General features: G+C 42.5%; 3 protein-coding genes across 53 annotated transcripts; all 3 read left to right on the plus strand.

The window, feature by feature from the left end:
- Positions 1-35,504: 35,504 nt before the first annotated feature.
- Positions 35,505-185,127, plus strand: EPB41L3 (erythrocyte membrane protein band 4.1 like 3). 50 transcript variants are annotated; one of them, XM_074576701.1, is made up of 27 exons: positions 85,392-85,542; positions 116,728-116,945; positions 122,563-122,760; positions 142,552-142,656; positions 145,079-145,121; positions 149,104-149,179; positions 150,635-150,853; positions 151,173-151,260; positions 154,812-154,964; positions 156,976-157,073; positions 158,396-158,571; positions 160,719-160,939; positions 164,565-165,131; positions 169,341-169,394; positions 171,448-171,483; positions 171,645-171,710; positions 172,198-172,389; positions 175,750-175,824; positions 176,228-176,329; positions 177,075-177,803; positions 178,334-178,456; positions 178,986-179,375; positions 180,440-180,571; positions 181,010-181,108; positions 182,317-182,397; positions 182,663-182,779; positions 184,037-185,127. In XM_074576701.1, exons 2-26 carry the CDS (start codon positions 116,739-116,741, stop codon positions 182,771-182,773), a joined length of 4,341 nt encoding a protein of 1,446 aa, XP_074432802.1. In that variant the 5' UTR covers positions 85,392-85,542; positions 116,728-116,738; the 3' UTR covers positions 182,774-182,779; positions 184,037-185,127. The 50 variants fall into 50 exon arrangements, with proteins under 50 accessions (XP_074432823.1, XP_074432830.1, XP_074432824.1 ...); XM_074576707.1 differs by lacking the exon at positions 177,075-177,803; XM_074576722.1 differs by lacking the exons at positions 85,392-85,542; positions 164,565-165,131; positions 171,645-171,710 and adding an exon at positions 35,505-35,714 and having other exon boundaries at positions 116,749-116,945; positions 160,773-160,939.
- A 27,993-nt stretch (positions 185,128-213,120) lies between these two features.
- ZBTB14 (zinc finger and BTB domain containing 14) lies at positions 213,121-219,176 on the plus strand. The gene is made up of 3 exons (XM_074576693.1): positions 213,121-213,366; positions 215,739-215,822; positions 216,099-219,176. Exons 2-3 carry the CDS (start codon positions 215,820-215,822, stop codon positions 217,440-217,442), a joined length of 1,347 nt encoding a protein of 448 aa, XP_074432794.1. The 5' UTR covers positions 213,121-213,366; positions 215,739-215,819; the 3' UTR covers positions 217,443-219,176.
- Positions 219,177-233,052: 13,876 nt separating this feature from the next.
- Positions 233,053-250,870, plus strand: AKAIN1 (A-kinase anchor inhibitor 1). 2 transcript variants are annotated; one of them, XM_074576695.1, is made up of 2 exons: positions 233,053-233,283; positions 247,942-250,870. In XM_074576695.1, the coding sequence occupies exons 1-2, from the start codon at positions 233,268-233,270 to the stop codon at positions 248,130-248,132; spliced, it is 207 nt and encodes a 68-aa protein (XP_074432796.1). In that variant the 5' UTR covers positions 233,053-233,267; the 3' UTR covers positions 248,133-250,870. The 2 variants fall into 2 exon arrangements, with proteins under 2 accessions (XP_074432796.1, XP_074432795.1); XM_074576694.1 differs by lacking the exon at positions 233,053-233,283 and adding an exon at positions 246,146-246,248.
- Positions 250,871-288,358: the final 37,488 nt, after the last annotated feature.

The raw sequence follows: 288,358 nt of genomic DNA on the forward strand, positions 1-288,358 counted from the left end.
CTTTCCTGTTTGTATTGTCCCACAGAAACATTGTTTTATCCTTAACTTGTACATTTCAGAAAATGAGAGAAACGCTCAGCTTCTGTATGGTTCTTGTACCCAAAACATCGATCCTCCGTGTGCCCCAAACTCACATATATGAAAAAGTTTGCATTAAACGTTACCACTATCGAGTTCTGGTATTCCTCGCAAAGATATAGGGGAAGGCAATTATAATTATGTAAAATCAGTTAACGTAAAGGTACTTTTTGCAAGACTCATAGTCTCAGTGTTACTGCCACAGAGCTTTCTGAGATGAATGAGATGATTTTCATTCACAACTGAGACAAGCATCATTCACTTATTTGTTACATCCTGCTGATGACTTGTAACTTCTAGTAGGTGAGGTTTTTTTCATAACTAATGGAAAAAACATTTCTCAACTATGATTTTATCTGAAGCCAATTGATTCCAGAGGTGGAAAAGGCAGTCGGTGTGGTGTGCGATCACTAACCTTTTGACAGTACATGGTTTGGTATGGGGGAACGTTTATTAAACAATGTTAACTTGACCTAAGACTGACTTTGAAGTTTGATCTCTAGCAGGAAGACCTATCTAATGATTAAACCATGGAATTAGGCTCTTAGGATCATAGCTAATAAAAGCCTTGGATGCTTATAACTGGGATGCTGCAATTCTTCATTCTAGACACATGCTGACCACAATGAAATCCAAGGGCTGAGGGAGATGATTTAAAGCCATTCACTGAGCAAAAAGCTGCTTCCAGCCAGCCCAAAGAAAGGGCTAGTCCGGGAGCGAAGGCTGGACTCTGACCTCTTTAGAAGCTAGGTGCCTGAGGGAGGCATATGAGGTGACTTGCAGCAGGGCAAGATTCATTGAACCAGAAGGGGAGGTCTTAAGGAAGCTGACTCCACTTCTCTCAGCTACGGTATGCAGCTGAGAGCAGGCAGCTTTTGGAGAGCTGTTTTCGCCTGGGCAGTCACAGAAGAGAAGAGTGGGAATGACCCTGAGATCAGAGATCAAGACCTGGGGATCCCCACCCCACCAGGGCTGTGATTTAGAAAGTGGGGTGCTGCGCAGGGAGGGCAGGCTCTGCCGGGAGGAGAAGGGAAAAGGAGGGTCATCGTTTGCCCCTTCACACAGCAGACTGAGTTGGCTGAACGGATGGGAGCACATATTGATGGCTCTTTTCTCTCCCCTACCTGTAAAACAAGTCTGAAAGCCTCAGAGAAACCATCCTCCTGCAGTGGCGTGCTAGGACTCCCAAAAATGCTTAGCACTTTGCTAGCCCAAGAGAAAGGAAGCATTGTTAGAGCACGTTAGTGTTTAATGTGTTCTAATGAATCTTTTTTTTTTTTTTCTGTATGTACAGCCTTTAACATAAGCTAAAAAGGTGACAGTAAAGCCAAGAAGAGAGCTTTAGAGTTTAACAAAACTAGCTTTAGAGTTTAACAAAACTAGCTTAAGAATATGCAAATTTGGTGAGACTTTTTTTACAATGGATTTAAAAATAGCTGTCAGAATACCCTTACCATTCACAGTACGGTGCCGCATAATGATTTTAGTGCCACCACCAGATTTTAGACATCGAGACCTAGATATTTGAAGACATTTAAATACTCACTCCTATGTAGGCAGTGGGGTCTTGGGACCCCACTTGGACCTCAGGTTCAGCTGCCTAAGCTGCAAGAGCCTGTTCAGGTGCCTGATGGTACTGAAATTATCTGCACAGAATGGCCAGACATGATGTGGTACCTCCAGGAACCCTGTACTCTGCTGGAGAGGCAGCTCGGGAGGACACCCTATGGGCAATAGGATAGATAGCTCCAGGCATTCACGGCGAGGCACCTGAACCACTTTTTAGGTTTTTTGGGGAGCAGCCTTTGCTGCAGGTGCAGAGATGCCCATGCCAACTCTACCTGGATGCTGCAGCGAGCAGCCTGCCTCAGCCCTTGCTGGGGACTTCCCTACCACACTGGGTTCTGCGGGGGAAGACGGTCACAGTAGGGAGGATCCGTGTCCAAATTCACAGCTTTCCAAGGGAGAAATATTTTTCTTCTGATCTGTGAAACCTAAGTGAAAATTCAGGTCCTAAAGATTATATTTTATTATGTGTTGATAAAGCACCACAAAGATTTTCAGTGCTTTATTAAAGGTTTTTAATATGGATGATTGCATATATCCCAGCCAAAATCTTCTCCATCCTACATAGGTATTTATCTCAGCTAGCAGATTTTGTTTGCTCAGATCCAAATTAGAAAGTATTTAAAGCAGATAGCACATCTCTAAAAATACACTGAATTTACAATGAAGCCTTAACATTCTCTTGCTAAATTTCACACATCTCATTTGATTTCTGAAGAGAAAAGATAAACACAGAAATTTCCTTCAACAGTTCTCATGCGCTGCTTGCAACAATAAAAGAGGACTATTTCTTATATTACTACCATGTATTTTAAGTAGAGGACAAATGGCCATTCCCTTTACAGGCAAGGAAGTCAAGTTCCTGACTGCAGTTTGTGCCAATCTTTTTTTCCCCTTTATTGGTAATGTGAGTTCCTATGCAAATTGAACGGCGGCTGTTCAGACCGAGTTGAATACAACAGAGGAGGATGGGACGAAATTACTTCTGTCTGTCTTAACAGGACTTTTTAATAAGATTTACTTTATATGGCCTCAAATCTTGCCAGGTTAAATTATCACTTTAGCCGTGTTCACATTCTTGTTAATGTATTTTAACTGCAGTGCAAAAGGTTAGGGTAATGGGAAGAGCTGAAAGCAGAATGGTTACAGTGAAACCCAATTGCTGCCTGTATTTAGATAATTTTCCTTCCAAGTGACAGTCCATTAAATCTCTAAATTGTTTTATTTGCTACTTAAGAAAGTCTTTGCTTAGTCTTTGGGTGTCAAGAACTAATGAAAGAAGCCTTAGAAGAAAATCTGCAAATTCTGTAAAAGTAGAACTAATATTACATGCAGAGTTTGTACAATGTTATAATTTTTGACTTTGCAGAAAAGTGAGACGTGGTATCATAAAAGGTATTTTTTACAGATATTATAAATATTTATTTCTCCCTTAATTTTTTTAAAAAATAATCGTTTCAAAATTCAGGTTTAGCAAAATGTCCTAGCCGTTACTTTAAAAAATCATTCTCTACATTAAATGTATTTGGTATCTTGGTACAATTCCATTATTTTTGCTACTGAACAACAGAATATAAAAAGGGTTTCAATTTTATTGTCACACAGGTCTACCTTGATTTCTATCACAGAATCCAATATAAATAATGTTTTGAAACACTCAGTTATCCAAAACTTGCAAGGACTTCTGTAAATCAATTTATATGATACCTCCTCTTCCCCACTCCTCTTCCCCTCTGCTTGATACAGCCTTGGAGGTGCTAGCTCTTTACCTCTTCTCCATCTCATGGTTCTTCCAGCCACAGTGGCTTACTGCAAATACTCTTCACCTAATTGGAAAGATAACAGGAATTACTGCAACCGTCTGATATGCATCTCCTGAGTTATGTGCTCATAACCAAATGTTATCAACACTCATCAGCTGAAGAGTTAAAACTGTCATTATGCTTTCATGTTTGAGTACATTATGCTCTCATATTTGTGTATGTTTTTCTGTATGTTTGCAGTGCTGTCCCACTTGGGAAGAAATACAATTTTGTCTAGTGTTTAGAAAGCTACTTCTATGGAGCGTTACGGTTTGGTGAGAAAGCCCAAGATGTCCAAGTGCATTGGGATTTTGAAATTTCATGCACGGGTCTGGCCTTCAGAGAGTGCTAAGAAGATACTCTTGGGGAAAGAATGGAGCCCTGAGCTATCCACAACAGGTTTAAACTAATGAAAGAAGAAAGGATGAGTGTGTGGTCTAATGTCTGTGCTTGGGAGTATGAGAGATTTTAAATAAGGAAAATGTAGGGTGCCAATATGATATCAGAAATTATGTGCAGCAAGTTTTCAACAGAATTCTTAATTACTTGCAGAAAGAAACAATATGCAAAATACCTGTCAAAGGCTGCAGAATAAACTTTCAGTTATCATGTTAAAAACATAAATTAAAAACTTGCTTTTTATGACAGAGTGGGAAAGTTTAACTTTGTTTACAGTTCCAGAAATATCTCATATCAAATTTATAGGATAGTTTCAGTTAAACCAATTCTTTTTAAAAGAGCCTGGCCCTAAAAATGTAACAAGTCAGTAAAGCAGTAGTTAGAAAATTCTATTTTCCTCATATTTAACGCAGCATTCAATTCGATGTATGTCCTATAGATAGGGCCTCATTTCTCTCCTAGGATGTGTGGTGTTTCCTACCAGCCATCAAGACAGATCTTGTGGATGGTGTGTACTGGCTTGACAAGACATTAACAAGGAAGTCTATTTCATGTAACATTTAGCATTATGAAATATATACTTTACGTGATCTTCTTTCATGACACTTGAAGCTATGGATGTTAATGAAGCACCACAAATCAACAGAGTAGCTAGATGTAAAAAATGGGCTCTTGCTTTTTTTTTTTTACCTTTTCCCTTTTTTTTTTTCCATTATGAGTCAAAGCTAGGCTGACTGAAATACACAAATTTCCCTAGTTTTAGACCTAAGTTGAATGCTGATCTGGATTATGGTTCTTACAACTGGTACCTCAGTAGTCACCGGCTGCATTTTAATATAAAATTTAAGCAGCTTGTAAAAATTTGCAGAGAAGCAAAAGACAACGCCAGTCTAGAAACTTTGAGTATGACCTCTGGAGATCTTCTGGGCCAACCTGCCTGTTCAAGCAAGGCCACCTAGACCCATCTGCCCAGCACCATGTTCAGATGGCTTTTGAATATCTCCAAGGTTGGAGACTCCACAATCTCCCCGGGCAACCTGTGCCAGGGCTTGGTCACCGTCCCAGCAGAAAAGCGTTTCCTGATGTTCTCTGAGGCCATTGCCTCTGGTCCTGCCACTGGGCACCACTGAAAAGAGCCTGGTTCCATCCTCTTTGCATCCTGCCTTCAGGTATTTATAGACATTGATGAGATCCCCCTGAGCCTTCCCTTCTCCAGGCTGATCAGTCCCAGCTCTCTCTGCCTGTCCTCACAGGAGAGATGCTCCAGTCCCTTCATCTTCTCCGTGGCCCTTTACTGGGCTGTCTCCACTATGTTCGTGTGTCTCTTGTACTGGGAAGCCCAGAACTGGACCCAGCACTCCAGCTGTGGCCTCACCAGTGCTGATCACTTTGACACGGATTCCGTAGCAGAAACCTTTGATAGGCAGCTACCCTCGGACAGTCTTTCCACTTGCCATAAAGATCATTTGCTGCTGTCAGTCTGAGGATTAGTAATGCCCAAATGCTCAATCCAAAGGGTGGGAGGAAAAAACAAAGGGGCTGCAGGTTTCAGTATTGACAGAACTGTTCTGTCAAGAAGAAAATCCTTGTTGCCTTACTTGTACTTAGAAGGCTGACGTTATTATTCTGGTCAGTCTGACCAGCCTGATGTTCAAGCGAATTTTCAACATATTTTTACAAGTTGGATTCTCTATAGGCTCACAGCAGAGCAGTCTGAACTGCTGATTTTTTTTTCCTTTTAAGTACCAGGTATCAGCTAGCTAATGCCGTCTGCCATTATTTTCCGAATCTATGTAGCCTATATAATCTGTATGAGTTCCTTAATATTTTGCTATGTGAAGTAATTTCATGAACTATGAAACTCAAGAGCCTGCAGACATAGTCAAATCCACTTCCACAGAGCAAAGAAGTGTTACTTAAACACATGCTCAAATACGTTACTGAATTTGGGAAGCGGTGTTTGTGGCGTGTTATCCCCTCACCAGGAAAATACAGCGTGGAATCATCAGTAGAGACAAGTTGCTCTCAGCAGGATCACGACGATCCACACTTCTGCATTATTTTTATTGTTTCAGAATTTGGAGTATTTAATAGGAGCATCTTGGTCCCGAATGGTGCCCCACATATTTGTGGTCTCCCATGGGAGGAGAACCCATCGACTGCTCTGGTTTGGTGCAAGAATGGCCACTGTGAGGTAGCACTGGGTAGATGTCCCGGTCCCCTGAGAGAAAACAGCCTTTGGGGAACCACCTCGTGGGACCTACAGCAGCTGCTGAACGCGGGAGGCTGCTGTGCAGCCACCCCTCAGCCCCAGTCCACCGTCTGGCTCGTTCAGCTGGAGACACTGCTCACAATGATACCGCAGTGAGACTTCTGCAGTTAGGCCCACAGAGATGCTCAGGTGTGTCAGGACCCTTTACTTCCCCTCTAAGCACAGGATGGAAAAATGGTTCTGGAAACTATATGGCAAAGCGAAGTGAGCAAATGCCTGCCTACGCTTTCCTTTTATGTAGCACCAGACTGGAGGCTACAACACTCGCCACCACCCCAGTGAGCAGCCAGCCCTGCCAGGTGCTCCATGAAAAGCAGAGTGGGCAAAGTAAATGCAGTACATTTGGGAAAAGAATTTTGTGCTGAGATGAAATCATCCTTTCAGAATTTTCTTTTCCTTTATTTTAATTGTGGGGTTTTTTTCCTAAGAAAAAGTAACGAAAAAATATAACCTTACTATTCGCAATCCAAGTAGCATGGAGCGTTTCCTGCATGAAAGCTTGCCACAGTCTCTAGGCATACCTTGGAATAAAAAAAAAAAATAAATCTAATATCAGCCCAGTAAATATAACTGTATTTATCTTAACAATAACCTCTTCTTTGTGACACACCATTTTCCTTTCCCTCCTTGCAACTTCAAGAAAGAGCTTTGGAAAACACAGTTTTGAAATACCTCTGTGTGCGGAGCTTATTGAATTAGTCTGTTCCTTTCAGTATAAAAAAAAAAATAGATTAAAACTCAAGTCATTTCATGGTCTGAAAAGAGCGTCAATAAAAGTGAAATAATGTTTGTACAGTTTAGTAAGGCGGGTTAACCTTTCAAAGAACACAGCAAATGCTTTGTGGAAAACGAAATTACATTCACGTGTCCTTTTGGCTTCGCAGAGGTAGTTTTGTAATATATCGTGAAAGAGCTGCAAATACACGTACTGAATGGCAAGTATGCTGACCGTTGCCCCGTGGCAGGTCTACGGAAGGCAGAGTACACAGCAGAACTGTCTACGAGACTGGTTGCCGCGTCAGTTTTGACATGTGTTTTGGAAGAATTTGGTCTGTCTCTAAAGCAGTGTGATCCTCAGTGTACAGTCGCTTTGGAAGTGTTAGCTAGTCCACGTTGTGCCGAGCACACTGATGCTTTGAAGTGTCAGAAGCTGCTTGACATATTTTAGCAATACATAAGCCCATTTCCTTTGACGGAAGATTCAAGACAAGGCGGTGGGAGAGTGACATTTCTTCTGGAAGATTACACCCATTGCTATATTAAGTGGCGGAAAATCTTCCAGTCACTCCCGCCTTTGAAAATGATGATCTAAAGACTGAGTCAATGTGCTCGCGTTCTTCCCCGGACTGGGTGGCTGAGGCTCAGGAAGTGTCTCCGTCGAAACAGACTGACTGTGGCCGTAGGAAGGGAAAGCTCTGGGCTTGAAAGAGCCCACAAGTGTGTCTATCCAAAATGGGGAAGGCAGGACAACATGGTACAGCGTGGAGAACTCCGCACAGTTTAATCATTTTCCTGCACGCATTTGTTCTGTTCCCTGTAATAGCTTATTGTAATCTAAAAAAAATAAATTCCTTCATTATGACTGTATTTTTTTCCATTCTGTTAATTTGAGAGACTTTTACAATTAGAATTCTTAAACCAAACTCATTTACTGTTCAAAAAGACAGAATTGCTGCTAATTAAAGATAACAGTAAATCAAACGCATAAAACAATCACATTCTGTACTGAATATGATTACAACAGCCGATGTATTGAATACTGTGAGATATATCCTCTATTGCTGATGAGAAAATATGCTGTGTCTTCTCCGATATTGCAGTTTTGCCCCCCTGCTCAGGTAGCATTTATTCATTTTTTAAAATACTGTCATCCTGCAGATTAGTCGCGGCCAACGAGGCTGTTCATAGTTTGGCTCTAATTCCCCATTATGATACAGCACTTTGTCTTAGGCGTCGCACTGCAAGCAATAGTGAAGATGTACTTTCTACCAGAAAATGATGCACAGGCACCAGAGCCAATCCTTCTATTGACACTGTCTGTTTAAACAGCTACGGATGGTCCATCAACCCCTTGTGCTAACAGAGAACGGCACACAGCTCTCATCGTGTCTCTTCAAAGTTTTCTTCATCCTCCAAGTTTGTTTCCCTTACTGATGATTATAGCAGGCCACAACGGAGCAGAGCTGGTTAATAAGCAAGGCATAAAACAAATTAATTATTTAAATTTGGAAACATGCTAACTCAAACAATTTGAGAGGCATTTTTAGGTACTGAATTAACTGATTAACATCCAAACTTTTCACGCCTCTGAAGAGTCAGTTCAGTGGTACCCAGCTCCCTGTCTCGATGATAAACAGAGACACGTATTATCTTGGCGTCGAGTTAGATGCCAATTTAAGTCTGCTAGCTGAATTCAAACTCCCTTTCAAGAAAATCTCAGAATATATGAATAGTTGCTCAATAAAACAAAGCCTTGAAGTCTGTTGTTGTAACGGTGATGACACTGATAGTGACTGGACTGAACTTACTCCGGGGAATACACCATTAACCTCAAAGCCTGAACATAAGCTCACTTTACTCCATGTAAATTAAACGAGAATCTAGAGAGTCATATAAGAAGTAGTCAAGAGGGTACAATTTGGTCTGAAGAGTGACCCTCATTTATGAGGCTCTGTGGATATACGCTTGAACCAGCTTAACGTGAATAGTCACACTGAAGTGTGAATTTCTGGAGAGTCAGTGACCTTCATATTTCAGACCATTGCTACTAGCACAGAAATAAAATAATAGAACAAGCATACAGCTCCTCTCTTGGGGGACTTAGAAATGTTTTAGGACACTTCGGCTGCTGGCAGATGTGAACTAAGCTAGAATGATAAACAGTCTTAGAATCATAGAATGGTTTGGGTTGGAAGGGACCTTAAAGATCATCTTGTTCCAACCCCCCTGCCATGGTTCTCTTTGTAAACACCTTTTATCTGCCCAGCTTGCTGTAGCTAAACCAATGCAAAAGCCAAAGCTGTGCAAAAGACATATAAGTTCTCCTGTGAAAGGAATACTTCTGTTCCCTTCTAAGAAGCAAAACTACTTTTATTCTCACTTATAATAGTCTCGGCCTTGCTCTGAAGGCATAGAAGGAGCATGAAAAAGGTGCATAACTTTCTGTTGCCAGTTTTGCTCACTTTCAGGGCTCCTTGAGCTATCAGAAGGGGACAAGCATATTGTTCATGAGAATCAGGCCCACTATATTTAATAGCACAGAGGAATATTAGAAATCTGTTCAAGAATGAATAAATCAAGCAAAAAAAAAAAAAAAGCTAAGCATTAATTAGATTTGGAATATATCACACATCTCCCAGATCAAGCACCTTATAATTAAAAATGAGTTTACATATTTCAGTTTTCCCTGTATGAAAGAGTCATCCACTCTATTTTTATCTCCAATTGTTCTTGGCAATCCATGCCAATCTGGGAATGCTCTGGATTTTGGTCCAAAACCCTCCAGTAAATGACCTCATTAAAAATATAGCACTATAGCATAAATTGGCAGAAAATGGTTGCAGCTTCCAAAAGGCTAAATCTCCTAATATATCCAAATACTTTGGCAACTGGAGCCAAATGTAGGTATAGATGGAGGGTGTCTGCTACTTATGGACGTAGAAGTGTTGTGATTTAAGCCCTGTTTGTTTCTGCATTTTTTTTTCTGGTTTATACTGTCACTCGATTGCAATGAAGCTCCTGCTAGGGCTGCTTTTACAAAATGGATGTTTAAAATCCACGAGAATAAGTTGGGACGGCTATGTGCTTTACACACATAGTCTTGTTTCTGTAGCTACTTTTAATCATCATGATACAAAAGCCATGGATTCAGAAACATGCACAGCACCATTTGTATGAGAGGTCCCAGGTCACTTCTGTTTACATAAAACAAAAAAAAACCCGGTGCCGATCTCATTCACATTTCTCAGCATGTGTGACTCAGAACTAGAAACATTGCTATAAATAACTTGGAAAAATGTAGATTGTTACTAAAAGCTAAAGGCTAATTTTTCCTTAGAAAACGATCACTCACGTACCAGCATCCCCGGTCTTCTGTTGCTCAGAGCACCAACGTATTACATCTTCAGCCTAAACGGCTCAGAAATCGTGATGTTGAGACAGCGTTTAAAGGTTAAGATTTCCTCTTGCATTTTCTATCAAGTCAAGCAAGAGCAGGACAAATTCTTTTTTTTTTTACTTCTGTGACATAGTACACCTTCCTATATTTTTATAGATTTAAAGGAAAGGGTTATTTTTGAAAGGAACATAATAAAAGCTTCTTTTGGAAAATGTATGTTTACAAGTTTAAACAGAAATGCCGACAGTTCTGGTTATGTGAAATCATTAAAGGAGTATTTTCCATTTTTTCCTGGAGTATTTATTCTGTGCTCTTGACAGTCCTTTTTGGCATCGTTTCCTTCAGCATTTCCCATTACAGCCAATTATTTTATTATGTCAGAGTAATACCCTGGAGTCCCTTTGAAACAGAGGTTTCCCTGGGCGCAGGGACTGTTCTTGCTGCAAGGAGCTGATTACTTCATTAAGAAAGATGGAGTAAGGGCTCAGTCCTGAAAACCCAATGCAGTCTTGCTGTTATGTGCCACGGCAACCCCGAGGAAAACACCAGGGAGCCCAGTCGGTGAGGCAGGGGTGCCTTGCTGCCTGCCAGGGAGCGCGTGGTTTCCTCCATGGTCCACCTTGGTGCTCCAAGCTGCAGACTGAAGGGTAGGAAGATGTCAGCCCATGTGCACGTGGCTACCTGCTTGCTCCAGCATCTGACATTGAAGAGACAGCCTGGAGGCTTCCCATGCTTATTACCCAATACGTAATGCATGCCCTTGGGAAACACTGGGCTTGGCATGCAGAAGTGCTGATCATCTGGTTGCAGGGGGTGGTGGGTCGACCTTGGCTGGCTGCCAGCTGCCCACCAAGCCGCTCTCTCCCTCCCCCTCCTTAGCAGGGCAGGGGTTGCATGGATGGATTGGTGCAAAGCGTGATGGATCCAGTGCAGCAGCAGGTTTTCTTCTCAGTTGCATTTCTTTCATTTCCCCCTCAGACCTACCAGTCACTACCTTCACTTAATTTAAATTAAATTGGTTAAAAAGTGATCTTAATGTTACTTCAGCTGAAAACTGAGCTGGGGCCTCAGAGTGCTTCAGTGGAGTTCATTCACAGCCATTTGTCTCTCTTCTTTTTTTTTTTTTTTTTTTTTACTGGAACTCCTGTAGTGGTCCTATGTTTCACCCACAAAGAGCAATAATCGTTCTTCATTCAATGCAAGCACTATCCCCATGGGTCTTCTTTCTCCCTGTGAGATCCTACACAGCGTGGACATGTTTTGAAAAGGGGAGTTTAAGCATCAGCTCTTTTTCACTGTGGCTGTGGCTAATCAGGAATGGCAAGATGTGATCCTCATAGGTGCCAGACAGAAAGAGAGAGCATATACATTTGGTGTTTCTAAAACAAGAAAATATGAGTGCATCATTTAGGCTATTTATCCTCTGATCACTTGTATGCCTTCCTATCCCCCCTCCACCCTTATCTCCCCCATGTTCCTAGTCCACAAGGCAGCTGAATGAATGGGGGGCTTTCAAGGCAGTAAAGAAGGGAAGAAAGAGAGAAGACTCAGGCTGCGGTGGGATCGGTGTTACCCCTTCAGCAATGGACTGACAAAAATAATGGTCCACAAGAGCCCAGCCTAATCCCTTAAGATTTGTTGGGGAAAAAACCTCAGTCTCTCCACCTTGCTAAAGCAGAGCGTACCATCGTCTTCAGCATTGACATGCAGGCTCCCCAGTCCCAAGGAGGGAGCCTTGGCTTAGAGATCCATGGGAGAGGACGAACATGCCAGGTGGAGGAAAAGAAAGGCTGGGGTCAGGGCAAGGGAGGTGTACGCTCTCCCTATCCAAGCACACAGACAGTTTTTAGGAAAAAACATGCCTTGGAAGTGTATTGACTTTTTCATGGAGTGTCCCAGGGGAGGTAGAGCCACAGCTGCTGTGTCGGGCCAGTGCCTGTCTGGATTGCATTTGCTCCACCACCTGTTGCAAATGGGAAATTATATTGTCTATTATAGAACCAATGACGGACTTTAACAGCAAGCAAATAAGCAAGGGCATGGCTGCAGCTCTGCTGGCTCGATTTTGACCAACTGCAACTCCATGAAGAGAATGCCCAAGGGAGAAGAAAGGACCTAAGCCCTATTAAGAGACTTTTCAGCAAAACGGAAGAGAAAATTTGCTGTTTACCCATCCAGATAAAGAATAAGGAAGTAAATAAATAAATAAAGGCTCTAGTTTCATTCTTTTCTGCTTGCAAAGAGATACATCTGAACTCCAGTTTTAGTTCAGAGGATTGAAGTTTATTTTGAGACACTGAAATTTATACAGAAACCAACAGGTTTTCCTGTCTAAATAAAGTATGGGAGGAAAAGCTGTAAGGCATACGGTAGCCTTAGAAATCTTATATGCATGTTCCAGTGAAGATGGGAGAAAAACAGCTACTAATGCCTAACACGTTGCTGAATAATCCACTCCGTTACCATGATAGCCGCACTGGTACCTTGAAAGAAATCCGTCTTGTGTGAATGTGGCATGATGAATGACAAAAACAACCTTGGATCCTCAAAGAGCTGCAGAAAGGACTAATCAATCATGTTCTGTTTCATTCTTTTTAAACAACTATTGTTGCTGATAACAGGTAAGTAAATAGAATTTATTCTCCCAGAGGAGGAAAGCTGAATTAGTTGCCTGATGATAAGCTCCCATACTGTGAGCAAAGTGACTGTTTGCAGATACTTCAAGCTCGAGGGTATGTGTACGGTGAGAGGTATCCTTTCTGATGAAACAGTGCATGGGGTTTTAAAGGCTGTCCAGCTGATGATGCTCCCTCAGCAGGGATTCACAAGCTGAATTTTGGTGCCTCCCTCCCTTACAGACCTAGTTTGGCAGCGACGGTGCTTTCCATTCGGCCAGGCATTCCCTGCCTGGGAACTCGGGACTACTTCACAAATGTGGGAGTCAAACCCTTCTGTGCAAGTCTAATGCTGTAGACACTGGAAAAAAAAGTCTTCTGCGAGCTTCCATATGTGGAGTGAATCTGTTTGGCCCGGGGAAACAGGGCTCGGGTGCTCACACTCAGGTGAGTGGTTGCCTGAGTAACTGTGAGTGAGTGTGAGTGCAAGTGCGCGTGTGGGCAGGGGGAATTTGTCTCTTGGCCTGTGTACTTGCCACTGGCCAGATTTGACAGCAGTTCCAAAGTTATGCAGTATTCAGGTCCTGAAAGTTTCATGAAAATAGACAGTAATATAGGTCAAAAGACCATCTTAGTGCTTCCTCCGAGGGGAAGGCTGTTATGTAAGTTCAACCCTTACTATATGTACGGGCCAAATAAAATAAACAATGACTGATTTGCACTGTAAAAAACAAAAAAAAAAAATCAAAAAAACCCCAGAGATGAGGCAGCTTGCAAATTCAGAAATCCCTGTAGGAACTGTCGCTGTAAGAATTTTATGAACGATTAGTTACTCGTCAAGTCATTCCTCCCTTCTGCTCCTCCTCAGATAGTTCCCTTGTTAACCTACTACAGCTCAATAGATGCATTTAATTACTGTGGAGCAAAATAAAATGCCTGCTATAGCAATGTGCTTTACAAGAGCTGCAAAAATTGTGAAGACTCATTGCCCTGTGTGTGTGGAATCAGGCAAAGGTCTTCTGGGTGAAATATTACATGATCACTTAATTAAAGACTGTCTAACAGCAAGCACACACATGGGGGTATATTGAGTCCCTGTTAATTCTGGATGCTTTCCTTAAATTCTGAGTGCTTTGTTCTGCAGCCTTTTCTTTTCTTTTTAATAAAAAGGCTCATTTGGAGTTGTTCTGGAAGGCTTAATGATTTCTTCAAAAACCAGGCATGCACCATTTGAACTTTAGTATTAAGCCAGCAGTATTGTTTATCCCCGCAAGTACAGCATAAATCTTTTCTTCCTGATCGCTTTTGCTAGTGGAGCAGTGGGGGGTTGTGCTAGGCTGTAAGCCAGCCGTTTGGAAATGAGGGAAGGTGAGATTCACACATTATTATTGGATTTCTTAGATATTGACTGACACGGCAGAAGGGTGGAGATGCTCCTGGGATCAGCCTGGTTTCTTGGAGGGCAGAAGACCCCAGTGGATACAGACTGTCTGTCCCCATGCTCTCCCTTTTCTCTTCCCTTTGCTCTTACCCTTATTATTTAGTGTTTTATGTCCATCCATCTCCACCACGCCTCCCTGCATCCCACCCTTTATCCCTTATGTGCTTCTTCTGCTTCTCCAGTCCTACTCTAGCCTTCTTTTCCCACGAACAGGTCATCCCTCAGCAATGCCACCTCCTCAGATGCACCTCCTTTCAGGCTCCTTCCCACCTTCAATCCCAGGCAGGGGCTCCTGCCCCTTCAGCTGGCAGGAGCCCCCACCCCAGGGTGATGGGCTCCCTCCTTCCAGGGCTTGCACTCGTGCAGAGCCACACCTGGCTGAGGAGCAAGCTGGCCACAGGTAGCACCTCAGAACACAAGCTGCCTTCCCCAAAGCTCTGACGAGAACATCCAAACTGAAATAATTCATTTGTCATGTGGGCCAAAGGAACAGTTAATGGTGAGGCCGGTCCCCTGCCTAAAGGAGAAAAAGAAGAGAATGATCATAGTATTTCTTAAAACGGGCAAGACAGTAGATTCTTTCCTCAGCCCATCCACCAAAGCCGTTCTGTTGCAAAAACACTGACAGGGAAAAAAGTCAGCTGGCAGGAGATGTTTTTTCACATGGATCGCTTCCCCAAAGTCACTGGAAAAGGCCACAAAACTGGCCATCAGATGGAGACTGTCATCTGTGTCACAGTGGGTGCTGCTCTCCGTTCTGCCTGGCGTAGCAAACCTCTTAAGGCAAGGGGGCAAATATCTTGGAGAAGTAATAATGTCAAGTGTTTACTTTGTTCCTCCTGCAATCTTTTTGCCAGGAAAATGTTTTCTGCTCAAATGTCCAGTGTATCTTCTAAGACGTTTTCATAACCTCCCTTCCCTCAAAACCTATGGTAGGTGTCATGGCCATATTTGCAGGCCAGTATTTGCAGAAGCAATGAGTTGCGGGGCTATCTCACTAGAGGAGCTCTGAGCTTGGCTGAAAGCAAGTCTTTTGTGATTCCCACCCTCACAGAGCCACATAATGGTAGAGAACTGCGATCCAGAAGCTAAGCTTTCATTAAAGCCAAAATAAAACTCATATATAAATAGAATATGAACCAGGTCATTCTTGCCAATCAGAGTTTGCAGACAGTCTGAAATAATAGCTCTGAGCAATATATAAACTGTTCCCATTCTTCTCAATGTGGTGCTAACTAGGAAATCTAATTATCACAATTTAAATGTCAGCATCATTAAATATTTTGCTACCGAATACTCTAGCAGAAACATCCAGCTAATGTGCTCTTATTACATTCCCAAACCACCTCCCACATTCTTCACTGTGTGCCAGATGCACCACCTGTCCTCTGCCCAGCCACCAAAACCTCCAGATTCCTCCTCAAAATTCCTAGGCTACAAGGTAATTCAGCATTGTCAGTCTGACAGCCAGGGACACATCTTGGAAAGGAACAGTTTGGGAGAAGATAAATAAAATTCAGTGCTGAAATGAAGAACACAAGGAGTACTTTGCAGGCAGTAAAGCTCATTTAATTCAATACAATGCTGAATTTAATATTCATTTTTATATTCAGTTTGACACAATAAGATGTTCCTGATTGCATTTATCTGGAGCTGCCATGGCATTTCAGACAGTTTCATTCCAGTTTGTGGAAGAGCTGGTTACAAAGATGTTGGCTAGAAAAATAATGCAACACATAAAGGTAAATATTTGTCGTAAAAACAGTAGATGGTAGCTGCCGCTTCCCCAGTACAGGCACTTTTCACTGATTGTCGCATATGCTGTGCCAGAGGCCATATTCCACCTTGAGCAAATGGCCTGTTAAAAACTAGAAAATAAACCCTTGATTTATTTCACCATCCACCCAAAGTCTTTTTTTCAGTTGAAGCTACGAAGCTTTGCTTGAAACACTTGAATCAATTGGTCGTTTCAAATAAAAATCGGACTTTCAGACTTACTCTTGATCGGTGGCAATAATAAACTACATCGTTTCAGTTACAGATATACAAATTGAAAATTACGTTGAATGATCTCCCAGAGGGCAATCTGACATGGAGGACTGTAGCCAGCAAAGGCTTACTACATCTTTTTATCCTTGATGACAGTTGTTGTCCATAGGCTAAAGGAAAGCTACGAAGGCCTGAAGAACAAGAAGTTACGTTACTGTGCCTATGCAACTGCAGTAAAGGCAAGCTTGAGAGCACAAGAAATGGGCAGCTAGAGAATAGACTAACAAGTGGGAGGCCTGAGGTCCATCAAAAGACGAGCAGAAGTTCACAGATGACTGGAAATGCCACCAGAAGCGTGTGGGTAGGGAGATAGGAAGAGTCGGAATATATGGTAAAGGTACATGGCACAAACAGAGCTCATGCGGCTGGTAATGACCTAGAGAGTGTGTGCTTGATGTGTGGACAAAAATAATGATCACAAAAAAAACATTCTATGCATGGAAAAATGGAGACGTGAAGTGTAAGAGACAGTAAAGGTGCCACAGTATGGCTCGGAGCTGCTGAGTAGCTGGATTCCCCTGCAAACTCTGTGGCCTGCAATGCACAGCACTGGGCTTTCTGTCTGCTGCAGTGCCTGAAGGGTGGTCCGTGCACCACAGCTCCTTTGCCAAAGCACCTCCTGCGGCTGGGGCAGGCTGACCTCCCAAACACCTCCTGAACTTGCCTGTGGCCAGTGGGTGAACAGTTCTAATGGACCTCAATGCCAGGCAGCTCTGTACTCGGCACTGGTGAGGCCTTACCTCGAGTACTGTGTTCAGTTCTCGGCCCCTCTGTACAAGAGGGACATTGAAGCGCTGGAGCATGTCCAGAGGAGAGCTACCAGGCTGGTGAGGGGTCTGGAGACCAGGTCATATGAGGAGAGGCTGAGGGAGCTGGGCATGTTTAGCTTGGAGAAGAGGAGGCTGAGGGGAGACCTCATTGCCCTGTACAACTACCTGAAAGGAGGTTGGAGAGAGGTGGGTGTTGGCCTCTTCTCCCAGGTGAATAATGACAGGACCAGAGGGAATGGTCTGAAGTTGTGGCAGGGGAGGTTTAGATTAGATATTAGGAAGAGTTACTTTACTGAAAGAGTGGTCAGGCACTGGAACAGCCTGCCCAGGGAGATGGTTGAGTCACCATCCCTAGAGGTGTTTAAGAAACGTCTAGATGTGGCACTTCAGGGCATGCTTTAGTGACAGAGATTGTAGGTTGTTTGGTTGGACTTGATGATCTTAAGGGTCCTTTCCAACCATGAAGATTCTGTGATTCTGTGATTCTGTGATAATATTGGTCAATAGGACAGGCAGACCTAGAAGGAGCAACCAAGGCTATTTGAGGAAGGGCACAGGCACCTAACTTCGGATGCTAGCAGAGGAAGGTGCCCAAATTAAGAGCTGCAACATGAAGAATGTGCAAACAGAGCGCCCATCCTCATGGGGCCACCAGCGGCCACCGCAGGGAGCATGCATTGCAAGCCATCACTTCTCTGAGTGCTTGTAATGTCCATAAAATAAAAGAAATATTTTATAGAACTTATCTTTAAAAATCATGGGTTTAAGATAAGACTAGGAGGTAGAATTACGGTCCTGAAGAGAAAGACTATACCTGAATCCCTGACTGCAAAACACATTTGATGTGAATGTCACCAGGCACGCCGCAGAGATGGGGGCAGTCAGTGACACCTTCAGACTGATTCTCCAGTGTCTCTTGCATCAGTAGAGGTATGAACGTCTGCGCCAGGAACAACACAGGTGCTGCAAACAACAACCAGGTCTCCGAACTATTGCTTTCTTTCCAGATGTTGAGGTGAGACCCATGCTACTGAAAGATGTCTCCCTGCTGATGATGTCATCTTGGATGGGAAGATAAAAGACAGCTTTTTATGTCAAGGCAGGGGCAGTTATCACAATCTGTTTCTCCTTTAGACAATATCACTGCTGTCAAGATCAAATTGAATGCTTTGTACTTTCAAATCAGGAAATGCAAGTTTCTTCTCAAAATCATCGCTAGGTGAGATTAAAATACAAACTGCAGTTCCCTTTAAAACAGAGGCCAGTACAGTCTGTGTAGTTGTGCCAAACTTTTCCAGCTTGCCAATTTGCTTGAAATAGGGGAAGCATAGTTTGGATGAGTACCCACTGTGTGCTCAAAATAGATCCTCGTTGTGCTTTTGGAAGTAACTAATCAATGAGCACTTTAATATAGAGACTTGATTTCCCACCAGTGTCATCCCTCCGTATAACTGGCATACTGCACTTCAAAACTTCCTTCTTTAGGTTCTCCACAGAGGCCTTTATTCACTCAGGCTTATCAGCTCCATATGTCCTGTACTGATCTTAGTGTCTTTTAACCAAAAAGTGTAGCATGGCCTACTGGTTGTTTTGGACTACCTCCAAGGGCTAATTGGTAGCTCTTCGCATGTAGCTTTGCCATCACTTTTGGAATGATAAACCAGTGGGAAGAAAAAAAAAAAGATTGATAGCCAGGCCACAGAGACCAAAGATCCTGAAGTTTGCCAGCTTGGTGAGGAACCTTATAAGAACAATTTAAATGAGAACAGCATTGGGTTTCTAATGGTATTTTGTTCTTGCTCTGTTTTCTCATCTCTTTCCAGTCTGCTAGTGCTCAGAGTGGAGACCGTGTGTGGTCTCACCGCAGCCATCCAGAAGGAGAGAATTAGTGGTCTGCTCCATGACATGATTAAAGAAAACAGGCTTATAAAATAAATACCAATTTACTGGGATATGAACTTTGTCACTGGGAATGAAAAAGAACCTCAAATTCTAAAGTACTATTTAAAAATCTACCGATCCATAGAAGAAAAAATTAGAAAAACAACAAGATATTCTGTAGAGGGACAGATCTGTTTTGCATCAGTCTCTTAGGGCTCTCCAGGGAAGAAAAGTCTCCGGAGGTGAGGGGAATCTTAGCTCCTGAAGCAAGTTTGCAGCAGAGTCTGGAACTGATCTGTGAGTCTCACAGGATGGTGCTGGCTGGAAGTACAGTATTTCCAAGTGAGCAATGCTTTATTGTGTGCCATGCTGCAAATACTTTTGCTGTTCTGATCTTACCAGACTGTGAACTATTCTCTTTTTTACTCCTGGGGGATCTCACAAAAGAGAATTATAAACAAACAAACAAAACCCTTCTCTTTGTTCCTGTGTCCTCTGACTCTTCAGTGAAGTTCTCCTCCTGTGAAGAGGAGGCCTGAATTGGAGCTGAATGGGTAAGCTGAGCTGAATAAATACATTTTGATGAGTTGGGGTCTCAGAAGTCCTCAGCAGTAGAAAGTGCATTGCTATAGATCCACCAAAGCATTTAAAAACTATGTCCAAGGCTCTCCAAGTACTGGTGATATTTGACCGATAACGAAAGTAATTTATTTGGCATCATCCCTTCCAGGAAGAAAACAAGTTAATGGCTTATTATTTGATAAGTGATTTCAACGGCAACATTTCTCATTCTCGAATAATGTTTTCATCCATAAAGGAGTATCAAATCAATGGTCGAGGTCTTTGCTAAAGCGAAAAAAGGATTTGGAGACTCTGAAAAGTCCTTCGCTTAGCTCAAATAGTTTGCATAAGCAATATGATGATGTTTCCAATTTGAAAACCATTTTCCCTGAAAATATGAAAAGTTCTTAACCAAGAAAGTATCTGTTACCTGGTACAGCTTTTGCTGCAATAAGTATTTCTTCCTGCAAATGGTCTACTAATCAAAACACAGAATGAATATGCTTTTTCTTCCACCTATGTATGTTATTGTAGTCTTACTTTGTTCAGAAACTTTAAAAGGGATTTTTTTTTTGGCAAATTTTGTCTTTCCAAGTGAATAAACATAGATATATAAAAAATATATAATGCAAAATGCATACTTTTAAAAAATTGCTTAGTTGTAGATATTGGAGGAATTAGGATGGTTACTGCATCATTTATTTTGCAAGGAGCAAAAAATGCTGGCCAGAAAGTAGCTGAGTCATATTTACCTCTCTCAGGTGCCAGCCTGGAAGCTAAAGGCACTCAGAGATAATTGTAGGCAGCTCTAAAGTTATCTCCAGGCCAAGAGGGCTCTGCAGTGCAGTGCAAAGGGGCCATTTCATGGAATCATAGAATAGTTTGGGTTGGAAGGGACCTTTAAAGGTCATCTAGTCCAACTTCCCTGCAATGAGCAGGGACATCTTCAACTACATCAGGTGGCTCAGAGACCCATCCAACATGACCTTGAAGGTTTCCAGGGATGGGGCATCTACCACCTCTCTGGGCCACCTGTTCCAGTGTTTTACCACCATCGTTGTAAAAAATTTCTTCCTTATGTCTAGTCTAAATCTACCCTCCTTTAGTTTAAAGCCATTACTCCTTGTCCTATCACAACCTATGTCCAGGCCCTGCTAAAAAGTTTGTCCCCATCTTTCCTGTAGGCCCCCTTTAAGTACTGAAAGGCCACAATAAGGTCTCCCCGGAGCATTCTCTTCTCCAGGCTGAACAACCCCAACTCTCCCAGCCTGTCCTCATCGGAGAGGTGCTCCAGCCCTCTGATCATCTTAGTGGCCCTCCTCTGGACCCGTTCCAACAGGTCCATGTATTTCCTTGCACTGAGGACTCCAGAGCTGGACACAGTACTCCAGGTGGGGTCTCACCAGAGCTGAGTAGAGGGGTAGAATCACCTCCCTTGACCTGCTGGCCACGCTTCTTTTAATGCAACCCAGGATATGACTGACTTTCTGGCCCGCGAGCACACGTTGTTGCCTCATGTCCAGCTTTTCAACCATCAGTACCTCCAAGTCCTTCTTGGCAAGGCTGCTCTCAATCCCTTCATGCCCCAGCCTGTACTGATACCAGGGGTGGCCCCAGCCCAGGTGCAAGCTGTGAGTCTCATTTCCATAAGACTCCAAGTGTGCTGCAGTGTAGCCAACACGTCTCAGAGCAACAGGCTGTGGGCCCTCCACTAGCACCCTGTCCCTCTAACCATTGCCTGTCACCCCACAGCTTGTCATGGACAAGCCTGATATTGCCCCCCTCTCTCCTCAAGCCTCCTCAAGCTCCCCCTAGCTTCAAGCCTGGTGACGCCAGGAAGTCTGGTGCCATGTAGGCCATCCCATTACTGAAAAACCCAAAACTGTGGTGGTGACACCATCCACAGAGCCACATATTCACAGACTGGGCCTGTCTGTTTCTTACAATGTTGCTGCCTACAACTGGGAGGAGAGAGGAAAGCCCCAAAGCCCTGAAGTCCCAAAGCCCTGAAGTCTCTTTTGATCCCCCTTGGACTACGTGTTGCAGCTTCATTGCCACCCACATGGAAGAGCAGTAATGGGTAATAGTCTGAAGGCTGTACCAGGCCAGGATGTTTCCTAGTGATATCCTAATAATAATGACTGGAAAGATGAGGGATTTCAATGGCTGTTTGTTAGACTATGAAGCAAGTTTGATTCTCAAAACTTGTTTGCGTTTACCAGCAGTACAGAGGTTCACTGGTGGAAATTTTTATGGAAAAAATATGGCAAAATATTAATATAAAGTATTTTTAAAAAATAAACAGTAGCATTTGTAACAGCTAAGGAACAGAAACCTATCAAATACCTCACAGTATTTGACTAAACTGCTACTAACATAAAGGGGGCCTACAGGAAGGATGGGAGGGACTCTTTATCACAGAGTGCAGTGATAGGACAAGGGGTAACGGTTTTAAACTGAAAGAGGGGAGATTTAGATTCGATATTTAGAATTACCCAGATGCGCTGTTTGCTTATTAACCAGAGGAGATAGAGTTTTCCATTTTGCTGGAAGCACACAGTGTTTGGAATCATTCCTTATCTCTTTTTGTCCAAAATGCCAATGTAGGAACCTAGAAATGTTCCCTCCCTCCTATTACACCCATGTGGGAGGTGGTCTGAAGTCTGAAATCTGCAGGATGCATTTGGTTGTGCCAAGCAGCTCTCACATCTCTTAAATCCTAAAGAGCTATTGTCCAAACCAAACTGGAGCTTTGTGGAAATAATAGGAAGTGCCCACATTTCACAGCCTGGAGGTTTTAGAGTTCTCCACAGGATTAATTCTTTCTTAGGACCTTGTTTGGGCCTGGGGTACAGTGGGTAAAATTGCATTTGGGTTTGACAGCATGATACCCACCTCTCTCAAGTCTGAGCTGGGCCATTAGTATCTGTATCAGCCGCATCGGCCAGTCACAGGCTGGAACAAAATTTGAAATATGCTTTAGGAGCAATTGCTGATGGCTTCCTGCCTATAAGCAAGATAAAACAGATTATATCTACAGTTCCAAGGCACTTTTTTCATTTTGGTATGGTAATATTTCCTAAACCAAAATACAGTTAAACCGAGGAGTAGATAAAAATGGATAGAAAACTATCCCAGTTCATCACATTGTCTTTTGATACTATTTGCTATAGATATGTTTGTAGGACTGAGGTTATAAATCTAGGATTTTAATTATAGAATTCTGAAGTTAAGAATATTGAGTTTATTCTGTCAAATCTTTAATTCTGAGTTGTTCCTCCCCTGTTAATAGATGGAATGGTTTTGCCAATGAATGCTATTGATTTTTTTTTTCCATTTTGGAGTTCAGTCAAAAATATTTTCATTTTTCAGAAAAAGCATTTCTGCAACAACTAAATTTGTTTGAGAGTTGAACTTTTACTGTTGCTTCTACTGCAAATCCTTGTTACCTCATGGCAAAATTATTCCATGTGATTTATTATCTGTATAGTGACTCACTTTACAAAAGGTAATGAATAAAAAATTATGCAATTCCTACAAAGTCTGGTATCGATGTAGAATGTTTTAATGCAATATAAATTGAAAGTTGCCACGTAAGACTTGGGAAGAGTTTTGCTGTTTAGGATGGAACAATCCGTAGCACCACAAATGATGACTGGAGGGTGGCTAATGTGATGCCCATCTACAAAAAGGGTCAGAAGGAGGATCCGGGGAACTACAGGCCTGTCAGCCTGACCTTGGTACCAGGAAAGATCACGGAGAGGATCATCTTGAGTGAGCTCTCATGGCAAGTGCAGGGCAGCCAAGGGATCAGGGCCAGCCAGCACGGGTTTAGGAAAGGGAGGTCCTGCTTAACCAACCTGATCTCTTTCTATGACCATGTGACCCACCTTCTGGATGCGGAGAAGGCTGTGGACTTTGTCTATCTGGACTTCCGTAAGGCCTTTGACACTGTGCCCCACAGCATTCTCCTGGAGAAGCTGGCGAATCATGGCATAGATAAGTGTACTCTTCACTGGGTTAAAAACTGGCTGGATGGCCGTGCCCAGAGAGTTGTGATTAATGGGGTGAAATCCTCTTGGCAGCCGATCACCAGTGGTGTCCCTCAGGGCTCAGTTTTGTTTAATATCTTTATCAATGATCTGGATGAGGGGATTGAGTGCAGCCTCAGTAAGTTTGCAGACGACACCAAACTAGGTGGGAGTGTTGATCTGCTTGAGGGTAGGAAGGCTCTACAGAGGGACCTGGACAGGCTGGATCGATGGGCCAAGGCCAACTGTGTGAGGTTTAATAAGGCCAAGTGCCGGATCCTACATTTCGGTCACAACAACCCCAAGCAATGCTACAGGCTTGGGGAAGAGTGGCTGGAAAGCTGCCCAGCAGAAAAGGACCTGGGGGTGCTGGTGGACGGCCAGCTTAACTTGAGCCAGCAGTGTGCCCAGGTGGCCAAGGCGGCCAACAGCATCCTGGCTTGTATCAGGAATAGCATGGCCAGCAGGAGTAGGGAAGCGATCGTGCCTCTGTACTTGGCACTGGTGAGGCCTCACCTCGAGTACTGTGTCCAGTTCTGGGCCCCTCTGTACAAGAGGGACATTGAAGTGCTGGAGCGTGTCCAGAGGAGAGCTACCAGGCTGGTGAGGGGTCTGGAGACCAGGTCATATGAGGAGAGCCTGAGGGAGCTGGGCATGTTTAGCTTGGAGAAGAGGAGGCTGAGGGGAGACCTCATTGCCCTCTACAACTACCTGAAAGGAGGTTGGAGAGAGGTGGGTGTTGGCCTCTTCTCCCAGGTGAATAATGACAGGACCAGAGGGAATGGTCTGAAGTTGTGGCAGGGGAGGTTTAGATTAGATATTAGGAAGAATTACTGAAAGAGTGGTCAGGCACTGGAACAGCCTGCCCAGGGAGGTGGTTGAGTCACCATCCCTAGAGGTATTTAAGAATCGTCTAGATGTGGCACTTCAGGGCGTGCTTTAGTGGCAGAGATTGTAGGGGGTTTTTTTGTGTGTGTATGGTTGGACTTGATGATCTCAAAGGCCCCTTCCAACCATGAAGATTCTATGATTCTATGAAACTCATCTTCAGTGTGAGGAAAAATTCCTTGGCACCATCGTGCTTTCATCGCAGTAACCTTTGGTAGTCAATATCCATTAGCTATTTTCCTTCTGTCTTATTATAAATCTGAATTAAAATCTCAAATTCTTCTCCAGTAACCTGCTATATTAGCTTTATTATAGGCATGAAATTTAGTCAATAATGTTCTAATTCAGGTGAGCACTTAATGGTTACGTTTAAAAGTAATTTTGTTCTTTTAGATGTTTTACCGAGCAAGGTAAATTTTATGGAAAGAGTCTAAAACGTATTAAAACCAGTTTTGTAAATAACATAGAGATGTGAAAGTTTCTCTTATCAAGCTAAAAGGTTGTGGAATAAATGCTAAGTGACAAGTCTGACTGTAATATTAATTTTGAAGGCACAGTACGTCCTCTGAACTGGCACAGCCACAGGATTATCGAAGAAATGGTAACACTAAAACACATGGTTGACCTTCTTCCCAAACTGCTGATCACGCTTTTAAGGCTTTATGTTTTCCTGCACAGGTGTCAGGCTCAGCTCTCTGCTGGGGTGGATCACGGGGCCCCCATCAAAATCTGTGCCGTACACCCCTTTACACTACCCACGACTCTGGCATATGGCGTGTATGGCACGGGATGGGCAGGTGTGGTGGAGAGCAGCCGGGAAAGATTTTTAGCACATAAATTCGTCTGTGAAAAACAGACTGACAAAACGAGTCTTAACCACTGCAAGCAAGACAGCCTGCTAGATCAGATGTGTAAGGTGTAGCGTAGTGGGAGACAAATTGCCATAAAGAAGTCACAGAAAAAGTTACAGCTTTCACTAAAATAATACATGCATGGAAATGTGTATCAATTTTTATTCTTTAGGGACTTTATATATTCTTTAGTCTTTACAGAAGTAACGCTGAAGTCAGAAGGCCTTCCTGCAGACCCTTCCTGCATTGTTAATATTCCAGGATACAATCCTGCTGCTCTTTACAAGCTCTTTCCTATTGCCTCGCTGGAGTGATGACCGTATGATGACCATCCAGTATTGCTCATAAAAAGCACATTAATAACAGGTAGGGTTTTGCTGTGTAGTTAGATTTTTGTTCTTCACACCTAGTCTCCACATTAATATTCGGGTTAGAAATCATAAGTAAAGCAGGTGGCTGCCTTCTGTGGGGCCAGCTTTCAAAAGGGGACAAGCCGTATCTTTTCCGTGCAGATTCACTGTCTCTCCAGCAACATTTGAAAAATTATGGCTTTAGTTTTGGAAAGCTTTTATGCTCCACTCATACAACTAAGAAAGATGCTACTGGTGTCAAAGAAGAACTGAACTTAGATATATCCGCTTCACTGTTTTGGCAATTGCATGCATTTGCTTTTACTGTGTGGAGTTAGTAAATCATATAAAAGAGGTCAAATATGTAAATATATTTGTAGTTGTTGAGTCTAATTGACGCTATTCTGCATTTCTTAATGCATTACCTATTGTTTGCAGGATCTAGTCCATTCTTCAGCTCATTTGAAGTCTTTTGTTTTTTTTAAGTAGGGCCCTCATGAATGTTAATAATCTCTTTCTTTCTATAATAAGTAAGAAGCCTATTTGAGGTCCTGTTTTAATCATTAGTTTTGATCCTTTTATTTAAAAATGAAAATTAACTTTAAAAAAAAAGATTCCACATTGATACTCACCTGAGACAAACATTATCTCTCTAAGGAATTATCATCTTCTGTCTTTCAGTCACTAATGGGAAGGGGCTGGACTAATTTTCTGGATTTTTTTAATGATGCATGTACCAGTTGCTTTTCCGAAAACTTTTGCAGCTGTCAGGAGCTTAAACTCTTCCTCTCCAGAGCTGGAAATCTGTGGTCTAGTCAAGGAGAATAGTATGGTCTGAAAACATGTGTAAGTCCATTAGATACTCCTGCTTCAAGTACATATTTTTTTAATATAACATTTGGTGCAGATTATCGATCATCAGTATGTGCAATGGTCCTTTTGTAACTGATCCATGATCCGTGCTGTAAAATCACATATGGCAACCTAACGGGTTGCAGTAGTAACTGTAGCGGTAACAGTAAATGCCATAGAGAAATGCCATAGTCAAAATATAATGGCTGCCAGGAGGCACTTTTACAAATTTTCTGATCCTCAGAATGTTTTCAGCTCACTTGTCATCTTTATTTTCCCCACTATAAAAGCCTAAGCTTTAAAGAAAATAGTAAAATAGCATGCTCTGCTGAATTTCTTAGGTTTGTGGCAGCTCATGTGGAAATAAAACCAGCCTCACCTACAGCTGGACCTGGCCCTCCCTGTCCATCCTTAGCCCACCTGTGTCAGCAGATGCAGCGCAAGCCCCGTAAATCACAGTGCCTGCCTTAGCACCAGCTCTGACTCCCAGCCCATCCAGCCAAACTGGGACAAAGGAGTCCCCAAAATAACCTTGACAGCGGACATTTCCAGCAGCGGTGTGCCCAAACTCTCACAATTCGGAGCGCGTCCTTCACAAAGCAGGGCTAAAAGCAGGCACTGCCCCCGCAGCCCAACTCTTTCATGGGATATCCACCCCCGGGGCGAGGACCGCTGGAGGTCCTGCACTGTGTTTTGAGCTCCCACTGCTGCACCAGGGCTAAAACACAGGTACAGTTACTATAGCAAAGTGCAATTATAAGCCCTCACTATTTCACATTGTTTTAAAAAAAAAAAAAAAAAAAAAAACACACAAGGAAAAAAGGAAGGAAAGAAAACCAAGACAGAAGTCAAAAGCTAGGGAATCTGCAATTCACATTTATAAGATTCCGATCTGTCAGCTCATCCCAAACTCAGGGGGATCTGAATCCTTCCCTCCTCCCCTCTCCCTACATATCAAGGCTTTCCTCCCACCTCCCAGGGCTACGCACACTTCCCACCTCAGCTCTTACCACAAGCTTCCCTCCGCTTCCACAAACCGTGTGCGGGAGAAGGCAAAAACGGGGGAGCTGCCATGCCGTGCTTCGGGTATCTGAGTCCTTAGCATTGCAATGGGGTAGTGAGAGGCAGGGGCTGACAGGGGATATGCCAAATAAATACTCCAAATAAACATTCATCTGTCTTTAACTATGAGGCACCTGTTTGCTGAGAGGATTAAGGCATACATTTCTGTCCCCCTGCGTTGCTAGACTTCTTCTGTGAGCGTTGGCACAGAAATGCGGGCTAGAATTTTCACCTTCAAATTGGAGCTATTTTTGTGGTATCAGTGAAAAAGCCCAGATTACAAACAACCAGCTCAGACTACAGATTCACAATTTCCACCGTCAAATTAAAAAAGGTTCAGTCAGACATGACAAAAAGCATTTTCTACGGGCTTCATGAACACGTTCATAAGGGAGGATGGCTTTTCAACAAACTGAAAAGGGACATATTTAAGGCAAATGTAATAAAACTTTGCTGCTTTGATACCGTATATCATCCTGAAGGGATTTATCATGTCACTGGGGTAGAGAGCGTTGCTTCTCTTGAAGCGTTTCCACAGACAGCCCCAGGAAATCAAGCTGCGACACACATCTGGGTAGCTCCGTACACAAATGGCACCGCACTTAAAGATGAGGAGTTGGCAAGAAAAAAGCAGTAGTCCATGCATGATTACTCATTTCTGCAAACTCTCAGTTCAATAAGAACAGCTAAAGTCAGGTAAGAGGGATTTTTGGCATCAAATGTTGGGGTTTTTTTCATGCCACAGACAGTCCAGACGCAAAACCTTACCCAGAGAACCACCTAAAGGACAGTAAACTAATATTTTACCATTTCAAAAAAGCTGCCAAAACACACATCTTCAAAAAGCATAGAAGGAAATGTGAAACACTAGTAGCATGGCATGATCCAGTGTTTGCACTAAAATAACAGGTGTGGAAGATAAATATGTTCAGAGAAATCAGAACAGCTTAAAAAATTCATCAGGCTGGAAGTATTTAAGCAGCTGAAAGAGTTATTCATACAAATTAGATGTTGCTTTACTGTTTATGCCTAAAGGAAGAAAGGTTTCATAACTTTGTGGGAGAAGCTGTGTAGCTCCAAGGTTGCAATACACATCTTTTTCAGGCTGTTTTTCAAGAAGAGCCCTAATTGATAGTGGGATGGGACTCTAGCTGGCTTTATGGGAGACTGATTTAAGCGCTGTAGGTTACATGATGTTGCAGTTAGATAAGGCTGCTCCCTACAGGAAGCCAAAGTTCGCAGAGTTCTAGGGTCGCTGCAAATTGAAATCGTTTTTACGGGTCAGGTAAGCACTCTCTGTTAAGATACTATATTTCTTTTCTGCCGAAACACAGGAGGACTGTACAGTTAGAAGCAGCCTTCTTGTTTGTGAGATGTTTTTCTGGGTTTTTCAGAGCCGGAAAGAAAAAAAAAGTCATTTATTCTTGGCTACCTTTCTGGGGCCACACACACGCACTGCCTGTCCGGCTGCTTGCTCGCTTTGTGCTTCTTTCCACCCACAAGCTAATGCAGAGCTTCAATCAAATCAATGCCCCGTTTCCTGTTTTTGCAACCAGTTTCCAGTGAAAGCCCTCTAGCCACATGGCCGAGCTTCCAATCCAGCCTTCCTATATTGTGTTGCACCTTGGGCGGTGGCTCGTCTTGTTTCAATTACCACTAAACAAATGAGGCTTTAATTTCTCTTTCATTTCGGTTGAAAGAAAGACGATCAGCATGCCCTTCCACTTCAGTGTGGTCTGTGATTGTCCAGACTTCACACTTGCAGGCAGCCACCACTCCTGTCACACAACACAACATGCCTCTTGCATATTCAGGTCAACCAGATCAAGGACAGATGTTTCTCTGGTTTTACTGCGCTTTTGGCCTGGACTGATGAGCCATTATAGGCCAGAATGGCCGACCCACAATACTGCCATCTCCTTCATCTTGACATAGCTTTCTGATTGGAAATTGTCTAATTTGTTCTAATTTGAAACATGGGAGCATACACATTCCATCCCAAACTTCGAACAGAAATACTTTTATTTCAAACTGAAGAATATACCTACTTTGCATCACTAATTGGGAGATCCGTGTGGATTTATTTAATTTTTCAGATTAATGCAATCATAAATTGGATGGCAATGGATGAAAAAATATTCTTTCTTCTACAAGCATAATATGGTTTTAATACACTGGTATGTTGTTGATGATGTGTAACATATTTTCTTCCATCGAAGTCAGAAAATGGAATTTCAGTGGAGTATTTTGCTGTTTTCTTATTGAGAAGTAGGAAGAGTGCCGCTCTGTGGGGCAACTGAATTAGTCACAGAATCACAGGGTGGCTGAGGTTAGAAGGGACCTCTGGAGGTCACCTGGCCCAACTCTCCTGCTCAAGCAGGGCCACCCGGAGCCACTTGCCCAGGATCATGTTCAGATGGCTTTTCAATATCTCCAAGGAGGGAGACTCCAAAACCTCTCTGGGCAACCTGTGCCATTGTTCAATCACCATCACTGTAAAAAGTGTGGGGAGGGTTGTGTTCAGGTGCAATTTCATGTGTTTCCATTTGTGTCCATTGCCTCTGGTCCTGTCACTGGGCACAACTGAAAAGAGCCTGGTTCCCTCATCCTCATTCAGGTATTTATACACGTGGGAAAGATCCCCCTGAGCCTGCTCTTCTCCAGGCTGGACAGTCCCAGTTCTCAGCCTCCCCTGATGCCTCAAAAGCCAGCATCCCTTAATGATCTTCAGGGGCCTTTGATGCACTCTCTCCAGTGAGTCCATGTCTGGGAGCCCAGAAGGTGACCCAGCACTCCAGCTGTGGCCTCACCAGTGCTGAGCAGAGGGGAAGGATCACCTCCCTCGACCTGCTGGCAACACTCCTCCTAATGCAGCCCGGGATACCATTGGCTTTCTTTGCTATGAGGGCACCGGCTGACCACCAGCTTGTTACCCACTAGGACCTCCAGGTCCTCTTCTGCAGAGCTGCTTTCCAGCTGATCAGCCCCCAGCCTGTACTGGTGCCTGGGGTTGTTGTTCCCCAGGTGGAGGACTTTGCATTTCTCCTTATCGAACTTCACGAGATTCTAATCTCCGTCCTGTCGAGGTGCCTCTGGATGGCAGCACAATCCTCTGTTGTACCAGCCACTTCTCCCAGTTCTGTGTCACCTTCAAACTTGCTGAGGGTGCACTCTGCCCCATCGTCCAGATCATTAATGAAGATGTCACACAGTATTGGTCCCAACATCAAGCCCTTGGGTACACCTCTAGTGATTTGCCCCCAGCTGGACCTTGTGCCATTGATCACAACCCTCTGGGCCTAGGCATTCAGGGAGTTTTCTGTCCACCTCACTGTCCTCTTATCTAACTCATACATCAGCAGCTTACCTATGAGGGTCTTACAGGAAACAATGTCAAAACACCTTACTAAAGCCAAGGTAAACAACATCCACTGCTCTCCCCACATCCACCAAGCCAGTCCCCTCATTGTAGAAGGCTGTCAGTCCACTTGAAATGTCAAATAATGTATTTCTTGCTACTCTTTTCGGGGGTCAAGCTATGGAGGCTGCAAAACCAGCATTTCATATGACGGGATCCTAATTCACCGTAATTAATTTAAAGTCTTTCCTGCACAATTTGATAGATACGCACTACAGATTGTTATTATTCTGAAATTCATTGAAATTATTCACTAAATAAGGAGACAATCAATAAGCAAGGAAAACTCAGGTGACATAGCAATGGCTCTGCCATTTTTTGTTAAAAAATTGCAAATGACATTTTCTTATCAACAGTGAAAAATTGCTCTTGTGACGTGGGGAAAGAATGATGCTAAAGTAAATTCCTTTCGCTGAACGAAAACATGGTTCAGGATGAATTTAAAATATTAGACGGCATGATGTGGACACCTAATTACAGTCATAGCTAGCTATAAACGACCAGTTAGATCATCTAGTCAAGTCCCCTGACGATGCTAAATTGAATTTTCATGCATTTTGTATTGTTTTAGGCAGCCTGGGCACTTGGAGTAAATGTGATAAACATATTTTTAAATAAAAGTAATTCTGCGGTGTCTCAGGAGTCTGGAGAGAGAGAGAAAGAATTATTCTATCAAACCACTCTGTGTTGATACTTCAGGTTAGCCTCATTTCAGCTTTACAAGTAAAAGCTGTCAAGCTTTAAAGGAGGCCTCACTGCACAAAGAAATCAATGATAAAGTGCACATTGATTTCAATAAATCTGTTTCAGTCCCAAAACCATATATTTGCTGGGGCAGGGACACTGCCTCTTTCTGTCTTTTTGTCTTTCAAACATCGTGTGTGCTGATAGTGTAAAAATAAAGCTGTGGGTAGCTCTAATCTCAGATAATAATGACCTCTGATTTGAGAGCAATCCTCAGGGACCGGCAAATTATAACAAACCCTGCCCTGGTCCTTCTAACAAACCCCATCGATTTAAAATGACCCGGCGTGAGCAAAGCTGCTTCTGTGGTGTATAGTTTCATTTGCTGGAAAAGGAGCATTTAAACAAGTGCTCTTGGGTTTTCCTGTAAGCAGGGAAGTTGTCGGACCAGAAAACTTTTCAGGAACCGATTTGCACGGCACGGGAGCGAGGATCCGTGCCGCAGTGGAAGGTCTGCGGGATGCCCTTGGAGGGCAGAGGATGGCAGGGACCATGCAGAAAGGCCTTTCCTCAGAGAAAGCGCCAACTGCACAGTATATTACTGTAGTATTTATTACTGCAGTATTTATTACTGCTTTTATGTGAACCCAAACTTAATTGTAAATCTGTGCCTCTGGCCTCATCCTCAGAGCACAGAGCTGAAGAAGGGCTGGACTGCTCCTTCAGAGCTTGAAGAACAGCCACCGCTAGGCAACCTTCTCCCACGACTTGGTCTCCCGGCAGCGTGCTAAAAAGCAGTGGCAGATGAAGCATTATTAATTAGGTTCATTTAAAGTAAAAAAACAAAACAAAACAAAAAAACACGACTGCCACACAAATAATACGGAGGGCCCATAAAAGTTTGGATATATGAGGCCAGCTCACGCTAGGAAGTACTGATATGTGTGGGAATAATTATGCTCTCTGGTGTAAATGGGTCTTTAGAGTGATCCTGTAAATACTTCCCCTCGTTCATCACCCGGCGCTCACAGGCTCTGCTCTCTCCTGAGCCGCCCCCCTGGGGCTTCCATGTTCGCATCACGGTCAGAGACGTATGTCCTCTCTGTCGCAAGGTTTCAACTTTATGTCACCTATTACCACAGGTTGTCATACCTGTTACCATAAATCAGATTAACATTCTCCTAATGCCGCTTCTGTGAGGGAACCTTCGCCAAGGAATTTCAGAGAGGGGTGCTTAGGATGGCAATTTTAGTAAGGAGAGATGCCTGTACAACGTGCTGAAAGCATTAACCACAATATAAGCAAAGCAAAAAAAATGCCTAGAGCAGTTACAGCCTATTGAGTAAATACGTAACGAATGTATGAAAGCCACCTCCTGAAACGTGGCTTTGGAAATATGAGCAGAGAGTACCGGAGGAGGGTCAGCGTGATTTATTTCTGTTTTACCTGCCCCAGAACACTCTCATTTCCTGATGAACACAATGACTTGGCACAACTTGAAGCCCGGCAAGTCAGATTTCTCTCAGCAGACATCCTGATCACTCTGATGGATATTTTAGGAAGTTGCCATTAGTTCCTTTAATTAATGCCTCCCCGACAGGGACTGGCGTGGCCTTTTCCCACATCAGCGGAACAAAATATGCTTTGGCCATTTTGTCCAATAAAGACGGGCCGGGCGATTGCTTCCGAATTGCCTGAAGCCAGTTCCCCCAAACCCCCAGGTACCGGCTGCCATCCGTGGCAGAGCACCAGCTTCCCCTGAGAGCCTTCCCACCCCTAGCACTTTTTTTATACCATTTTTTCTACACACTTCGTTTCTTCCCAGAGGCCCCTCGACCTTAGAATGGGTAAGAAACCCATTATACCATGGGGTGCATCATCATTCCTTTCTGCAATAGCCAGTGGAAATCTGCATGGCGTGATTCAAACCACTTTCCCGCTCACAGTTTCACTCCTTGCCTCACAGCCCTTCTCCAGCTGGGAAGCCCAGCCTCACAGTCCCCAGCTGGAGCCGTGTCCCCCCAGTGTGACAATGCCAGCTCTCGGCTGGTGGACACCCGCTGATGCATCAGCCAGGGCTGTGTCCCAGCTCCCGGTTCCCAGTCTCCCCTGCCATAGACTGGGGACTTTAGTTTCTATGAATGCTTTGCCAAACAGCAGAAAAATCAAGTCAGGCCATTTAACTAAATTTTGCCTCTGGCTCTTTGAGCCCATCACGTCTTGCATATCAATTGGCAAAGCTGTAAAAGTCAATAACTGTACATAGCTCCCCAGTTAATAAATAAATAAATAAATAAATAAATGCAGACGTCCAGGAAATTTGCTTGCCACACAACTCCCTTCGATAGCAGGATATTCTCGCTGAGCCAACCTAAGCATAACTTATCGCAGAAAGTTATCTTGCGTGCCGAACAAAAAAAAATTTTCCTCGTTGGAACTTCAACCTTTGCCACTGGCGGCTGGCACCCCCGTGCCCCTGTCGCGAGGAGATCCCCCCCACGGGTATCCTTTGAACTCTGAAAACTACGAGTGGTGGATTTCAGCAATAATTTGCACCGCGGGCAAACTTCAGGCCGAGGTGCCAGCAGGCGCTGTTGGCTGAGGGCCAAGGGACGCCGGAGACCTTCTCACCCCAGCCCGGCGCTGCTGCGTTTGGGAGGGAGCCCGCCCGGGAAGACAGCCTTCCCTGCCACCAGGCAGAGGGATTTGCCAGGCCTTAAGCGCCGGTGCAGCATAGCCGTCAGACTTTCTAATTACGGCGATTCTGGCTGCCTCCCACGGGGAGATAAGTCAGCCTTGTGGTGACTTACAGACCTCTTTAGGGTCAGGTATAAGCTTGGCGTTAATGACTTAGGCATGACACCCAAAGTGGCTGGCCTGGGGAACACTCTTCCCATCACCCGGTGGGACGTCTCACAATCACTTTGCCCAAGACAAGCAATGCCTGAGCTGTTCTGGCTCTTCCTCGGTGTGCTTTTCTCCAGGAAATTTCCTGCTTTTGCGTGGGTATCCCCATCACCTCCAAATCTGGCTGAGGGTTTCCCATCCTGGGAAGCTTTCATTCCCAGACCTGTGACCTCACTTCTCCAGGGGTGGTCGCTCCCAAATCCAAGGGGGGATTCCCACTATCTGGAAACTGCCTTTTCACACTCCTGCCAGTGCAGCTGTATTATCATTTCTGTCCCACACCTCCTACACACTGTCCTTCCCTGTGTCTAGAGCACTCTCGTGCAAGGGCTACCTATAATTTAAACAAAACAAAAAAGGCAGAAAATTGCTATGGGCCATTGAGGGAAGGAGACCGGTAGGATGGGGATCTCGCGTTTTCTGACTCGGGAAGCCCCGGGGCTGCTCACCCGGCCCCGTCCCTCCGCTGTTGCGAAGAAGTTGGTGGTTCCCCCGGGTCTGTCCCGCAGCGCTGGCCCGGTGACACGGCGCCCGGGCCACCGCTGCCGCCTCGGGGCATTAACCGCCGGGTTTGGCTCGTTCGGACCGGGCGGCAGAGCCTGCATCGCGCCCTCTCGGCGCCGGCGCCGGGCTCCTCGTACGCCTGATGGCACAAAGTAGCGCCGCGGAACCGAACCACTTTTATAATTTTCCCATTTTTTTTTCCCCTAAGAAAGAGGAAAAAAGAAAAAAAAAGGACCGCGGAGAGGGGGTGGCAGGATAAGCCGATACCCTGCACCGCTCCTCGCCTGCTCCCCTCCGCCAGCTCCGCGGGCGGAGGGGCTCCGGTCCCCCCGCTTCCCACCGCTCCCCGGCCGCCCCCGCCGGGGCTCCGGGCGGGCGGAGGCGGGGCGGCGGCGGCGGCGCCAATGGGGATCCGGGGGGGGCGGGCCGAGCCGTGCGGGGCCGAGCCGTGCCGTGCGGGCTGCCGGACTCCGTTGGGCGCTGCAGGTGGGAGCCTGGCTCCGCGGCGGCGCGTAACTTCGGCGGGCCGGGGCTGTCGGCGCCAGCCTTCCCCGGCGGAGAGCGGGAGGAGGCGCCTCCCACAAGCGGCGGAAAACACCTCCCGGGGCAGGCTCAGGTGAGGAGCCGCCGTACCTCGCTCCCCCGCCATCGCTTACCCCGGGCCGCTTCTCCCCTCCGCCCGGCCCGGCTCGGCTCGGCGCAACGGGGCCCGCCGGGTCGCGATGCGCAGGGGGACCGCCGAGCTGTCCTTGGCTTGAGGTCAACGGGGAGGGCCGAGGGGCGTGCGCTGCTGCCCCGGCCGCCCCCGCTGCGCACCGCACCGCTCCGCTCCGCAGGGTCTGCGGCGCGGGGTCGCCTCTTCCCTTTCCCCGGGCTCCGCTTTTTCCTTTTAGCTGTTTGGGGTGTCCGCCCTCCCCCCCCCCAACCCCCCCGCCCCTTCCCCGCCGCGGGTTGTTTCGGGGTGCCCTCGGGCAGGGCTCGCCCCGTCTCCGGCGGCGGAGCGGGCTGCGCGGCGCGGTGCGGTGCGGTAGTGCCGCAGGCGGGTACGGCTCTGTGCCGGAGCCTGTCCCTCAGCCGCCCTTCCCGCCTCTCCCCCTCTCTTTCCCCTCCGCGGAGGAGCGCGGCATCTCCGGCAGAGGGGTTTTGGGGGGGCGCAGAGGCGGCCGCAAAGTTACGCGGGGCTTTGCGCGGCGGGGGCGGCTGCGGAAGGGGGGGGGGGGGGGGGTGGTGGAGGGGGCGGGGGGAGCCGCGCTGCGCAGGCTGGAGCGCGGCCGCGGGAGCATCTGCGGGTAAGCTCAGCCGGTGCTAATGGGGGGAGTGTGTAGGGGGCTGAAGCCCGTTTTTGGGGTGGTTTAGTGTGGGCTTGGGGCCAGTCCTGATGAAGCCGCAAGGTTTTGCGGGCGGGCGGCGGGGTCGGTGCGTCTTTAGCGTTAAAAATGTTTAATAGTGGATATTTATGAGGTGTGTACCCCCCCCCCCTTTCTCTACCTTTTCGTATGTTGAAAAAAAAAAAAAACAAAAAAAAATCAACAAAAACTACTCAGCCGGCGACACTTACATTGCTGTAGTAACAGCAGTTCATTAGAAAAGTGATACTGGCAGGAAAATTAAAAGTAGTAGTAATAGAGCGGCGGGAGTGGTTGCGGGAAGCGCCGGGGCATCGGCTGCACCGCGCTCCCCGCCAGCGGTGGGGGGGATGGAAAGGGTTCGGGAGGGGGGAGCGCGGAGGGGCTGCTCGGGAGCGTGTGGGCATGCGGGGGGCCGGGGCTGGGAGCGCAGGGTGCAATGCAGAACTGGAAGGACCGAAACTCTGCATTTTTTGGTGCACAGTTCAGCGCTGGGTGGCCATTTTTCTAATTTTTCCTGACGGGCTGTTGGACCCCCAAAAATGCTCGTTTGGGACTTAAAAAGACACCCCACCCCCCTTTCCTAGAGCTGTGTAGATGCCAAGCGCTTGCATTTTTGGATCCCAAATTGGTGATCCTTCCTCAAGATTTAAACCTCATTAAAATGTAGCTAACCATTAGTGAGAAGGATTTCTCCCCCCCCCCGCCCCCACCGCTCTCTGTCTCTCTGGAGTTGGTATGGTTGTTCCCCTGTTCTTTCCAGGGAAGGATTTAGTGCCTGGTGTGATGGCTGAAATGGTGACACGCAATTCAGCGTGCTGGCAGACGCTTACCTTTTTTCAGAGTTTGGGATAGGTTCAGGCAATATTAAAAGCTTGCTAAGAGGATACCGTTATATGGTTTCCTCCATTTTTGGGCTATATTAGAAGCAGTCTAAAAATATTGGTTCATAATTCCTCACACTGTGACTATAAGACTTTCAAAGAAACATTCTTAGATAGGCTTTGTGGGTTTATGTCTTTTGTTTTTTTTTCTTTTTTCCTTTTTAACCTTGGAAATTGTTAGTCCTGATACCCACTAGGAATCTGCTCTGGTATCCTTGCTCTTGTAACTTGGAGGCATCACTATTAATTCTGAATTGAACAGTTTTTAACATCAAATTCTCATTATTATGAAGGGTTGGGTATTTTAACAAGAATTCCTGAAGAGATACCCCCTAATGTTCCTAGAACACCCCCAGCCTTTGCCAAGTGCCATAAACGTGTGCAGTTAATGTCAATTTGTCAAGAAAATGGCCTTGTCTTTGACTTTTTTCTTTTTTTAATTGGGAGACAGCAGGAAAACAGATTATCAGTATCTCAGTACTACTCCTGTCCTTCCTGCAGCAGCATTTGTCTCAGCATATGAAGTTTCTTTCAGAGGTAAATGTTATAGAAGTCCCTTGCTCAAATATTGGTTGCACATTACTGCCCAGAACTAGCTGAGGAAGGCACTTTACTATCTCGCGCAACCTTATCTGCCGTTCCACAACTTCATAACAAACCCATTGGAACATGAAATGACCTTGGAAAGGCATCTTTCAATCTGACACGAGGCATTCTCTTATGGGGAACAGCACTGCTCCACGCAAAGCTGATATTTTCAGATTGATGCTTCTAAACTGATTTTTTTTTTTTTTTTTTTTTAAAGAGGGGAGGGAGATGGGTGGAATATTGAATTTGAAAGGAAAATATTTTTTTAAAAACAAACCCACTCAGCTGAAGTTGAAGCACCACTCAGCTGAAGAAGAGGTATATTAAGAATGTACATACGATAGTGACACTTAAGTCATGGGTGAAAACAAGTCTTCAATTTTAATCAAAGGAAAACAGCATTTCCTCTGCCAGTTCTGATTTGCTCATTCATGAGATCTTCAAAAGCCCAAATTATTAGTGGGACTAATTGAAAGCTAGTTGCGTGTGTTAAATGGAGAAAAGAAGTGATGAAGTCTGAAGGAAGCTTTACATTCATTTGTATTGTTCTTGACATCGTAATGCAATGCTTCTATGTCAAAAATATTCGAGAACCCTTTCAGTCCCCAAAATGCTGTTCCTCTGGAAAGGCTGCAAGAGCACTTGAGAATTAGCAGCGGTGAAGGAAAGTCTTGCAGCTGTCGAGGGAATTAATGGAGGTGGTGCCTGGCCAGTAAGCTTAATGGGGTTTTGTCCCTCATGCTGGACTTGACACTTCAGGTCTTGCGAAAGGGTGGTGGGCACTTTCCTGCCCATGGTGGTTTTACCTTTCAGGAAGATGGTGCCTCCTCTAGAGCAGCGCCTGCTCACAGCCACCCACAGTGGCCTCGGGAGCTTGTGGTACGAGTGCCACCTGCTGGGTGATGAGCACACTTTATATAAATTATGTATAATTTATATATATATATTTTATATATGTATACATACATATACTATGTTTATGTGTATGCTTATTTACATATGGGTGTATGGCTTTTTCGTGGAGATGTTCTTGGGTGAACCTACAAAACCTTGCTAAGACCTGACGTTTCTCACCTTCTGAGGACTTACCACAGCTTGTGTTCTGTGAAACTCAGATAGTGCTTGGGTTTTATGTTGCGAGAATGGAGGAGAGATTTTGATACTGCTGATGTTTAATGCTGCCTTTGCTTTACTGGAAGCACCTGGGAATCTTCAGTTGTGTGGCTCATTGGTCATGATGTGATAAGCTTTCCCAGTTGTCTCGATGGTCAGATATCAAGTTGTGAAGGTAGGGCTGTTAGACCTGAGGTGGAGACCAGGCAAACCAAACTCAACTTTACGTTATGTATGACCTAAATCTCCATAGCACTGCTGGTTTCATCGTTTCTCATGTCAACTATCTTGTTTCCATTACATTTTATGAGCATCCCATTTTGATACAAAATAGCACTTCTCATTTAGGTTAGCTGAAGATGTGTAGAATTTGCAGGACATTGCTGGATGGTCTTTCCATTTTAAAGAATGCTTTTTTTTCACATGCACACTGTAATAACGTTTGCATAGAAAAGTAAAATGTAAAGGTTTGATTCTGTCCTAGAAGTTCCACTGGCAGGTGACGTCATAAATCCGAATCTGACATCATCCCCAGCAATGGCTTTCCAATTTCCATTAGTTTCCATCTCTCCTAGCCCGCTGGAGCGTTGGCTGGGATGTTGTTTAAATACCAGTTTGATCCAACTGGATCCAGAGTGAAATCAGTTGCAGCATCAAGGCTTGTGGCTGTTCTGTGTTGTACTGACAGTATTAGGGAAAGATGCATAGCCCTGTTTTTTGGGTTCTTGTTGGACAGCCGACCTCATTAAGGCTTTATTGTTTATTTCTTTTGTGGTGCGCTGGTGCCAGATGAGTCTTTTAGCCTGTCTGTGGATTAGGAGTGAATCCAAGCTGAACCATGAAAGTTTTGAGGAAACTTTCAAAAGCTTTCAGCTGGAAAACATATATTGATGTACTTTTGCGATAAATGGATAAAATGCTTCGCGTGGTTTTGGAAGTGTGTTCCTCCACTTGAGAGCTGTACGCTGGAGAGCGCGTAACAGTCAGGAATGAGTTGATGGAGCAAAAAGCATGTAGTGTAATTGCAGAGTTCATCTTAAAGTGTGATTTCAGAAAAAAAAGAAAAGGCACCTGGCATATCAAGAGGGATTACAAGAGAGGCTTTTGAGGAGGGGGACCCACAGTAATAATGCATAACTAAAGTTCACTGTCCCCTAAAACATTCACAGTTAATTTGATGCTTGAAAAATTGTGATTTCAGTGTCTGGTGAAGAAGCAATTGACCCTAAAATTGCTGCCTGAAGCTGAACCAGCGTTTTCAGTTTCATAACCAGTGTCATGCAAAAATAGCACGTGAAGAGGAGCAGGGGGAGTGCAGAATGTCTCTGTGGTCTTGCTCTTATGTGTCTCTCCTCACCCTGACCAAAGCAACTGGCATGTAGTGTAGGCAGTGGATGCTGCTGCGGGTCTCAAGGCAATTTACATCCCATCCATTCATCCATCCCATCGTGGCATTATCATGACTTCCTCGCCCCCCCACCCGCTCCAACCCTTCTGAGCTGCTAATGGAAAGCTGCCCCTTACAACGTGTCAAACTTCAACAACCACCTTTCGTTCTCACTCAGAAATGCATATGCGGTGTTGTCCATGGGGATGCTGCACTACTATCCCTCTCTCCCACCCCCTCCCCATCCTAAACAAACTAGTTCAGCAGCTCTCCTGCTCAGATTCTGCCAGTTTTGAGTCATCCACACTCGTTTGTTTTGTTCCTTCCTCCTCTTTTTGCACACCACGTTTCCACCTACTCAACATCTGCTTTCCTGTGACCTGTTGACCTCTCATCTCCTGATAAATTCATTAATGTTCATCTTGCTCTGTGCCACCATCAAAATCTCACTTGCTTTTAATTTCAAGACCTGTGTTTATCCAGGTCACTCAATGGTCATTTCAGTCCTCAGGAGTATCTTATCATAGAATGGTTTGGGTTAGAAGGGGCCTTAAAGATCATCTACTTCCAACCCCGCTGCCATGGGCAGGGACACCTCCCACTAGACCAGGTTGCTCTTGGAGTCATGTCTGCTCCAGTAAAAATGTCCTCCCAGTAATCTCAACTTCCCTTGCGGAAGGAAAAGGCATGTGATTTCTTGAGGGCAATCTGTAGCTGCAGTCGCAGTGACAGTGATGGTGCACGGTCACATCTCTGGGGAAGGCCTGCGGTTCACAAGACTGACAAGAGAAATCAGAAACGAAGGCAAATCCTTTGCAATCTCTCTTTTCCCTTTCCTCTCCGATATTCTTCACATGAAGGCGTTGGAAAGGCTCCTTCTGTAAAAGCACTCCTACAAAAACAGTAACAAAAAAAGTTGCTCGCCAGCAAAGTGGTAAATACATGAGCAATCGTCATCCTTCTTCTGCAGTCTTTCGTGCTGTCTTATTAATGGGCCGTGGAGGCAGAGGAGGGGGTAACTCATCAGCCATTATCCATAGGGGAGCTGCAAATTACTTGACTGTGCCAGTTATGTTTTCCTTTTTGACACCAACAGATAAATTTTCCTTCACGTGGCATGGTTTCTGCGGGGATCAAAAAGAAACCATACCAGGGTCTCTGCGGGTGGTTTGCTTCCTCAGGATTTCTGGAGGCCAAAATGCTGCTCTGGCCCCAGGTCCCTTTGCTGGGACCCAGCAGAAGATCACTGAGTTTTGAGGATATCAGTATTCCTGAGAACAGTTGGTGTGAAGAATTTGGATGGTCGAAACATATGAAATGGGAAGATGTCCCAATCTGTCACAAGAGACTTTGCAATGACCTTTGGCTTCTTGGCATCTCGTCAGCCTTGGCGCTGTTTGAACAATGGTCAAGCTGATGATGATACAGCTGCTGGGAGAAGATGTCAGCGTTTCCGTCACCACCGCCACCACCTACTCTCCACTTCGGTGCTCCCCTCATCTGGTGTTTCTGCACTTGGGACCTTGTGCTGTCCTTAACTTGCAAATGCGATTGATTTCTCTAGTCAAGAGAAGAGCACGCCTTTCACTGCCGTTACGTGTACATGTGCAATTTGTTTAGGGTAGCCCATAGCAATTGGCATTTTGTACAGATGTCTTCGGACCATTCCCTCTCCAAAGGAATAATAATGAAAACCCCCAACCAAACAAAAAAGCAAAAAACCCACATGCTAAATGGGTCACATGTTTTGGAGCAGTTGCCAAAAGAAATCAACGCTGAGCCTGGGAAAGGTGTAAAATTCGTTCTTTGGCTTTTTATTGGTAGGAGAGAAGTGACACATACTGGGTTTGGTCACCCGGACACTGTTGGATGTCCAAATCCCCAAAAAATTGTTATTTCAGCTTGGGTGTTCTTGACACTTTGTAGATGTATAACCACGCATACATACTTAGCTGTGGGGTAGGCTGCAGGCCCCTTCATTGCAAAGAATAAATTATCAGTCCCCCATCCTGAAAATCTGCAGTCGCTGTGGCCTGTGGCAGTTTTGACTGACTTCCTTGCCAAACGTTACATCTCTTCATCAAGGGTTTAGAAATGTCAGCAGTATGAGAAAATAATACACCTTTTCTGTATGTGGCGTTGTCCGCCTGTTACTGCCTGATGGGGGGAGGTACAGTGAAAGATTTATTTTTTTTTTAATAATATTTTTCCTCCTTACAAAAATCTTTCTGGTGAGACCAGCCTTGACAAATCATTATTAGACTGTAATTATTATTCGTTTATCAATATGACATTGTTATTGTGGGTGTTTTGGGGTTTGGTTTTTTTTTTAAGTGCGAGGGGTGTGGGTATATGTTCAGTCCATTCAGTGAGTTATCTGAACCTATTCTACAGTGCAGACTTTACAGAAAACAGTAGTGTTGTGCTGTTCCTTGAATCTCAAGTGCTCTTTTTTTCTTTCTTCATTTTCCCTTCATTTTCCTGCTGATTGCTGTGACCACGCTGCAACCATGGACTTCACAAACTGGACAAACGGCTGCCTCCTGGAATACGGATGATTTTGGTGAGTCCGCAAAATGCGTTTCACTTCCTTATGCTTGCTTGGGAGAATGAGGAAGAAAGTTATTTATGGGAAGTTGGGCTTGATGAAAGCTAAATCTGCTTTTGGGATGTTGGTTGTGTAGAAGCAACAGGCAAAGCTTAGTGAATTTCAACTTTTTTTTTTATGGAGTGGTTTGGTTTTTTTTCTTATTCTATTTTATTTTTGGCAAAGGTGAAGGAATTAACATGCAGTGGATTAATTTGAAAAAGTGCCATTTTATAAGATTGAGTGTTATTGCTTTTGTAATAATTTTTAAATGACTTTTCTGTAAGACATACTGTGAAGCAACGGCTTAGAACATTTTAATTTTTCTTTTCTGGCTTATTCAGTTGTTTCTGCAAATAGTTCAGACAGAAAATGATTAATTCATTGGATGGCTTTTCAGAAAAGCACTGTGCAGTTCTTCCTTACTGTTCCTGGCGCCAGCGTTGCCGGTGGTGTGAACTTTAAGAGATGATGCGTCGATGGTGTGTTTGCATTAAATATTGTACCAGAATTTTTTGTGAAAAAAGGATTTCCATCCCAAGTAGTCTCTGGTGAGGTCTAGTAGAGGTTTGGTTTTTTTTATTTAAAAAGAGACAAAGCTCAGTCAGGGTCATATTCTTTGCTCGTGTGCAGAGGGCTGACCTGTGGAATACCAGTCTGGGGGGTACCTGCTGTTGCTTCCCAAGGATGAGGCTCTGGCACTTTGGACTTTCAATTAAAGGTGACAGGACAGCTGCAGGGAAAACACTTGCCGCAAACGTATATCAGCCTGGAGATCTGCTCCAGAAGCACGGTTGGAGGTGGCAATGTTCACCCAGTACGGTCTGTAGGAGTAAAGCTGCCTCTGAGCACTGACTGGAGGTGGTTGGCGGCTTAGGAGCCTCGGGATTTATCTCTGAGCTATTTAGACCTAGCAGGAATGACTCGTTACTACTAATAGGCTCAATTAAGGAAAACAACTTGCTTCACCTCTCACCTGTGTGGTGACAGCCTCGCTTATGCACAGCCTTATGTTTTGAGGGAGAAGGGAAATACAATTTGGGTACGGTGCCGGCTGCCCATCCCGTCCCAGGGAGATGTGAATGTCCCCCGGTGCGGCGGTGTCCCTGTCCTGGAGAAGGCGTGGGAGTGAGCGTGGGGCTGGGTGCTGGCTGCTCCCCGACAGATTGCAGCCGGGTTTAGCTGGTGCTCGCTCCTTCGGTGGGGGGTGGGGGGTGACAGCCCCTCTCTCCATCTCCTCCTTCCTCTGCCATCGCCCAGTCTGTGGCACCTGCATCTTGCACTGATACAAAGAGCCTGAGGCCGAAAGATGGGTCTTTAAACTTAAGAGTTTCTGCTCAGGCGCAGCTCTGGAGAAATCTGACCTAAAACCTGATATTTTACTTTTGAGCATTTCCGAAGTATTGCTGCTTAATCCTTTTTATTGATCCATAGCTTATGCCGGAAAGCCCTTGTCTCAAGGCAATATTCAGAGTCCTGGAGGATAATGGCACTAATCACATTTCATATGACCTTTCAGGCAGGATGAACATATGTTGCACTGCTGCATTTTTCTCCTCTCTTAGTTCCGGTTATATATCTTTTATTCCTCTGCAGCGTGGCTTAGGAGTGCAGTTAAGAAGCCCTGTACACAGTAATTTCATAACTGAGTAGCAGTAAGGTCTGTAAGTGGACTGGCTGCTTCGGATTGCCGTGCTTTGATGTGCTAAGAAGCCTTGATCAGCCTGAGAGAGTAATAGCTCCTGTGCCCAGGAACAGAAGTAATGCATATTTACTCTGATGGACGCGCTACCCAAAACTCTTTGAGCCTGAAAACTAGCTGAGCGCATTCCTTGTGGCTTTGCTTTTTTTTAAATGTATTTTTTTGGCTATTTTGTAATGTACATGTATAATTGGCTGTTGTGTTGCACCTCTATAAAGAGATGCCGCTTTGATATCAGGAAGTGCAGTACTATGGGCCCTGAAGTGCTGCCGTCACCACGGCACATCAGGAGAAGTTTGACGTGATCGCATGGATGCGCTTTTCCACCCAAGTTTTATTCTTAGATTTACTTTTCACTTTAGCTCTGATTGGGTTACATTTGAATTTTTGGCAAATGCAGTCAGTAAAGTTTAAAATCTGAAATGGCAATCTAAATCGAAGAGCAAAGTGTACTTTGCATAAACAGATAAATATCAGAGCTAAAAGTATAAGGATCGATTGCATTTCACTAAAAGAGTAGAACTGATGTCACCTCAGGCTCTTCCCAGCAGTGCATAGTGGAAGGACAAGAGACAGTGGGCACCAGTTGAGATGAGAGAGGTTCACACTGGTTACAGGGAGAAGCTTTTTCACCCCAAGGACGGACAGCCAGGCGGGGGCGGCACAGGTTTCCCAGGAAGGCTGTGCAGTCTCCGTCCTTGGGGCTTTTCAAGACCTGACTGGACAAAGCCCTGAGCAACCCAGTTGGATCTCACAGCTGGCCCTGCTTGGAGCAGGAGCCTGGACCACAGAACTCCTGAGGTCCCTCTTAGCCTGAATTGTCCCGTGGTCCATTAAAAACCACTTGAATTTAGAGGGGGCCTTTACGCTTGGAAGATGAGTAAAGCGGCAGGGTCACGGAGGGCATTGCGATAATGGCAAGAGTGGTGGTGGCTGTTGTAACAGGAGGAGGAATGCAGCATCTGGCTGGGCTCATTCTGGAGTGCTGATGTCTGGGGCCCTCTCTGAACATTTGTTGCTTTTGTTTTTTCATTGTGCAAAGCAATTAAAACCCACCACTTGCTGCTTCTGAAGAAACTGTATGCTGTATGGTTATCGGTTGGAATTGTTCCAACCTCTGTCTGTTTTACACCAACAGTAGCTGTATTGCTAGTTTGCAAAATTCTGGAGATAATCAGTTGACTTTTTTTTTGTATCAGTTAATAAACCTCACTTACCTCGTGGGAGCAGACTTCAGGAGAACTAGATTCTTCATGTAGAAGGCTTCCAGTCTTTGGGGGATTTCTTGTTTAGTTGTTTTTTCTTTTTTAAAGATTGGGCTATGGCTGTTCGCAGTCCTTCAAAAACTATGTGGGAGTGCGAATAGGAGGCAGATTAAAACCTATGGTTGATTGGACTGAAGGGGAGTCAGCTGCCCAACGCGAGGTAGGTGCTTATGGGTGGTGATGTGAAGCCAGACAGAGCTCTTGGAGAGCCGGGGGGAAGAGAGAAGTGCTCAAGACACTGAGGCAACCTTGCAGCTTGAAATAGGTGAGCCTGTGAAGAGGAGTGTGGATGGGTCAGAGATGGCCACAGAGGCTTTGGAGGAGCAAAGGGCTGCCAATGGCTTAGGCAACGCCCCAAGTAATCCTTTGTGTTTTCAGGAAGGTGGCCTGCAACATTGAGTTAGTCGGCCGAACGCTTGAGAACAAACATAAAATGTACAAACCCCCCTATTAGTAGTGTAGGGCTTATGAATGCACCAGTGAATGAATTTAAGTGTTTAATCAGATTTCAGTTCCTCTGCTGTATTTCTGGGTTTGTTAGCTTGATTCTTTTTCCTCTCAGAAGGAAGTTAGTTTAATTTATGGACTGACTTTCCTTCTTTGTGTTTGGAGGCGATACAGGTGAATATGGAAAGCAACAGTTGAAAACTCCAAGTGGGATTTCAAAGCTTTTCACTCATTTTTGCACTTTTTTTTAACCGCTATCCTGTCCGCTTCCACCCACGTAGCAAGTGAACTGTCATTATTGCCCGTCCTGCCCCAGCTGTGGTGGGATGTGGTTGGTGGGTGAGGTCCTAGTGAGGCCCTCAGGATTATTGTTGCAAGAAACTAAAAGCTTTTAGATTTTAACCTTAACTTTACCTTGACGGTCACTGCGCTGCTCCATGTGTGTGCACAGTGACTATCTTCAGAGTTACATTCGTGTAACTATTGTGACTTTATGTCCGTTTTTCCTCCAGTCTGGACTACTACACTGAGTGATTTGCCTTTTTATTTTGATTTCTTTTATACATATGCAAAGTCTTTGTATTTATTCTTTTCTGTTGTTTTTTTTTTTCCCCCCGTAGCTGTTCATTTTCAGTTGTTGCATGGATAATAGTGCTGATGAACAAGTATTTAGTCTGACACATAAAAGCATAGCTGTAAAGAGAATGAAGCAGAGAAAATTACAGTGGCAAAGGTTCCTAAATTATAGTTGTACAGGAAGATTGTGATAAGGAAGTAGTTAAACATTACTATTTTGTCAAACCTGCAACTGTGGCTGGTACTTCAATTGTCTCCTCCTTTTGCTGACACTTAATCTGTGCGTTCAGCGAGATACTCTTCCTGCTAATAAAGTCCCTGTTTTATTGAACCAAAAGCCTGTGGAAGTAAATGGGCGTGTTCTCCCAGATGGTTTTAGGTCAAGTGCCAAACAGATGCTAACTATTTTCCGATTTGCTTTTTAAAAGAAATGTTAGGTGCTTGCTGTACCCACTGTTTAAATAAAAAAAATAAACAAAACCGAGACACAAATCAATCCGCCCGTCTGAGAGTGTTCCATTCAGGTATATTGGAGAACATACATAATGTAATAGGACTAAACCAGGATATTCACAAACAGAAGTGTTAATGTTTGATCTGGCCGTATGCGTGCTACAGCTGGAAAAAGCCCCTTGCTTTTATGGCAGCAGCGTGTTTGCTCGCGAGCCTGACAAACAGCCCGGGCAGACGTGAGCATCGTCCTGTGCGTGCTCCTTGGTGGAGTGGAGCCGTCGCTTCTCAGCGTGGTGGTGAGTACCAGCCACCATCTCCTAGCAGCAGATCTTGCCTTTAGAGACCTTTGCTTGGTTTCAAAGCATCTCAGCAGTAATCTACAAAACCCTGCAAGACTGGCTTTCGTCCACAGGGGTGTAGGACCAAGAAAATGTGCTGTGTGGGCCTTTTGTAGAAATAAGGAGTAAGTAGGGCCCTCTAGGGAAAACTTGCACCTTTCTTCGTAGGCGCTGTATTTTTCCTTCTGGAAATTGCAGTTAGGATCCAAGTTGATGAACGTGTAACAGTTTCCTTCGTCTCTCCTCCCAGGCGATTCAGAAAATATCCTAAGGCAAGCTGGATTACTGTGGTTAATGTTGTTTGAGCAGGATGGGTCGCTGTTTGTGAGCAAAAGGTAGTCTTCTGTGCTAAAGCTAGCTGCCTCCGTGCTTATCTTAACCTTGACGAAGCTATTACCATAGGTTTGTTAGGAAAAGAGTTAGGTGAAGGCAGTGGCCCGGACTGAGCAAAGGTTAAAGCAATCAGCGATAGCTCGGCTGTCAGCAGAATTGCGTTGCTGGGAATCGCATCCGAGGCTTTGCACAACTTTATTGTCTGCGCGACTTTTCGCCGTTCCCGCGAGCATGTCCTTCGGCCAGCGAAGGAAAGGCCAAGGGTTGTCTGCCTGTGATTTCTGCCTGCCCTCTGCATTGCGAAGCTGGTCCAGAGTGTGGCCAAAATACTGCAGAAGTGGCAGTTGTTTGTGGTGGAGCCTGAGATAAATGGATTTATCCAGTAACTGTGAGGCAGCTCAAGTTGGATCTTGGCAACCTGGCTCACTTCCCCCCCCCCCCCCCCCCCCATCAGAATAGTTGTACTAAGGTTTGGTGTTGTTGCATCCTATTTTTAATGCCAGAGCTCACTTGCCTCTAGTTAAATGTGTGGTATGTTTCATTTGAGAGTGATGGCGTCTGATCAAGCACCACAAATAAGCTTTGCTGTTAGAACTTATCCAAACCAACTGAAACAGGATTCTTCCTATTTAATATAAATTTATGTGTGCAAAGTGCTCATCTAGTCGGAATCAGTAGAGCGCATTGTCAAAATAAAGAGATGTCAAACTCGGTCATAGTTCTCTCAACCCAGCATTGCGTTTGTCATATGCTACTTTAAAAATCCGTATGCGCCTAGTTTCTACAAGTATTGTGGACCTTTTAACCCAAGCTAAGGTATCTGTAGAGGAATATTAATTCTTTTGCAGTTGCCCAGCATTAAAGCCTGTCTCTTTATGCAGAGATAGAATTGCCGGCCAGTGTATGTTTTTGCGGTAAGGACAGTCACCGCAGCTGTTTGAGTGCTGTCATGTTTATGCATGACCAGATATCGCAATAGGCTGGTAAGAATTTGCTGCGAGCAGAGCTTTCATTTCTCAGTCTTGGGGAGTGGGCTCCATCTAGCGTTTAAATGCAAGATGAGACTCCGGTTCCTTTTCTTGAACGTCCTTGCAGCCTGGATAAAGGACACAGAGGAGGAATTGCGATAGGCATCACTTTCCTTGATGATTATCTCGAATGAGACATTTCTTGATACAGCCTGTATGCGAATGGCAACTTGAAACACCGCGTCTGTCTTGCACGTGCACTTGAAGCTAAAATCATCCTTTTGTGAAATGGCACACGGCTAAAAAGAAATTAAACCAGTATGGCAATAATGTGATCCTGCGATATTTTGTGGTTGGTTCCTATATATATTTTCACACTACTTGATGTGGCGTGTTAGAAACCAGCGTGCTAGTCTATAGAAATCAGAATTAGAAAGCTAATTGCGGCGCTCTTTTAAGAAGTAATGAATTTTGAAATGTGTACTGGATATTAATATCCAGTCAACAGAATAGTTTCCCAATATGTAATGCTTCTCTAGAGAAGCATGTGGGCTTCTGTCCTTTATTTTTATTGTTTTCTTAATATTACAGTTTTTGTAAAATTTAATCCTCTGGTAAAGGCTACTTAATTATTATTTTATTATTAGTATTATTAAAAAGGATATCACATTTTGACCTAATTTAAACTAAAAAAGTATTTGGTGGTTATTGTCTCATGTCTTCAGTGCCTTGATGATAAATAATCCTGTGAAACAGACAAGATGCATGAAGAAAAATTTTTTTTCATGTGTTCAAGGTGGTGTTAATCATCCAAGCAACTTCTGGGGTTTTTTTGTTGAAACTGGATCAGACTGAGAAAGTTGAAATACTTAAGACTGAACACAGATTTGCCTTCTTCCCTGAGCTTTTACGCTCCAAACTGAAGAAGTGGGGACTTGGAAATGTTTAGCCAGGAGGGAATGGCAGCAAATCTGCAGTGAGGAAAACCTGGGCGATCTCAGGACTATATTTAATTATCGGTACAGTGGAGTTTTGTCCAGTTGTGTGTTTTCCTCTGGTTAAAGGCAGATTTGAGGCCACTTTAACAAGCTTTTAGCCTGAGCTCTCTGTTACCTTGCAGCCACGCTTTGAGACCGATGAGGGAAGAGGCAGGCGGGCGCTGTGCCCGGGGTGAGCATGGCTGCGTGCCTGAGCCACCGTCCCCTCCCTGCCTGCCTGCGTGGGGATGTCGCAGACCTCTGCTGTGACTCCCCCCCCCCGGCGGTCACTTACCTTGAGGGTTCGGGTGCGGAGAGTTGCAGAGCCACCTGCCCCTTGCAAAGGTGGAGGACATCCCTGACCCAACTCACAAGACGGCTCTTGGCTTGTTTTCCATCCGTTGCCAGAGCGGTGCGGAGCAGGGGCTGGGATGCAGTCCCACGTCATTGGCAAAGGGCCCGTTATTGTTTCATCAGTAAAATATTTGGGGTCTGGGCTTTCCAGTTGACACTTGCGAGCTGAGCGTGGACAAAGTTAATGGGAACCATCTGGTGCCGGGAAGGAGCTGTGAGATGGTTCCCTTCGCTGTGTGGAAACAGGGAGCTGTTGTGGCAGGGTGCTGGGGCACCCGTGTGTCTGCAACGTGGAGGGGAAAAGGTCAGGAGTGGTGGCTGAAGAGGGCGCCCATGGAAGTGGGATGCAGGTGGTGAAACCCCCCTGGGTACCGGACAGCCCTGCTGAGCCCTGGCACATCATGGGAGCCTCCCGGTTTTGGACTGTGCTTGTTTCACTGGGTGTAGGAAGGCAGTCAGCAATTGTGGGGGGTGTTTATGTGTATGTACGCATGCCTTCTTGAGAACTCTTGTAAGTTTTATGATTTTTTTTTTTTCTTTTGAGACACTGATGTAGCTGTCGACCTCTGATCTTCCAGTCCTATATAGGTGTAAACTTGGTCTCAGCCCCACAGAGACAGCAGTGTTGGAGTGGACCTGCTGGACATGAAATACTGTCTTCTGTAGGCAAAACCTATTTCTTGATCTGTTTAATTTTTTTTTAATTTAAAATAGCACGTTAGTAAATCCCATTTATTTTTCCTTTTTATTTAGTTTCTATGTTTCTCCTAGAGTGGACAATGAAAGCAAATGTAAATGGCCTCTGGGTCTAACACTGATCTAGTAGATCACTAGATATCTTGTGTTGTTTTTTATTCAAATTTTATTACTGATTTAGAATTTGAGAAATGGTTTGACTGCGATTTAAAAAAAAAAACAAAACAAAACAAAAAAACAAAACAAAAACCTTGGAAATATCTCTGTTGCCCTTATATTCTGTAAAAAGCCTTTTCTCTCTTTAAACAAAATGAAATTTGGTCCAAATCTGAACTGCTGCTATGCCTTTAAAACCTATCCGTAAAACTCTAGATGGAAAAGACAAGGCAGTATTTTTCTTTTTGGAGTGCCTAATAATACAGTGTTGGCAATTCAAGCACTGTACCATGCACAAACTGGTGTGCATGGTAACCAACACCGTACTTCTAGCTGGGGCTAAAATTGACCACAAAGGCAGTACAGGGGGTTTCTGTTGTCACTCACCAGTTAATGGGATGGGACATCTTGCTCATGTTCTTGCTTTGAGTCTGCAAGAGGTGGGCTTTGAACCCATGCTTGCCATGTCTAACGCTGCTGGTGGTCATGGTGGTGGTGTCCACAGCCAAGGCAGATGGTTGGTTTGGTGCTGGCAGGGGAGGGAGGGTCCCCAAGGAGTTGTCCCCGTCCCCCAGCATGGCCCCATGGCGGAGCTGCCAGTGCCTCCTGATCAGGTGTGAGATTGTTTGTGGTGGTGCAACACTACAGGCTTGGGGAAGAGAGCAGCCCTGAAGAAAAGGACTTGGGGGTGCTGGTAGACAAGAGGCTCAACATGAGCCGTCAGTGTGCACTTGCAGCCCAGAAAGCCAATCGTATCCTGGGCTGCATCAGGATAAGTGTGGCCAGCAGGTTGAGGGAGGTGATTCTCCCCCTCTACTCCACTCTCGTGAGACACCACCTGGAGTACTGTGTCCAATTCTGGAGCCCCTACTACAAGAACGATATAGACGTGCTGAAACGTGTCCAGAGAAGGGCCACGAGGATGATCAGAGGGCTGGAGCACCTCTCCTATGAGGACAGACTGAGAGAGTTGGGGTTGTTCAGTCTGGAGAAAAGAAGGTTCCGAGGAGACCTTGTAGTGGACTACCAGTATCTTAAGGGGGCCTACAAGAAAGCCGGTGAGGGACTTTTTAGGATGTTGGGTAATGGTAGGACTAGAGGGAATGGATTAAAACTAGAGATGGGACGATTCAGACTGGACGTTAAGAAGAAGTTCTTCACCATGAGGGTGGTGAGACACTGGAACAGGTTGCCCAGAGAGGTGGTGAAAGCCCCATCCCTGGAAGTTTTTAAGGCCAGGCTGGATGGGGCTCTGAGCAACCTGGTCTAGTGGGAGGTGTCCCTGCCCATGGCAAGGGGGTTAGAACTAGATGATCTTTAAGGTCCCTTCCAACCCTAACAATTCTATGATTCTAAGAGTGGCTGGAGAGCTGCCTGGCAGAAAAGGACCTGGGGGTGTTGGTTGACAGCCAGCTGAATATGAGCCAGCAGTGTGCCCAGGTGGCCAAGAAGGCCAACAACATCCGGCTTGTATTAGAAATAGTGTGGCCAGCAGGACTAGGGAAGTGATTGTCCCCCTGTACTCAGCACTGGAGAGGCCCCACTTCGAGTACTGTGTCCAGTTTTGGGCCCGTCACCACAAGAAAAACACTGAGGTGCTGGAGCATGTCCAGAGAAGAGCAACGAAGCTGGTGAGGGGTCTGGAGCACAAGTCTTATGAGGAACAACTGAGGGAGCTGGTGTTGTTTAGCCTGGAGAAAAGGAGGCTGAGGGGAGACCTTATTGCTCTCTATGACTACCTGAAAGGAGGCTGTAGAGAGGTGGGGGTCAGTCTCTTCTCCCAAGTAATGAGTGATAGGACAAGAGGAAATGGCCTCAAGTTGCACCAGGGAACATTTAGATGGATAGTAGGAAAAATTTCTTCACCAAAAGGGGTGTCAAGCATTGGAACAGGCTGCCCAGGGGAGTGGTTGAGTCGCCATCCCTGAAGGTATTTAAAAGACAGGTAGAGGTAGTGCTTAGGGACATGGTTTAGTGGTGGGCTTCACAGTGTTAGGTTAACGGTTGGACTTGATGATCTTACGAGTCTCCAACCAAAACAATCCTATGAAGCTCAATGGAGGAGGGAGAAACCTCAGAAAGGCTGCGTTTGGTCATGATGCTGAACTACAGACAAGGGGCTCCTGGCACCAGGGGAAGCTCTTAAAGAGCAGGTGCTGCTGCATCCACCAGTTCCCTCTGCTGAGCATAGAAGAGCCTGAAGTGACAAAGCAAATGCTGAATGGTCCCTCTGCACCACAAAATGGCAAAGTTGAGGATAATCTAGAGGGGAGATGCTTTGCTGTACTTGTGAGAGCTATTGCAGGGTTTATGGCACCAGTTAAAACGGAAAGTCTTGAGAACATGAGGTTGGAAAGGTGGTTCTGGCACATGAAAATCAGGTCTGGAGCATTCTGATCACTTCTGTCACCCTGTTAGGTGAGGAAAGTGCTAAAATAGAGAAAAGGAGTGGAAAAGAGCAGAAATGATTGATGGTTTCAAGCAGTGCAGGTCATGAAGAAGATGTAATTAGTCCTGGCCTATTTAACCTGAAAGAAAAAGAAAGCTATAAATAAAAGATGGGAGAAAAAAAAAAAGGAGAGGTAGAGTATTAAGACGACTACTTTGGACTCAGTATCTCCAAGTAAAAGTAATGGTATAAAATAGTTAGCCATCCATGTGTTTTCATTTATGGTGGAGGTAGCAGGTGCGCAATGCACTGTGGAAGTAAATAATAAGGGTAGGCAATTGGTGTCAGCTAATTGAAGAGCTAGGCAGTGTGTTTTGAGAGAACAAGAACGGGATGAGAGACTTGGGGCTGTTCAGCCTGGAGAAGAGAAGGCTCTGGGGAGACCTTATAGCAGCTTTCCAGTACCTGAAGGGGTCCTTGAGGAGAGATGGGGAGGGACTCTTTATCAGGGAGTGTAATGATAGGACGAGGGTTAACAGTTTTAAACTGAAAGAGGGGAAATTTAGATTAGATATTAGGAAGAAATTCTTTACTGTGAGGGTGGTGAGGCACTGGCACAGGTTGCCCAGGGAAGCTGTAGATGCTCCATCCCTGGAAGTGTTCAAGGCCAGGCTGGATGGGGCTTTGAGCAGCCTGGTCTAGTGGGAGATGTCCCTGCCCATGGCAGGGGGGTTGGAACTAGGTGATCTTTAAGGTCCCTTCCAACCCAAACCATGCTGTGATTCTATAATATGCTAATACATCAACTAACTAGATTAAGGGTGTTAAGATGTCAGGATCCTTAATTTAGATCCTTATTTCTTGCCTGAGGAGGGCAGCCTATGGTGTGGTGTGCTCCTGGCTGTTAACATTCCTCTGCATGGTGGATGCAGCACCTGTGTGGCAGTGGATGTGTGTTCACCTCCCTTGCACTTTCTTCTTTCTTTCCCCCACACAAACATGAGCCAGCCGGTTTGGGAGCTAGACCTAACTGGCACTTAGTTTTGCATTGGTTTTGGTTACCTGACTCGAACTCCTTTCCCCCACTGCCAAGGACTGATGTCTTTCGTAGTTAGGCGTCTTTGAGTGTAGCCTGCTGGGCCTGTGCCAGGGTACCATGTGAAGCTGGAAATTTATGAACTAGAAACTTGCTGCTAAAAGGACATCCATTTCAACTAGAGGAAGGGAAATCAGGAAGGCAACTTTACTGCCCTGAGATTGGGAGGGTTGCTTTCATGGCCTAAACCGTTGCTTTTATCATTAAATTATCTTTTTACTCAGGGAAGAGATGGATCTCCTGACATCCGTCCTTCATAATGTGCCTGTAAGAAACAGTGACGACCATCGTTGTATTTTAGCTCTTCTCGCAAGTTCGACATTGTGAAGTGATTTGCGTTTGGTTTTTTCTATGTTTATGGAGGCATTAATGGTTTCTGAAGGAAAGCTTGCTCTCATTTGTGGACATTAAATTGGTAAGATTTTGCCTGCTGTTGCTGACATAATTTCTTCTTTGTCTGACCTCATTCACCTGGCATTAAAATCTTATTACTGGATCTCAATTTTAAAATTGCAACAGCTAATAGGGAAAACCTTTGCTTTAAGTGTTTTGTTGGCTTGATCTAATCTGTGTCCTTAATGTCCGCTGTGGGACTGGATCCAGCTCTTCAGTGTCGACAAGTGCTTTTTAGCTTAATTTATTTATTATGGGGAAAACAATTTAAAACCTTCATTATTAAAGCCACTGTTTAAAGGAGAAAGTAATGAAATTGCCCACTCTGAAGACACAAGTTATATAACTTAATATCTAAACTTAAATAGCGTTATTAAAGCCAAATGTCCACCGTTAAACTCACTTGATTCTCATTTTTGTTAACGAAACCCAAGGAGGATGCCTTCTGACATAATGCTTTGTAGTGCAGTGGCCAAAAAATACGGCTCTGCCTGCCGTGCACTTTGCAGGTTAACGCGTAATCCAGGCTTTATTAGTTTGCTTTGCCAGACTGCCCCTGCCCTTGCGGTAAGTGTCCCTCGTGCTTAAAGCCCGAGCACGTTTGCAGCTGTTATCCTTAAAAAAGTAGGCATAAGGTTAGTTGGAGTTATTTGTGATCTGATTGCTTTGTCAATAGCAATATAAAACTAGATCGGACTGGAGTATGCAATAGCATTTATAATGTTGGTGGTTTGTTTTGGTTTTTTTTTTCCCCTTCCTCTTAAATTTCTGCTTGGCTCTGAAGTTATAAAGGGGCAACGCTTACCTGAAAGTTTTTGGAAAAAACTGGGATATGATCTTAATTTGACATTAAAGTGCACTTGTTCTCACATATCAGAAAAAGAGAAAAAGTTTTGTAAGTCTTCTTTTTTTTTTTATGCACAACACAATGTTGAATTCCTGAAGATTTGTTTTTCTTGGTAATTCTGATTAAGGGAAGAATTGGCAGCTAGTTAATGGTAGGGAAAAAGTGCTGAATTAATGTTGTAAGAGGGGAAGAAGAATTTCATTATTTCCAGAGATGATTTTACTTTTTGTTTGATTTGATTGCTTTTACGCTTTGATTTGCATTAACATGCAAATATTTCTTCCGTGCTGTGCTCAACGTTGAAAGAGATAAAATAAAGCAAATGAAGGCGATGAAGACAAATCTTTCTTCCAAAGGAAAATGTAAATGTTATCAGTACTAGGAAAATTAAAAAAAAAAAAAAAAATAAATGCAGAAAGGTGCAATAATCAGAGTTTTGAATATTTAAAGATCAAGTTTGTCATTACTTCAAACTAGCTCAATCAGAGCAGGAAAAACACAGTATTGATAAATGGTGATGCCTCCGAGCGAGATATTTGAGATGTTATTGTCACCAAAGTGTATTTATAGAGCTGCCAGCAGCACTTCAATACTAGCGCTGCACAGGAGTGGTGGTATCTTGCTTCCTGGTCTGACTTATTTTAACTGCTGTATTTGAATGTGTTGTTTATTTTTGAATGGGAAATAAACCATCGCTTCTGGGATTTTTAGAAAAGAGGACTTGGAGATAAGTTCTGAAGTACACTGGTATTTCATTCTCTGGAAGAAGATGGGTAAAAAAATGCATAGGAAAACTAAAATATCTGATGATGTTCTCAAAAAAAGACTTCTTGTGAGGGGGAATCGCTTCATTTCTTCCTGCCCTCTATTAAGTCCTAATGTCTGCCATTTTACTGTTGAGAGAAAGTAATCTTTTTATTCTTTTACAAAGGAGATGTTCCTTGTAAAATCTCTGACTGCACTACATCTCAGATCAGCCTGATCGATAACTTTTTACATACGTCGCAGTAAGCATTTGATGGCTTTATGTTTAAAATTTAGTGTGGCTGATGTTATAGTGGTACTACTCTGTATATTATTGAAATGGCTTGCTGCAACACTTCCAGTTTACAAAAAAAAAAAAAAGGGAAAACCCTTTTTTCCTGAAGGCTGCTGGCAAGAAAGTGGATGAGAGAAGGGTGTGCACTTAAAGAAGGGTCACAGTCTGGAGGTAAAGCAGAAAATGCAGAGGCCATCATGCAACTAAAGGTTAATTAGACAGTGTTCATACATATACTCTGCACCTGCTTAAGACAGGGTATGGGAGTAGTCTCATTAACGTCAAAAGGCTTGAAGTTAAGCAGATTTATAATTGTTTGTTGGATTATGTCCCAAGCTCGTCTTGCAAAAATATTGCTTCTGATAGATTCCTACTGCTTGATACAAAAAAAGGAAAGAAAAATCTTTGAGCCACCTATTGGACGGCCAGAAAAAGGAAACGAGACAGAAATTGGGAACCCCTTTATTGACAAATGCAGTCTCTCCCCTGAAGCACATCCATAACTCCCCAGAAGGGTGTTCCCCCCTCAAACTCCTGCCGTGGTTTTGCCTCCCATCGCCTTGCCACGTTACTCGTTGTGACACTTGGATGCCTCCTTTGGATCTCCCCCACTTCCTTCTGTCAATGATTAACTGCTCTTGACCTACGCTTGCCCTCGTGCTCGCCACCACATCCAGCGCTTGCCGTGTCCCCCTGCCATGCCATGGGGAGCCCGGATCCCTCTCGCGGGGCTCTGCCTGTCACCACCTCCTCATTCAGATCCCGTCTCGCTGACCGCTTCGCCCCTTCAAGTTGCTCGCCCCGGGCAACTGCGTGGGGTGCAGGGCTGACGGGGCTGGTGGCTCTCTTTGCACGGGCATGCAAGCGGCTGGATGGTTTCCCATTTTTCCCATTCTTCCCTCGAATCCCTCTTTTTCTAATTTAAATGCTATGTTTGCATTTACCAGCTCTTTTCATTTTCTTCCTACTCTGATTTTTGTGGCTCTCCCGCATCTGAAGCGGAGGACTGCAGAGCCATTGGAAATTTCTGATTGAGATCGAAAAGGAGTTTGAGATGCTCTGAGAGAAACTGCAGAGAAACACAAGGCCCGGGACCCCAGCGGCAGCACTAGAAAGCTTGTTTCTGTTTGGATGCCTTCCTAGAATGGCTCTTTTGAACTTATTTAAAGTTTAAAAAAAAGGAAAAAGGAAACGAGAACTTCCCTGTGAAACTTCCCGTGAAAACCTTGAAACTTCTTACGATCATAGGCTGAGAATTGACTTTAAAGTAACCTAGAAGGCGAGCTGTCTGGCTTGCTGTTACTATCTGGAGTGGTCACAGCTTTTGCTGTTTAACCTCTACAATGTGTTCCCTGCCCTTAATGAATGTCTGATGCCAACATTAAATATGTAGATGATGCCTCACGGGGAGAAGAAAATCATTGCAATAAGGTTAACGTTTTAGCTACTAATTTGTAGTTTCCAAATGTTCATATTTACGGGGAGAGATTTTAATTATTTAATTTTAACACAGTTAGATTTGTTCTTGTGTCTGGGCATAAAAGAATCCTTAGGTTTCTGGCTCATCACAGGTATTCGGTAAATATTTTTTTCATTATATCAAATTTCTCTGAACTCTTGAATAGCAATGCCCTGAAGTTCAGTGGCTTAACTGTTATTTTTCTTTTGCATATGTAACTTGTTAGATAAATGCATTTTTCATCCATGGTAGGGGCACTATGCTTTGCAGTAAGAGTTGTACTTTGGCCCGCAACATGAAGATCTACTCATGTATTGAACAAATGCATCGCAACGACTGATGAAAACCACCTCCCCATGAAGTGCTGCTGCCTTCTCCTATGTCTGTTGCCTTCTGGAAGTATTCTTTTTAAGCACAGTTAAAAGGCAGCACAGCAACAGCCCGGGTTTTATTTCGGTCACGGAGAGGAACGACACTGACACGCTGCAGAATGTGTCTGGCAGAAAGTGCCCAACCATTTTGACTTTTCAGGATGAATTAATTCTCTCCTTCTCCTATGGTATAATGTTTTTAGCTTAGAGCTCTGCTGGTCCAGCATAAGCGCATCCTTCCCTCGATTCTTCTTTCTGCCATCAGGTTCATGGTCCAGCTCCTTCCCTCCCTCTCGTTGATCTGCCCCCGCTCTCACTTGGAGATTTCTTCAAGAATGAGAGCTGAGAAAATACTGGGTAGCCCTCTTGCTTTCTACGTTTTGTTCTTCTTTTTCTCTATTAAACAAAAAAAAGATGATTCTTGCCTGCTGCCCTTCTCTAAGTTCTGCTTTGCCCCGGCTCCTGTACAAAATACAGCCAGGGAAGGACTATTAATAGCTGTCAAGTTTTCAGACCAGTACCTCAAATTCAGGGAATGGCTCTTGTGAGCTTTTTATTTTCCTTAAAGCTCTCTTTTGTGGTGACACCCAGAGAGAAGAAGTGGCTCTGGTTATGGGCTTGCTGGGTATCCGTGGGCTTCTCCCGCCTGCCCTGCTGTGTCCTGGGAACTCCCTCTGTCTCCGGTCCTGTGCCTGGGTTGCGAGTCCTGCCTTGGAGCAGCGACTGGGAGGGATGCAACTGCTGCTCCTTCATGCAGTGACATACCTCCTCCTGATACTGAAATTAATAAAAAGTTAAGAGGCGCTTGCATAGGAGAGAATAGCATTTTATAGTTATTAATCAAATCCAAAAAATCCTTACTTCCAACAGCAGGAGATTTGAGCTCTTGGACCCAGGGCAGAGAGAGATCTTTTCTGCACAGTCGTTGCAGCTTCTTCCATATGCTTTCCCCATCTGGGGTGGTGTGCCTTGAGTCCAGTGATTTATGATGATGATTACTATTATTATTATTTATTATTACTAGAGATTTGAGAAGAACATTTCTATCCCATTGGGGCGCTTGTACTCGGTACTGAGCGGAGGGACATCTCATCTCTTCTTGTGGGTCTGAGAGAAGGTAAGAGGTTCAGCAAAGGCAAGTGGTCAGGGCAGCAGTAGTTGATGGGAGGACACTATAGCAGCATGAGACATTTTAAAAAAACAGTCCCAGGTTGCTGTTGATTTTCCCAGGATCCTGTCCCGAGAGATCCATAGGATTCTGGGTGATGTCTGTGGCCTCTAGCCCAGCAGAGCAAGCTCGTCTCGCTTAATAACAACCATCTGGGAGGACCACTGGGAGGGATTCCTGCTGGCTAATTATCAGCCTTCAGCATCTCCTCGGACTTTTTCTGAGCTGAATAGGGGACTAAAAAGTAGCTGAACAAGCAATTTTTGAAAATATTGTATGTGAGAAGTTACTTCTGCTAAATAAGCATTTGGCCTGTTGAAGCCATTTTGTATATTTTTTTTTTTTTTTTTAATTCTTTAGCTTCATGCCGTGTGCTAGAATTAACTAGAATTCTACTGAGCTGTTTTGGAAGTTTCCCTGATAAGACTACATCTGTGTATACTAAATAATAAATCAAATTCAGTAGGAATAGTTCTTTATTATATTAGTTAACAAAAGATGCCTTTAGATTCATATGCTTGAAAGTGATTAACACACGACGCAAAAACAAGTCATTTTCTGATTTGTCCATTTGTTCACAAGCAGATTCTGTAATTCTACGTTGAAATGAGTTTTCCTACCTAGCCTATATTGTAGCAAAACATATGTTATAACATACCAAGAGGAAATGTAAACAAATCGTCAGCTCATAGAGTAAGATCCGCTGATGTTTAGTTTTTTAGTGTTCCTTGTTTCCCCCCCCCTCCTTTTTTTTCTAATTTATTAGAGGTTTATATAAAACAATGCATGGCAGAGAGATTGGAGTCTCATATTCCTCCTGAATCCTCCCTCCTGCCCCAAATTTGTAAAACGCATGCACAGAGTCCACCAGATGATTTGACAATGATGTTCGCAGAGGTATTGCTCAGGTTTCTGCATTCCATTGTCGGATGTCACCTCTGGTGGCTGCTGAGGAGAGGGCGAATAGGGCGGCTGGTGACCGGTGGCCCTGGCCATCATCGCCAAGGGATGGAGGGAGGAATGCGTTAGAAATGCCAAGCGAGTCCCAAGCGCTGGTGGCTTTGCAGGGGAAGGAAACTGCCTTTATTTAACTCTGCAAAGACTGCAGAGAGTCGTCAAAGTCTCTGAAGCTCAGAAAGTTGTTCTAAAAACTGTTTAACTCTTTACTGTGAATATTTGGTATAAATACATCTGTTTAGTTTGAAAAAAAAGGGCAGTGGTCTGTATGCATTTTGTTCCTGAATTTGGCTCCCCCGGATTAGGGTTTTTGCTCTATTTCTTTATTCAGAAATAGTCCCCCACCCTCTTTGCAAGTGTAAATTGCTCTTCTGTAATGAGATCAATGGACCTTCACTGATTTACAGTAGTAGAGAATAATTTGGCTCATTATGCATTTGATGAGATACGATCTGGGAGGCTATCTTTGCATGGACAGATAGTAAAATAAACATTAAGGACTAATAAAAAATGTCATACCCTCCACCGCTGTGCTCTCGCTGTGTATATAGGGATATGTCATTACATGCAAGCGGAGCAAAAGTATCCCCGGGTCAGCTCCACGGGTTGCCCAGGTGAAGGCTTTTCTCTTCTTCCTACTTCTGTTGTGCTAGAGTCTGTTTTGTCAGTCAAGGTGGCAAAAGGCTCAGGTTTAGTCTTGGGTTTAGCACATGTCCTGGCAAGTGCAGCTCTTTTTACACAGGCAAAACTGATTTTTTTTTTTTTTTTTTTTTTTTTTTTTTGTCTAGTGGAAACACAAATCCTAATGAAGTCTCTTAAAACAGCACCAGGCTGATGTTAAGGAGGGGTGTTTAGAACCGTAATCAGGCTTCAAAATAAAACCAATCACCTCAAAATTGGTTGTTTCTGCAATTTGGTTGAGTAAGTAATCAATCACCCTGTGACAGCCAGCTGGCTCCAGGCAAGGCTTTCACATTCCTGTGGTTTCGGTGCAGATCCTCAAAACCTCCACCACTGTGACAGCTCTGGCAACTGGCTTGTGCTGCCTGGCACTGATGGTCCTTTGGGAAAAAGGTTAAATGTGCTTGTTTTCTTTATTTATTTTTTTTTTTCCAAAGAAAATATGTTGCAGTGGTATTTTCTGGGATACTGGTAAATTACATGTGTTCCATCCCTGGTGGTGTGACTTCTTGAAAGGGAAGTGAGAGAATTAAGATGAAACCACTTGTGAAATTCAAGGAAGTGGGGAGTATACTTTAAGAGTAGTAACATAAATTATGTGAAAGCCCTTCTCCATAATCTGTTTTAAGAGTTAAATTATTTTTGTTTCTCAAGTTTATATATATGTCAAAATTAGTAACAAAGTAATATAAGAAAGTTAATTTTTCTGAAATTAAAATTTCTGCTATTAAGACTTCTGTGGAAAAGAACATATGAAGGAGCCCTGCTGCTGGCCACAGTTACTGCATATTCTTTTCCAAGTACTTTAAAAAAATACTTTGTTTTCTTATGTGCAAGTATTTCCCCCCTTTTCGTAACACTTTCTATAATGAATTGGATAATGTTTCTGGTTTATTCACATCTTATGTGTAGACTTTTCTGGACTGACTTCTTGCTCTGTACAATACATGGGATGTTTTTACTAAACACGTTAAGAGGAATGGGCAGAATATATTTAAAGGGACCACCTTGAGCTTGTAATTTTCATCCTTAGAGTGTAAAAATTCAGAGCACTGTGAGTTTTTCATTCCATAGATGCCACTGGTGAGTAGGGTTGGGTTATCTCTGTTCTTAGTAATGGCAGAGCTCTTTGCCTGATTTTTATTTTTGTTTGTTTTTTTTTTTCATGGAGAAGAACTAAATGATGCTTTTAATACTAGAAGGCAATGTATTTTGCACGTTTTGTGGGTTAGGAAGCACTCAGGAAAACTAAGATGGCTTTGAGGAGGTGCAGTAATCCTCCAACCTCCTCCTCAGGAGGCTTGGGTGTAATTTCTAGGCTATGCTACTTCAAAATAACCCTTTTCCTCTCCTCAATTAGTGCTGATGACCAGACCGGAGTGTTTCAGCTGCTCGGTGAGGCCTCCCTGCTGGGAATCGGAGACGTGTTCTCTGATGGCAGTGACTGCGGATGAAACATCTGCAATGGCCGGGCAGTCCCTCTGCGCCTGGGGCCACTCGCTGCCGATACTTCCCTTGTTTATCCACTAGCCACTTGGAAATGGCTCGTAACGGGGCTGGCATCTGTGCCACAGAGCAGCCCTGTGGGAGAGGTGATGTATGGACCTGCTGTGCTTCAAATCCAAGGGTGACGTCTCCCTAAATCAGAGCCATTAACTTGCTTAAAATATCTACTGTGTTTTGCGTGATAATGTGGCTTCATCTGATGTGGGATTCAGAAGATGCTTCTTGTCCACTGGCACCAAAACTTCCCTCAGACACGTGGCCGGGATGCTTGTGAGAAACGCGTTTTTGCAAAAACAGCAGAGATCCTTCTCGTGTGATGGCCAGTGTGGGGTCAGCTCCAGGCATGGGTTGCCCCAGGACTTCCTAAACTAGGTGGGACCCTCGTGGGCTGTCTGGTGCCTGCAGAGGTGTTTCAGTGACGCCATGGATTTCGGTCGTTGAGCAGGACCTTGTGTTGTTGTGCATTGTACCATTTTCGAGCTAGAGTGGGAAATTAAGGCTTGGGGGGGGGTTTCACCTAAGGGAGAGGCCATATGCCACTGGGAGGTGGCAACAAAGGCTTTCAGACCTTTTCTTTGTTTTCACAGGAGTTGCAACTGGACTACAATGCACAATCTTTTTTCTTTTATTATTTTTCATTCTACCTGAACGCCTCCTTTTACTGCTGATAGTGATGGGGGAGTACATGCAGATCAGCAAATAAGCCCTTGTGTTTTTTCTTAGAGTACGCTTCACCTCAACACAAATGTCATTCATTTCCTTTGCTGGTACACAAATAGAAAAGCTTGTCCCAAGTTCTGCATGAGGTTCGTAACTAGCGTGAATCAGCATCCCAGTACAGCCCTCATGTCCTCGGCAGCGTACTTAGGTGGCACCCAAGCACAGTGATAGCAGTCTGAAGGTGGAAGGACCTGAGACACCAAAGAGATTGTGCAGCATGTCCTCGGAGCTGCTCTCGTGGGGCTGAGCTTCAGTACCTTCTCTGGTGTCACGTGTGATGGCAGGGGAAAAGAGCTCTTGGGGAAGATGCTCCCTAAGTGTGGTGCTTTTGGAGGTTAAACCTATTACCCTGAGTTATTCTCAGAAGCTACCCAACAGCTAGCGCAGATCTTTCTCATCTTTGGTGGTAAGTGGTATGATCTGAAATTCCGTGTGATAATTGGTCAGCTGTATTTCTTCTTGTTCCTGACAACTTCCCTGCACGCGGAGCATGCTGTAATCCACTAGTCTTGAAGTTCATCAGCCAGTCTGGGCACCTACAGTGAAAAACTATCGTGAGGCTGCTCTTCTCAGCTGCAGCTGAAAACGTAAAATGTTTGTGTATGAGAATATGCAGAATAACTTGTGGAAGTGAAAAAGCAGGTTGTTAAACATTTTTAATAAGCTTTGTAGGTCCATAGTCTTTACTTGCCTAAAGATGTTATTTTTCGAAATCTTTTATGAGAATCTGTTTTTTGTTTGATATGTCTTTCATTTTGTGCTGTTTAAAATTTCACAAGTATGCTCTGCTTCTGTGGAAAAAGGTGCTATAAGCTCCAGATGTGATTTCGTTCTCTGCAGAAGTACGTTTAAACCTAGTTATTCCTTACAAGCTTTGAATCAGCCATTCTTCCTTTTTTTTTTTTCCCTCTTAATACGTAGGCTGATGAATTTCAAAAGTAATTCAAACTTTGTTTTCCAGTTCTTTTCCTCTTCTGCTGGCAGCTGGCAATTCTGTCGCTGTGGTGCATATCAAATCACAACTCACCACAGCACCTCAAAAGTGGGCGTGCAAAGCTCTTGCGATGTGATGTTCCTCAGGATGTACGCCTTTTGGGTTGAGAATATGCCAGTCGAATATGAAGTCATTGAGGACTGTTGACCTGAGAAGCCTTAGAAAACTTTGATTTCATTATTTTTAAAAAAGAAATTACCCACTCCACCACCCTTTACTGATCACTCAGAAAGTCATTACTCTGTTGCTGCTTTTTTATGCCCTTTGCACAACCTTTCAGAATCATTTGCTTTAGAAAATTGAACGATGAAACAGTCTTGACAAAATCAAATTGAAGGCTCAAATAACAAAGGGTGCGATTGTAATGTTCCTGCTGCTAATGAAACGTAATTTAACAAGTCAGTTCAATAATTTACTTCATAACCCCAGAGTAAAGTTTCATTCAGTGGCTGTCAAATTTAAGATACCCCAAGCCTCGCAGATGAAGCAAAGACTGTGTTTATAGCCCATTTACACTGGGAGCCAGACTGTCAATGTGGAGCCCTGCCAGCTTGGGCCAGATGAGAGTCTGGCTCCATATGGAGAGCACGAGATCTGTGTTTTTTCACAACTAGTTTTTGACCCTGACATCCAATCCAGTAACCACAACTGCAGCCGAATTGGTAGCAAACAGCAATTTCTATTTTTTTTGCACAGTAGAAACATGTGTCAAGTGTCGATGATGAGGTCCATGTGCTGTTATTAGTGTGCTCTGGGAGGCTGGGCAGCCTTCCTCACATCGCTCTAGCTGAGGGCTAGATATCGCATGCAATCACACAAAAAAAACCCCCCGAGGACAGTAGCATGTGGAGCTTTAATGCTTTGGGAAAGGACAGAGGACGAGGAGGAAGCAAAGCTGGCCAAAGCAGGTACACAGAGAAGGGACATGGTTAAACTATTTTTGTCTGAGGGCATGGCAAAACTGTGATGCCCTTGGCCTGGGCAGGTGATTACATCCCAGCTGAGATCACCAGCAACTGTTTTTGTGTGGGGCCCCACACTAACCTTTCTGAGGAAGAAGCCAGTCACGTCACTTACTGGTACAATTAAATATCGTGGGAACTTAGATGGCAATTAGCATCCTAGCATCAATACTTTGCTTCAGTGGTGATGCATGAAGTGATTTACCTTCCATGAACTTTTTACTTGACAAACAATTCTCTCTGTTGTGGGCAAAGAGTCATTAAACAGGAATTTCAAAGGGATGAGTTAGCTAAGTGTTCCTTTCTCCAGCTTCCTGCTTTTTCTTCATCTTTCATGTCTGATATTAATTTGGTTCTTTCGGAGACAGCCATTTTAATTGATTAAGTAGACCCGAAATGTTGTTGATGTGTTGCCAACATTTTTAACAAGATGTTCCTTCAAAAAATCATCCATCAGCTTCATGTTCTTTTCAGAGGAGGGGAAAGAAGAAACCTATCAATTCTGCATCCTTCACCTCATTCCCCAAAGGATCAATCATTTCTCTTTGTTCCACGTCTGGTTTAGTACTTCCTACCGTGCGTTGATTTTTGTGTGCCTTCACATGAGGGTAGTTAATGCTCCCAGAAGCAATGCTAGAAGAAGCCTATCTTGTTCCTTCTGCAGGGAGGTGGTTTGGGGACCTTTTTCAATGAAGGCTTCGGGAGCAGAGTTTGCACTGCGTTACTTGGGCTGCTTTTGAGCTCCCCAACTGAGCAGCAGACGGCTCAATCCTAGGCTTGGACATGAGCTGTTAAGAGGCATGCCAGGATTCAGGGCTGGATGGGTGGACCTGACAGGTGACTTTATGCTCCAAAATATTTTTTCCCCTGTTAAGTGTAAGTGAATCCCATTCATTGTTACAGTGCCATGCAAAGGACTGAATTTCTGAGGAGTTAGCAAGGAGGAACCAGAAGAAGATGCATTAGTGGTCTAGGAGGGAACCCTGCGAAGCTCAGCAAAGGAGGAGGGAATAAGCCTAAGCAACGGCACAGGCTGTATGATGGCTCTGCAGGAAAGGACCTGCAAGTTCTTTTGGTGGAACATAAGTCAGCAGTGAAGGCCAACCACAGGCTGAGTTGATTAAAAAGAGCATGTCAAGAGAAGTCTCCTTTACTCGGCAATGGACAGGCTGCATCTGGAGTCCTATGCTCAGTTTTGGGTCCTGCTCCCATGGAAGAAAGACTTTCACTCTTAGAATGAGGGCCATCAAGATAGCAAGGAAGCTTAAAGGACAGAATGATGGTCCAAGAGAGGAAGAAGTGTGGCTTTATTTGTCCTGGAGAAGAAAAAAATCAAAGGAGAATCTTGTGAATGGTTTATAGATAAGATGGGTCAGACTTATCTTGAGAGTGCGTCGCAGCAAGGGGAATTCCTGCTAGCTGTAAATAAACAAATTTCACAGTAAGGATGCTCAAATATCAACGCAGGTTGCCCAGAGAATATGTGGACTTTTCATACCTGAAGGTGCTTAAAACTGGACAGAACAAATGCTTAAAACTAATTTTGAGGTTAAGCCTGCTTTCAGCATGAGATGATTTTCAGAGGCCACTTCCAGTCTGAATTATTCAATGATTCATATAAAATCCTGTGCTTTATAAATTTTGGGGGGGGGTTACATTTATTTATTTTTTAAGCAGGAATGACTGCTAGTCTGGTGTTTCTTCAGAGAAGGTGTTTTTCCACCCATAATTATTCCATATTTTAAATACTAACCCATTTATCCAAGAGGAATATGTGCCTCACCTGGAGTGGAAGAGAAGGGATTTGCTTTTTCCCAAGCCAAAGTTATCTTAATCTTGTTTTCAGGAATGAAAGGATAATATATTGCTTTACCTGTATTCAAATACTTTGACAGTCCTTTCTCAAAAATTCTATTATTCTCGTGCTTTCAGGCAAAGCCTATTAGCCTGGCAGGGTGCATGGCTTTTTGGCAAGGCCGTACAGAGTGGAATAACACATGAAAACTTTGTGCTCAATGAGGATTTGAACAAGTTGATATAACTAGGGTTGGATGGAAGGAAAGCCTCAGAGTGGAGAGTATGACAAGGATCCAAAAGTGGGGGAAAAGAAGGGAGCAGAACAGAAACAAGTCAGAGGAAGGGACCGAAGGGTGGTGTCTTTGCCTCGGCCCGAGCAGGACTCGTTCAGTGGTATGTTTGAAAGCCAGCCAACCTCCCATTTACTTTTTGCAGAAGGCTGTAATAAATGGGACAAGGCAATGCAGGTGATGAAATAGCAGAGTGGGCTGGACTGATCGTTCAGTCCTATCCATCGCCCCAGAGCTCCCTAGTGATGCTGTGTCACTTCATCTGAATTTTCCCTTTTCTGAGGTTTGAGCTGAGATTTGAGAATCACGGTGCAAAAACGATGAGCTGTAGCTGAAACGTATTGGGATTGTGCTAGAAGATACCAAGTGATGTAAACGCTCTTCCCTGGGTGGCGCAAGCTTGGCATCCCAAATTGATGGATGCTTTTGACTTTAATGTGTGTGGCTCAGTCTCCTGTGTAAAATGGTGGCTGGGAAGATGGTGATTATCAGTATTGATGGCTATTCTTGCAGCGCTCATTTATCAGTGTTAAGCACTACAGGAAAGTATGTGAGAAAATTGATAATTCTGTCTTCATAGCTCAATTCCTTAAATACTCTTCACCCTTTACACTGGCTAAGGCAGCAGTTCCTTCCTGGACAAAAAATAAAAGGGAACAGGGTTGGAAATAATGCATCAGTAGAAGGCAACTTAATTCTGGCATTTCTTAAGTGCTGACTTCTGTCATAATAATGTTAATTTAATGTATTCTGGTGGGTAATTTTATCTATAAGATTGTATTCCTTTTTCAGCTTTCTCAATTTTCTGGTTGTAAAGCTTGACCCTAGTGACACGTTCCTCTGCAGCTCGGCAGTCTTTATATCCTCAGCGTTATCGATGTAAAAGGAGAGGGCCAGTTTGTCCTGGCCAGTTCACTCAAAAAAAAAAAAAAAGTCGTCTTTCAGAGGCCTGGTGGGCCTTTCTGCAGCATTGGGCTGCCACCATCCCTTTCACCTCGCTGATAGTGAATGCGTATTTCTTCTGCGTTTTGGCTCCTGCTTATGATACTGTTAGAGCCTTTATTTTTAGAGTTGCTATCTTTTCCCCTGCTGCCATATCTGTCTGCAGAGTATTGCGCTCCTGCCAAGTTACGCTTGCTCTAGACACAACATAAACAGAATTGCATGTAAGAAATGTGAAGTTGCTTGGATTCGCTGTGAAAAGTGGTTTTAGTTTCAGAATAATTTCACTTTAGCCCTGTTGCTGATCTTAATCCTGGCTGTCTAAAGCAAGGGTTGTCTGTTGTTGGTGGTGCACAGGGTATGGCTGCTTTAGCTCTTGTCACTGCCTGGAGTTCTGAGACAGTACAGGAAAAGAATTAATGATGTTACTTATGTGTATCAATAGGAAAAGCTTTTTCATTTTCATACTGGCACATGAAAATGATTGCTAGAATTGTTAAATTGGGAGTGGGAAAAGGAAAAAAAAGAAAAGATGGGGAAAAATGTTTACCTTTTTTTTTTGTTTTAAAAAAGGTGGCCCAAATAGTAGATGGTAATAAGGACAAAAGATTTTATTCAGTGTCCCCTAAGGTCTGTCTTCATCCCAAATCCATTAATTTTCAGATTATTAAGACTATCATGCAAACCACAAGGAAAAAATTTAGGCATGTTCTGAGAAAGTAAAATACTTCTGCTTGCCGAGGCATTTCTTTGATGCTAAGAAAAGAAAAAAGAAAAAAAAAAAACCACCCAAACTGTGTTAGTTCACACAATGACTGTTTTCAGTTAGCTCTGAAGAGTTTGAGGTTGAGCTTCAATAACATGTGTTACTCAGACATTGCTTTGATGACCTTTTTTCTTTTTTTTTTTTTTTAACTTGTTTAAGAGTCACAGAAACAGAATTGAATCAGTAGTTTGGATGGTTCCTGATATCTGATCCAGTGCTGGCGCAGAAGGATGTAGCGGCACATTACAGCTATTATGGTAACAGAGTCCCATTGAAAGCCAATTTTTCTTAAGGCTGTTTTCAGAAGAGAGATGTCGATGTTATGAAAACACATATACATGTCAGTTTAAAAAAAAAACCTTTCATCGAGAGACATCGAAGTAGTTGAATATAACGAAAATTTTAATTTTATTCCTGTTTCTCTTCTGTGTTGTGTGGGACCGCCTGGTACCTGGTGGGACTAAAATGGGTTTGACTCTTCCTTATCTAGATAGCGTTCTGGTGTTGGGAGGTGAACGTGGTGCCACAAGCAATGATGAAGGGAAGAAATTTAATTAATTAATTGCAAAGCAAGGCACAGATGAGCCCTAGTCCAGAGGACCCTGGCTCTTGGGGAGGCGTGGAGCTGCAAGGTTCATGGGTGACGTTCTTCTCTAGGACTCATTAGAGTAAAACAAGCTCTAGAGAAGAGGTCCCCAGCTGCTGATCCTGAGTAAGTGAGCCCAAGAAAATGTTATGTTATCCTTGACGACATGTGGAGCGGTGTCATACAGTGATTCAAAACAAACAAAAAAAGGTTTATGTGGCCATTTGTGTGAATCTGTGAATATTGGCAGTGTTTTTGTTGTCCTGAATGACTTGCAGACTCATTTCTGAAGCCCCTGGTAAGAGCAGCCCTGGAGCCATAGGGGCTGCGCCCTGCTGTCCCCTCTCCTTGGTTTAGGGGCTGGTGGCAGCTCTTACCCTGCCTGCCTCCTTGCCCACACTCCTGCCACCCTGCGGAAAGGATGCTCTGCGCACATTCTCTCTGTGGCAGGGAATAAAAATTAAGCTTGGGAATGAGCAAGTTCTCCTCTACAAGAAAGGGTTGGTGTGGCAGGATTGGTGAAAAGTCTGGCTATTCTGCGTCTGCTCGCTGTGTGCTGAGATAAGATAAAGTGTGAAGTGGAGCAACCTATTTAAAAATATTTGTCATAGTTAAAGAGAAAAACACGGGTATAAAAGAGGGAAAGACAAGGTTGTGTTATGGCCTGCTTGTGCTCATGTAACATCCATTTAAATTCCCATTTATATTTTTCCTAATACACTCGTCTCCTTTTTGCCTCAGAGCTATTTTAATTGAATTTGCTTGTTCTGCCTGCCATTTAGCTGCGAGCTGCCCTGACTAAAACCAGTTCCAATGCAATAACAAACCAAGCTGTTTCACTAAATTTCCGGCGTTAAAAGCAGCTGACCTTCATGTGCTGCAAGGGGTGAAGTGGGGCGGGGTATGGTGGTGTCTGATGGGTCTAATACCGAGCGCTGCACGCAAAATCAACTTGCGAACATAACTTGGATGAGAAATTATTGTAATTGCACTAACCACCCATATTAAACACAGTTGCTGTCTTTTCCCTGCAAGTGTGTGTGTGTGTAACTTTCAAATATCGACTGCATTTGGAATTGAATTATCAAATGGGCTGTAATCATATGCTAGAATACATTTGGGATGAGTATATATTTTGTAATAATTACTTCATTACTAGGCATAACATAGCTGTTTCTCTTGAATGTGCTTTTTTTTTTTCATTTATTTGGGAAACAAAAAAAGAAAAATAGAGACACTTTTAAAAAATTCATCAATGAATACACCATTAATACTGTTGGGTAAAACAAAAATAAGGGGATGGCATCAAAATTTTATTTCCCATAGCCCATATTTATACAACAGTACAGCTATTAATTATCTTTGTCTAGTTTGTGAAACAGAACAGTCAGCCAAAGTACTGTTTGACACTGTATTTCTATTGGATTTGTTGGGCCAGCTGCTTGACCACCAGGACTGTTGGATCGCACAGGGCAGTAACACACCCTTGTGTCATTAAACTGATGAGTTTTCCCATCCATTTTGATGATCCAGGACTTCACCCATTGAGTTGTCAAGACAAGACCTGTTCTGTTGCAGGAGGGAGTATCATATTTGCTTATGCATAACTACTGTAACAGATGATATAGAGGTAACTGATTTTTTTTTTTTTTTTTTTTTTTACCTCTGCTGTATTCTCTGGGACTCCTGAGAGTCTGTTTGGTTTAGGCTCTTGTGGAGTGACTGATAAGATTTTTCAAACAGAGGTTTAGAAAGTCGCTGTTGCTTCTCAGGGGTTTGGTTTTCTGAAGTGGAAAAGAAGGCGTCAAGATAAGGCATTTCAGTAGCACTGATGCTACCAAGGATAATCTATGTGCAGAAAGGCAGAGGGTCTGCTTATTTATGTATTTTATAATGATACTTTAATTCCTGGTTTTATAAACAACACAACTGTTCAGGCAGAAAAGTGATCTTGCGAAATCCGATATGATTATCGGATGCTGCCTGAGAGCAGAATATGCATTAGGAAATGGGTATGGAGGAGGGGGGGCTGCTTCTGCCTGGCCCCTCCTTTCCTCCAACCAACGCGCTCAGGTTTCGTGCAGCTTTCAAATCAGACTTTAAACCTGTTTTTTTAAGAAAAATGCTCGGTCTTGCTTGTCATAGCAATAGAAAGATTTCCAATGATAACTTAACCTCCTAAAATCACTTACTAGTGAACATAATAGATGTTCAAGTAGGTTGGCGCATTCTCAGTGTAACGATGGACACTTGGACAAAATGTCTTGATTATGTTTTTTTTCTCATTCTCATGCACATGATTTAGTTTGAGTTCCTTTTATGCTAGAAAGTAAACTTTACTGAAGTACAAAGAAGACTACAAACAGTAAAGAAAACTGTAGAGATATAAGAAGCCTGGGTAAGAGCAAGTCCAAATCGCTTATACTGGTTGTCTACTGGGAAGTCTTGAGTTATACAACACTGGGTTGCTGTTATTAACTACAAATTTTTAGAAAGTTAAATTTTTTGTGAGTTAAGAAATGTCACACAGCTTTGCATGATTCATCCCACCTCTCCTTTCCGTGTTTAGTTTTCTTATTCTAGTAGCAGACGGTTACAACACTCTGCTTCCCTTCCACAAGTTACTTTACTGCTCTTTGGAGCCGTGAGGCTTAAGCAAAACCAGGAGATGTAAAGACGTGGGTGGGAGGAAGAAGGGGAGATTGAAACTCTCGGAAGGACCTGGTGTTTTTTATTTCCCAAAATATCTGTATATAAAGAGAACCTAGTATAGAAACTGGTATAGGAACACTGGAAATTTGGGGAAGAGAATACAAAATGCAGTTGAAAATGCTAGTACTGCTATGTTGCAGTGCCTTCAAAATGCTTTCTCTGTTAAGAATTTAGACTGGTTTTAATCCTTTCCACTAGTAGGTATTTCCAGCTCATCTCTTCCACAGAGCTTGGTTTTCTTGGGTTAATTTGTTAGTGGTTCTTCATAACCTGCCAGGGTTGACCACATCCTAGTACTTAAAATCCACGCTTCCTGCAATGGGATCTCTTTCCTGGTGTATCATCCAGGAGTCGTGTTTGGTCAGGTACCCGTGACGCTGGCTGTGTTCTTCATCTCTCCAGCCCTCTTGCTGTTGGGGTTTGCAGTTGTGGAGATGAGTTCCCACTATGGGTCTTCAGCTTGGTGGCCCAGAAGGTGGAGATGCTCCACGGGCTTGTCCAAGCTTGACGTTGGCTGCGCAGTTGCGAGCAGCTGCTGTTTCTCTCTCACGTTCCACTTCCAATGTGTCATCTCTGTGTGCACAGCTTACTCTCAGGTATTTGGGATTGCCTAAGTATAGCTATAAGACTTTCTGTGGGCTAAGGAAATTGTACCCCAACCATTCCTTATCCTTAATTTAATAAGTTTTACACTTGGTAAATAAAGGCTGTAGATGTTTCAAAAATTTCCTTATTTTTCATCGCTTTCTTTTTCTTTTGTAAAAAAGGAAAACCAAACTACTCTTTTTCTTTTATTCCTGTAAATCTTAATTTTGTTTTCAGATAGTTTATACAACTAAAGTTTTCATTATCTGGAGTGTGGGCGTCCAAGACAAATTCTGAAGGGAGGATCTTTGGTAGTTGTTTCCTTCTTTCAGCTAATGGAGTGCAGGTCAATGTATTTCGAAGCTTTCATTTAACCAAGCAAAGGAATATAAATACATATTTCTTTTAGAGAGAGAGTTACTTCTGGCTTCAGACATTAAAAAAGGTAACAAGAAGTGGTTAAGAGCAGTTGCTGTTCTCCCAGTACAGAAGCTGAGCATATTGAGGATCAAAGAGATAAGAAAATACGATGTAATGTGCTACGTAATCTTACCATAATAGCTCAGTTTGCCTGTATATAATGCATGATAACTGCTGGTCTATGGCAAGTTTTCCAGATGTCGGAATTGCCTGGTGAACGTTGCTCTGCTCTGCTAAGTTTATGGACTGATGAATTCTATACAAACTTTAGACACGCCGCATACTGTGATATCTGGGAAGTTGCGAAGTGAGAATTTTATTTGATTAGTCTACATACAACTGATAAATGACAATACGGAACCTAATTTTAGCTTTAGAGAGGCTTTGAAGAGGTAAGTGAATAAAATATCCACACTGATGATGCAGCCTTTGCAAGAGACCTCACAATTCGCTTGCATTTCAAGATCCCAGTCAATTACAGAAAAACAAAATTTTGCTGTGCTTTTCTTTGTAAGTTAGTCATTGGGGAGTTTAAGGTTGGAAGTCCTTACTTTAAATGTAGTAGTGGACATACATCAGAGTATTAGATGCCATGGAAATTGTGGAGCAGAGAAAATGTATTTCTCCCAAACAGTAGACTTTTTATCATGTTATTCTAAGATATGTTCATTATAAGTTGTTGTTGTTATTAATTGTTCCTCAAATACAGGGGGGGGAAAAAAACAACAAAACACAACAAAAATCTGTCAGCAAGGAATTTCCTGATGGCATGAAAAGGCTTTTTCTTTGAAGCTCATTTCAGAGTACTGCACAAAAATGGTCTTGCTGTCTGAAGGGTTTTGGCACTCTTGCACCCCCAAAAATATATTACCACAATCATGGTGGAAATTTGAGGCTGATTTCTCCAAGAATAAGCCGCTCTATCTCCTGCCTTTTCGGTGGGGCGGAACATGAGAAACAAGAGTTTGCATTTCCTCGTTCATCTGTATAATCACTTTCAGGATCTTTCTAAAGGGTGCCAGAATCCCCCCCAAAAGGAGAAAATAAAACAGGATTTTGTATGGTGAACGCAAAGCAGAGGTCGTGTGGCACGGGGAAAGACATGGAGGCTCTACATACCATGAGATATTGCTTATAGCATCTTCGATGTTAGGCATTCAAATCCACCCTGTGCAGCAGTAAGAAGACTAAAGAGGGATGGTGGTGGTGTAGCCATGGGGGTCTAGAAGAGTTCAGAGGCAAACCTTGCCTCTCTCAGGGAAACGTTTTGCTTTGGCGTGAGCTCAGCCATTAAATGGCCATAGCCAGGCAGGTAGCCTGTTTGACTAATGGAAACGTATGTTTTGATAGAGGATCAGCATGTGCAGTTGCTGCCTGTCAGCATGCATACAGCTACTGCATATGCTCTCTCTTGCCTGACAGAAAGACCTAGAGGGACGGTCGGAGCGCTGGGCTTGGTGGTGGTAAGGGTGGAATGTAAAGGACAAGGAGCAGTAATAAAACCTTAGGAACAGGATACTTCCCATGGTTAATTTTCCTCTTTCCAACTTTTCTGCCCAAAATGTGAAAGGAATGTAGGAGGGCAACTCATTGAAGTCATCTGAACCCTCTGAAGGCTGTTTTATGAGTTCATTTATTTGGCTTGCTGACATTTCTTTTTAATTTCTTTCTTCCACTTAAATTTTAACTCTTAGACTATGGATTAGCTGCTGTACAAAAAGCAGTAAAATGGCCCGAACATCCCAAAATGGTTTCAGTACCAAAGTCAGAATTGGAGGATATTGGTACAATCTATTCCAAACTAATTAATAATAGAATTATCTTAAAATTGGAGAGGAAACAACTGTGCTGCATATTGTGTAAATGCAATGCTTAGTATCAATGCCACCGTGTTTTTCTGTTGACAAAATGTTTGTGGCTTTCATTATTTCTGCAGTTATGTGTCTTGTCAGGAGAAAACAAAGTTTTTTAAAGTGAAAATACTCCCTTTACAGCCTTATTGCACTTACCCGACGCTTCAGGGGAATTCCAAATACCATGAGCTCTGGTTACTTTTGTTAAGAACACCGATATTTGATGATAACGTGTTAATAGGTGCAATGGCAATTGCAAATTTTTCCTAAGCAGCTTCATGGGTCAAGGTACCAAATTGCAGACTGATGTGATCAATCATGATGATCTCATCAGAGAAACTGAGGAGCAGCGCTGTTTGTAAGTCCTGACACTATTAACGTGATTTTTTATTTTTTTTTTTAATCTTGCAATAGAGATTCCAGTCCCATTTTTTCTGTCTGTTACTTTGTTTTGGGAGAGGACCTAGCATTGAAACCTTGCTAAGTGGGTGTTTGACTGATCTGATTGGTACGTTAAAGAGGACCTTGGAAATAATTTGACGCTTGAGGGGAAACGAGTTCAAATGTGGGGGAGAACACAGCCTGGATCTCTTCACAGGCTTTTTGTAAATACAGTATTTTTATATTTTGTCTGAACCCACTGAGACGTGCTTAGCTTTAGCTGTGACCAGTGGCACTGTGTTGGCCCTCTGATATGCCAAATCAACATTTGCCTGTTCCTTCGTTTGGGTTAAGGGATGGGGAGGCAGTAAACTTTGTCTGTTTTCACACAGAAAATTGATACTTTGTTTTTTCAGCAAAATCTTTGTTTAGGTTTCAATTGCAACCTTAGGAACTCCAGCACACAAATTGCTTCTTTTTTCTTTTTTTTCCCCGTTTCTTTTTTTCTTTTTTTTCCCCGTTTCTTTTTCTCTTTTTTTTCCCCGTTTCTTTTTCTCTTTTTTTCCCCGTTTCTTTTTCTCTTTTTTTTCCCCGTTTCTTTTTCTCTTTTTTTTCCCCGTTTCTTTTTTTCTTTTTTTTCCCCGTTTCTTTTTTTCTTTTTTTTCCCCGTTTCTTTTTTTCTTTCTTTCGGTGATGTCAGGAATTACTACATTTATTTTACTACCAAGAACAAATTGTGCACCCAGAAATCTTCTGGGAAAGAGGCAGAGCACCTCTTCTAAATGCAGGGCCCTTACGTAAGCTTGTGCTTTTGCTATCGGCCTTATTTCCAAGTAACTCTTTTTCTTTTTTTTTTTTTTTTTTTTTTTTTTTAAAGCAGGCGAGTTGGCCCGATGCTTAAGGCATCGAGGATGTTGCTTGGCAACTTCGGGCTGTGCGCGCGTCTCTTCAGGAGAAGCCGGACAGATGTTTGCGCACAGGCTGACGGGGAGCAACCCGGCGGCGACTGAGCAAACCCCCTCCTAAAATTATTGGTTGAGGAGATGTGTGGTAAATTAAACATTTGCACTGTGAGAGGCTGTTCGCGGGGCTCCTTATTTGCAAAGCGTAAAAAGCTTTTCAAAAGGGTGAGAGGCTGAGATGCCTGCCTTGGATATTTTTCAGGGCCCAGGGGACAAATGTATATCACTTGTCATGTGGGTGAGTGAAATTTGTTTAGTTTAAAGCTGTGAGTTGAAGATGATGACTTGGTGGTGTTTGTTTTTTTTTTTTTTTTCTTTTCCCTCTCTTTTAATGTAACAGTAGCATTTTCAAGCTCTTAAGAGGATTAGTTTTCACAGATACAAAAGCAGATCCCCCCTCCCTTGGTTGTTTTTGCAGGTCTGTGTCCAGTTAGCAAATAGCTGTATTTCAGGTAGAAAGAAACCAGTGGAGTGTGACTTTCTGCTACTTTTCTATCCCAGGATACCATATGCTGGGTGGGAGCACATAGGGCACCTACCTTTAACGTATGCTAGTATATTAGGTCAAGGGAGGTCATCCTCCCCCTCTACTCTTCCCTGGTGAGGCCACATCTGGAGCACTGTGTCCTGTTCTGGGCTCCCCAGTTCAAGACAGACAGGAGAGAGTCCAGTGGAGGGTGGCAAAGATGATCAAGGGGCCGGAGCACCTCTCTTATGAGGAAAGGCTGAGAGATCTGGCTCTGTTTAGCCTGGAGAAGAGAAGACTGAGAAGGGATCTCATCAATGCTTATAAATATCTAAAGGGCAGGTGTCATGAGGATGGGGCCAGGCTCTTTTCAGTGGTGCCCAGTGGAGAGGACAAGGGGCAACAGGCACAGACTGGAACACAGGAAATTCCATCTGAACATGAGGAAAAACTTCTGTACTTTGAGGGTGGCAGAGCACTGGAAGAGGCTGCCCAGAGAGGTGGTGGAGTCTCCTTCTCTGGAGATATTCAAAACCCACCTGCACGCGTTCCTGTCCAGTCTGCTTTAGGTGAACCTGCTTTGGCAGGCAGTTGGACTAGATGATCTCCAGCGGTCCCTTTCAACCCCACCCATTCTGTGATTCTGTGATACCTTGCCAAGGGAAAGACATGAAGAGCCTGGATTGGTATCCCCTGATTTTTTCCCTCTGTAAGTACTGATAGTGAGAGTCAGTTGCAGGGGGAGTAAACTGTTGAAGCAGAGGGAAGGGATGAGCTTCTCCTCTTTTCACTACCTTCAACTCAGCTTTACTGGCACTATCCCATCAACTCAATGTGAGACTTAAACTGTAAACTGAATTAGAGCATGTTTTTAAAAGGTAATGTGTTTTGAAAGCACCTGAGCAGCTATAAACATAGGGTGGAGGATCTCCTGGCTGTCCTCAGAGGCGGTCGGTTGGTCAGAGATGGACTGGTCCTTGGGAGCCCTGTCAGGCAGGGGCTGAAGGTTCAGGATATAATTTTGAGCAGTCGCTGACATAAATAAAGGCTGGTGGCCAACACCACAGTCTGACGCCAGCACAGGCTGGCATGTCTGCCAAAAGAGGCGGTAGTGTGACTCGTCCGTCATCCCCACTTCTTGTGTCACACCCACGCACCCCCTCCTTTTCAGTCACATATTGATGAGATCTCATGGGGAATCATAGAATCGTCTAGGTTGAAGGGACCTTTAAGATCATCGAGTCCAACCATCAACCTACCGCTGCCAAAGCCACCACTAAACCATGTCCCTAAGCATCATGTCTACCCAACTTTTAAATACCTCCAGGGATGGTGATTCCACCACTTCCCTGGACGGCCTGTTTTAATGCTTAATAACCCTTTTGGTGAAGAAATGTTTCATAATATCCATCCTAAACCTCCCCTGGCACAACTTAAGGAATTGTGGTGAGGAATTGATCAAGTTTATTGTATCTTCCCTTTTTAGTTTTAACTAGGATGGGTTTGCCTACTACTTCCCATGGCCTTGATAAATGCTTTTAGTGAAAAGGGCAAACGGAGGTGTGAAGGAACAGCCAGGAAACGGTGGGGAAATATGGAGACTTTGCTCCTGGTGGTAACACAGACCTTCAGCTGGCTGGGAAAGTGTGGGAGATGGTGGGATGGGGACAGGCTGTGTGGAGCAAGGACTACGTTTGGCCAGGTGGGCTTGGAGCAACCAGGCACAACCTGGACACAGACCCATGCCCTTGGTTTGTGAAGAGCAGCCACTTCTGCTGGCTGTTAAAATACTGTGCAAGGAAAGAAGTTAGGAGCAAGAGGAGGCAGCGTACTGGGAACAAACATGCACTTTTCTAACTAGAGGTGGAGAAATTGCATTGTATATTTTGAGGGTTTGCTTTCTTGTTTCCTTCAATAATCATATTTGGTAGATTAAAACACCAGCCCTTTCCTTTTCTGTGGGTAAAGTTTACTTGTCAAATATCGGAGCTGGGTTTTCTACTCTTCTGGCACTCTGAGAGGATAAAAATGGAGAGGGATCATTTGACAGGAAAGATAGCCAAGGCGCCTAAAATTCTCCTGCAGACATGCTGGGTGAGAAATATTTTCATTGTAAGGAATCCATGGAACTAAGGTAATCTTTTTAACCATGAGAGAAAACCTGTGATGTCTTAGTATGTGTAACTTGTAAGACAATACTTGTAAGACGTAGGATAAATGTGTTCATTCTTGAGCAGGACTTGTTACCTTTTCTTAATAACACTTTAGTATTATGATAAGCATAGATATTCATTGTACGTTAAAAAAGAACCTACTAGCACTGCCCTTAATTGCTTTTAACCTTCATTAAGATGAGAGGTGAACTGTGTTGGGTGCTATGCAAACACTCCTTAAAGTGGCTTCCCTCCCTGGTAAATCTTGCAGCTTACAAAGACAAATGATATAAAAGCAGTCGTGGGCTGTGCCTATTAATCCTGGCCACAGAGAGTTGTTTTATTATGGGTGTCATGAGGAACAGGTATCTTAAAAAGAGATTTCTAGAAGGCGGTTATGATTCAGGATGGCTTTTCTGTTTCTGATGGTACTTAATACATACCAGCATTGATTGATTCTCCTTTGAGGCAGTGAGGCTTTAGCTTATGCTTAAGATAAATTCCTGCTTAAATCTTCCTCTGAGTTAGATGCTTCATGAAAAGAAGACATAAAAGGGGTAAAGATAGTTTTGTAACTAAAATGCAAGACTGAGTTTACTGGTGTGGAAAAGGGGGAAGGAAGGTATCTGCTTTCCTGTTTAACGCCCCACAAGAGGGGAAAACAGCTTGCACTTTGGGAATGAGAACAAAAAGGCGGAGTTTCATGGACTGAAATAGATGGACTCAACAGAAAGCACCCCAGTAAAGGAGGATGGCCTGTGTTGACCTTGGTAGAGGTGGTCGTCGTCTAGGAAGCCCTCAGTCCTAGAGTTGCCAATAGAAAATGAGAGTTGTCCTTCTTGTCTTCATTGTTAGGCTGTTTCAGAACCCTTCTTAAATTAAAATAAGTTTGTGTTAACTGCATATTGCATATTTTCTGTATTTTCTGTTTGCTGTAGTCAGTGCATATGAAATCAGATGCACCGATTTGCTATTAAAACCATATTAAACCACATTACTGATAATGCATAGACAAAATAAATTTAAGGTGAAAACCTAAGACAAAAAGCTTCAGTTTATTACACTGTCTTAAAACTAATTCTGGTCTGCTTTGGGCACAGCCTCAGGTATGTCTGAAAGCATCTCAGATCCGTAAAAGTTTGGTTAGTTTTGGTTCACGATGGGGGTTGGAGAACTGCAGCAGGAGGTAATCGCTTGATAATCCAGTTAATGCTCTCAGTCAGAAAGTAGCTACAGATATGAAAGTGGCAAAGGGCAGTGCTGAATTAATTGCGGTAAATCTTCTATAGGCAGGATTTCAGTTGCAGAAGCACTGTGGCCAAATTTTACTGATTGTTCCTTCAGTAGTCTTAAAATGAGGTGGATTTGGCACTGACAGGCAGAGCAAGACTTACTTCAAACGACAGGCCAAATAAATCCCTGCACTGAGGTCAATAAACCCGTGTCAAGAATAAATCTGAAGTGCTGTGTCACTGGAGTTGCGCTAAGGGGGTAGCTCACCTGAAGGCTTACTTCCCTTGTATTTGAAGGCAATGGTAACATTGGCTAATTTGAGGTCTGTGGGCATTATGTTTGCAGTGAGGGAGGACAGAAATAGAAGATTTGGTCTGATTTCTAAATCTTACCTTCATCTGCTGTCTCACAGTGATCGCTCTTAATTATGAGAATTTTGTTTCATTGCCATGCAGACAGCTAAGCTGCATGAGTCATGGACAGAACAGTTTGCTTTTAATAAATGGAAGTGGATACGGTAATAATAAAAAAAAAAAAAAGAAATAAAAAAAAAATCTGTTTGACTCCAAACCCATCTACCCGTCTAGACAGATAGTGCCAAGCTCCTGTCTGCTAAGAAATATCTTCTTAATAATGCTGTAATAATGCTGGTACTTTTACAGTACTTGCCATTTTTTTTGAAGTGCTGTACCCAGCTAATTCATCGTTGGCTGGGCTTGAGACAGCCTTTTGCTGAGTTTGATAGCATTTTTGTGTCTTGCTTTTCTGTAATGTGCTATTTTGAATGCCATGTCCAATCAATTAGGGAATCACAAGAATGTTTTGGGCAGCCGTTCCCAGGGCTGGGCAATAATCCTTGTCCCTGCTCTTCCAGGGTTGCCTATTCATCCTTTCCTGGCAGAGACCTCGTGTCTCCCCGTTCCCCTCTCCTCTTAACAAAAAAAAAAAAAAAAAGGCCTTGTCATGGCCAAATATTCTTTGCGGGCCCATTTTCCTTATGGCTGCCCTCCTCTGACTGGTAGCCCATGGGGAAAGGGGGTGCTCCTACCTCTAATTTACCTGCGTCATGTCAGAGGCTGTCTTTGCCTTTATTCTTCCCTGGCTTTTCATGCCAGGAACAACTCCTTTCCTTCCTTTTGCAGGGCTTTCCCAAACAAGTTGTGTGTGTTCACGGAAGGGGAGAAATGGGAAAACTAAAAGTGATGGATGTATGGATAGAAAGGAGGGCAGAGCTTGCTGCCTATTTTACCCATTTCCCCAGTTTAGGATCAGTTTCCTGGGTGACTCTGACTATTGCTGATACGGTTGGGTGCTGATGTCTCAAGAGCTATGAGCCTTCCTCCCCAGAGGATGGGGTGCTGGGAGCAGCCTGGCTTCCAGACCAGCACAGAAGCAATTTGGATGGACATCTAGCTCCTTGCATGGGTAGGAAATGAAGGATCCTGGCCTGGAGAAAGTGTAGGGAAGGTATGTGGCACAAGAAGAAGGAAACTGCTTTAGAGGGGAGGAAGATGAAGAGATACCTCTTGTTAAGGACAAATGAGGAATAGAGGGTTGGGAAGCCCCTGGCTTGGAGGGTGGTAATGGGGTGGAGAGAGAAGGGGCTGGGTGGGGGTGGAGAATGGGGCACGCTGGATATGGGAAGGGGAAAGGGGATAACATGGCAGGAGCAGGCTGGCAGAGGTTTTCTGCAGGCACCAAAACTGGGAGGAGATGGCAGGTGGGTAGTGGCACGCAGGGACATTGTGTCTGGGGCAGCAGGATGTGAAGGGTTCAAAGGCTGTGTGTTCTGGGCAGCCACGAGCGTGTGCCATCCCGCCCAAGCTGATGCTATTTTTAAATGAGCAGAATGTTGGGGTTAAAAACTTCCCTGCAACAGGCAGCAATAGCCGCGTGTCTGCTTGCGAGGCGCTTTGTGGAGGGGAGAAAGGACTGTCTTGGGCTGCACCAAGCCTGGTGCCTTGGGAGTTGAGACAAACAGAAACTCGAAAAACATTAAACATCCAGGTCTGAAGCACCACCTCCAGAAAGGCCAGAAAATAGCAAAAATAAAACTGCTGTCCCATGGCAAGGCAGATCAGTCTCTTCTAGTGCTGCCTGGACTTGTCATCCGAGCTTTCTGTCATGTAAGTGAGCACAGGGATAACCCCAGTGAAGTGCGGGGGGGATCATTCATGTTTCCCACCTGTGCGAGAAGAGTATGGATTCAGGCTTGCTGTAAATTACTGGAAGAACAGGGGGCTTTTAAGTAACAACTAAAAACTGCTGATTCATGGAACCTGAACTTCCATGGAGCTCCCATCTTACAGAAGGCAAGGCAAGCCGGCCAACTAACCCACTTTGTAATTAGAAAGTAACATCTGAAAATGAAAAAAATAAATCATTTAAAAATACTGTGAGTGTTGAGAACTCTGAAATTTAGGCCCACACTGGTAACCCACAGGTACCAGCTGCCTCATACCTGTTGCAAAGATTTCCTGCTTGCAGGAACAGCCTGTTAATACCACTTGATGTTTTGAGGTTAAATCCATGTGCTGAAAGCCCTCTAGATCCTTGGATGAAAGATGCTATTATATATGCGGTATATCCACAAAAGGGATCAGAGAGTATATGGTACCTGGGGGGCAAATCCCCCTGCAGTACTGCTCAGGGACGACATGTGTTGCTGTGAAGCGCTGATGCTCCAGCCGCGTATCTCCGTTTAAAAGCAGCATCAACACCTTCCTCTGTAACAGGCAGTACAAGAGCTGCAAAAGGTTGAGCTGGTAAATCTTGCATTGTTTTTCAAATAATATTTCTTAAGTCTCCTAGCTTGCTTTTGAGACTCGATTTGATTCAAACCATCTCAATCCTTTTCTTACTTTTTTTTAAAAAAAAAAAAAAAATCAAACCTTGTTAACTCTAGTGTATGTCTCAGATGTCAAGTTCATTCCCTTGTGATTCATGATGATTTCCAGAGCTCCTGGTGGAGAACAGCGCGCAAGTCTCTTTATTTCAGCTGCATGACTAGAAGTATGCCCTCTCTTAGTTGATGGCATGCATTTTCCTTTTGAAGTCTCTCTCCTTCTTATGCATGTTGCAGCGTGCCAGATCTGCTAAATGGCACTCCTGCATAGCAGGTGAAGGGTGTCTGTGTGCGTGTGTGCTTCTTGCTACGATTCTACATTAAACACAGAGCAGCGCAGTTTTGTAGATCTGAGAAACGGTACGTCTGCTGCCTACTGTCAAACCCTCTTTCCCTTCTTAAATCCCACAGAGATGCTGCTAATCAAAGGAGATTTCCTCCCCCGATTCATATCAGAGGCCTGAATATAATTTGGATCTTATAATTTTTGAGAGCTCTCAAAATACACTATCTAATGAGAGAATAAGCCTAATTTATCCACTGCGTTGCAGCAGGATTGAAGGTGCAGCGTGACAGCGTGTCAGTCTATGGCTCTCCCATAGCCAGCCGTCGCTACCCTTCCCGTGGACAATTCCTCCCCTGGAAAAGAGCAAGTTCAGCCACCTCTGGTCCTCATGAGAAGGGAAGGAGCAGTGCCTCTGAGCGCCGTGGTGCGGCAGAGTCTCGGATCCAGTAGCTGCTCGTATTGCCTGTAGTTAGTGGCGAACTCAGTTACGTGCTCTAAGAGGAGCTACGTATTTACCAAAATGAAGTGGTGCAAGTAGGATTATCCCCCTCCCAAAAGGCTTCTGTATGCGCTGGGAATTTTTGATGCTTTCTGACATGTGGTGTGTTGCGGTCTATGTTGTAGTAAGAGCTCCAAAGTCATTTCAGTTTTACGTTACCTTTTTTGGATTGGGAGTCAGTGAGTGGCAGAGACCTCTCTTTATTTCTCTTTCGGTGATGCTGTTTGAGTGAAATAGAGTCCAGATTGTAAGAGCATGTGGTTTGTCACTGGAAGTTAAAAGTGAAAAAGTGGGTACACCCTGCCCTCCCAGCAAAAATCCCCACGGGGAAATCAAAGCCGGAGCTTGCCAGCACCCCAGCTTGCTGCTTTTAAGTTCACAGCCGCGCCTCTCCATCGCTAGGGTCTGCCTGCAAACCGCAGCGGCTAAATTCATCTGCCTGAACAGAAGAATTCATTTAGCCGAGCCAAAAACCGGCCGGATCCCTCCGGACGCAGGTGGGGATCCCGGTGCCGGGGGTGGGGGTGGGGGGTGGGCTCTTTGCTGTGCGCCCGGGCAGCAAGCCCTCGGCGGGGGGGATTGGCTCCAGAAACCTCCCGGCATCCAGCTTTTGCCGTTCTCCGCGAAGTGGGCTCTTTTTTTTTTTTTTTTTTTTATTTTTTTATTTCCCCTCCTTTTTTTTTTTTCCTCTCTCTCCTCTTTTTTTTTTTTTTTTTTTTTTTTCCTCCCTTTCCTTTTTCCCTCCCTCTCTCCGGAGGAGCCTCCGCAGCCCTGATTTGCTGGGAAAGCGGCGGAGGCTCCGGGTAGAGCCGGGCTGCGCTGCCGCTGCTGAGGCCGGGCCGACGCCGCCGGGCGCACCCCGCTCCCCCCCGCCCCGCTCCCGGTACCGCCGCCGGCCGCCCCCGTCGCCTCCAAGGTACCTTCCCGCTGCCTGCAGTGTCCTCCCCGCAAGGGGAAGCCGAGGATATGCCGTTTTGGGTAGCGGGGGGGGACGCGGGTAGATTACATTTCCCCCCCCCACCCCCGCTTTTTTTTTTTTTTAATATATACGTGTTTTTATATATATAAACCTCATTCCTAGGAGCCATTTTTAAGTTAGCGGATGCGGGGGGGGGGGAGCGGCGTGTGCGTGAGGCCGGGATGCCGGGGTGGGGGGGGGTGGAAGAGGGAGGCGGTAAGCGGTGCCCCCCCCCTCCTAGAGCGAGGACGGTGGGTCACAGGGCTGCTCCCGCCGCAGCTGGAAAGTCGGGGGGGTGGGGGGGGGGGAACGTTGCAATTTGAATTTTTTTTTATTTTTTTTTTTTTTAGGGCTGTACGCATTTCTCTTGGAAACTTCGATGGGCGGCAAAGGGACAGGGGTGGGGTTGGGGGTGTATGAGTTGGTAGGGAGCACACACACACCCCCCCTCACCACCACCACCACCACCCCCCCCCCGGGGTGCCCGCTGCTGCAATGCGGCGGGTGTGGTTATGTACGGAGCACATCGCAGCCCCGGACCGGGGGGGCTGCGGTCCGGGGCTGCGATGTACTCCGTACATCAGCCAAGTAATTCTGGCTTTGCAGTTTCTTGATGTGTTGGTTTTGTTGTTTTTTTTTTTTAATTATTATTTATTTAATTTATTTCTGTGCCGGAGGAGGAAGGCGACGATCAGCCCCCCCCCCCGCCCCTCACCCACCGCCGTTTGCCGGCGTGCGCTTGGCTTTTAGGAGGCAGGCAGGGATGGGAAAAGTCTTTTCCCCCCCACTCGGAACGTGTTCCCCACACACACACACACCCCCCCGTCGCTTGTGAAGCGGAAGGGAGGCGGGGGCGGGGTGGGGGGGAAGCGGCTGCGAGGTTCCCGGCTTTTGCTGTCAAAAGGATGGGGAGCCGGAGGCCTTGCTCGACGCGGAAAAAGCTGCGGGTTAGGTGTGTCCCACGTGCCTCTGTCCTTGTGCAGTGTGGCAATCAGAATGACATCTTTTTTTTTTTTTTTATTTTTTTTTTTTAATTTTAATATTGTCAGCCTGTTTGCCTGCGTCCACGGAAAGCTGGGAGACGCCTATGAAGAAAACAAGTATAACTAAGTCTCGTAAAAAAAAAAAAAAAAAAAAAAAAAAAAAAAAGCAAAGCATGTAAAGGTTTTGACCAGTAAGGTCTTAGTCGGAGGTGATGGAGTGCGCGCTTTTCCTCTGAATCTATAGAGAACAGTCCTTTTGTAGAGCGTTAAATGGTCAAGATCACCCCGCTGCATCACCGATGTGGTTAAATTGGCGGGTCTCGCTGCACCTGCATGTGTACATGCATAATGTAGCGTAGGCGAATACTGCTGTGCTCGTCTCCTTGGGTTGGAAAGTTTCAGCTCTTAACTGAGGGATGAGACCTGCATGGCAATAAGGGGAGAAGAGAGCCTGAGAGCACCGCATTAGAGCACGAGCCACTGGAAGTTTATTCCTTGCGGCATAGCTTGAGCAGGAAGGCTCCTCGGGCTCTCGGCAATGCTGCGGACCTGCTCGCTGCAGCAGAGAACGCGAAACACATCGGGAAGCATTAAAAAATAACATTGCGTTTATTTAATCAGACCGGCACAGCCCGGACCTCTCCCCAAACTAATTGCATGCAGTCGCATCCCTCCGTTAATGATGCAGCTTGGTGGCCTTTCCTCCCCAAAAGGGTGGTCCCGTATGACCGAGGAGCTGGTCAGACGCGCGTCAGGAGCTCATCCGATGGGAGCCTCCTTCTGCGGTGGGCAGGTTGCGCCTTTGGGAGGAGGAGGAGGAAGAGGAGGAGTGGGGGGGACGCAGGGTGTGGCATCACCCCCCACCCTGCACCTCCGCCTTGGCGGCTTCTCGCAGGGCAGGGCTGTGTCTGTCTGCTGGGGAACTGCAGCAAAACTGGAGAGGTCTAATTTTAGTTGGGGTTTTATTCTCCCTTCCGAGAAGGAGCAAGTGAAGGTGAAGCTACAACTTACATAATTTTTGAATTAAACAGGGTGAGGTCTTTTTTTTTTTTTTTTTTGCGCGTGTCTGTAGCGAAAACCTGCCGAATATTTACCCTCTGATGAAGGTTTTTCTTTGAAGGCTGGGGGGGTTTTATAGGTAATATGGGCAGTGGTAGTAGGTTGGACCCCACAGCAGCATGCTCACATCTACGTTTGTAAGATTTGTTGTTTGGTGCAATGATTGTGAATTCCTTGGGGGCTTATGCATGGTTCTTTTTTAAAAAATATGTAAAATGTCGCTTCTTTGTATTTCAGGCATGCTCTTGAGTTAACAGAAAGTTCTTGAAATGTGTTAAATGTGTTATTCACGGTGGGTGACATTCAGACTTGTTTCATGGAAATCTCATGTACCAGTAAATGACTGCTTGTTGACTCAGAGAAAACATCAAACCATTTAAAAGCGGTTATAAAAGAATACTTGTTTCTCATGAGATGAAGCATCATCTTTATCTCTCAAGCGACAGCATTCTCAGCATGAAAGTATTAATAACTGTGTGACTTTTTCACATCAAAATGCGTCCTTGGGTGAGAATCTGTGCGCGTTCAATGTATTTTGGGCTTTGAAAACAAAGGGTTGGTCCGTGCAGGGAGGGCTGCTGTGAGTCTGCAGGATTGTGCTTTTTCAGTGTGTATAGCACGGCCCTGGGATACTGTGGGTTTAGCATCTTATTTATCATATTCTTAACTGGAAATACGTTGTGACTGCGGAGTTTGAATTTTCAAAGTGTTTTGTTCAGACTTAATTTCTCTCTAATCAAGTGAAAATACATGCGTGCGTATAATTGAAAAATATGATTGCTGTCAACCAAGCTCAAAATTAAGCTGAAAACGTGTTTATTCCGAAGGATCCTGATGGATTGTTCCTATTTGGTACAAAAGTTACAGAGTATGTAAAAGAGTGTTACCCAGAACTAGACTTAAATAAGCGTCGCTAAGTAGTTTGAATCAGTACTGTAAAGGAAGCCTTTAAAAGAGATGAACTGCTGAAAAGATGATGGATTAGATTAAGGTTTTATCACGTTTCTCTTAATTTTTAATTTCCAATATTAGCCATTTCTAATGGTTGGGGAAGTGCTCCAAGTCTAAATGTGTGTATGGACACACAGCACTTCCTCTCGCTAATGCGAGAGGCTAGAAACACCCACAGAGAAATGCTTGTTTTCTTTGGAAAGATGTCAAATTTCTTAAAATGAACAGCACAGGTAGTGGGGAAAGAAGAGTGTGAGCACTTATCTTGGCTTCAGTAGGAGAAATCCTACGGGCCCTTTGCGCCCGCCCCTGCCAGTCTCAATCGTTGTCACCATAAGCATCGGTGCAGAGGAAACTCGGGAGGATTGCCGAGGACTAAATATCTGTGGAAAAGCAGAAATGGGTCAGTATTTGGGACAACTGAGTTAATCTGAGACAATGTGCTGTATAGACAGCAAACTCCGTATCTCAGACACCGTTCCTCGGTAATTGATATAATGCAATTTGAGTAATTGTCTGCTTTTTTGTCTCTAGAGGAAAATGAAATCTTTACTTTTTACTTGCACTTTGACTGTATCAGCAGGCATAGTTGTTCTTGAATAAAGCAGATAAAAGCAAAAAGGAAATTATAATCTTCTAAATCACGAATCTATTTGCATCCTATGGGATGCAGTGTATGACAGGATAATACATAGACAAAAGTTTTAAAAGTACACAGAAGTAAAAAAAGGAGGGGAGGGAAAAACCCTTTTTACATAGACCCCTTCAATTTTTACCCTTTCCCTTATAGATCTTGGAAATACTTTGTGTGCTACAGACAGAGGATCCCTTTCAGTGGCTTCACTACCTATCAAAACTGATCTGTTAGCGAGCTGAGAAACAAAAGGAGTACTGAAATCTGCATGAGGATAGCCTACCAGATGTTTGATCCCACTGAGAAAAGTCTTTATAGTTTAGAGGGTTAAAGAAGAATGTGGAAACCGGGGACTCAGAGAGTGCGTGGGGGGTAAAGGGCTAGAATAAATGGAAAGCATATGTGAATATAAAGAAATATTTCGGGAAGGGAAGAGGGAGAGGAAAGAGAAAAAAGCAGGATACAATTTTGGATACACACTCACATGCATGTATTTGTATGAAACGTGTGTTTACTGACAAACGTGACAGAAGGGAAAAGTCATAGCACTGCTCTGAGTTCGAGGTGGGAGAAGAAAGCTCCGGTCTGGAATGGAGAATGGTTGATGTTTCTGTTCCCGGGCTATGTTAAAATCTGAACTACCCAAGGTATAGCGTGCGTCTGTCGCTTGGCTTTTGCCGTGGCCTTTTTCTTAAAACAGGGACTGGTTTTTGATCCCAGGTGGGCTGCAGGTAGCAAACGGTGTAATATATTTGAGGTGGGAAGAGCTGACCCCGGCGGGCTCTTGGTTGGAGCCCTGTTGATGGATGGTGGGATGTTCATGGAAGAGAGGAAGGGCAGACGCCCATCTCCAGCCCATGTTAGACCAGAGCGAGCTGCACGCTTATGCCTGTGGTTTTGCTGTTCTCTTTAGTTGTGTCCTGCTCCCTGAGCCAGACTCTTGCCCGTCGCTCCCACCGCACATCCCCTTCTCCCTAGCTGTGGCTGTTGTCTGGGTGCCCCTTCCCTTGGGCTCCCCAGCGGGGAACCTCTGGCACCGTCCATCCTTCCCATCACCCAGGCAGGTGGCTGAGCCTTTGCACCCCTTCCCCTCCTCCCGATTTCAGATTATCCCTCCACGTTCTTCATCCTCAGAGCTTCACCCCTTGCTCAGCCTCAGCCCTCTCCACCTGCCTCCCGCAGGAGGTGAATAAATCTGGGGAGGCAGCCACACGCTGGGGTGCTCCAGCAACCTTTCCCTGGTGGCAGGAGGTGACACCGTTCCCAGCAGCTGAGGAGCATGACATTAGTAGTGGTGGTGGTGGTGGAGGAGCAGAAGGAGTCCCTGGTGGTGGAAGTTACCTTGTTTACTCCTTATGAGTCTGAGGGCAATTATGTGTAACACCTCCCTGGTTTCCTAGGACATGCTGGCTGCAAATAAAGTCTTGTTTAATAAGCTAGCAAACGCAAACAGGCTGTGAAGGGGGGGGGGGGAAAGCTCTTCCAGACCTAGGAAACATATGTTTATGCTAACTGAGAGACCTGTTCTTGCACCCTGACTCACATCAGGGAGTATCTTTATCTGCTAGTCTTCCCACGGAAATCAGTAAGCCTGTCTGTGAAGCCGGGCTCGATTCGGTTTAGATGGAGGTACCAAAATCCGATCCTACTAAATCGTAGCTTGCTTAGGTCAGGAAGCTGTAATCTCTCTAAGGACCCTGGAGATGATTACTTCACCAGCCCCGCTGAATTCATCGCTGTTTTCTTTCAATTAAATTACCGCTTGTTGCAGAGCAAGGCTTGGAGCAGGCAGCGCTCAGCCCCTCCGCTCCCCAGCACCTTGGGCTTGCTACGCTGGGGTTGGCATATGGGTGTAGACATCTATACAGAGAGAAACATTGCCACTTGCCTACGAGAATTATTTGCAGCAAGAAACCTAGTACCTCTAGTTTGTTCCCAGTGGGTGTCCTTGACCTCACGTATCAGTAAATACGGGATTTGATAAAGGTAAAGGTGGTGGGTGAGGTATCAAAGTGTGCTCTCAGGAAAGCCGGGTCCTTTTGGCTTAGCTAGATGGTCTTTTCTTTTTTGATATTATTATCTTTTTATTATTTTATTGTTAATGTTTCATTAAAGTAGCTTAGTTTCTTTTAAACCTAAGTCTCCTCTCCCATCCTTCTCTCCCTGAAAGGAGAGGTTGGGAAGAGCATCTCTCGTTTGTTTCAGTGGCCGTTCCGGCCCAAACCACGACAGTGGTGGAGGCACTGGTTGCACAGAACCCTTTGCATGGGGTGTCTGGCGCCGGGGAGGTTTGGGGATGGCGATGGGCAGCTGCCCTGTTGGAGGTCCACACGTTACCTTGTCTCCAAACGCAGGTCTTGCTCCTGCTTGAGGGGCTGGCAGGTGCTAGGCAAAGCTGCCTCTTGTTGTAAGCAGCTTTCCGAATTGATCGCTTTATTATGGCAGTACGTCGCTGCTTTAGCCGTGCGGCTCGCTAGGTGAACGCTGGTGTGAAATCTGGAGAACCACCCTGGGAGGAGAAGCCCAGCTGCCGGGTCGGAAGGTGGAGTGAGATGGTGGGATTTTTTACCTTGGAATTTGTCCTTCCCGTTTCTTCTGTCTCTCTCTTTTGGATCATTCCAGAAGACTGAAAGTTTTGGTTAATTATATGTGCTTAAAGGGAAACACTGTAATGTAGTTTCCACGTACTGGAGCATTATTCTTGTACAGCTGGAGCTGGCAGCCTTTCATTCCCTTACCACCTCCTTTTCCTCCTAAAAATAGCAGCACACTACAGTGGGATTACAGGAGAGGCAGAAGAATGTTTCCTGAGCAACAATTTTTGCCGGATGGTGGTTGTGGCAGCACCAAGAGCAGATTTTGGGGGCAGAGTTGGAGGGAGATATAAATAGGAACAGAACAAAATGGGACAGAGGCAAAACCGGAGTTGGGGGGAGGAGGAGGCTGGTAGGTGGGACGGACGACGAGGCTCACTGGGCTCTGTAACAGCCTGCCGGGGGAACTGGGGGCAACCTCAGCACTGGAATGGTTTAGGGGCTGCGGAGACAGAGCACTCAGCAGCCCCATACGGGCAGCAAACTCATGGTGCGGGTAGGAGGCGTGGGCAAGATGACCTAATTTCCATCACTGATTTCTATGATTTATTAAAGAGTTTTGCAGGCTCTCTTGTTGGAGGCTTAGAGCTGGAATTTGAGGCATGGCAATTAGGAGGGTCCTTTAACGCTGTGCCAGCACGCTGTCAGGGTTTGATCACTTACTTGCAGGGGTAGCGAGCTGAGTGTGGGTAATTCTGCTCTCCAGCAAACAGAGGTGGTGGACAGGGTCTGCTCCAGTTTGGATCTAGTACTGACACTGGTTTACATGATGCGTTCCGTCCTGCCCCCAATGCCATTAAAGCTGTATGTAGATTATGCATGTATATATAGTGACAATAAATAATATATTAATGTGCTATAGTAGATATCTTGGGAAAATTAAAAAAAAAACCCACACCACCACCCCCAACCACTTCTCACGCCCCCCTTATTTAATGGCAACCTCAAAAACTAGACAATCGTTGATTTGTCTTCGTTTATTCCAATCTTGGGAATTCCCTTTCCACTTGTTGGGTTGGCAAAGCAGAGCCAGCAGACAATGCTTCCGCCCCCAGCAGTTGTCCCAAGTCAAGGAGAAAAGACAGCGCCCACCTCCTTCATCAATATATTTAAATATATTCAACTAGGCTTTCCGTCTGCATAAATCGTGTGCCTACTTGTGTTAGCAATTAAATATGCCACGCAGTTATTGTGGTGGTGAAATACTGATATGGCTAAAGTTACTTGAAAAGAATGCTTTTCTCTTGAAAATGTTGATGTTAAGGTTATTATTTCTAATCTGTACCCTCTGACCACAGTGCTTGCACAGCCAAACGAAACCATCCAGAATTTCACATTTGAAGTTTGAAAGTGTTTTACCCTCGTTTGCCAGTGGTGTGACACAGATTTCTTGACTTGTTCTTCATTGTGCCAAACCCCAAACTATTTTTCTTACACTCACATCATATATAAACCATGAGTATTGTACTTTGCAGCCTCTCCACTAACATGGTAATGCAGAGCAGCAAAGCCCGAGGGGACAGTGGTTGAATTAAAGATGCAGAGCTGAAGAATAAAAAGAAGTTCCTTCTTTTTAAGTTTTTACCAACTTCCCACTGCTGCACTATAGGAACAGGCATAAAATGTCTCTTGCCGGTATAGGGCAAATGGTGTGGGTTTGGGGTTACCCACGGAGTTAAGGCAGATGTAGTTCCTGCGTTACGCTGGCCAGAAGGATGCCAGCAGCTTCTGTAACAGGAGTGTCTGTGATAAAATAAACTCTCCGTCTGGTTTTGGACTCCCTCCCTCTTCAGCTCCAATTTTATTTTTACCTGTCTGCCATGCGGACATGATCATTGTGTTTCCCTTATCCCTTGTTGTTCTGAATCACCTCACCCCAGCAGCAGCTTGGTTATTGCACTTCATTTTGCTGTTTGCCCATGTCCTGCGTTTTCCATCATCCGAAGCGCCGCTTCCTAGCTCTTGTCAGTGTTTCTTCTATCTAAAACCAAGGGAGCTGGTGTGAAAGAAGATGCCCCTGTGACCTTCTGATCCTGTGATGTGGCTTTGAAGAATGCGATCAGTGTAGTTATGCTTCTGTCTTCTAAACAGTTTGTGGAAATTGATACAAGCGTTTAATATCTCCATAGATTTGTAAGAAATCTTGCTGTGCTTTTTTTTTTTTTAGTAAAAAGAATGCTAGCATGCAATAGACGATGCAGCAACAAGCCATTGTGTTATAAAGATAAAATTTGCGCTAAGAAGGTATGTGTCATTCTCTAGCTTCCAAGCAGTTATAAAAGGATAAACCAGATATATTTACTGCATACTACATTACATAGTTTACTGAAAGTGCTTTGCTACCTTCTTTTAAGGCACGCCAGGGTTATCGTTTTTTCCTAACCCGTGGAACTGCCAGTCTGCTTCCTTGATAATGTCCTCTGCTCCTGGGATGTTGTTGTAAGAAGAAAAATCGCTTCAGGATGGGACTTGGCAAACAAATCAAGGTCTCGGCCAAAGAACTGCATTGTCTGTTCATTTTCTAAACAAAAGTAGTTCAGCCAAAGGCAAGTGTTTTGTATCTGGTTTCCACTGGCTGTATTTTGATTTTGTAAAGTAGACGTGATAGGCAATTATTTCTCCTTACATGCCGTTGTTTCAAAAATTCTAGTGGTTAAATATTTCTTAATTAAATGTTGGCTGCTGAGCCTGAAAGAAACTGTCCAGAAATTCAGAAGGGATAGCACAAACATTAACAAGAGTCTGAATAAGTGTTTACATGATGAGCGGGATTATTTCCTACTTAAGAACATAGTACTTTGAGCAGTGGGCTGAACAGAAGTCGCTCTTTGACTAGTGGCACGTTTAAGACCAACATCTTGACATTCTCAAGCAAAGAATCGTGCTTTCTGGTGGCATTTGGCCTTCATTTTAAGACCTTCTATATAACCTACTCTCCGTAAACCTAGTATTCTGAAATTGTAGTGTATGGGAACCCCATTTTAAGTTACCATGTGGAAATTTTTAGAACTTTATTTCTTTCTGAACTCTGGTTAGACACATAATAAGGAAATTATTGATCAGTAATACCAGAGAGATACAAAATTAGTACCTAAGAGTATAGTTTAATGTCACTTTGGATGACAGCTCTGCAAAATGCATGGTATCTTCCAGATACCATGGGCAGGGCATCATGACAAGTGTATTCTGTTAGAAAAAGGCAACTCCTTGAAAACTTAGCGGGAGCTTGGAGTATTTATTGCCTTCCATGGGGAAAAGAAGTAGTGACTGGTAATGGGTAAGGCTTTCATTCAGGAGTGAGTGAAAAGCTCCTCAAGCTCCTTGGTCCTCCCTGCCAGGGCTGCCTGTACAGGACGAACAGCTCTTTCCAGGTGCAGATAAAGCCCTCAACTTTGTTTCTCTGTTGCCTTCCTTGAGAACCGCAGCATTTCTTATCGGTGGGGCTGCCCAAGGTCTTCCCCTGCTTCAGAAAAACTAAAGCTTGGAGGTAGCAGCGGGGGCAAGGACAGAGGTCCCGAGCCAGCTTCCCCATCTCAAGGGTGTTCTGAAGTAGCTCCTGGGGCTGGTGACTGACTGACTGACTGCTCTGCTTGATCCTTTGTTGTAGGCGCCGCGAAGATTAATAATTCAATTTGTCAGGTGAAAATTTAAATTGCATCAGTCACACCTCTTGTCGAGTTATCCTGTGATTAAAAATGACAAACAGTTTTCAATGAAACGCAGTTTTCGCGTTCTAACCTCTGAAAGCATACGTATTTGAAGCTTAAGCGTGTCACGTGCACTCTTCAAAATTCACCTTTAAAATGATACGTTTAATGGAAGGAGGGAGGAAAGTTTCACCTATAGTTTAGATAGAGCTGAAGGCAAATTAATTTCTACTTAAAATGTTGACCTTTCTTGCCTTGCCACTAGGAAGAAGCCATAGCTGCCCAAGCTTTGAATTTTTGCACCTGTCTGGTATGATCTCTTTGCTGAGCAGCGGGGCTTTGAGACTTGACAAGGCCCAAATGATTAATCTTCTGGTAGCCTACCAAAATAGCCTTACAGTAGCCACTGAATCCTGCGCAGTTACTGAAATCTTTTGCAATATTAAAACCTTAATGGGAAATTGTTAACCTCAGCCAGCGGGCTAAAATTGAAAACAAACGCGTTCCTTTCCTGAAGGTGCCGCCGCTTTGTATAAATAGGAGATAACAAGGCTGCAGCCTTCATCCCCTCTGAAACCAGCCAGCAGTTGCCGAAACGCGAGGGCTGCATCTAAGCACTCAATTTATCTCTTGACACGTGAGGCAAAAGGCGAAGCCAAAGCACGCTGCAACTCCTAAACAAGTTGAGAGGAGACATGGGGGTGGCTGACCCCCAACATCCCCGCGTCTTCATCGGCAGGCGATGCGAGTGCGGCAGGCTGATGGGCTGTCAGGGTGGCCGGTGGCCACTGGCCAGGCGTGTTATGAATGGAGCCCGCTCCCTTTTGGCAATGGTAGCACTTTGACGGTCGAGCAGATGTTGCCTTGGTCTGTAACAGGTAATATTTGGAGACGTTGGCTCCTGGTTTTGCAGTGCATGGAGTTGCAGAGCTGTGGGATTGAGGATGCCGTGCGTGGTTATCCAGCCTTCAGGCTTGGAGTGGGGGAGCTTTGTGGACTCAGAGGCTGAGCAGATGTCCCGGACATAGAATCATAGAATTGCCTGGGTTGGAAGGGACCTTTCAGATCATCTAGTCCAACCATCAACCGAACTCTGACAAAAAACATCACGAAACCGTATCTCTAAGCACTATGTCTACCTGTCTTTTACATACCTCCAGGGATGGTGCCTCAGCCACTTCCCTGGACACCTGGGGCTTGCAAAAGTAAGCCAAGTTTCTGGTTGGCTGGTGGGGTTTTCTTGTCCTGGATCTGCAGGGTTTGTCATGTAGTGTCACCCAAAAATACAGTGTTTCCTTCAGACATCTTCTCCCTTCCTTTTTCACCAGCAAAGCTAGTAATTTTCTCATAGAATATCAAGTCCTCTTGAACACTGTAACAATAGCATCAGGCAAAAATGTTGCCAACCATCTCTGCTGTTCAAGTAATCGTTTCCATGAGTGTGAAAACTGGATTTTCAAGATTGAAGTGCTAACCCCAATTTACTGTTGCAATCTGAAGAAAGATATTTGGTCTCTCATTCCGTTTATTCAGATTCTTAATTCTTTCATCTCAGGGCTGCTGTTTAAACTTTGGGCTTGGATTGAACAGCTTTGTCAGTGATGGTGGTGATTATACAGCTCTTTTCCAGTGTATTTTCCATGCAAAACATGGAAGCACTTGCAGCGTTTATCTGTCAGTTTTCAAGCTCTTTGCACTCCACCTGTTGGCACTATAAAAATGCATTAGTTCAATTATTAAGATAATACTATTCGGCCATTTAATTTCCCTAGTGAAAGATGGGACAATTTGTAAGTGAATGGAAGGTTTTTAGCCTAAAACCTGTAAGTGTAAGAGGCTTCGGTCCTAGCCCATGGTCTTGGAAATTGGAAAAAGAGCTTTTTAGTGACTGCTTAGAAACAAATGATGGATATTGGTGCCATCTCTGAGCGCGGCAGCTGGAAAGTTTAATTATAGGCTGGAAAGTCAGTTAGGGATTAAGGAAAGTGTTAGCAGAAGGGGTGAATGTTAATGACAGCTGTTTGCTGTGGGCTTCAGGGAGGCAAAGTACATATAGAACATAAAGAAAGTGTAGGGCCAAACATACGCTGGCTTTGAACATTCAAAAACTCCAGGTCACTTGTTCCTTGACACGTGAACCTGGTTTGTATGAAATCATTTTAACGGCTCACACGCACAGAGAGGTGTGTGTAGGGAAAGGGGCGGGGGGGGCAAAAATTCCTGCCTTTGTTTCAGAGCCTTCAGCACAGGCGAGCTTGTGTTCGCTGTTGGAAAACGGCACCTGGGCCAGGGATAAATATAAACCGGGAGAGAAGCACGAGCCTGTGTCCGCATTAGGCAGGGGGCATCGGCCTGAGAGAAGGAGATCCCTACAGTGAAATGTTGGGGGCTGACAACCTGACATCCACGTGCTTTGCACTGGCTTTACTCTGGTCCCAAGGCTGCCCGTGTCTGCCGAGACCTGCACATCAAAATGAGTTAGAAAACCCCATGCCACCGGGGCCTGCGGGGCTTGTAAGCACGCTGTAGCTCGTGTTGCAAACCCACACCGGTCGTTTGAGGGAAAATTCCAGGTCCTTTTACCTTTAAAAGTGTGTAGGTTGGGAAATAGTTCTGCATCTGCTTAGAGTACCTATAAATTCTGTTGTACAGATTAGACACCGCTGCTGAGATTAATAATGGTGCAAATTGCTAGGACAGTTATAGTCCTTACAGTGTTAAGGCTGAATCAGTCTTCCCTTTCTGTCACTTTTCTCAGGATTGAGTTTAGGTTTTTTCATTCAAGTACATTCACTGTGGTCCGAAAATAGCTGCTTTTTTTTTTTTTTTTTCTCCCCCTCTTCCATGGTACAGGTTTTTCGCTATATAAATTTTGTTTGAATGAGGAGGAGTTGGAGGGGATGTGTGCCAGACTTAAACTTGCTATGTGCATACGTGACTTAACAAAACTGCTCTCTAACACACTACAGTAACTAGAATTCATCCTCTGAGAGGACTAAGAGTGATAACATGAGCCATCTTTTGGGTAAAAAAAAAACCAACAACAAACCAAAAAAATCCCACAACACCAGAAAAACCCAACTGCAAACCACCAAAAATCCATACCCAAAACAAAGCAAAAAAACCCCAAACACCCAAAAGCAACCAAAAAAACACACCCTCACCCCACCCCTTGTAAAAACCAAACGAAAAATCCAGCCTTTTTGCTTTGAAGAGTGTTTAAAACAGACATGCAATAGCGACTTGGTGCAGTTTCTATTCTTATGTCAAAGTGTAATAGCATATATGGAGAAGTTTGGGTTTATCCCTGTTGTAAGATTGTCTTTTATTCAGCTGCAGTAATAGATCTGCTGTACCTTACAGACTGCTGTGGCCTGGGCATTAAAGGAAATAAACTAAAGGAATTGTCCTCCCTATAAAATCCAGCTAATTTGAACATGTGGCATTATTTATAATACACTTCATAGATTTATAGCTGTACATGATCTTCCTTGACAATTAAAAGCTTGTAGAGCAGAAAAGTGTGCCTTGTTTAATAAGGTACAAAACTGTCCCGTATGAAACTTCTGTATGTTACAATGCCAAGATTGTTGCAAAAAGGTAATAATTCAGTCTTTTTGCAAATAATTCAATATGACCGGCCATAATGAATGTATGGCTGCAGTGTATAGGGTAGTACAGCCAGCGGCTTGAAAAATAACCACGTGATCTTATAGAATCATGGAATGGTTTGGGTTGGAAGGGACCTTAAAGATCACCTAGTTTCAGCCCCCTTGCCATGGGCAGGGACACCTCCCACTAGACCAGGCTGCTCAAAGCCCCATCCGACCTGGCCTTGAACACTTCCAGGGATGAGGCATCTTCATGCCAAAAAATTGGTAGCTTTTGGGTACTTGCCAATTTTGGTTACAAGTGGAGCTGGTTGGCGGTGAAGTGAAGTGGCCAGTTATCCCACCGATGGTATTTTCTGTCCCGGTGGGTGGAGGGGGCTGGGGCATCACCCAGTGCCGGGTGGGTGCCGTGGCACCCGTGGGCTGCTGGCTCCATCTGTAGCTCAACTGCTTCCTGCTCGCTGGGGAGGGACAAAGGTATTTCCACCTCTCTTTCTTGGAGGGCTTATGGTCCTTGGGAAGCTCTCTGGCAATGGAAAGAAAGCGCTTCCTGCGGTATTTAGTATTTAAAATGCTGGACAGGAATTCACAGCAGGCGTTTCCTTTCTTCTGAAGTGTGAGCGGAGGGGGAGTGGAAAGAACAAAAAGCCCCAATAAAATACGGCTCACTTTGGGGATGGTGAAACTGCGTACTTGAACCTGTTTTACTTAAGGTTATGTCGGCGTAGGTCAAGCAACATGCTGGACTGCAGATGAAATAATAAGAAATAAAAAGAACCCTCATCTTCCTGAAGGCAGTATGCTTTTACGAGACCATAAAAGATTACAAATGGGGGTGGAACAGGGAAGAGCCTCGAGTATGTGTGTTTTGGGAGTTGTGTCCTTTATTGTATGCTTGCGTGTGAGTGCGTGTGTGTGAGCAAGAGAAGAAATCCTCAGCTTGCTCAGTCCGCAGGCTGCTGGGGTTTTTGGGGTAGTTTTGGTTTAGTTTTTTTTTTTTCCCCAGTTGATTCTTTCATCTCCCCAGCTCAGAAGAGCCATTAATTACAGCTGTAATTCTCAGGCTTAGATGCGCTTCTGGGTACAAAGGACGTTGCCATGTTTCTGGTCTTATTTAGTACTAAGGGATTAGACAAAAAAAAAAGTCTCAGAACCCCACCCTGAAATATTGCAAGCTGCTTTTCTTCTTAAGAACTCCTAAATATCCAAGTCCACACTTAGATCCACTTAAGCAGGCTTGAACTAGCTTCTCTGCAAGTTTTCAGTCGTCTGACTGCCAGCCATTGTCTAGCGACTGGTTTGAATGAAGTGGTATCTTATATTGGCCTGTCAGCCCCTTCCTTGACGTGGTGTCCCCGTGGCACGTTTACTGTCGGTGCCAGGGACAGGAAGAGTAGATGTTCTCCTCAGTGGTGTAACGTTGGTGGGGGTTTTGTTCCCTCTTAGGAAGCCAGTATTGAAACTGTTCTTCAAATACACGTTAAAGGAATCAACCTCAATCAGTCTTTCGATTTTCTATTTTCCGTGGACATCTAGTTCATTTTGTGAGCGTATTAAGATGCCCAGATTAACCTGAAATTGCAGTCTTTCCCCACCATTTAACTTTTGGTTCGATAAGGGTTGAGGCAAACATTTGCCAGCAGACCGAAAGGGACCTGACACGTCTGCTGCAAATAACTTTTCCCCAAAAGCACTGCTTGTGTTGAAACAGTTTGGGTTCTGGCTTGCAGCCATGGGTTCACCTAAGCATATTACAAGAAGTGACAGGTAGACAGAAGTAATACATATTTTAATGTGCTTGACTCGGCTAGAGACCATAAAATGGGGTAGACTAGACTTTCCTTTCCCAGCAGATGTGAGCTTGCTCCCAATTTATTAATAAGTTACGACGCTGCCAGCACTGCCGCTCGGGTCACCTTAATGGCCCTGAGGCTCTTGAAAGCAGACGACAATGTCGAGTTCCTGCGGTTTTTGGAAGATGTTCTCAGCTCCTCTGAAACGACTACAGAAAACATGCTGAGGGGGTCAGCCCAGCCAAATTGCTAATGCCCCTAACCCCTGCCGGGGACTGAGGTGACAGTCTCTGCAGTGGGTGTTTCAGCAGTGGATGGAAGCTACAAGTGAAATTGGAAATGTTTCCAGTTGGTACTCCCTGTTATTTGAATGAATTAGAGAGTATCGTGGCTTGAATGTACGTCGCATGCAGGGAGCCACAGTTGTTCTAATATAAATCACGTGCACTCTGCCACTGAAACTAGATCTCGTACGTTAATAAACGCTTTACTTAGCACAAAAAAAGGAACTGTTTAAATAGAAAATGAAAAAAAAAATCAAATAATATCTACCTAGTAGATGGGGTTTTTCCTTACGTTTTATTTGAATATAATGTAGTTAAGAGAGTTTTCTTCCACTTGGGAGATCTCTAGGCAGGAGTTTGGAGAAAACAGTGTGGGATTATGAACAGATCAAAGGTTAAAACTAAGTTGGTGAGTGTCATAATATGGTGAAAATACTGAACTCGTTGCTACTAGGAGGTATAAAGAGGAGTATTGTTTTCAGACATAAAGCCGTCCTCGCAGCCTGTTCAGCACCAGTGAGCACAGTTGATCTTCTGCTGGGTGGAGGGTTTGGATGCTATTGCTGGGGAACGAGGTGGACTGATGGGAAGGAGAACAGAGGAGAGAGAAAAGAGCCTGAGAGAGGACTAAAAATAGGACTGGCCAGAAGAGGCAGAGGAGAGGGTGGTCGGAGGGGCGAACGGCAGCTGTCTGCAAGCTGCAGAGCCGTGTTACACATCCACCGTCGTCAGGGCGAGGAGGAGTGTGCCTACATTTCAAGTAGGAGGAATTAGGTCAGACATTTGGGAAAACTTTCCTAAACAGTAAGGCTTGGGAATCAACGGAATAAATGGCCTGTGGGGAGCACGGAAACTTCAGCACTGTGGGATTTTAGTAACAGTTGACATAAATATGTACCAGGTAGAGTTTAGGCAAGGGGGGCTGGGACGGGGACCGTGAAGCACTGATACAAGACACTTTGAAACGATGAGCCCCCTAATTAAAACCCAGCACGTATCTGACGTGCTTGTTTTGCTGGTGGTGCTTTTGGCATGCTTGCGTGGCTGTATCTCTCCAAAAAAGTTTAGTGCCTGCTGCAGTAAGGATAATTAATGCTGTTCTGGAGCTGGGGGAAGGATTAATTGCTTTCTTGCTTCTTTGCAAACCTTAAAAAAAAAAAAAAAAAAAAAAAAAAAGAGAGATTTCTTAAGGGTAAGGTTTCTGTGGCCCCAGCTGTGATGAAACACATGCCTATAGCGAAGGCGACGGCGGGCAGCGCGGGTTGGACCCCAGCTGCAGGGTACCGCTTCCCCAGGGCATTCAGCGCATCCAGGGAGGGGGTGGATTACTTCATTCATTTTTTAGTTCAGATGTAATGGCCATGTGAATATTGGCATGGAGATTTCTGTCCCCGCAGAGAACAGACTGCAGAGCGAAGAGGGGAAGGAGAGGTGAAATGCAGCTCTTGTTTTTTATCCTAGTATCAGCCATAGCTACTAGAAGAAATTTTTGGTTGTTGAACCGGAATTTATGACGAAGTAGAGGGTAATTCTCTATATTTTCTGCATATTTATTAGCTTCTGAGAAGGACGAGTTGTGCACTAAGATACCAAAATTATTTGATAAGTTAAACTTTGAAATTATAAATGCCTTCTTGGGCAAATATTTCCAGTAAGGAGCGAGACAGTTACCTTTTTTTTTCCCCCCCCTACAGTACCACGTAATGTAGACTATAAATAAATCAAACTTTACACACTGTGATATTAAGGGTACTGAAAGAAATGGATTGGCATAAAATAATCAGTAGATAAAATGCACAACTGTACTTTATCACATGCCCAGAGAGTCTTGCCTTGGTTCCTGTACAATGTCAGGAGGAAGGCTTGGAAAAGCCACTGTTTATGGACCTGTTTTAGTGATTTGGGCTTTTCCTGGATTTTCCTGGTTAGGATTTTCCTGGATAGGATTTTCCTGATTAGCACATGAGACAAGTTTGAAACTCAGCACACCGAACAGAACTCAGCACACCGAACAGGGTCTCATATCGAAGTCTTTAATTTTATTTCTGAATTGTAGGATTCTCCCTTAAATTAAGGGGGATCATTTGGATTATTTATGACCTACCAAATTAGTGGTTTGTAGCCTTAAAAACACACTGTCAAATCTTTACCAGAGCTACGCATAAGAAAAAGTACGTGGGGAAGGAAATAATTTAGCTTGTAGAGTCATTCATCCCTGAGTTTGGAAATAGCAGCATCCAGCTTAATTACCTTCACTTCCGCTTTCAAAGGATCAACTTGGTACGGAATAGATTTTTATTTCTTTTAAATGTTCAGCTCCTGTTGAGTAACCTAGGATGATTTCTGTCACTTTCTTTTTTGAATCCCCAATGATTTAAAAGCTGCAAAGAGTTTTCTTCCTCCTTCTGCTGCAGGAGTTTATCCGTTCCCTCTCACTTTCACTTTTGTGATTAAGCTAAATCACTGCCACTTTCTTATTCTCTCCCTCCCTCCTTTCCTCCCCCATACTTTTCTGACCACTGTCTTGCAGGGGCACTTCAAGCCCCTTGTCTGTCCCTATTGCCCCAACCCCGTCTGTCCTTTCTGAGCTGCTGTCACTTCTATGTGTCTTAAGTCCAAGATAGTCATACACATTGAGGAGGAGTTGCCAGATTCGGTGACATCCATCTTCAGAGACAGCGTAATCCGCTATGGTACTGGGTCAGGAGTATATAGTGTAATTACTATATAGCTGTATGTATAGCTTTTCAGGGTTTAATAGGTAAAAAGGGTAAGACTGTTCTTTGTCAGGCTGTATTGGATGCCGGTCTACAAATCCTCGTAGTTCAGTGTAGCTGCACAGATGGTGAAAGGTTTTGGCTTTATCGGGATGTTACGTGAAGATACAAAAAGCTTGCTCTTAATTCCTTGTAGAGTTCATCTTGCAAAGGACCCTCGGGACTTAACTAGAATGTGCACGAGCTCCCCCTGCTTTGAAAACACGTAACTAAAGCACGTAACCAAAGCGTAACCAAAGCTGGTAGAGAATCCCACTTACTCAGTGATTTTTAAGTGAGATCGCTCTACTCCGCACGTGCCTGGATCCACCGTCAGTACTCTGGTCGTCCGTGCGTTTCCACTCTGACCGATTTGTTCCTAGAAGTCCCGGCTCCCACACCATCTGTAGGTCTTGGTTTGCATCCAGCACGTTATTTAACAGCTGGTGGCTTTGAGGCGTCGGGGCCGACTGCTAGTTAATGTGCACTTGAGTTTTGGGGAGGGACGTGCTGAACTGCATTTTTGGAGCTGGCAGTTTCTCCCGGTCAATGGTTCCAGCGCGGCGTCGGCTGCGTAGGGGCGGGAGGGTGGTTTTGGGGTGACGGTAGAACCTGGAGCAGAGGTGTCGCGGGCTGGCTGCTGGTGGCAAATGAACGGTATTTTTGTAATCTGTAGCAGGTAATTAAAGCGCTGGGGAGCATGGGGATCCCAGAAGAGTTTAAGTATAAAAAGCTGTCTGTCTGATGCCACGGGTTTGGTTGTTCAGACTCGCAAGTTTTTAATTTGTTTGGGGAGCCAGTGGTTTCCTGATGCGGTGCTCCAAACTGGCAAGTCTATTACTCGATATTGCAGGGTGTGTTTTACGTTCAAAGCTGAAGTGAGTGCCCAGGAGATTAAAATCTAAATGCGAATTGAATAATCCATTTCAGAAAAACAAAAGCTATTATGACTGAACACGCTGTGATGCCTCGTCCTGTAGCCTTACTGCATCAGACCCGTTTAATGCCTTCAAAAGTTGAAAAATGGAATGTAAAATTAGTATGATATTTAGGGGGTTAAAAAAAAAAAAAAGAAGAAAAAAAAAGAAAAAAGAGGAAGATGAAGTAGGAGCGCTTTCAGCCCCAGGCCTCAGCACTGTCACTCCCCTCACACAGAGCCACCCTTATTTAACTATCTAACTAGGACCCAGTATGGATTCAGGGGTGGTTCCTCTGTTTGTTTGGGGTTTTTTTTGCTACCTGTGACTTCTTCCTTCCATTTGTGTCTGCTTGAGTTGGAAGTTTTCCCTATTATTTTAATCCAGCGTTCAGGAAAACCTGCAGCTCCCTTCCCGGTGATGGAGAGCGGGCGCTGGTCTGGGATGCCATGGGGGAAGCCACCGCTCAAGCGCCCTGTCTCGCACGACCCGTGTCGGACACCTGCCTCCAAGAAGAAATGACTGATGACCCTTTTGGAAAAAAAAAATTAAAAAGGCTCCATCCGTGCTGGGCAGGTTTATGGAAAACGCTGTGGTCTTCTGAAGCTGAGCATGCTTCAGGGGAGCAGTTCGTGTGGGCTGGGGACGGGAGCTGGGAGCAGAGCTCTTGGACACAGCTAACCTCCGTCTTGGTGGGACAGAGCAGCAGCGGAGGGTGGAAACGGCAGTGGCTGGCTGGAAGAGGCGTTAGCCATCTGGCTCTAAAACATCTGTCTTTGCCCGAAATGCCTCCTTTTTTCCATCTCCGAACCATGCTGGATGGAGAAAAGGCTACAAAAATGTAAAAAAGAATCCCCCCAAACCCATAAATATGGGGGAAAAGTATCCATTCACTGCAAAAGCAAAAAAAGGAAATAATTGTAATATTACCTCGCTTTTGCAAATTATAGGCTGGGGAGGGTTTAATTCATCATCATTGAGAAGTCCTGTGTGACTTTTTCAAGCACCACTCAGTAAAATAAAGCAAAACCCAACTGGTTTCTTTGCTGAATTCTACTTAGTTAGATGTCCAGGAAATCAGAAAAGCCGTGCAGATATTTTCAATTGTAGTTCCTCATTGTTTTGTTTTACTTCGTAAGCTTTTACATCACCTGAGCTGGAAAGATAAATGTCTGGTGGTGGGGGAGCAGGAAGCCCTTGGAGGAGAGATGGGCTTGATGCTCTGATCAAGAATCAAGAGAGCCTTGCCTCTCCGATCCCCTTCTTTCTGTGAGGTTGGGCAGGTCACCAGCTTGGCAGCGCTGGAGCACAGTCTATTTAGGTAGCGTATGAAATAGAAAATATTGTTCACAGGTGTTACAGTATTTTGGCCTGAGGGTAGTGTGATAATGTAGCACACCTGCCATGTGTCAGCAACTCGTGCAATTCCTTTTTTTTTCTTTTAATTTTGAATCAATTCTATTTTCTGTTCCATATCAGAGAATACGAACTTAAATGATCTGATGCCTGAAGCACACTCAGGCTCTGTAGCATTAAATACAACTTTTAAATAGCGAATGATGCACAGGGGGCCCCGGCGTGAACGCTTGGCTCCAGAGCAATTCAGAAATGTCAAAACCTCACATATATGTAACCCAAGTAATCAAAGTCACTTGTCTGCAGAAAATCAGGGTATGCCATTGAGGGCTCTTTCTTGCCTATTTAGTTGCTGAATGAAATATTTATCAATCAGTTGTAATCACAGCACTGCAGGCAGTTTTGTTGTGTTTTCTTTTGGCTGGATTTATATATTTTTTTTTAAATTGAAATGTCAAAAAGGTGAACTCGGGGGTGTTTCTATGCAATTCTCTCATGACCAGCATCTGTGGGATGCTGCAATAGTCTCCATTACTGGTTCCTTCATTTCCTTCTCCTCCTCCTCACATCTGCCCTGCCCCCCCCCAATTTCCTGTTGCTTCCCAGCATGCTTATTTATTGAGTTATTTGTCTATTATTTCTGCTCCCCCTTACCTTCCTGCAATCGAGTATTTGGGCGGATTAAAGCTTGTCGGTGGGCAGACGCCTTGCTGAAGTCTGTTATGAGTAGCAGTTTCTTATGTTTCTCAGGAGTCCTGCTTTTACCTTTTTTTTGGGGGGGGGAGGGGGGGGGTTGTATTTTATGTCGGTTTTTCTTTTTTCATGAATGAAGTAGCTGTCAGGCTTGGGTTTAATCACTGTGCTTTTCTATAGTTACACCCAGCACTCCCAGGCATGTGTGCGATGGCCAGCTTGTCGGGGGGGGAGGTTTCTCCTAGATGGGAGCCATCTGCAGGAACCGTGTCATGAACCCACATGGGTGGCAGTGGCCACGATCCCGCTTTTGGAGCTGGGGGATGAATCCTGGCAGTGGGAGATGAGGGGGGGCAGAGCCAAGCCACTGTTTTCTGCAGGGAAAGGTGCGGGGGCAACTGCACCCTGTGCGTGGAGACCTCCAAAGAGCATTTGGTGGGAGAATGCAGTTGCCTTCTTTCTCCAGTAAATCCATGTCTGCCCATGGGGAAAACTGCTTGGATCAGCAGGGTGGGAAAGACCAGCCAAAACAGGTTATGGTGGCCTGATTTTTCTTGTCCTGCTCAGAAATTAGGGTAGCCTTGGGGTGCTCTCGGTGATATGACCTCCAAAAGGTGATGTGGTGTCTTCAGCATGTCATTCGTGCTCTTTGTAAACCTTGCGTGCAGGAGGGGCAACAGAGATTGCAGTGATTCTGGGGTTTATTGTTGTGGGAAGCCACCCATCAAGAGAGCAAAACAGACCCGGGTAATTTCACTGAATCATAGAAATGAAAGGTAAACAGGAAATAAAAATGCTATCCTGCGCTTCCAGGTGCTCTGAAGCAGAAGCAAATATATGCATTTTGTGAAGTCAGAGTTGCCAACCCAAGTGGAAGGGGTAGCAAAAGCAACAAAATTTTAATTGCTTATGCTTTATAAAGTAGCAAACAGACAATTTTGCTGCTGCTGTTTATCTGTACATAAGTCACCAACGATGACTCCACACAGCTATAGATAGCCTCTTCTTGACTGTGATTATAGTTGATGCACCATCTACTGTAAATCCCACTTGATGCCAATCAATTTCTTGCTCCGCTGTTAGCAAATGCTTGATTACTTTCTGTCTGCAAGAAGCTTGTATGTATTGCAAGGCTCTCAGCAGCTCCCCTCTGTCTGTTCCCTTTCCCAGGATAAACAAATTCTGATAAACCAGGACAAGCTCCTTAAACCTTTTTCCACTGGTCACGTTTTCTAAACCTATTATTGTTCTTCCTGCTGTTGTCTTGGCATTCTTTAATGCCTATTTTTCAAAAAATATGAAGCCCAAACTGAAATACGGTATGCCACATACCTTCTCCCTGGTGCCGCAGAAGGCAGAACAGCTCCAGCATCATGTCACAGAATCACAGAATGGCCAGGGTTGGAAGGGACCTCTGGAGATCATCTAGTCCAACCCCCCTGCCAGAGCAGGGTCACCTACAGCAGGTTGCACAGGAACGCGTCCAGGTGGGTTTTGAATGTCTCCAGAGATGGAGACTCCACCACCTCTCTGAGCAGCCTGAAATTTGTCTTGCTTAACGCGTGACTTCAGACCCTCATGCTGCGTCATTCCTGCTGCCTAAGCCATAGGCAGCCCCCTCACTTTTCACTACTGATGTCCCCACTCCTGTTGCTGTTACCCTTACAGGAAGGTAGTAAGATTTGGCATATATATATAGTTTTCTGTCAGACTGCTTTTCTCTTCTTTAAGCCTGGTGAGGATGCCAGGAGCCTGCCCCAGCCTCCCCCGTGTGATGCTGAGCACAGATCGGGCACTCTCCCTTCACTGATGCTCGAAGGGCTGTGATTCCTCAAATCAATAAGTTCTCACAGGTTGTCATCATGCTACTGATAACTGTTCGCAGACTAGGGTTTGGGTTTTTTTGATCACTTGCACGCCTTTTTTTTTTTCCTTTTTTTTTTTTTTCCTTTTAATCATTTAAACTATTTCTGTGGTTCACTCATGAAAAAGTCATGTGGGGCTGTTTTAAAAGCCTTTCTAAAGATAGGCTCTGTCGTCTGTACTGCTTCCTTTTTATCAGCCTGGACAGATGCCCTGTCAGAGAGTGAGAGAGGCATTACACTAGTTTGATGTGAGTTTTTGATACATTCATGTTGACTGTTTGTTTTGGTTTTTTCTAATCTTGCTATTTTTACAGGATTAGAAATCCTTTAGCAGTGTACTCCAGCAACTTCTCTGGTATTAAAAATACGCTGTAATTTCTGGCTTTTCCTTCCCCACCTTCCTTTATAAGATCGGGTGCTGTGTTGGGTCTTTTAATTTTTTTTTAGACCTTACCTGGCCTCTCTGGCATCTGTGAGGAGGTGGTTAATGGCTGAGAGATGATTGCTGGTAGGTCACCAGGCACTGTAGGGACATTTCCAGTGGTTCCTGTTGACTTGAAACCGCCTGGCTTATTGATGTGTTTGCTCTGTTCGTCCCTTACTCCATCCAGCCTGTGCTTGCTCATCCTGCACGTCAGGTGAAAGATGCCCTGAGTATCTGGTCCTAGCTAGCTGCTGTGAAATGAGGCACTGAATAATTCAGCCTTCCCTGTGTTCACTAACAGGCCTGGTTTTCCTTCTAATGTATTTATAGACTCTTTTCTTATTGTTTGCCACATCTCTTGCTGATTGTAAGTCGCTTTGCATCTTAGTCTTCATTTCTCCTTTTATGTTGATGATGGTCTTTTGTGTTCATCCCTGAGTCATGTGTCCTTGGTGCTGCTTTGGTGTACGAACCCTTTTTGATATATATATCTCCCCACCCCCGTTATTTAAAAGTTTTTGAGGTTTCCTGTCTCCACGCTTGCTAGGCAGAGGATAATCTCTCCAGAACTACGTTTTCTTTTGGTGGTGATGCCAGAGAGATGCATGCGTACCTGGGGTGGGGGAGTTTTGGGTCTTTACGGGTAATTCAAGTCTGAAATGGCCTTTTTGTCCCTTCTGAATGGGGTGTCTCCTCCATCTCCTCTGGATTACATGATTCCTTCCTCAGACGTTGCCTCCATTTTTCCTCTTTCACCTTCATCAAGAAACTCTAAAGACATCGGTATTGTGTGCCTTACTAGGAAGCCAAACAGATATTTTAACTCATGCTAAGTTTTTCAATACCTCCAACCAGCCTTTTTTTATTATTGCTTATTAACAAAGAATCACAGAATGGTAGGGGTTGGAAGGGACCTCTGGAGATCATCTAGTCTAACCTCCCCACTAAAGTAGGTTCACCTAGAGCAGGTTGCACAGGAACGCATCCAGGCGGGTTTTGAATATCTCCAGAGAAGGAGACTCCACCACCTCTCTGGGCAGCCTGTTCTAGTGCTCTGCCACCCTCGAAGTACAGAAGTTTTTCCTCATGTTCAGGTGGAATTTCCTGTGTTCCAGTTTGTGCCTGTTGCCCCTTGTCCTCTCCACTGGGCACCACTGAAAAGAGCCTGGCCCCATCCTTATGACACCTGCCCTTTAGATATTTAAAAGCATTGATGAGATCCCTTCTCAGTCTTCTCTTCTCCAGCCTAAACAGAGCCAGATCTCTCAGCCTTTCCTCATAAAAGAGGTGCTCCAGCCCCTTGATCATCTTTATAGCCCTCTGCCAGACTCTTTCCAGTAGTTCCCTGTCCTTCTGGAACTGGGAAGCCCAGAACTAGAAACAGTACTCCAGATGTGGCCTCACCAGCGCAGAGTAGAGGGAGAGGATGACCTCCCTCAACCTGCTGGCCATGCTCTTTTTAATGCACTGCAGGAGACCATTGACCTTCTTGGCCACAAGGGCACATTGCTGGCTCATGGTCAACTTGCTGTCTACCAGGACTCCCAGGTCTCTCTCTACAGAGCTGCTTTGCAGCAGGTCAGCCCCTAATCTGTACTGGTGCATGGGGTTACTCCTCCCCAGGTGCAGGACCCTACACTTGCCTTTGTTGGACTTCATTAGGTTCCCCTCTGCCCAACTCTGTAGCCTGTCCAGGTTTTGCTGAATGGTAGCACAGACTTCTGGTGTGTCAGCCACCCTTCCCAGTTTTGTGACATCAATAAACTTGCTGAGGGTACACTCTGTCCCCTCATCCACATCGTTGTTGAATATGTTGAGTAAGACTGGACCCAGTACTGACCCCTGGGAAACACTGGTAATTACTGGCCTCCAACTGGACTCTGCGCTGCTGATCACAATCCTCTGAGCTCTGCCATTCAGCCAGTTGTCAGTCCACCTCACTGTCCACTCATCTAACCCACACTTCCTAAGCTTCCCTATGAGGATGTTATGGGAGAGAGTGTCAAAAGCCTTGACTGAAGTTGAGGTAGACAACGTCCACTGCACTCTCCTCATCTACCCAGCCAGTCATGTCATCATAGGCTATCAAGCATGTTTTCCCCTTGGTGAATCCATGTTGACCACTCCTGATAACCTTTAACACCAATCTGTCCTCCCTGAAGTCTCTCTCCCACACCTATGCTTGGGCCCATGGCTTGTTAAGATCTGTTAAGTCATTTAACTTGGGCCGTGCTGTGCTGGCGTGGTAGCAGCTCATCCTGATGCTTAGCACCTTTCTCCATTGTTTTTTCTCATGTCTCTCTCATCATTCCTTTTTTGACTTTCTTTTAATGTTTTTTTCCATGTGCTGAAGTCTAGTGTGTTTGTGTTTATGTTATATGTATGTGGTTAAGGTGCGATGCTAAACTCTCAGTATAGCCAGTGTATTTGTGAGTGAAAGGATAAGGGTTATACTTGCGGGGCTGGAGCCTCACAGCCGTGTTCGACAGATGGGGGGGTGAGTCCTCAAGCAGTTTGATGAAAACAGTTTATATTTCAAGCTGAGAAGTCAGTGTTCTGGCATGTATTCTTTTCTTGAAACATATATTGACATTTCTGTTACTGCTCGTAGCGGCAATATTGTTCTCCATATGCTCTTCTCATCAGCATCTCATCGTTATTGGATAAATATGTCTCTCATTATGCAGAACATTACTTTTGAAGTATGGAATCATTATTTTGTTATGTAACTCCCAAATTTGGACCTTTGCAGTGATTTATAACAATCTTCAGAAATTACAGTAATTAAAGGAGAACTTTCCACAAAGAGAATTAATTAGATCAAAGAAGCATTTAAATGTAAATCATTAATCTGTGCATTACAGGAAACAGTTAGTGGCTATGTATAGTTCATTTAATTGTACTTGGTTCAGTTTTGTTTTGTCATTACCTCACAATTTATTCGGAATTAATTTGCAATTTCTTCTGTAATGTGATTTCCGTTTGCTTAATATAGCAGATATTTTCACTAGCATTTATTTATATATAAATAAAGGTTTGTTAATGACTGCTGGGTTAATTAAAGTGCGGACTCTGCTGTCAATTAGCTGTGAATTTTGTTGCTGAGTAGATGCAGCCCAGGCGGTCTGTGCTCTGAGAAAGGGAGGCAAGGAGTCAAATAACTTGTTGGATGTATGGATCTATACAGTAGATTGTGACTGTCACTTGCTGGAGGGGAGCAGGTGACATACCCTGGGCTTTGCCTGCTCAGAGAGTTATTAGTAGAGGGCAACACGGTTTTGGTTCCCATATGGAGAAACGGAAATGATGTTCCTTAAGTCCATAGCAAGTAATTGGTAACGGAAGGGATAATCTCCCAAGTTGCAAGATGTTGGTAGCTGTAGGTAACGAAGACTTGGGCGTGTTGGAAGGTTTTAGGACGTAGGCTTTGCGCAAGCGGTTTGCAGGGTTTGCAATCCGTACGTAATGTCCTTACTTTGTATAGTGTAAGGGCGTGAAAAGATTTCTCTTCTGTGATTTGACCTCATAAAAACTTAATTTAAAATATGCCATGTAGTTTTTTGAAGGTGAGCTTTAATCCTGGACACTATATTAATGTTTATCGTCCCTTAATTATTCTTTTGCAGTACTCTCAGTTATATTTTAAAACTTTACACTGGTGAAAGTACAGACATTTTTAATTTAATTTTTAACTCTTCAACACAGATTAAAATAAGCTAGTTCTTGGCATATTTTTTTTTCCTTTAATCAAAACACTTGATTTTTCATTCTGAATGAATTCTGTAGCCAAATAGACCTTAGCCTTAGACTATCCAGTATTAGCAGCATCTGTGTTAGGTTTGGACTCAGCTAATCTTTTTGGAGTCTTTGAATATTGGGTTGTAAGCCAAAATTTAGCTATCCAAGAGCACATCTGGCTCGCATAGTATTACCTCATTTGTATAAGGTAGTGCTCTTGGTTTCTTTTCATTAGTTTGTTTTCTGTTTGCTGGAAAGGGGAATTTGATACAGGGGTTTTGCTGGCAACAGAAAGTTCAAGGAACTTCAGTGATTTCTTTCTTCCTGTACTGAAATTCACGTTAGAAGTCATGGTTTTGGTACATAGCGAGGTATAGTAAATAAACTAATAAAATAATAAGAAGAAATTCTTAGCAATTATGTGTGTTTGACAAATGCGTAGACAGTAGTGGCTGTTCTGTCAGGTTTGCTGCATACAAACAAAGGTAGAGTAATATTTATGTTGTTAAATTCTTTAAGATTACTGTTATTTCTTCCAATAAGTGAGTACCTCTTCCTAGAAGGATTGTTGTGCCATTTATAAAAAATGAAATGCTTTTAAATTTCTTTTGGATAAGCAGCTGTTTGCTGAGGAAGGTAAAACAAACCTATTGGTTTGCACTGAGAGGAATGTTGTTTCCTGCCTTGTAATTTAGGTATTTTCAACTTGCACTAGATGGAATGAGATAAATCTTAACAATACAGTCACCGGAGGAGTTTGGAAGAAATTGGACTCAAAGTGTGTTTGTTTTGCTTCTATTTATGTCTCTAAGATAACAGCGTGAAATCAATAGTATTTTGTTCTCAGTATTTGTTATTAAACATATTAGTATGCGTAGGGAAATAAAGAAGACATTTGGAAATGGGTAACCTTGGGTTAATTAAATCCATCTGCTGTCTGACTAATGACAGGAATATTGTATCCAGGGAATCACTTATGCTAAAAGATTTGATAACGCACAAGAAGTTTTCTAACAAAGCACTCTTAGAGCAAGCGAGGACTCATGTGTAACTGGAGAGAAAACCAATCCCAGAGAGTAACTCACAGGATTGTGGGGCTCTGCTTCATGCGGGAATGCCCCAGAAGAACTTGTGAACTGCATTTGTTGTTCCTTGAGGTGCAAAGTAAAACTTGTTTTCGTCTCATGCAACATGAAGTTGTGTTTTATGGGGCTAATTTAAATGTCTGTGTTTCCATGCTCACCAACAGCCAGGTTACAAACGTTCATTAAGAAAGAAGCTATATAGGGTGCAAAAATGAGCTTCCAGAGATGCAGTGGTGGCAGCCGAAGGAAGATAGGCTTTTGAGATTCAACTAACAATCTGGTCCTACGTAGATTAATGCCACAAGATACTTGGGGTGACTGTTTCCAAACAGCAAGTACGATAGTTGTGTTCTAGTTACACTGCTCTAACGCATATCGATAGGAAAAAAAATTTAAAAAATCCCAAAGACTTTGTACAACTTCCATACGTAACACTTTGTATTGATCATCTATACTGTTTGGAGTTGTTTTATTAATTATTTTATAGCTCTAAGTTAGGTTTTTGTTACTTAGTAATTCTCAGTTTCTGGAAAAGAAAATGAAGCACATATTTTTAAAAATTGAATTAATTATTTGATTAATTTGCATTTCATATCTTCACACACTTGTACAAAACATGGTTTCAGATTGGGTGGAAAAACTTACAAAGCTTGTAGAGACCTGAGGGCTTTCAAAGCAAGGCAACCATAATAGCATCCGATGAAGAATAGTTTATTCCATGTTGATCTGACAGATGGGCAAAACAAAACTCTGAGAGATTAACATTGTTCTGCAATTTAATTTTTAAAGCATACAAAAAAGAGTGGCTTAATAGAATTGAAAATGGAGGATGGGTTTGTTTGATCTACATCGGAGAAACTTGTTTAGGCTTCCTTCGTAGCCAGTCAGACGAAGTCGTGCTAGTATGTGATTTATCTCAGCTTAAAGCAGGCATCTAAAATAGGTCAGATGAATTGCTCTGAAACGTCTGGTTTTCTCCTCTGCGTTTAAAGTGACCATCCCAGCTGTGGACATCTGAAGCTTGATGAGATGAACGCCTTCCTGACGGTCACATTTTAAAAGACATGAGTTAATTATTGCTTTTTGCAGATGCCAAAGACAACTGTTTACGTGATGCATTTTAAAGAGTAATTTTGATATAACTGTGCCAGTCTGAGTGTAGAAATTTATGATGTATTCCTAAACAAGTGTGTCACACTTCAGTACTTTGAAAATGTGGCTTGAAGCATAAATCAGCATAAAGGTGCTTTGTAGTTCTGCTTCTGTGTTGTGCTGTTTTGGCGTGCAGGAGGTAGGAATGCGCCCCCCGTCCCCACACATGGTGCAAAAACTGAGTGCTGAGTGCTGGGCACTTTGCTGTGTTCACTCCAGGGCTCAGCCTTGAAAATCCACAATACATAAATGAGCTTGAAAATAGTAATTGGCCTCATTTAAAACGTTTTCTGTCAAGCAATGTCACTTATTAAACATTTAACTAAAAAAAAAAAAATCCTGTCATTTTTTTTGGTGCTCTTTAATAACCCTGTTTCTACTAGTAAACATTGTAGTGTACGCTAGGAGTTGACAGTGACTTCCTAGCAGATAAATTAGCAGATGTATATTCTGTGGAACTACTTACGATTACATAGTAGCTATGGTTACCAGGATAAAGAAATCGTGGCCTGATGATGAGCAGAGATAGATTGCAGCAGAATGTTTTGTTTTCGAGTTGCTTAAAAGCAAAATACTCAAGGATAAGTCCATGAGGACTAAGAGTGTACAAGCAACAAACAGTAAGAGCAGACTCTATTTACTGAACTGGCACAGTCTGCTTTTTCAAATAGTTGTTTTGATACAAAATCACAGTATTTTTTAAAGTTGGGGTTTGCTTCTATATAGTATGAGAATTGGGTGCCAACCACATATTTGTGATGAAACTATTTAATTGAAACAGTTAAGATTTTGATTGAGTATTGCTGATGTTTTCATTTTGGTTTAGTACTGGACTAAGTTAAATTCAAAAAGCCTTTTCACATCCAAGGAAAGTCATATTCACTTTATTTTAAATCTAACACTTAGAATGACTTAATAGACATATTTATCTCTTCTTTCGGATGCTCCAGCATTTAGAAAGAAAAGACAGAAATGTGGGTGCATTCAAGCGGGAAGGACAGAACTGTGCTTAAGAACAGTTGTACGTTTGCAGTGATGTTGGTGGGCCCACTCCAGATGTTTCTAGTGTATATGTTGCCTGGAAACATTAAAAGCGCTTGAGTCCATTTCCAAAAGGGAGTGCAGGTGTTGAGGAGTTGAAGCCCTGTTGAATTCAATGTAAAGAACAAAAGATATAATGTTTCCAAAAGTTTCCACAAAGTTTAGAAACCCAAACTGCGGTGAATTGTGTTGAATTTAGGGCCCTCAATCACACGAGCTTTTCTCGATGTGTTACTCTCGTTTTATGAATTATGAACTATGTAGAACTGTATGTCTGTACGTAACTTCAGCATAATTCCTATGGTGTCTTTATATTATAATGTAGAATAAGATTTTGTAGCAATGCAGTCTTCTTCAGAGTATGGATGGATTTACACCTGATCTTTTGTACCAGGGAAGCTTTCCAAGGGATCCTCCTTGGGCCAGTAATAGCCACTTGAGTTTTAAAGGCCAGACATACTAAGACTAAAGCTTTGTGCCTGATGTTTCCCCATTTTGTAAGCCTAGCCGTCAAATTCATGGCTACAAGACCATACTCAGTAGGTCACCTTGTTTTACAGAATAACCAACCATGACTACAGAATCGGGATCGGACTCCGAGTCCAAGGATAAAGAGCAGGATCAGCAGGAGAGCCCCGCGCAGCAAGGGGCGGCCGAGACCCAGCCACAGGACCAGCAGCAGCCGGACCAGCAGCAGCAGCCGAGCGACGAGCATCAGAACGCGCTTGAGCAGTTCTCGGCCGTGGCAGCCCACAGCACGCCGGTGAAAAAGGAGCAGGTAAGGGAGCCCATGCCCACTGTATCCAGCTAGCTACATGCCCACGTATTGCCTCTGGGAAATAACGAGCCTGGTGTGTTAGGAGTGGACATAGATTTTCAGATACGCGTGGGAGGCTGTTTGGTGTGATGCGGTAGATCTTTACTGGTTGGTCTTTCGCATTTAAAAAAAAAATATGTAAATAGTTCTCACAGTAACATTTTGAAATTCATGCCCTGCTCTGTTCTTTCATAGAATCATGGAATGGTTTGGGTTGGAAGGGACCTTAAAGATCACCTAGTTCCAACCCCCCTGCCATGGGCAGGGACACCTCCCACTAGACCAGGCTGCTCAAAGCCCCATCCAGCCTGGCCTTGAACACTTCCAGGGATGGGGCATCCACAACTTCCCTGGGCAACCTGTTCCAGTGTCTCACCACCCTCACAGTAAAGAATTTCTTCCTAATATCCAATCTAAATCTACCCTCAATTGCTTTGTTCAGCCACTGGCCCGATCTGATGCAAAGCATAGCACAAGTATTTTACAGAAAAGCCTTTCTTAAAACCATATACTGTTAGTTAAGCTACTTCCAGTGCTTAGATATAAGGGCAGTCTTATTAACTAAGCAAGAAACATCTTTGATTCCGTGTGTTAGATAGCAAACAGTGCCAATTTTTAAGACGCTGAAAATGTTTTCAGAGTTCATTTGTTCTTTGACACCTGCTGAAAACTGATTTCATGCTTGCTTGTCTGATGTGTGAGCCATGAAAAATCTGTGGTCCCTTAAGCTTCTCAGAGTTCTGAAATGACTGCATTAGAATTACTTTAACTTTTCATGTAATAGGTTTCAGAAGAGCTATATCACATGCTTTTCCTTTTGGTTCATTGTTGCACTTATTAAATTTGCGGAAGCTGGCTTTCTTTTTCCCGTTAATAATTTCCAGTCAATAGGATTAACAGGCATTGTTCTTCATGGGTAAGTGACACACAATTAATGAGGTACCTGCAAATTGCATCCCTTAGCTCTGTAAGGCTGTGACCCCCATCTGATCACATTCGCCTTTGAAGAGTGGAATAAGTTGGTCTAACTCCTCCTCTCCTCCATCCGTTAAAAAAATCAGGTTGCTTGAATTGCGGTCCTGTTATTTTACCTAGTTGGGAGACTTTGCTGGTGAAGCAAGCAGATGCCAGGTGTTACTTAAAATCAGTGTGAGTGCTCCCGTAGAAGCTGTTTGGGGCTAGCTGTGGTCTTGGGTTTTAAGCTTTTGTCCACAGAGATACAGCCCAAACTTGCTGTTGGTGGGGAAAAAATGGGCGTGTAAGCAACTTCAGATAAAAACAAAATATCTTTGTGTCTTCCTGGTTTACGGATCCATTACCTAAATGGTTGGGACGACAAATGTTTCTGGGACCAAATTAAAAGAGGTGTCATGTCTGAATTCTAATATCTCAAGAGGTAGCATAGCAGGGCAGGATTTCTGATGTTTGTTGCTGTTGAAGATCAACCATTGGAAGAACTGCTTTTTTTTTTTTTTTTGATTGCTAACCATTTTTACCATTGATAAACCCTGATCAGGCTCATTTCGTGCCCACCAAAGACCTCTCTGCTCTTGCTCCCACATCCACCAGGTATGCGTTAGGACAATTTTGGTCTCTGAAATAGATCAGAAATTGCATGTAGTTAGTTTGGGGAAAAGAGGCAGGGCTGTTTCTCCAAAAGAGAAAGGTGCTGCACAAACTGGTCATTAATTTAAAGTACAATCCTAGGCATAAATATTATTAATTTAATTCTTCTTCTGTTAATTTAAATCTTCGGTAATCTTTCCACCCCACGTTTCTTTTCATCTTAAACCAAACAAAACAAACCCCAAAATAACCACAACAGAAAAAAAAAATCCCTTAGGCACCAAACCTGTGCATCTGTGTTTACGGAGCTGTGAGTTTGGAGACCTGAGATGCTCTCGTGTGTTGTGTGATCCCTTCTTTTCCCAAAGAAGATCACCTGTGAGACGGTGTCTATAGATGCCTTGATAGAAGAACTGGGTTAGTGAAGGGATATGCGAGACCTTTCCGTTGAGATTACTAGATTGAATCCAAAAGTCCCTATTGCAAGATGGCTGCCAGATCCAGCTGCAGTGATCTGCCCAGTATATTTTGTAGTGGCTTGAGTGTCTGTATCACAGGAAAGAACCACTTAATGCAGCACTAAGACAGAGCTGTGGGCAATGGTGTCATTAAGAAAGCCAAAAACTGGAGGAGTAATGGGGATCATTCTCTCTCTTGCTGTCTGTAATCACAGTGAGAAAGTTGATGGGTTTTGCTGTTGCTCGTATGAGAGAACCTTGGGAAGAAAGATTTAAGTTACCGATCCATGACAGTGACTTTTTGTTGCCATTCTATACACATAAAAAAGAACATTTTAATGAAGATGAAAAGGCTTCTTCGTGTTGAGATCAGCAGTTACCACAGTCCTTTCTATCAGGTATAATAATGCAATCTTCCTATCTTCCTGCCTTCCTAGCTCGTTGAAAATGAGCACGAAGGCATCGCATGGGTTGGGCGCTGACATTTCTGAGCAACTATTGTAAGTAGATGAGATTCATGAGTTGTGCAAGCTTGGTAATATCACTTCATACCCCAGTGAGCAGCTGTGAAGCGTCAAAGATTGTTACTGCTGAATCCTGTGACTTCAGAGGCTTCCTTTGAGAGGGGGTCCAGCTTCGGAAGGGGTTGAACATACTGTCTCATAGTAAGGTATAGTAATACAGAGATCGAGATGAGGCAGCTTATGTTCAAAAACTACAAACCCTGAAGCACCTTGTGCTCCATTAGAGTTGAGTCCATGACACTGAAAATACTGCAGAAATACAGCACAGAGGTGTCTTGGGGAAGAATTTGGGAGAAAATGGAAGTATGCTTGCAGAGTTCAAAATAATTCACTGAGTACATGGGTTTTTCACTGGACGCTTTTTTTTTTTTTCCCCAAGATACCATGATGTCAGGTTCCTTTAGGAAGAAAAGGCTTAATACAGTCTGAAAGCACCTCAGTGCCTGAACATGTCAGCATAGTTTGGAGGACCTTCTTTAATAGTTCTTGGCATGTTTTGTTCTCCAGACGAATGAGAGAAAATTCTTTGTATGACTTTAACCTAGACACATTCCCCTGATCTTAATGTAGACAGGAACCTTAACAAACAAAATAACCTCAGTACTTTATTTAAAAAAGATGTTTACAAATAAGCAAATGTCTGCTGTAGTCTTGAGATACCGAGTGTCTTCATGAAGGAAAACAGTCACCAGTCCATTAGGATTCACAGAAATTGTTTGCAGGCTGAAGATGGTTCTCAAATGTACGTGGCTGCTGGGTGCCCTTGTTGTTGTGGGGTTTTCTCTCAAGCAGCTTTCTGATTTTCTTGAAAAAGATTAATTCCATGCATTTGGGGTTTTTTGTTGGTTGTTTTTTGTGGGGGTGGAGTGTTAACTCTCACATGAGAGAACTAATGAGCCACTGGGTATGACTATATTTTTTCCAGCCCTGGAATGACTTTTGCACCAACACATGTGCACCTCCCATGGCAGATTTCTTTAACAAAACATATGGAAATCATCAAAGAGCCCCTCTGCCCATCAGCAGCAGTGTAGCTCTTCACAGACGCTCTAACAGGAGACATCTTCAGGCTTGCTTTCCTCTTGGTACAGTAGGTTGGACCACTTGCCAGCTGGCCGGGGTTGCGGTAGAGGGATAGCTGGCCTCAAGCCTTGCTCTGAGCCTGGGAGGACTCTCCCCCTTCCTCACAGCTGCTGTGAGCGTTAAATGCTCAGCGAACAGCTAATCCGCTGCCATACATTGTGCCCTTCATCTCCCGCCAGCCTTCGAGGTATGAGAGGACCTTGACGTCCAGACGCAGAGCTGGTGTCCAAGTGCTGGAAGGAGAAAGTCCTCCAGTGCTGGAGCTAGATGGGGGAAGAGCCGGTTGGCGCAGGGCTGCCCCTGGGGAAGAACATCCACGGCTCAGGGAATGAGGTGGATTTTGAAAGCAGCTTTTGTGTTGCTTTTTTATCTCTCTGGTCCCACTTCCTTCTAGTCTCCCCACCCAGGGAAGCCCGGGAGACCTTCGACATGTCCTCTCTCGCAGGGAAAGGAGGAGTGTGGGTCTTACCTCACCTCTTTGCAGTTTGCTGGGGCTTTGATGGGAGCTGGCACTGTTGGTAGAAGAGCCAATTCCAAATTCCTCTTTCCCCCATTCACCTGAAGGTGGAGCGGAAGTTTATGGCTTGTTTGTATGAAATCCCTCAGGGAAAGTTCCCTGTGATTTAGTGCTACGCTGTTGTTGCTGCTTATACGATGCAAGGTTGTCCTGGTCTCAAAGCAGATTAAAGCTTTTGGACGGATTTGCTCCATTCTCATGGAGGTTTATTATATACAGTGAATGGAAGCAGACTTGGAGGATTAATTTACAATATATTTCCAGCAATGCTTGTTGCGTATTACACTGAAATCATTCGGAGCCAAAACAGTTGTGTTGTTTTTTTTTTTTTTTCCTTGTAGTGAGATAACGGAAAGATTTATTATTTTTTTTAATTATTTTTTTTTTTAAATTTCATTTAAGCTTCAGCTTAGGTATTACTGCACTCCTGTTGAGGTTTTGTTTGGAGACTATCAGGGGCATAACTGATGAGAAAGGTAATGACTGCGGCATAGTGCTGTTGCTAGGAAGGGTGAAATGCTGTAGAACTGTTCTGGCTTTCATCTAGTGCCTTGGAGAGGACCACGGGCTGTGCTGCATCGCGGCAACTCTTCAGATGGTCTGACCCTCAGATAAACCCCAGCAAAAGTAACCACTGTTGTTTCTTCTCTCCCCTTTTCCCTGCAGTATATTTGTCTTTCAAGTAGCACGTACTTCTTGCCAGCTTGAGGGACTTATCGGGCATCTGTGGAGAGCAAAATTCAGCCTCTCATCCTGCAGTTATCATCCATTAGCCGGCCGGCTGCACATAAAAGTCGTTTAACCCCTCACTTCCATCCTGTTTGTTTAACCCTTTGCTCAGGCGCCTGGGGAGCCTTTCGCTCTCCCAGGCACGTCAGCATCCCCCTGTGAATTCACACTGTCATGGGGGGGGAACCATCCCCTCATTCAGGGGACTGTTTTGGCACTGAGAGTGAAATTAGTGCAAACCGGATGGTCTTTTCCTATTCTGTATGACACCGTGGAAGCATCATAGTATTTGATGGGTACAGGACTTAAAAGTAATATCAAGAAACCCTGGGAATATATGTTCACCACAATGTTTACCAATTATTCAGCATTCCTATCAGACCAAAAGAACAGGTCCAAGAAGTCCAAGTGGGATTTTGTACCTATGGAAAAAGTAGAAGCCTAAAGTATTTTCATGCATGCCACTCCTTCGTGGGGCATTTTGGATGTACATTTTGGGGTGAGAAAGGAGGACTGGGAGGAATATGGGGAATATGGGAAATCTTTTCAATAGAGAAAGAAGACTCTGTCCTGCATCAGGGGCTTTCTCATCCAAGCCCCACACTAGGCTCACTTAAATGCTTGGGTACAGGGTGCATAGTGCACTGCATTGCGTGATTGATTTATCTCACTTCAAAACGTATCCTTCTTTCTCTTTATAGGCCACAGACAAAGAACAGGAGTTTGCTGCTGCGAGTGCAAAACAGCTGGAATACCAGCAGCTAGAGGACGACAAGCTCTCTCAAAAATCATCATCTAGCAAACTTTCCAAGTCTCCTCTAAAGATCGTGAAGAAACCGAAAAATATGCAGTGCAAAGTGACACTCCTGGATGGATCGGAATATGCATGTGAAGTAGAGGTAAATTACATTTTGTCTTCTTTTTTGTGTCCTGTCTAGAGGAAAATATTTGAAACGAGATTCCTAATTTAAGCAAAAGAATGAATGGCCTGATATTTTGCCGGTGCCAAGCACAGATATGCTTCCGTTGTTTTCTCTGGAGGTTGAAGACGTTGCACAGATTTGAGCTGGAGGAGAGATCATGAGCAGGCCCTGGAACAGCCAGAGACTTTGGATTAATTTCATATTGGCGCATGCCACAACAGAATGCAGAAAATGAATTACGGGCAGCAAAGCCCATAAACAAAGAAGGATTTGGTTCCATAGGGCTTCTCTTTTCCTTGGTACTCTGCTGAGTCCAGACTCATGTTGAATCACTGTCCAAACAGTAATTCTGACCATCGTGAGATTAGCGGGGGCATGAGAGACACCCAGGGGAGGCATGGGTGCAAATAGCGATGAGAGTGGTGAGTTTTATGTGCTTCTCCATCATGTCTGTGAATCATAACTGTGTCTGAGTGTTACTGGCAGAAAGTTGCTGGTGGTTTTCTGTAAGGAAACTTGCCTTCCCGGCTGGGATTTTGCCAGAAGCCTACTTTTGGGAGGGATGTTTTTTGCTGCACTGTCACTTAGGAACCAGGCTGTGCCTGTGAGCAAACCTGTGCTGAGAGGATGCCTTGCCTTCAACTCCAGAAGGCCATGGAGAAGCAGAGCGTGAGCGAATTCAGCATCTCATAGTGGACATGAGCAAATTCAGCAGCTCAGAGTGGACCCATTTCTCCATTCACCCTCACCTGTCACTGAAGTGGTCTTTGGGCAGTGGACCAGCCCACCCTGAGCCTGCTGTAGGTCAGGAGGCCACAAGGAGCGGCCGGGAGGGGGAAGGATGTGTGTTTGAGGGCTCAGCAAAGCCAATCCTCCTTCAGGCAACCACAGGGTATGGCAGAGAAGAAAAGCCAGCTGGGGAGGATGGAAGAGCTTAAAGGTAGAGATAGGATAGTCTACAGGCTTGAAAGGGGAACCCGCAGGAACACGAAGAAGAAGAGAGGGTGGAGGAAAGGAGTATCTGACTGAGAGCCAAATCCTGATAGCTTTACAATCAGATTGCGCAGCCCTTGCATCCTCCAGCTGCTCTTGTTTTAAGCGCTTTGGAGGGTGGCAGGTGAGGAGGAACTTTTTATTTAACCGCATCTTTACGGTTTGTGCCAAATTTTTCTGTACTAACACAGGAGCTGTGATTTTATTGCTCTTACAGCACCTTAACAGTCGTGCTGTCGAGTATCATTTAGTTTCACTGGCCAAGTCCCATGTTGTTTCCTTCAGACTAGCAATAGCTGTCTGGCCACATACTTTGTGACTATTAAATTGTCATTTCTTGACCCGCGGTCCCAGTTTTGTCTGTCAAGAGTAGCGTGCAAACCATTAAGCTGTAAGAATGACTGTACTGGCTTTGATGGAAAGAGTCAAACTTGTTTCAGCTTTTGCCATTTGATTGTAAAATGTGACTCACTTTTTGGAATACAGTCCAATCAAGAAAATTTTACCAAGTAGGATTTCTATGGAAATCTTGTCTAACAGGCTGAGCTTTATGAGAATATGAGATGGAACAGAAAGGGGGATTTGTTGTGTTAGACTTCCACTTATGCAAAAAAAATGCTGTGAATAATACTTTCTTTTAGGAAGTTTTACACTCAACTTGGACTCAATGTTTGAGTTGAAGTGTCAAAATGCTAGCGTATAGAAGCCATCACGTTTTATTCCTTGTCAGATTTCTCTGCTTTGCAAGTTCTGGATAGCTCTTGAATAATGTCCAATATAAATTTTGTATGTGTTTTTTGTACTTACACTGCTGAAATATTTTGAAGTTGTATTGGCTGTCGTCAATAATCACTTTATCTACTTCTAAGATGGTTAGACTTCCTAGGCAGAATGTAATATCAATGAGAATAGAGCTTCTAAAAGCTTGAATCCTCAAATGACAAAGCTACGATGATGAGCAGACCATTGGGTGCATTGAAACAGAAGTTTGGAGGCACAAATATTTCAGGGAATAGTTTAGAAGGCACAAATATTTCAGGAAAGAAGTGCAACTGGAGTGATGCATGTGTTTACATACCTTCAGTGGACAATCCAGACTTTGAATCCTTCCTAGGTGGTATTGTCAGCCTATTGTGTGTATTGAGGATGCAACTGCAGGTACCTCTCAGGCACAGCCCACTCTGGCCACTGGGAATGCTTGTTAGATCCCCAGGGGATTCCACTTTCCATGTGCCTAAAGTTCAGCTACAGCAAAGGATGCTGTGTCCAGCCAAACGAAATGATGTGACTTTCACTGTGCTTTTTCTCCCAGGGAGAAAAAGTGTGTATAAAGGGAGTTAGTAGGGCAGGGAGACGGAGGTTCTGTCTCAAGAGACATCTCGGTCTCTTGTAGGAGGCTGAAGGTGAAGTTCTCCTACAGGAATTTTGCTTAATAACAAAAATTCTGTGGCTGTTTCACAGAAACTCAGTGCTGCAGTGTGAGAAATAATCTCACATTTCAGGAAAATGCTACTATATTTTAAGGATCACCTACAAGTGAATTTACTGTATCCCTTTAAACTGGGGGGGAGGGGGAAGTGTAATGAAAGACCTAACAAATTATGGAGGTCATTAAATTCCCTGAGATGAATTCCTTAAAAGAAAGAGAATAGGGACAGGCAACACACGGCAATCAAATATTTAATATTTCCTTGTGTTTAACCCATTTAACTACATCTTTCGATGTGGATGATGGCCCAGGGTAGGGATGTGACAATCGGTGGATGTGAGTCAGAAATGTCAGCCCATGCTGCCAGCTCCGTCTTCCATCTCTGTCTATGTGTCATGCCTCTGCCCACGGAAGGCTACAAAGCAGTGTAATCTAGAAGGAAGAGACACTTGGAAACCTAATTTTGAGCTAGAATAGTAGCTCCGTCAGTGAATCTTGCTTGATTTGGATGTGGGCCAGATATTTATCCCTCCAGAATTGCATTCCCTAGTCTGGGAGTTGGGGATCATTATAGAATCCATCAGTTACTCTATAGAGTGTTTTGCGAATGACAAATGCTTTTATATACATTAAATATTAATATCATTTAAAGGAGCTTATTGCTCTCAAGTAGAGCGCAACCTACAGCTTATCAATTATGTGTTCATCCAGTTAATGACCTGACAGCCAAAATCGCATGTACTCACAGATTGAGATGCTTCTGAGGCAGGTTTGGTTAATCCATTATCCCCTTGGTGTCCTGTGTTTCAGAAGCTCCTCTTCCTTATTCCATATTTGATGGTGAGCATCTTTACTGCCTTCTGCTGTATTTTTCAGTCTCTCTCACGTCCAGTACTTTGCATTTGTGACACCAAGACTTTTTCATATTGTATGAGATGCATCTACAGGGGAAAATGTCGCAGAGGTAACTTCAAAGATGAGGTTAACAGTGGTTCATCTAATGTAGTATCCTTTCGGTGAAAGGATCTTAAGCAAACGCCAGATAAAAGCTTTCTCTTAGGCCCTGCAGTGTTACTGCCTGCATGCTGTATCTGTCCTGACCCAGAAAGTCTTTCATGCAGTAAGACATTACAAGCCAAAACCAGGTTAAGTAGGTAACCCAACCTGTTCATTCATCCTCCTCCAAAACCATAAACCAGAAGCGTTACCACCTGTACCCTCACTGCCACTCTTGTCTGGGAGCCTACAGATGGTAGCGGTGGGCTTATTTAAGAAGGGTGCTTCCTTTCAGAGGTGGGATGGCCACCTAATGGTGTTTTGCCTGTCTGGGGACAGCTGTTGGCTTTTGGAGCAGAAGTATTTGCTGTACGCTGACATCGTCCCTGGTACTCTATCAAAGAAAAACAGCCTCAGGGTCACCAAGTGGTTCTCCCACGTCGTGAAGAAGCTGGAGGTTTATAATGGGCTCTCAGTCACAGAAGTCAACGCAGTCTGCTCAGAGGGAGGCTAAGCGGTGATTTCCACCTAGATTTCCACCCCTGCTGGAAGCGGTTCTCCTTCGGCTCGTTGTTGGCCCTCTCCCAGCCAGCATCACGATCAGAAAGGCTCTTTGTCAAAAGGGACAAGTCCACAGCTGGGGCTAAAATTGCACTGCAAGGAGGATGCTGAAGACTTCTCTGTTCAGCAAGCTAGATCCGTACTTTGCATTTGTTGGTTTGAAGAACCAAAGATAAAACCAGATGCAAGATTTCAAATCGATTTGTTAAAAAAGATATCATTAAAAAAGACAATAAATGCTCTAGTTCAGGTTTTTCCTGATACAAGAAAACAAGCAGAAATAACTTATTTCTGGGTTCTTCCCACTTTAAGTACGGGTTTTCAAGTGATGTAGTACAATTATGCTGTTTCTAGGATTTATTTCCCTCCTCTTTTCTCTCTGCCCCAACTCAATTTTCTATTATCTAGACTACTGCATTTTAATTAAAAGATGCAAGTGGAACCAGCTGTCATCCTCTCCCTTACATGTAGCCTAATTTGAAGTGTCTTCCTAAAACAGGTTGGAATTTGCCTTCATCATTTCTGCTCTAAACATATACAAGTTATTAATCGCAAAGTGAGATCAGAAAGCTATAACATAATCTGTCTGAATAAGTGGTAAAATAATTAGATTTCATTTTCAAAGGCTCAGCTGTCTGAGCCCATTGGTAATTTATGCTCTTTCTTCGTTCCTCTACCGCTCAGACTTTCTTATCGTGCAGGACACCAGTAAATGAAAACAAATGTTTCCGTGGCAGCCTGTCTGTGGCATCTCTGCAGCCCTACATCAAACGGAGTGAGTTGCCGAAGGATTCAGATGGGCTGCAGAGCACATGGAAAGCCGACGTCTCAGAAAGCATCACTGGTATCCCCTCTTCTTGGTGGGTGGGGGTCAGCTGAGGTAGGAGGGGAGTGGTGAAAAAGCACTGTGTTTGGTGGTTTTTTTCATCCAGTTTTCTCAGTCGTGCTGCCGCCGGGACCTGGGCAGTAGTTGTGTGTCCTGTAGCCGCTGCTGTGCCTTTGTGATGAACCTCTGGTGGCTTCCTCCCTGATGGAAGACCCCATTTTCCGGATGGGTTTCCCTGCATCCTCAGGTGGCATGGTTGAGTTGAAATGGTGGGAAGTTTTATTTCCACACATTTGAAACCAGGGTTTATAATATGGACAGAGGCAGGCTGGAGTGAACAGGTCCCTTTCAGCCCTGCACAAGTATGTGCTGAAACTCCTTTTTGGAGATCAAATGGACATGAAATATATGGATTCTCAAATAGGATGGAGTATTCCGTTTTGCAGGGGAACGCCTGGCCCCCTTGCCCCCCTCCCCACGCAGTGTCCCAGCTAGCCCTTCCCCAGGAGCTGTCTCGGCATGGACCTGCCCGCTGCTTTTGCACGGGAAGTTTAATAATGTTGAATTTCTCATCCATTTTGAGGTAGGCTTTAAGGTCAGGAAGGAAACCTCTGTAATAAGATGCACTCTGCGTTCTGAAGGATACAGTTTCAGTTACCCCCTGCGCGTTTTAATTGTTTAATGGATTCCACACAGTCTCTTGCAAATGGCTTTACATGTGAAACTGATTACGGAATGCAAGAGGGAATTTTTTTTTAATAAGTCTTTTCCTTTTGACCTACTCGTTGCTTACATTTCAGTTAATTTAATATGAAGAGCTTTGGTTTAGGTTTTTGTTCCTTCCTCAGGACGTGTTTCAGTAAATGCGACTGGGTTGAGATGCATCGTCGTCATTACACAGAATGCTTTCTGTCCCCAGACCCGCTAATTAGGGATGACTTAGATTAGCCAGGGGATTCAGTTAAGATCTATGTTACCTGACACATGTCAGTAGGAGTCTCAGTATTGCCTGAATGTGTTCCAGCTGAATAGAGTTAATACACAACTCTTCTGGCTTTCTCTTTCCGAACACTGCGTGCAGCTTTTTATGAGTTAAAATACTTGTCAATTCAGGAACCATAATGTCCTGGAAATCGATACCGATGCTGTCAGCTCGTAATAATCAACTGAGAGGCTGAGCAGAAAAAGGCTTTTTGCTTCAGTTTGGTAATTGAAACAAAATAAACGTGTTAGGGCTACCTTTTTAGTGTTTTTTATTTTCTTTTTTTAAAGGTTTTTCACTGAAGGTAAAGAAATCTAAAGTTAAAAAAAAAAAAAAAAAAAAGTCACTTCAGGTTGAGCCAAGCATTTTGGAAGTGCCACAAGGCAGAGGGAGGATGCTGGTGTGGCACTAGTGGGGCTGGAGCATTTCCTCCTCGCCAGGAGAGGCTCAGCCCCTCCCCTGCCCCCCCCGCAGCTCCTCACAGCTGGGAACATCTGGGCTGCCTGGTAATCAGGGAAAAGGTCTCTTGTAACGTTGGAAGGAAAACACACCTAAGCAATTAGACAGCTGGGGTCTCTTGTATTTCCTCCAGTTAATATGCAGGTATTTTACAGAGACTGGAGGAGAACCGCGAATTAAACCCAAGTCACTCCTTCAGATGTCGCACCAAGTAAGCAGCGGGTTGGGCTTTAAATTCCACCTTTTGGCACGGCGGAGGACATGGTTGCAATCAAAATAAAGGCCAAAAGTTCAAAATAACAACAAAAAAAGTGATTTGTACGTGTCCTCTCCACGTCTGTTTTCTGCATCTAGTCATCTTATCTCTTGCCTTTCGTTAATAGTTTCTGAAAATGTTTTGGGTAGTGAAATGATGGGTTTAGCGAACAAAGATCTTCATTTTGATACTTTGGAGGCATGAGCTGTTTTTCATAATGGTGAAAACTATTGAGAGAGGTCGACCTACATTGACAAATACTTTCAGCTGCCCTGAAACCGCATTTTCTAGGGAATAAATGATTAGCTGAAAACTCCCTCATGAAATGTTGCCTCCGGTTCCCTCCCCTTGGTGCACCAGTTGGACACAAGCCAGGCAACAGGAGCTTGTTCTCCATCTGGCGAAGTTTTTAAAAATTTTTTGGTCATGCACACTCAAACCCAGGTTCTGGAAGGCTCATTGCTGGTTAACTTGTTTGCAGGAGCCCACGAGAGGGTGATGTTTTACCCACATTTTACCCTGGGCAGACAGAGGTCTGTTGGCTCCAGGGGTCCTGTCCTTGTCACTGTCCTTGCTGACAGCCTCACCAGGGCGAGACTGCGTCAGTCCCTCCATGTTTGTCTTCTCCAGGTCCTCACCCCAGAGCGCCTGCTGCTTCTTACTGGGGTGCCTGGTGCAGCCAGCACCCAACCTGAGCGAGCATTTTAAAGCGCTACTGGAATATCAGTCACAAACAGCGGATGAAGGGCTTTGCTTACCCTTTTCCCTTCCCCAAACGGATGGTCAGATTTTAAAACCTCCTGCTATTTCTGGACCATGTGTCCATTCCCCGCTCTGCCCCCTGCCCATCCTCCCAGAGAAGTTGCTGATCTTCATGTCGCTGCCCGGTCACTCATCTGCCAAGCCTCCCTCCTCCTTTCATTCCCCGTTTCTGTGCTACTCGAGCACCTGTTACCTGCTCCAGCCATTTAAATTCACCTCCAACTCTGTTGCTAGTTGTTCCAATTTTATAGGTGCTGTCCCTACATTAACATTCAGAGTTGCTGTTTCCAGACCAAAACTAAATAAGTCATAGATTCATAGAATGTGTTGGGTTGGAAGGGACCTCTAAAGGTCATCTAGTCCAACCCCCCTGCAGTAAGCAGGGACATCTTCAACTAGATCAGGTTGCTCAGAGCCTCATCAAGCCTGGCCTTGAATGTCTCCAGGGATGGGGCCTCCACCGCCTCTCTGGGCAACCTGTTCCAGTGTCTCACCACCCTCATGGTAAAGAACTTCTTCCTAATGTCTAATCTAAACCTCCCCTGCTCTAGTTTAAAACCATGGCCCCTTGTCCTATCGCTACATGGCCTTGCAAACAGCCCCTCCCCAGCTTTCCTGTAGGCCCCCAGTTCACTTTATTATCATCTCTTAAAAATATCAGCTGTCATATAAAATCCTAACACCTCGTATGGGTGATTTTATCCAGCTGAGCCCCATGCGGTGTTTGCTGAGCTGCTTTTATGTTTTCTTATCCTAGTCTGTTGATATAGTAAACAAAATATCAGAGATGGGACTGGGTGGTGAGGAAATACCTGCTTGTAAAGCAAAGCTTTGATAGGCAGCGAGGTCTGTCTCTCATGGTTTATCTTGCTCTGGCAGAAATGGTTTTGCTCTGAAGTGGATAAAGCTTGGATGTAACTTGAGAATAGGCTGCGTTGTTTTTCTTGAGAACCCCAGCGTTGATGGTGTGATTCTGTCTAAAGTACCCCAGATCTAAAAGCCTGATCATCGTGCTGCCTCTCCTGTCTCTAGAGCATCTTTCTCTGCTCTGATTTCTGTGTGATGTTTTGGGTTGGTTTTTTTTTTTTTTCCACTCCAGCCTGGCAATGTAGGTCAGGGAGAGCTCTGTGGCTTTTAAATTCATATGGCAAGATTACTCTGTAAATCGGACTGTGTTATCAGTAGAGCTTTTTTCAGCTGCAAATAAACAAAAAGTTTATGGTTGGTTTTTGCTGATATATGCCAGTAACTATTTACGGTACACGTAGCGTTAGTTCCCCTTGCTGTGTTGGTGCTAGGCTTGGGCATAGTTAGCAGTTAACAGAGGAGAGATGAGTGTTTGCTGAGCTCATCCAAGTATAGACAGAATAAGGAAAAATATTTATATTTATAACCCCCACTGGAAAGCTTCAACTGCTGTACTGAATCCCAGGAGACCCGCTTGAGTTACCGCAGAGCATCTTGCAGGAGGCGGTCGGGCAGTCAGGAGGCATTAAGCCAGCGGATCAGCCGTACGTCTAGTGAGATCCAAGCCCAGACAATCTCCATTCTCAAGAAAGCTGAGCAAAGGGGGTGCTTTCTCTGTTGAAAAGCCTCCAAAAACACAGAATACGGTTGTTTATCTTATGTCAGGATTTAGCAAATATGTGAGACCAATCAATATGTTGAGATTGAGATTCTCTGCTATTTGAGAAATAGTATCCACTCTTTTTTTACCTTTATCAGAGAGTAGTGCTTGTAAGATTTCAATTTTTACAGTATGAATTCCATTGATGCACTTGGGATGCCCGAGCATTGGATAATCATCACGTTTGACAGGTATTTCTGTAGCCATTGCACACGTGCAGCCATGACACGTATAAAGACGTGCTCCAGAGTATTTATTATTTCTCAGGTGCCTCCTCTTGCTGCTTTGCATTGCCGTGTGCGAAGTGCCCGCTTTATTCCCGGGCGTGCAAACTGGGTAGCTTTTGTGTGCAAGCTCGTGTGATGTCCGTGCTGGTGTGATCTCTCTGCTGCTGAGGTAGAAGGCAAAAACCCTAATTTGGTTGGATGCCGCCATCGGCACTAAGTCACCAATCTTCTTACTGGGATTTAGCAGTCCCCGGGGTGTTTTTAGATTAGTGCTGGCTTTTTAGGATTGCAAGCTCAAACAGCATTAAAGAAGGTTGCCCCTGATAAAAACTGTGTCATGTTATACAATGTCATTGACGTTTGGTGTAGGTGTGTAACTATAGCATAGACAGTGTTACACGTTTATCTAAATGTTTGTATTAAATACTTGGGAGATAGGGGTCAGAAAAGGTTATTTTCGGGAATGGTAATACGTTTCAATACCTTACAATAAGCTGATAAATTATAGTACTGCCCTGATGGAGGGAAAAAAGAAAACAATCAGTCATCACTGTATGTCAAAATACTTTCTAGTCTACGGTAAGTTTTCTTGTGTGATGTTTGTTTACATGTGCAGAGCAGTATGGGATAGAGTTCTAAATTAACAAGCAGAGATAGGCCAAATAGTATTGCAGGTTTTATTTCAGAGTATTAGAATACGTTGGTCACCTACTGGGATGTATATGCAGGTTCACACATAAAAATGTCAATAAGGAAATGGAACATTTGGAGAGCTTGTATCAGCATGCAGCTTTCAGGAAAAGCATCTCTTTATATGAAGTATATTCATATGGGGGGAAGAAAGTCTTTTTAATGCAGATTTTATTCAACTATAGCTTTCTGAAATTGCCTAGCTCTTAGTTCTTCTCACGTCTGGCTAAATTGTTTACTCAGTAGATTGTATTTGGAACTGTGACCTGGGACTTTTCCAAATGAAGTTTCATTAGTAGCTACAATTAAGTTCGTAAACGATTAAATGGCATTTCCTTTTGACAACCAAAAAATGAATGTGTTTTACTTCGAAACTTTTATTTCCTTGCCCTTGTTTTCTTTGCCACCTGAAAGCCTGGCAGAAAGATCTTGTTCAGTATCTCCTACCCGTGCTGGCGAACTGCTTACAAACTGCTTGAGAGTATTATGTCCATCCAAGGGATACATGTGTCCTTATAAATGTTGATTTACAGTACTCTGCATGTGCCAAAACCAAGATTTTTCCCTAAGAAACATAAAATAGTTGGAGTAAAAAGACCGGATGACTCCAGTTCTTCTATCTTTAAGCTTTTCTCTGTCTCTGTGGGAGAGGGGAGTAGGGTATTTGGTTTTTGCTTTGTCATTTTGTATATCTTACCACTGTCTTTTGTGTACAACGTTGTACAGTAATTTCAGCAAAGCTTTTGTTCAGTAGCAGAAGTGAGTTTCTTGAAAATGTTTTGTGTAATGCCTAGAACATCACTCTCAATGCTCTGAACTTTCAGATAAACAAAATGTTGATTTTTCTGGATCTGCCAGTGCCATTTTCAGCAAGCACAGCAAAGGATGGAGGGGCCTAAATGCCAGCGGTTAAGTCATGTTATGCTTTTAAAAGCTCTCGTCCTGCAAGTTATACATGTTGTCTGTAAGATGTACTTCAATAAACCAGAGAAAAACTTGCTGATTCTCTGCCAGTTGATGCTCCAGGAAAGACTCTCCATCCTATTCTTCTTCCTGGATGCCCCCCGCTTAGCTTTCTGCTGGGAACTTCAGTTGAGAAACGGTAGATTTGAAGAAATTTGGGGTTTCTTTTCTCCTCTGTCACCTTTCTCCCTCATCTTCTTTTCCCTGTGGAGAGAAACTGTGGAGAAATGTAAACAACACAAAAGCAAATCCTCTGAAAATGTGAAATACAAATGTGTAGAAGTGAAATGAAGTTAAAGTCCTTTGGAATGGCTTCGTCCATTTATCTTCCTTGGGAAAAATAAACCTTCTGCTGTTTTTTTCATCCTCTAATCAAGATTTGGTCAAAAAATATGTTCTTCCTATTTGGAAACTTTCTGGCCTGAAATGCAATTATTAGCTTCTAGAATTATTCAGCCCTTTGTATCTTGACCAGCTCAAACTCTTTGAGAAAAGATGTGGGAAGTGTCATAGTATGTAGATTTTTATTTCATTTGCAGATAAAAATGTGCTCCTTACCAGAATGACTGTGTGAGTTCAGGACCTCTGACTGATTCTTGGTAGATGGCGAAGCGCCGTGGTGTGTGGTCGCCAGCTGCTCTGCACTTGCAACCACACGGAATGTTTGCTTCCTCATGAATTTGTATATGTTTGCGTATGCACATATTACATGCGTTAAATTATGCACATATTTGCTTATGCATTTTAAATTATGACATATTTGTGACGGTCAAATCCCTCCCCCAGAAATGGGGTTCTCAGTACAAAAGTGAATCTTGGAAGCTTGCATACACTCGAACTTACAAGTAATGACTATCGGTGCAAGTGATGTTGTTTGGTTTTTTTCTGGGATTGGGCATATTTTTGTGTAAACTGGGTAATTCATGAGGAAAGAATGAGAAAGTGTGTTGTCAGTAGGCTGGAATTCAGCAATTCAGAGACTGAGCTGGGGGAATTTGTGGGAAGAGAGTGCTCACTGCGGCGAGTAAAGTATTCCTGACAACCAGTTAATCATTTACACTTGTTTGTGTTGCAAGAATAATTGCAGAAGCTGCAACGTGGTGGGGGAGAAACTTCCCCTTGTGTGTGCTAGTTACTTGTTGCCATATACCTTTTAACTTTTACGGGTGTTTTCCTTGTTCGCACAGAGGAGGTCACCACGTGGCCCGTGCAGTGTAGAAATCCAAGTGTCTACCAAAATAACTTGCAAAATGCAGTTTAAATTGAAACAGTAAAATGAACTAAAATCAGTGGTCTGGAAATGATTGGAATCTTTTTCCTCATGCACATCGCAAATGAAAAAATTAGCTAATACTTCTCCACCGGAAAGAACGGGGAAAAAGGAAGAGGTTAGTATAGCCACATGCCAAAATACATTACAGCATGCAAGGCTAGAGCCAGCCCACACATTTATACGCTACATTGTTAAGATCCATTGGAAAGTGCAAACGCTAATTAGGAATGTGAACCAGATAACCTCAACCTCAGTTAAAGTCCAATTATTCCTACCGGGATTTTGTGATACTAATCTGTTTGTCCTTCTCCCAGCGATGGTGCCCAACTGGAGTTATTACAGTAATTGTGCAGAGTTTAACGCCAGGCTGGTGGTAGTGTCGTGTTGTTCGCTGGCTGCTTGACAGCTTTGCCGAGGAAAGTGGCGATGCACAACGTTTGCGTATGTGTTCGCGCAGAAAGATACGTGCCAACCCTTTCCATTAGAAATCCGGGTCTGCAGCTGCGATACTTGTTCGTCTCGCTGTGCTCCTTGACTCAACAGAAAGGGAGGGGGCAAAGTTTCAGTGCATTGGGCTGCCCTGACTTTCTAGGGGCTGTGCAGTGGAGATGGTGGTTATTGGTGGCGAAAATGCATCCCTATTACCTCCCAGCATCCCAGCTATAATAATAAAATATATGATAAAAAAAAAAATTGTAATAAAATGCATCGCAGCTATAACTGTTTGGCTGTGGGACTCGTTCTATCTGTGGGTTTTCCCTTGTCTGTAGAACTTGGTCTGAATGTGATTTTCTTGTAATTGCTTTCAAAGAGGAGGGGCATTCCTGCATGCTGCAGGCACCTTCCTCCCCCAGCCCTTGCTCAGCGTTTTGCATCCACATGAGACTGCAGCATCGGATGCAAAAATAGAACCGCTCCAAAATGCGACACTTCGGAGGTTGCAAGAGCTTTTGTTTCTGGGAAGCTGAGAGGGCTGTTTTCTGCCCTTCAGCTCCTCACCCTAGTTCCCTGCCAGTGAGAGGAAGGTAATCTGCTCGTAAGTAAAAATAGAGTATGAGAGTAGACTAACACTCTACGCTTTAATCAGGTACACAATGATTAACCCCTTGGCACCTGTGGAGGTGCACGGGGAGCCCAGTATCACAGCCGCGGTGGTTGGAAGGGACTGGGGAGGGCCCTGATTTGAGCAGGGCGACGGCTGGCGCTGGGTCAGGCCAGCTGTGGCATTGCCTGGCCAGTGCCTTGAAACTCACTGAGAATGGATGCTCCTCGGCCTTGCTGAGATACCAGTCCCAGTGCGGCATTGCCCCTCCAGGGAGAAATTTGTCAGACAGAGGGTTGCATTCGGGCTGGAAGAAGCCGGAGTGGTGACAGGTCCTCAGCATGGACGCTGCTCTGCTGGAATAAAGCTAGGAAAGGTGGCCAATCCAGTCGGGTGGAGGTTACCCGGCAAGCGAAGGTGTGTTGTTCAGGGAGAGGAGGGTGCATCAGAAGAGCGGCTCAGGCTGTACCCACGAAGTGGGTGCCAAAATGCCCCACAGACAGTTGCAAATGGTCATGTTTCAGGGACAGCACAGGACTGCCAAATGAGGAGCTACAGCAGCTTGAAGGACACGTTTCTGAGAGACGGTGCCTCGCGGTGTGGGGCAGCCAAGGCTAGGCTCTTGCAAAGCAGCAAAATTTGCCTCTTGAAGGAGGCAGTTCTGGATCCTGACAGATTTCCCTTTGCCCCAACTAGCTTCCAGCCTGGGAAGCACCATCCAGCACATAACATTTGATATCTCTTCCCTGTATCTCACTAAATAGAAGAGCGTTCCTGGGGTCTTATTAGCATGACAAGGAAGTTGGTGTCACGTCTTTGTATTAAATTGTTGGTTGTTTATTTCATGTGTAATTCTCCTCATTGCTTATCACAGTACAGTAACATATGGTTTTGGTAGCTTGATTGCTACAATAAAGGGTTTATTATTACCTGAGGGTCCTGATGGACAACAAGGTGAACAGGAGTCAACAATGTGCACTGGCAGCAAAGAAGGCCAGGGGTGTCCTAGGCCACATTAGGTAGTGTTGCCAGCAGGTCAAGCGAGGTGATCCTTCCCCTCTACTCAGCACTGGTGAGACACTCCTGTGGCGCTGGGTCCCGTTCTGGGCTCCCCCGTACAAGACAGACAAGGACATAATAGAAAGAGTCTAACAAAGGGCCACAAGGATCATAAAGGTACTGGAGCATCTCTCCTATGAGGAAAGGCTGAGAGAGCTGGGACTTCTCAGCCCACAGGAGAGAAGGCTTAGGGGGATCTCATTGATGTATACAAATACCTGATGGGAGGAGTAAAGACAGATGCAGACTCTGCTCAGCAATACCCAGTACAAGGACGAAAGGCAGTGTACGCAAAGTGAAATATAGGAAATTCCATTTAAACATAAGAAAAAAACCTTTTTTACTATGAACGTGGTCAAATGCTGGCACAGGTTGCCCAGGCAGGCTATGGAGTCTCCATCCTTGGAGATATTCAAAACCCAAGTAGATATGATCCTGAGCAACCTGCTGTAGGTGGCCCTGCTTGAGCAGGGGGATTGGACTAGGCAATCTCCAGAGGTGCCCGCCAGCCTCAGCCAGTCTGTGATTCTGTGATTATATTAATGTGCAGTACATATATGTCTGGAAAAAAAGAAGACTGAGGGGGGATCTTATCAACACTTATAAATACTTAAAGTGTGGGTGTCAGGAGGATGGGGCCAGTCTTTTTTCAGTGGTGCCCAGTGACAGGACAAGAGGTAATGGGCACAAACTTGAACATAGGAAATTCCATCTCAACATGAGGAAAAACTTCCGTACTTTGAGGGTGGCAGAGCACTAGAACAGGCTGCCCAGAGAGGTGGTGGAGTCTCCTTCTCTGGAGATATTCAAAACCTGCCTGGACGCGTTCCTGTCCAGCCTGCTGTAGGTGACCCTGCTCTGGCACAGGGGCTGGACTAGATGATCTCCAGAGGTCCCTTCCAACCCCAGCCATTCTGTGATTCTGTGACTGAAGTGACAATGTATCTATAACAAAGGCTTGCGTTTATTCACTTTAATAATGTTCATTTATCATAAGTACATTACAGCTTAGGAGCTTAATCACAATAAAGGAAAACTCTCTCATTATTTTTCTGCATTAAGAAATACCAGACGTTGTACCCAAATGTTAGTCAATGAGAATAATTGACTTTATAATAGTCTTGTTATCCACCCGAGATAGAAGTACTTCATTTTTGAGCTCCTCGCTCTCAGTGATGTACAATGTGTTTTCTTGGTCTGGTGGTCTTGTAAGGGAATGGGGGTGGGATGGGGAGTTATGGGCTGAAGAAGACGATGTGGAGGGGCTTGAGCGTGGACTGTTTCTGGGGAAGCCACTTAGGGGATGGGAGAGCCTTTTGTGTCCTTCGGCCTCCCAATGAGGGAAAGGCTCAGCTTCAAAACAGAGGAGAAGCTGGTGAGGAGAGAGGCTGCTTCTCCTCTCCCTTGTGTGTGGGAATTGCTGGCGGGCACAGGCTTGCCAAGTTGGCTGCTGCTGGGTCCTTTCACTGGGAGCTTGACCAGGAGGCTGTTTATTTCCATTCCAGCTTTCAGCGAGAGCCCTGGCCTTTATAGAGCTGCAGGGAGCAGGCTGTGAAAAGTGTAAAGTTTTTGCTCCCAGACTTCCATACTCGTTTACACCGTTCAATCTATGTTTTGCATTCTTTCTGTTGTCTTGATTACCCAAAGCTTAAGCGAAGTGTCACTCTTTCCACATCTGCACATTTAATTTCACCCTGTTCATGCCTGATAAATGGCTAAGAATATTTCTGGAGGAGAATCTTACCATATTTACTTTTTGGAAGAACTGTTCATTTACAGGGCCAGTATTCTATAGCATGAAGTCTGATATTTTTTTTTATTTATTTTTTTAATCCACATTTTTTGGACTGCTGAGAGTTGGTTGTCATCTTTGGCATTAAGCTGCGATCCACAGTAACTAGCAGAGCGTCAGTCTTTCATGGCCTTAGACTTGTCACCCCAAAATGGTGGAAAGCAAAGGTTTAGGTTGGGTTGAGGACCTGTATGAATTTGTAACTTGACCTTTCTCTCCTCCTCCTCCCATTCTCTCCCTGCCAAAGCAATTATACCCATGACTTGTCTGGCATGCTTATTTGGCCACACAGTAAAATAAAAGCAATTAGCAAGAGCACAGGAGGTCTGCTCAGTTCCTTTAATTATATATTCCTTAACTAAACCTCATAATTTCCCATGGATTAATGCAGTAGCCTCCCCTCACCGTGTTTTTGTGCAACGTTGTTTTAGAGAGAGGGTGTGCATGCTAATGCTGCCTGGGTACGAAGCAGCAGTGCTGCTTATGCACAGGTACACGAGGATTTGGAGGGTGTCAGTGGTGGCTACACTGCCAGGCAGCCCCCACCCCACAAAATCCTGCTCCTTGGGTCAGCTCTGACCTGGGAAGAGGCGGTCAGGGGCAGCGGCGAGGCTGCATGAGGCGCATCTGTCTGGATACTGATGGAGATACTGGTTTCTGCGGAGAGTGAGAAGGAAAGTGGTCCTCCACCACCACCAGTTCACAGCTGGCGTCTGGTGAAGAGAGGACCCTGTCTGGGAAAGGCTGTCAGCTATATGCGGTATTTCTGACATCCTCTCGCAGCACCGCCTGGGCTTTCCCGTATCCTGATGCAGCAGAAATTTTGTGGAAAGTGGCTGAGTACAACTTCCATCTCCATGTAGGAGGAGGATCCATTTTGTCATGGACAAGAACTGAGCTATGCAAGTTCTTCCAGGGTTGCTGTACTTACTCTCGCTTGCCCGCAATGTGTAGCCCAACAAGAAATCCTGAGCATTGGGGGTTTTTTTGGTTGGTTGGTTTTTATTACAGCACAGCCCCACACAACTGTTTCCTGCAATTCCCTGTTAAAGCACCGTACCTTGCAGCTGCTAGCTACTATTTCTCAAAGCTGACATCTGTGTAGCTGCACGGAACGGCCACATAAAACAGCTCCCGTGTTGGCCTTGTGATACTCTTAAAATTAAGAGGACATTGAAGTGTCACAATTCAAATACGTGTAAGTGGTGCATTGGTGCAGACATGGTGTTTCTCAAAGCCGGTATCCTATAGAGCTGACCTGCATATTTCTCCCCATTCAGTATAACCACTTGTTTTTTTATCACGTGGAAAGGCCAGAAATTTGGCAAAATGCTTATAGCAGAAACGTGGCTATTTTGGCTTGAAGGCTCTGACTTGGTTCCTCTCTGCACATCAACAGTCAAATCTTTTTTATCTGCCTGATCATCTCAGTGGAGCATCAAGTATAAAACCGGCAACATCTGATTATCTACTTCCAAGTTCAGGGTGTGAAGAATTAACTAAACATTTGTTTGAAATTATAAAGGAGCTGGGCTATAGTCATGCTTCCTACTGCAGGGTGGAAAGCACTTGACAAGCAGAACAAGGCCCTAGAGCCGTTTGCTCAAATGATGCTGGAAGACACAATAAATGAAGTTGCAGCAATATGCTTGCGATGTGCTTCTGTGCCTGTTTTTTTTCTCAGCTGGAGGACACTTGTTAAGCTCTATCAGCCACACTCTTCAGTTTCCCCATTGATAAAAATGTAGAGGATACTTTCCTTCTTCCTTTTTAATGTACCATCAGAGCCTCAGTAGAAATACCGAAGTTAGCAGAAATGAGGTTATGCTGCACAACTCCCTCCATCATCTCTCGTAATGTTTTCGCAGGGTGTTAGGCAGCAACCCTCAATTATTTTTTCTTTTTTTTTTTTTTTTTTCTTTTCTCTTGGCTTGCTTACCACTTCTAAAATAGTTTGAGGCCAGCGTTGGGCTCCACGGGTTTGTTGGCATAGCTGTGTCAGCTTGGATTGCGAACTATCCATCCCCCGGCCAAGGCTGCTGGGCTGGCAGCACGGTCCAGGCGCAGTGCTGTCGGTGGAGGCACCGAAATTCAGAGGTATTATGGTTTCAGAAAACCCATAACAATTTATTGTTGTTTAGACAATTATTCTATCACCCGACGACCCCTCCCGACCTGGAAAGGGGAGTCGAGGAAAGCAAGGAAACACAAGGGTTGAAATATAAATAGATTTAATAGGATAAGACTAAATAATTACAATAGTACTAAAGAACCAGTATTAATCCTGATACTAATATAAGATATACAAGGATTATACTCAGCCCATTCCACCAGCAGAAGCCGTGCACTCCCAGCCGTGGGCAGCAAATGTCGGACACTGCGAGCGCAACGGCTTTGCAGGGAAGGGAAGGGCTCAGGGGTCCGGCACCGGGACAAGGAGTTTCTCTGGACCGCCGCCATCAAGGGAGAGAGAAACTCCTCAGCAAACTTTCTAATTGATAGTGAATGTGACGTTCACTGTATGAAACAATCCTGTTGTCCAGCCCGGGTCAAATGCCCAGTCCTCGCTCCTCCTTGTGCCTGCACCTGGCAAGGCTTGAAAACATTGAGACCTTGAATCCCACATGACCTAAGTGGCTATAAAGTAAATATTTTCACGGATTCAGACACTACAGTCTTCCAAAGGTGGAGTTTTCCCCAGCATTAGAAGAGAAACTAGTCCCGTGTTGCTCAACCCAGGACAGGAGGCGACGTTCTCTCCTCTCCTGTGTCAGCCTCCTGTGCTGCCTTGGAAGCAAGTAGTGTATTTCCAGTCTGCTTCAAGTCACGTGTGTGCTACAGACAAAGAAACAGCGGCACTGACATCAACTGAAATATTTATGTATGTGTGCGTTTGATATAAAGTGGGGAGATTTTTTTTTCCTTTAGCTGAGTTGCACTTCGGGAAGCGGGAAGCGATGAAACGGTGGCCCAAATAATTTTGAATTGTTTATCATAATGAATGCATGTCAAAGTTGGCACGCGTAGCTTACAAAGAGGACGTTTCCCTGTGTGTTTGTCTTTTTTGGAGAATTTTTCTCAGTGTCAAATATAACGCTGGGAACTCAGATAACCTGAATTTTTACTGTCCAATATGAGAGATACTACAAAGCTTCTGCTAAAGGGCTCTGGCTGTTGACAGTGAGAGATCTTCTCATCTAACGCGTTAGCAGTAAAGAAGGTTAGTGGGACACTGGAAAGCTGCTTGCTTAACCAGCTGCCTTCCCAGTGAGATACCAGGCTCTGGCAGTGATTTAGTAGATGATGTAGTGTGTCACATTTCCTCACACGTTACACAAAAAAGGATCCTGGAATCAGTCCGCATTGTTACTGGAGCAAGAAATATCCCCACGTATGGTTTTTCCTCCAGTGGATCGCCCCCGAGTCGCAGCTGTCGTAGTCCATGAGCGGGAATGTTTTGTGCCGTTGTTTGTTGCTACTGTTGCACACAAAGAATGCTCCGGTTTGCTGAGGTACCACCTCAGCATGCATTTGAAGTTGGAATTTCTGAAAGACGGAAAGGATCTTCTCATTGAAACTTGAAACATGACGTGTATTGGTGTTATTTTTAACTCCGCAAGAAGACTTGAACTTTTATGAAAAGCAGATTTGCCCCATTCAGCATATTCTTATGAAGCTCCAGATCAATAGGTTTGAAAGACAGATGAATTGAATTAAATCATTTTGGGGATATTGCTTTGAGGATTAAACAGAAAAGGTGCTATTTTAAGGCTTATATTACTTTATTTTGTAAGCTTGATTATTTTTTTTTTCCTGTTCATTTCCCACAGAAACGTTCCAGAGGTCAAGTGCTATTCGACAAAGTATGCGAGCATCTGAACCTTTTGGAAAAAGACTACTTTGGACTAACGTACAGAGACACGGAAAACCAAAAGGTAACCCACAAAACTGCAGCTGGTCTTTGGCACGTGGACTTCAGAGCTCCCCTGAGACACCGCCCCCCCGCCCACAGACAGTTGCAAACAGTCCAGAAGTTGTTTTTATCTTCCTTGCCAAGTTCCATAGGCACAGCTTGAGTACTGGTTTTTGTAACTCTCTACCTCTTGAGAGCATCCCCTGTGTTTCCCTGACTTTCCTCCATGTTGGCTATTTATGACATGAAATAAGTTAATCACATTCTCTTTCTAGTATGATTTATTTCATCACTGCCGTTGAGGAAAGTCGGATTTACGTTCATAGATACACTATTAAACACGCAATGCTAAAATAAGTCGTAATACTACTGTGGTTGGGATACAGATAGGCAGGAGCTGATTGACTCCTCCTGCTAACTGCTGAGATAAAGTAAGGTTGTGAGTCTTGACCTGCTTTATCTGAGTGTTATTGTTGATTTGGCTAAAGACTTAAGCCTTCAGAAGCAGTTGGCAGCAGTAGTGAATCACATTCTGCTTGTCTGCATCTCAACTTCAGTCCTGAATAACCTCTGTATTAACAGTGTCCAAGAAGATCTGATGTGCAAACGATATATATATTGTTTTAGAGACGTTACGGTGAAAGAGAGAGTTGCAAAGGATAATCTAAAATATGCTGTGTGTTTTTGGCATTTTAAAAGAAATATTTTGAAAGAAAAATAGTAACAGAACTTTGTAGTAGTATGTGCCGTAGCCCAGCAGAGCTCACCAGGTGAAGGTATTTTGTGCTTGGCATGGCCTGAAAGGTCTTCCCTGATGAAGCTGGAGCTTCTTCAGCTGTTTATGTCTAGTGAGGACAGTTTTATTTTCTAGGTTTCCCTTTGTTTTGGTTATATGTGATACGAAAGAAATCAGTCTTTTTGCCTGTCTTTTCCCCTTTCTTTACGGACTTCTAAATATAAGGATTTTGTTTCTTGAGTCAGAAAACCACTTAAGCAGACGCTTGGTCCTTGTCAGCGCAAGATAACACTTTAGCATGTGCTTAGTTTTGAGTTGTGGTAAAAGTTAGGCAGATGTTTAAGTGCATTTCCAGATAGGTGTGCTTTCCTGTACTGGAAAGAGAAGAATGTATTCATTATTAACAGGTGGTTTAGAAGCACTAAACATTTATAGATCGCCAGTTACTTTACAGAGCTAAACAGCTAAAAGAATACTGTCTGCCACCACATTTATTGATCACTAACGTGCATGTTTTTAACGCCCAAGTACTTAGCAATTTACCTCCATCCTCTGCCAGATAACTTCCAGCCAGACAATATACGTGCCCACATCACATGTCATCTTTGAAAACAGAAATCCTGATGCATCTTTTAATTTCTTGGTGCATAGTGTGCTTTTGTGCTCAGCGATAGCTGGAGCTCTTCAGGCTCATGTTTTGCACCACAGACTGGGTTTGGACAGCTGCAAACTGGTTGTTTTTGTTGGGGGGGCGGGATTGTTGTGTTCTACTTGTTTGATATTTCTTTAGTTTGTTGTTGTTTTTTTTTCTCTGATACGTTTGTTTATCTTTCTGTGGTGAAAGTGGAACTTTCCGATGGGAAGCGAACTTTTTGTTCTGGGCTCTGCTGATGCATTTTAAATATTAATTTGATTCTGTTAGAGGACAAGGCAGAAGCACAGGGTCTTTACCTGCCGGTGCCCGAGAGGCAGGTACAGAGCAGGCTGCTCTTTTAATTGCAAGCTCTGGCTGTGGCAGTGACCCTGAGAGACCCCAAGCTGCTCTGCGCCTCCTCCAGGGGAGTCTCATCTGCTCCTTGGCATCCTTGGAGTAGTAGCACATTGCCGTGATACTTGCCCACCTCCTCGGCAGGGTTTTTTTCTTGTGTGTGATCGCTGGGCTCTGCGCAGCATGGATGGGGGGGCAGCCCCAGTGCTGCAGTTCTGCCTCTCATTTTCCCCCCCGCCTCGGGCTCCTTCTGCCCCTGGGGAGCCCCTCGTGTCCACGCCGGGTGGCAAATGGGGTCGTACCCCACACCACACTTGCTTATCCTCTAGCAAGGCTTTTCAGACCTTCCAGGATTAGAGCAAAAAACCCAAACAAACAAACAAAAAAAACCCCAACCCCTTCTTAACAGGCTCGTAGAAATTTAATTTTCCCAGAAGATACTCTGGAAAAATGGTTGCTGTGGATTTATTTTACTAATTTCTGTTCTGTTTTTTATTTCAAACCATTCAGCCCCTCGATGTCTGGGAAGGTTAATAAAAATCCTGCTTCTACCCAGGGCCACATCTTGAAAGTTAGTGTTATGCCTGCCTACTGCTGCTCCAAGGAGAAAGGGGTGGCAGACCTTTACATGTTCTAGCTTTGACTCATAGCACTGTTGTAAAAATAATGTTTATTGTGTTTTCTAATTCAAATTGAAACAAGGAAACATTTTCTTTGCAGAATTGGTTGGACCCTGCCAAGGAAATCAAGAAGCAGATCCGAAGTAAGTTTGTTATCGTTTGCGTGTTTGTTTCAGGGCGTCTGGCAAACTTTCAGTCTGGGGTATCCGGACCCCAAAAATCTGCGCAAAAAAAGGTCTCTTCCTTTAAACTGCCAGCAGTATTTGTGCAGGTGTTGAGGTGTTGGATCCCTGTGGTGCCGAGCAGGGATGCGAGAGGCAGAGGGGGCTCCCGGCACGCAAGAGGCATGTTGTGGGCACCACATGCCCATCACTGCCCGGCCCCTCCAATCCTCTGGGCTTCTTCCTAAATGTCTGGGGTAACTCGCCACTCTTGGCTCCAAGGGCTCGTCCCACCCGGGTGCCCCCAGCACCTGGGGGGTTTTGGCAGCCCCCTCTTCCCAGCCCCTCGCCCCGGCCCCGCTGCCCACAGGGTGAGGGGACAGGTGGGATGGGACCACAGCCCCCTTCTCGATGCCTGCCCCCAGGATAGCGTGCTCCCCCCAGGGCGATAAAGCAAATTTCACAATCGTTTGCATCCTGTCCCGAGTCTCTGGCACAGGAATTACCTGAATCTTTTAGGCATTGTACCTCATAATGAGTGCAGGCGGTTACTGAGGCTCGTAACACGTGAACTTGCATTGCTGAAAACAACTTGACATTTGCAGAGATGCAGAAACCTGAAGTTTGACATTAAGCAGTGTAACCTTAGGAACTAGGCCACGTATATAAATTATTTCTTTGTGTTACTGATATTTATATCATGTCCAGGAACGCTGCTCATGCCCCATATTGAAATACTTCACTGATGCAAAGGTAGCACTCTGTCTAAAATATCTTTCCTTCTTGCGTTTCAAAAGCTTGAACTTTGCTCCTAAAATGACCATTCAGTTCACAGAGAACCAGTCAATTTTCTGTTTCACATGAATATTTTAAAAAGCTCGGTTGTTAAATTTAGCCGTCTGCGACATTAGAAATTCAAAAACCTCTCGAAGGAAAACCTTGTCAAGACTGCCAGGCTCAAAATTTGACCTGCCTTTTTTTTTTCCTCCCCCTCACTTTTTAAAATTGATGAAATATTTGCGTGTGTGATTTCTTAGGGCAGGAAAGCCTCCACAGTTGTTTTTTTATCTTTGCATGTTTTGTAAATGATCTCTTCTAGAACTTGTGCTTTCGCAAGCAAATACATCTGGTAGTTCACATTTGTTGGGTCAGGCCTGGCAAATGAATCACTTCCCTCTCCAAGATTCAAAGGGTTAATTTACACTAACTGGAAAACTTCCCCACTTACTATGAGCAGCCACACCTTTCCGCCAGTATGATTTTCATTAAAAGTAAGTGATCTTAAATAAAAAGTAATGAAAAATCTGCCTTTCTTTAGTCTCTTGAGAAGGTGGATCTGGAGAGGAAGGTGCTGATGGTCAATGCAAGTAAAGCAGTTCAGCTCCACACCACTGATTTGAAATTTAATATGTGCCTGAGCTGTGAGATAGACGATGAAAGGTTCTGACAGCGAGAGATTAACCGGGGCAGAAGAATCTCGTCCTGGACTTGACATGGGGGATGGTTGTATTTGCAGAAGATGACAGCAATAATTTGCTTGCTCTGTACAATTCACCCCAGAAGTTTGGAAAAGGACAACGGTGGAAAAGTAGGGCTGTTACCTATGACACTTTCCAAAACACATATATATAATCTGCTAAATGCTGGTTGAGTTGTACAACACTCAGATATCTGTGATTCCACTGCAAACCACAGGGATTTCATGCCAGCGGTTGAGAAATGAGGCTGTCACCGTGCGTGCGGCCCCTGGTTAGCACCCCATTAGCTATAACCCACAAACTCGCACAGAGTTAGGGTAAGTGAGGGGTGAAGGTCTCCTACTCTGGTATCTTAACTGTCCATGTTATCTGATAGGCTGTATCATAGAGTTTGATTTATTTTGTGTGTGTGCCACTGGAATAGATCTTTGGGCCATGGCCCCTTCCCTCTGTCGTGGGTCCAGGTGTCACCCACAGGCTCTGCTCCCACCTTGGGGCCAGTCCACTCCCCGGTGGGACCATGCCCCATCCTCGCTGCCAGCCAGATCTTCCTCCCGCCAGCTCCTCTGGCCCAACAGAGTGGAAAAGGTCCTAAAATCAAGGAGCCCAGAAGTCTCACCAAGAGCTGAAGTTCTCATGGTAAATGTCAAAAGTCTTCTTGCACATTGAGCCTGTTTTCTTGGGTATATGGATGACCAGAGTGGATGGGGCTTTGTGTGGGATGAAATTTCCCTGTCATCTCTAAATAAATACTCCCAAACACCCAATTAGGACAACCATATAGTATTGCCAGGCAAACAGACTTATCCAGCATATAAGCTATCTGACCGAAGAGCGTACCAGATACAGCTTCAAACCCCGTACTCTTTAGGAGGTACCTAGGCAGAAGGTGCCCCTCCATTGAAGATCATGGGAAAGCCCAACCCTGTCAGCTTTATAAGGAAAAGTCATGTTTTTCACAGTGTTCATGAGAATTTTCTAATTACACAGCCAATATGGGACTTTTCAAGAGAGAGATTTATTTATAGTTACATTTGTGATTTGACATCAATGCATTTCAGAAAACAGGAGTGTCATTACTTTGGCTTTGGTTTCTTGACTACAGGAATACTGTAATTTCACAGAATCACAGAAACTTCAGAGTTGGAAGGGACCTCTAGAGATCATCTAGTCCAACTCCCCTGCTAAAGCAGGATTGCCTAGAGCACATCCCTCAGGGCTGCATCCAGGCCAGTCTTGAAAATCTCCAGAGAAGGGGACTCCACAACCTCCCTGGGCAGCCTGTTCCAGTGCTCTGTCACCCTCACTGTAAAGAAGTTTTTCCGTGTATTTGAATGGAACGTCCTATGTTCCAGCTTGTGCCCGTTGCCCCTCGTCCTGTCACTGGGAACCACTGAAAAGAGTCTGGCACCATCCTCCTTCAACCCACCCTTTAGATACTTGTATGCCATAATAAGGTCTCCCCTCAGCCTTCTCTTCTCCATGTAATTTATGTGGTAGAAGTCCGTATAAGAGGTTTATCCCACAACAAAGGCCTTGGTGAAAAGTCTCATTACTGAAAAACCACTCTGTTACTTGTAAGAACACTGTGGTTTGGGGTTTTGTTATTGCTTTTTATTTGTATTTGAGACATGCGCTAGTATAACCTGTCCCTTTTTTCAGAATTTATACTATTTTTAATATAAATTTTATATTTTTATATAAATAAATTTTATATATACCTGCTTTTATATTTATATTTGCGTACTATGCTCAACTCTTTTTTAGTCTTGATATTCTTTCTTTACAATATTTAAAGCTAACACTCAAAAAAAAAAAAAAAAATCACAAACTGTGGTAACGCAAACCAGTATCCGTCCCACGGGTCACCTAAACGTACTGAAATAACTAAACGAGAATTCCTCGGTGCTATGTACTGGTTTTCAGTCCTGCTCTCTGTGTTTGCCCTTGCAGTATTTGTCTGCAGGATAATTTATGTCTGCCAGCGACAGGAGCTATGTGCTGAGGCAGCACTCTGCGAGGATGCTGTGAGCTGCTTTGGGCAGCCGGACCTCGGCACATCACCCTGCTCCGGAGCCCGTTTGGACTCCGGCTTGCGGTGCTCCCAGTGCCTCTGTCTTTTGGGTTATTGGTTTTTAAAGCTTGCATAGGCTGTGTTTTCAGATGATTAATTCCAGTAAACATTGTTTTCAGACTGAGGGGTTTTTTTTAGTGTTTGTAATAAATTACTGCTCCCTTAGGGTCCTCGCTTCAGTGCAAATCTTACTAAATAAGAAAAGAGTTGTAAAATCTGATCTAATGCTGTAATTGTGAGAGGGAAAAGTAGTTTCTTCAGAACGATGTATGGGAAAAAGATACCATGTCCTGTTCGTGTGAATTGCTTGGCTGGGGTATTTTTAAGTCTGCTGGTAACCAAACGGCGTGAGCACCTCGCATCTCCATTTGTACTTACAGCGTACTTTCAGTCAACCTGTGTTCTTTTGCAGGTGGTGCTTGGCAGTTTGCATTTAATGTGAAATTCTACCCTCCAGACCCTGCCCAGCTATCTGAAGATATTACCAGGTGCTTAAAACGTTAAATACCTTTCCAGAGGGGGCTTAAAAGCTGTTCGTAGTAGCGCTTGCACTCTAATTATCCAAGAAAAGGAATGTTTTGTATTCCCATTGGCTTCCTTTCTCTATGAGCTTATGGAAAATATGCGATGCTTTGGCAGAAAAGATGCTGTGAACAGTGTTTGTCCTCTGAGCTAAGACTTTTTCTTTTCTATAATTTAACCCTAAGCCCAAGCTTTTCCGGTATACATATTCCTGAGAGTTGATTTTAATTTTCACAAAGATGCCTGCTGCCCAGTTTTGCTAGTGGAAACAAGTTATTATTGTCAGTAAAATCATAACTATGAAAGGAAAGAAGTGGGATGGGAATAAGCACACGTGTAAATTTGGTATGTCATTGGACGAGATGAGCAGCTGATGCACCTGATACAGGGAATGTGGTGGTAACGAATGGCTGCTCCCTGCTATCCAAGTCAGTCAGCTCTGCAATCTGCACCTCTGCTCTCTGGTTTTCTACAGAGATTGCAAGCACAACCCCCAAAGAAAAAAAAAACAAAACAAACCCAAAACACTTCACCTGATTTCCTCCTTGGAATAAGGCAGGAAAACCTTGAAGCCGTGACGAGTTTTATGCCATTGGCAAGCCGTTGCTGAGCCTGTTCTAACATTTTGCCACCTGTGGGTATTTTTAACCTTTGTTGCTTTGTGGACTACTTGTTGCTTTTAAGGTAGCATGAAGCCTTTTGGCTTAGATCAGACTTCCCTGTGCTGGGCTTTGTGCAGAAAGACAGGGTGCCAAGAGTTCACGCTCCAACAGAGGTCTTCCAAAAGAAAGGATTGCTTTTTATCTCTTGTCGCCCTCAAATCGCCCCTGGGAACTCTGTGCCTTCACCACCAAGCCAATGCTCTTCACTTTTTTTCTGTTTTCTTCTATCTGGTGACCCCTTGCACTCCTTATCACTGTGGTTTTAATGGCTTTTACTGTTTAAATGTATTTTTGAGAAAGCTCAACAGTTTGCTAAAGAGACACCTTACAGTTTTTGAAGAGCTTGGAGTTCAGCTACCTTTAGTGAACAGTATTTGGGGGTTTTAATTACTTTTTTCTCCTAAAAGAAAAGAATTATCAGGTAGCTATATATCTTAGTGATTTATGATAGAAACCTGGGAGGTTTAATGGGTAATTCTCCATCTAGGTCCCTAGACAAAGTAATAACTGATTTTATTGAGAAATCTCCATGGTACTTTATAAAGATAAATTAGATGTTGCTACTCATAAGTTAGGCAAGGTGAGGTTTTTTTTTTCAAAATTATTATTATGCTTGTTAACGCCTGAAAAACCTTGGGCTTGGGAGTTGTCTGTAAATTAGTTGTGGAGTTAAGGCCTCTTGCGGGTCCTTTGGGGGGCACTCCCTTGGGGACGGCGGTGGAGGAGCGCTTTCTGAACCCCCTTGGTGCTCGGTTGCAGGTACTACCTCTGCTTGCAGCTGAGAGATGACATCGTGTCGGGTCGGCTGCCCTGCTCGTTTGTAACGCTGGCCCTGCTGGGCTCCTACACTGTGCAGTCGGAGCTCGGCGACTATGACCCCGACGAGTACGGCAGCGACTACGTCAGTGAGTTTCGCTTCGCGCCGAATCACACGAAGGAGCTGGAGGATAAAGTGATCGAGCTGCACAAGAGCCACAGGTAGGCGGAGGGCATCAGCAGGGGCTGTAGCCTGCCTTCAGGTACCATCCTGGTGCATCAGAAAACATTAAAACCTGCTGCAGTATACCTAATAGGAAAATTTTTCGGACAAGACTCTTCGCCGTGTCTTTGGTTAGAGAAGAGGTTTGCAGATCTGAAAGATGACACTGTCTGCACCAGAGCTTTGGCTCTGGTAGGTACCCAGCCATCTAAGGGGTACGGCTGAAGTTCTCACAGGCTGAAAGTGTTTTCCAAGTGCTGGATTTTATTTCGGTCTGTTTCCTTAACACTGATGCTAGAATTGGTTGCTTTTCCTCAGGGGAATGACACCTGCAGAGGCTGAGATGCATTTCCTGGAGAACGCCAAAAAACTGTCAATGTATGGAGTAGATCTCCACCATGCCAAGGTATGGATTATAGTTCTTTCACGGGTCATCTTTCTCCTCTGGCACAGTACTTGAATCTGCATGGATTCCCTGATTTATTCTTTCTTGTTGTTTTGAGACAGACATTTTGTGGGATAAATCATGTGTCAACATGAGGAAAGATGACTCATGGGATAAGCATAAATATATCTTGTAACTGTAACATAAACTAGCCTATAGATTCCAAGATGTTGCACATCAACCTTTCATGTTGATTAAATAGCCAAATCCTTTGGGAAAACATTGAATGGACAGAGTAATGAGGAAGGATATTAGAAGCTGTCCAGAGAGTGATCAATTGTCATTTCATTCGGCTACATTTTCCAATTTAATAAAGCCAACTGTGGTATCTTAACTAGATAAGCGGATCATTTCTAACACCGCAGAGAACTTTCAAGCAAGTATTGAGCCTTGCTGGAAGCCTAACCAGATTGATAGTAATGGGGAGACAGTGGCTTGTCTCTCTTCTGAAGTGTGGTCGTTGCAGTTGACTGGAAGGGCAGCAGTTCTGCTGGAAACACTCTCCCATGATGAAGTAGTTTCTCTAATCATCGTCAGGTTAAGTTATGAATAAAACATGGTCGTTCTTATTGTGGCTTGGGAGAGCCTTGCGTTGGTTGTCTGGTTTTTGGGTTTTTTTCCCCAAATAAATAATTACTTTTTTTTTTCGTCACTCTTCAAAGTAAGGCTAATGGATTTTAACATCTTTGAGGTTAGCAAGCATCCTTGGCAAATGAGCACTGAACAAAGAATCCTGAGCTGTGGAGGGTGCTGCATTTTCTGTAAAGGTTAAGTTATTGTGAGCCTGTTTTTATGCTGCAGCAGCTCCTTTCAAGAACCGAGATAAATTTGCAGCTCGGATCTTGAAAAGGCCTGCAACCATGTCCCTGGGGCATTTTGTAGGAGCTGTGCATGTGTGTTACTGAATTCAAGGCAATCTTTTGTGTTCTGTTAATTGCCTTCACTGAAAATGAAAAATCTGGGTATGGCTCAACGGGCAGCGTTCTACCAGGAGGCATGCCGCTGCTTTCCCTGCGTCTTGCAGATAGGCACAAAATCTTGAGGCACATTTGGAGCAGAGATAGAAACGGATTGTAGCTTTTTTTCCAGCAGCTTTTTTTCCAGCATCAGTAGCTTTTTTTCCAGCATCAGTAGCTTTTTTTCCAGCATCCTTTGTCCAAGACAAAGAAATCTGCAAAGCAGCAGCAAAGTGAGTTCCTGTTCTAAATACGTTACAGGCTTCGTTACTGAAAATTTAACATAGCGTAGCATTAAGGCCCAAGTATTTTTTTCAGAGTATTGGAGAAAGGCGGTGAAATTTCAGATAGGATATCCGGAGGTAACCATTTTATTTTTTTTCTGAAAAATGTTAGAATCCAGTTTTACTCTTCTGTTTTTCATATGGAAAGACTCAGAGCAAGAGAAGTTGGTAGACAAGCCGATCTCTCTGTAGAGTGATGTTCTTAATTAAACAAGCTGCAGTGCTCACCAAATTAGGTCTGCCTGTGGGTTAAGAAACCCAACAGTAATCTTGAAAACTGAGGTGCAGGTGGGAAAAGTAGAGTCTGCATGAGAAGTAATGCTTCGTTTTAATTAGGTCTGCCAGGGAGATCTGATGGTATCAAGCTAGGGGACAAGTATCTCTGTGGATACTCTTTGAAGTCACGTTGTGGCAGATGTCTCTATGCAGATGTCAATTCATTAAGGCTGTGCCAGTATCTTCGGTATTCAACAGATGCTGGACTCGCCAGCTGCTGTTAAAATTAATTCTCAATTATCCAACACAAGGCTACGATAAAAAAATGTGTTCAAATAGACAGGTTTGTCCTCTGGGCTGTCACCACTCTGATAAAGCCCTCCATTCGTATGCAGAGCTGCAGGGATGCTAGCAGTCTTCTGTTCCATGCAACCACACCACGCCTGAAGAAAGCCAAATTCTTTCATTCGAGTTTAATTTTACACCAGTAGTGTCGCATTGAGAAGCAGTCTCTGACCCCCACAAGTAACAGAAGCCATGAATGCACTTAGATCTGCTGCACAGGTGGGGCTGAGAGAAGGCAGCATTTCTCAACAAGTTTTTGAGAAGGTTTACCAGAAGAAGGAGCCCCTTGCACCTGCAGCTCTGTGCCGTATGTGAGTGCGCCTGCATTGCAGGCATTTGCCAGGCAGAGGAGTTACTGGCAATGAGACTTTCTTTTTCAGAATGTATTCACTGTACTTAGACGTGACGCTTTGCTTAGGAAACTGTGAAATTGAAGTCCACTGAAAAAAATCAGCTTGGTCTCTGCTGTAGTACCTGACAATGATCTCACTTGAGAGCTTTATTTAGAAAAAAGTCTACCTTTAAGTGATGATACCATCATTGTTACAACATACGTCCGCTATTGCTGTGTTTTCTAACACTGAAGTGACTTTGTGGCACTAATTCTATGTTCTGTCTCGGATTTTAAACATGGGTTTTTTTTGTATTTCAAGCTGCGCTGTAGCCTTTTCATCATGACTGACCATGCATGCCTTTGTGTTCATCTTAAAATGTAATCAGATTTTCACTGTGTGTCTAAAAGATGGCTTGTCAGGAAAACCAGAGGAAAGTGATGAATTCATTTCGTGATTATCATAGGGTGACATCTTCATAGCTTCTGTTGTCAGACTTCTGTAACTTTAAGTTATTTTAAAATAATTAACGAAGAACTCTGTGCTTTTTTCTTTTCTCCGGCAGTGTTATTACTTAGCTAAATGAAAAAACAGTATTATACAGCCTAGTGCTGATAGCAAACAGTGAAGACTGGATTTAGACTGTTTGAAGGCTGCTAAAGGAAAGAGAAGTGTATAATTCTTACTTAAAAATACGTATTTATGGGTACATTCTGACAAGATTGTGGCCAAATCTTTTATAGTGCTAATGTGTCCAACCTACAGCTTCCCTGTCAAAAATGGGTTATAGCACAGGCACAGTCGCACACTTTTAAAGACTCTTCTTGGTACAGATGCCCAACTTTCTGCCCACTGGTCATTTTAAAGTGAAAATACTGAGCATAGGCACAACGGCGTTAAAGAAACTAGCAAACCAACTGAAGCCATGACGAGCAAACCACAGAAGAAATATCTATCTAAGGATTCACAAGGCTTAGTCATGGAGATGAGTGGTGCCGGGAGAAGTAAATTTGTATGCTGTCCTACTTACTTTCAACCTGGTATTTATGCTAATAACACCTTTTTTTATTATGCTAATAAAATTTTGCTATATGGTAAGCGTCATTCTTTTCATAACATCTACAATGTTCCCCCTTCTTTTGGAATCTTTCTAAAATATAAGGAAACGTTCACAACGCTCAGTTTTTCTCACCCTGCCCAACCTTACTATTACTTGCATGAATGCAGTCAATGAGCAGGGTAGCTCTCAGAAATCAGGTCACTACAGCTGGTGCATTAAAAAGACGTAGCTCAGACAGAAACACAATATACAAGAATCTGTAGTACTGTGGGGCATAAGGAGAGAAATACTCAACAAAGTGCACTGCTTGCTTTTCCAGGATTCTGAAGGAGTGGAAATCATGCTAGGAGTTTGTGCAAGTGGTCTCTTAATATATCGAGACAGACTCAGAATAAATAGGTTTGCCTGGCCAAAGGTTCTGAAAATTTCCTACAAGAGGAACAACTTCTACATCAAAATCCGACCAGGGGAGGTAAGGGCATCCTGACGCTCTCTAGTGAATTAACATTTTCAAAAAAAACACATGTTCTCTTTGATTTGTCACGTCTTACAAGCCTTTAACATTCACCTCCATTTCTATTTTTTTTAATTTGTGCTGATTTTCTTAGGAAAGATTAGGTAAATACTTTATTTAAAATACAGGTAAAATCATCTTTTGGTGTTTTTCTGTTTACACCCATGAACTAACATAAAGAATAAATATGGACATCTGCAGGTAAAAAGCTCATCCGTACTATGAATAGTTGGGGAATTTAAGTAACATATTGCTTATTCATGGAGTGCTCATCACCCACCATCATGTTGCATATTAAATGAATGTCTATTCATCTTCCCGCCAAGAGATGTAGACAGGGCATATGAAATTTTGTAAGTGTATCAGCCTAGTAAACTGGGAGTCTGAATAGAAATCCGGAGACTGATAAAAATGGAGTCAAGCATCCACCATTCAGCCGTTTTGGTAGCTCCGGCGTGAGCCCTCCCAGGCCGGCAGGAGCACACGTTCTGGCTCTGGAGAAGGTGATGTGAAATCTCGTACAGTGAGTGCCCTCTCGTGGCTCAGCGGGATGCACAGCAAATACCTACCTCATGGGCTGAGCGGGCACCAACGCAGATGATGATAAATCTTAGCAAAACTCCAGGAGGAGTTCAGGAGCATCAGAGGCAAAGGAGCATCTCCATTTTAAGTGCTGTGGTACATGAAAACCCCATATCTATTTTAGAGGGTGGAGCTGTATAGCAGGGCAGAAATCACCTGGATGAGGACTGGTGTTTCTCCCTTAGTGCAATATGTCATTTGGGAGTCCCGAGCCAATGTCTCCAGTGCTGGCTTCATAAATGACATGGGAAATCTGCTGGGCCCCACCCCGCTACCGGCCCCCAGGGCTTGAGCCTTTTTTTAGAGTCCTAAACTAAAATCCACAAACCTACATCTCCTGCCTCTCAGCAGACACAGTTTTAGTGACCAACTTCCCAGTCTTGAGTTTGATTTTTAAAATAAATGAATAGCCACTGATGTTCCCAATGCCTGTACTCAAGCTCTCCATCACTGAAGTCCTACTGGGCTCTGCTGGTCTTGGTATGTAGTCATCCTGTGACCAGGTCATAGTTCCTTATGCAAAATAATCAATGCAGTCTCTTTCCAAATCACATTCAATGATGATGTGAGTCACCATCCCATGTGTCGCTTATATCATCTTTATTGTTTTGCTGTTTCCTGCCTTATTTCTCTCTGTCAGCTCTCCATAGGGACCTAGGCTTCCTTACAAGTGCCCTTCTGCGTACCTTTCCCTTGTCACAGCAACGCTATTCCACCTACTCAGCTATCTGCATGTGGCCTTCAACACGTTACAGCGGTTGTAGGTGGCACAGCTTTTGCATCTGGAATATGAATCTGCAGCACAACCTGGAAAGGTCTCTTAGTATCCCCAGATGACTTTTTCAATTACCTGTCTTTTCCCCGTCCCCCCCAGGAGATAAATTAGCTAAAAACACTGTCATTTACAAACTCTAGTTCTTTCACTGTAAATCTCCTTAATCTAAGGCTGTGTGAGACCAGATCAGTCCCGGGGGACTATTGCTCCCCTCCAGGCTGTTACCAGGCTTCCCGCTGCTTAAACTGGTGAAGTTAAACCGACAGGGTTAAAACACTTAAATGACGTTTTTCTCAGAAGTCTCCCAAGTCTTAACTGATCTCTTTGTTACTATACGCCATAAAACATCCCTGTCACCATCAAAAAACCTCGTGCTCGTTGTCTGGGTTTCCCCCGAAAAACAGTCCTCAGAGGTTGCCTTTGATTATCACTCACAGCTTCCTTCCCAGACAGCAGTCTGTAGAATATGTATATATGTGGTTATACACGTGAGCACATATGTTCACCCTTGCAATGAGATGATACAGACGGAGGAAATTAAGATGAACCTGTGTACACTGTAAAAATAGACGCACAGCATCAAATACGTACTTTTTCTTTTTTCCTACCCAGTTTGAGCAGTTTGAAAGTACTATTGGGTTTAAGTTGCCAAATCATCGTGCTGCAAAGCGCTTATGGAAAGTGTGTGTTGAGCACCATACATTTTTCAGGTATGTGGTTTTCTTTTCCTAAAGTTGTGATATAAAACGCAACAGAAAAGACCAATTCTGTCAGCAGAGACGAAGCCCCTCAGATCAAATTGTCTTTTTGATTACAAGGTATCTCTGAGCAGACAAGGGAAGGTTATTGCTTCTTCAAAATTTGAAATGTTTCACCCAAATTATTCATACTCTTTCGGATAGATGCTGAATATTTAAAATCACTATATGGTCTCAATTAATCATCTTGCGTTATCTGTGCCATGATATTATTGGCCACTATAACTAGAGAGACGGAAGACTGCTGCACTTCTGCACATAAGCTTGTATAGGGAGAACGGCTTATATGCAAAGTTACTGGAGGTTGTGGGTAAGAGTTTAAAAAAAAAAGATTTTTATTTATTTACATATGAAAATACAGACAGTAGTCGGTGAATACCAATCCATAGCTGTAATTTTTGTGTTACTGAGGAATTTTGCAGGTATGTTTTTGACATCTAAGAAGACCTGAGAAAAGCTTGGGATGGTGGAATAAATGCTGTAATTAATTTGTGCTGAGATAGTCAGCATGGAGAGACTTATCAATGGGAACCCAAAAGGATGAGATTTTCAATGGCATGAAAGGGCATCCAGCGCTTAAAAACTCCTGTCAAAATGTTTGTGGGGACTGAAGAATTTTTCTCCTTTCTTAAAACTATTGGTTCAGGCTGTCTGTATGTTCATATGAAATGCAGTCTCAGTAGCACAAGATCTAACAAGAAATTGAATGTGCATTTTTTGGGTGTTTTCTGATTTTTAATGGAAAACCAATGTCTAAAGCATAAACTCTATAGCAGGAGAATGGCTTCTTCAGCAAACTCCCATAGCCAAAATACAGAGGGTGGGAAGGCTCTAACCTGAAAAATGTCTGCGTCCCTGTGAATGAATCTGTCCCGCATCCACTGGAAATCTGTTCTGGCCCTGTCCTCAGCTATATAGCACTGTCATAAATTTCAAGTATAAGAAATATGTGTGTATTTCAGCCCAGATCAGTGTCCCTGATACAAGGAATGCCTTATTTTTAGTTTTAGTGGTTAGAAAATAATAAATCTGATTTTCAAGCACGAAGGAGCTGGGTGATTCTTGCCTGTTAGGAAGAACTCAGCTTTTCAAATGGATTAGCTAAGCGGTTTTGTCATGCTCTGTGAGGGACATCCTTTGATTACCTTTTAGCCGCAGAGACACAAGTTATGATGGAGAGGGATACCCAACAGTCATCATCTTTCCTCTGCAGACATAGTGGACTGGTTTTTGGAGGAGGGGGAGTAACGGGTGCGCCGCTTGGTGTGTTTTAGGCTCCTGCTGCCAGAAGCGCCTCCAAAGAAGTTCCTCACACTGGGCTCCAAGTTTCGCTACAGCGGCCGGACGCAGGCCCAGACGAGAAGAGCCAGCGCCCTCATAGACCGTCCCGCACCTTACTTTGAGCGGTCTTCTAGTAAACGTTACACTATGTCTCGCAGTCTAGATGGGGGTAAGGTCCTCTTAATTGACTTTGTCAAAAGTTATCACAGTGGTCACTGCTTTAGGTGAGGTATAATCCTCTTGTCCTCTCATCTCCTTGAGCTTCAGCAGAGCGGAGGCTGTGAGTACCTGCGCGTTCACTGCAGGGCGAGGGGAGGATGCAGAGAAATACTGTGCTAAATGTACTGCTGCAGTCCTTACAAAGTGTTTGCCTGGAGGAGGTCCTTGGGAGCCCCCTCTTCATGGAGCCCCACTCCTTGTCCTCACGCCTGTAAAGGACTTAACCCCTTTTGGGGAAGGACACGGCTCCTGGACCTGCCAACCTGCCCAAGCAACTCAGGCTTCAACGCTTTTTCAGGGTTTGCATGAGTAACTCTTTGGGTTTTGGTTTAACTTGGCTTTTTTTCCTATGTAATTTTTCCTTTTCCTTTGAGTGTATGTTACAATTCATAAATGAATTATTTCCCTTTATTGAGTAACAACACTTGCTTCCCATTACTTCGTGTCCCAGTTGGATGAGCGTTTACAGACTTTTTCCATACATTGCTTTGGAAGGTGTGAGATGGAGAGTGACATATGCAGGTTTATAGTACGTCCTTCCTCCTCCTCTCTTTCTTTGCAGTTCATGGAGGTCATGGTTCTGCTGCTCTCTTAGGTTAAACCAGCGTGTGGTTCAGTCTCAGCAACTTCATCAGCTGTTACTGTTGTCAGCTATTGAGTGAAAAGAGGTTGTAGTTTATTTTTGTAGAAAAAAAAGACTGAGGCTAAATTTAGAATTGCTACAATTTAAAAAAGAAAAAAAAAAAGAAAAGGTGAATTCTCCCACAGAATATCACAAACAAATTGCAACAAATATAGCTGATGATGGGGAGGGGCAGAAGCTTTGATTTAAAAGTACTAGTGACAAGCCTTCTTTTCTCCCCCTAAAAGGTGCTGCTTGTCATTAATTATTTTGGAATCTTCTAATTCTGATGTGCTTCTTGCTCGTTACCAAGCAACTGGTGACCTGATTGCTGTGCATGTGTCTCAAAGCAGAAATTATCCTTCTGCATTATTTTGTTTGTAACATCTAAACAAGATGTCTCCCTCTACTCCCTTCGCTTTCTCCTGCCTCCTAAGCCCATTCCCAAGAGACGAGATATCTGAAACGCTTTTCCCCCAGCATTTCTTAGGCTCTGCAAGGTTTTTATGATGTTAATTTGCCTAAGTGCAAATGGGGGAAAGAGGTTTGGTTTTTTTTAATCAATGCTTATGATTTCTTCACTGATGTTGTTACTATAACACAAATGTGTCTGTCACATTCTGCATTGTGATTACACTGTGATCCCAGCCCTGTCATTTGTTACAGATGCAAGTAACTTTCTAAATTTGAATAGTCCTATTGACTTAGAAATTAGTTATGCAATTGTCAAGAGCAGGGTCTGGGAATACATTAATCTTTTGATCACATTCCATCTGTAAATTTACTATTTATTTCAAAATCACTTATGTATATTTAAGTTTGCTGAATTATCGAACGTTCACATCCTGAAATATTCTGGTTCGATCCACTGAATCGAATGCCATCACTTCCCAGAATTTTTTAGGATAATGAGCTCACTTAACTGGCAGACTTTAAAACTCAATAATACAAAGATCCCATTTCTTGATTCTCAGATATTTTGCTTGTGTTACATCAATATTGTAATTTCCTGCAATGCAGCGTGCTACTTACCGTGTATTTGATCTGCATTGTTATATTCTGACAGATTTAAAAAAAAAAATCTCTTCCACCCCCATGGCTGATGTCATAGCTGGTTTTCCTTATGTTTCCTGCCTGATAACTGTGGCAATGCATCGATTTTTTTTCTGATGTTTTACTACAGTAGCTCTTTTAATGGCTTGCTAACATTTAACAACTGTGTAATGCGCACATTAGCTACAGCAATGTGTGTATACACACCCATGATATGTGTTTATGCATATAAAAGCTACAAGCTTTATTTCAAGTAAACAGTTTATTTAAATGTATGCACACGCTTCTGGTTTCCTGAAACATGACACACAGTTGTGTTTTCAGCAATATCTCAAATGTTTTACTAACCCAGCTTTTTAAATTTACGCAGCTTCTTAGCAAAAGCTATTTCAGACTTTCCCTCTTTAAATATTTGCTTTTAGCATCAGTGAATGAAAACCATGAAATGTACATGAAGGATTCTGTGTCTGCTGCAGAGGTTGGTACTGGCCAGTACGCCACAACAAAGGGCATCTCTCAGACCAACTTGATAACCACTGTGACTCCGGAGAAAAAGGCAGAAGAAGAGAAAGATGACGAAGAGGGCAAAAAGAAAAGAGCAGAAGAAGTCACTCCAGTCTCGGCAATACGCCATGACACCAAGGTAGAGTTTTGGGGGGGTATTGTATTAAACTGACCTGCCTGGAGAGCGCTCGGAGAGACGCAGTATTGTTAAGGAGAGAGAAGATACCTAATTCAGTGAAAGGAAACTGGAATGTACACGGTTGTATGTACGTGTATATACGTGTCTTGAATCAGTATTTTTATAGTCCTGTCACATTTTGCATGATGTCGTAAAAGTCAATTCCTGCCTCAGACTGTTTTTTGAAAAGTAAATCCATTTAACAGTCAGCGCAGTGGTTTTTATATAGCATACAAGATCTCTTTAGGAGGTACCCAAAAGTAGCCCAGCAGTGCATGTTTTGTTCCTTTGGTCTTCAGTCGTATTTTGGCTTCAGTATAGGCATCATTTTTGTTATTTTTTGACAAGGCAACAAAATAGTTCTGTGTTCTTATATGTAGCTCTGTGCTTTAAACAATTGTATTTTTCTCATTTACTTCTCATAATGCTCTGGTTCCTCTCATGTATTTCAACAGGCATTTTTTCTCTATTGACTCTTGGGTATTAATATACTTTATAAGCTTTTTTTTTTCCTGGCTTACAAAAGCATTTGCTTCCCTCATGTGAAGTTTTGCACTGAAGAAAAGTGTTTTTGTTGATGATTCTCTGCTCAGTTGTTAAATTTGATTCATCTGTCACCGTCTCCAATCCCACCCCTACCGTATACATGTACACACATGGCTGTGCATTATATCTACTGACTTATTAAGAAGGGGCAAATCAGAGAGACAGAGAAGATACGGAATTTCAGAGACTGACAGTGAAGGGAAATAAGGTAGAATAAGAAAAGATTGAGTGTAACATGTCCTCTGTTTCTTTTACATTAAGGAGAAGAAAGCAGAATATGAAATACTGAATCTAGGATATCATTCAAAAAGGGTACTATGGAATGCACTCGCTAAACAAGTAGGATTTACCTTCTTCGTTTATGAGGAAAAACCTTGATGTATACCTTTACACCCACAAAACTGTCAGGCATGCAAATGTTAGAACCTGAACTTCTAGCCTTATCATATAAGGCCACAATGAGCTACATAGCTAAAGGATTAAGTCCTCAAAAAGAGTTGCAATTAAGGTACCAAAAACCAGAAAAAAAATTAATTACTGGAAATTGCAGATGAGAAAATATTTTGTTTTGAAACTGTGCACTGTAATTGTAGCATTAAAAGATAATCTTTGTAAAATTTCACTGAGGTGTTCTTGAAACGCCATTGGTTTCTGCATGGAGAAACATTGACGAAAATCAAATACGTAGTAAATATCCAATAGAAACTAATTCTGTTCCAAGTGTTTGTTAATTTAGGTAAATGGAGACATCATCTGCGTTTTGAAGATCATCTGTTCCTTACATATGGCCAGAAATAGTCAAAGATACTTTTAGGAGAATATTTTGATGGTACTTAAACATGCACAAAAGAATTATTTTTGCACCCCTTCCCCCAAGAGGGGCGTTCTGTTTAAAGCACCCACTAATAGAGCTTCAGTTCTGTAAGCCTGTAGAGATCTCAGTCCTGCTTCCACTGGATCTGGTAACACTTTCATCGATCATTATAAAGACAATAGGGTCTCAAGAAACACAGGACAAATTTGAAATAAAATTCCTTTTTAAGGGTATATAAATTTTATTAGGTAGGTTTTCAGCTTTTTCACTAAGACATTTTCCTTTTTTTTGTCCATATATATTTAAGTACCAGAAGTTATTCTAAATATTAACACTGCAAAGATGTCAGTAAGTGGATAGTCTGTATTAGCAAAGAATAAATTTACTTTGGCTTTTTTGCCTTTACAATATAAAGAGAAGTTCTGTGTGTTCAGCTCACATAAAGTTCTGTCAGTCCGTCAGCATTAAATTTTGACCTGAGCTTACTACATTAAGCCCATAACGAAGACACTTGTAAGCGGTTTGAAGTTAGGCTTGGTTTTGGTTGCTTTATTTGGGAATGCAGATTGCCTGAACTGATAGACTGGGTTTTTAACTGTTCTGGTTAGAGAAGACAGAGAAGCAAAATATTAAGGGGAGGAGAAGGAGCTCTTCCATGTAAATACTGGGCTTAAATCCCATTCCTACTGTTAATTTATCTGGTAAAGATTAGGCTTCGTAGCTAGCATTGCTGCAACCTGTTCCTAAATTCTGCTTGTTGGCTCAGATTTGGCGCCAGCTTGCGCAGGCAAATGCTGTTTTGGCTTTGAAGCCATTCTGCTCTGGGGAGTTGGGGGTGGCAGTGGGAGTGAAATGCCTTTTATAGCTCCTCGGGGAGATTGCATGGTGGATGGGGGACTTAGGGTTTGGTCATGGAGCCAGCGTGCCACTTTAGCTAAGTGCACCTAGTTGACTTTGGCCAAAACATCTCCGATCCATCAGGATGTTGTACTGGGGTGTTTTGTTGGCAGTGGCTGTTGTTGTCCTTCCAAAGAGCAGTCGTGGCAGCCTGCAGGGAGCGTGTTAGGTGACAGTCAGCTAGTTGTGAGCACCCCTTCTGCTGAATCACCTCCCTGCTCCTACCAAGTTTTTGCCCTTGAGTGACCTTAAAGACACGTTGAATGCCCTACAAATGGTGTATCAAAGAAAATCCTGCTAGTTGGTAGCCAATATTCTTTGCATTGTGGTAAAATTTGCAGCAGTAGTGTTGGGTACATTTTTGCCTCTTCGCTATGGGTAAAGAGTCACTTTTTGGCTATGGGGAGATGTGCCTGTGTGTGGCATGGACCTCTCTCTGGTCAGGCCCCCCTTCATGTCCCCAGCGAGAGAGCAGGGGGTCTGCCTAACCAAAACCCTCAGCTCTCTTCTTTCAATGTGCTGCCGAAGCAGTGGGGGGCAGCAGGGTGGGTGGCCAGGAGCCCGCTGTGGCTCATGGTGGGCAGAGGTGAGGGCAGGGCTGTGTGGAGACCAGCCTAGGTGGCCATGGGAGCCGTGCTGAGGAGCTGGCTGTTGGGGTGGGTATTGAGCTAGTACAGTTTTTTCCATCGGAAATGGCTAGTGTAGAGATTTATGCCCCCACCCAAACCAAAAAGTGTTTTACTTAGGTTTAGGACCTAGAATTTTTTTTTTTTTTTTTGTGGTGTTGTAATGAAAGAATTTGGGCATATAGAGTTTTAATTATTACTGCTGAGACTGTCCAAGGCATAGATGGGAAGCATTTGGCCCCCGCTGGGTCTCCTCCTGACCGCAGGAGTGCTGTCACAAGCAGTGTTGGTATTAGAAATACGTTCCCTCATTTCTTTGTTGCTCTCCATGTACTTCATGTTTGAACGCTCCGTATGATCTGAAGCCAGTCTTAGAATAAGTGGAAACTGGTGGCACCTGAAACTCTGCATACGGCCGGGAAGGTTTTTGTGTAAATCCTGTGCTGCAGATGGCTAGACAAATGCTGAACCAAGAAGTTGCCTTTTGTAAGCTGTAACCCCGTTTCCCTAATACCTGTGGTGTGCGGCATGGGAACACGCACTATTTAACCAAGTGGAAAGCTGTGGTGTTAAAATACTGTTTATAATTTTTTTATATATATATATATATAATTTATCATCACGGAAGAAAATTAACTAATTACAGTTTTCTTTTTGTCCTTTTGCTTTTGCGCCTTGTTTGCTGCTCTTCCTCTGTCACCAGCCATCTTTGCTTGGCACTGACTCCCGCCACCCCTCGCCATCCTCGCAGCCTGGCCCCCATGCATCTTCAGCAAAGCTTCGCAGGAGATGCAAGGAGAGCGCTCAAACAAAATCCTTAGGCTGTGAGGCGCCCAAAGAGAGCCCTCCAAAGCACGGCGAGCCGGAGCCGGACTCCGACAGAAAGGGGCGAGTTTGCTCCGCCGAGCAAGACGTGGCTTTCGGCTATAAGCAAAAAGCCGGCAAAGGCGGAACGCTGTTTTCCTTCTCCTTGCAACTTCCAGAGTCATTTCCTTCCCTCCTGGATGACGACGGCTACCTGTCGCTCCCTAACCTCTCCGAAACCAACCTCCTGCCTGCCAGCGTGCAGCACTACCTTCCCATCCGCTCCCCCTCCCTGGTGCCTTGCTTCCTCTTCATTTTTTTCTTTCTGCTCTCTGCCTCTTTCTCAGTGCCATACGCCCTCACTCTCTCCTTTCCTCTGGCTATGTGCCTCTGCTACCTGGAGCCCAAGGCGGCCTCCTTGAGTGCCTCACTTGCCAATGACCTGAGTGACAGTTCAGAGGAAGAGGTGTGTACCTCGGCATCGAACACACTCTTTTTTTCGTGTTCAGTGCTTCAGTCCTAACCAGTGTTAGATTGCTGCAATAGTGGTCCTACTTTCAGAGCCTCATTTCTGTCTGTGCTGATATGTTAGAAGGGGCGGGTTTGGTTTGGTTTGATTTTGATTTTTTTTTTTTTTTTTTTTGGTTTGGGGCTTGGGTGTTGGTTGGGGTTTTTTTCTCCTTTTTTTTATCATTTTTTCTCGTGTTGGGAGTGCAGCGTGGGGCCCAGGGTTAGGCACAACACTGTGTGGAAGTGGCTTGGTTTCAACTGTGTCGGCTGATGCAAAGTGACTCGCCCTAAACAAATTGCCACTCATCAGCCCTGAAGTATTGTATCTGAACCCACCGAGACCTTTTTCTTCCCCCTGTCAGTTTATACTAGGCTTAGAATAGTTATCTAAATAGTGGGAATTAAGTACAATTTCCTGCATAATTATATATACATGCATTTATATGTGTATGTATATACATTATATTTATATAAATAGCTAGCCAATTATTATAGGCACCTTACAGACTTCAGGATGTTCAAAATAGAGGTGGACTCAGCTGTTTGCAAGAGGCTGTGAGCTGTAGCCCGAGCCTAGAAGAGGCTTTCTGGTCCAGCGAAACCTGGATCTGGATTTTCAGCCTTAATACCGTCTCTGCTGCAGATTAAATTGTTTTCCCGTGATTAAATCCAACGTATCAGCGAGAGGTCAGATTGGGACAGCTGTTCTGCAGCTGTTGGGGGGAACATGCCATGTGGGCCGTCTTGCCATTTGCAGTGTTATATTAGCACTGCCAAAAACGATGCCTCAAGCCACCAGGGTTCTCACAGGCAGATAAACCAACTGCAGGAGAAGAGGAGTCCACAGTGGTTCTGGGAACTGTGGAGAGGATAATATATATCCAGGAATCTGCTTGTTTAAGTAACAGGGTGACTGGCATCGCAGTTTCTACTGGTGCCTAGCTATTCTTTGTTAGCAGAATAAAATAATGAGTTTGGGTTTTCCTCGTTTTTCCTTTTTCCCTTTCATCTTCAAATGCAGAAATACAGTTTTGTGTTGTATGTAAAAAAAACCAACAAAAACAAACCCAGATCAGGTAATCGCAGACCAGTTGGCCATTTGTAAAAAGCCATTTTGGCCACTTGTCAATGCCGTTGCAGTAGCTGTCTTGAATAAACCAGCTTGTGCATCTAAACATTTGTGCCGCTGTTGGTTTTATAAGACTTGGTGCGAGATTTCATTTCCTTTTTATGGAAAGCCAAAAGTCGCATTAATTTATCTTGTAAAAACATTGTCTTTAGATGCTTTTGGCTCTGTGACGCCTAACAACTGAATAATAATGTGCAATTTCTGATAAAAGGCATCCAAAATGTTGCGGTCTCATTTCATGTCCTCATTTTGAGATAGCATTTACGTCTCAATTTGCATTAGCTCTGCACTTGGATTAATCTAATAGCAATAACAGCATTAATACAGTGCCAGCTCCAGAGGCAATAATGAGGCAGTGTTTATGTAATACATTGGTCTGTTCCTCTTTCAGAAATGAGCACTTCTTTTCGTTAGTAAAGTTAGGAAGTATTGAGCATAAAAACGTATAAAATAGGCTTTTTAGTGTCGCTCTGTTACGAGGGTGATTACTCTGGCGGTGCTTCCTGGCAGACAACACAGACTTGTGCCTAATCCAGGGGGTATTTCTTGTTCAAAATATTGCATGAAAGTGAGTATGTTTTTAAACTCGGGCATGTCTGCATTACATTGGCAAAACAAATCACAGCAATTACAATCGCAAGTTAGAGGAGGTGCAGCCGCAGCATCTCGGGAGGTTGCTGCCTTCCCTTCCTGCTCCGTCCCTCGCCCCGCCATGAGCCCCACCAGCAGCTGCCTGTCCCTGTCCTTCAGTGCCCCACAGCCCATCTCCGAGCTGAGCCCGACCTTTCTTGCCCTCCACTCTGCAGGAGACCTGCCTTCCTGAGCCTTAATTCGCCATTCCCTGCTCTGCCACAACCCCAGGTCTTTACTTCAAGTAACTCAGTAATGCTGACTTTGACTCCGTGGCTCTTGATTGGCTTATTAGCAGACACGTGTGTTGCAATGAAGTGAATTTTACGCCTTATTCGGGATTTCAGTGCTGTTGTGGTGAAAGAAATAGAAAACCTTATTTTCCCCCCAGTCACAAAAGATGGCACACACAGTGGTGCAGAAGGCGGCAGCCAGCATCCTGAACCAATCTCACACCTTGCTGAGCTCCGTTCTCCCTTCAGCAGTGCATCTGGAGGCAGCCTGTGCAGTCAGAAGCAGAATTTCTCCCCTTAGATTTAATTAGTTTCTGTGTTCGTACCTTAGCAGCTAATATTTCTATTGATTTTTTTCCTCTAATGTTCCCAATTTCAAGTTCTTAAATGAACACTATGTGCCAGACTCAAGTGTTACAATGCCTTGATACAAATATTGTAATTCCTTTTAAATGCCTAGATTCATTAATTCCTCTCTCTTTTTTTTTTTAATAGGAATGACAATGCATAGGGTTTTTTTCTAATATTGCTATACCTTTACAATTGCCTATAATGTTATGTGAGATTCTTCCTTAATAAAGAAACCATTTTCTAACACTTTATTGAAAGCAATTTGACCAGCTAGGTAGACTGTTTGGCATGACAGTTTCATTTTAAAAATTAAAGCACTCTGTCTAGCGAGTGGTTGTTGCTTGAAAAATTGCATATAACTTGCATTCATGCACTTACCGAATAGTCCAAAATACCTGCTTATTCTCCTGCCTGTCATACAAGCAATACAAATTATTCAAAGAAAGGAATGATAGAGAGAAAAGCAATGAAAAAATATCCAAAAAGCAGTTTTATGGAACACTGCAGTTGTCAGAAAATGACAGAAGATAGGAAATTCAAAGTTAAGACTGATAACTCCATCCACCAGTAGGCTGCCTTTTTTCTCTTGTTTCGTACTGCTGTGATTTGAGGATGAGATGTATTGTTCCTAGCTTTCAATTACCTGCCTGGCTTACTTTAGATTATCTAAGGACCACAGAAAATCTCTAATCAAAACCAGAGCTTTCACTGATGTTAAAATGACTTGGATATGCCAATCTGGGGCAGTAGGGAGCACTTTCTTTACTTACTAGTTTTCCATAAGCTTGCATAACATCAAAAATAGTCATTTGAACTCTCTTCTCGGCCTGTAGTAAGCTACGCTCGACTCTCCATTTATTAAATCTCAACACTTGCGTTCTCCACTAAAATGTTCTTCACGGTGCCAAGCAAAACAGGGATAGATCAGTCTGTGCAATGCTGTGCTTTGTTTCATTTCTATCACTTGTACCTAGTAAGTGTTTTGGGTGTGTGGGGGGGGTACTTTTATTTTTCTCCTGCTTTCATCCATATTCTTAAATGGAATGAGAAAGTATTTTTGATTCTTTTAATGGTAGTTTTCTTTTTTTTTTTTTTTTTTTTTTTACTATCGTTAACAATAACAGCTGCTCTTTATTGGAACCGAATGGGATCTGAGCCTTACCATTACTCCACAGACAGACAGTAGATGGGCTGGGGGTACGGTTATTTGAACTCCTTGGTAATGCAGACAGCCTCATGGTGTATAAATGTGGAGACAAGAACAACTTCTGTACAAATGAGGGGCTGAAAGTCAGGTGACTGTTAAAGTAGCCTTTTTTTTTTTTTTTTTTTTTTTAATTATCTTTTCCCCCTCTGGAGAAAAAGTCAAATACCACATTAATCTATATTGGCTAGAACAAAAATTTGATCAATAATTTTCTTTAAAAAAAAAGATTATAGGAGGAAAAGTTTGTTTAGAAAAATATTAGATTTTTTTTTCCCCATTTTTTTTAAAGCCACCTGGCTTTCTTAAGAAAAAAAATCTGCTATTCAAATAACACTTTTCCAGTAATGTTTTGTTTGGCTTATAAATTTGTTCCAGTAAAGCCATACACTGTGTACAGTACGCCTCGAGTCTTCCTCTGAGTCTGTTCTGTTTACTAATATAGCATTTTTATTTTGCTTCTTTGACTTGTGCGTGGTTTGAAAAGCAATGCTAATGCAGTTCGCAGGGATGTTGAATTTAACAGCTCCCCCGTGTGAGCCGTGTGTACTGATGAGCTGGGTTTATTCTTTATTCCTGCCTTCCTCTTGGGACCCGGTTACTTGTCTAACCCAATAGACTGACAGTGAGCAGACGGATACTGCGGCTGATGGTGAGACCACTGCCACCGAGGTTTGTACAGTCGCCGGCACCCAGTTCTGGCAGGGGGAGAGCGTTTTGCCTCGTCTCTCCCTGACCCTGAGTGCCAAACCGCATGTCTCCCGCGGCAGCTCAGGACCCCTCTCTGCGCGCGTCTGCATGTGCGAGAGCTTTGCTCGGGGAGTTTTCGGTGCTCCCTGCAGGTTCCTCTAGATTAGACATTCGGAAGAAGGTCTTTACGATGAGGGTGGTGAGACACTGGAACAGGTTGCCCGGAGAGGCGGTGGAGGCCCCATCCCTGGAGACATTCAAGGCCAGGCTTGATGAGGCTCTGAGCAACCTGATCTAGTTAAAGATGTCCCTGCTTACTGCAGGGGTGTTGGACTAGATGACCTTTAGAGGTCCCTTCCAACCCAACACATTCTATGATTCCTCTTATTTCTTCCTTTGGTTTGGAAATTGGCAGGCCTCTGTGCTGTGCAGGAGGCGGGGTGGTGGCAGCGTCACCCACTCCAACTGGGAACAGTCATGCTGGACAGGTTGTGCCCTGGGTTGTTCAGTTTGCTTGTTTGCTCTTATCATCTGCAGCCTGTATGAGATGGAGGGAAAGAGAGGGGGAAAAGCAGTATAAAGCAGTTTTCAAATTTTCTGAATAAAGGTATTTCCAGATTATAAACACCAAAGTGTTTCCGTGAATGTAATTTCACGTGTCGTCTTCACGTATTGACACCAGTAGTCCAGGTATTGCCTTCATAGGAGGCAATTTTCTCCACACTGAGAAGCCTCATCTCCACAACACGGTGTACAGACTGAGCAGGCAAATTCAACCCTCTGTGACTCCAGTGAAGTGCATATAATGCTTTCATAATTAATATGGTTGCAGCTGCAAACATGAGCTGAATTTGATCTGACATCTGGTGGAAGATAGATTTCAGTAGGATCTCATTAATATTTCAGACTGTTAAAAGTACCGTCAAGGAAGAATTCTCTCTATGACGCGTCAGGGCAATTCGGCCTCAGCTGTAAATAGAATGGATTTGAGCTGAGTTATAAAGTAATCAACAGATAAAGATTTTCCCATGGGTCATTTGACTAATTAGGACTATGTGAAAAATTAACAATGAAATAGTGGCACGAGCATTAGAAGAAGCCAAATGGAGCCACAACAGAAAGTCTGTTGAGATGAGCCTGGAGTACAAAATGCTTCGAAGTGCCTCTTGCGCTGTATGGCTTCAGGCCTTGAGCCATACAGAAAGTAAAACATAATCCTAAACCCATGGCATTTAAAAGGCATGATAATCTCCCTGTCCTCCGTCTTTATTTTAGGGGAGAAGATTTTGTGGTCCTCAGTTTTCCTTCTGGATACTTGATTTTCAAAACGTGTGGTATACTTGCCATCTGAAAACTCAGCCCTCGGAAAGGGGGCTGCTTTGGCAGTCCATATTGCATTGCTTTTGAAAATGTGAGCTGAAGTGAATTTTGAGCTGAAATGTGTGCAATTCCAGAACACCACCGCTGCAGATAGATCCTGAAAGAATATATACAGACTAAATATGAAATAAAACTATATAAATATGGAAAGAGACCGAGGTTAAGGAAATAATATTTTTAGCACATAAAATGTGCTTCATTCTGTAGAAAGTGTTGTGGGTCGTTTACCTGTGGTGAGTTAATATGAAGCTTTGCCTGTGGCCCAGCAGATGCCATATGTTTAAATTCTGGGATTATGGGCTTCCAAAGAATTTGCTGTTGCCATGTGGTCCAAAACCAGCCGCAGTCTCAGTGAGAAGGTCCAACAGCTGCTCTCTAAATAGAGATTTATGAATATGGGGCACACCAATGATATTTATCAAAGGAAAATGTTTAATACTCCCCCATTCACAATTAACAAGTTTGCTAAGAGGGGCCTTGCTCTGCGTCAGGAGAACCGTGCAAAGTCAACCAGTGTGTCTACGCCTTCTCCTGAAGACCTTAACGTAGAGAAAATGTGATTTTAACCTAGCGCGTTCCTCTCACTGGTTTTTGTAAAGCCTTTGGTCATACAAGTGGGTAAGGTGTTGTTTTCCAATCTTTCTCATGCTGGCAGTCGGATCAAGAGGAGGACGGAGATCTAAAGGCACAGGTACAGAAACCAAAGGCCCAGATGTTGCCCAAGTATTGGAGGTGTTCACCTCTCTCAGCATGGTATTGTTGGTTCTCTGTGAAGAAATGTGTAGAAACAGCATTTTGTATCCTTTCAATACTGTGTCCCTTACCTTTCCCTTTCTTTTTCACTTCTTTCAGAATAGTCTGATTAAGCGAATACAGGGTGAAAATGTGTATGTCAAACATAGTAATCTTATGTTAGAGGTTGGTATTGGTATATACCAGTGCATGTACGTACATGTGTGTTAGTTTTAGTGGTAAACTGTGAATCTGCACTATGATGCATGAACTGTGTATTCCCACCTGCTAATAAATTAAATAGATTTTTTTTTTCCCAGATTATGATGACTCCTCTAACTTGTACTATAAATATATATATATATGCGTGCACGTATGTGTGTGTGCGTCCACGCGCATATATGTATGTTGGTTTGAAGCCTCTTTATCAGGTGTAAACAATAACGATACGATTAAGCTCTTTACGAGTATATTTATACTCACTTGTACGAGATATGCTATGCTGTTATCTCTCAAAATGCCACATTTTCACAGAGTGTTGTGTTAGTGCTGTGCTCCCCGGCTCCCTGAGATGTTACCTCCCTCTTTACTAACCAAGTTGTGTGTTTTGGCTCTAAGATTTGGTTGGCTTAGGATGTATTACAAACTGCTCTATTCTTTTAAAACTGTCCAGGACCTAGACAAAACCCAGGAAGATCTGATGAAACATCAGACCAATATAAGCGAGCTGAAACGCACCTTCTTGGAAACCTCCACAGAAACGGCTGTGTCTAATGAGTGGGAGAAGAGGCTTTCCACATCTCCCGTTCGGCTTGCAGCGAGGCAGGAGGAAGCTCCTATGATTGAACCACTAGTGCCTGAAGAGGTCAGCGTGAGCTGAAAGGCTTCATTACGTATTTGTCTATTCGTTTTTACTTATAGTAGCTCTCAGTAGATTTAGAGGCTGTAGTTAGAGGCCATTCCCCACTTGCAGGTCCTCCCGTTTTCTCAGGACTTGGCCTCTAGCAGTAAACATACGAGGAGGAACAGATACCTTTTATATATATATATACACACATATATAATATATATAGTTAGCGTATGAATTTCATCGTAAGCCACATGGCAGAATTGGGTCTCTCTGAGGGTGCAAAAATGCAGGCTTCCTTACAGGTTGGGTGAGCTTGAGGAGGTCCAGCCATGCGTGAAAGGAACCATGGAGGTGATGGAGAGAAAATTTAAATAATGGTGACTGGTTGGGAGCAGCGGTGTAGCAGGATGGATCGGGGGTGCGGTACCAAGCTTGACAAGAAAATACCAAGCAAAGGGCAGCACTGTCTCAGTCTTTGAAGACGGGGAAGAAATGATGATGATAATTAGACCTGCTTGGCCAGTTCCATAAGGGAACTGATAGTTGCTGCAGTCTGCAGGATATCGTTTTGTTGAAGACCCAATGCAGATTGCTAAGCATGTGCATTTTCATGCAGTGTGCATGCGTGAAAAAATCTTGCTTGCTGTGCAGTCTTGCAGTGCGTGCAAGAAACTTGCCAATTAAAAAACTGCCTTTTATTTAGTTTGTGGCTAGATAATGAGACGTAGAGTAACAATGTAACATTCATGTTGCGCTAAAACACACAGATCTTCAAAAAAGCAGACAGCCTTGGTTTAAATCCAGTGAAGCAAAAAGAAATATGCTGTGTGGTCTGCATGAAGATTAATCTTTTTATTCTGTTGCGGATGGATGTCTGGTTTCTGCCTTGCAGGAATCATCTTTATGGTTACTTGTTTGTAGCATTACAGACCAGTAAGTGGTCATAAAATCTGCTTCTGTCCCCCCAGCACTGATGTAATGTTGTAAGGAACTCAGCAAAAACTGGCCTGAGAGTGTAATTCAGAAGAGTCTTATGCTTTCCCACCTTGGAGGTTGGCATTGCAGACACACAGCTCTCAGGGGAAGGGAATCCCTGGAGGTGCACAGACACCACGTGTCAACTTCTCTTAGGGAAAGGGATGTTGCCAAGAAAAAAAGCCCCAGCTCCTCTTTTCCCACATTATACCCATCTAACCAGTGGCTGATAACTGGCATCAGACGTGCATTAGAATGGCCACCAAGTTGGATTAAAATACCTAAAAAGCAGACTCGGTTACCTTTTGGAGGAGTCTTAATGTTGCTCCTACTGCCCTTTTCAGGAATCGTAATAGACCCTAAAACCATGTTCGATTGTAGTTGAAAATACGGGTTTTCTTTCTTAAAAGTAAAATTGTAAGTGTAATAAACTGAATGCATTTAACATATTAAAGATGTAAGGTGCTGTTGAAAAGGGGGCAGCTGGCTAGCTGAGCCTCAATCAGAAGAATCTGGGTGAAGCAAACTTAAAACCACCTCACTTCGTCCCATGTCCTTATGGCTTTAGAAATTAATAACAATTTTTAATTAAAATGCCCAAGCAACAGCAAAGCATTATACAGTTATGTAGGCTTCACCCTGAGGAAACACATCTGAATTTAACCATTCATTTGGAAAGGAAAAGGGCAGGAGTTATCTTTATCTGATACCACTTCTCCTACTGGAAGAGGACTTGCTCAAAGGCAGTATCCAGTTACTGTATCTTATATACATCTAAGTAAATTGCAGCGGTCCCACAGAATCTCATCCAAAGGAAGGTGTTTTTGTGGAAAAATGTGAGTGGATTTGAGCTATCAGAGCCTAACTCTGGGGTGACTTCTGGCACTAAAGGACTCCTGCTGTAGATAACATCTGACCATCCTTTTTGGTCCTGCTGAGCGGGGTGGTTTCAGTTCATGGGTCCTGCTGAGAGAGGAGTCTGTTAGGGAAAAAATGAAGTTGTGTATAGGTCAAAATCAGCACCTTGATGTCTACTGAGAAACATGGAGGCAGTCAGGATAGAGAGCACTGCGTTATGTAGTAGCTTCTTCTAGTCAAAGAAGTTACATGTTTAACTTAAAATATACACTTTAAAAATTTATTCAGTGCTGTTACCTGTAGCTCTTTAATATAATAAAACAAGAGCAGAAGGGAACATACGGCTTTTCAAAATGTATGCTTTGAGCATTTGGCACCTGTGTGTGTTCAGTCAGTTGGACTTTAAGCCTGTTTAGTCACCAGTTGGTTTCTTACAATAATAGGGGAAATACTTAGGTTTTCTTCAGTTATGAAAAATACAGTTTTAAATATCTGCCATAATGGTGAGCCAGATAGCTGCAGAAAATGACCCATCAAATTGACAAACTTCTTGACAGTGTGTAGTCTGACCTGTATTGGATTAAACCAGCATTTTAGAAATAAAGAAGTTATGCGTCTCATTGCAGTCAGGTAGATGAGTCGTTTCTCCCTCTCTGTTTCTAGTTTTGTATCTTTCTGTAAATGTCTACCTTTCTTCTTGAGTACATGGAGTATGTGTATTTAAAACAGTACCCTTTTATCATGCCGGTCAGAGTACTTCCATTGGCATGTCTAATGAGTACACTAGCCATTGAAGTGGGTAGAAAGGGTTTGGCAAGGAACCTGCTTTGCTCTGCAGGGGCTTACTTGCTCCGGTCAAAGGCAAAAGGTGGCCAAGCCCAGAAGCTTGGTTCAAAAGGCTTAGGAAATTGAGTCTTATCAACATTTAAAATTTTCCCAGTTGGTGAAGTTGTGGAGATACTCTTAGCATTGTCACGGCATTGGGAAGGCATGGATGGGATAGAAGTGAGGAGGATTTTGGTGTCACACTATATTGATCATACAGTAACAGTTAGCTTCCTGCATCGGAAAAGGACTCTGAGACCTCTTGTAAGGGTCAAAGCAGAGCTGAAATCTTTGGAGGACACACCTTCTGCCTGCTCCCTGCAGCGAAGGCTGCAAACTCAGGAAAGAGCTAAAGCCAGGGTGAAGGTGGAGGGGCCTGTTCTAGGATATTGATGGAAGCCCTGGAAGTTGGCACCAGACACAGTTAAGTGAATAATATAAGGTGAAATGAACACAGTGCGTCCACGCCTGGGTGTTATTCAATTTACTGTTTTTCCTGCTACACAAACAATATACTCGTGTCAGCATTCATCACAGAGACACTGATTTCGCTTCTTATTGGAAACCTCTTTGCTGTAAAATTATTCTATTTAATTCTGTTTCCTAGTTTACCATGCAATTAATAATTTGTAGAGCAGAGAAATATGATGAGCTATTGTAAAGTAAGTGGACTTTATACCCTCCGTTTACTAAAACCATTTATTCCCCTGACATTAGACCAAAGAAGAAAGAGAAAAATCAGAAAAACTCATATTTTTGCAGAAGGGAGGTACTACATTCGTTGAATTTCAGGTAAAAGCAAATAATACTTTCTTGAAATGCAGTCAGATAGGCTGGCAATTATTTATTATTTTATTATGGTTTTTCCTTTCCAAACCACTTTTTTTTTATTTATTTTCTTAAGTTCCAGAGAGAGATGTAATCTGGGGGCCAAATTCTGAGGAATGAGTCCCCTCCAGAGCTTATGGCTTCCTAATAGAGACTGATTTCTCTGCTAGTTAGAAATCTACTTGCACGGTGCTGTTTGTGGATGTTGTTTGCAGTTGTGCATGCATTTCCAGCATAAGCTTCACTGAGAACGTTATGGTGAATGGGGCACTTCTGTCATTAGAATGAATTTCCTTTATACTGTCAAGTGAATTCAGATTGTGCTGAGTGATGGTGAACTTTGTATTCTTATTGGTTTTTCTATTAGCCAAGTGTGATAGAGAAGAAGCTGCAGGAAGGAGAATCTGCTGGCACTTTGGTTACTTCTCATCAAATCATTATCCAGAAAAGTATCCCATCATCCCTAGAGGTTATTTTTAATTCCTTCGATTTTAAACTACCACCTTTGCTTAGTTAAATGCAGAAGTTACAGTCTTAAGGTCAACTAAGTGGATGCTGATTGCATAGTCAAAGCGAATCACATAGCATATTCGCATAAGGAGGAAAAAAGATGCTGCATTAAGTTCGGTTCAGTATCTTTAGCAGTATGGCGTTTACTGTGTTGTACTACTCAATTTAAACAACGCTGAAGGGGGTTGATGTTACTCTAATGAGAACAAGGAAATTCAGTACAGGCTACATCTACGTATAAATGCATACTGTTCTAAAACCGCATCAACAGTGTGTTTGTGCCAAATGGGGAACCGTTGAATGGGCTTATTTGCCCTATTTTTGTAATTTGTTTTTGACTGTAACGTTATGAACCATTGCAATATATGATTTTTAACCTCAGAATTATTCCAATTATCGTTTTAAATGGTGCACTAAAACGCTACCCTGCTTCAAATTACTACGGAAATAGTGTGGCAAAAGTAATATTTGTGTCCACATTATTTGGGCCTCTGTGGGGAGGGAATCTACAACGGAACTATGCTTTGCCTGAGGTGATGCTGTTTATTTGTTTGATAACTGCTCTAAGAGGTACAAGGGTAAAAGTTATTATATGATTTCAGAAGTGGCAGCATTGGTTTCTTAAAAGTCTTCATACTTTAGTGCTCCTGAAGTACAGCTAAACCTTCAGTTATTCTAATTTAGCTTTTATATCTCAAATATAGGGCACTGAGGATTGGGTTATTATAGACAAAATACCCTCTGAGGTAGTTGATGGTGAATCGAAAAAAAATCTGGCATACAAAGTAGTGACTGTGAGCAGTAAAACTGCCTTTCCACCTGAGATATTAAAATCCAGTACCATTCTAATGCAGAGCTTTGAGGACTTGGAAAGTGAAATACAATCCAAAGAGGAGAATAAGCAGAAAATGTTCACCCTAGGAAAGTCCTATGATACCGTATCTGGGAAAATTGTAACCATGGCAAGCAAAGCTAAAGAGGGCGAGAAAACAGTACAGCCTTCAGTAGAAGCTTTGCAAAAAATGGAAAGGGAAGTGCAAGAATCTGTGAAAACCATTCCGGTAGTGGCTGAGTATGAAATCCTCGAGCCTGTCACTGATGAGAAAGCCAGGCGGGGATCCGACGTGCAGAGCACGAAAAGAAAGCTGTCCGACTCTCTGACACCCATAAAGGAAGCAGAATCTCAGTTGCAAAGTCCGGAAGAAGCGAGTTTGAAAAAGACCCTAAAGATGGACCAGGATTTGCAGTTACATGGTACACTGGGAAGCTTGCAGCTTGGCAAAGCAGAAAAACACCTTGGCAGTGAAGCTCTAAAAGCAGGGGCGTTTGCCCGGAGAGATAAGAGCCTGTCTGAGTGGAGATATTCCAGAGAACAGCCATTTACCATTGCTACTGCTCACTATGTTACCGAGTCGTCTGCATCAAAAGTAGTGGTAACAAGTGGCTTTGACTTCGTGCCACGGTTTAAAGATTAAAGCATGACTTCTTTTAGGCAATCCCCTCACGCCACCCTACCTTTCGGTTCTCCTGCTGCCTGGCTTTATGTTGACAGCAGCCGACCCAGCTTATTTTTTTTCCCCTCATACTTTGAATCCGTCCCACGGTCTGAAGCAGACATTATATAAGGCTTTCAACCTTTCCGGTTTATTTAAAGATCCGTGTTACCGAAGTGTAGTATTGCTGCTGTGGCTTGTTAATGAAAGGAAAAAAAAAAAAAAAGGTTTGCTTGAACCAGCAAAACGCCAACGCTAACAACTATGCTTTGTAACTCTTGCTTACTACAGCCATTATGAATTTGCACTGATTTATTTTCCCATTCTTTTCCTGTTTCCAACCTCTCCGTGCCCCCGCAACCTTCTCTCCCGTTCCTCTGTCCCTGCCTCCGGTTTTGGTAACTAGTATGTCTGTGCGTGTGGGTCTGCCTTTCTTCCGTGTATGACTCTGCATTTCTTTGTCTACTTAGACTAAACAGTCCACCGGTGAAAAAACCTTGGACGGTTCAGACATCTTCAGTTTAATAGAGTCCGCCAGAAAACCGACTGAGTTCATAGGAGGGGTTACTTCTACTTCGCATAGCTGGGCTCAGGTGGCCGTTTGATTCCCTCCATCAGCCTTACGATTGCACACCGATTACTTTTGCTTTTCTTTTGTTTCCTGGTTTTGTGCATTAACTCGGGACCTGTATAACTAATGCATGTATTCGTGTGCCTTTTCCTTTGTTACAATACACTGCAACAGAAACCTCACTGGAAAAAAAAAACCAAACAAACCCAGGTTTTCCCTCATTTCACTTTGTTTTGGTCATTTTGCAGGGTGCTGTATTTTGCCTTTATACAACTCACGCAAAAATACCAACGAGAAACACACTGTGACATTTCTCTTCACTTTTAGAAGTTGTGAATCTTGCTTTGTTTTTCATTTCTACTATTCTGATAACGTCCTGAGGATGCAAATCCCATGCAGCGTGAGAGAAATAAGTTGGCAAAATGTAATACCCATTTTTTTTATCTTTATGTTCACAGTACATTAAGCTGGGGAGCTGTTGCAGGCAGTCTTGTCTTTGATGAGGGGGGCTGTGATGCTGAGCGGGGGGGGTTTATTCTCTTTCCCTGCAGAGAATAGACACGACGACATCTCAGGAGGTAACTTCCAGTGAAACGAAGCAAGCCGCTCAGCCGCATCAGGATACGGTGAAGAAGGTTGTACAGGAGACTGTGGTTGTCGAGGAGAGACGCGGGATGAATGTGCATGTGAGCGGGGATCCTGCTAAAGCAGCCGGACTTGCGCTGGATGCCCAGGCTGAGGCGGCGTCGGCGGTGGCTGCTGTCGCCAAAGGGAAGGAGGGATCTGCTGGGACTGAGGGGGCGAAGGAGGAAAAAAGGGAGGAGGCTGGGAAAGCCCTAACCAAACTGGAAGGAGTGGCTGCTGCTTCGTGTGAGCAGGCGGAGGAGCACGGTACAACAGTCCACCTTTCAGAGTCTTTGGAAACAAAACCTCATTTTGAGGTAACTCGTTCTTAAATCGGTCGTGTCTGTGCTGAACTGTAAACGTAGGCAGTAGCGGACTAAGTTAATTCCTCTCGTGGAAAGCCAAGTGTACCAAGCTTGTATGATTGCATCTTTGCAGCAGGCAGTTTGTTTCTCCTCTTATTTCCTCCTTGCATGGCACCTTCAAGGCTTGTTGCTGGTTTCCATTATTGGCAAAATGCTGTGCCTATTTTACCTAAAAGCGCTTTTCATGCTACAGAGAAATACCTAATTTGGTGACATTTTATGCAATGGATTAAAAGGATTCAGCTGGCCTTCTCTTTGGGAAAGTCCATCAAGATTGGCAAAGTTCATGTGTCCTCAATGACAGAAAATATATTGGTTTTTCTATGCCTGGTACAATTGTCAATAAGTTTCCTGTGTCTTAAACAACCCAGGTTCCTTATCTTAACCCCATTAGCAGATTTTCAAGAACTGTAATGCAGAGGGGTTAAAAAAAAAACCTTGTTCTTGCTCTTTTTTCTGAGAGCTGAATGGAAGACTAAGCCTGAATAGGATGATTCATTCTCTTGTCATTTTAAGAAAATGTAGAATCACAGAATAGTTGAGGTTAGGAGAGACCTCCAGAGGTCATCTCCAACCCCCCTGCTCAAGCAGGGGCACCCAGAGCCAGTTGCCCAGGACCATGTCCAGACGGCATTTGAATATCTCCAAGGACAGAGACTCCATAACCTCCCTGGGCAACCTGTGCCAGTGCTCGGTCACCCTCACAGGGAAGGAATGTTCCCCAATGTTCAGAGGGAGCCTCCTGTGTTTCAGGTTGTGCCCATTGTCTCTTGTAGTGTTTAGATCTTTTTTGAAGTTTGTTTTCCTGAAATCCAGGATAGTGGTAAATGTTGATAGCATTATATACATGTAGGTACCACTATAACAAAGTGAATTTTCTCTTTTGGTTTTTTATAAACACAGCACTTTTTCGTTGTTCCCCTGCCTTTTCCCAAGAAAAAAAAAAAAAAAAAAACATCCTGAGAAATCCATGAGCTTTGCTAAATGTTCCAATTCCTTTTTTTTTGTTCATGCAGTCACCAGTTGTGAAGACTGAGACTATCAGTTTCAGTAGTGTTTCTGCTGGTGGGGAAAACCTTGAAATTTCAACAAAGGAAGTGCCAGTAGTCCATACAGAAACAAAAACCATTACGTATGAATCTTCTCAGGTAAGAAATTCTGCAAAAGCTAGGGTCTAATTTAAGATGCCCTTAAGGAACCCATGTTTCTTCACCCATCTTTAAGTGTATGCCTTAATGTCAACTGTTCTAAGCTGTTCAAGTATTAAGTATTAGCCTGAGGAGGATGTACGTAAGTATAGCTTACCTGAGGGTGACTCTCATGTCCTGGTCTAGGGCCTTTTGAGAACATTGATGAAAGTACAGACTTGAAAGTCCAGCTTCTCATCTGTCCTTCCAGAAGCGAAGGGGAGTCTCCAGATGCAGAGAGAAGTACTGACACATGGTCTCACCCTTATCGCAGTTATTTCCCTGCCAATAGGTACTCACTCTATCAAAAACTGAAGAAATAGGGAAGTTCAGCCAGTCCAGTTCTTGCCTCCCTGTGCTCAGGAGCATGTTTTTGATGACTGGTTTTCTCTTTCCTAGGTGGATTGTGGTGCTGACTCAGAACCGGGGGTGTTGATGAGTGCACAAACTATCACATCTGAAACCACCAGCACTACAACCACTACACATATCACCAAAGTGAGTCCTCAGAAAACAGAGAGCTTTTTTTTCACAAGGGTGTATGTTTTCTTAACTTCAGTTCTACTATTTATTTTTAAAAGTGGACACTTGCTTATACTCTCAACAAAATCTTGTCTGTTTTGGGTACCTGTCTTCATTCCCATGTCTTTGGCTATACTGGCTTCATTAGGGCATCATCCAGGGACTTGACAGGAGTCCTGAGAGTCATAAACCCTTAGGGTATGTCTGTGCAAGCACAAAACGTTGCTGTGCAGAGACACTTGTGTTAGCTACAAATACTGTCTGGACCTGGAAGCAGAGTAGCCACGTTGGCATCATATGGTAGCCAGGAAGGAATAATTTGGCTGAGCATAAGGCTCCATTGACATGACTATAATGCCTTTGAGTCCTGAGCTATTATCCCTGCATGGTGTTGAAAGCACATAGTAAATCTGTATCATGTAGTCATAACAGGACAAGCAGCCAGCTCAGACACTGCGGCTGCATTGCTGGGTGGTACCCTAAGGCACCTGCCCACAGCCAGACAAAAAGCTTATGGCTAGACAGAAAAATGATGTTGGTCTTCTAAGTTCCAAGATAGCATCTAAATAACAGTTCCTCCCTAAGCAGAAACCCTCTGCTCTCCCACCAGTACTCCCTGAGGACAGGATTTCATTTTTCTGTAGCCAAATTCACCCTTCAGTAGATGAGCTGCAGTTGGACTTAACTAGGTCTTAATATGAGCTGTCTGTATGTCCATTCTTTTCTTCATGGGGTGAGTGGGATGAACCCATTAAAAGATGGGTTGACGTGATGCTTAGTGACGTGGTTTACTGGTGGTTTTGGCAGTGTTAAGTTGATGGTTGGACTCAGTGATCTTAAAGGTCTCTTCCAACCTAGACAATTCTATGATTCTATGAATTTACCATAAATACCTGCCATACATACAAACATCCCTCCTGACACATGTGCAGATTGATTAGAATCATAAAATTATCTGTGTTGGAAGGACCTCTGTAGGTCATTTAGTCCATTCAGAGCAGGCGAACTTCAGAGCTGCTCAGGTTGCAGTTCAGGGTTGTCCCCTCTGCGCACGCTGTTCGAGATAGTTCAGTCCAGTCACATCTGGGTTCCTGCACTGATCAAGCTCTGGGCGATCATTCCCTGGATGAGTAGTAGCACTCTTTAAAGTAAGTTACTGACATGCATTTGTCCCTCCCATCTAGACTGTGAAAGGAGGCATCTCAGAGACAAGAATTGAAAAACGAATAGTCATCACAGGAGATGCAGATATTGATCATGATCAGGTAAAATCTCTAAGCTGCTAAAGGCTATTCTGAAGACTGCCAAAGAGAACGTTTCTAAACATTGCTTTAAAAGATACTATATCATGCTGGCATGCCTTAAATTAAACTGGATTAGTAGTTAAATCAGTGATGGTATATTTCATATTTTAATCATTTTCCTCATTTGTAAATTGTGTAATATCTCATGAATCTCTCCACCTTGCTACTGATCATGCATGTTCCACCTCCTTTTTGTTTTTGCCCTTCTGTGGTTTCCTTGGGATAGGCGCTGGCTCAGGCAATTAAAGAAGCCAAAGAGCAGCACCCTGACATGTCAGTGACCAAAGTAGTGGTACATAAAGAGACAGAAATCACACCAGAAGATGGGGAGGATTGACCACAGGTAAGAGGACTAGATGATTTTCCTAGGCATTGATTGGGCTGGCATGCTGCAACGGTTGTTTTCCTACCATAATTCACCTCTAACTCTTCGCTTTCTCTCCCTGGCATTTGCAAGTTGCATTTGTGCTGGTTATCAGTTCTGGTGTTTGAATGTAAACCGCATTCAGCCCTAAACGTCTTTCTTCATTTAGTGGTGCCAGCTGGAGAAAGAGAAACTGCTCATTTGCTTTTGTTGGCTCTCTGGAAAGTCCTCATTGTCCATGCTTTGATAGAGTCTAATTTTCTAATTCTAAAGTCAAAAAAAAGTCTGTTGTCTGCTTTTATATCATTTAAGAACAAAGATAATTTGTTCTTAAAGGTATGCGTTTTGTTTAAAAATGCCAAGGGAAAAACCTACAGCCGCTTTTTAAATGTCACGTGCGGATAAGTTACATGTTAAGCTTTAATTCCGAACTTGCAACGATGTGATCCAACTTGCTTTTGATTTTTCTTTTAAATCCAGTGAATTAGCGTGTCGGAATTTGGGTGTCTTGGCTTTCTTGTATTTGGAAGAACATTTTATGTTTTAAAGCAGCATTGTTTATCAGGATGAGATGATAATGCAGCTTTTCCCGTGTCAAGCTTTTTTTCAGTAAAGGCATGCTCTCCAATTGTGGCTGGCTAAACAGACGTCTTAATATTACTATATTTATTCTGTGTGCAAAAACATGTCATGCATACTAACCTGCTATGCAAAAGCCGTTAATGCCAGCAGCATTGCACCAATTGCTTTGAATGCTGTATGCAGAAGGGGAAAAAAAAAGCTGCTTGTCTGGTTTGTTTAAATCGATAGCAGCATTTTATTCTTAAAACAATAGATATTCCCTGGCATTCGGTGTAAGTAACAGAGTATGAAGCACAGCACCTTCTGAAGCTGTTTTGCTCTCCTGCCTTTGGATATGCAGAACCTAAAGAAAACTGAATTGCAGTGTCTGTTATTTATTAGGGAGATGGAACCAGTCACTGAGGAGTGAGTAGCTGTGATTCTTGTGGTATTCTGCTAATTGCTTCAGAGACAACGCAATGTGGCTTGCTTAAAAGTCTATTGATGTCACGAATTCTTTCCATTCGCATCAGTGGACTTTGGATTTGCGCCAAGTTGCTTATACTGGGGTGATGCTGTTTTCAAATAGCTTTTGTTAAACGAACAAATTGACAAAAACCTCTTTGGCAAGAGAGTAGTTGCTTCAGATAATTAACTCGGTTCTCTCTCCTGCAGGAATAACCTAAATTGCATATGAATCCAGACATACACACCAGTAGGAATACGAGAACCTATACGGAGTCTCAGTTCCAACCTGACTGACTTGTATCTGTCTATGGAAAATTTCAGTACAGAAGAATCGATCTTGACTGTTAATAAAGAAACTGGCAGAGATACCTTCCCATAGAAAGCAATCTGAATCAGCAGCAGTTAAACAATATTGCATGAAGCAACGATAAAATTACAGAAAAGCAGCATTTTTAATTTTCTTAAAATGTCTAAGTTTTCAGCTATACCTGCACGTTCATAAACAATATAAACAGTGATCTCATGTAACACATAAACAGTTCATGCCTTTCACAGTTTATGAAAGTCTAAACAAATTAAAATTTGTTAGGTGGCAAGCCTTTTGTTTACGGATATTGTAAATGAAGATTACCCCCCAAATGCTAGAAGCTGTATAGGTACTGTGTATAATGTTTTACCACACATTAGATGTGCCAATAACACAGTTTATTCAGTAAACAACTTGAATCTTATATTTGTTTCAGCTGGTTTTATTACTGCCCGATAAACAATGACGAATCTTTACTCTTATCAAAATATTTAAATGCTTACAAAGTGTGCTTTGTATACCTGACTGAATACCTTATGAGGTAGTAATGATTTTAGTATATTAACTTTAACGATTTTTGTCAGCGTTGTTCAGAGTCAGCTTCCAGTCACCCTTCACAGATCCTAACCTTGTAAATTATATGTAGTTATTTTGGAGAAGAAAAAAAAAATCTGTATTTTACTTAGTTTGCAGCATTAGAAAATTATTAATCTGAAATAACCGTGATGGTTTTCTATTGATTTCCCTTTTGTTCTCAGAGGAAAAAATGAAAAAAAAAAAAAAATCTGTTTGAGAATCCGGTCAGCATTTACTATCTAGTTCAGAGTCAAGCCTTAACCTGTACAGAACGTCCACTGAAAACTCGTTAGTGTCCAGCTATAATACCCACTGAAGGGATAGCGTCCATTACACTGTCAGCTGCATCACAACACATGGTGAATGTATGTTTCTGCATAGTGAAATAAAAGTGGTAAATGCATCCAAAATCGTATTGTTCTGTGTCTAAAAAGCACCTAGTGTTTTTTAATGCTCAAAACCGTAAGTTACTTTCGTAAGACACCACAGGTTTTCCTCATCTGCACAGTAGACACGTTTTGTCTTCAGCGGCTGACACTGCACTGTGCAGACAGTTGGAGTTAGCGCAGCGTCCGAAGGGATGACAGTGTTCACACCTTCGGGCAAGTGATGTTTGCAGAGGAAAAGGAGCATTTGGTTCCTTCTGTTTTCTCTAGTTGTGTTACTGTTTCACCGAGTCTAAATGAAGGATTTTGTGGTTGCTTAGAAAGTAAAGGCCAGTAGCGCTTGATTCAGATCCACTCTCTTTTTGTACTTTTGCTCTGAAACATGGATAAAATTCTCTTTAAAACTGTACTTACTGTACAGTTCCTTTTTCTTGCTCTTTTGCCACATCCCGTTGACGCTCCCCTGGTAGTTCGAAAGAAATCTGTAACAATTAATTAATCCTTCTATCTGTATTTCCTTGCAGGATTGAAAGGAATGGGTACAAGCAGACTTTTCAGGACATAAAGGGCCAAATTTGCCCATCATTGTTTACACAGGGCTCCCTCACATTGAAGTCAATGGATTTGGCTTCAGTGGAGAGCAGGATTTGACCCAGTGACTTATTAATAAATGTTTATTTTCTTAATTTAGAAATAAAAAATAGTATATATAGAGAGAATAACCTGTAGATAATAACTAAAAGTAATATCCCAATGCTTTTAAAGCTTTGCCCTTAGTCTCTAAAACGTCTTCCTTCCACCAGCCATTCTTCATGCCTTTAATCCAGAGTGCTAACTATGTAACTCCCCCTACCGCCATCATTGCTCACCTCTCGCCTAAAGACCAACGCAAAGATTACGGTCTGCTGTGATCTTTGATTGACCTCTCCTCCTCCTGGTCCTTCAGATGTGTAGAAGAGCATCTATGTTCTCAGCCCCCTCGGTGACGGTAGGCTCAGCTCTCTGGTGCTGCCAGCGCCCGGCGGCAGCCGGGGGTGGAGGAGGTATTCGCCCTGTGTCTCAGCAGACGACATGCCAGGTTCTCGCTACTGCATCAGGAGTTTAAAAATAGACTCTGAAGCCATATTGATCTTCCCTCAGGTGCCCCTCATGTTGTCAGCTAAGAAACAGCATTGTATTACCTCAGAGAGACCGAGGCGATTGCACAGCCTTCTCTCCAGAGTTAGCGTTATATTTTAGCATGGCTTGAGGAGATTGTACTTTGGTGATACTGCACAGTATGTACGCTGTCTAAAGATATTGTATCGTAAGAAGTTAGTCTCCTTGGAAAGGACACTCACAGCTAAGGTACGGCCTAAGCGTATGCAAACTATGAGGAGATGAGAGTGGACAGGCAAGGACATCTCAGTGCCACTGTTGGCAGTAGACCCTTGTTTGGGGGATGGTTCCTGGAAGTGATAGCTTTGGTTTTTGTTAGAAACTGTTTCTTGGGTTGTCTGCCTAATGCTGTGCCACATGAAATAAAGAACACCTGCCTGTTTCTACCAACCATCTTTTGTCTCCGTCTCTTCTCATTTATTGTTGGTCTTTGTCTGGCTTCTCGACGTTAAACAGCTTAAAAAACAAACCATCAAACATTGTGTTACTTCAAAGCACCATTACCAACGCAGACACCAGTACTGGGGACAGCCTTACTTGTTACGACTGGAGTCACAGCTTCCGCCCTGTGAGACCTGGGTGCCCTGCACCATTGCGGGGAGGGACCAGGATGGCCAGGCAGGGCTTTGCACGCCAGGGAGGTTGGGCGTAGCAAGCAATCACAGCAATTGTGACCATTACAGATACAGAAAGAATGAATACATTGATTTGGCATTGTTAAGGCAGTTTGGAATCACTTAACATTTATCCCTCTGAAGGTTTTTAAGGCTGTCTCATCACAAATGGCAAGTAATGCTGTTCTCTGCCCAAGCATGTACAAAAAAATTTAATGGGCCTCTAAATCCAGATATTAGATCAAAATGAGGGTTTAACAGCTTAGTCTTATTTCTTCCCAGAGCAGATGTAGGCAGCTGGTGAGGTGATGTGGCTCACCTGTACAACAATTTGTGTCTGCCGAACTTATTGTTCCTTATAAATAGTTCTCCATGGCAAATAAATTGGACATCGAGTCCAGGCTTCACCCTGGCAAATCTTGCTGCAAATTTCTTACCTTAACCCAAAATAGTTCCATCAGTTAGGACCACAAGGTCCATTTACAGGCTTCACCTTTAAATCTTCCCTCTTCACAGGTAATAAGAATGAGGTAAAGAAACGTGTTCCCCTTTTTTATAAAGGAGCAATAATGGCCAGGTTCTGCAGAGCTAGGAACCAACTTTAATTTTTAATCATTTTTCCTAGTCTAGTCCATTAAAAGTTTGTGACCTGCCTGAGGCAATGCTGAGATAATGTTGCATGATTAATTTTTTTTAATGTTTGTTGAACACACCAGCAGCACATAGTATATACTCTTAACTGTATTGCCCAAACAAAATCCTGCTCAGACAACCACGTGTTTGATCAAACTGGCTGGCATCATTTTTATATTGTTAGTTACCATACAGTCAGAGACCCTACACAAAAGACTATCTCAAATGAACAAAGTTCAAACTAATACCAAAAGAAACACTATTTTCATTTGACTTAGCTATTACAAAGCATTAAGAAGAAAAGTGGTGTTTTTCAAGGTAAATACGTCCCAAACTACAGTTCACTTTTTGAAAATTGGTCTGAGCTCTTTTATATTGTTAACTTTAAGGAAAATCCTTAATTGGGCAGTTTCCCATTCCCAAGTCTTAGATCCATATTCTTCTGAAGTACATAAAAGAGTAACACTTGTCTAATGAGAGGAGATTAAAAACAATTACTAGATTCTCTTCTTTCCCCTCCCCTCCATTGCAGGAAGAAGCAGATACTTGTTTTCAGGTATTTTTTGATGGTACTGAGCCTCCTTCAGTTGGCTCCACTGATCTAATCTCTGGAGATGCCTTTGCAATTTCTTTTGCTCCTGAAACCCACTCTCTCTAGTTACAGACTTTCAGTGTTGATGTTTTTTATGGCTATATGCTAATGAAATGACACCAAACAAACTCCCCATCAAGTGGAATAAGACCAAAGTCCTCTCAAACAGGATCTGGGAATGGATGAACATGAAGAAATGCTTCCTGTGACAACAGGAGCTGAACTGGACCTCCTGAAGTCCTGTGTAGATCCCAAGGTATAGTGGTGGTTTCAGGTACTATGGATGGACTATGAGATGACTAGGGGTGGACTAATGGATGACTGTGAGAAATGCTTACTCATTGCATGTATTTTTTTTTAAAGAAAGAGGAAATGAAGCACTTTTCATGAATCTACAGATTCCAAAGGCTCTACCATTGTTTCATTGCAAGTGATGATTTGCTGTGTCTTTTGTCATTAGTGTTATGCCGTATCAGCAAAGAGGTTGTCTGCAGTTGCTCTGGGTTCCCTCAGAGTAACACAAAATACTAACCTTCCTAATAAAACCTTGGTCATACACTTAAAAAGATAGTTATGCATCTTCTAGTTCTGTCTCAAACAGGGATTTAGGTTTAAATAAACAATGAGGAATATTGCTAATAGTTTTTATATAAAAATATTTTCCACAAATTCCTGTATTCATTAACTGAAACCAGATTATTCTATTATCTTGGAAGTACTATTAGTCCTTGTGCATACTGTAAATTTCTCTGGCTTATGCCATTTGATTCCTCCTCCACCCTTTTTTCTGTCTCCCATTCAACATCGGTCCTGCTTCTCAGCTAGGACTAATGGCTGCTGTAAAGACTGTTAGGAACAGAATTTCAAAAATCCTTGTTTAAAGGAAAACCAATATGCTCAAATTATGCAAAGATCTCAGTCAACTCTCTTCCTTCATCTCATGCCCCCAAATGCAGCTATAACCTCCATAAATCAATGACCTCACTCTTGCAGCTGAAATGACCATCACTCACCGTAAGGAGGATTAATGGCCTGTCTTTGAGAATGACTACAGTGACATAGAGGAGAAAACTAAAAAAAAAAAAAAGAGAAAAAAGAGTTCTGACACTAGAAATTATTTTCATTTTTAAACACATTAGACTTTTATCTGTACAGTCTACCAGCTCTGTTTTCTCCAGTGCAGAACTTTTAAATAAGAACCTTTTATTCTCATTTCTTGTTGCCCAGAGTTTACTAAGAATTTCTTTTTCATTTTCTAGAACTATCTTTGCTGTCTGTGTCTGTGGTGAGGTGCACTGCGGCTCTTAACTTCTGCACACAACCAAAGCTCAGGCAACAGTGCCAACTAATCTGAACTGCAAAACACAGATCCTGGAACGTGTGGAGCTTTTTGCCTGAACTGCAACCCAGAGTGCTGTTTTTCCAAACCAGTCCTGCCTTACAGTGCATATGTTGCTTTTAAGTACCGGGCGTGTGTTCTTTGGTGGATAATCCTGAGTGACAATAGTGTAAAAGATACAACAGTAGACAAAACACATTAAAGGTCCCAGGGAAGGGCACATCATAAATCATACAACAGAGCAAGGAAAAAAATGAAAGCAATATATCTGAACGTACAAAAGCAAATCATTAAGAAACCTTCAAAGCTTCTGCCACTAGGAAGAGTCCAGCTAATAAGATGCTCGCTCTTTCTTTAGATCAAGAGTGCTACTAGCACAGATGTCCTTCCTTGATGGATTTACGAGGTTCTTTCTCAGACACACTGGTTTTCTGGCCAAACTCGGTGATGGATTTGGCGTATGAAGGCTTCTAAAGGCATTTATATTCCTTCAGTCGTTTCTCTAATCCATATACAATTTAGAGAAATGTGAATCTTGTTATATGCTCACAAAAGAGTTGACAGTTTCACCACTAATCCTTAGACCTCCTAAATCCCAAGCTACTGGACAAATACACACACACGCATGTTCCCACAGAACAGTATTTGTTCTAACAGTATTTCTATGAAATCATCCTTGAATATACATTAAACAACGGATTTGGTTTTACATTCAAAATGCCATCTGGTGATTGACATGTCACAAGATTATTTTTTTCCTATAATCAGATGCAATGTGTCAATACAAATACGTTTTGTCATATCAATCTATGAAAGTGAATATGTAACATGAAAACACTGCAACATGTGGCCTACCATCACAGAAATAAAGGACTGTCTTGAACATCTGCATGAGGTGGTTCTGTGACAAGGAGGCTTCTGCAAACTCTGGGAAGACAGCCTGTAATAGTGGCTTATCCCACCACTTCACAGTTATATTAAATTCTCTTTGTCCCTTCTTGCTTTCTTTCATAATCTCCAACTTAACCCATCTGCGTTTGATCTATCAGGCTCCCCTTTTCTGCATCTTCTCTCCTGGAACTTTTCCTGGCTTTTGAGCAGACTGCATCTGCTGCTTCTTTTTCCATTCATTCTGCTGTTACATCCTATTCTACCTATCAACCTTCTTTAAAGTCTTGCTAATTCTCTCTGTCCTGCAGTCTTCCCCACTCATCCTTAACAACTTCAACTCATACAATGATGATACATCCAACCCTTAAGTGCATATTTCTTTGCTTTCATATCTCTTTTCAAATTTCAGTCTTGGTTCATTCTTCTCTTCTTATCACTGGTGTCTTTCCCATGATTGTTTTTATCGAGCAGTACTCTCTTTGATTATTTTTTTTTTTATATAGACCCTTTCCCTCTTCAGCCATCATCTGATCTCTTTCAGCATCAGCCCACTCTCTCTCACACTGACATTTGGCTCTTTCATGTTTTCCGGTCCATTAGCTTTGATGGGCTGTCATCTGCTTTCAGACCTTTCAAACCCCAGCCCTAGTTTCTCTGCTCCTCTTTCTGACCCATCACTAAACAGCATGCATGAGGGAAATCCCGTAGATAGTTTTTCTTCAGTACAATAAATATTCTTTTCTCTAACAATGTTAAACAACACTCTTCTATTTAAATACACCTCCCCAGCCCCCAGCAGATAATATATGTGCTGCCTTGTTGCTTCTTCTATTTTCTGCATGGGGTCCTGCCCATACCTTCCAATGAGAGCGTATTTAAAAGCAGAATGATTTCTATCGCCCTCTCAACTTCTGTCCTTTTCATCCTCAGCTTCCACTTGACACTTTCACATATGTAGAAGTTTTATGTCTGCTTCAACTTCTGACAGCCTTAACACATCCTCACGATTGCATCCCAAGGGATCTTTCTCCTCACAATATCAGGTTTATTTCCTAAATCTTTAGTTCCTCTCATTCTAAAAATGTCTCCTCTGGTCCTCGCCAACTCTGAATTTCACATCCAGGGCCATGTTGTTGGCTATAGCTGCTCTCTCCCACTCTGCAGGTGAGCATGTTTTCCCTCACAACAGCTACCACAGCATGTCTGGTTGTCTTCTCCAGGCTCAGGACCAGTATTCTACTGTCATTCTCCATGACTGTTCTCTCCATTCTCTCTCTGTAGACACATACTTGACTTTTCTATCTGAATGCTATCCTCCTCTCTGTGCTCAGTTAAGTCCTCCTGACCCTCCAACTGCTCTTTTAGCAACAGGCTCCCCTTCTTTTACTCACCTTTCTGTAGGAATCTTCGGAGCTCATGGTGTGTGTCCAGTCTCCCTTTACACTGCCTCACTGTGATCTTCCCCATGAATGTGAATTCAGCCAGCCCATATTTCTGTCTCATTTGTTGAAAGTAAGGTTAATATTGCTTCTCTTTAACCAATTTGTGTGTATTTACAGCTGCAGCACTATTTAGCAGGAACTGCTCTGCCACTCGTATCATTACCCCATTACAACTCCTGCGTGAAGGCAAAATGGAAACACCGCCAGGAAATTTGATATGTATTAGTGTATGAGAATAAAGAGGTAACATCATCTGTATGTTGACACCTAAACTGTTCTGGAATAAACAGCCAGTTTTATTTCAGCCAATAAAGAAGCCCCATGACCAAAAGGGCATCTTCACTGGGGCCCAGCATTGTGCAGCCTTTGAACTGGAGCTCGTTTCTATCTGATCTGCTCTGAGCAAGGGCTGAGGAACGGGACTGTCTTCTCCCATTCTTGTACACATGACCCTTACATAAACCCTAGGAATGCAGCAAAATTATGTTATCCGTGTGAGGCCAGCTGCTGTGACACAGGCATAACAAGTCAGGTATCAACTCACTGATTATATACGTTGGTGCATTTGTACTGAAATGGTGCATCAGCATTATTTATTCAGTCATGCCACTAAATTCTCCTTCAGGGCATTTAATGCTGCATTCACATATAAGTCCAAGTGGTTTTAGGAGGAGGAAGAGACAGCTGAAGAGAGACAGGAAGAGCAAAAGCCCTGCCATAGCCCTGTGGATGACAGAAACCTTGGCTGACACCCTGCATATTCCATCTGTGTTGTCAAGTACATCAACCACTCCAGCAATTAAAGCTAATGACTGTTGGGACAACAGCAACACCAGTTGGCTCCCTATCCAAATTTTATCATTACACGTCCTTGTTTGGCCAGAAGTATAAGTACATCACGGAGAGCTGATTCCAGTTTCTCCAGTGAAGTAGGTTAATCTCCTATTGACAACTAACCCTGCAATGTTAGAAAAGCCACCTGGTGCTGTGGCAGGCCAAACCCCATTGCTCTACTGATTTGGAACAAGGTTTTTTGTTATAGGAAACCTAATTTGGCCAAAACAGAAAAAATTCTGCTGATGGGGAAAAAAAAAACCTACCAGCTGCATTAACTAGACTCCTCCAGCAGCAGCAGTACTGTTATGGTGGGATACATGTTATGGTGGGAAAATCAGTTCCTTCACTATGAATGACGGAACTTATTTGTGAGCCTGGGTAAGATGATATGACTGAAAGATAATGTAGGTGGTAACAGTTCAGGATCAAGAAAGCTGCTTCTTACCACTGAGTCTCAGTAAAAAGACTTCGCAATAATGTCAAATGTTGTGCTTTACCTACAGCACTATTTTTGTGCTTCTTTAAGACAAGAAACCACGGTGGCAGAGGATTAGAAAAATCTTGTGGCTGTTCATAACAGAACTGTCATGTGGAAAAAAGAAAACCTCCAGACATGTGCAATTAATATAAGGGAATAGCGTTGCAGTACGGAGTACTTCAAGGTGGTACACAACAATCAATAGATAGGTGGGTTTTGTAAAATTCTTAGGTTTTTTTAATGGAAAATGAGGTAGGGTGTACAGTGCTAATTCAGGACTTCTGTAGAGAAAACACAACCTATTTGTCTAAGTGACATTTGGTCAAAATGTTGTACAGCAGGAGTAATAAAATATTCACATACACAGTACAGCATATCTCTTCTGTTAGCATGTATCCTGTAAAAACAGCTTGATGTGCTCCTAGTGTTCATTGCAATCATAAATTACAAGTTGCTGTCTCAAAAAAGAGTAAAAATATTGATGGACTAATAACGATTCACCATCTGAAACAGGCAGATTTCACCTTTGCAGGCTGTTACTTTAAAATCTTGATGGATAGAGATGGAATAGAAAAGGCCATCCCCATAACGTTGCTAACTTCCAAAACATGTTTTCAGTGTATATAGTACTAAAGCATAACTCCAATCTTGTCTTTATATACTGACAGTTGTCTTATTATTAGATGATATTTTTAACATACACCAGGGAGATACTAGGGGAAAGACCGTCTGTATCCAATGCCTGCACAGCTCCGGTTGCTATCATAGTGAAGCTACTGTTGCTGACTCAGTCATGGGCACAAATGTCAAGTGGCGGCTAGATTCATGATGCAGTACTATGCCCATTTGCATTTGCCCCTGCGTAAGCAGGCATGAAACTACAAATTAGTGTGAGCAAGCTCAAAGTATTTCTACACTAAACTCGTAATATCTCCGCACCTACATGCAATTATGCAAAGCAGCTATTGTTGAGACTACAAAGTGATCTGATTCCAGCTCTACATCCTTGGCTAATGATGTCCACCTTAAAATCTTTGCTTGGTCAAAGAAGACCTCTGTGTGCTCAGCTACGCTGGCAAGTAGATTTGTTACATATCGATCGGTAAAGCAAATCTTAAATAATCTATCTGTCAAAATTGATGTGCACTGTGTTGGCACCAACAATTAAAACTCACCCATATCCTTCCTGCCTCCAGCAATGTTTTGCTGCTGGAGAGAGAAATAATGATCTTCAGAAACAATAGTTACGCCTAAGAATTTCTAATATAGATGCCTCATCCTCTGCATCCATTTCTCCCCCAGGGGAGGAAAAATTAGACAAAGACAGCAGGATCTCTCTCTTGAACATACTGATGGATAGAAGTCATAATCCCATGCAGGCTTTGCTTCTGACAGGGCAAGACTTTGTCCTCAGAAGATGTGGTATTTGAGAGCATTGGACCTGTTGGTGTCTTATCTATCTATTTTGCAGCAGAGTAACTTCCCTGCTCAGTTAGTTACACTTTAACTGATCTAGAACTGCAGTGAGGAGAAACCCGCCTCTCTTCATTCTGCTTCCGCTTTCTATATTCCCCCCAAACATTCTGCAGTGTTTCTCATTGTATGCATTATGGGCCTCTGGCATTCATCACCCACCATCACCTTCTAACAAAGCTTTCAGCTTCATCTATGTCTTTCCTCTCTGGAATGGAGTCATGGCCACACTTCAAGCTGAGCTTTACTGTCATTTTCCTGGTAAAAGAAAACAGTGACACAAATCACAAGACCTGAAGATTTGACTTTACTAGTCTTCTGGATTCAACCTACAAATACAATATTCCTATTACCTCAATGACAGAAATTTTCATAGGCAACCATATCCATGCAAGCTGACAGGGAAAATTTTCTCATGCCTACTTACTTGTTAGTCAGTACCTATGGCCTGTTCAGAGCCTGCCATGATGGCAAACAGGGCTAGGATCTTACCACATCATAAATACCTAGGTATTGGGTTTTAGCTCCCAATGGATCTGACTGAGCATTAATCTTTGTGTGAGCTGAACAGAAATGCATACTTCGCTACCAAAAGAGAAGTTCAAACCTAAATAATGTATCCCTCTCCTCCACAATTTTCTATTTTTGTTGTTGGTTTTTTGGGGTTTTTTTTCAATGATAGGCGCAACTTTTCTATATCCATTTATCAACAACTATTCCCTATGAATGCCAACCACCATTGATACCACTTCATACCCTGCTGCTACGGCTGATGAGCAGAAGTTCACAAATGTAGGGTGTGTTACTATTATTGCCAGACAGAGCCAATTGGAAAACTAATGTCAGCCTGAATTCAACATATTCCATTGCAAATATTAAGGTATAAATGATTAATCTCATTGCTGATGGAGAACAAGCTTAATATATCCTTCAATATATTTAATAGGAACTTCTTTTAGACTAAGCTCAGTCATTTGGTGTACAGAAACATCCAGCTCTTTCAAATTCACATATAGGTGACATCAACAGTAAGAAGAATATCCACAGCTCAACACAGCAAAGGTGAAAAGGAAGTTAGTATCTTTCCCCAGAAAATCGTAGCAACTCATGAAAAGCCTGAAATTATCAGGATCAAAGAAAAAGGGCACTTCCTACTATTCAGCAAGTAAGAGAGACATCAACCTCACAAATGGTTACAAATACATTGGTTTTGTCTCAATGTATTTTTGCTTCACTTGCAAGAGATGCCCATCCAGTTCACAACAGCTATCTGCTGTCATTCAAGGGTAGATTCCTCCACATGCCCATGTTGTATGTTATGCTCTTCAACAGCACAGCTTGACAAGATCTTGCTTTTGCAGGTCCTAGGACTACCAGAACATTAAGAGCAACTCCTTTACTTCTCCTTTCTCTTTACTGTTATACTTCATGTTTTAAATAAAATTATTGGATAGTCCAATAATAGTATTGCACTATTAATTATTGGATAGTCCAATAATACTATTGGACTAGTAATAATAGTAAATAATAGTATTGGATAATCAGATTAGACTTAACAAAATCTTATTCTAGGTCTAAAATATATTTGAGAGGCAACTGACAGCTCTCAGGTCTTCCAGAAGACTGCATCTGAAGTAATTTCTCTTTCTAGATCTCGTCCATGGTGACTTTCTCTGTCTTCATTGCTCTGCAGCGCTCAAATGGCTGCTAATAATCAACACAGTGGATCACTGCTGGAAGCCCAGCCATATAAAATTGGCAATTTTCTTGGTTAATTACCATTTTCATCTGATATGCAAGCAAAACAGAATGAGAACTTAGTTGATGACATTTGCACTTTGAATGATAACAGTGTCACTATCCTGCAGAAGGTCGGTGGGTTCAGCTGCTAGGGTGGATTTGGTATTTGAAACAGATGTGGTGAAGTTTGGGGGCACAGCTCTAAATGTGCTTCAGCTAGAGGAAGTTATCTGTGACGGGCAAGGGTAAATACAGATTAAAGTGCGGATATGGCCTTACAGGCCATACAACAGGCAGCCATCATAGGCATCATCATCATCATCATACATCATAGGCAGCCAGAAGGATCCTGTGACAAAGACATATCAGCTCGGTGGAAAACCTGTTATTTTGATTTGATATTATTTTCTGTGTCTTTGTCCCACTGCAAGTGCAAATGAATTGGGCATGTCAGAGGGTGTTGGGGGGAACAGCTTCAAACATGTGGGGGGAAATCTTGCTAGATTTCCATCTCACAACATGGAAATTTGTCATGTGGGTATTAAAGAATGCATATTCCTTTCTTCAATGCCAGACTGGGAAAGAGTTATGATAGATCTAGAAGAAAATATAGCATCTGCCTATATCACCCAGATAAACAGAAATATTTGTCTCTAAAAAGAGGTTTAGTTTTGAAAAGAAAGTCTGTAGACCCTGAGGTCTGAGATTCGAACTAGCCCAAACAAACAGGTCTGAAGGATATAACCCTAAAAGAAGGTTATAGCTTACAGGAGATGTATAGCAGATGCGGCAGGTTGTACTGAAAGCAGGAAAAGTCATTTGTAACTGAAGTTTTACTATGTGTTTGTGCTGTGAAAACCAAACTTGTGAACAGAACTTGCAGGATACATTATTTGTGTTATTAATGAAAAACAGTTAAAGCATGACTCAAAACTGAATGAGAAAAGAAGAAAGGAATTCTGCTATGGCAAGTTTTGTTTGGGCAGCAAACTGAATTCTCCAAGGTCCTCCTAATTCTAGATACAATGTTTTGGGTATTTGATAAACTGTACACAGAATGTATACATTCCACTATTATTAGGAACTACAATCTTTTGAAGCCTTCTTGCCCTTTAAAATCATAGTTCTCCAAATGTTTCATGAAACTGTATAGCATTTCTCTGAAATATGATCTTGTCTCAGAATTTTCCTTCGGAAGACCAATATTCCTATAAAAGGGATTTTTCCACCCGCTATCTGGCAGTAACCCAAAACAAATCACTAGAACTTCAATATCAGAGCAACCTTATAATTACAGCACAGATTTCAAATGAAAACCAAGCCAGGCATGGTCTGAAGACCACAGATATTTGAGAGCCTGAATAGGTGAAGTTGAATTTACCATGTGAATGTAATTCATAAGGCAAGTATGCTTATGCTTTGAACTGCATTAGTATTTTTTTCTCCCACAGGGAACAGCACAAATACACAATCTAGAACCTCCTAATCATGCCACTAGGTTTAAGGCAACGTATTAAGCACAAGTTGTATATCTGGCATGATGTTTGCTAACTTATTTCATAACGAAACACAGTAAAAAGAGAGGAACTAATAACAAATTATGTTCATCATAATTATAGTATATGGTTTGTTTTACCATTCTGTCTTGGAGCCCCAGTCATGGACCAGGACTGCATTTTGTGAGATATAACACATATGCAGAGCAAGAATGTGGATTCTTCCACCAAAAAACTTACAGTCAAACAGTAATGCAGGACACGACTGGATAAAGACACACAGACGACTATAAAGTGATATTAGTAATAAAGGATCCCAGCGCACATGGCTTATCTATTATGAAGAGTTTTGAAAGGGGAATTTCTAAGCAGGGCTCTAGGAATACTTTATGCATGTTTATAGCGAATTCCCAGAACAAACCCAAAATAGTCCCACAATGGACTGCCTGGGAGAAATACCAAGGTAAACTAAGAGAAATTAAGACGTGGATTTTGATGGCTGGACTAGTGACAGGACATGATGATAGGGGCCAAGAGCAATGATGCAAGAAACTGAACTGTGCCAAGGGAGAACATAGCCAAAGATCACAGAGGGTTTTATTCGGTGAAGACCCTAATTGGATAATTAACCTTGTGGGGAGTTTTGAGGCAGGCTTAGAAATTGAGCAGAGGTGAGGATGAGAAAACAAGCACCTAAATCTTGTCATCAATGAGGTCACTGATGTCTGAGCATGAGGGGCCTTAAGACGAGCAGAAAGACGTTCAACAGAGGACTGTAAGTCAAAATTAGAGATAGTGGCCTATATGGTCCAGGTACCCAGGAGAAAATAAGAGAAAAGTCAGGTGAGACCAAATGCTTTAAAAGTCAGAGGAGGTGAGATTATCTGAAAATAAGAAGAATGAAAAGGGAAAGCTCTCATATCCTCACTCTGGTCTGTTTTGCATCAGTGATCTTATGAGGGGGAAATGGCACCCAAGTCTTACTTGAGTTATTGCTTATGTGGAACTCCTGTGAGCGACATATTGTATATTTCAGGCAAAGCAAAATATTTGCCTGAGCAGAATTCATGGTTAAATTGCTCCTGCAAAACAAGCAAGCAAAAAGTTTTAAAAGCATGTTAGAGGACTGCAAGAGAATATTGCTGAACCAAAGCAGCCTGCAATGCCTAAGGCTGTTATGATATATTTAGCCTCTGAGTTGATCATACATAATCCTGTTATCTTGTAACTATTACAGCAAAACATGCAAACGTACATAATAACGTTAACACTTAGTGTGGTAAGTTAATAAACAGAGTACTGATGCAAAGTTCTAACAGGTGTTCCTTTTCTTTTTTTTTTAATTAAATACAGCTGCACCTGAGCTTTTAAAGCTAGTGAGTCAATAAGGGCTGTCTCAGGTTCTCCAGAAACAAGATGACAATTATGTTAGCAAATGACAATCTTGGAGAATGCACGCTTACATATGGTGATCTTCAAACAAACAAACAAAAAAAAAAAACCCTGCTAAGTTTCTCTAAATTTGGCTTTGGAGTAGGTTACAACAGAGCTAAACGTGGATTGTATGTGGTACATCACCTTACAAGCATTTGCCCTCCTAACTGCCAAAGGCTATGACACAGGATAAAAAGGAAATTATGATGTTACTGAAATGCTTTGTGGACATCGCACACCTAAACAGAGGGGCTTCTCCTACTGAAATGAATGACATCTTCAGAACCTATATCAATATAAGAGGTGTTGTTTATAGCTGCTGTCATTTCACTCTTGCTTCTGCCAAGTTTCAGTCTGTTTGAAAGATTTCTCTGAAATAAGGGCTTTTATTGTTAAGGTACCAATCATATGGCCTAAGCTGCTTCCAGCACATGTGGCATAGGCACTCCCGTAGGCACTGGTGGGAGAAATTAACAGGATGGTCTAGCAGAAACAACAGCCACATTCCCTCATATGAATATATTTTAAGCAAGAATTATCCTAGCACTTGGATTTGTTTAAATGTTCACGGAAATTTCCTTGTTGTCATTTTTTCAGCTATGACAGCATGTAATTGTGCACACATAAGGCTGACACAAAGAAATTTGGTTTACTTCCATTACTAACCATATACCTTATTAATATGAGAGCAAATCTGGAAATTGCTGCAATCAGAAAATACTTCTAACTAAAAAAAGTGCATAAATAACCCTGATTATAATTTCAGTGAATGCCACCATTATGGACAGCACTGGCCAGCATATGGAAAACTCTGGTTTGATGATGGTAATCTCAGAGAATGATAGTCCAAATGCAATAGCAGCATACCACACACCTGCTTTATTTGCCCACATCTCCACCTAACGGGTATGAACATCAGCAATGCTTAGTTGCATTTGATTTAGGGAGAGATGATAGTTGAGATGGAAAAGCCTATGAAGTGGCAGAACCTCTCTAGACCTCCCATTGATTTCACTTGCGTGAGACTCATCACCCAAGGATGAGCCAGACCAGAAGTATTACTTTCTGTAAATTGTACTACTTGACAGACAGTAGCCAGAGCTATTATGCTGATACTATGAAAATTGTTCTCCTTTATCCTCCCCATCCCTTCCTCCTCTGACTTACGTTACATACAGATACTGGGACTGAGAAGGGCTGTCATAATCATTCCTGGACTGTGTATGTATATTGTGCTATTTATGCAAGGTCTTTGCAGCTGCTGTATCTTTTCCAGTATCACAGTCAGATGACTGGTATCTTGATTGGGAAGCTCCTCTAGGGTTTTCCAAAAAGAGTTTCTTTTTTTAGCATGTGTTTCTCTTCCCACATTTCTGATATCATCTCTCTGCATTCACGTCAAAATAAAATGGGAAGGAAAACTGCAGAAGCTAGAAAGCAGAGAATGATGCTTAGCCATCCACCTTGAATTCCATGAATAAGAAGTTGGGATTGAACAGTAAATACAGATTAGTTTAGTTGCCAATGCATAAAATAATCCATCTGTAAACTTGCTGTAAAATCCTGCTGCAGATGTACCATAAATCATTAATAGAACCCTACCTTATTTTGAAACTAGCACATATCAAGCAAAAAGTCTTGTTATATTCCCGTCACGGCTGAAGTTATACCACTAGCAGCTTTGGCTGAGGTGTTGGTGGGCATTTAAATCCAAAGTATGCATTAGGTAAAGCAGAATGAGTAATGTTTGGGATGACCATAAGGCATGATTGTTATTAAGTCTCTTTGTACTTACAAAGACTGAGCAATGTTCACTTGCTCCAAGTAATTTGGCAGTCACAGCTGCTGGAAATATTTATATGTGGAAAAGACCGTAACGGACTGTGGTTATAAAACATAAATTGTTCAAACCAAGCAAATGTAACTTCTACTTATTCCCATCGGACTAATAATCCACATAAGCCTACGTAATTTATTGCAAGTTATGTTTCCTGTATTTCATGCAACTTGAACAGTAAAAAAGCACACAACCTGATTGTGATTGCAAAGCCCATCTGCATTCAACATCGTGTATCAGTTTGAAAAATACATACACTTATACTGGGGACACAAGCAGCTGAAAGAACTTTGGTCAACCAAGCTGGTAAGAAAGGTCTGTTTTGACAGAAATTTTGACAGTCCTTTGGCTGAACAAGCAACACTGTTCTCAGACCAAGTCCAACAGTACGACACCATCACAGAAGAAGTGGCACACCACAGCCAATTATCATTCTAGCGTGCAGCAGCTGCATCCCATGGGTCTTTTCCAATCTTCCCCTTTTATGCAAGCTCTTCAAATTTGTAAAATTCATAGGTTTCCTGCCTCAGCAAAAAGTACTCGGCAGTGCTATAACTTCTTGCTGCAGCAGACCAATTGCAAATTGAATTGTCTGCTGTACCTGTTGCACTATACCTTTTTTATGCTGTAGTCCTTGCATTTCTAATTTTGGTAACCGAGTTTACCAGTATACATAACGACATATGTTATCCCTGGGGATCTTTGTACGTCAGTCGAATGCATCTAAACAGTTCTTTTAGAGGTCAAAGTCAGATTATTTTGCCATAGGTTAAACAGCTACAGGGCATTGGGATCTTTTCAAGCTTCTCCAATGGTAGCAAAGCCAACCTACAGCTATTAGGGTGCCCTGAAACCCTGTTGGAGAGTGCTGTATTTAAAGACAAGAGTAAAACACAGGCAGACCTGAGCTTCAGAAAGCCATAGTATTAGGTTTTTTGACATTGGACTCCACAGGAAACTAGTTCAAAAAAAAGGAATTGGTGGTGTGTGCTCTGGATCTAGCTCTGGTAAGAGTAGGTTAACAAAACAAAACAAATAAAAAAAAAAAAACCAACACCAAACCCTAGTCTCTTCACTAGGAATATTCTACTCTGTTAATTCCTTGAGGGAATTGACACAAATGACGCAGTCATACAAAGGCAAAATGAATAGGTCATTACAAAGTGAGGAGAATTTAAACTATTGAATAATATGATCCCTTGAAATCACTTGTGGCCACCACAGTACTTGTCACTATGGTCCACACTGATAGTGGAGGAAAGTATTTTGTTGACTACTACCTATTGTTTGCTGCATTTTTTTTGCAGTCCAGCAAATATTGAAGACTCTTTAACAAGCCTGTGGAAGATGCTGATCAGCGAAGAAACAACTGAAGGGGGAGAAAAGGGAAGAGCTGCTTAAGTTGTGTTATCTTAAGTTTGTATTTTCTGCACATCTTCACTTTGATATACTTATCTTTGGATCTCTTAACAATTTAGAAAACTGCGGCAAAGCAATTTGTTGAAGATTGCACAAAAAAAGGACTATTGATCATGGTTCAAATCTATTATTCCTATCAGACAGCCCTTTTCCTTCTGGATATGTTTTTGCATTAAAAGTCAGAACTATTAATTTGGATGTATTCGAGAGATTACTCAACGCGTTTACAGAGGGGAATGGCTGGTGTACACAAAGTGAGTGATAGCCAACTATTTTCCCTTAGCTATCCTACCTACAGTTTTCACTTAATATGACATTAAATTCTGATCTTCTGTAAAGCTTTTTTGGGTGTATCTGAGATGATGAAAATCATTCTTATCTACAGTATATAAACTTATATATACAGTAAGGGTTTCTGTGTACCCATCAAATCCCATAACCAACAGTTAATCTCTCTTTATATTAAAATATCATGACAAGGTCCAAAAATGATCACAGGAATATTGTTTTTCAATGTGGAAGGCAATGTAGTTGGAGCCAATGCCTATTCTGGTAACCTTTATAACCTAAGCATCAAAATGGGCACAGCTTAAGGGAAGAAAGAGGAGGAAACAGACGTGAGTGACCAAGGTCATGACCTCTTAGAGAAGAATCAAGGACAAAATGCAGCTTTACGATTCCCAGCCAAGTTCCCAATCCATCACCAAAGCGAATACTTTTCCTTTTGTCTTACTCTTTAATGCCTATTAATAAATTACTATTTTAATTTGACCTAAGAAGCTAATGGTATTATTGTTTTTATTTCTCTTTAGAAAAGCAAGGAAATATAAACTTGTATAAACTATGTAATCCTACACTATTAAAGGTAAGCTCCAATATTCTGACATGGTAGTGATTTAAAAATAAAAGTATTTGGGGATTCTTGAGGCCTGTAAATTTTAATAGAGGGATGGAGCCAAAACCACCAAGCAGTTAATGCATTGTTTCTTTTGGGGAAGACAAGTAGCCATATGATACAGAGATGAAGCATATACTAATAATGAACACTGGAGGATATCCAGACTAGTTCACAGGGGACTGCTTCAGTTTTAAACAGTACATCTAATAGGATTCAGCATAGTCATCGTATCATTCCACAAACTTTATTCATACTGAGTAACACAGAAGGATGTAAGTAGCTTCAACATTTATTAGAAGTAATCACTTAATTAAATACAATTTTTGCAAAGTCCAGTCCTGAGAAAGGGAAATGCAGTAATAATACTTATATTGACTCTAAGAGGATTTTTATCTTTCCAAACTCTCATCAAACTAAAAGGAGACATAGTCTTTTTCATCTTATAAGAAATGAGACCGATAGTTTATAGTAATAGCTATAGATTTATCAGAATAAAACTCCACTGCATCCAAAGAGAGCTAGAACATGCTCAATCCTATCATTAACACAGCTTGACACTGTCTCCCATGGAAAACAGTGGGAGCCATTCTAGTTACTTTAGTGGATGTTGGATGAGATCTCTGAACAGTAAGACATTTGGGAAGGGCCTAAAAAATCGAGGGGCACACTAGAAATAAACAAAATGTAGGTTTAGGGGGTTTTTTCATACTCATTATTAGTTGTACTAATTTACTCATGTACTAATGTACTCATTTAGTTGTACTAAAAAGTGCAACTTTTTAATGTAATGTTGAGACTGACAACATTTGAGCAGTTCTCAGCAGTTCTCAACCGCAGTTGAGACTGCCTGTTAACTGCAGGCAACATTACAAACTAAAACCGTCTTTCCTCTCTCCCCTAAACATGTATTTAACACCATTATTTTACTTTAAATTAGTAGATCTATTTGCTAAATACTCTGTTATTACAGAGACATAGAAAGGAATATCTTTATAATGGGTTTAAAAGATAATTACATAGTTTTATACATTTTTCTCAATCAAAATTTGGTATTACTTTCTAAATATGAAGTGTTCAAAAATTCATGTTAGTTGATAAACCAGTTTTATCTGTACACTGGATTATAAATTATGGATTAACATCTACTTCTCTTATGATTGGCAACATTCGCACTGCCTGTAAGGAGAAGGGGTTCAAGCAATATGCTAGGCAGCAAATTCTCCTAACCTCATTCCTTTTCCTAACTGACATATGGTAGTCTCATGATGTTTGTCTGCTTCTGACGTAACACACATAAATATGAGAAAGAAAATCCTCCCTGCAAAAATACATTGCATTCTGCAACTGGGCTGTAAACAGTATCCTGTGTCTGCATTTATGAACAGAATATTTGGTCTTAATATGACAGGACGATGCCCTCTCCATACCCATGTTGCCTTTCAGAATAGGCAGGACAAGTTTGATGGCCTAATGGGGTATCCCCTCCTTAAAGATACAGAGTACCCATACTTTCATTAACTTGACATTGATATAAATAAAGTGCCTTTCATTTTGCCAGTCCTTTATACAATTATTTGTTCATTGCACCCCTCACTAAGGGCTGACCCCCATAAAAGAAAAGAGGTAGGAGCTATTTCTTTAGACCAAGCAATAAAAGAGTCTGATTTCTAAGGATTTAGGATTATAACTTTGGTAATGGTCTATGTTGAGAAGAAAATCTGAGTGACTGAGCAGTTAAGAGTGCATCATAATGGAAATGCACAGAGGGTCATAGTGAAGATTACTAGAGTAACCCTTATTCTGCCTTCTTTACTCTTGGACTGCTTAACTTCAAAGCATTATTTTTCTTTTAATGTAGGGCTTTGGCAGTTGCAGTATTTCATAGACTGGCAAGCCAAAGAGAACTATTATAGCCATCTAGTTTGACCTCCTATATAAAACAGGACATAATGTCACTTGCTGCTTTTACTTTGAGCCAATTAACTAGCGTGTGACTAAGCATAACTTTCAAAGGCATTCATTTTTCTCACTTGAGGATTTCAAGAGATGGAGAATCCATTAGTTTTCTTGCTGTTTTTTTCCAACAGTTAATCACTCCCTCTGTTTAAAAAATGTATGCTTCATTGCCTATCTGAATGGTTTCATGGTCTCAGCTTCCAGCTATGGGCAATTCAGGTCTTTTTTCTTTGGACTAAGGATCCCTTTATTCACTCAGTGTTTTCTCTCCATTAAGTTAAGTAAGTGTCTAAGTCGCTGTAATCAAATCATCCTAATGCATTCTTGTTGAAGAAGCTAAATAGCTTGTACTTTTCAAGTCTCTTACTGTAAAACACTTCCTGCAGCCCTCCAAATAATTTTGAAGCTCTTCTGCTCCTTTTTTTTCCCTTGCATCCTTTTCAGAGCATGGGAACCGGAACTGTGTGCTGTGTTTCAACAGCGAGAGACTGATATCCATCACGAGTCCACCAGCCAAAACCATGCACATGACCTCCCTATCTCAGCTTACCCTTTTTTTATATATATATTTTTATATATATATATATGCACATATATTTATGTATTCTTGGGCAAATATTATGCAGCCTCTTTGGGACATGTACAGACCTATCATGAGTTTCATTTTATATTATGATATCTGCAAAACATTAAATACAGAAAACGAAATTCATCCAACAACAAGGCCTGCTGCCACCAATAGTAGAAGTACAAGCAGATGGTAAGGGGAACGCTTTACCACGGGACCTGCAACTGCTCCAAGGCCAGGATCCATCATAGAAACACTGGTCCTTGCTCCAAGGATGCTCTGACCAGCCCAAGCTGGGGGCGACACCACTGGTACTGCTGCCTTTACCAGACCTGTGCCAGCCCTACCTTTGATTTCACCTTCCCACTTCTGTATTATTTGTCCTTCTGTACCTTAGCTTTTCTCTTTTTGTTTCTCTTCTTGTTTCTCCTCTGCCTGTGAACCAGTTGGGGTTGGCAGATAAGACACCATCTTCTGCAGCATTCCTTTAACCATGTCGCCAAAAACATCAGCAAAAAGTGGTATCTTAAACGTGCTTATTGCTGGTGCAAATGACTTGCATCCCAGAGTTGCCTGAAGGCAATGTGTGAGGCTGTTTCTTCTGAAAGCAAAAGGTTGTAAGCAAGAGTAAGCACCAGATGAATTTAAAATTCTATGTTTGCTATTATTTTATGTATGCCTGTCTTTAGAAGGTAATTAAAAGGAAGTTAGTTTGAATAAATTATGTTACAGACTACTAGAATGAGTTCTTTCTCCAGGATAGTTAATGCCACCTTCAATACAACAAAAGAGACTGTCAATCCAGGGAACAGAAGCGGATACAGAAGGTTTTCCTTCTTTTTCTGTACTTGTAATGACTGGTTTAAAAGGTTGTGTGGTTTTCCATGGGACTGAGAAAGTTGAAAAGCCAAATCTCGACTCCTTAATGTTGTATGACACCAAGATAACTCTTTCAGCTTTCTAGGCCCATTTATTCCCTCAAAATGAATCAAACACTTCTCCTATTATCTAAGTCTTTCTTATTCTTGAACAGGTTACAATCAATGACATTTAACTGTTCTGACAGAGCACTAAAGTTTTTTTGCCTGTAGCCTGAATCCAGCTCAGGTCAAATGTTTTTCTGTGGTTATGGTTTTTTTCAGTGATGTGTTTTCCGGTGATGTTTAATGATTTCACTGTTAGATGAGATCAGTTCTGAATTCTACTTGCATTATCATAAAATTATTTCCATGCTTTCTACAAATATTCAGATTAAATAATGAGTATTAACAGGCTAAAATCTTTATCATAAAATTATTACCATGCTTTCTACAAATATTCAGATAAATAATGAGTATTAACAGGCATTAACAGGCTAAAATCTTTCCAATCTCCTTGGGGGAAAGTGCTGACAAAGGCTTGAAATGTGCAAACTAGAATAGTCAGTGAAAGTGCTCTCCATTCTGAAATTTACACTTTTAAAAAAGTGAAAGTTCACAATTATTAGCAAATGTACAGAAAACCCAATTACCTTTAAATAAAATGTCACGCATAAAGCCGCACAACTTATTTGTTGTGTGAAACTTTCCACCTCCCTTTGAGCATATGAATGCCAAAATACGCTCTACTGGTTAGAAAAATGTCCACAAATCAGTGTCTGCAACCAACTAGTGAAGATAGCAGCTGTATTACCTAGAAGCAGGCAAGCTGTCGACTGTGGGGGCTTGATTCCTCCCTGTTGACGGCATTTTGTGAGAGGTTTATGAATGCAGGAATTCTGGTCATTCAGTCTCAGCTACAGAATTTCAAGTATTTTGTGTAGCGTGGACAAGGCTCCATTTCCTTCTGTTGTTGTATAGCTGACTGAAGTGAAACTATCAAATTAGATATTGCTTTTAGTTTATTTATAGAGCATTAAATAACAAAAATAGCAATGGAGAATTTAACGAGTTATCCTTGCTGTAAAAAATAAACATCTAACTTTCAGGAATAACAAAACATGAGGTTGACAAAGATGAGGGTGAAGGGGCACTGGGGCTATGAGATGACTGATTTTTCAATTATAGCCTATCTGTCTTTGTGAGGGACAGTTTCCAATAAACAAATACAAGTAAAAGGCTAGTTTTTTTGACAAAACAAATACATCATAGTGAACAGTACTTATTTACATTTGGCGAGCTTGGCTTCTTTCAGAAAATGCCACGTCCAAAAATTCACATTTGGATAAAAATTAGCTTCGCATAGCCATGACAAGATCCACGATAACTTGGTAACCACAACTCCACCCCAAAGAAGGGTTAAATTGTTCCGCTCTGCCCTTCCTCACACCAGCAGAGCATCCATCCAAAAAAATTTGTTTGCCCTACTTATGCAAACAAACTGGCCATCACATAAATAATTCACGGAATAGCAGTCTCTTCTATTAACTGAATATATATGAAAGACTCTGCCTCGAACATGAAACATGGCTGAAACCGAGATCACCGTGCTAGTGTTTCAGGACCCAATGGTATGTGTGTGCCGTATATCAAAAATATACCTGACCTGTGAATGAGAAATCTATTCTTTTTTGATAGACCAGGCACGAGGAAGCTGTTAGACCCTTGTGGACCGGTTGTTTCTTAGCCGTGTGTTCGTAACGTTGGCAGATCTGCAATACAAACAGGAACCGAGCACAGAAACAGCTCTTGACTAGTGAATATTAACCAGGTCACCAATATGCCTTCTATTCCTCTTACATATTACAACTTAAAAGTCAATAAATATGTGGCTTAAGATTGAATATGTAATTTTAGGCTTTTGTTCATTTGATACCATCTTTCCTTAGAGTGAAGGATCCCAATACATGTAGCACTCTTTCTTTCTCCCCTCGGACATCTCACCTCTGCTCAGTGTCCGCTTCCCACTGGGTGCTGTGGATGACAGTACATGTTGCTGCTCCCTAAAGCCTCGCCTCTACCCGTAGCAGATGCTGGCTTCAGCACCAGGGCACAGGATCACAACTGACCAAGGCAGGAAGAAGATGACCCAGAGAGAACACCGAGGGAGAGGCAGAGGAAGTGATATTTCATAAAATTCCTCTGGCACTTGGTGCCAGAAAGTGGCATCCATCCCTCTTCACTCACTGTTCACATGGTTCCAATCAAATAAAGATGTCAGACAAAGTCAAGAATTGGGTCTAGAGCAAGGAAATTGACAGTGAGAGATGAAAGAAAAGGAAAAATGAGAGGACGGTGGGGATATAGGGAAGAAACAGAGAAAATTAGTAAAGGAATGGAGTGCAAACCCTAAACCATGAAGAAATATACCCCCAAAAAGGTGGTGGTAGGGACATATAGAGACAGAGAGGCAGTCCAACAGGGACAGTAATAAGATGTGTAAAATTACACAAGTTACAGCTAGACCTGACTATTTTGCTTAGAAACAAAAAGAACATGGACTGCCTTGTGCATGCACAGAGCGTGAAGTGCCGTGCTCACGTGGCCACATCTCTTACCTACCGCAACTTTTGCAAACGTGTATCGTCATGCATTACTATGCATGACTGTAGATAAACACATCACAAGGTGTACTAGAATTAATTGATAAGAAAAGTATGTAATTAAGATGCTCTTCTACTTAGAATACAATACTAGTAAATAAGATTTTAGAGATCAGGGTCTCTAGAGAGGACTCGTGTCCCTCCTGGCACAGGTGCCAACGACGAGTGCAAGTTCAACCATTCGGGTGGTGAGGTGGCCTCTCACCACCTCTTCTCGTTTGTACAGCTCAGCCAGGGGTTGTGCCACCAACCTCCGTTGTCTGTGCTCTGCTCCTACTCATTTGCCCCTGCTATTCCCTCTTCTGTGGGGATACTTGAAAATACAGAAGTGAGTAAGTGATGCAAAAACATGACTAACTCACGCGCAAATTTCTGCTGGGAAATTTGCCAGGTTGCTATGGGAAACACACACTGCAAGAAGCATCTGCTCCCTGACTGTCCTCCTCTGTCCTGGCGCATTCACTTGCGCTCTTGGGAGGCTTCCATAGACGGCCCTTGCTGATGGGTGGGAATATACTAACAGGCTCTGCGATTCCTTTTCACAAATATTGGATGTTTTGTATCTTCACTTTCTTTTTCCCGCTTGGCCTAACAAGAAATCCAACCCATGAACAGTGAACACAGAAAATCTATGTCTTTGTATGATGACCATTTCTGCGTGACCAAGAGACAATTCAAATACATGAAAACTGGCCATAATATTGCGATGTTTGTATCATCGCTTGTAACTCACGTAGACTTTATAAACCTCACCATCACAAACACACAAAAACCCACTGATGCTCAATATGCATTTTAAAACCAGTCGCCTCTTGGAACATGCTAGATGCAAACCTTCAACCCTTCCTGCACGCCACCTCCCACACCACACGTATGGTTGCAGAAAGTGGCACTTGTCACTCTTCACTCCCGTTACACAACTTTCTAAACAAACAAGCGCATCCTACAAAGGGCTCTTTCCCCCCCACAGATATCACTGCAATCCAAACAGTCTGGAAACAGCCTGTTGGTTCAACAGTTCCACAGTGTCTACATTTCGGCTCATCCGATAGGAAAACATGAAAATTGCTTCAAAGCCCCAATGTTAATCTGTTTGGCTGGGTACAGGGTAATTTCACAGGAAGAGTGCTTCAGTCAGACACATGATCAGGACAATTTTTTCCTCCTGGTTACACTTTTTCTGCAGAAGGGTATTTTCCAGTAGGCTGAAAAAATACTTGCTGTTGGCAACTGACACATTAGCCTGCAGACATGCCAGTGGAGATGTGTTTTCTTATGCTTCACCTTCAGTAATACATAATTTCAATCCCAGGTCTTTTCAGTGGAAATTTCTGTGGCCTTTACCTTTTATTTCCAAAACCCAGTGCAAGTCGCCCAGATTCAGACCTGTTATCATGACTCACTTATATACATGCAGCTATTCTGCCTGTTTTTTCCACATACCAGCACTTGAGGCGACTTGTAGGCTCCTCTGCTACTTTCCAGCACACGGTGTGCATGGGGTGTATAGGGTACGTGTTCACAGGTGTGCTTTAGACAAGCAGGTTTCACCAGAAACTTGGATTCTCATGTGACGGTGGCTTCTATTTCTTGCCCACTTCAATCACTCAGCAAAAGTAGTTCCGTGGAAATGCGTAATTGTCTCACTTGCAGTAGCTTAAAAAGCCACTTACTAGCAGCTCCTTGAACTGCACTTGCAGTTTTATTATTATTACTTGGTACTGCTAGATTTTAACAGCCTTTACTCCTGCTGCTCACTGTACGCACTTTATAATATTATCTATAGCATTTATAATCTGTCAGTGTCCCAGCACTTCCACACAGAAACAAGGAAGTCTTTCTCCGTTTGCAAGCTCACCAAAGAGCACTGCCACATTCAGACCACACGTCAAATACCTGGGACATGGCACGTAATTAAAAATATGACACAGTCAGGCAGTAACAATGCTTTATTTTTCATTCTCCGCAATTCACAGTTAACACATCTGGATATTGGAACATACACTTCCTCTATTTTAGTATCTCAGTGAGAGCTACTAACGATACAATTCAAACCATGCAGAAGTAGCCTGTGACACAGGAAAGCAGAGAGAAAAACGAATAGCCGTACCTTTCCTATGGTACCCTGCCTTTCTCCACCCGGAGTCTAATTCTGATTATTTGCATTACAGCAGAACCTGGCCCTAAATATTAAGCGTATCCATACTGTGCCAGGTGCTGTACAGATAGAGCAGAACCAGACAGCATAACAAAAGGAAGAGGTGTAATTTGCTGGTCGGCGTGGTAAACTCAGCAGTTACATGTTTCTCAAGAATAATAAGGTTATCGCAAGAGTGTCTGAGGCACTGTCAAAGAAAGAAACAGCATGTCACAAAACTGCAAAAGGGAAGCTCCCTCCACACTGGAGGGAATTCTTGTATAGGATTCAAAAATACTTAAAAGATTGAAGACGATTAGTTCTGCCTTCTGAATGCAAATCACTGCTGTTACTACAAAAACAAGGCTGGCAGTTTTGACTACCCAGGCAAAGTATGAACTTTATTTCATTCTACCTAAAGGTGGGTGGGAAAAAAAAAAAAAGAAAAATCTTTCAATTAATAATGCAAAAAAGAAAGACAGAGTGATCCAGTTGGAGAGCGCCTCACTACATATATGAGTGCATCACACAAAAACATCACAGAGATGACTCAGGAAGAGGCAGGAGTTATCAACCTGGTGAAAAAAGTCACTATGTTGCTCCCAGAGGATGCTTCCACTACTCCAGTAACTTGTTTATACTGCTGTAATTTTCAACAGAAGTGGTTATTTCACCTTTTTTTTTTTTTTTTTAATAGCAGAACTGCTGGTCTTTACACTGACAGAAACATGTCGAAGTTCTATTTATCCCCAAATTATCTCACTGAAAGCTGTGCCACCACGCACTGGTTTTGAAAAGGAAAATCGGAGGTGGAAGATGAGCAGCGCAAGTAATAGCTTCCATTTCTTTCTAGTGGCCCTGTTATTTCTCTAAAACTCAACCCCCCCGGACGTTTGAACAACGGAAAGTGAGGGATCGCGGATTTTGGTAGGCAGCCGTGTCCCCCCATCCTCTGTGACAGGCAGAGTACAGCGCAGCCTGTCACCGCACACCCGGCGACAGCACGGCGGCTGCCCCGCAGCCGTAACATGCCTGTGGCCGCCCGCGGCTCCAACACCGGGGGGTGTTATGTCCGCCCGCCAACCCCCACCCGCCAGATCGCCCATTTTTAAAAATCCCGCCTAAATTCAACCCCGAAATTAACCCCGCGCGCACCGCCTCACGCTCCCGCGCCGCCGCCGGGCGCGAGCTTCCCCTTCCCGCCCCGCCGCGCGGCCCCGCCCCGCCGCGCGCCGCTCAACGGCCGCGTCGCCTCTCGTCCCCCCCTCCCCGCGCCGGGCTCGCCCACGCGGACGCAGGCGCGGCGGCGGGTCGGGTGCCCGCGGCGCGGCGGGAGCGGCTCCCCGCCACCCCCCCGCCCCCGGGGAAGCCGCGGTGCGCGCCACCGCTCCCCTCCTCTCCGAGGGGGACCCCCCGAAAAGCGAGATGGAGCCGACGCGCTCCCCTCCCCACCTCCACGCTCCCCTCCCCACCTCCACGCTCCCCGCCACGCTCGCCGCCACCGGCGCGCCCCGCTCGCACCGCGCATGCACGTACCCCTCGCCCGCCCCCGGCGCGCGCGCGCGCACTGAGTGCTCGTGCCGGAGGCGGCGGTGACGGCCGGAGAGACGCGCGCAGACACCCCCCCCCTTCCCCCCCCGGCCCCCCCCTCCTCCCCAAATTCCCCCCCCTTCTCCCTCCTACCCGCCCACCCTCCCTCCCTTCTGCCCCCCCCCGGCCCCCTCCCGCGCGGCGGCAGCGGTGGCGGCGGCGGCCCCCCCCTCCCGCGCTCCCGGGGAAGTGCGGTTCCGCGTGCGCGCGCGGCAGGTAAGCGCGAGCCCTCTCCCCATTCCGTACCCCACCCCCCACCCCCCCCGCCCCAACGGCAGGGCCGCCGTTGCGCTGCGCGCGCTCGACCTCGCGCGCCCCCCCCCTCCGCCCCCCCCCCGCCGCCGCTCACTGCCGCCGCCTCCCTCCCGCTGCTGACGGCCGCAGCCGTTAAAGCCCCGGCAGCTCGCGCTGGGTGAGATGGAGGTGCCGCGGGCGCGCCCGCTGCCGCCGTCAGCACCAGCAGCTCGCGGCCGTCGCGCGCCCTGCCCTCCCTCCCTCCCTCCCTCCCGCGCGCGCGGCGGGCGGGCGGGCGGGGGGAGGGCGGCGAGGAGGAGGAGGACGCGTCCAGCGGCGGATGCGCACGTTGGGGCGCGCGGGCCCCGCGCGGCGGCCGCAACAAAGAGGGCGCGCGGCCGCGGCCTGGCGGCACTTCGGCCGGCGGCAGCGGCGGGGCGGGCGTCGCGCGAGAGCCGTTGGGGCGAGGAGGGGAGCGGGGCGCGGGGGGGAGGGGGACGCCGCCGATGCCGCCGCCGATGCCGCCGCCGATGCAGCCGCCGTTGTCGACCCCGCGCAGCCCCGTGAGGCGTCGCCGTGCGGGGAGAAGCGCCGGGCTCGCTCCGGAGACGGGCCGCCTGCTGCTCGCGGGCGCCCCCGACGACGGGCCGGGAGCGCGGGCGGCGTCTCCCCGCTGCAGGGCCGCGCCGGCAACCCGCGGGTTCCCGTGGCGGCGGCGAGCGGGGCCGCGGCGGCTCGGCAGGGCCGGTCCCCGCCGGGAACCCGCCCGCGCCGCGTCCTCGCCGGCGGGTGCGTGGAGCAGGCGTGCGCCTGGGCCGCCTCGGCGGTGGCGGGCACGGCGGTCGGCGCCGCGCCGGTGCGCCCTCGGAGCCGCGGCGAGGCACCGAGCGTGTCTGGGACGGCGGCGGCAGGAGCTGTACCAACAAGTTACAACCCCAGACATATTCCCCTCGCCCCCACCTCCCTTCCTGTGGTGGTAACGGCAGTGTAAAAAGCGCGTATGCGTGTAGGAATAATGAGAATGGCCCTGCGGAGTAAGTAGCTCAGTGGCAACGGGAGTTTCCCCTTGCCTTGGCCGGTCAACTGCCTGCCCTGCTCCACTGGCAGAGAAGTAACTGTTTCACCATTTGCACACCCCTGTGTACTCAGCAACACTGTTTTCAGCCAGTCACTTCTCCTGTAATTGGTTCTCGTTTACCAAGTCTCAACAGTATTGCAGCAAAACTGCATATTGTTTAACAAAACAGGGTGGGATTGCTGCTAGATTACTCGCGGTGACATTTTGCTGTTTGCTTAAAAAGAAAACAGCATTTTTGCCAGCTTGCAAAGAACTCTTAAGGGGTCCTGTTGAAATAGTCGGTCCTGCCCTTTTCAGTGCTGGATTGATATGTTTTCCTGGGATGGTAGATCCAGACAGCCTAGAAAAACGCACACAGTGTTCCTTGGCTTTGTTTTCTTTTGTCTATTTCAAATATTTATGCACTTCCTATCTGGCTATCTTAACATCTCATTATTGAGGACTAAGAAAATTATTTTGGCTTTCCTCAGTTCTTTTGTGTCTCTATATGCTGAGGTGACAGACCTGCAAAGGTATTTGTAAGGAGCCAAGTGTTCCCATAGCACGTGAAACGCCTAGCACCAAGAGTGGAAGCTGCATACCTGTCAGCTGCTTACATTTCATATATGGTCAAGGTTAAATTAGAATTTAGGAAAGGAGTTCCCAGTAGCTCTGTGCCAGGTGATGGAGAGAAGTGTCTGAACCAAATACTGAATTTCCCTCCTTTCCACACCACCACATTTACAGCTTCTGTCATAATTGGATGCCTATGGGAGATTGAATAATTTAACTTACTTGTTTTGCCTTAGCCTGCTGCTGTTCAAGTATCTCCATTTTTGGAGATCTGGTATCCTTGGTGACTCTTTCCTTGGTCCTGGATGCACATCCATCCACAGACCAGTCTGCTGTCCTTTGCGATGTTTGCTCTGCTTGCCAGACCCTCCGCTAGGCTTGCTCAGCTCACTAATTCAGCAGAAGATGAATCACCTTTTTGATGGGTTGGTTATGGGATTTAAGCTGTTGATTCTTGTAGAGGTTTTTCAGACTTTTAGATGCAGTGCAAAGTAAGTAGCAGGGAAGTGGAGTCAGGGAAGTGAAGTAGCCAGAGGAAAGTAAACACGTGGTTTATGACAACAGCACTATCAGATCAATTTATGCAGTCATCTGTAGAACTCGTCAAAACAGTGCATTTTATGTAATTTTAAATAATTGAAAATACTGTGTTTCACAAATTTAAAACAATTTTTGGAATAGATTTTATCATTTCTTAAAATGTTATTATCTTCCTGTCTTTCAGGCTGAAGTTGGACGATTGTAAGGATTAATCATCTGTCAAATATTTAATAATCATTTGTACAGAAAATTTCCCGCATTGTTCATGGTAAGGCTTATATTTGATATTTCACATTTAGTTTGGTATGCTCACACCTTTAGAGTATTTCCTGTGTACATTTTTGTTAGTATTAACATTTTAGAAGAAGTTTAAGAGTAATGCTTTTATAATCTGAAAGGCTTTTTCTGGTCATATTAAGAAAAAAAATATCATTCAGCAATTCTTTTAGTGTGTAGATGACATCGGCTGTTGGGATTTTATGACTTAGACTACTTTATACTATTTATACTAAAAATTAAAAAACTTTCCCTTGTCATTTTACAGGAGTTTTTCATCAGTATGTCTGAAACCATTAAATATAATGACGACGATCACAAAACTGTGTTCCTGAAAACATTAAATGAACAACGTTTGGAAGGAGAATTTTGTGACATAGCTATCGTGGTTGAAGATGTTAAATTCAGAGCACATAGATGTGTCCTTGCTGCCTGCAGTACCTACTTCAAAAAGCTTTTCAAAAAACTAGAAGTTGATAGTTCATCAGTAATAGAAATAGATTTTCTTCGTTCTGATATTTTTGAGGAAGTTCTCAATTATATGTACACTGCAAAGATTTCTGTTAAGAAAGAGGATGTAAATTTGATGATGTCTTCAGGCCAGATTCTTGGTATTCGATTTTTGGATAAACTTTGCTCTCAAAAACGTGATGTATCTAGTCCTGAAGAAAACACACAGTCCAAGAGCAAGTATTGTCTAAAAATAAACCGTCCTATGGGGGAACCTAATGATACCCAAGATGATGAGGTGGAAGAAATTGGAGATCATGATGATAGTCCATCCGATGTGACAGTGGAAGGAACTCCCCCAAGTCAGGAAGACGGAAAATCACCTACCACTACCTTGAGAGTGCAGGAGGCAATTCTGAAAGAGCTGGGAAGCGAAGAGGTTCGAAAAGTAAACTGCTATGGCCAAGAAGTAGAGCCTATGGAAACAACCGAATCGAAAGACTTAGGATCTCAGACCCCTCAGGCTTTAACATTTAATGATGGCATAAGTGAAGTGAAAGATGAACAGACACCAGGCTGGACCACAGCAGCTGGGGATATGAAGTTTGAGTATTTGCTTTACGGTCACAGGGAACACATTGTATGTCAGGCTTGCGGTAAGACCTTTTCTGATGAAGCGCGATTGAGAAAACATGAAAAATTACACACTGCTGATAGACCATTTGTTTGTGAAATGTGTACTAAGGGCTTCACCACGCAAGCTCATTTGAAAGAGCACCTGAAAATACACACAGGTTACAAGCCTTACAGTTGTGAGGTATGTGGAAAGTCTTTTATTCGTGCACCAGATCTAAAAAAGCATGAGAGAGTTCACAGTAATGAGAGGCCGTTTGCATGCCATATGTGTGATAAAGCCTTCAAGCACAAGTCCCACCTCAAAGACCATGAAAGAAGACACCGAGGAGAGAAACCTTTTGTCTGCAGTTCGTGCACTAAAGCATTTGCTAAAGCGTCGGATCTAAAAAGGCATGAGAACAATATGCACAGTGAAAGAAAACAAGTTACTACAGCCAATTCCATCCAGAGTGAAACAGAACAGTTACAGGCAGCAGCTATGGCTGCTGAAGCAGAGCAGCAATTAGAAACTATAGCTTGTAGTTAAAAACTAAAGCAGAAACTTTATCAGAAATAATATAAGAAATTAAATTGAACAAAATCTATTGTTGGTATATGTTTAGACTGAGAATTATCTTTTCAAGAAAACATATTTTTAGAGGATTTGAATGCTACATAGGAACACATAGCATTGCTTGTTTAGGTATTTTAAAACATTTCAGAGATGGGTATTCTTAGAATATGAAATCATTTTGTTGTCGTTAGCAGTATAATGCACTAGTACCTGATTTAATTTGAGAATATGATCAAGTTCCCTATAAAACAGGGATCGTCACTGGCTGACGTTTTGTTTCATCCAGTATGGAATACTGCATACGATGTAGACATCGAAATCAGTGAGTTACGTTTAAAAATGCTGAGATCTCATAAAATAACAACCATGGAAAGGAAATACTTGTTTTACATAAGTTTGAAAATGTTATACCTGCAACTTTTGAGAAACAGATGTTGATGCCCTAGGGTTTTTAGTTCGTCCTTTTTCACGTAATGCAGGTGCTAGAGGTTGGTACAACAGAGTGTAAGGGAGGATGGTGATCAAAATGAAATTGCTTCTTTCTCCATTCCCTCAGACATCCTCTTATTTTAATCAAGGTGGCAAGTTTAATGAAATACTTGCTTTCCTGAAAAAAATGCATTATTTGCAGTGGTCCTGGCTGGCAAAGCAGAAGGGTCGTGGCATTCACAAATCCTGTCTGTGGGGAAAAGAGTCTGCCTCATTTGTTTCTACGTTCACTCTTAGGCAGGCCCCTGGAGATGGGACAGAGCCACGAAGAACAAAGGGTGCAGCATGGAGAAGGAGATATTTTCCTTACTCAGACCCAGTGGAAATTAGTTAAAGCCAATACAGCCTGAGGCTGTAGTTTTTATTATGCATCTTTCAGTTCACCTAAGCTAGCAGAACTGAGGCAAAGGAGTGTTTCTGGCAGCGCGGGAGGATTAGCTGCATTGGTGAGTGACCAAGCGTCACTGCCAGACCTCCGCAGCTGCAGAGCACAGCCATGGGCTATCGCATACCTGCCCACAGCTTTCAGGCTGAGTTTTGTGTCATGGCTGGTCATACCAGCTAATAGGTCCTGCTCAAGTTTAAAAGCTTCTGCGTTCTGGCACACCTCAGCAAGAGGGAGACTTCAGAGAGAGATTTCAGTCATAATTGATCCAGAATCAGTGTTCGCTAATAGTCTGTTACTTAGAGTTGCCTATTTTTTTTTTCAGACAAGCTGGGGTAGATGCTGCTTATTTAACTGCTAACTCACAGAGTCGGCAAAATAAATGGTCTTTGGATTGCAGTCTGCTACGTGTAGTCAAGGAGAGAAGACACAGTAACAGCGGTAATGTAATCCAAAGGGATATCGAGCCTTTATTTTAAATTTGTAAATACTATAACTGTTGTCAAAACTTCATTTGAAGTTGTAATGGGAAAAAAAATGCACTCTTTGGCACGTGGTTGGATAACATTGATCACTTGCGATACCTAGTGTTAGACCAGTTTCTGGTAAGTTACTGTGTGGTAGATCACATCTTGCTTTTCTAAATAGAAATTGAAAATAGCATTTTTGGAACTGTTATATGGAACTTTGATTATTGTTTTTTTGTTTGGTTGGGTTTTTTTTACAGCTTCATTTTATTCATGTACTCATCAGGTTAAGCAGTTATCTTAAAATGCCAATAATTGTTTGAAAGCTGGTCTGTAAATAAAACATGAACTTAATACTATAGAAAATGTAAACTTTGGACCTTTACCAATATATTTTTTTAAACTGTTGCTTCATTTTACATTCAGTAATATTAGTTTGTAAACAAACTATACATTTTGTATCTGTGCAACATCAGAGGATGTGTATTCATTGCATTTTATTGGTTCTCTTGAGGAACATGATAAATGACCATTGTTAAAATGTTTTACTGTATATGATCATAGATATAAAGATAGTAGGTCCAAAATGGGATCTACTTTTTTTTTCTAAATGTACTAGCCTTGCTACGTTTTCTTATCTAAAATTGTCTTCAGTTTTTCTTAAATGATAAAATTGGTGCTGATAAGTCCATACAAAACAGATCTGTTGTGATAAGAGTTCAAAATTGTAAAAGATGAAGAAAGTGAATTTTCTCTAGGTCTTCTATGAAGAATACAGGAAGTAATGAGCTTAAATTACAGCAGTGAACATTTATATTAGACATTAGGAGAAACTTTTAAAGGGTTGGATAATGAGTTATTAGAACAGAATGCCCGGGGAGGCACTGCAGTCTTCACTAGTGGTGATATTTAAGAACAGGTTAGACAAACATTTGTTAGGAATGGTTTAAATGTAGCTAATTCTGTCTTGAAGCTGAGGGATAAGTTAAATAACCTCTCAACAAGAGCATCATTTTTTTTTTGGAAAAAAAATGTAGTAAATGAAAATGGAGATCCTTGGGACAGCAGATGCTTGAATGGAAAGACAGAGCTCAAAGCTTATGGTTGAAGAAAATCGTCCTCTGACATTTGAGCACAGGCAGTCAGGCTGTGAATTTGAAATTGTTATAGAAAACCAGGCTTGCATTAAAAGATACACAACTGAAAGTGTGATGATGTTGTGTTTTACATCAGAGTAAATTTTGCTATTGTTAAAGCTTACAGCTCTAAGAATTATACGAGGTTACATCTGTAAGGTTTACATGATGTTTGTAGCTTTTTAAAACTGGGACCGATTGATATTATACATACCGTAATACAGAAGTGTGCAGAGGCAGGAACAAATGTTACTGCCTCACATTCCTTGGACAGGCATAAACACCTTACATGAGACTTGGTCTTAACAGTCTGTCACAGGAAAAGTTCAGTGAAACCAGTGGAATTGTTCCCATGTCAAAGGCTTTGAAAGGGGCCTTGACCTCTTACTGGCTTTTAGCTGCTTAGAGCCGGAAAACTGCTTAATGTTCCTGAGACCAATGACGACAATAATCATCAGGAAGGGAAAGGCTTAGTTGTTTTTATGAAGTTGAGAATTTTATTGGTGATTTCTACTACTGCTGTCTGTTTGAAGTATGTGAATTTTATTTTTTTTTTGAAAGCCAATAGATAATTTTTTCTTCCCTTCTCAATTGTTTTTATTCAAGACAGGGAGAAGGCCTAGAATACTTAAGCTTAAACTTTTGGAAAAGGTTTCAGAGAGCAAGTGTGGAGGTAAACTTGGCTGTACATTATTGTTAATGTGTTTTAAATTAATCCTGTTCATTGTGTACATTCTGAAAGGATGTTAGCTTATATGTTATGAGGGTCTGTCTGTGACGTTCAGGTAAATCTGTGCATCTTAAGACCCTACTGCTCCCTGCTCTCTCCTGTCTGTGCCGGAAGACACCATGTACAGAAGCAGATGTACGTCAGCTCCAAGCCACAGTTTTCCAGCATGATAAACCGTAAGCTATGAGCTGTTGATGGAGGAATGGGCAAGGTTTTATTTTTGCTTTTACAAGGATGGCAACTTCTTTCAGACCTTATGAGACAGTGGATGAGATTCTGTCCAATTAGTGGGAATTTTGCTGTTGACTTTATTCGGGCCAGACTAACAAGGTTTCCAACAGCAGGCAGATTAGCTAATTGGTGTGTGTGCAGGAATGACAGAATGCTATGGAAACATAGATGGCTAAAATAACATTAGATATTAATTGTTTTTCTCAGAATTGAGTAGCAAAAATATCATGTATGGAATTAGTACTAAACACACACTTCTCCAGCTATGCATTGTGAAGTCAGAGTTAGTTATGTCTAATATACATAGGATAGCAAAAACTCGGTTACTTTTTTGGCTTGTACTGAACATCTGTCTCAGTTATGATGTTAGGTGACCAAGTGGCTTCAATGGAACTCTCCGTGTATTGGAATGAAGTATACAAATAGGTGTTTGCATGACCAGGGCTTACCTATGCAGCAGCATGTCAGCTGATGTGAAACGAGGTTCTTCTGGTGACCCAAATGGGTCTATAAGGTCAACACCAGTTGAGATGCTAAACCAAAGTCTTCTCAGTTGCAAGTAAGGAAGTATAACCATTTAATTAAAAGGTTTTGTGCCTTAGAAGACTAACTTAGAGTGAAAAGAAATAGTTGAAATAAGAACTTTGCTATTCTGCGAACTGTGTGTTCTTAAAAATAGTGCATTTTTTTCTGTAAAGAGAAAAGGAACAAAGAGAATGCATTTAGAACTCCGGCATCTGATTAATTTCTGATCCAAATTGTGTTATCCATGGGTATGCTGCTTGTTATTTGGCACAGCTCCGTTTGGAAACTGTAAAAGTTCAGGAAAGAATAACTTGTAGCCCTTCTCAACTCCCCACCCCCTCTTCTACACACCCTTCCTATCAATATTTTAAACAAACATTAGAAAATGAAGCCATTCACAATTGAGTACTTGTGGTTTTCATTTTTCTGCTTTGATCTTTTTAAAAGGGTTAGGCCTGGAGATCAGAGTTTTAAAGGTTGTTGTGTGAAAGAAAATGCCTCATGCTGACTTTGGTAGCGAAAGTTTGAGGAGTTCAGCTTCTGTTTCTTACATATAATCTACAGAATACTAAATTCTCATTGCCATAAATCTTGCCATTTAGTTACCCAAACTAGAGTTCTTTTGAAGATCAGGCACAAATTTTCTAATCTAGAGGTATTCTTCATGATTCTGGTGAATAAGAATATTTAAGTTAATAGAGTTGGGTGAGATACAGAATAAAATATCAGATGGTATCAGAAAGTCTCCCCTAAGCTTAGAGTATATTTTTAGAGATGGATTATCTATTATTAAGTCTTTCATCAATTTAGACACCTCTCTGTCTCACAGAAGAGACAAAGCATTTCTGAAACGAAGTACATCTACTGCCAACAACATACAACTTTTCTGAATGTAAACATTTACAGATCAGTACAGAATAGGATAATGCTAGCTAGAAGATTAAGACAGATCTAAGGAATTTTCATCTTTTTCAAACAGTCAGTCCGTAGATCACAGTAGTGTGCCCAATCAGCCAGAAACGTGCATGTTCCATTAAAAATTCCATTAGAGCAGTTGGTCTGTCATTTGTCTCCATATAGATCTAAAACAATTATAATAACATTCATTTCAGAACAGATGGAGGATTTCCATGAATAGATTTTGTTAGATATGTGTCATAAGAGTCGAGACATCTCTTCTCAGGAGTGATTTTTTAGATGTTATACAAGAAATCTGAAATAATAGAATAGCTAAAAATAGTGATTTATACAATATTGATATGCTTTTCAATATATTTTTCTCCACTGTTACTTTATATTTTTTTACTTGCAAGCCTTGCTCCTTTAGATATTTATGGAACTCTGAAAATTTATGAACTTCAGCAGTTCTAATATGAACAGCACTAGAGCTCTTTAAAATGGAAATAGACTTTTGAAGTCTTACTGTTTTTTTTTTTTAATAATCTGTAGCTAAGCATCTACTTTTTTACAGATAAACTTGAAAAACACGTAGACTGTATGAATAAAGTTGTACCATGTCTGACCTGTTCAGTATATGGATATCAAAAAGCGTGGCCAAAGCAGAACTTCTGGATGCCTGTATCCTAGATTCTTTCCAAGATATACATACATTTTTATTTTACTTTTTTACATCCATAGTCCTTGAAAGAGCACAAGTTTGTAAAATGAGTGGTACTAACAAGAAATGGAAATTCTTACTGAATATAAATTCCAAATGTATTTTCTTTTTAATAATACTGAGCCATTTTGAAGAAGTATTTAAGACAGTAACTACATATTACATATTATGCATATAAATAGATTTAAAGCTGTATTTTAATGCAGAAGTAAAATAAATTAATGGATATAATGTGTTGAATATAGGCCATCTTTATGGAATCATAAAATCATGAGAGTTAAAAAAATTGGTCTTTTCAACTTTTTCCACCCAAGTATAAAAGCACTCTCCTGTTTTAGAAAAACTTGTTTTCTGATGCAAACCCATTCTGTTAAAAACAATAACCAAACCCCCCAAAATCCTACAGTGCTTACATTTGTATTTTTCTGACCCTCTCCCAGTGGCCTATTTATATATTTGAGTAATCTGTGTATGCAAGCAACTTAAATGCAGGGAAGCTCAATCTTTAGAAGATATTAAAAGACAAAAATACTCCAAGTTTTCATGCTTCACTAATAAAGATCCATTTTTTCAGGGTCAACGGTACCACAAGCAGTGCTTATAGGAACAAACTGTTGTAGTGACGTTGCAGGTGGCTCAGACAAGAGAATGTAGTATGGTAGAACTCCAGGCTGAGATCAAAAACTCACTTCTGCTCTAGAATTGGAAATGGCACTAACTGGAGACCCTGTGTGACTTCAGGCAGGAGTTCTTTAACGGAAGTTATCAGTTGCCTGTGGATGATTTCTGTCTCTTTTGTACTTGCCATCAGCATAACTGGGGTTTACCGAGTAGAGTTTTCAGGACTGTGTCTTTAAAGATATTTGTTGGTTCTATCTTGCATACTGTTAAAGTTTGTTTACAGGCTTCTGTTGTGCTTAAGGTTGCACGGGCAAAGTTTGGGAGAAGAGTTGGAGTAAAAGCAAGAATATGCTATGGAAAATGTTCTAAACATTGCATTTATCAAACTCCAATGCAGATTTTTATTTAATATATTTAGGGTACGTTATATTTAAGAACAGATTTTCACTTGCTTAAGAAGTCAGTAGCTTCAGATGATAATTTGTTGATTTGTTTTCATTACCTTACCCTGCAACATTTAGAATCAGTGTATAGATTTATTTTTCCTTCATGAAAGCCATGGAGTATGTGTTCATACAGTTTTATTACACTAGGAATATCTAGTTATACTGACTGGCTATATCTAAGCAACATTTAACCCTTTTTGTCTTTACACTAGAGGATTGATCTTCTTTGTATCCCAAATAAGACCACTATCATTCCCCCGTTTCCCGTTACAAAATAATGGAAGTTTTCGTGTGATGTGCTTAGGACATTAAGGAATTTTTTCTCAGATGGCAGTAGGATTTGATCTGATTACTTTGCAAAGAGGTAAAGTGAATAGAAAGTGCCTTCTTCTGTATGGAAAAAATAGTTTACAATGGAATGTTTCTCTATAATTATTTCAAAACTTAATTGTTTTTTATTTGTTTCTGTTATGCTATAAAGCTTCTTTTCTGAGAATACAGTCTTCTAAAGGCACAGCGAAGTAGCCTTTGTATGGTAAAGCTTAATTCTGCTGAAAGAGTGAGTCTTGTTCTGTCTCCCTTCCTTTCTGGCTCACAAAAGGTGTCTGGTGAACTTCTGTATCAATGCAAGGTAAGTGATGACGGTCTTCAGGCAGAAGCAGGGATGAGGGTAAACAGGGAAGAAGGAGGAGCAGGACCTTCTCATTTCAACTGTAGTGAAATGAGTGACAGCTTGCTCTGTCTTATATAGTCACTTCCTTAAAGTTTATCTTGTCCGGACAAATCTCATTCCTAAGTTATGTTCTTCTATTCTTGTTGAATTCTCTCTTTTTGAAGACTTTTCAGGGTGGAGAGGTTCAAGTGAAGCTGAAAAGAATTTCGCCTATGTCTCCAGGTAGAATTTACTATGCATAGAACTATGGTAGAGCTAATGTTCTGATTACTTGTTAATAAGCTGGATAGTATGTGCTATTTTGTTAACAAACTAATGGCTGTCGGCTTTGATCCAAAGATGATCTGCTCTCAATGTTCTTAGAACACAGGAACAGGCTTAGCACTCCTTTTAGCTCAAACCTACTTGTCTATCCTAGGTGACAGAAAAAGAGAGAAGTAATGCACTAAGGCAGTAGGCTTCATGTCCAGGGCACAGCTAAATCATGAGATGTTTCCCTGTTTGCAAGTTAAGGGAAAAGCTAAACAAGGTCAAGGCATCAGATCCATGGTGATTTCAAACAACTAAAGTTGCGGTTGCTGCAATTTATTGTCGTTCTTTTGCCTGCAGTAGCACTCATGCAATGTGTCAGTGAAGCACTTCAGGGAGAGCCACAGCACCTGAATAATAACCATTTTGGGGCATTTTTTTCTTAACCTTCTTAGCAGCCCCACATGATTGCCTCAGTGCTAGGGTCAGCAGAAGAGCAGCCCCAGTTTAGATCGGCTTTGGCTGTTGTAGAACTGCCTCCTAAGACAGCAGTTTTCTGTTTTGCCTGCCATAGTAAAACTGCAAATTGTTGCTGAAAGGGGTAATCCTCTTCTCTCCTTTCCTCTCTTGCTGTTACCTTTTGCACCTCTTTCCTCCATCTTGTTTGCCTCAGATTTAATGGCTTTTGTGGCTTTAGGATAAGCCAGTCAAGTGAGTTTCTATAACAAAGCAATTCAGTGCTTCAGTGAGTTAGTTTTACATTGACCTACCTTGTCGAACCAATTCATTAGATCTGGTCCAAGGCAAGTGTCAGGAGCACATAGCTGGAGTTAGGGGAACGAATGGAGCAGGACTTGCCCAACTTTGGCATCACATTAAATACAAGGTGATGAATCACAGCACTTGCTGCAAAGCGTTTGTGAGAAGCAGCCAGGAAACAGAAAGGAACAGAGAGATAACTCCTTTGCAATAACCACTGGTGGTAGACTTGTGGGATTTTGAAGAGGTAGATGTGTGTGCTTCATTTCTGCTTTTTCAGGTGAACAGCATTTGGGATTTAGAGTAGTGGGAAGTTTTGTTTTCTTTCTTTCTTATTATTTAAATTAATTTCACCCTTTTTGCCTCATCCAACAATCCTGTGAAGCCTTGAATTGTGAAAAATTGCTCAGGTTAAAGATAAAAGAATAGCTGTAAAAGACAATGAGTATTTAATTCACTGAAGGACAAGACTGACCCCAAAAGGATGAAAAATTATATTATTGCAACATATGGTAATGCTTACGAGGGTTAGCAGTAGACAATGTTCACTTCATACTTATTTAGGTCTATTTTAGATCACTTACTGTGTAAAAATTATCAAACAATCCTTTAGTTATTGCAAATAATATAAATCCAAAGTGTAGGGATAGATTCTGTATTTCATTAGGTGACGTCAGATAGACTGATTTCATGCTAAGATTTTTTTTTTTTTCTGTCTTTCTAGTTTAGGCTTCTGTGGCAAACTTGAAGTTTTTAGAACGATTGATTTTGATTTCTTTCCAGGTATAAATATGAATCCATTTGGAGGCCTGAATATAAAAATCATAGATATTCTTACATTTCCATTTGGTACTTCAGATTAAGGAGTTTTAAATGTAGTTCTTTAGTTGTGTAGCTGAGGCCATGGAAGGCATTCTTTGTTGAGAGTTGCCTTCTTTCAGTGAAAAGTTCTTCCCTGGAAATCAGTTCAGTTCTCTGATATTTCTGATAGTTTTCTGTGCCTTACTTTTAACAAGGCCTTTTCCCCCATCTGAAGTAACAACAATTGAATATTTTCTTTTTGCAAGATGCCTTATTTTATATTAGAGCTATTATTGGTTTTGTTATTGTACCCAGTAATACTTTACTAATTCATTCAGATTTTCCAGTATGATTTATAACAATCATGGTCACTGTATTCTTGCACTTGAAGTGTAAAACAGAACTTAAACCAGGATTTTGAGACTTAAACTTTGTAATGCTGGTATAAGGTTTCAATCTTTAACTTTTCAGCAATGTACGTGAAACCTTACACCCCTGAAAAGATCTCATTGAATGATTTTATTGGAGAGACTTGATTATTTTCTTTTAAATGTATTCTAACTTTGTTTCTGGAATTCTTGATCTTAAAGCAAATAAAGGAAAAGAGTTCAACCGTCTACTTGGCAAGAAGGAAGGAGCTGCTATACCCTTTTATATTTCAGATGAATTAGAGGTCTGAAGATAACTGACCTTGTTTAGTGGAGTAACAGTTATGTACAGCTATACACATAGTAACAAAACCTAAAGTTTTTAAAGTGTGTGACAGGCAATTTTGCTTATGCTAGTTTTGCCATTCAGTCTGAAAAAAACCCTGAAATACATCAGAAGCTCTTGCTTGAAAATGTCATGACTGCCATCATAAACAGAGGTATGTTAGACAGAAGTGTTTTCATTAAAGTTAACAATTACACATTTTATAAGGTTAGTAAATGTTTTCAATATGAAACATAGGTTTTATTTTCCACTTCAGTAACTAACTTCTCTTTTATCCAGTTGTATGACTTTCTTGTAGATCTCTCGTTGTTTCAAGGGTGGATTAAATGCAGAGGGGAGCCCCGATTTGATGGATGTGATAAATTCTGCTAGAGTAGGGATGTCCTATTATAGATACTTTCCAATTGGACATGGATTATTCTCTGTGAATCTTGCTAACCTAATTTAAAGTTTTGATACTCCACTGTTTTAAATCCTTTCTTCTGTAACAAGGTTGATATTTTCAAACATAGTTTAAAACTCATATATTTGTCTTATTTGGCCAAATTGTTTAGTTTTTAGCCGTGCATGATGAAATTCTCATCATTTTGACTCTACAGGATAAGTTAGGCAACCACATTGTTTATTTACTGTTTGTATTTTGTATTGGTGTGTTTCAGTATAGTTTCCTATTCTCAGTTCTTGAACAATCTAAGCTGTTTAGTAGCATATTAAAATGATGATTTTGATATTTACGTTTTACGTATCTTTGTTCTTTTCTTTGAGCATTAACTTAAGCATGTAGTTAGTTTAATATTTAGGTTGTTTACATTTATCAAAATATTATATCTGATTTTATTGAGGACTTTAATGAAACAGTATTTTCTTGCATGTTTGAAAATTTCTTCATTTATTTTAAAGCTGACTTTTCTTCTCCTTTGCTTACTGGCTAGGGGTTTTGACATGAGTCATAAATGCTTCTTGCTTCTTTCCTTTTAAGTTCTTTGAAGACTAGAGCATATGCCGGATTTTATGACTTGTGTCAAGTTACACACCCCAATAAGCTGTAGTATAATCAGGGTCTTAAAACTGTTTTTATAGAAAAGAGGAAGTCACATGCCAAAAGTACTCATTTTTAGTCTAACAAATGTGTTGTCATGGTAGTAGAACAGAAAAGGTTTGAAGATGAGAATTTTACTTGTGGCAGACTCCCAACGTACCCTGTGAGTCTTTAGCATGGTTCAGAATGGTATGGCCTTGTCCATGTCATGAGTCAGTGGTTGTGTGTGAGGTCCTTAAATTCTCTTCCTGCGTTTCACAGTGTCTCTGCTAGATCCAGAGTCATTAGCCAAGGACTTGCCTGGACTGAATTCCTTGCTGTATAAAAGAATTCCTGTGTGATCTAAAGGCTCTGAAATTTGGACTGTGACTCATTCATCTGTCTCGGTGAAGGGACTGGCTGTCTACAGAGGTGTGGCAGGTGGGAGCAGCAATTACTTTGGCTCCACTGATTTTTGCTGAGTTCTATGTGTAGTAATGTTTTAGGTGAATCATTCAGTCTTGTATTTAGACCTAAATTTATCTAGGTCTTTGTTTCTTACTGGTTGTTTTTTGCTTTGGATTCAGCTTCTCTGTAATTTCGACTCCCATCTGTAACATAAAGATACCAATTTACTTTTTATGGGACTGTTGGAAGATAATAATTAACGAGCGCAAGGCATTCAGATATTGTCAGGGTGGTGATGTAACCAGCATGAGAGATTCCCTAGATAGAAGTGGGGCTTTTGGGATCTTTTTACATTCTGTGAGAAGTCCTGGGGTGGACTCGTCTTTGTGATATTTAAAGAACAAAACAAAAAGAACCCAAAACAGCTGTTTCTCTTAGGTTCTATCTAAAAATTTATACACGTTTGTAAATCTCAGCCCTGGACTACTACACGATTTATCAGGTTAATTACGAAAAATACATAGGCTAATGTATTGGAACTCTAATGGCCACATTTATCTTTGATCGAATAGAATTCACTTTTTCCTGTGTCTGGAAATGTTGCATGTTCTTGCTGCGGGCTTTCAAGGTTTTTGGCTACTGAAAATCTGTGTGTTGCTGTTCTTCTGGAGTATTCATGGAAAGGTAGCTGCCTTTGACTTACTTCCTTTTTCAGGAGAATGGCACTTCTACCAGTTTGGATTTTTCTCTTTTCCCTTCTGTTTTTATTCCCTACATCTGTCTGTTAGAGGTATATTAATCACAGAGACATTAATTGTTCTAGTCTAGATCTAGGACACTGAATATTATGATCCCTGTAATACAAATTGCCATTTGACACTTCAAATATTCGTCTAAATAATTTTAGATATTTTTTGCTGATATTCTGTCACAATTATTTCCTCTAAACAGTTTCCTTGCAGTTTCAGATGTAATGTGTGCATCTTGGCTAGTAAAGATTTTTATTGTTAAACTTAATCATAAGAAGACTGTAATTGCTTTTTGAAGGCCATTATGATAGTACCCTGTTTAGCAAAAGACATCAAGTAGTTCAGGCAGTTTACTGATCATGTTAATCTTCCCTCCCAAAGAGCTAGGTTTGATTATTAATGTTGATGTGTGTGAGGAAATAAAAAATGGCTCAGAGCTAGTTCATTCTCAAAGTTGAGGAGAAAGCTTTTTTATAAGATACAGAATTGGCATTTGATAGAGACATAACAAAATCTTCCTGATTATCTCTTTTTATATTTATATTATTTTATTATAAAATGTTTTCATTTATATTTAGGTGATTGCTTCCAAATGATTCTTCCAGAAACACTCAGATGCCTGCCTGTAAAATGTTAGCTGTATGGTCTTGTTAACAAAACATTGAAACATTGAACGTCTTCAGGTAAAAATGGCTTCTTCCTTAAAACATGTTTACTAAGCTTCTGAATCTATGTGGCCAAGTAATTGTTTTCAGCTCCATTAGAATAAAGGGTTTACTTAAGATGTAAAACCACAGAATTACAAATAGCAATGAATGATTTAAAGTGACATCAGTCAACTTGATTTTTGTAACTGTCTAAAAATGTTAAAGTTAACTGTTTAAAATGTTAAAGTTCTTAACAGTAAAGTACTCTCTAAGTAAGTCAAGGCTTACTTAAAAAGACATCTTAAAAAAAATCTTTGTAGATATATACCCAAGAATTTTTAAGTCTTCTGATCTTATACAGAAACCAGTAATTCCTCACTCAAACAGTAAGAACTTAAATGATACACAAGGCGGGGACTGTATAATTACTGATAAAAATATATACAGATGTTTTTGTAAGTGCTTTTGTATTTTCTGTTTCATACAAGTTGATGGTACATTTTTAAATGAACAAGGCCATGTATTGTATTTTAATGTTATAATCTTTTTTTAGCACTGTACTTCATTCTTAAGGGTTTTTTTTGAATAACTGGACATAACTGATGTTGTTTTCCACTCATCTGAAGTTGAATGAGAATAATTATTAGCACACTGTTTGTTTTGGTTGTTGTACTGCATTAACTGCAGTTTTTTTGAGATGACAATTCACTACAAAACTCTGTCCTGTGCATTTATTTCAGTGATTTTTGTACATTTGAACTTGTGACCAAATCTGAAGTTCAAAAATCAATTAAATGAAAAAAAATAATTCCAAGATGCTTTTTGATAACATTTTTTTTTCCCCTGTCAGAAAACATTAATTGCTGGTAGCTTTTAATTTCAGCAAGAAAACTAAAGACTCAAATAAAATGTGCCTGATTGGGTAATTTATTAGATTAAATACAGATATCAGTTAAAGAAAGACGTGTGTAGAATATTATTGTTAATGACCTGTATTCTATCACCAAAATTGTGTAGGTTCTGTTACCAAGTTGAATAATTTTGGAAAATTTTAGAGGTTAGTTACAGACCTTCTCATCACTGAATCATGTTTACTGTTTTGAAAATCTTTTAACAAGCTGCTCCACCATCTCAAAAGCCACTCCCTTAGAAACGTACATCTAATTTCTTTTGAGGATATATGTAATAGAAATATATCCAATAATTTTTTTTTTTTGAGAAAAGTGTATTAACATCTTTTTTTTTTTCATGATGTCTGAATCTCCATTGAACACATGAATCAAGTATGTAGGGGCCACATAACATATGCATCATAAAAAATACCAGTGAAAGTTTTCCTACAGTCTTTCCAAAACCTATATCAGTCCTGATTTTGTAAAGATTATAGGGTGTCCTTGGTCTATCTGTGAAGAATGCTGAATATTGCTGACTGTAGTCTTTTCTGTATTTTATGTGGGATACTTGTACTAAAAATTATTCTAATTCAGTTTGCAGGTATCCTGTTAGTTCTGACATAAGGTGGATGAGGACGATGAAAAATGAAAAAAGGATAGATTAAAGATATTTGAAGTAACATTCTTAGAGGGAGCACTATTTCTCAGTAATCAGAGGTATAAGGTTCAGGTTAGTTAATTCAGTTGCCATCTGAGAGAATTGAAATTGAATCTCTGAAATAGAAGACAGGAGACAAACAAATGGCAATAAAGAAGCTGAAATTGCTAAGGGGAAGATAAAAGGTATATCTAGAAATCAGATAGTAGAAATGATATGTGATAACGAATCTGGAAGGCATTCCCAAGGAGAAATTATCTTGTACAGTGTTCCAAAAACAGAAAAAACTGTCACCAGATGATTAGTTTGACTGTGATGGTGGTGCTATTCTTGAGTTCATACCAAAGTATATAGGCAGAATAATTTAAGCAGGTCAGTGCTTTTTGGTATCCGTACTTTAAGAATAAGGCCTTATTTGGAGACTTAAAATGTTCCAGATTTAATTGGAGAATTCTATGTGTGTAAAATGCTTGATTATGAAAATAACGAAATAGGCTTGTAGGAATATCTGTTATGATCATGTGATTGGAAAATGGATTTCATATTGCAAAAATTTTCATGCAAACATTCATGCTAAAAATGTTGTTGGGGTTTTTTTGTGTTTTGTTGTGTTTTTTTTTAATGCTTTCTCTAATTTGCACTGATTAATCAGTGTTTTTTAAAATACCCCTTGCGCATGTAGGCTTAAACAGGACAGTTAGTTTCTTTGAGTTGTGTCCCATCTGGCTGTTGCACTTCTCACTTCTGTTGCAGAAGTTCAGGGTCCACAGGAACTCTGAGCATGGGTTTTAGAAATAAAAGCAAATTAAATGTGAAATATAAAAGTTGGTGGAAGAATCTAAGTTTTGTCTTCTCTCTGTGGTTACCCTCCTCTTCTTTATTTTACTACTTATTCATTAATTTATTTACCTTTTGGCCCTGAGGTCATGTTTTATATGCTGAAACATTCATGTTCCCTCTTAAATCAAAGCGCTTCTGTTCAGCAGAGCTGGGTTAACAGGCCTGTGAAATCAGAGTATAAATTCCTCAGCATTTGAACCTTTGAAAACTAAAATCTTGTGACAAAGTCCAGTGCTGCCAGAGCCTATTAGCAGGGCTGTTAGCTCGTGGTGAAAGCAGCGCACCCCGAAATGTCAGGCAGCGGGGCTGTCGCCGAGAGGTAATTGGGAGCAATTAGCCGGTCTCCCTGCTGGGCAGATCGCTATTACCTTTCTCCTCTTTGCCCTTCCCCCTTGCTCCCGCTGCGGGGAGGGCAACGAGTTGTGGCAGTGATGATTCCCTGAGAAGCGTGTGTGTGTGTGTGTCTGTGGGGGGGGTGTGCATATGTGTCCGTGCGGGCGGTGGAGGCGCCCCGGCCCCCTCCCCGCCCCGCCGCATTGTGGAGGGAGGGACCGCGGCCCGCAGCCGCCTCCGCCGCCGTGCGGGGCCGGGCGCTGTCCGAGGTGCTGAGCCGTGCGGTGACCGGGAAGCTGTCCGAGGTGCTGAGCCTTGCGGGGACTGGGTTGCTGTCCGAGGTGTGGAGCCGAGCGGGAACCGCGGAGCTGTCCGAGGTGCTGATCTGCGCCGCGCTCGGGCGGCACCATGGTGTTCGCTCCAGGTAAGGGCAGCCGCTTCCCGTGCCCAGCCGGGGGAGCTCAGCGGGAAGGCCCCGGCCGTGCCGGAGAGCTGCTCCGGGGGCTGCGGGGGAGGGGGTAACAGCTGAACCAGAGCTGCCGCCGAGCAGAGACATGAGGTTTCAAAGAAGGTGGCTTAGCTTAGGAGGTGTTTAGCTGTGGAGCCAGAGGTCATGAGGGTCACCCCGGTCATTCCCATCAGGGACAGGAGCCTCCTATAGAAGAGTGCAGGGGACTGTGTTTGTCAGACTGTACAAAAGGGTCAGGAATGGGACGTGGCCTTGTAGTTACTGGAGAATGTGTCTCCCCTGGCACCCACACTGGCGGCTGCCAATGAGACAATCTCTGAAACTCACGGAGATATTTTACAAATTCCATCCCCTCCTCCCCAAGTATTTAAATGGAAGAGAACAGAAAGTTTGTTCAGGCTGTTTTTTACTGAAACAAAATTGAAGACTTCAGCAGGAGCTCATGTCTAATGTGAGACCTTGCTTTATAAGGGTGCAGAATATCTGCTGTGTAGTGTATATGTGCTACACCATAGAAGAAGGGAAGATACAGAGGATCTGAATTGGACTTGGTACACTGGGAAATAAGCAGTTTGTTGTTCAGAAAGGGATGAGAGGCCTGGGAGCTCCAGGATATGAATGTAAGCCATGCATAATGCCTTCTGTAGTGAAATGACTTGCAATTAACTTCTTCAAAGATGTATAATTGCCAGTAAAAATAGTAGCTCAATAGAAAAGAGAAAGTAAAGTCTGCAACTTGACAATGAGTAACTATTAATACCTTTGTTTTGCAAAGCTAATAAAAATTTTGTCTTGCTTTGAAATTCTATATCCAGTGTTGAAGGGATAAGAATCCAAAAGCTTTATACCTTCATTTAAAAAAATGATCTTGGTGTTGACTTTGCTAACTCAACAAAGTCTAATTTTTTTGAGAAATTAATGTCCTTTTTCAACAACCAGAAGTTCATTTTGTCTCTTTAATGGCACAGTTGTCTAATTTGATATTTTCCCATACAGCCTGTTCTGAAATTGGAATGAAGTTATTTATCTTAGTAGAACCAGCCACTGTTTTTCGTATTACACCTTTCAGTATTAGTGTCTCTTTTCTGAACTCCTTTTATCTGGCAGTCTGTCACCATTAACTGAACTCATTTTTGAAATGCACCACGGGATGGAATACTGCAGAAAGAGATTAAAATAATGGAAACATGCTTATTTTCCCCAAAGGCTGACAATGAACAAACCCCAAATCTCATTAATAACTACATGAATTGTTCATTTCACAACTCTAATCCATAAAGAAAAAAAAAATCTGTCTTGTATAGTCATTCTTCTTCAGTCTGCTTTTACACAAAGAAAAGCCTGTGGTTTCCTTGCAAATGTTGTCATAATATATGTAGGGTAACTAAGTAGGAATTTGCAGAAGAGATGATAAAGCAGTCAGAGGGGCTTGACAGTCTCTTGTATTCAGACAGAGCAAGTCTGAGTAGACTGCATTTTTTTATCACTTTTCTTCACTGTAAATCAGCCCTGCCCTGGCGTTATCTCTTCTCCAGATATTTAAAAAAAATAATCAGGATTTTGTACATCTTTAGCATCTTCATAGTACTTAAGGCTATATGATATAGGAATTCTCTAAGTTTACTAAGAAATTGAGTTTCATTTCTTGAGTCAACTTTCTGATTTTATCTCACTGTGATAAATGACCTTATTTTCTGTTTCTTTATTTGTTGCGGGGGGAGGCAGGAGGAAGAAAAAGATATGTCTAACTATAAATGGTTAGGCTTGGAATGGTAACATCCTTCCAGAAGGGGTGTGGAAAAAAAGAGAAGAAAACAACAACAACCAAAAGGAAACTCTTTTCCAGAAAAAATAACAGAACTTGTTACCTGAAGACAAAGATAAGATTTTGCATATGAATAAGATGATGCTCACTTCCTTCAGCTAGCGGCTACATTGTTGCAGAGTACTGAATTAGCGTGCTATGTTTATAAACTGTCAAGTAGAAGAAGCTTACCCAGTTTAAATATACTTTTTAAAAGGTGAAGCCAACTGACTATTGACTGAATAGATACTTTCCTGTTAAGCTTCAGCTCTTTTCCCTAAATCTTACAACCAGCTAATATGTAAAAAAACCAAAAACAAACCCAACAACCCAACACCTCCCACCAAAACCCCACAAAACAAACAAACCAAGAAAAAACCACCCACCACCCCCCTCCCTCCAAAACAGGCCTGAATATTACTGAGATAGATAGGTCAAAATTTTTACAAGAAGGCCACTGTTTCATGTTCAAAATTGGACTTTCTGGCTCATTGTAGACAGTATGTTGCTATTTACAGGTATGCAAAAAGCTACTATTCATATGTGACCTTTCTTCATACCCAGTGTTAATTAACTTTAATCTGTTCCAGAAAAAGTAACTGAGAAAAGTACATTTTTCCTTAGTTTAATCTGAATGGGGCTTCGTTGCACTTTGTTGTGCTGTTTGACTGATGATAGGTTGGTGTATAGGAAATGCACTTTATGAGATGTCTGTGAGTTCATTACACCTGGAGGATTCCCAGATGATGTGCTGCCTTTACAACAAGGGATGATCCATGTAATGGAAATGCGGACGAAGTACACATTGCAAAGTTTAGCTTCTTTACTTTTCTTGGACTGAACCGCTTTAGGTAGCCTGACAAATAGACAAAAAAGTGTCACTGATTGTCAGATGTAATGATGGATGTATGCATGGGACTGTGGTAGAGAAGCATGAAACTTCAAAGTTTTGGGTTAGGTCAAAAAGCAAAGAGAAGTCATCATTTTTGAATTAGCAGATTTTCTTAAAAGACTTCAGAAGAAAGTGTATTACAGAACTTAAAAAAAATACCAATGCTGAACTAGCTTATAAAAGATTGATAAATATAAATAATTCCACAGATTAAATATCTGTAATTTTAAGGTAAGGAAAGAATCATTATTAAAACATTTTGTTCTAAAGCATCAGCAAAAAATATAGAAAGCAGTAAGCCTCCTGTTACCATGTCATTAGTTACAAAGGAGTGATCATTTCCAATATCAAGCTAACTGATCATTAATAATCTTATTTTTGTTTTTAAATAAACCCATAAGATTTAACAATAATTTTAAATATTGCTAATCTATATCATACAACCTCTTTGCAAATTGCTTTCAGTTACTTTCCCCCAAAATGACTATGGGCATATCCTATGCTTATTTTCAGCCCTAAAACTTTTTAAAGTGAAAAGCTAAAATAAAATTTAAAATAATACTGTTTACTGCCAATTTAGCCTGATACAAACATGTTTTTCATGCTCCAAGGATCTTTTTTCTGATGCTATTTTGCACAAGTCACTCAAATGCTTATGTCTTAGACCTTTGCCCTTATGTGTGTGTATTAATATAGCACAAAAATGGCCTGCATTTTTAAAACTAGCTTGGGAATAAAGTTATAAACATGTAAGGATGTTTGAGCTACCTAATGGCTTTTCTAAGCAACTCTTGCTAGATTACAATTTCAGTGACTATTTTAGTATATTTTGAGAATTTTACTTTATAATGTGAGACTGTAACAAATTACCAAATTACAGAGCCTAATTGCAGGCCATCACTCTTTCACCCAGTTGGTACTGTACAGAGCTATGTTGGCTTGAATAGGAATTTGTATTTTTGGCTAAATAATGTCTTTTAGAAAGGAATCAGTTTTGATCTTGAATATATCAAGAAAGATTGTAACATTTACATTGTCAGCTTTTTCCAGTGTCCGAATGCTCCCACCCTTTAAGCTTGTATCTACTTTGAATTGTGTGATTTCATCTTTCAGGTGAATCTTGTTATTTTTCAGTGTAATTTGAAGAATTCATTCTTACCTGACATTTTCTCTGTAACTAGGAACACACAGGACTTACTTATGAGCCTGCAATCCCAAAAGGAGGAGGAGGAGGTAGAACTCACTTTTTGCATCAATATTTTTATTTAAAAAAAAGATGTGTGAGCACACTTTAAGTTTAAAGATAAACATTAGAGAGGTCAGAATATTCACTGCTCAGCACCTTTTTCTTACAATAGCAACGCCAATAGCTTTTCAACTAGCTTTTCAGCAGCACAGCTGTTCTTAACATTTTTAAGCTAGGAACAGTATAGCAGACTTGCATAATGACACTGAAGATCAGAAGCACATCCTGTACCAAACATTTTAGGAATCTCATTAAGCTGCAATTGATGACATAGCAGCTGCACGCTGAAACAGATGTGCTTACTTGTCTGAATAGTCCCAATCTTATCTAGCGGAAAAGCTGGGAAAGCAACAAACCTGTTGTGCTGCTGGGTGTGAAGACATGAAATTTCTTGATAGCCTTTTTCTTTTTTGATTATAGAGTTACAGGTACTGTGGAGAACCTTGTCTGCAATGCACAGATCAAGACACTGTGGAGGGACTTTAATGAATGGCAAAATTGCTACCAATAACTTTACTTTTTTGAAGATAACCTGTTGTGAGATATCGCCAGTGTTTGCACTGAATGTTGTACTCTGTGATTCTCCGTTCTGAAGTGCTTTTCACCCATGGTAACAATTGTAGTAAGGCAGGGCACAATCCTTGTCTGTGTTAACTGGTTAACTGCTGTGCTACATTCTGCTAATGCTCTAAGTTCTGCAGTACCAACCAACCCCCTTCCCCAGCCTCCCCCTTCCCCTATATAAGATGTAATAGTATATACATGTAGAATTCTTTCTCATGAGCTTAGTGTTGACAAAGACCATGTCATGGACATAGTTCAGAGGCTACAGGCAAGACTGTTCGGCAGAACACATGAAATCTGATGTAATGGTTTTCTTGTCCAGAATTTGTGATGAGTATGATATGCAGGCCAGTTGCCCCCCAAAAGTATCTAACTGAGTGTATTTGCAGCTGAGAGATCTCAAAAATACATCAAAGTGTTTGTCATCTGGTAGGAAGAAATCATATAGGAGGAAATTTCTTGTTCTTTTTTACTGAGGAAAAACTGTTTCTTGTGCTGACCTCTCCCTAATGATGCATTGATCTTTCCCCTGCTGTGAAACTCCACTAGCAGATCTCATTAGTGAGGTGAAAGAAAGTTAGTTCACGGATATTCAGAAATGTGATGAAATTAGCAAGCTTAAAAAGTAGTCAACAGTCATAGGTACAATATTTCTTTAAACTATGAATCAACACAGTGTTAAAAACTGACACGGAATTTACTTTTTCAAATTATTTTTAACAGAACTGAAGGCTTAAAGAAACAAGGCTGGCGCTTTTCACTTCCATATCACTGTTGAATCCCATTCAGGTTAGCAGTGAAAAGAATTCTGTCTTCTCGGTGGCTGTATAGTGGCCTGTAGTGAAGGAGCTGTTCATAGTCGGGGGATGGTGGTAATAAGTGATACAGTCATTGTTAACATCCTTACTGGGACGGTGTATGGACCTCATGTATTGAGCAGGAAAGTCAAATGGTGAATGTACAAAAGGAATGAGTTACACTGACCTCTAAAATTTGTCCCTCCAAATCATTATTCTTCTAGATGAATTGCTCTGTTGTACTTGTTATAGACATAAATAATATAATTCCAACTTTGTAAGCTTTATCATGATAATGGAAATTAAATGCACTTACTGTAAAATGCAGCGAGGGGTAGATTTATTCCTGTACCTACAATCTTGTCTATTAAGGATTTTATTGAGGACATAATCTGTTGTATTAAGTTTACAAATACTAAGTTAAGCAAAAATTCTTTGCAAGCAATGTACTAATAATTTCTTTATAAGCTTTCTTAAGTTATCTGAGTACTGGTTACCCGTTTGTAGTGTGTTCTTTCCATAAAGATTTGCAAGCTCCTACACAAGATTTATTTTATTTAAGGGATTGCAATTGGAGCAGAATCTTTATTGATGTTAGCAGAAATGAAAAGCTGACCTGAATAGCCATAAAATGCTTCAGGTTCTCTTAGAATGCTTTGCCGGGGAAGTCAAGGCAGGTGAGCCCTGTGCTGCTGTCTTCTGACCCTGCAAATGACTGTAGTCATGTTATCAGAAGATGCTGTTTTTCTTCGTCAAGAGAGTCTGAAATTTTCAGCCTGAAGAGCCATATTCTGCTCAAATATTTCTCTAATGGTAAGGCAAATATAATCTCCTGTGGGTTACTTACATTTGCTTCGCTTTGTGGTATGCGTATTTGATATAATGACACTGTATTTTCTTACTTTGATCAGTGAATCTGCTCACCATTTGTCAGTATGGACGGTGTGCATATCCATTACTGCTTCTGTTAGGTACTTGCAGATTTTCATTACATTTTGTCTTAAAGTAAGTTTTCTTAATAGAGCTGAAAATATTTCTCTGTGAAGTTAAAGAATTAGCTCCAAGAGGGGAAAACAGCATGTCATGGCATCCTGTTGCAAATAGGGATGCCATCAAGATTACAGCTATGAAAAAAACATGGTTTTTATTCTTTCAGGGTACACTTTAAATTTATATAATCTTTGATTCACTTTCTGTTGTGAGTTTGTGTATATACATACATACATACATACATATATATATATATATATATACAAAAAAATCTCAGCCTCGATTAGTAGTAGCCTTATGTACAGCTTTCAAACTCTGCTCACATTTTAAAATAAGCAGGAAAGTTTTTCTAGACTGTTTTGTTCATGTGCAAATTTAGGGTTTTGGGGTTTTTTTTCTAGAGATAAGGAAGGGCTCTGCTTCAGCTGAGGTTTAACTAGACAACATCTGAAATTGGACTCTGAATAATCGGATAAAAATGAAACACATCTAAAATGTAGCAGGATGTTTTCACTGACTTGCTGGCTTTTGACAGGTTGCATAACCTCTTCCCTATTTTCTTCACTTAAAAAAAGCCAAACAGTCAGGTTCAGATTTTTAATTAGCCCGTGCAGAGTCCTTCAAGACCAAAACCCACAAGAGTTGCAGAAATATAAACACAACAGCTACCAAAATAAAACTTAAGTAGTGGAATATGCCTTCATTGAAAACTTTTTCCTTTCACTTATGCTATGCAGTGGTAGATAGCAAAAATCTTCTAACACCTGGCAAAGTTAGGTACTTCAATGGGAATTTGTGCAAGTTCACCAATAAGCTTCTTGGTACAGATTCAGAAGCCTAAATGTTATCTTGCTTTTTGTGCTTAATGTTTCCTTTTTGGCTAGGAATCTCTGAGCACCTGAACAGTAGAAATAGAAGGCAGGGGGAGTTAGATGACATATGGGTTACCTCTATCTGTGCCATTGGACCTCTCCCTCCATGGGAGAAGCACAGCAGGTGATGCAGAGAGATTTCTTGTTTCAGTATTTGAAGCATGTTCCCTAAAAGAAATAGGAACATTTTACAGATGAAGAGAATTTAAGTTTTGCATTAACTTTGGAGCACCTAGTCCCAGATGCTCTTTAGGATGTATCTGATTTTTAATACACTGAACCCGAGCCTAGGAGTTAAAAATCTTCCTAAGTTAAGGTTAGTTTGCAGTATTAGATCCAGATATTTTCCTTCTAGGACCAAAATCTGAGTATCACACTTATGGGTTTGGGTGTGGCAGAATTTGCAGTGACTACTACTTTGAACTTCATCCAGTCTTCAAAGCTGAAAAGACGTAGTCCTTAGGGAGCGAATTTATTGCTATATGTGAAAATATCTAGAAAACATATAGATTGAAGTGTATAATCTGTTTTTAGTTAGTCTTATTAAAATAGGCAAGAAATCTTACTAAAATGTGTTGAGAAAATGCTTAAGAATAGACAATGTATCTGTAGATCCCAACAACCTCTTAATCTAAAAAACTTTGGAAGCTTCATTTTGGCTTGTGTATTTTAAATAGTATGAAATAACTCACTGGAGTCTTCAAAAAGATGGCTTTTATACAGCAAACAAACCAAAGAGACTTCCTGATATGCTTTTTTCTTAAGAATGAGCAGAACTCAGTAGAAAAAAAAATTACGAAAACTCAGTTCAGATATAGCTAATGTCTGGATCAAAAAGATACAATTAAGTATTACTATGGAGATATTATTATGTCCTTTGAGACAGTTTATCTGCATTTCTGCTCTTCTGTTTTGCCCTTCCATTCCTCCTGGATTTGTGTTTGGAGCAGGGGTGTTCCTGCTTCATTCTTATAATTTGTTTTGAAGAGCAAAGTAGTCTGCGTTGGCCCCCTTCCTAATACAGTTCCTCTTCCTTGCTGGTTGTACAGCAGGAGTTAAGGAGTGAGGTTTGGCCAGAAAATATAACTGAACTGAGCCGTGACTTTTCTAGTGGAAGTGAGTGTTAAAATTCCCAGCACACCACAGGTTAGGGAATTGGAAAAACACAACAATCTTATATGAAAGTACTTTTAGTATTTCTGATACAGTTCAATGTCCTCCCTTCTTCCTCAAGGAATTAAGGCAACTGAGGATTGCCCTCGGATACATGACAGCTATCAGTCAGGATAGCTCCATTTTAGAGCATGAGAAGCAGTACTGGATAGAACTAATTCTAATACAGTTAAGAATACATTTCTTATTTAATTGTTTTAAGATTAAATTTACAACTTCATTGCAGGACCTCTTCATGAGGTCTCTGAACTGGCATCGTTACTGACATTGAGACAAATCGGGTTTCTAATCTTGTAAATAGTTTGATGATACTTATGCATAAAGTTGGGTTTGTGCACATGTGTTGGAAAGCCTTCAACCCTGGCTGACTGCCGTGTTCATTCATTCTGTATGTAATTAACATGACTCATTAACACTTCCTGATTATGGATGCTGTGCAGCCTCATTTTTTATGTGTTCTTCAAATCAGGCTTCTAGTGATGAAATCCTAGCATCAACCTATAAGGCAAATCAAAGAAGATTTTTTTTAAACATTTCAATTCACAGGTTACAAAATATTCGCCAGAAGCGGCTCACCTGAAACTTCCATGCTGTGGCCGGCAAGATGGAGAGATAGGTCACTGCCTAGTGCCAATGGGAGGTTAAAGAACTGAACTTCATTTCTTGTAGTAGAAGAATTACAATATTGATGCAAAGAATATTACTGTTAGTTACTACAACATATACACATACGTTATGTCATTACAAACTTGCCAGGTTCTTTAATTTTTCAAAATATCTACAGTTTGTAAACACAATTTAGGTAATAATCTGCAACTTTTTTCCATAAGTACAGCTCCCATGCATCCATACTGGACCTTGTGATGAAGTCTCATCAACACAGTCTTGCTTACTTATGCTTCAATTCCATTTAAAATGTCATTAGTACTGACAGTTGGATTATAAAAATCACAGTAGTAATTTTCAATAGAATTTAAATAGATTTACCAGAAAGCAGTATTTTCATAGGTTTATTATTAATTTTTATTAATAATGGAAAAAAAAATTCTAATGTTGCAATGCTTCAGAAAATAGTATAGTGGTTAACTATTGGAATCCAAAGCAATATATTGATAAAAAAACAGTAAATTTTCTGGTTAAAGGATATACCTGCATAATCCCATGTAAAAATGAAGAAAGAATATTTGCTTCATGGCTCTTTCAGCTTCAGAAATTTTGCATAATTTAAAATTGTAGCTAAGAGGGGAATATTTTGGTTAATTGTGAGTTCTAAATTGCTCAGAAGTTTGCTTAGAGGAATGTGATTTTTATTGTTAGCTTTGAATATGGTTAAGCTCAAAGTTTTTTACACAAACAAAAATTTCTTTTTTCCAGAACAGCTTTAATGGTATTCATTTGCTGGAATTAAACTGCATTTGTTATTCCTGTGAAGAACAACATAAACTTTTGTCCTCTGTTGCATGGCCCTTGGGATTCATGGAACCTGTCATATAAGCAAAACTGTTCTTTTAAAATGCAATGTTTGTATTGTGCCTCAAGACAGAATGAGACCCAACCTGCAGGAAGACATGATGAGCTGCATAAATGTCACATGCTTTGAGGAAAGGTGAATTAAAATTAAAGGCATTCCTTTTCTCCTGGGAAAAGCAATAACCTCATACAGGTGAAGAAGCAAAAGGGATAATTGAAGGACAGTAGAAGTTCCCTGAGAGTGGATGTACGTTCATGGTCATGCGCACTCATGCATAACTAATGTCTTCTCAAAAAGTATGGGATAAATTATTTCTAGTCCATGTTCTTCAAGAGTCCAAATTTCCTTCCTATCACAACTCATTCACCATTTAGCCCCTGCTCTCTTTCCACGTGAGAAATGTTGCTTCTGTTACCTTCTAAATCACTGATTCTGCATATACTGAAAGGTGTCTCCTTCCCCCACAGTTCACTGCCAGCATTAGTGGATCTGGAACGGTCTTGCATCTTTGCAAGAGCAAGGTCATGCCTGTGGTAGTTTAGCTTCATAATAGTATTCCCAGCAATCCTATGAAAAGATATGGTGGAGAACTTAACTGCTGATTCAAACAAATGAACTGTGGTTGAGTGTTACTTAGTAGCAGTGTTTATTTATAAGAATAAGTGTTATTTATAAGAATATTAAATTTAACTTGTAGCAAGCTGAAAGGGAAAAGGCACAGGGAATATCAACAGGAAGTGCAGGAGACTGATTGCAGGCTGGAAGTGAAGTGTGTAAATGAGAAAAGGTCCATATGCAACCAGAGTGAAGTTCTTCAAGATTTGATCTGTGCTAAATGCTCTTTCTCTGTAGCTATTATTTTCCATGCATACTTTTCTAGGCATATTCCATAGTCCAGAAACATCACAGAGACTGTCTCCCACACAAGGTGCTCTTGGACTTAAACTAGTATTAGTTCTAGTAATTGTAATGAATTAACTTCAAATGCTTTTAGCCTTTTTCCAAACTGCTAGCATATTTTCCTTCACAGGGAACATCTTCAAGCAAGCCAAGAGAATTTCGAGGTACTGATATATGGCACTAGCTTTAGATGAAAGTGGAATATGTGACTGATTCCTGCAGTCAGTCCAAGATTTTGAGCTTTTTTAATCTCTCAAACTATACTTTAGATTGAAGAACCAGGTTGGTGTTTGCAAATTGCTTTTAATCTGCTATGTTAGTTGGCACAAAACTTACCAAGTGAAAGATAAGGTAATAAAAACATGCTAAAGAGTTGACTTTGTCACGTCTTAACGATAAAATTGCTACCTTGCGTTTAACATCACTTAACCTGGATTTTTCAGTTCTCTATTTACAGAATTAAGGTGCTGGGTTCCTGTATAAATCAGGTGAGCATTAAAGTTAGAGAATAAGTAGAAAAGATTTTCTGACATCAAGAGAAAAAAAAAAGTAGTCATTAGACAAGAAGAACTAGTAGGCAGAATGCTGTTTCCGCTATCCTGCAAGTTTTTCCCAGCAATTCCTTCAAGTGACCTTTTGTCATGGAATTTTAATTAAGCTAGTTATTCTTCAAATCTTAAAAAAAATATCATAGATAAAGATTAATTGTATCTTATCACCCTAGTAACTCTTATTTTGATTAGCTAAACACTTAGACAACAGGGGCGACGTCTCTGTTTTACCTAATTGAAAATATGCAGTTCTTAAAATGCCTGATTAATTCTATAGGCACTCAAATTTCTGCCTTTGTTTATGTCCACAGCAGTCTGTGTTTCAGCAGGGTGGAGCAGTTTGATAGATACGTTCCAGCCTAGCACCTTTGGGATCCTTGCATGAGTCATTTCTGCTTTCCTTGTCAGTCCCTCTCTTCTTGCTCAGAGTAGGTCCAGCATATCAATAAATAAATGAGCTTCTCAGAAAACAGCTTTGTGCTAACTGATTTCCTTGAAATCAATAATTGAAAGAAGAGGAGGTAGTCAGGATACTCTTCCAGAGACTGCTCTTTACTCCTTCAGGAACTGGAAAAGCTGGGTTTATGGCATCCTCACCAACTAGAATCATAGGATCACAGAAGGCTTGGGGTTGGAAGGGACCTCTGGAGATCATCTTGTACAAATCACTGCTCAAGCAGGGTCACCTAGCCCAGGATCTTGTCCAGATGGGCCAGCACACACCCAGGTGAACTGGACATTTGTGTCTGACTACTTGATGTGTCTGGATCCTGTCTGGCTGGATCCAGCTCCTACAAGTAATGGTCCCAATGCAGGGTAAGATGTCTATGCAGTGTCAGATATCTCCCTCAAAAAAGGCTAGTATTTTCACTATTGCTTTCTAATGTAGATGGTCAGCATAAATTGCCAATGGTCTCGTTGGTGACATCACCCCAGGCCAAAGTCTTGACTCTCTCCATGTCCAAAGCCGATTAGCTGTTGTTACCTGGGTTACTGCTACCCTAACCGTGTTATATAGATGTAAAATTGTTACGAGTTAGTTTGAACTGCCTTATTTCCTTTCGGTTCATATCTATACCTAAGTCATCACAGGCAGGGCAGAAGTACTCCAGAGGTTTGGGGCTCTCTGTTTTTGGTTTGTTTTCCCAGCAAATAAAAGAATCACCTAACGAGTTAGAGCTGGACAGAGGTAATCTAGGTTTTAGCTGAGTGGTGCTTTCAGGCAGGCTTTGCTCCATGATAAACAACGGAAAACTCCAGTAGAAATTAACTGGAAAACTGTCCTTTTTTTCAACTGGGTGTTGCTCTGGATGACCCTCCTAACGTAAAAACATTTCAAGTTCAGATTTTGTAGATTAAGTGTCAAGAACCAAATAAATAATGAAGCGCCCCTAAGGAACGAAAACTGAGTAATTTTCAACAGCAATGTGCTTAACGACAGTATGTTTTTAACAATAAATTCGAGGGGGGTGTTATGGCTGTAGGGGTTGTCAAATTTTTCACATTTCATATAGCCTCATAGCCTATTCCAGCATACTAACTTGTATTTACAATTCCATGTTCATCCACACTTTTGTTAACATATTATCTTCGGAACACTACCTGAGTTGGCTGATCTTTTTCAGCCCAGCAAGAAGACTAATTCATTGTGTGATACAAAGTGAGTTCATATTTTATTAACAGAGAAATATCTGTACTTTACTGTTAAGTAACATTGAATTTTATCCAAAAAATACTGTTTCAAGTGCTGAGGAGTGGAACAAACTGAATCAGGGAAGCTGACTGTGCCAAGAATTCAAGTGATTCCATTCAGTCAGCTGTTCTAGCATAAAATACGTTTTCTAAGTTTTTGTGATTTTAACCTCTTAGTTGTAGACAAAGTGTCATCTCAGTAGAATTGCAGGTTTGAGGTTTTTTTGATTTTTCAATTTCAGTAGAGTTAAACCATCTTTGTATTTTACTTTTAGCCAGAACATGTATATTATGGACATGATAGAAATAAGTATATTTTGAAGTCCTTTCAAAGAAACATTAGACATAATGAATAATTTCTTTCTCACACAGTAAGACTATTTTGCTGGTTGGTTTGGACTCACAGATTGTAGGATCACAGAACCATAGAATGGTTTGGGTTGGAAAGGACCTTTGCAGATCATCTAGTCCAACCCCCCTGCCATGGACAGGGACATCTTTTGCTAGATGAGGTTGCTCAAAGCCCCATCCAACCTGACCTTGAATGTCTCCAAGGGTGGCTCATCTGTCACCTCACTGGGCAACCTGTTCTGGTGTTTCACCACCTTCATGGTAAAAGAAATTATTCCTTATACCTAGTCTCAGTCTGCCCTCTTTCAGTTTAAAACCATTACCTTTTGTCCTATCGCAATAGGCCCTGCTAAAAAGTTTGTCCCCATCTTTCTTATAAGCCTCTTTAAGTACTGAAAGGCCGCAATAAGGCCCCCCCCGAGCCTTTTCTCCAGGCTGAACAACCCCAACTCTCTCAGCCTGTCCTCATAGCAGAGGTGCTCCAGCCCTCTGATCATCTTAGGGCCCTCTTCTGGACATGCTCCGAGAGGTCTCGGTCTCTGTCTTTACTGTGCTGGGGGCCCCAGAGCTGGATGCAGCACTCCAGGTGGAGTCTCACCAGAGTGGAGTAGAGGGGCAGAATCACTTCCCTTGACAGGCTGCTCATGCTTCTTTTGATAAAGCCCAGGATATGGTTGGCTTTCTGGGCTGTAAGCCCACATTGCCAGCTTATGTCCAATTTTTCATCCACCAGTATCCCCAAATCCCTCTCCACAAACCTGTTTTCAGTACATTCACCACCCAGTCTGCATTGATATTGGGAATTGCCTCCACCCAGATGCAGGACCTTGTCCCTTCGCTCAAGTATATCACTAAGGTAAACAGGTGATTCTACTTTTAATCTCTATCTTAAATTTCCTTGCAAAAAAGGAATGTTCTTAAAGAACGTTGGGACTTTCTCACAATTTTAGATGTGGACCTCTCATAAAAGCAGTTCACCTTTAATTCATTCTGGTTTGTTTCTCTCAGGACATAAGTCTTAATACATGGCTTCAAACCAGACAGTAAAATACAAATCCTGTTTAATGAAATACTTGAGCACAACAGTCAATTAAGAATAAACTGAGATTAGTATCTTAAAAACCTTTAAAATCAAATGTAGTGATGTAAATAAGCAAGCACCTAGCCTAAGCATTTCAATTAGAAACTGAGTCTACGTTTTCCTAAATGCCTCAGTGGGGTTTTTTTCCCCTCCTCTTTTTCATCCTTCAGGTGTTCAAGGAGTAGCCACAAATGCTTAGTTCCCTTTCTTTGTTGTTTTGTTCCGACAGGTGAGAAGCCAGGGACAGAGCAAGACGAAGTTAAGCTGCAGAACGCCAGCAAGCAGATTGTGCAGACTGCTATCCTCCGAGCAGTGCAGCAAGTTTCCCAGGAGAGCCAGCAAAAGGAGAAGCGAACAAACAGCAGTACAAGCCTCCAGATAGAAAGAGGAAAATTAACCAAGAAGCATGAAAAGAAGTAAAGGAGCGGATTGGTTTTTTCAGTCCTCCAGTCTGCAGCGTTTTCAGCCTTCTCTTTAGTATCAGCTGTATTGCTAGTGCAATGTTACTGTTGAAAAGCAAACCAAAGTATAATCACACCTAGAAGTAGGGTAAAGCTGCGATAGTCCTCAGCTGAGAAATATTAAGTGCATTAGATTACTAACTCCATGTTTATGCAGTGCCTCTTAACAGAAACAATAACCATAGCTATAAAAGTAGTTCCAAGCACAAGCTGTTATGGTATGGACTTACTCTCAAAAGCTTGTTGTCAGTGCACTTTCATGTAAGTTCTGCGTGCAACGTTTATGTCAGTTCAGCTGGACAGACTCTTCTTTGAGTTACTGGGTTCACTGAAGAAATAATTTCCTGTTGAGTGTAGCAGAATACTTTCAGGCTGCCTTGAAGCGTGAATTTGTACTTTGCTTTGATTAAACACGGACTATGTGAAATGGTAGTATAAAGTGGATTTGCTAAGTTCCATGAAACAATTTCTTTTTTCATCTTGGGGAAAAAAAAAAAGTAATCCGGTAAGACTGCAGTAACTGTGATCCATGACTGGGATTATAGACCTATGATCTATGTCTTTTTTTAAGGAAGTTAAAAGAAGTACTGAAGTTTTAGTCTACTTGTTTGAAATACTTCTATACTTCTGCATAAGAATCACTTGTGCCTCGACTATTCCTTTTACTTTTCTTGTTACTGAAAGAAGAGCAACTGATGTGTTGACATGGAGTTCACCAGCTTTTCCTTCAGTTTTGCAAGTTTGCTGGGGATCGATTTACAGAAAGTGAAGGCTGGAGTGTCTTAAAAAGAAAGTGTTTGAAATTATTAATATCTTGAAGGGTGGAAATATACTGTGTCTGAATGCTGTCATGGTAGATATTTCTCACCTGCTGGGCATAAAGTGACTTTAGATATTTGCAGTTGTTACATAGATTCACCTTAAATAGCACTGCTTTAAGCTGGTAATACAGAATTTATCCTTCAACTGCTCTATATAGCTGAAGAAATCCATGATGTTTCTGAAAATACAAATTAAATAAATGTAGCTTTCACTTTTATGCTCCCTTACAATAATAATGATTGCACTGTTATACATCTGAAATTAATAACAGTATATTAAATTCTAGAAATGGCTTGTAGCTCTGATTCAGCTGAATTCTTGTAGTAATACACCTAGAAATATAGAGAATCAGATGCACAGGATCTGCAAAGGAGACAAACTTCTGTAATTGCTTTTCGACTCAGTTAGATGATTCTCAAAAAAACCTTTTGGTTTAAGTAATTGGTTATTACTTACTGTGTCCTACTGCTTGTGTTAAACAATTTCAGCATTCTTTCTCATGGCCAGAGGCTTAGTCATGAATAGCCACATACTGTAAATATTAAGCCCGTGAACCCTGCTTGGTTCCTTTTCTTTTTTTTTTTTTTTAATTTAACAGCACTGACTCATACCAGATAACGATTTAGCTCAATTTTCTTTCACTTAAAAATGCAAAGAAGAATTTGACACGATTAAAGTTGTTCTAAATCCTCTAATAATGAAAACTGACTTGGACTGCAAGTACACAGTTTGTTCACTTCTATAGACACTGGGTGAATTTTCCCAGCCCAGCAAACTTTGAAAGTTGGAAGTAGTTGAGTCCTGACACATGTGCGTGTTTGTCGTAAGAGTCATTTTTTTAACATTAGTGTTTTCATAAATTGACCTTTGGTTGAGAGGTAGCTCTTTTCTAAGCACTGTTTGGATCTTTGCTTTCTGAGAGCCTAAGAAAACTGATAATGAGTAAAGGTTCAATTCTGAGGCTGATGGACAGGCAAGTCTAGTGGATGAGGCAGAGGAAGCCTGTGGGAGAGACTCTGTGTTGCAAAATGGTGTTTGCCATGGACTCACGTATGGTGCTGTAGGAAGGAGAGCTATAGGACAGCAAAATCCCCATTTCTTTGGGATTATTCTACTTTTTTTACTTTTACTTTTTACTTTAAAAGACGTATTTGTGATATGTCTTTTTTTTTCTATGTTCCTGGTAATTATTTTAATAATCTTCCTGTAATTTGGAAACGTGTTTACATGTCCATTTTTTTAAAAATCACTGTGTTAGAAAAAGAGGAATTTCAAAAGCCAGTGGATCCAGGCATTTGCCACTGCTTCACATGAGCCTGTTCCACTCCTCCTCCCACTGTGCTCTTCTCCAATATTCCTTTACTGCCCTAGCCCTTTTAGACACACTGTTACTCAACCATTAAACCATGCCCATCTTTTTCAGTGCTGTCTGAAGTCTAATGTCTTGGAAAGATAAAAATGGTAGGAAGCCTAACAGAGCCTTAAGGAAGTCTTCTTTGGTCTCCTATTGAGGAAAAACAAATACTGTAGCATCAAAAGCGTAGTTTTCCCTGAAAGCCAAATAACACGTCTCCTGTCTATAGCATATATCCCTAAATTAAGGCATGCATTTAGTGTCTCCTATTGACAAAGGGTGTTCTGCACACCACTTGCATACAGGATACGTAGTTGAGATCCGTACCGCGTGTGAGAGAACTGCACAAAAGAGAACTTTACCCTTGGCTTGTTATATGCTTACTACATGGTGAAAGCGGGTATTTTTGGTATCTTCACTGACAGATTATATTTTCTGGAGAAAATACAGACTATAGAAATTATTACAGATGTGATGCAGGTCTGATTACAAATAAAGAAACTCCTAAAGAAAGTCTTAATACCTTACATGTCTCTGGTTTCTCTTGTCAAAAGAAGGGAAGCAGTTTTCAGATTCACTAGACAATTGTATGAAGCAAGCAATGTGCTCAAGAGGTTTGTAGTAATTAATGCATTATTCAGCACAATAATTCATGTCTTCAAAAGACAATCAAAATGGTATCAATACGTATTTAAAACAAACTCACCACCTTTTAGCACTGGTGAGTAGTAAATAGCAGGATGCACAAACATTTGAAAGTACATTTATCACAACTCCTTTCATGAAGAAGAATCAGGTGTCCGTGGCTGTCCTGCACTGGGCTTGCTATAGTTTCATTCAGGTTGATTATGGCAATTTAATTACCATACTTGTGCTATTCTTTGTAGTGCAAGCAAGCAGCAACACCTAAATGGAAATTCATGTAGACACAGCAGGATGTTGTTAAGAGATTGCTGAATACCACTGTTCATAAAGTTTTTGGTTCTGTGTGGTTACATTGGAAATCTCTGCCCTAAAATTAAAAAAAAAAAACAAAAAACAAAAAAACCCTGTGACTTGGAAACAGCCATCTTAATTCTATCATTTCAGAAAAATAAAAGCATTCTGTGATAGTATTAGAGTTAAGAGTTGAAAATTCTTGAATATTTATTCAATAACAAACAACACACCAAAAATCTTACAATCTCTACTTAGGTCATGTCTATATTTTTTTGTGGGGGATATTTTTAAAGGATCTTGGAATCTACCTACAATGGCACGTATATAAAAATAGCTATGTAACTATTCTCAATATGACTACCACAAAATATGCTGCAGTTGTGATTTAAATGTGTGCTAATGTCAAATACAGGGGTTAACGTGTCATTTCTGAAGCTTTTCTAAAAAAGTTTAATCTAAATTAGGGGAAAAAAATAAGAGGAAGTAGAATAAATTCTTGAAAGGATGTGGGATTCACTCTAAGTCTCTTGGTTACCCACTCAGGTCTGAGAAGAAATTAAATTAATGAAACCCTGAATATTAGCATAGCCTAATTTCTCTCAATCAGTTCCTGCAACACATGGATCAACTTGTTAAAAGAGTTTGTGTGAGTGATGGGGGTTGATAATGTGATAATGTCTTCCTTGCCTGACGTTCAGTAAGGAGTAAGCAGCAGTACTGATGGAGCCTGCGTTCTAATGGATGGGTTTTCTTGTTGTTGGCTTTTGGTGCCTCATGATAAACTCTGGCAGAACCTTTTTCCCTATTTTGGGTTTTCCAGAAGACAAGGATTCTCTGAGGCCTCATAAGTTTTTAATTTGTGCTGTATCCTGCCTTTCGAAGGGAGCAGAATTAGGGTCTCTTCTTTCTACTTCCAGACCTGCATTCACAAAACCTGGTGGATGTGCATGGGCTTTTGTTTCTAAAGACCACTGTATCTTCACTGGATTTAGTCAACATGACCAACAATTTCTTTAATTGTTAAGACTGAATGGATGAGTACACATACTAGCTGTGTTTGAGAACTCTGGGGAACACCAAGAAATAGATACATATTTTAAATGCATTTGCTTCTAAGCTGTTTGTGTCTGCCAGGCAGATTTTCTTTGTTTAATTAACATAAGCAGCTTTTCTTTTTTAATAACTTTTCCTCCAGTGACTTGCTACTTGGATTTTGTTATATGAGCTTGCTAGTTTTAACACTAAACCAACAATAATTCATGTTTAGTTTGGATTTGATTAGAAACCCTGTGGAATCACACATTCCATTGTGGTATGGCTTTTGCCTTTTCTTTCGCTAAAGTTGAGTAGCAACAATAAATAATGTCCTAAAGCAAAGAAAGGGGTGGAGGGGGAGGGTGGTGTTGTGGTTGGGGAGTTTTGTGTTGTGGGGGTGTTTTTCCCTCTCAGTTGCCTATAGCAGGAGGACACACGGGGCAGATCATCATGAATCATTCGCATGTGTTGTGGCAGTAGCTGAGTGTAGAACTTGTACAGAAAGAGAGAAAATTAACTCTTGTGCAAGCTGGAAACTGAACCCACCTGAGCTGATTCTAAAGCATGGGAGCAAGACACTCCTGGTAGCTTTAAGGAAAATGTTCTCCATGTCCTTTCAGAGTTGAAACCCATTTAGAAACACCAGCTAGTGAAGACTGTAATTGTTTGCTTTGTGACATGAGGTGGAAGATGAACATTACTGCATTGTTCTGAAGACTTAAATGCTGTCTTCTTCTGTCTACAGAAGACTTTGAATTTGGCAGGGGGACGACTTTGCTACTGCCCTAGGGAGTGAATAGCTGCTATTCTTTGCACACATGCATTCATGTGTATACACACATCCTAGAAGATTAAGCCCCTGTCTCCAGTTGCTATAGTGGATGCACTTGCTCTGTATTTGCTTGGTAAACACACCTCCTGCTAATGCTGTTTCCCCTCATTTCTTTCACGAGACAGGTCATTCTGAAAATCCTCAGCTACAAGATGAACTATGAAAGCCATCTGCTTCCAGATCAGGGAGAGTGAATATAATAAATCTTCTTTGCCTCATTGGTGGGATATTGACCCTTTCCCACAGCTCACTGCATGTGTTTATTTCTAAGGAGGACAACTGTGTTAGCCCTTCCTTGCCCTCTCTTGCCAAGGGATTACCCATAAAGCAGTGATCTTTAATATTCGCTTCCAAGGAAAAAACTGTTCCCGGGATACAGTTTGCCCTGACTTGTGACACTTTACTAGGTCCATCTGACTTCAGGTTTCCCATAGACTGCATACCTGGTTTGTGGTGCTTTTTCCCCACTACAGAAGAGCAGACTTTCAGATCTGAGTATCTACAGTGGTGAGGATCTAATAGTTTGCTTGGTAGTCCGCCAGCTGAAGACGTTTATATGTGTGCAGTCCAGCAATCTTAAGGAAAACAAGTTGTCAGATCTTGTAACTCCTCCCATCGCATTTCCCAGAATTCTAGTTCCTTTAATCAGCCACTTTGTTTTACTGAGCATTAGACTTCCTAGATCCATAGGCAGGAAGAGGGAGTTTGTTGTCCTCTTCTGTTTAGATCACTGAAACCTGCAGTGAGCAACAGAAGCTGCACAGTTTGGGAAAATGACCCTCTCAGCGCTGAGCTGCTTTTGTGGCTCTTCCCTTGACTTCATAGGTTTCTTTATTTTCATGTATACACTTCCAGACAGCAGTCAAATTGAGAGATCCACAAAACAGAGATACCTGAGACACTAGAGGTGCAAGGACCCAGTGTGTCCTTGCATCAGCCTCAAGTTTAAAAAAATCAGCCTCATGCCATGCTTGTCTCTGGTAACTGGGTGAAAGGACACGAGGCTGCAAATTTCTGTTATTTCCTCAGCCTTGAAACACTGGGATGCCACCAAGTCAAGAGCTCTGTTTCATACAGAAACTCTTCCTTCTGACCGCTAAAGCTGGCTGCAAGGATCAGTGCCTGAGACAGGTGACAGCTTGCTCATCACTGCTCAGAGGAGGTGGAGGGATGAGATCAGGCATGTCTCAAGCCAGGCGCCAAGTGAAACTTTGCAGAAGGCACTGGGCTTCTACCTGACCAGGAATGTTCCTCCACCAGGTGGAGCAGCTAAACAAGTCCCTCCTTGCCCGGGGTTGTGTTGATTTTTTTTGTTTTAATTTAATTTAAATAATAAAAAAGAAACTCTTGGGTGCTTCACGTTCACTACCAGGCAGGTACTCTAACAAACGTGCTTGGAATTCAAGGTACATGACCTCAGAAAAAAACATTTTCTTCAAGGCCAAATTGGCACATCTGCTTCTGTAACTTGACTTGTGCCTTCAGCCTTTTCTCCTCTTCTATATAATGCAAAGAAACCCTGAAGTCTGCAAGTTAAATTTAACCTCCTCTGCTGTTTGTGGGGGTTTTTTTGCCTGCTCTTCTTTACACCACTTACTTATACTGTTGTCTCTCAAGGTCACCTTTTTCCTCAATCTGAAAAAAGTGCTTGAGAAAAAAATACTGGATCAGTTCTGTAGTCCCTGTTTTCGTCTCTGTGTTCCAGAATTTATGAGGTAACATGCTTTTCCTTGATTTAGGTAAAAAACCCTGATATTGTCGCATCATTCTTTCTTTAAACAGTTGTCCCTGTACCTGCATTGTGTGTAGGATTGTAGAAACTACTGCTACGTTATGATTCTGAAGCTGCAAAAACTGTTGTACATCATATATACTAAATCCTTACTTCCTTGAAAAATCCCTTATTCTTAGAAATCAGATTATGTAACTCTATCTGCCCTGGTAAGAACTAGGTTAACATCTATTTGGTCTGCTGGCAGGCTAGAGGATTCCCCCACACACACCCCGCCCTTTTAAATATCTACATCTTAGGCTATTGCCTTGATTATTTGGAAAGTTAAACATTAAACTAGGGAGCACAGTGAGAGACTGAGAATTAGGATCTTCGCCGAGGTAAGGGGACTGCATACAAAGCTGATGACATATAACTCCAGGATCTGCGTGACCTGTGATTTGGAGGTACAATAATAAGCAGTCCTTAACAGATTATGATGTCCGGATGCTAGCAGCTTTCAGTGTGCAGATGGTGATGCTGTCAGGAAATGTCAGCCTTCGGTCTCTAAATGCCTGTCACATTTCATTAGGGCGCACAGATGACTCTGTTCCCTCCACCGCTGAGGCTCGACAGCAGATAAAAAATGAGTTCTCCTGGTAATCGCCCCACTCCTTATTATTTTGTGATCCGTTCATTTCAACCGAGTGTCGATATCTACAGAAGCAAAACGTGCTTTCGTGTATGAATTTTCACATTGTTGGTGACAACAAATGTGTCATCACTCAGGGAGATGCCAAATGTCCTGCAGAAGGGCAAAGAAACCCGATTTCTTGTTCTCTAGAGGAACAATGCATCAGCCTAAGAATTCGGTGTATGTTTGCAGACACCTACGGGAGACAGAAAACTGCTCTTTGTTTTGCAACTGTCACTTTGGGTATTAGACTTTACTATGTCTCTCCTGCTGTCATTTTGCCTCCACCTTGGACTGAAACTCCGACAGTGCAGACACAAGGAGAATAACAGGTGGTATAAAGGGACATGGGCAAGCCATGGTTTTGCCCTAGCAATGCAAGAGCATAGCTAAAACACCTAGTCCCTCCCCAGTCTTTCTGGCATGCAGTAATGGAGCAACAGCTGCAGTGATGGGTTCTGGGGACCATATAATCTTCTGTGACGTGACCTTCCTGATCAAAGTATAGAAGGACCCCACCAGACCACCAACACAGAAAGGAACAGGAAAAAAGGCCAGAAGTGGGAAATGAAGACCCTTGAACACAACAGTCCGAACTCTGAGATGATGCTAGAGCTACAGGGATGGTCTGGGGAAATAATTTTCCTACATACTTTTCCTATAGATCTTTTTATCTCTTATCATGTAAATCACTTCAGTATGTTTTTGCAGAGAACAATATTTTGGTGAAATGAAGCAGAGATTTGTTTTGGGGAAATAAATTACTTACCAACGGAAACTTGCCCAGCCCCAAGCAGGTCCTCACTGCTCGGTCTTTCTTGCCTGCTTTGAAGCCTTTACTAAAAAAAAACAAACAAAAAACACCACAAAACAACACAGTAATTTTAGTGTGAACACTCCATGATAAAGGAAATCTAGTGCCTGTGCATGATAAGAGAAAGCCTGTGATATTATGTGACATGAAGCCCACAACGGCACATTTATGTCAGACTGTCAACACTGCTTTCATAGCCCAGTACAATTCTGTATCCAAAGTCTTGCACACTACTCCTTGTTGTTTCTGGTTTGTTGACCAGGCTTTTGCATGTAAATGTATGTGAGAGACACAGGTTGATATTATGCTTTGTCTTTTTAAAAAGTCTTTCTCTTGCTGGTAACGGAAAACCGTTATCTTACCTGGAAACAAAGAAAACTTGTTCTGGCTGCAGCTGAAGGAAATCAAGGCATGAGGGAGAAGCTGCACTTTGTGTCCACATTTGGTACATTAATAGGTTCAAAAAACATTTGTAGCTTCATAAAACAAAGATTTCCAAGGGTGTTTTCTGGATGGTGTTAGAGCAGGAGTAGCTAATAAATATTCAGTAGGCTTTACTTTCAACAAACACCTTTTCTGTGTACTTATAAATGAAGTTCTTACAATCTTACTGTCATCCACAGTGGTCCTAAAACCTCACGTGAGCAGCTGCTGGTTTTACATATATTCTCAAATGCACCCCTTAGAGATAAATCAACGGTAGGGAGTCATTATTTTCTAGCAAGTGGCGTAAGGGATTCATATAAATCATCTCTTTTCACAGATCAGCTCTACCTGTCCCTCTGCAAAGAGGCAGCCTGCCAAGTTAGCCATTATGCATCACTCTACCCATCACAGCAAATCAAGAAGAAAAGCCGCAGGCCCCAGCTGAGGTTTAGGAATTGTAAGTGCTCATGTTTTAATTGTGTTAAAGGCACAGAATGTTTCTGTAAGAGCAGCACCTGGCGGAGCACTGGCTCTAGCTCATTCCTGTTATGAAATCTGTAGTATGTCCATTTTTTAAAGTATTATTATTTGGGAAGTTTATGTAAATAAATCCATACTTTGAGATGTAGAATTTTTTTCCTAGAAGCTGAGAAAATCTTCGTCATGTTTGCCTTTATTTCTGAACCCAGTTGCAGTTAATGAATCCAAGCTCCCAAAAGTTCCTGGCAGGATTCTCACCATCTTGAAAGGAGCCTGGATTTCACCCAATTATGGTTCTAATACTGGCTTCAAAGCTACTGCTGCTGCTTGCACGTTATACAACTCGCAGGGCATATCTTGGCAACAAACCATATGCAACAATGCGCCATGAGCTCAGCTCAACCCGAGTTACCCATTTTTGTGAACGTCTGAGGTCAGTGGTGGAGTTTTCTTTGCCTGACTTCCTAAGAAAGCGAGGTTTATACGCTCACATTAGCTGTCTGTGTTTGTGCCTCCTGACAGCTTTTGTATCTGTTGGCCCATGGAACAAAACCTGACAGAAAGGTCTCGGGATGTGACACCCCTTCCCTGCATGGAGATGGAGCATCATGGGGAAAAATAATGGAAAGTCTTGATTTTGAGCGACGCTTTAAGGAAAAAACCTTTTCCCGGAGCCTATCTGAGATACACTCTCTTTTAGTCTCAGATATATATAACTTGATTACTCTAGGTTTTATGTTATTATTTATAATAACTCTTGCTTCATTTTAAGACATTTCGGTACAGCTGGGTTTTCGGAGTTTTGGGTGGGTTTTTTAAGGTTTTAAATTCTTTACATAAATTACAGGAGCACTCTTTATTTGAGGCCTAAACAGCAATATTTGACAGATCTATGCTAAGCCAAAAGGAAAACACTCTCTTCATTGGTGCATTTGGCAAAGTACGGGAAATAACAAAATTCACACATTTTAAAAAAAAGGAGAGAAAAAAGAGTTCCTAAAACAAGGGAATTCATTCACTTTACACAATATTCTTTGTACAAACATGGTATACTCAACTTTTGTGAAGTTTCATACCTTCAATAATGCTTAAATTTTTGTAGGACATACACATGCATAAATCAGAAAAAGTAGATGGAATTAAACTCTGAATACAGGTCCTTTAATACCAAGATACACAGCCAAATGAAATTTCCTTCCTTTCCTTCTTCTTTGCCATTATGTTTTTTTAGCCAAAAGGTACATTTATGACCAAATAAATTGTCATTTTTTATTTTTTTGCAGCTCACTCTGCAAAGAATGTATTACGTTATAAGCCATAGCAAACAGGATCTGATTGCCCTTAGCGTTCAAACCGTATCGTAAGAAACTCCTCATACAATAAAAGAAATATTAGTATTATATATTTGTTCACTGGAGCTTTCTCTCAGTCCTTTTAATGCATAAAATAAAAGCTGCAGCGATTCAGTCGTCACCTGACACACAGACAGAAATCCCCAGAACATAGAAAACATGTTAAGGTCCTTTCAACTGCCAATACAAAATTAACCACTTGGTGAAGATATGCCTCAGCATTTCTGAACATTCAAGTGCAATATCACTTGCAGTCTGAAACACTTGAAAAATGATTGAAAATTCAAATGATGACAGCATATTTTCCCATGATAATGCTTTCCTGCATTATTAGCCACCAGTGTGACATTTGCCAAGGTTATATCACTGTAGTCAATCTCTACATTTGTAAATAATCCCAATTTCCCTTCACTGCAGTCTGAAAATATTCAGATGATGGAGAATTCTATTCTGCTAATGAGCAGCAATTCTTAGGGATATTCTAATAACTCTTAGGAGTATTTGATATTTCTGTGAATTGCAGCATCAGAGGAAAAACATGTCTTTCCCAAAGAAATCTTTGATTCCTTTCTACATAGAGATGCCAGCAATACAAAAAGATTTTATTTTACCAGGATATATAGCTCTGGTTGTGTGTGTATGCTAGAAAACAAGGCTATTTCATCAGTGGTTGCAGTCGTGCATTCCAAAAAAGGTCAGTATCTCAGGGGATTTTTGCCAAGTTTTCCATTTGGTTCCCCTTTAAAACATTGCTTTAACGTCAAAAGCAGCACCTTTCCATTTCCATTTCCATCACAGAGCCCTGCAGCTTCCTCAGCCATCCAGACAGCACTGCACGCTGCCGTGCTGTGCCATTACACATCACAGAAACCCCCCTGAGCTGGCTCATGCATCTTTGTATGGCTGGTAGCTCTTCATAGGAGCTTCAGGGAGCTCTGGTGGTGGTGTCCCCCTAGAAACAGCTAGATTTCTTCAGAGGGTCTTTACTTCTTCACAGAACATTTGCAATAAAACATGCTGAACTCAGTGTATGGCAAAGACTTGTTGTTTTCAAAGCCAACTTTCAAGACATTTTCCTCTTTGTGTATTTTTTTTTTTTTTAAGCAGGACTGTAACTGCTAAAACTGTGCCTGGGAAATACAATGCAACAGGCAACTTTTTATGGGATTGCAGTAATGATTTTTGTTTGAGTATTTTTGATTCAGTCAATACAAACTGAGATTTTTGAACTTTATTACAGGTTTTCCTAGGGGATTTGATTGTCAGGCTTTTTTTCTACACTGAATGTAAGGTCTAATCAACACTTACCTCAAACGCAATAAAAGGCTTTTGCAAGAAAAAGGGGAAGATCAATTCATTCTAAGAGAAGAAGCAATGAACGGATTAAAACTGCAGGGAAAGGAAAAAGGAAAAAGACTTTAAATAGTAGACAAACTGCAGGTTTTCCAAGTTAGAGTGGAAGAGGCTGCTAGGAGGATTGCGGAGTGTCTCCATTCCTGGAGAACAGATGAAAGAAATGTGTGTCAAAAACAATTAGGTGTAACTGCTCCTGTCCCAAGATCATGAATGTGTTAGAAAAAACCTTCCCAGCAACCTTTCAGACATATTTTTTTAACGATTCTGTGATTATTTAGTGTTGTTGTATACTTTATACTCTGAGGGTGACCAATCACTGGCACAGGTTGCCCAGAGCGCTTGGGGAGTTTCCATCCTTGGAGATATTCAAATGCTGTCTGCACATGGTCCTGGGCAACTGGCTCTGGGTGGCCCTGCTTGAGCAGGGAGGATGGAGCAGTTGACCTCCAGAGGTACCTTCCAACCTCAGCCACTCTGTGATCCTGTGAAATTTGATTGATTCGTTCATATGAGATGTGAACAAAATAAAAATTATAGAAATAAAGGACTGTACTTGGAATAAGAGAGACATTACAACCAGCAGAAAACTGTTAAAGAGACCCTTGTGATAACCTCACTTCATGAGAGGCCTCAGTGTGAGCTCAGCTCCTACTGCATACTGAAAGCTTCCTTGGGCTGCAGGATAAAAGGTTTAATTGATTCAAGGGGAAGAACAGGCATTGGAGAAGAAATCCATTGAGGGGTACTAAGTACAAAAATGCTTTGAGACCTATGGAAATTGGAGCTGAAAATGATCAGAGACTGGGAGAATATTCAAAAGCTCAGCTTTGCTTGCTTGGTTTCTACTCTTCCCTTGGTGTTTGCGCCTCAAGGCTAGGGGAAGTTCTCACCATAGCCTCTCCCCCATGCATGAGCCAGGGGAGGACTAGCCACCACCTCCCTCCGCCCAGGGAAAGCAAAGTCCAGATCATGGCCCAGGGAGGACCTTGGGTGCCACGACAGATGCCCATGCCAGAGAGTCAGGAGGTTTGTCACAGCTGGTGGTAGCAGATAAGTGTACATGCAGCCCTTGTGACTGCCCAAACTGTACATAAAGCATCCATCGGCAAGGAATCAATCACACATAGCTACTGATTCTCCACTCTGCAATTTAGATTATAAGTCACTGTTTAAGTCTTTTTTAAGCAGATGACATGACAGGTCAGTTATTGCAGTTGTTAATGTTTAGTGGTCTTATTTCAAAATCAGGTTGTCTGCCGCCACAAGTCTGTACTGTTCCCCTTCACTGATGTAGAGCAGAACCCTTTTAAATCAATCAATTATAAGAAGAATATTTTCCTGTGCCCTGTACTAAGGAAATGTATTCTAACTCAATGCAAATGAGATAAAAATATTAAAAAGAGATTTCCTGTTCCAGCCAAGGCTTTTGGGTTTCATTCAGTCTTACACTATGGTATTTTATGCTGAAGTACGGACTTTGTTTCAGGAAATGAATATATTCATAATCACAGAATTCAGAGGTAGAACTGAACAAGAAATAGAACAGAACTCATTTTGGTGTGTCTCCTCCTTAGCTGTACCAACGAAACTCCTTCTTTTGCTAAAGTTGTGTCTGTAGTCTATTAAGCGCAGGGTGCCTGACAGCTGCCCCGTAAAACACAACTTTGCATGATGCGCTTGGAAATGGCTGATGGGGCACTGGCATGAGATGCCCGGTGATTATCCAGAGTGAAAAATGGTAATCCCAGCAAGAGTCCCATCCTAAGGGGATGAGTGGTCCATGGGGACTGCAGAGGTGAGAAGACAAGAGCAGAAGGGCAGGCCTCAGCCAAAACTGGAGTCACAACACACACTTACCGCTCCCAGGTCGCTACCTCCAAAACGTGGAATGAAAACAGTCCCGTAGATGTGCACCACCAGTGGCCCAAAGATGAGATAAGAGAATGGCTGACCCAGGGAGGCCTTTCCCTCACCACCCAGCACTCTGCCTCGGAAAAGGAATAGACACAAATGAGAAGGGTGCTACAGAGGGCTGGGGTTGAAAAACTGCTATTACAAGGCCTGAAATAAAGTTCCTGAATTTAAATTCTTGCAAAGTAGGAAGAACTGAATGTTTTTCAGTGCAATTTTGGTCAAAATGCAGAAAAAATGTTATTAAAATGCACAGTTTATGCTGAATGTGTTTAATAAAAGCAGTGACCCAACTTTCTAGAGGAAAAGTCTTTACAAAAATTGTTGATATTCCCTTCAAAAAAACCCAAAACCCATGAGTTACAAGACAGAGCTAAAGCCCTGTGCAATGGGGTTATCTTTCTTAACACTGTTATTTTCTGGACACTGAGCCATGTGTGAAGTCTTAGTAAGTATTTGCTTAGTATGACTATTAAAAGATGGTAGAGGATAGGAATCTTTTCAAGGAGTAAAAAGTATTTTTGCAAACTTACCACAAGCTAGCACTACAAGTAAAAACTTTGAGATTATTTGAGTTACACACTTAGTAAGGACATTTCTTTAGTAGGGGATGTAAAAATCAAAACATGGTCAATTTTTTAACTGAGAAGGTATCACAAAAAAGAACAAAATTCACTCTTAATGAGTGGGCTAAAAATAACCAAGAACTAAACCTAAGAAAGGTCCAGCAACTACAGATGCATTTACCTGAATCATACAATATGTTTAATTTCACAATAGCATGGGCTCTGATGGAAAATATATAGTTTGTGTTAATGAAACTCATTTGAACACTAATGTGGAAGTAAATTATTTGTGTGATAATATAACCTATTTGTCATGTTGGTTATAATTTTCTCTGTAGTGGTTCCTCCCCCACCATGGGATGATTTATCTCAATTTCACTGTCATCCTCTTAATGAAGTTAGCCAAGATCCTCCAGTATTAAATTACAAAGAGCACAGGCCAACTGTTTGGAGCTCTAAGCTCTTTAAACTGGCAGTTCCTTCTTGGGGCAAATGTCTTTATTAAAGATTTATTTTGTCTGCCCTTTGAAACTAGTGCATTACCATCAATTTGAAAGTTTTCCTAAGGTTATTCCATGGCAAAAGAGGGCAAGTAGAATCAATCTCTGCTGCTGCAGAGCTGTTTCTTGTGATATCTGTATCAGGCAACCTTTAAAGAAATTGGATTGTAGTCAGGTTTCAGACACAGCCATATTTTTTTTTTCAACATGACTGCAGTCTGGTTTATTTTAGAGCTGTTTAAAACGGGATAATTAGTGCACCAATTAAATGGATGGTGAAAGGCTGCTGCTGCCTGCTGCAGAGCACCCTGATCTGCCCCAGAAGGACCCGGGGGTGCAGGATAGACATTCCCATGAAGTGGGGAATGTTAGCGGCTGGTTTGGTTGTCACACTTGACTGGCGCAGCTCTAACCAGGCTCCTGCTCTTCAGCTGCCTTGGGGATCCCTGAAGCTCTCTGCTTGAGCCTCGGCTGCCCTCACAGCCTCGACATTTTCTGAACCATTTCCCAGGCTGAAAATAGGGCTACAAACAAGGGTGTAAGATCACTGCTGCTATCCCATGTGCCTTCTTGATCTGATTAACTCCATCATCTCAGGTGTCTCATGTACCATTTTCAGCAGCGCAACTCAGTATTGTTCAGCCCAAACATTAAAAACTAACCATTTTTCTCAACATATAAATGATTTTTGAGGCTGCATGAGGCAACAGTTGAGGTTTTGAAAGGGGTATAGCTTCTCTGAGCACAACACCCACTTTAATTGGTCCTTTATCAGATCCCTATATTTAAACTGTGCTGTGAACACCTTCCCCTGAGCTTTGAACATGTGAAGTTTTATTTTTTCTCCACTCACCCTCACTGTGTGTGTTTTTACAGTGTAATCTGGGGCCGTGCAAGCTCAGAACATTTGAGATCAGTAAAACTGCCCGGATATCCTCAAACAGTTGCACAGTAATCCAGAGTTTCCTGCCTTTTGTCAGCAGGATAAGGCAGCCTCTGTGCAAGAAGCGCTGCTCCGAGGATCTCTTTAGCCTGCAAGAGGTGAGCAAGCCATCCCTCCAAATCAGCAATGCAGATGAGCTTTGTCTATTCTTCTCCTTGAACAAGCATATTATTCTGGGTACTGCAAAGAAAATGGCACTCAACCGATTTTCTTTTCCCCTTATTGCACTTCAAAGCAAGTGGTATTTTAGAGCTTCCTCCAAAAAAGAGAAACTCTGTATTTGACACAGGACAACTGACCATAAGAAACCACGCTTACGAGGTGATCCATCTCCCCATTTGGTACCGGTTAGGCAGGAATCACAAGCAAACTAATGTCTACTATTTCTGAAAAGCGCTCTATTTGATACTTTTATCTATTTTTTCCCATCCGGTACCTGAGCAGGGGAGAGGTAGTAGGCCAGCCAGCAGTTTCACGTGCATAGACCCAATGCAGGGGTGACCCAGGGGCTGTGGGTGGTATGGGCCAGCGGCAAAGGGGCACCTGTTGTGAGAGTGGAATGCACCTCACTCAAAAAAGAGAAGTGGTAATATGTTTTATTGAGGTAAAAATAATAATTTGACAGAGCTCGATAAATACAAGGGAATTTAACAAAATTTAACAGCGGTTTACCAAGGTTCAATAAGTTTGATGGCAAGGTTAACCTTATTAATTATTGCATGGAAGAAACGTGCAAAGGAAAATTGAGTTAGAATTGAGTTAGAAAGATTCACACACAGACTGGAGACACAAAAGGGTAAGGAAGACCCTCCTGTTGAGTCACGAGGTTCAGAGTGGACCCCTTTGCTTTCTAAACTCCTGGTGGAGCTTAGGTGCAGCCAGGTCTAATCTTAGTCTCAGGCTTGGGCAATGCTTTACGTCTAATGGAATTATCTATACAAAGTTTATAAAACTTAATATCTAATAGCTACATGGACTAGTAAGTGTGGACTTCTCAAAGATGAAATAATGTGATTTTTGAAGGACATACTAATAGATTTAAGTGTGTTTGGACATACCAATAGGTTTAAATTCCATTGTTAGGTATTACAAAGAAACAGCATGGGATGTCTGCATTTAAACTACTTCATCATCACTTAGTTTAGCTTCTCCTCAGTTTACATGAGAATTTGATTCAAAATTTGACTGTCTAGCAAGGAGAGAACGATCTTTTGTGGTTCCTTGAGTACCTTTTCTACCTTCCTTTCTGAGGCTATTTCTTTTTTTCAGACCAATTCAGACACTGTCCCAGATGAAGTTATTTATAACAGTAATTGTCTCTGATATCTGCAAAGACCGTTCAACTGGCCCAGAAAGGATAGGAGTGGTAGAGTTGTCTCCTGCCTCTTTGACAGCTGCAGTCGTCTGCCACATATCTCCATCCCACCTTTGCCAGCCTGCTCCGAACACTCAGGGTGTTCCCTATGCCCTTGGTTACATTTCTGGGACCTGTCTCTTAAGGAAACCTTCATGTGGGCTGCAAAGCTAGAAGAGAGGCAGTAAAAAACTTTTTAACAGAAACCAGGAACAGCAATCCTCATCACCAGCCAAGGGTTCATTTATTTTACACAGGAAAAAAAGAAATCAACCAACTGCAACAGAATGAGATGGTACGTGCTCTTCAGCCCTGCAGGAATGTACCTCACTTTTGTCCTTCATCTACTGTTGTCATCTTAGATCAGAAACTAGTTGGATCCTTGCTAGCATAGAAAGCCAATGGGGGAAATGCAGATTTTCAGTGCTGTTTGGCGCACCTTTTCATCACTGTTAAAATAGAAGAACTGCTACATCACTTGACAAACAGAGAAGACTTGCAAGTTCTCTCAATATAAAATGAAATAATTTTGATGTTTGAGAATTATGTTCTAGTGCTTTTTGGGGTAACTACTCTGGAGGACAAATAATGAATTTGACATTTAGGCATATCGATGACAATTGCTGTGTTCAGTTATTGAGACTGAGAAACCCCTTGTTGTTTTTTTACAGAGGACTAATAGCTTAATTAATATTCATTTCAAGTCAGAAGTAAGTACCCTGTTGGACGGTAGATCAATAGTGCCCATCACAATTTTTAATGAGAAACTGTGGATCATACATGCCACTCCCTGACATAGAACTGAGGATTTATAGCACAGAGAATACACGAGGATATTAAAGTCTTGCACAGTGAGCTGAGGACAGGGCATACTTACTCAAATGTTAATGAAGAATTTTCCACATCAACACACCTTTTCCACTTCTTGCCATTGCATATTGAAATGTCACAGGATATTTCAAATCATTATTTTCCTTTTGCATATTAATCACTATTCTGAATATTTATTTTTAATGTCTTCTGTAGATAAAAGAATCATAAATCTCCCAGCTGAAAATGTTTTCCAAACAGAACGTTAAAATATTTAGATGATTTTGACACCATTGGGACAACTCTGCTGAATGATCCTCTTTCCTAATCTTGATCTATGACTCACACTGAGGATGAGGGGGAAAGAGGTTTTTTTCTTCTTCTTCTTGGAAACCCAAAAAGCTGGATTGCTAAAAGCATGTGGGAAGAAGGACAGGGGCTTCGGTAATAAGGATGAAGGAGCCTGCCCTGCAGTTAGTGAGAATTATATGCCCAAGTGAGTGGTAAATATCATAACAGGAAAAAATTGTCCTCAGGCACAAAGTTGGCAGGAGCGTAGTCAATAAACAGATCCATGAACTTGCACTATTTCTAGTAGAAGCTGAGTCCCTCCAGAAGTGGTGAGACATTTGAGCAGTTGTTTCATCTATATAGCATATTTTGAAGAGTGGGAACCTGCATTTCTGTGACTTTCGCAGGGTGCCAATGGAGTCTCTATGTGACCCTGAGAAGTAAAATAACATCACCCAAAACATAGGCCAGCAGAAGGACTTCTCAGAAATTATCTAAGGGCTTATTGTTGGAGGGAAACATTGTGGAGCAACGAGGTACTGTAAAACCAGAAAGTGAAAATTGTTCTGAAAGCACAATGCTAATGGGAACTGGCTTCAGAGTTGGAATCTTATGGTTGATGTACCAAAAAAAGTATTTTCCTTGAATGCCGGCATCTGGACAAATCTCCCTCAAGTGGATTCTCCAGTGTCCGGTAACGTACAAGCTCCAACTGCAGACCCTCCCTGAATGGTCTACGCAGACAGCTATTTTCACAAAGCTTTGCAAGAGCTTAATTTCTCTGAGGTCACTAGACCTTTGTCAAACCTGTATGAAAACAGACAAGTCTCAGCAGACTTCATGTTCCCATTTCTGTTGATCTGAAGGATCTCTAGCCATGTATTTAGAAAAGCCTTAATTTGAACATTTCTTTTAAATCGACTGCCTAATGTTCTCTGGTAACAGAATTTCTTCATCTCCCTTGTGACTCTGCTAGTAATGTCATTTATCAATGGACATTTTGAGAGCCTGTATTTTGTCTACCTTGTGACATTTTAATGTGGCCTGAGAGTCACAAAATTTTGGCCAGGCATCCTCTGAAAATCAGGGCCTTGGAGAGATGGCAAATCAAACACTCAGAATCAGGCATCACTTTTGAAATCTTGGTTTATGCTCATATCAAAATAAAAAAAAAAAGGGAAGGGGGGTAATGGTAAAGCCTGTTGGGTAGGAAAAATGCCTACGTTTAAGAGTGGTAGGATCTAGACTGTAGTAGTTGCCATCAGGTACAACCCACATGTAGACTTTTTGGGGTGCTGTACAGCACAGTTTAAGCATGGACAGGCTCAAGCTGAGGTTTTTTTGGAGCCAATGATTGCCTACAGCATCTCCAAGAAACAGGTCTGTTTCTAGGTACTTGAATAGCCGGATCAGTGTCTACTATAAACTTCCAATTTTAAAACATTAAGCTATATTGCATGATAGGGACTGAAAAGACTTCTGGTTCCAGCTGAGTTGTTTAAACACAAAAATAAGCGACGGTTTCCAAGTCCTGATTGTCTCAGGCATCTCTCACCCTGACATAGTATGGATAAATATTACTCATGAAAACAAAGATTAGGGTACAGTTAAATATTAACAACCATCTGTGTTCTACTGCTTTCAGGTCAAAACAACAAGAACACAGTCTTATTCCTTGGCTTCAAGAATGAAGGACAGTGACTGCTGAAACTCTTTATGCGTGGTTAAGGTGGGGAATCCTACATCACAGATTCATGAGAAGATTTAGGTTAAAAATTGTGAAATGTTATGCAAAGCCCTTCTGAATGGTCAGAGCGAAGCATCTAGACAAAGTAGTGTTCAGAGTCATAAAACCATGACTGTATGTTTGGTGTCCCAGGGCCTGCAGGCTTGGGACAGCACAAATGCTTCAGACAGAAACACGGAGTAGAGTTCGTAGCGCATTTGGGTGTTGCTCAGCACGGGGGAAATAATGTGTGCTACCAATGCTTCTGTGCATTTCTTTGCAATGTATCGTCAAGTTACCTCTGGTGAAGGCTGCAGGCTGGGGTTTTGGGTCAAGCCATTCTGCAATGCCATCTTGAGGTGGTGATTTCCTTTCGAGTAGGGAGCTTCAAGAGACAGGGTCAGGGATTATATTGTGTGTCGTGTGTCCCCCCACACACACTCCCTCCGACCATGTTCCTGCTCACATTGCACTCACTTTGTTGACCAGAGAGTTGCAAGCCTTTAACATGGTGGCCCAAGGGAAAAAACCACAACAGTCTGGCTGATGGCAGAGAGACACATTTCTTTAACTGAGCAGCTCATAAACCAGCCTCAGGTGATTCCCTGATGACTACTATCACCAAATTATATAGGCTGCAAGGAATTTATGTTCTTTCTGTCCCACTAAACTATTAACCTTACTCATGTGACTGGTCATCACTAAATGCTGGGAATCCTTAAGGATTACTTTGGAAAAAAGGACTTTTTATTTTGAACTGGTGTCATGGGGGATCACAGAGGAGAGAACAAAAGGAAAAGCGTAAGCTTAATTTTACAGACAGAAATATAGTAGGATTTTCATTTAAATTAGCTGAAGAAATAGAAGAAATGCTTATAGAGCTGGAGGAATAAAGGGTATAAGGGTTAGAGACAAAAGAACTATTCTGACCTGACGTTCAGACAAATAGCTACACCTGTAATACTGTGTAGTTATTAAAAAAAAATTGCTGCCAGTAAGACTTAGCATTATCTTTTGTGCCAAGATAGTGAAAGCTGTTCATTTTTGTCTTAAAGTACGATATGAGTGAAAATGGTCCAGTAAAAAGGAATTTCATTAATGCTTTGAGGACAAATGTGGCATCAGGCATCAGCAGCTTCCTCCAGAGACCAGAGACAGGCTTTCAAGGACAGTGACAAGAGAAATTCCAGTGAAATCTTGACCAGAACTGCAAAAGAAATATGTGACCTTTGTGATTATATTAATTAAACTGGTATTTTTTTTCGTATAACAACACAATGGCAAGTCCTTCAGCTTTCCTTTGTTGTCCCAGAGGGAAGTTGCTGTGTCCACAGAGAAAGAAGAAAAGAGCATCTCTCCAAGTAACTTTGGTCAAATCTGACAGTGAATGAATTTGCAAGATGTGACATGTCACATGAAGTTTTCACCCAGTATTTAATTAGAAACCAAAGTTATGGTCTAGCTGTTACACAGAAATAACATCCTAATTCATTTAAAAGCTTAATTGAAAATCACTTCAAAGGATTCTAGTCCTTCTCCAACTATTTCAAGAGACTGTGTCTGGTTAAAAATGTCCAGTATCTTTTTTCATAATCCCATGCGTCCCAAACCTGATCATAGTTTTACTACTAAATCAGTGGGGACAGAAATAAACCTCTTGGATAAAAATTCCCCTTAAGGTTTTATGGGTTACCGATTATATAAATACCAAGGCCATTCAACTGTATGTTTAAAAGAAAGAATAAATCTTTGCTGATTTCTCTGTAGCAAGCTAGTGAGCACATTTAACTTTCATTAAGGAGAGGTATGCTGTGCAAGCAAGGCTGACACCAGTTATTTACTGCTTATTAAACACAAAGTTGGTCCAGCTCACTTTATTTTGAAACTTGATTTTGGTGTTTGGACCTTTCTGCTTCACTTTGCCCTTCCTTGGTGAGGTGTCAGGGTGCGCCCCCCGCCCCCCCCCAGCGAATCTCTTTGGGCTGGGTACAGGCACATTGACTATGCTCTGCGGGTGTTTTTGGGCAGCCCAGCTAAGAAGGGTCATTGCTGAGGCTGTATGAGAGATGTTGAAAGAACTGATGTTTGCAACACCATTTCTGGGAAATAACTCTCCAAGAGTTGCTTAGCTGTAGTTTTTTTGGACTCAGTTTGGGAAATGACAGCACTGAATGATTCAAGTCCCACAAACTTGAGTAGGCTCTGAGTAGGTGCTGACAATAAGACACCCCTCCCAGAAGAAAGCAATGGGAAGGGGACAGCCAGTTAGGAGGGCAGAAGCTATTCCACAAAATCTCAGAATAGCTGAAGTTGGAAGAATTCGTCTGCAAATCATCTCACATTTGTATCAACAAAAGGTTGTAGGCTGTTCCTGCTCTAGCATGGAAATCCTCATAAGCGTCTGTTGAAGAGCAATTTCCTACAGTGAACCTGAGAGGCATTTCAGAAACCTTTCTCGTAAGGGGAAGGGCTGAGGCCAAGTGGCTTTAAGTAACTGTGTCTCATAACGCTGTTGAAAAAAACATGCTTAACTTGCACAGGAAACAAACTGACAGAGAATCTGTCAAAATAGGTCAACTGTTGGATGCATTTTAATTCCTGCTTAACTTTTTTTTTTTTTTCCCCTCTTTCATTTCCCTTGACGTGCATCTCAAGGTGTAGAAAGTCCAGATGAAACGCAGAGAGCTGAAGCCTGCCGAGCTCTGTGCAGCCAGGTCTGCCGATGTGTTTGCTGTCACCCAGCTTCATGCCCCAGCTTCCACAGGCACTACTGACAAAACAGAAGTATCCCACCTGTTCCCTAATCTGGTGGGGTTTTCCCTCTTTCAGAAATGGATCTTTTACAGCCACTTGTTGGAGTCTGTACTGGAAAAACAAGAAATGCTTGTTCAGGGACAAAGTCGTAACTTTGCACATTTAATTTCTTTGGATGTGATAAGATAAAAGTCACATAATGCTCCACAGACCAAGGAATTCCCACTACTTGAAAAACACAGGTACCAAATTGGATTTCCGCTTTCCAACACAAACCTTTTTGTGTCATGTAACCCCACCTCTACTTCTGGAAGAGGAAAAATCCGGCTCCACGTGAAAACCTGCCCACGGGGCATAAATCCATATCCAGCTCCCCCCAGACAAGTATTTCCCCGCCGAAACGATGCGCCGCATCCCTCCGGTGATAAACACGAGAGACCCGGCCCGAGGGGGAAGGAGAGGAGAAAAACGCCCCAAGGAAGTGCTCAACCTGAATAATTCACCGGGTTAAAAATGCGAGGCGATGTACGCATTTGATAAATTGTATTTATATTAATTATCTGAAGGGAAACGAGTAGGTGTTGGGCGTGCTGCGGGGCGGGGAGGACGGGGCGGCCGGCGGTGCGATAGCGCCACCTGGCGGCACGCCGCACCCACCGCCGCCGCGCCGGCTCCGCGCCCCTCCGCCGCCGCGCCAGCTCCGCGCCCTCCCGCGGGGGAAGCCCCGCTCCTCCGGCCGGGCCGGAGCCTGCTGCCAGCGCACGCCTTTGCTGAGCGGGGTTTAGTCGTCCGGGCCGAGCACGGCACTGTCGGTAGGACTTTTTACAAGGGCACGTAGCGATAGGACTAGGGGTAATGGCTTCAAATTGGGAGTGGGTAGTTTAGACTAAATGTTAAGGAAGAGTTTTCTACTATAAGGGTGGTGAGACACTGGCACAGGTTGCCCAGGGAAGTTGTGGATGCCCCATCCCTGGAAGTGTTCAAGGCCAGGCTGGATGGGGCTTTGAACAGCCTGGTCTAGTGGGAGGTGTCCCTGCCCATGGCAGGGGGGTTGGAACTAGGTGATCTTTAAGGTCCCTTCCAACCCAAACCATTCCATGATTCTATGACAGGAGCTAAAGCAAGCCCTATAGCTCATTTGCTGTTAATGAAATTATGTTTGTTTACAGCGGCAAACCAACAGTGTAATGAAAGCATACAACTCATCCACAAAAGATACTTTGGTTTCAATTTTTGTTATTATTCTGTTTCTTTGAAGATTTAACCTTCACTTTCCTAAATACTCAATGTTTTCACCCCAAGCTGCTATCCTTGTTAGGGCTGTTACTGTTTTGATGAGAAGCCACCCAGTGGGAAAAAGTTGTTTATATAGCTAAAAAAGTTGTTTATATAGCTGTATATTTGTTTGGTTTAGGGTTGTTTTGTTGTTGTTTTGTTGTTGTGTGTGTTTGTTTGGGGGGGTTGGGTTTGTTGGGTTTTTTGGTGGGGTTTTTTTGGGGTTTGTTTTTTTTTTTTTAGCACTATGATATTAATTTCTGTCCAGAATTCTGTCCAAATTCTGTCCGGATGTGCAGTAGTGGAGATACTGTGCCTCTGCAGTGGGGCTGCATTCCCTCCAGAGCTGATGATGATCCAGCTGGCCTCTGGATCCAGAGCTGGTCTCTGGATACCCGTTTGCTTTGGGAAGACACTTGAACAAAGTGACTCAACAGCCCTGTGGATCCTTACTGCAGCATATGCTTTTTTCAGAAGAGCGAATATGGTTTATGGCACATCCTTGATATTCCCTGTTAAGTTTATCACCTTTGTCCGCTTGGAATTTATACTCAATATGTGCCCATGGCAGAGCCAAGGGCATATTACTCTCTCAATTTTTCTAAATTTGTTAAAGCATTTTGCTTTCCAGACTGTTGAGCCTTATTTCCCATAGCAGCCTATTGTGGGTCATCTTTGTTCAGACCATGCAAATCACAGATGTGGGGGTTTCCCCTCCACGCAGAGTGCCCTTTATCCACTTGTCATTTTTCTCCTGCCTTGGCGGGATTTGAGGACCACCCTGACCCCATAGTTGACCACAGCTTTGCTGATGTTCACCTCCTCTGCAATGCTAGAGGAATGGTGGATTTTGAGACAGTATATTATGCAGAGCAAGGATGATGCCAAATGTATCATTCACCCTTCCCAAGTCTACAGAAAGCCTCCCGAGCCACTGCAGGTGCCAGCAGAAAAAAAAACCTGCAAAGTCCCAAGATTTCTGTCCCACTGTGTGGTGGATCTGGTTACTGTAATTTTTGGGGATGCTATGAAGTGTTTGAAAGGGGGAGATGAAGAGGAAGGGAGAATTCGCAGGCAAGAAGTATGAGCATACTACCTTGTGTAAAGAAGAAAAAGCAGGGGATGCTTTTAATCAGTAATCTACCTTCAAGAATCAAGAAAAGCAAGCCAGGTGCATCCCCTCCAGGCTCATTCCCATTGCATCCAGGTGAGAGACAGAAGAGCGGCAGAGGAAATAAAAAGACAGTTGTTTCCAGATGAAGTCTGAGGTGAGGTAGGGTTACAACCAGGGCACAGCAGCATGGGCAGACCCCCAGTAACAGTCTCCTAAAGGAGAGAATGATGTGCCAGGCAATATTTATAGTGAAGACCATCTGTTGTCTGATGAAGACAGTGCCACTGTGGGAGGTAAGGACCTTCTATTCGCACAGGTCCTGCCAGAAACTAAATTGTCCTCAGAAAGTTGCTTGCTCTGTAAAATCGACTCATGGTCAGGCCTGAGGAGCCCAGGTCCACCAGGGAAGTGTTCAACATTGTCGTATAATCACAGCCCTGCTGTGAATTTCCCCAGGACCCTGAAGGCATCAGACCAGCTGATTTCTAGGGACAGATGGGCCATTTACAATTTGGGACAGGAGTGTGGTGGTAATGTTCATCCAGACCCCGTGAGACGTGGTGACTGTGCTGTGTCCATCCACCTCACCCTCCCAGGCACTGAGTGATACTTCACACAAAACTTTCCTTTGAGCCTGGGGAATGCTGTGGTGAAGAAAGTCTCGTCCCTGAGTGCCCTCTAATGTCCCCACTGACCCCTATCACTATCTCCAAGCCCATCCCCAGCTAATCCCTCCTAACACCTTTTCTAATCTAATCTAAACAGCTGCTGGCAAACCTGCTAATTCTGCTTGTTAATTCTCCAGCCTCTCTGCTCGCACGGGCTGCTAACACGAAGCTGTCCCCTTTCTACTGATGAAAGAGCCTTACTGCCAGGGCAGAAGTCACACATCTCTGGGCACGGTGAGAATTAGTGGCCTTCCAGATAATGGAGGTGGGACATGGCATGGAATTGGGAGGCATGGTGTGGAAGAAGTGCATCAGTATGGTATCTAGACCAAAGATAGGTGTTCTGCTCTTGAGATAAATCCTGTACACATGTTCAAGAAGACTATGTGCACCCAAGTCCAGATTTCTAGCATGTTTAAACATGCAGTTCCCTGAAAACCTTGAGAGATTGGGTAGGGAACAAGATTTAGCTACCAAAGTCCTACCTAGGAGACTAAATTAGGGAAATGAAGCACAACAAAAATGTAATCATTTGTTTTCTTTCTTTCTTTTTTTTTTTCTTTTTCTCCTCATTTAGACATGTTTCAGTATCTCTTCTGTGATTGTTTCTGATACCATTAATATTCCTGAGTTCACTCAGAGAACAGAGCTGCTCAGCTCTGAAGCAGAGAGCCCACCTGAGTAAGCACAGCACCTCCTGCTGCATGTAGAAGTAAGGAAATCTGTCTTTCTGCACTTTTTTTTTTTCCTGTGTGGTTTCTTTCATGGACTTTTTCAGTGAACACATTAATAAAATTTCTCTTCTGTTGGGCGTCTTGCTTCATGTTGCAGACCATCGGCCATGCACCTCTGCTAGCTGCCTCCTTGAAGCTGTCCAGGAGCAATCAAAGGCTGTGGGAGAAGAAAGGGAGTGCAGCAGATACACGCATGGTTTGATAGTACAAATCTAGTTTCATTTAAGAAAGCAGCTGTTCTTTTTATTTTTGTTCCACATGAATTTTATAAAAAGATGTAAGGGTAACGATTCATATTCCAACTGGGAGAATTTTTCTGTTCACATTCTTTTTTGAAAATTTTATGTTTTACCAATGGATTATTGGGGTAAAAATACCAGAATGTTAAACGTGTTTGATTCATTGTGAAAATAGCTTTTATATTTATATATATGTTCATATCCCTCATTCTAGAAAACAATGTTAGTATTGGTTTTGTGTAGAATTTTTTAGATATTTTAGAGACGGTTGAGAATTGTGTCCTTTTTTCCAGCCCAAAAACCCCAAAGAACAAAACTTTTCATTATTGAAACCCTGCATGTCTGGTATAGGCTTTAAGTCAATTCAATGCAAAACTACTTCAGATCCATGAGTGCAACAGCAAGAGCAAATCTCAGATATTTCCTTTGCATGACTGGGTCAATTACTTGCAAAAAATCTAATTAACGCACAGTGTCTTCCCTCTCACTCCTGCTCCTATTTTAGGTCCTTTAATTGCCTGTGAAAAAGTATCTATGCTGAGCAGCTGCGACGTGGAAGGGAGAAATCAGAAATGACACAAATTCAGTACTCCACGTCCACTGATGTAAACAGGAGGCCAAGTCACCATGCGACACTAATGAGTTCAATTATCGATAGAAACACAACTGGCTTACAATGCTCCTTTTTTTGCAGTTTGGTGGGTGATGGGATCGTATAACCCAGCTCAATCATGGAGGGAAAAACCTTCCCCTGCTCCCAGCCCAACACTCCCTGCACGTCTGCATTCGTCGCCAATCAGGATGACACTTGACAAAGCAAACCCTTTTGGCAATGATCTGTTTTCCATTTACCATGCTACAATAATTCTTAACAAAACTTACCCAAATAAATTAACATTAATTTTAGGCTGTTGTGGAAAACTTGTTGGATTGTGATTAACATGTTAATATGGATTGTCTGAGTGATTTTGTATAACAAATAATTCCATCCTTTGAAAGATATGGGTGGGGCCTTTCTCAGTGGTGAAAAAATATACTTTTTTCTCCACTCCAAGATAAAAATGTATCTTAAAGGGGAAAAAAAATCCACCGGTTAGAAGCTTTCACCTTGAATAGGATTATTAAAAATATGCTATAGAGAATTTCAGGGGAGAGTGGGGAGCGTGTGTAAAGGGAGGCAGCAAAGCTCCCCTTGGCAGGGAGGCTCACTGAGCTTTCTGCTGTTTGCAGCCTTCCTGAGATCCGCGGGAGCAATGAGTAACCTCAGCACCACTGAGAGACAGATTTTGCTCTGAGGCTGTAGGAGAGGAATGCGCTTGCCGAGAGGTCAGGAGATCAGAGCAGGGCCCTGGGAGCCAGCCTGCGGCGCGAGGCATGCAGCCCTGACACCGACCGTGTGCCTGCATTTCCTTAGCCCCTGAGAAGGGCAACTGCATTGTGGTCCCAAAATGAGTGCGTGTGAAATGGGGAAAAGGGCAGTCTGAATGCTACACACGTTTTTCTGACCGTCTGCAGATTGGTGTGGTCCTGCAGTAAATCAGATTTGAATGTAGCTCTTTAAGCTCACCAAAATTGGGATCAATTCCCTTCCCAAGAACTTCTTTTCCTTTGCCCTTAAGCCCTGTCTTGGAAGGACTATAGCCCCAGTCCCATGGGCAACCTTGTTTGCAACGGATTTCAAGGACCAGAGAGGTTTGGTAGATGTTCACATAAACATTTGAGCTTTCCAGTTCTCATTTTGACTGTTAGCTTAAACCTGTGTGGCTCCATCCAACCACTAGACTTAAAACATCTGTTGCAAAATCTGTCAATGAGGAGAAAATAGACGCTATAAATACTTGATAGAAGATGTACAAAGACATTTACTTACACTTCTGCATGCACTTCCAGTTAATTTCAGGAGCAACCTGAACATTTGGGGACTGGATTAGCCCTCTGGCAGTGCTCTTTATGAGATCCGTTCCCTGGGAACCATTTCCAGACTCAGTTTTCTGGATCAGAAAGTGCATGGCAACAAACAGATATGCAGCTACCATGATGCATTCAGCCCAGCGTGAATCATTTTTCACAGCAAGAAATGACTACGGTTTGAGAAGATTATGGATTGCAGGAAAAGGGCATTTCTATAAATAATTAGATTAGAACTAACAAATGTGAAACTCGTATTGAAAAATGTGGCTGTTGATGAGGTGTGATCTGCAGTTGCCACTAAAAGAAATATTTAGAGACAGATTTCAAAAGCTACGTGCGTGTTTCAACCTCCTTCAGCCACAAAAAAAGCCTAGTTGTGGGTTAGAGCAGAAGCCACTCTTAATTATGTAAATAGACATTGTAGAGACACAGTGCCAAGTGGGCTTTACGCAGACAACCCTGAGACAAAAATAGCCAGGGAAACTGTAATTTATTAGGCAGCGTCAAATGCCTTCTCTTATACTTGCTAATGGCCAGAATGGGATGGAATGCACATGTCATGGAGCGCTGCACAGAAGCCCCGTGAGCCCTTTGGCTGCCCACCACAGCACTGATGAAACTGGGGCTGGGCAGAGATGCTTCTCCATCCGGGGAGAGAAGTGTCATGGAGGGAGCCAGGCATTTCCCAGCCTCAGGACCAAGCACCTGCCTCAGATGCATTCCAGTGGGCCATCAGGCTGGGGCATCCTGCCTCCTTGCACAGCATGTGGGCAAGCAGGGCACTCAGGTCTGGGCTAAGCACACAAGCTGTATAGCACAGGCATGGCTGAGCTGGCTCCAGACTCAAAAACATCAGAACCACACAAAGGGGTGAATTGTAAGGATGAGCCCATCCATGCTAACAGAGCGTGCCTGTAAATCCATCAGGCAGAGGACGCCCCTTTGTTTGTGCAGTGTTCAGGGTCGGCTACTTAGCCAGTTTAAATCAGCGCAACTGCTCTGGCATTCGTGGAGTCATGCAGATTTACAGTGGCTGAAGATACAGCCCATTATCAGCAAGTAACTACATTCTGAGGTTGTAATTTCAGCTGGAGAAAAGCCCAAATGGTTTATGTGACAATTAGAGCTTCCTTAGGAGAGTGATGGCCACATGAAGCCTAATTTACCTCTCACATAATCTATATTACATTGCACCTGCCTCCCAGACCTATAGCCCTGCCCGAGCTGTCACTGCTGCCACCTCATGCACTTTTTCCTCCCAGCCTGACTCTGATTTTTCCTCTCATGCTTACATTATTGCTTTTTCCAGTTGTGGCTGCAATGCCATGCAGTACTGCTCAATATGTTTTCCGTCACAGATCCTCCCCACCTCTTTGGGAGAGACCATCTGAGGTCCCAAAGCAGCATGCAGAGGCGTTCCTTGGACAACATCACTCTGGGCACCAGCTAAAGTCACAGGTGCAGGCACATCACACAAATATGGCTCTTGGGTGCTGAGGCAACAAGAAGGCTTCATGATATTTTACAGCTTGGTGGTACCTGAGCTGAGAAATTTTAGCTCTGCCTTACCTGTAAATTAAAACGCTAGGCATGCTGCAGCCACAGCTTTCCTACACAACCTCTTTTTTATTAGAGCAGCAAATCTCACTAAATTGCTTTCTGCTCCTAGCTGGAAAGTGAGAGAATCACACTTCAGAGCTCAGGGCTCGCATTTGTTTTCCCCACAGTGTTTTCAACACTGCAATCTAGCTATTGCTGCATTTACTGTGCTATCCATCTCTCAATGTGCGTACATACCTACTCTCATTCACTCCTCTCACACCACCTAGTAGCCCCTGGTACACCCACAAGTTCCACCAGCTTATCAACCAGCAAAGCAAAGAAGAAAAAGGTAAGGAGCATCACAAGGACATTTTATATGTTTATATTAATTAAGCATAACTTAATCACTTGACTTGATTGTTGCAACATTTTTATAATAAGTCTACATTGAATTAGTCAGGATATTTTCCTTAATAGCATGACAAGCTCTATAGTCACCTGTGAAGGAGGGGAAAGCAGGTGTGCAGACTTACTTTATCTACCTTTGGTGAGGCAGCGAGCTCCAGCTGGGACCACTCATCTCCTCGCCACCCCCAGCAATTGGAGAGCAGGACACACCCCTGATGAGATATTTGGCGGTTGTCATTTCTATCTCAATTGTGTTGGTTTTCAAAGTTTGGGGGCAATCCAGGGAGAAGCTATACCCTGAGGACTGGGAAGCAGAGTATTGCCAGGAAAAGGTACTGTTGGTGCTGGTAGTAGGCTCAGAGTATTTGTGGTTGTGGGGGCTGTTTTGCCCTGGTGGATTGGGTGTTTTTTTGAGAGATGCTTCTCCTTTCCTGTGACCTGGGCTGACTCCCCTCTTCTGCTAGTTACTCCCCTTACTTTCTTGCTTTCTCCCTTCTTTAGATGTTGCTTTTTCAAGCTGAGTCCTGGACCAAAGATTTAAAAAGAAAAAGGAAAAAAAGAAATGTGATACTTGAGTGTCACAGCTCTGCTTCTTTTGCTTCTGTCCTACTTTTTTACCCTTTTCCTCTGCTGCTCTCATGTATTCAGAGCCTAATAGCTCCTCAAGGATAAAGGCTGAGTTGTTTGTGTGTTGCCAGAACAGGGCTTTCTATTAGCTGCCTGTCCTCAGGCACTGTTCTAACATGTACAAATGATGATGGTGTTATTTTATGTACTTTGTGACTTACTACTGTTGTTCCTTCCTCAATGAATAACTACTTGACCTGTGGTTAAGTAAGTAACATGCAAAGTTGTTTCTTCTTGTTGTGTTTGTAAAATAACAGAAATATGAAATCGTCTGAATATTTCCAAACCCTAGACTGCAGAAACAGGGCTCATATCAAGCTTAAGCAAGGAGGAAATCCTCAGCTTGAATTATTATGAATTAATTAAATAAGGAAAAAATCATAGAAGGAAGTTGTCATCTAAATGATTGCTACTTTTTCCGGAAATGTGTAATTAGGGTCTACAGTTGAGTGATTTATTGTGTCCTGTACCACAAGGTTTCAAAAGCATAGTGGAAATCCTCACAGGAAAAAATGGTACATACTAGAGAGCAGAATTTTTTATTTTAGTGTTTCTGTGTTACTAGTGATGATGGAAACAAAGGTTAAAATTCCAGAGCATGCAATGTTTTCCAATAAAACATCTATTTGAGATATCGCTGGTCATATATTCCAGTGAAGGGTTAGAAACAGAAGGGTTGTGCTGTGGTTGCTCTTTTTTTTTTCCTTTTTTTTTTTTAAATGTTGGAAAAAAACCTAGATGTCATCAAAGTGAGAATTAGCATTTTTTCTTGAGTTTTTTCTCTTCACACCTTATCAGATACTGAACACTTACTCTTTGGAAAGTAAAACTAAAAATCAGCAGCTGTGAAGGGTTTGGTTTTTAGGGATCTATAGTGCTTTGACACCTGTTTGCCTTTTAAGGTGTCTATGTAATGACTTGGAGGCAATGCTAGTGGCAGGGTGGTAGGCCAGACCTACTGGGGCAACTTCACCTCCTTCATCTCGTGTAGGTGAGTGAGGAGAAAGGACAGACCTGAGCGATGCATGGGAATGTAAGAGTGCAAAAGGCTGCTGCTGTAGCCTGCTCTGGCTGCAGGTAAAAGATGACAGTGTTTTGTAAAGCCTGTTGGATGTGTATTTAGGATGAGAGTCCTTCAAACTACTAATCATAAAGGTCCATGCATCCTTTTCATTAAGCACCTATTGACTTTGGGTAGGACTTTCTGCCAAACGTCTTGATATACTTTAGTGCAAACCTTCCCCTTTGTCTTCTGACTCTTATTGCTACAATCAATTCTTGGTAATGATATCTGTGCTCCTGAACAAATAACATCATATGTTCTTGCTGCCCGTTTCTTGAGGTTTTAATCCACTTTAATCATAACAATCTTTGCACTAGAAATAAGAGTTGCTGACATTAAACAGAAGCAGAGGAAGCCCTAGAAGTGAAACACTTGCCTTCCCTGTGTAATGAAATGTTATAACAACCTGGGAGAGGGAAAACTTGTGGTAGCAAAGAAAAAGAATGGCTCCAACCAAAATAGCATTTGCTCTGTATTGTTTTTCTGTATCTTCTCCCCTGAAGTCAGGAGAAAGGCCTGTTTCAAAAAATAAATGGCACAATATGGCTTTTGAAGCTCTTGGTGGCAGTCAAGTGTCACAAATATTTCAGTGCAGAAATTGCAACTGGATTCTGCACACCAAGTTGAGAGTGGAGTCTGAGGATGTGTAACTTGAATCACCCTGTGCTGGCCAGAGGCTCCATCTGTTATTCTTATGCATTATTTACATTGACTGCCTTTAAATATCACACTAGGGATTTGTCTGTGGATTGTCTGTTGAGTTTATGTTTGGATAAAGGGTTCAATAACTAAGGTAACCAAAAGCGAAGTATATGTTTCATTGAAATCCCTTCAGCTTCTCTGCATGCAGATACAGCAACTTGCCTCCCTGTAAAACTTTCTCGATTAGTGTTCAAGCTGTTTAAACACACCTGGTAATTCGCAGCCTGACCCTTTGAGAGGAGGAACGCTACCTTTCCCCCCCCCCCCCCCACCTTCTCACTAGAGATGTAGGTGACAGAATACCTCTGCTTTGTAAAGAAAAGTTAACGCCAAATAATTTGGAGTACAGGCTTGCTGTGACCAACTTTGTGCTGCTTAAGGAAATGTCAGGGTGCTCATCTAAGCGCGTCTCCAACAGTCTGGTGAGGGGAGGGAGGAACGATGTGGGGACTCTGCCTGCAAACCAGCCAGCGAGCAGTTACCTACCCTGCACTGCTGGCTGCGGCTCGGCGGATATTCACTCACATCCCTGTCTTCCTTGTCCTGATAGATGCTGACAGCAAGGAAAGGTAGGGAGCTGCTTGGTGCCTGGTGTAATACTGGCTGCACGTGTCTGCAGAAAATGGAGTGGAAGGAAGTGGAGGCTTCACCTGGGGGGAACAGAGAGGAAGGGAGCTTTTAGGGAGATAGATGGATTCAAAAGAAAACATATTTACAGAAAGCTTGTAAAAGGCTCTTTTCAAGAAGGATAGCAATTTGACCTGACTACAATAAAGATTTCCAATTTGTCTTTATTAGAGAAGGAGGCTTCCTCTTCTCCTCCCCCTCCAAGAGGAAAGTTTCCTACAGCTGCTTAAAAATTCAGTCATTTGTGATTTATGCTTTGCATTTGTCACTTGGCAGACTTTGCTCAAAATGTAATTATTACTGAAATTATCCTGATCCACACCAGGCAATCCATTACTCCTATTGGATGGTATTGTGGGACTCTCTTATTGTGAATGGGTTTCTGAGTGGCCTTAGATGCTTCTACACTTGCTTTATTTGTTACCTGTAACTCAGGAGTTACAGGTGGTGGTCCACAGCCTATGGCAGTGCAGCTGGCTTTCCTTCTGCACCTGTTACGGTACTGCTGAACACACCTTACTGACCTTTTCAGCTCTTTTGGAGGTTGCAATGGGGCAATAAAGAATTATGGGCTCAGTCATGATTCTGTACTTATGTGGAAAAGCAAACCACCTTGTGAGTGTTGTCACAGTAGTCAACGGGACTATGCGATCTAAATGTCGTAGTGGTGAGGGTTGTGGACCGGGATCTCAATGCCTTCGTGGCTGTGCCTAAGGTATCTGTTTATGGACTCATTTGAGCTTGTTCATGTGTTACCCTATCAGCAGTTCCTACTGTTCACTTCCAAAGGAACATAGCCTGGACCTGCAGGCTCTTTCCTGCATTCAGGTATGTTGCTACTTCTGCTTGCATAAGATAGGGACAGTTGTAAACTTGCAAGTCACAGAATAAGCGTGAGTGATGGAATTCAAATCCAAGTAGCTTCCCACTGGCTAGACCACAGTTAATCTTCGGTTTTCTTTTTTCACCTTCCTTTCCTCTTGCTTTGCCACCTCCTGTCTGAAGGGAAAGCAGCAATTCGTGTTTCCATGTTCAGGTGAACACTTTCTTCCCTAAATATTTCAGAGAAGCCTTAAAAGCTCTTGACTGCTAGCATGGTTTACCCTCCTGGGACAGCTGAAGTACCTGTTTGTTTCTCGCAGTCATCTGCTGGGCAGTAAAGCACAGCCAGATCCTGCCCAGCAAGTTAGATGTCGTGGGGCAGCGTAGCAGAAACTCACACCATCACAAGGGTTGCTGGCTTAATCAGGCCTCTGCTAAACGGAGCTGCTCTGCTGAAAACACCTCGTGCTTTTCCTGGAAAAGCTTTATTGAGAGAAAAGCTGTATGGCAATCGAGGTCTAGTCATCCCGTATCCCTTTTGTCCTCAGTGGAATACACAGCCTGATCTGCCCTGGCACATACTCCTCTAGGGAAACCTACTGCTGGAAGAAACACAGTAAGGCAGCTGTCAGAGGGCTGGTGCAAGCACAGGGGTGACAAAGATGCAAAAATCAACCCCCCCACTCTCCCCATGGGGTGCAGAAAGCCAAAGGGTCCCTGCAGGAGCTGGGGATCACTGCCCGTGACGGTGGTGGGCAGCGGTGGCCATGGGATCCGCAGGAACAAGCCGGCTCTGGCGATGCGCAGCTCCTGCAGGAGTGGGAGCAGCTGCCTGCCTCGAAGGTGAGATGCTGTCCTCGTTGTTGTCAGTATAGTGCCATTAAGAAGGGAAACAACTCCTTTCATATCTATCTGAATGGCAGCAAACTGCAGGAAGAGGACAGTGCTTGGCTGGCGGTGGCCGGGCTGTGTCCCTGAGACAGCAGTGTGGCCAGGCTCATTGGTGACCCCAGAGCAAATACCCCGGGGGGGCTGAGCCCAGAAAGTGAGTTTTGGCAAGGGTCAAGTTGCTTTGAGTACAGCTTTGATGTAACAGGGGGAGGATTCAGCTCCTGGTGACTCCCCTCCATGACTAACAAGTGCAAAGGGAAGGGTTTGGCACTGCAGGGCTTTAGAGAGAACAAGGCTTTTTTGCAAAGTACTGTCCTGCCTTCAAACAAAGAATTGAAGCAATTTAAAAAGACAGCTTGGTGCATGAAGGTATTAAATGCTACATTTAATTCTGAAAATTATGTGATTTGGCTGAATATGTGTTGCTTCTCTGGTTTTATTGAGACTGGATTTCTTCCCAAGAAGTGGAAACGGACCTAGTGGGGCTGAGGTGTGCTGGTAGACACTCGGGTGGGTTTTTTTATAAGAAACACTTGGTGGGTTGACAATATTTCAATGAGGGATCATATCAGTAGCAAATCACGCTAACAGACATTGCCAAGCTGTGCCAGTGTTGCAGCTTGTCTTGAGGTTGGACATGTATGTGGGGTCTAGAAATAGCCTGGCATGGCAAAAGGAATATTTGAGCAGAAAGACTGTGTTCTAACAATTAAGAATAGCATTTCTCATCTGCCTCTCTGCTCCTAAATAACTGTGTCCCTCGTAGCTATTGCTCTGTTCTGTTCTAGTTGTGAACTGTGACAATGCAGCTGGTGGAAGTTGAAAAGGGAGCTATAGGGTAAAGTTTTGAATGCCGGTAATAAAGTAGAATTAAACAGTGGGGGCAGAGAGTGATACCCCTGCGTACAATGAGTAGCATCTTCTTTCTCTGTTAGCCTCATTAGAGAGAAAGGGACTACAGAGACTCAAGTTCTATTTAATATAAATGAATCTATCAACACTCCGGTCTGGGATTAAAAGCAGAATTTGGTTTTAATGGAGCATAAACACTTTAAGGGTTTTCCATTTGTTTAAATTTCTTCCTTTCTTGAAGAAAAGGAGATAATTGCTTAATGCAAATATGGGGCTGGTTAAAGTACAGCGTGAGTGAGGGGAAGATGATTTAGGTGAGCCAATGAATTTTCAAACAGAAGGAGCAGAGACAGATGACAAGATAAGTTAAACAAATAGCATGTAATTAATTCTCACAATTTTACCTAATGCTCTGTGACACGGCTGTCACTAACATTGTCAGAAGCTATAAGTGAAATGGGATTGAAAAAATTCCCAGGCAGCAGTAATCTCAGTGTGTTGGAAGAATGTTTTTCTAAGATGGATGTCCTTGATTATATACAGCTCAAGTATACATGAAAGAGGAGCTTAAAAAGCTTAAGTTGTTCTGTATAGGCTTTCATCTTAGACTGCTATTCTCACTGCAGCTAGCAATATATATATAACCTGTATGACATACAAAAATGTATTTACTTCTATGTGACTGCCCTCCAGGGCATTGTCTGTAATTATAAAAAAGGCCACGAATGCATCTGATTATGCAGGTTTACTGATTAATTTATATTTATGTCATTGGGGGTTTTTTCCCCTATTTGAAAGCATTTGTTTTCCCTGCTGATGCACCTGAGACTGACGTAGGCAATTGTGCTCTCTGGTAAGAGAATAAATCCTACTTTCTGGTTCACAAGTGCAGAAGGAAAAAACCGCAGGGATGTTCACTTTCTGTTTTAAAGGACCTCCCCAGCAGGGTACATACTAAGAATTAATGCTGAATAAGAATTAATGTTGTGTTAACCTTCCTCTTTGTTATACTCTTTCACTTGGTTTTAGCTACAGTAAAAGTTTGCTGAGGCGATGCTAAGTGGAATTATACTCAGACACTGCACTTGCAGAGAGGGCTACATAGCGCTTTTCATTCCAAGACATTGTTCTCAGTTACTTACCATTTTCCTGGTTCTTAATTATTCCAGTTAAGATCTTCCTTCCCAGATGTCCTACTCTCACATGGCTTTGGTTAATAGGAGAAATGGCAGAACCGTGTTATCTGAAGACAAAGCTAGGGGGAAAATGTGTAGAACGGGTTTTTTGTTTGTGTGTGTGGTTTTTTTGGGTGTATGTTGTGTGGTTTTTTGGGGTGTTTTTTAGTGTGTGGTTTTAGTTTTATGGTGGGGTGTTTTGGGGATTGTTTTGGTGTTGTGTTTTTTTTTTTTGGTTTGTTTTTAATGGAGGGACTCTCAGTTTCTTTAATATGATTCTCGGCTTCTGGGTTGGTGCAGGGATTCGAAATCTGGCAAAAGGTGGCCTTTGAGAAGGGAGCCAAGCGTTTTGCTTTTTGCCTGGATTTGCTAAACACCCAGGGAAAAATCAGTTTGTATATCCTCGAATACATGTTCATTTATTAACACATTCGGAATTCTCAGAATATTCTGTCTGCAGGCAGCAATAGTTGCTCTCCCTCCTCTTCCAGTCCCTACATGCTCATCGATCTTGTACGTAGCTGCATGCACCCTTAGGGTGAAGGGAGAACCCTGTGGTTGAGGAGCTGTTGTGACAGTGTCTACAGAACAGAGATTGATTTGTGGTTTGTTTTTTGGATTCCCCCTGCCCTGCTATGTTTAGCTAATGCCCAGCTGGGATGAAGTTGCAAAAATCCAGCGGGGTATAGAGAGGGGTGTGAGCAGTAAGAAGGAGAGCTGAAGTGCAATAATCAGTGGAAAATAGCAGAGGACAGAAAGAAAGAGGATCAGGATTTGGTAGAGGCCAAAAATGAGGAAGCGGAGAAAACTGAGGCTTGAGTTGTTTCACACAGGAATGGTTAAGGAGTTTGAGAGAGAATAGAATGGTGAGGCACATTTCCCATCTTAGCTTTAAGTAGTGAGTAGATGGGACAAAGAGTGGGGAGTGTGGAGGAGAAGAGCCAACTGTCCAGGGACCAGTGGCTGTGCACCCAGAGAAAGGCAAGGGCACTCCAGATGGTGTTGCAAATCCAACAGCAGGCAGACATTTAGAAGAACTTGCCAATGGAAATAATGCTTATGGATATCTTGTCAGAAATAGTTCAGATCATCTCCTCACAGGCCCTACAAGTTTTTCCAGCTGGACTTTGATCAAGGACTAACTAGTCCCTGTGACGGCAAACACGGTTGGACTTCTTGACATTGGACCTGGAGACTTCCTTTGTTAACCTTTCAAGCAAATAACATGCTATTATCAGCCTTGGCTGTGATGCCAAGTCTCTAGCTGGCTCAGTTGTCTGTGTCCTGTTACTGGTTTACAGGAAAAATACTTGTGTAGAGAAGGTATGGCTCCTTTGGCATGAGCTAAAAGAATCATGTCAGACTCTGGCCCCAGACCTGCTGAACACTTGAGTCTCTTAGGCATTTGTCTGATAAATCAAGAATATCCAATCTCTAATTGTGTCATATTCTGGATTGTTTAGTAGAAATGTGTTGTAAGCATTTGGTATAGAACTAAGTATGAACTGTCATTAGTCCAGGTTTTAATTACTTTATTTTGTTTATAGAAGCCAATAAGTAGAACACAAATTGTGGGATCTGAATTTGAAGGAAGACCTAAAATTTCTAGAGAAAGGTTTTTGAGGATTCTTCATCAGCTGATGATAATTATAAGATGGAGTAAAGCTAAGAAGCACATGTTTGCAAGTGGTGTAGACTGACTTCATGTGCTAAATGAGAATAGGTACCAGCAGAGAACTTGGATTTATGGTTAAAAAATACCTTGGTCGCACCAACACCTACTGATGGCTCAAGCATTTGAACCTAGAGAATCAAGGGAAGGCAGCTTTTTCTGGACACAGCTACCTGGAGCGAGTTATTGTGATTTAGTCTAGTGGAAATTATCTGTTCAAGTGGGTTTTTGTTTCTCTTCTTCACCTTGTTAACTCGGATCACTACAGAAAAAAAAAAAGTTGTATTACAAGTCTTAGTTATTCTTTCTTATGATCTGGGTTGAAGGACTTGTACAAGAGGTCTCCAGTTCACTTGCTTTACTCCTTATCCATGGAAGGGTGTCAGAAATCCTCACAAGCTATTGCAAGACAGAAGTCTTTATCCAACAGAGATCAGTATCTGAAAGAGTAGTTAGAGGTGAAATATTTTGGCTGATGTGTTACTTTCAGGACTTTAAGCACCTCCCTTTAACAGATAAATGTTCAGTAAACTGCAAATGTTAGCAGGCGTCTGACTGGGAGTTTGTTGGTCTGCCAGAGAAGAGTGAGCATTAACAAATGAGCACTTCTATGATAAGAGTGTCACCTCTATCTGTTTTTCCCCTCAAAGCAGCAGGGAGATGTGGCTGTCGCAGCTATTGGCAGCGACCCTCTGAGGCTCTGAGAAGGGCAGTTTCTAATTTCCAAGGTCAACAGCAGGGTTTGAAATTTTCTGTTTGTTCTAATCTTTGACCTAATACTTCCAATTTACCAAGTTCACAGTCAGCCACAGCGTTGTAATAGGGGTTACTCTGAAGAGACTGCGCAGTGGTACCAAAGCCGTGGTGACTGCAGGGAGGGGAAAGAAGCAGAATTAAAACTCCTGACCAGGTCAAGACCACTCAGGGAACCAGGCTGTGGCTATTCAAAAACCACTAAAGGAGTAATGAAAGGACCCGATCCATAGTGAGCAAGTGGAACAATTCTCAGTAAGAGCCCTTTGAGGATGGAAGAAAGGTGCACCAAATGAAACCAACCTGTGATGAGACACTAACATCACATTACCGGTTACAGCAGTAAAAAAGATTAAACTGAAACTTCATCTAGATTCTGGGCCAGTTTCTGAGGTGATAAAAAGCAACTGAGCAAATAGCTAAATTGGAAGCCAAAAGAA

Source organism: Larus michahellis, chromosome 2, assembly GCF_964199755.1.
Source record: "Larus michahellis chromosome 2, bLarMic1.1, whole genome shotgun sequence".
NCBI lineage: Eukaryota > Metazoa > Chordata > Aves > Charadriiformes > Laridae > Larus > Larus michahellis.

What these genes read in the sequence shown, in the direction of transcription:
- EPB41L3 (XM_074576701.1), top strand. Translation starts at nt 116,739, where the DNA reads ATGACTACAGAATCGGGATCGGACTCCGAGTCCAAGGATAAAGAGCAG. An exon ending in AATATGCATGTGAAGTAGAG is followed by an intron (nt 122,761 to 142,551) that starts GTAAATTACATT and finishes CATTTCCCACAG; the next exon opens with AAACGTTCCAGAGGTCAAGT. An exon ending in ATAGTAATCTTATGTTAGAG is followed by an intron (nt 171,711 to 172,197) that starts GTTGGTATTGGT and finishes AAAACTGTCCAG; the next exon opens with GACCTAGACAAAACCCAGGA.
- AKAIN1 (XM_074576694.1), top strand. Translation starts at nt 246,146, where the DNA reads ATGTTCATCCACACTTTTGTTAACATATTATCTTCGGAACACTACCTG. An exon ending in AATTCATTGTGTGATACAAA is followed by an intron (nt 246,249 to 247,941) that starts GTGAGTTCATAT and finishes TTGTTCCGACAG; the next exon opens with GTGAGAAGCCAGGGACAGAG.